Source organism: Paramisgurnus dabryanus, chromosome 9, assembly GCF_030506205.2.
Source record: "Paramisgurnus dabryanus chromosome 9, PD_genome_1.1, whole genome shotgun sequence".
NCBI lineage: Eukaryota > Metazoa > Chordata > Actinopteri > Cypriniformes > Cobitidae > Paramisgurnus > Paramisgurnus dabryanus.
Window position 1 is genome coordinate 1,682,675 of NC_133345.1, and position 286,512 is coordinate 1,969,186.

The 286,512-nt window shown below is 37.1% G+C and overlaps 63 non-coding genes and 6 pseudogenes across 63 annotated transcripts; all 69 read right to left on the reverse strand.

Moving 5' to 3' along the window:
• Positions 1-6,851: 6,851 nt before the first annotated feature.
• On the reverse strand, positions 6,852-7,016 carry LOC135764584 (U1 spliceosomal RNA). Its single transcript, XR_010540111.1, has one exon. It is a non-coding gene; the product is annotated as a U1 spliceosomal RNA (small nuclear RNA).
• A 785-nt stretch (positions 7,017-7,801) lies between these two features.
• LOC135764402 (U2 spliceosomal RNA) lies at positions 7,802-7,992 on the reverse strand. Its single transcript, XR_010539951.1, has one exon. It is a non-coding gene; the product is annotated as a U2 spliceosomal RNA (small nuclear RNA).
• Positions 7,993-13,663: 5,671 nt separating this feature from the next.
• Positions 13,664-13,828, reverse strand: LOC135764304 (U1 spliceosomal RNA). Its single transcript, XR_010539859.1, has one exon. It is a non-coding gene; the product is annotated as a U1 spliceosomal RNA (small nuclear RNA).
• A 785-nt stretch (positions 13,829-14,613) lies between these two features.
• LOC135764534 (U2 spliceosomal RNA) lies at positions 14,614-14,809 on the reverse strand. Its single transcript, XR_010540081.1, has one exon. It is a non-coding gene; the product is annotated as a U2 spliceosomal RNA (small nuclear RNA).
• Positions 14,810-20,488: 5,679 nt separating this feature from the next.
• Positions 20,489-20,653, reverse strand: LOC135764316 (U1 spliceosomal RNA). Its single transcript, XR_010539871.1, has one exon. It is a non-coding gene; the product is annotated as a U1 spliceosomal RNA (small nuclear RNA).
• A 785-nt stretch (positions 20,654-21,438) lies between these two features.
• LOC135764549 (U2 spliceosomal RNA) lies at positions 21,439-21,640 on the reverse strand (annotated as a pseudogene).
• An 11,851-nt stretch (positions 21,641-33,491) lies between these two features.
• LOC135764328 (U1 spliceosomal RNA) lies at positions 33,492-33,656 on the reverse strand. The gene has a single exon (XR_010539882.1). It is a non-coding gene; the product is annotated as a U1 spliceosomal RNA (small nuclear RNA).
• A 785-nt stretch (positions 33,657-34,441) lies between these two features.
• On the reverse strand, positions 34,442-34,632 carry LOC135764403 (U2 spliceosomal RNA). The gene has a single exon (XR_010539952.1). It is a non-coding gene; the product is annotated as a U2 spliceosomal RNA (small nuclear RNA).
• A 5,678-nt stretch (positions 34,633-40,310) lies between these two features.
• LOC135764340 (U1 spliceosomal RNA) lies at positions 40,311-40,475 on the reverse strand. The gene has a single exon (XR_010539893.1). It is a non-coding gene; the product is annotated as a U1 spliceosomal RNA (small nuclear RNA).
• Positions 40,476-41,260: 785 nt separating this feature from the next.
• LOC135764404 (U2 spliceosomal RNA) lies at positions 41,261-41,451 on the reverse strand. The gene has a single exon (XR_010539953.1). It is a non-coding gene; the product is annotated as a U2 spliceosomal RNA (small nuclear RNA).
• A 5,673-nt stretch (positions 41,452-47,124) lies between these two features.
• On the reverse strand, positions 47,125-47,289 carry LOC135764352 (U1 spliceosomal RNA). The gene has a single exon (XR_010539904.1). It is a non-coding gene; the product is annotated as a U1 spliceosomal RNA (small nuclear RNA).
• Positions 47,290-48,074: 785 nt separating this feature from the next.
• On the reverse strand, positions 48,075-48,265 carry LOC135764405 (U2 spliceosomal RNA). The gene has a single exon (XR_010539954.1). It is a non-coding gene; the product is annotated as a U2 spliceosomal RNA (small nuclear RNA).
• Positions 48,266-53,938: 5,673 nt separating this feature from the next.
• LOC135764363 (U1 spliceosomal RNA) lies at positions 53,939-54,103 on the reverse strand. Its single transcript, XR_010539915.1, has one exon. It is a non-coding gene; the product is annotated as a U1 spliceosomal RNA (small nuclear RNA).
• Positions 54,104-54,888: 785 nt separating this feature from the next.
• Positions 54,889-55,079, reverse strand: LOC135764406 (U2 spliceosomal RNA). The gene has a single exon (XR_010539955.1). It is a non-coding gene; the product is annotated as a U2 spliceosomal RNA (small nuclear RNA).
• A 5,675-nt stretch (positions 55,080-60,754) lies between these two features.
• LOC135764375 (U1 spliceosomal RNA) lies at positions 60,755-60,919 on the reverse strand. The gene has a single exon (XR_010539926.1). It is a non-coding gene; the product is annotated as a U1 spliceosomal RNA (small nuclear RNA).
• Positions 60,920-61,704: 785 nt separating this feature from the next.
• Positions 61,705-61,895, reverse strand: LOC135764407 (U2 spliceosomal RNA). The gene has a single exon (XR_010539956.1). It is a non-coding gene; the product is annotated as a U2 spliceosomal RNA (small nuclear RNA).
• Positions 61,896-67,571: 5,676 nt separating this feature from the next.
• Positions 67,572-67,736, reverse strand: LOC135764388 (U1 spliceosomal RNA). The gene has a single exon (XR_010539937.1). It is a non-coding gene; the product is annotated as a U1 spliceosomal RNA (small nuclear RNA).
• Positions 67,737-68,521: 785 nt separating this feature from the next.
• LOC135764408 (U2 spliceosomal RNA) lies at positions 68,522-68,712 on the reverse strand. Its single transcript, XR_010539957.1, has one exon. It is a non-coding gene; the product is annotated as a U2 spliceosomal RNA (small nuclear RNA).
• A 5,676-nt stretch (positions 68,713-74,388) lies between these two features.
• LOC135764298 (U1 spliceosomal RNA) lies at positions 74,389-74,553 on the reverse strand. The gene has a single exon (XR_010539853.1). It is a non-coding gene; the product is annotated as a U1 spliceosomal RNA (small nuclear RNA).
• A 786-nt stretch (positions 74,554-75,339) lies between these two features.
• Positions 75,340-75,530, reverse strand: LOC135764409 (U2 spliceosomal RNA). Its single transcript, XR_010539958.1, has one exon. It is a non-coding gene; the product is annotated as a U2 spliceosomal RNA (small nuclear RNA).
• Positions 75,531-81,205: 5,675 nt separating this feature from the next.
• On the reverse strand, positions 81,206-81,370 carry LOC135764400 (U1 spliceosomal RNA). Its single transcript, XR_010539949.1, has one exon. It is a non-coding gene; the product is annotated as a U1 spliceosomal RNA (small nuclear RNA).
• A 785-nt stretch (positions 81,371-82,155) lies between these two features.
• On the reverse strand, positions 82,156-82,346 carry LOC135764411 (U2 spliceosomal RNA). Its single transcript, XR_010539959.1, has one exon. It is a non-coding gene; the product is annotated as a U2 spliceosomal RNA (small nuclear RNA).
• Positions 82,347-89,712: 7,366 nt separating this feature from the next.
• On the reverse strand, positions 89,713-89,878 carry LOC135764399 (U1 spliceosomal RNA). Its single transcript, XR_010539948.1, has one exon. It is a non-coding gene; the product is annotated as a U1 spliceosomal RNA (small nuclear RNA).
• A 785-nt stretch (positions 89,879-90,663) lies between these two features.
• LOC135764521 (U2 spliceosomal RNA) lies at positions 90,664-90,854 on the reverse strand. Its single transcript, XR_010540067.1, has one exon. It is a non-coding gene; the product is annotated as a U2 spliceosomal RNA (small nuclear RNA).
• Positions 90,855-96,534: 5,680 nt separating this feature from the next.
• LOC135764412 (U1 spliceosomal RNA) lies at positions 96,535-96,699 on the reverse strand. The gene has a single exon (XR_010539960.1). It is a non-coding gene; the product is annotated as a U1 spliceosomal RNA (small nuclear RNA).
• A 785-nt stretch (positions 96,700-97,484) lies between these two features.
• On the reverse strand, positions 97,485-97,675 carry LOC135764413 (U2 spliceosomal RNA). The gene has a single exon (XR_010539961.1). It is a non-coding gene; the product is annotated as a U2 spliceosomal RNA (small nuclear RNA).
• A 5,750-nt stretch (positions 97,676-103,425) lies between these two features.
• Positions 103,426-103,590, reverse strand: LOC135764424 (U1 spliceosomal RNA). The gene has a single exon (XR_010539972.1). It is a non-coding gene; the product is annotated as a U1 spliceosomal RNA (small nuclear RNA).
• Positions 103,591-104,375: 785 nt separating this feature from the next.
• On the reverse strand, positions 104,376-104,566 carry LOC135764414 (U2 spliceosomal RNA). Its single transcript, XR_010539962.1, has one exon. It is a non-coding gene; the product is annotated as a U2 spliceosomal RNA (small nuclear RNA).
• Positions 104,567-111,655: 7,089 nt separating this feature from the next.
• LOC135764435 (U1 spliceosomal RNA) lies at positions 111,656-111,820 on the reverse strand. Its single transcript, XR_010539983.1, has one exon. It is a non-coding gene; the product is annotated as a U1 spliceosomal RNA (small nuclear RNA).
• A 785-nt stretch (positions 111,821-112,605) lies between these two features.
• On the reverse strand, positions 112,606-112,795 carry LOC135764545 (U2 spliceosomal RNA). Its single transcript, XR_010540087.1, has one exon. It is a non-coding gene; the product is annotated as a U2 spliceosomal RNA (small nuclear RNA).
• Positions 112,796-122,977: 10,182 nt separating this feature from the next.
• On the reverse strand, positions 122,978-123,142 carry LOC135764447 (U1 spliceosomal RNA). Its single transcript, XR_010539995.1, has one exon. It is a non-coding gene; the product is annotated as a U1 spliceosomal RNA (small nuclear RNA).
• Positions 123,143-123,927: 785 nt separating this feature from the next.
• Positions 123,928-124,101, reverse strand: LOC135764553 (U2 spliceosomal RNA; annotated as a pseudogene).
• An 11,194-nt stretch (positions 124,102-135,295) lies between these two features.
• LOC135764459 (U1 spliceosomal RNA) lies at positions 135,296-135,460 on the reverse strand. The gene has a single exon (XR_010540006.1). It is a non-coding gene; the product is annotated as a U1 spliceosomal RNA (small nuclear RNA).
• A 785-nt stretch (positions 135,461-136,245) lies between these two features.
• LOC135764415 (U2 spliceosomal RNA) lies at positions 136,246-136,436 on the reverse strand. The gene has a single exon (XR_010539963.1). It is a non-coding gene; the product is annotated as a U2 spliceosomal RNA (small nuclear RNA).
• A 5,809-nt stretch (positions 136,437-142,245) lies between these two features.
• Positions 142,246-142,410, reverse strand: LOC135764471 (U1 spliceosomal RNA). Its single transcript, XR_010540017.1, has one exon. It is a non-coding gene; the product is annotated as a U1 spliceosomal RNA (small nuclear RNA).
• Positions 142,411-143,195: 785 nt separating this feature from the next.
• On the reverse strand, positions 143,196-143,386 carry LOC135764416 (U2 spliceosomal RNA). The gene has a single exon (XR_010539964.1). It is a non-coding gene; the product is annotated as a U2 spliceosomal RNA (small nuclear RNA).
• A 5,672-nt stretch (positions 143,387-149,058) lies between these two features.
• Positions 149,059-149,223, reverse strand: LOC135764482 (U1 spliceosomal RNA). Its single transcript, XR_010540028.1, has one exon. It is a non-coding gene; the product is annotated as a U1 spliceosomal RNA (small nuclear RNA).
• Positions 149,224-150,008: 785 nt separating this feature from the next.
• On the reverse strand, positions 150,009-150,198 carry LOC135764546 (U2 spliceosomal RNA). Its single transcript, XR_010540088.1, has one exon. It is a non-coding gene; the product is annotated as a U2 spliceosomal RNA (small nuclear RNA).
• Positions 150,199-160,382: 10,184 nt separating this feature from the next.
• Positions 160,383-160,547, reverse strand: LOC135764494 (U1 spliceosomal RNA). The gene has a single exon (XR_010540041.1). It is a non-coding gene; the product is annotated as a U1 spliceosomal RNA (small nuclear RNA).
• A 785-nt stretch (positions 160,548-161,332) lies between these two features.
• Positions 161,333-161,523, reverse strand: LOC135764417 (U2 spliceosomal RNA). Its single transcript, XR_010539965.1, has one exon. It is a non-coding gene; the product is annotated as a U2 spliceosomal RNA (small nuclear RNA).
• A 7,452-nt stretch (positions 161,524-168,975) lies between these two features.
• LOC135773034 (U1 spliceosomal RNA) lies at positions 168,976-169,140 on the reverse strand. The gene has a single exon (XR_010543368.1). It is a non-coding gene; the product is annotated as a U1 spliceosomal RNA (small nuclear RNA).
• A 785-nt stretch (positions 169,141-169,925) lies between these two features.
• LOC135764419 (U2 spliceosomal RNA) lies at positions 169,926-170,116 on the reverse strand. Its single transcript, XR_010539967.1, has one exon. It is a non-coding gene; the product is annotated as a U2 spliceosomal RNA (small nuclear RNA).
• A 5,672-nt stretch (positions 170,117-175,788) lies between these two features.
• LOC135764518 (U1 spliceosomal RNA) lies at positions 175,789-175,953 on the reverse strand. The gene has a single exon (XR_010540064.1). It is a non-coding gene; the product is annotated as a U1 spliceosomal RNA (small nuclear RNA).
• Positions 175,954-176,738: 785 nt separating this feature from the next.
• Positions 176,739-176,951, reverse strand: LOC135764558 (U2 spliceosomal RNA; annotated as a pseudogene).
• A 10,828-nt stretch (positions 176,952-187,779) lies between these two features.
• LOC135764529 (U1 spliceosomal RNA) lies at positions 187,780-187,944 on the reverse strand. Its single transcript, XR_010540076.1, has one exon. It is a non-coding gene; the product is annotated as a U1 spliceosomal RNA (small nuclear RNA).
• A 785-nt stretch (positions 187,945-188,729) lies between these two features.
• LOC135764550 (U2 spliceosomal RNA) lies at positions 188,730-188,931 on the reverse strand (annotated as a pseudogene).
• Positions 188,932-200,782: 11,851 nt separating this feature from the next.
• On the reverse strand, positions 200,783-200,947 carry LOC135764541 (U1 spliceosomal RNA). Its single transcript, XR_010540085.1, has one exon. It is a non-coding gene; the product is annotated as a U1 spliceosomal RNA (small nuclear RNA).
• Positions 200,948-205,987: 5,040 nt separating this feature from the next.
• Positions 205,988-206,152, reverse strand: LOC135764554 (U1 spliceosomal RNA). Its single transcript, XR_010540089.1, has one exon. It is a non-coding gene; the product is annotated as a U1 spliceosomal RNA (small nuclear RNA).
• Positions 206,153-206,937: 785 nt separating this feature from the next.
• Positions 206,938-207,128, reverse strand: LOC135764420 (U2 spliceosomal RNA). Its single transcript, XR_010539968.1, has one exon. It is a non-coding gene; the product is annotated as a U2 spliceosomal RNA (small nuclear RNA).
• Positions 207,129-212,806: 5,678 nt separating this feature from the next.
• LOC135764564 (U1 spliceosomal RNA) lies at positions 212,807-212,971 on the reverse strand. Its single transcript, XR_010540092.1, has one exon. It is a non-coding gene; the product is annotated as a U1 spliceosomal RNA (small nuclear RNA).
• A 785-nt stretch (positions 212,972-213,756) lies between these two features.
• LOC135764421 (U2 spliceosomal RNA) lies at positions 213,757-213,947 on the reverse strand. Its single transcript, XR_010539969.1, has one exon. It is a non-coding gene; the product is annotated as a U2 spliceosomal RNA (small nuclear RNA).
• Positions 213,948-219,620: 5,673 nt separating this feature from the next.
• On the reverse strand, positions 219,621-219,785 carry LOC135764565 (U1 spliceosomal RNA). The gene has a single exon (XR_010540093.1). It is a non-coding gene; the product is annotated as a U1 spliceosomal RNA (small nuclear RNA).
• Positions 219,786-220,570: 785 nt separating this feature from the next.
• Positions 220,571-220,761, reverse strand: LOC135764422 (U2 spliceosomal RNA). The gene has a single exon (XR_010539970.1). It is a non-coding gene; the product is annotated as a U2 spliceosomal RNA (small nuclear RNA).
• A 5,673-nt stretch (positions 220,762-226,434) lies between these two features.
• Positions 226,435-226,599, reverse strand: LOC135764566 (U1 spliceosomal RNA). The gene has a single exon (XR_010540094.1). It is a non-coding gene; the product is annotated as a U1 spliceosomal RNA (small nuclear RNA).
• Positions 226,600-227,384: 785 nt separating this feature from the next.
• Positions 227,385-227,575, reverse strand: LOC135764423 (U2 spliceosomal RNA). Its single transcript, XR_010539971.1, has one exon. It is a non-coding gene; the product is annotated as a U2 spliceosomal RNA (small nuclear RNA).
• A 5,673-nt stretch (positions 227,576-233,248) lies between these two features.
• Positions 233,249-233,413, reverse strand: LOC135764567 (U1 spliceosomal RNA). Its single transcript, XR_010540095.1, has one exon. It is a non-coding gene; the product is annotated as a U1 spliceosomal RNA (small nuclear RNA).
• Positions 233,414-234,198: 785 nt separating this feature from the next.
• On the reverse strand, positions 234,199-234,389 carry LOC135764425 (U2 spliceosomal RNA). The gene has a single exon (XR_010539973.1). It is a non-coding gene; the product is annotated as a U2 spliceosomal RNA (small nuclear RNA).
• A 5,673-nt stretch (positions 234,390-240,062) lies between these two features.
• LOC135764568 (U1 spliceosomal RNA) lies at positions 240,063-240,227 on the reverse strand. Its single transcript, XR_010540096.1, has one exon. It is a non-coding gene; the product is annotated as a U1 spliceosomal RNA (small nuclear RNA).
• A 785-nt stretch (positions 240,228-241,012) lies between these two features.
• Positions 241,013-241,203, reverse strand: LOC135764426 (U2 spliceosomal RNA). The gene has a single exon (XR_010539974.1). It is a non-coding gene; the product is annotated as a U2 spliceosomal RNA (small nuclear RNA).
• Positions 241,204-246,879: 5,676 nt separating this feature from the next.
• Positions 246,880-247,044, reverse strand: LOC135764418 (U1 spliceosomal RNA). Its single transcript, XR_010539966.1, has one exon. It is a non-coding gene; the product is annotated as a U1 spliceosomal RNA (small nuclear RNA).
• A 786-nt stretch (positions 247,045-247,830) lies between these two features.
• On the reverse strand, positions 247,831-248,021 carry LOC135764427 (U2 spliceosomal RNA). The gene has a single exon (XR_010539975.1). It is a non-coding gene; the product is annotated as a U2 spliceosomal RNA (small nuclear RNA).
• A 6,737-nt stretch (positions 248,022-254,758) lies between these two features.
• On the reverse strand, positions 254,759-254,923 carry LOC135764569 (U1 spliceosomal RNA). Its single transcript, XR_010540097.1, has one exon. It is a non-coding gene; the product is annotated as a U1 spliceosomal RNA (small nuclear RNA).
• Positions 254,924-255,706: 783 nt separating this feature from the next.
• LOC135764539 (U2 spliceosomal RNA) lies at positions 255,707-255,882 on the reverse strand (annotated as a pseudogene).
• Positions 255,883-268,138: 12,256 nt separating this feature from the next.
• On the reverse strand, positions 268,139-268,303 carry LOC135764570 (U1 spliceosomal RNA). The gene has a single exon (XR_010540098.1). It is a non-coding gene; the product is annotated as a U1 spliceosomal RNA (small nuclear RNA).
• Positions 268,304-269,088: 785 nt separating this feature from the next.
• On the reverse strand, positions 269,089-269,279 carry LOC135764428 (U2 spliceosomal RNA). Its single transcript, XR_010539976.1, has one exon. It is a non-coding gene; the product is annotated as a U2 spliceosomal RNA (small nuclear RNA).
• Positions 269,280-274,950: 5,671 nt separating this feature from the next.
• On the reverse strand, positions 274,951-275,115 carry LOC135764571 (U1 spliceosomal RNA). Its single transcript, XR_010540099.1, has one exon. It is a non-coding gene; the product is annotated as a U1 spliceosomal RNA (small nuclear RNA).
• Positions 275,116-275,900: 785 nt separating this feature from the next.
• LOC135764429 (U2 spliceosomal RNA) lies at positions 275,901-276,091 on the reverse strand. Its single transcript, XR_010539977.1, has one exon. It is a non-coding gene; the product is annotated as a U2 spliceosomal RNA (small nuclear RNA).
• A 5,675-nt stretch (positions 276,092-281,766) lies between these two features.
• Positions 281,767-281,931, reverse strand: LOC135764573 (U1 spliceosomal RNA). The gene has a single exon (XR_010540101.1). It is a non-coding gene; the product is annotated as a U1 spliceosomal RNA (small nuclear RNA).
• A 785-nt stretch (positions 281,932-282,716) lies between these two features.
• LOC135764547 (U2 spliceosomal RNA) lies at positions 282,717-282,890 on the reverse strand (annotated as a pseudogene).
• Positions 282,891-286,512: the final 3,622 nt, after the last annotated feature.

Here is a 286,512-nt window from a genome sequence, read left to right on the forward strand (position 1 = left end):
TGCCATCACCACTGACCCAGGTGTAGCCCAGCTCTCTTGGATGCAAAGTCTTAAAACAGTCAGTCAATTTAAAATCCTTAACTAAACTTTGCAATAAAACTGACGTCTTGTCAAACTTAAAATCTTCCCCCGCCCTTTTCCTATCAGTCTTTGCTAAAACACAATTAAAATCTCCCCCCATCACTAATGGTATCCTCCCCAACATGTGGGACTGCAGTTCCTCTAAAAGCTCATACCTATCATTTTTACCTGTAAAACCATACAAATTAAAGACATTAAAATCTCTATCTAAAAAAGTCAGGTTTGCTAAAATAGCCCGTCCATTTCTTACCACCGTGCTCCCCTTCACCAGGATGTGAGGGTTATTTATTAAAATCGCGACTCCATCATTTTTGTTGAAGTTGGACCCGCTCCATATTGAGGGTCCCGGCGTCCAAATCTCCTCCCATCTCCTGTAACTAGATAAAAAAGGTAAAGCACACTCTTGTAGTAAAAAAATATCTGACTTTTGAGATTTTAAAAAGGATAAAATAGTGTTTGCTCGGACCGTGGAGCTCACACTCCTTACATTAATTGTTGAAATTGTGAGAGCCATGATTAATAAATTAGGTAAAAAAGGCATAAGCTTAAAAAGGAATTAAAACATCATGTAAAAAATGTGAGCCTTTAAAATTCATTACAAAAGTATTTTCTAAAACATGAGAACAATTTAAAACCAAGCTGTTAGCCTAAAAACTCAATTTCCTGTGAAACAGGTTCTTCCTTTATCCCTATGAGAGAGGGATCAGGAGGGTTAACCTGTTTCACCCCCGAGCTAATAGCTCTAGGGGTAGATGTTTTCAGCTCTATTGACAGAAAAGAAACTTCATTGGGAGAATCGGTTGGGAAAATCCTGTTCAGGTCCCCGGAAGAGGAGGAATCTGACACAAGTCCCATCCGATCACGTTTCCTCAATTCTTTTGAAAGGGGTGACTCAGCTACCCTTTTTTTATTTGTCAATTGAGCACATGGCAAACTTAACAATAACTCACTTTCTCCATTCTCTTCGACACTTTTTTCATTTTCCTGGTTTTTACTTTCTAAACCGTCTTCCACTTCATTACCTTCCTCTCTCTGTACTGGCTGTGGCTCCTCCTCCCCCTCCACCTCTCCTTCAATCTCAGTTCTTGGCGGGAAGTTTGAATTTTGTGGCTCCGCCTCCTCGTTATCTCGACCGTTACCCTGAGCCGCCATTTTGTTAGCTTTTACTTTGTTGGCAAACGATTTAGGGCAATCTCTGTAAAGATGATTAAACTCTCCACAGAGGTTGCACTTCCTGCCATTGGGACAACTTTCAAAAGTATGCCCAATTTCTCTACATTTCCCACAGAAAGGCTTTTGGCAGGCTTCAATTAAATGTCCCATCTCACCACATCGTCGACATAATTTAGGCATTCCTTGGTAATAAATGTAGCCTCTGTTTTCTCCAAGCACAATCACCGATGGCAGATGTCTCAGGCCCTGGAACCCCTGGGGGTCTTCCCATTGTTTTATAGGGACCCTCCAGGAACAGTTCCATATGCCATCCTCATCAAACATCTTCATGGCTTGTCCTCTCACAGAGCAATATCTCCCCAACCATGTGCATATGTCTTCTCCATTAACGGTTTCATTAAACATCCTGACAATTACCACTTTATTGGTGTTGTCAGTCAGTTTTTCCACTTTAAAAATGGAGAAGAGGGTCGTAACACTCTGAAACCTTGACCAAAAGTCATTTAACAACGCAGCCGTCTTAAAACTCACGTCAAACCCCTTATTAAAAGGTAGAGAAATTATACAATTTAAATCGTTCGGCGTGAACTTTAAGCTTTGTTGTATAAGTTTGCGGGAAAAATCTAATCTGGACATTTGGGGTAATGTGCCGTCTTTCTCAATAAAAGAAAAACGCACACTGTGGTGCCTCCGCACGCCGGCGCGAGCCGCCATGATGGAGGCACCAACAGCCTTTTAAAAATAGGAGAAAAACCACCAATAAATATTTAAAAGAACGATGCAATAAATAACTAAAAAAATAAAAGGACGATAAATGATAAAACAGCCGAATAAATAAGTAAAAGGCACTCTACCTGTGAACGCTGGTGTATTTTCTCCTTCCCGGCGAGCTGTAAAAGATACCTGAATAAAGGATAAAAACCACCACGTAAATCCAAAAGAAAACTGGAAAAACTGACGTTCACAAGTAAAGTCCGGATATAATCCCTGTCCGAAGAGACTAAAACCACTGACAGGTAATAGTCTGTATTCTAAACAGAGAAGTCGATCGCAGTCACGTCCTGTTGAACTTAGCCAAAAGGCCGAGAAGCGGCCTTGCTTACCAAGTAAATGTATCTCCATTTAAGCATTGTCAGATATTCACTAGAAAACAAGACAAAAACAGTAAGTAAGATATTAATTTACTTTTTTCTTTCAAACATAAATTTACAGACGGCTGGAAATTTTTAATAAAATAACTAGCCATACCTATTCGGGTCTGCTCCCGTTTGCTGTGATGACGGGGGACTTAGTCCAAAGCACATTTTGAGGAATACTTACACATTTTACTTCTTATTTCTTTGAAATTAATTATGCATACACTATGGATTAAAAATGTCCCGACTGCGAACCTGATAAAACCCAGGTAAAAAGCAAATACAAATAAACCATTTTGATTTAGCAAAAGTTTACAAATAAATGCACTCCTTGCACACAACAAGCACGTCTAGTTACCATTCATATTTTGCGTGATTTAAGTTTCGTCGCATACATTTTGGAAGGCACACGATAAAAACAAAATAAGGCTTTTAATGTATGCCGACCTCATTCTCCGTTGAGGGCTTATCAATCATAATAAACGCTGTTAACTCTTCTCATTGAATGGTCTAAATCCAATGCTGGTAAAGAAATCAAATGTGCATTTAAACGCAACAAGCAAGCCGTAAAGCAATGGATGCAGGCAAACAAACGAGGAATAGCACATACACCACGATTAGATCATCGGGTCGCATACTTTGGAATTAATAAGAAATAATTATTCAGTCTAAAGAAATAAGAAGTAAAATGTCTAAGTATTTCTCCAAATGTGCACACTCATTACAATAAACGGGAGCAGACACGAATAGTTATGTATGTCTCGTTATTTTATTTAAAATTGATAAGCTGTCTAACATATGATATATTTTGATAATACGAAATGCTAAAAAAATAATATAACACCAATCGACAATATCTGTTATTGTTATTTTTACAAGTAAATTCATGTGTAGGAGAAAACAAAGCAGCTGTCAGTCCATACTATATTGAGTGGCCATCGTAGTGGTGCAACCTGAACGATGTTTTCCCTACTTCCGGTCAAAGCCGCCATTTTGTGAAATAGGCATATAGGTGACGCTGGAGCACGCGGCCATTGTCTCTGTTCAACAAAACAAGTATATATATACACATACGCATATTTTTCCTCAATCAATCACCGAATACAAGGTGCAATTCGATGCCAACTGACCCTTCTCTCTGGTTTCATGTTTGTAAGGAAAATTAAGGGGGAAATTACGATAGCATTTCAGCCAAACATTCATTCGTGCCACGCTGCTTTTCTTTGAACGAAAAAAAACCCTCTGCTCCCCCTACACAATTTCTTCTCCTGTTATTTTATGCTTAAAACAAGCAAATAAATCTGACTACAGGGTAAGAAAAAATTCGTGAACTTTTCCCATAAACACTTAATTCAAGAAAAATTGTCCCACCCCACTGGCCATTTTTTATCCACAATACACATTCGATGTCTGCAGGCACCATTGTCTTTGTTCAACGCAAACAATTCTGTTGCGTTTTTCTTTGAACGAAGTGCTCCGCCTAGATAATTTGACCCATATTCACATGGGTTTGTTTCTCGTTTTTTTTTCTTTGAGAACAATCTATATAGCGCCTTCCACAATCGTTTTGGTGTTAGCTTTACGTAAAATAGAAACACAGAAAAGTACTGAGCGATGGAGAGACCACGAACGCGGAACGTATTATGGACCACGGACTGGCAAACAAACTGGCAACCACGCACTAAAGAAGCAAACTCTGATTTTAAACTCACCTTATTTGTCCCCGGAAAGCGCCAGAGTCGATGCACGGAGTGGACGGAACAAGCCTCGCTTCCATAGCCGAAGGTCAAAAATCCATTTAAACGTGTAGTCCCCGGTGTCCACTCGATCTTACCCAAAAAGCCGAGAAGCGATACCGCAATGGCATCCGGAGAAGGCGCTGGCTGTCGGGATGGAGGTTAGCGGGTCAGAGGTCCGGCACTGAAGGTCTGCGTTCATTATTCACCGTGTGCATTTCACTCTATATCCACTTTCTAATGTATAGCACTTGATAAGGATTAACAGTTTAAAAACAGAAATGCAAGACATCAGAAAATACATTTATTTTTTACTTTCATAACATGAGAGGTGTCATACAATAACAAATATGAGCTTTTAAATCACATTCCTAAGTTAAAAATATACATAAAAATAGATATATGGATCATTACACAAATCACTACTCAAAGGACCTATGTTAAATAACTGCTTCAATATTAATTAACAATAACATTTGGCCAAGGCAGTCCTTGTAAATAGACATATAAATAGACAAATAAAATCATGACATATATGCCGTAGAGCCTGAGATAGAGAAAAATAATAAGGAATTCTGCTTTTACTACCATCTCAGAAATATTGCCAGAATTAGAGGTTTTGTCTCAAGACAGGACTTAGAGAAACTTGTTCATGCTTTCATCACCAGCAGGGCCGATTATTGCAATGGTCAATGGATTTAAAAAGTACTGTTTCTTGTTTAAAAACCACTTCATGGCTACAATACATGACAGATATGCTAATCGAATATGAAACCGATTACTCGGATCAATAGGATTAGGTCATTTAGAAAAAACAAGGGTTCACTCAAAACAAGGTGCCTCAGCATTCAGTTATTATCAGCTTTCAGAAGAGATCAGATGTGCTTCAACAGTAGACACTTTTAAATCTAGATTAAAAACACATCAGTTTAACTTTGCATTTACTGAATGATTTAAAACAGTACGAATAAAACAGTACAAAAGAATAAAACAGTATGAACCTTACCTGTTATAAAGGGAATGAAGCTTACGGTATGGTGCTTACCTGCAGAAATAAATAAAGTACAATAAGAACACACAGAACTTCAATTTTCAAAATTATTTTAACATTAAATGATGATTATTTTACTGGTTTACCTGTTTGTGATTACCACAGGATCCCGTCACCTGGCTGCGGTCTTCATTTGGTGAACGGTTCTTCACTCATAATTGACCTATACAAGAAATAGAGAAGAATAATAAGCAATTCTGCTTTTACATGTAGATGTGTGCCCCAAGAACACAGACACACCGGCTCCAAAAAGTTTAAACAGTACACATTTCTGTTATTTTAATGTGGCAAATGTGTCAGCTTTAAAAGAAGCATACATTACCTTTTAAAGAGGAAATACCTTTTGCATGAAATACCTTTACTCCCAGCATAAGCAAGCAATTTTCAAAATGCTTTTAAAAGTAAATAGTGATTATTTTACTTGTTTACCTGTTTGTGATTACCATGGAATCCTGTCACCATCATTTTTAAGCTTGTAAAGCAAATAATGAAATATTGACTTAGTAGGAAAAAATATTTTGGAAGTATCGTGATAAATGATGAAGAAAATATTTTGCAAAGTGATGGTTAGCACACGGTTGATGGTACCTATTAAATTCCATCATATTTTTTTATTCCTACTATGGAAGTCAATGGTGACTATCTGCTGTGGGTTTACCATCATTCCTCAAAATACCTTCTTTTGTGTTACTCAGAAAAAAACTAATCCTCGTGTTGTTGTAAGCCTGTATGCATGAGTAAATGATGACAGAATTATCATCATAAATTGAAATATCCCTTTAAACTGTATTTCCCCCCTTAAACCTAAACTTATTTTCCTACAGCAAGTCATTTAGGTAATCAAGAAAATACTTTACCCGTTGTCTTTGTGAGTTAAACAAATACAGCTACGCTTCCAGGTCTGTCGACGTTGCTGTGGTTTTTCGACAGCTGTAGTATGAAGGGTAGCGAATGAATGAATACATTGCAAAAAATCATTTCTTACTTGTTATTTCGAACTGTTTTAACTATACAAATATCTAGAAAGTCTTAAAATAAGATGCATTTTTTGATGAGCAAAATGCCCTAAGAAAATAAACCTAGCCTTTAGGGAGAAAAAACTCAGAATTTGGGCTTAAAACAAGCAAATAAATCTGCCAAAGGGGTAAGAAACAAATCTAGATATAAACACTTAATTCAAGAAAAATTGTCGTAGCCCATTGGCAGATTTGTTGGCTTGTTTAATGTACATGCATGTACAATATTTCAATTTGTCTTGTATTTATTAGCATTTTGTATTGCCCAACGCTGTCTAGGTTGTTTAACTGTTGTCATTTTCTTATAAAAGCCTTTATAATTTATTAGTTTGGATGATTGCCATTCCCGAGAACCTCTTATATTGGAAGTAAAAGAATCATCTAAGCATTATTTTGTGCTCTTAGACATGTAGCCGTTTGATTGTGGTTCTATTTAATGGCTAGTCTATTCGTTTGGAATGGTCAAACGGCTATTAGATTTTCACTGACAGCCCAAATTAAGCCTTGTTTTAGCCTAGACACTTATTCGCTGTCTATTAAAAGTTATGTAGTCGTTGAATAGCCGCTTTTTTGATGACTAATGTATTCTTGGGCCGTGGTTAGACGTCTCTTGGATTTTACGTAAAACGACAAGCGAATCTATTTTTAACACAAAGGTCAGGGGAGAGCGCGAACGCAGTCCCCCACTATCAGAAATTTTGCAGTCGAGATTCCCACATTTGGGGAATTCGCAAAGGGTCAGCCCAACCGGAGTGCAATGGCTGAGCCTCGCCCTGGGTGAACCACCTTCATGATCATGGTGTCTCCCCTGCCAGGTAAGTATGAGCGACACCCTTTGAGGCCAGACGGCCGCATCTTCCTGTGACCGATCACATCGACGGCGCCCCCGGAGGCCGTCCGACTAACATTTCATTTACTGTGTGTGACCAGGTGGAAAGCGCACGAAGCCACGTCTGAGACCAAACATTCTTCGAGATCTACCCTGTTTTTATTCCGTTTCCAGCCCGGTTGAACCGTGTAGAGTGAAATATGTGAAACAATTTAAATCAAATGGATTTAAATTGCGCATTCAAATATATGGTTTCGTTATTACAAAGTAACTTTACGTGGAATAGAAACAAAAAAAAATGTACAGAGCAATCAAGAAACAACGAAAGCATAGCAATTTTAGAACATGGATAAATAAAAACACAGGGCTCAATGACTTACCCGTTGTCGTTGTGAGTTAAACAAGTACAGCTATGCTTCCAGGTCTGTCGACGTTGCTGTGGTTTTTCGACAGCTGTAGTATGAAGGGTAGTGAAAAAAGTTTTCAGGTGTTTTTAACATTCCAATCGGTCTCGTTCGCTTATGTTGCGCCTTCAGCTGTGTCGAGGATGTTTAATTCGTCCTCGTATCACCTCCGCAAACTTGTAAAGAAATTAATTAAATACATTACAAAAACATTTCTTTATCAGCGTGTTCATTTCCACGCAAGCTTTTCGTTAAACCAATAAAGCCAACGAAATCCCAGCAATTTTAAAACACACGGATTAGAAAAAACACCGTCATTCACGCACAAAAGAAGCAAATTCTTTTTTTTATACTTGACTTATTTATCCCCGAGATGGGGAGCGCACCATTCATGGAAACACTGCAATACCATGTTGATGCATGGAGTGGAAGGAGCAAGCTCCGCTTCCATTTCCGAAGGTCAAAAATCCATTTAACATATAGTCCCCGGATAGGAGACGTATCAGACATTAAACTGATAAGAACAGATACTACACTTGATCTTAGCCAAAAGGCCGAGAAGCGATACCGGAATAGACGCAGCCAAAGGGGGAGCCGGCGAAGGCGCTGGCTTTTGGGGTGGAGGCTAGCGGGCATTTAACTCTATACGTTCTCATTGTATAACCCAGAGGTAGAACGTTGAGCTAGCAAATCAGAAGTTCATGTTTTAATGCAGGATCTGATCCACGCTCATGAGAGAGAGAGAGAGAGAGAGAGATAGAGAGAATTTAGAATTTTCAAAAAACCTTTATTACAAATTAAAACATTTTCATAACCTCAAATCAGAAAAAACAAAGAAAAAAATATATATAGTAACGGAAATAACAAAAAAATAAGCCAACATAGGAGCAAAGAACAAATCATCTTCAATAACCAGACACAGAGCTCCTCCATAATACCAAATCAATTCAAAAGAAAGAAGATCATTCATTGCTTTAAAGTATCTAAAACCAATAAGGATTCTAGATTTAACTTATTTTAAAAACTGCTAATGTATCATGGCTTCCGGGTCTGTCAACGTTGCTGTGGTTTTTCGACAGCTGTAATATGAAGGGTAGAGTGAAAAAAAATATTTAAGTGTTTTGAACATCCCAATTTGTTCGTTTACTTAGTATTTTCTTAATGTTTTCGAGTTAAAAAATAATTCTTAAATCGAGATACATTTACTTAATAAGCAAAGTGGCTTAGAATTTAAGTCTTGTTTACTGAAATAAATTCTAAAATGTAATAGGTTAAGGCTTAAAACAAGTAAAAATATCTGCCAGTGGGGTAAGAAAAATAAACCTAAATTGAGTTTATTATTGAATTAAGTTGAAACTAGAATTAAGTTTATTTTTCTTACCCCGCTGGCAGATATTTTTTATTTGTTTTAAATATAAACCTGTTGATTTTTATAATTTATTTCAATTATTTTACAAAGTATGCGATCTGATTTTTTTTATCGCGGTGTTTCTTTTATTCCTCGTTTCTTTTCCGTGCATTTGCTTTATTTATTTATTTTTGCTTGTTGCATTTAAATGCACATTTGATTTGTTGCCACATTATTATGTGTTAATGTATTTTTTAACATGTTTATCAACAAAAAGTGCGTTATTATAATTAATTATATAGCTGTGAAATATATACAAGAATTCCCAGCAAAAACAAAACGTTTTTATAACAATTTTCTATTACAATACATAATATCTTAAGCCACTTTGCTTACCAAGTAAATGTATCTCCATTTAAGCATTGTCAGATATTCACTAGAAAACAAGACAAAAACAGTAAGTAAGATATTAATTTACTTTTTTCTTTCAAACATAAATTTACAGACGGCTGGAAATTTTTAATAAAATAACTAGCCATACCTATTCGGGTCTGCTCCCGTTTGCTGTGATGACGGGGGACTTAGTCCAAAGCACATTTTGAGGAATACTTACACATTTTACTTCTTATTTCTTTGAAATTAATTATGCATACACTATGGATTAAAAATGTCCCGACTGCGAACCTGATAAAACCCAGGTAAAAAGCAAATACAAATAAACCATTTTGATTTAGCAAAAGTTTACAAATAAATGCACTCCTTGCACACAACAAGCACGTCTAGTTACCATTCATATTTTGCGTGATTTAAGTTTCGTCGCATACATTTTGGAAGGCACACGATAAAAACAAAATAAGGCTTTTAATGTATGCCGACCTCATTCTCCGTTGAGGGCTTATCAATCATAATAAACGCTGTTAACTCTTCTCATTGAATGGTCTAAATCCAATGCTGGTAAAGAAATCAAATGTGCATTTAAACGCAACAAGCAAGCCGTAAAGCAATGGATGCAGGCAAACAAACGAGGAATAGCACATACACCACGATTAGATCATCGGGTCGCATACTTTGGAATTAATAAGAAATAATTATTCAGTCTAAAGAAATAAGAAGTAAAATGTCTAAGTATTTCTCCAAATGTGCACACTCATTACAATAAACGGGAGCAGACACGAATAGTTATGTATGTCTCGTTATTTTATTTAAAATTGATAAGCTGTCTAACATATGATATATTTTGATAATACGAATTGCTAAAAAAATAATATAACACCAATCGACAATATCTGTTATTGTTATTTTTACAAGTAAATTCATGTGTAGGAGAAAACAAAGCAGCTGTCAGTCCATACTATATTGAGTGGCCATCGTAGTGGTGCAACCTGAACGATGTTTTCCCTACTTCCGGTCAAAGCCGCCATTTTGTGAAATAGGCATATAGGTGACGCTGGAGCACGCGGCCATTGTCTCTGTTCAACAAAACAAGTATATATATACACATACGCATATTTTTCCTCAATCAATCACCGAATACAAGGTGCAATTCGATGCCAACTGACCCTTCTCTCTGGTTTCATGTTTGTAAGGAAAATTAAGGGGGAAATTACGATAGCATTTCAGCCAAACATTCATTCGTGCCACGCTGCTTTTCTTTGAACGAAAAAAAACCCTCTGCTCCCCCTACACAATTTCTTCTCCTGTTATTTTATGCTTAAAACAAGCAAATAAATCTGACTACAGGGTAAGAAAAAATTCGTGAACTTTTCCCATAAACACTTAATTCAAGAAAAATTGTCCCACCCCACTGGCCATTTTTTATCCACAATACACATTCGATGTCTGCAGGCACCATTGTCTTTGTTCAACGCAAACAATTCTGTTGCGTTTTTCTTTGAACGAAGTGCTCCGCCTAGATAATTTGACCCATATTCACATGGGTTTGTTTCTCGTTTTTTTTTCTTTGAGAACAATCTATATAGCGCCTTCCACAATCGTTTTGGTGTTAGCTTTACGTAAAATAGAAACACAGAAAAGTACTGAGCGATGGAGAGACCACGAACGCGGAACGTATTATGAACCACGGACTGGCAAACAAACTGGCAACCACGCACTAAAGAAGCAAACTCTGATTTTAAACTCACCTTATTTGTCCCCGGAAAGCGCCAGAGTCGATGCACGGAGTGGACGGAACAAGCCTCGCTTCCATAGCCGAAGGTCAAAAATCCATTTAAACGTGTAGTCCCCGGTGTCCACTCGATCTTACCCAAAAAGCCGAGAAGCGATACCGCAATGGCATCCGGAGAAGGCGCTGGCTGTCGGGATGGAGGTTAGCGGGTCAGAGGTCCGGCACTGAAGGTCTGCGTTCATTATTCACCGTGTGCATTTCACTCTATATCCACTTTCTAATGTATAGCACTTGATAAGGATTAACAGTTTAAAAACAGAAATGCAAGACATCAGAAAATACATTTATTTTTTACTTTCATAACATGAGAGGTGTCATACAATAACAAATATGAGCTTTAAAATCACATTCCTAAGTTAAAAATATACATAAAAATAGATATATGGATCATTACACAAATCACTACTCAAAGGACCTATGTTAAATAACTGCTTCAATATTAATTAACAATAACATTTGGCCAAGGCAGTCCTTGTAAATAGACATATAAATAGACAAATAAAATCATGACATATATGCCGTAGAGCCTGAGATAGAGAAAAATAATAAGGAATTCTGCTTTTACTACCATCTCAGAAATATTGCCAGAATTAGAGGTTTTGTCTCAAGACAGGACTTAGAGAAACTTGTTCATGCTTTCATCACCAGCAGGGCCGATTATTGCAATGGTCAATGGATTTAAAAAGTACTGTTTCTTGTTTAAAAACCACTTCATGGCTACAATACATGACAGATATGCTAATCGAATATGAAACCGATTACTCGGATCAATAGGATCAGGTCATTTAGAAAAAACAAGGGTTCACTCAAAACAAGGTGCCTCAGCATTCAGTTATTATCAGCTTTCAGAAGAGATCAGATGTGCTTCAACAGTAGACACTTTTAAATCTAGATTAAAAACACATCAGTTTAACTTTGCATTTACTGAATGATTTAAAACAGTACGAATAAAACAGTACAAAAGAATAAAACAGTATGAACCTTACCTGTTATAAAGGGAATGAAGCTTACGGTATGGTGCTTACCTGCAGAAATAAATAAAGTACAATAAGAACACACAGAACTTCAATTTTCAAAATTATTTTAACATTAAATGATGATTATTTTACTGGTTTACCTGTTTGTGATTACCACAGGATCCCGTCACCTGGCTGCGGTCTTCATTTGGTGAACGGTTCTTCACTCATAATTGACCTATACAAGAAATAGAGAAGAATAATAAGCAATTCTGCTTTTACATGTAGATGTGTGCCCCAAGAACACAGACACACCGGCTCCAAAAAGTTTAAACAGTACACATTTCTGTTATTTTAATGTGGCAAATGTGTCAGCTTTAAAAGAAGCATACATTACCTTTTAAAGAGGAAATACCTTTTGCATGAAATACCTTTACTCCCAGCATAAGCAAGCAATTTTCAAAATGCTTTTAAAAGTAAATAGTGATTATTTTACTTGTTTACCTGTTTGTGATTACCATGGAATCCTGTCACCATCATTTTTAAGCTTGTAAAGCAAATAATGAAATATTGACTTAGTAGGAAAAAATATTTTGGAAGTATCGTGATAAATGATGAAGAAAATATTTTGCAAAGTGATGGTTAGCACACGGTTGATGGTACCTATTAAATTCCATCATATTTTTTTATTCCTACTATGGAAGTCAATGGTGACTATCTGCTGTGGGTTTACCATCATTCCTCAAAATACCTTCTTTTGTGTTACTCAGAAAAAACTAATCCTCGTGTTGTTGTAAGCCTGTATGCATGAGTAAATGATGACAGAATTATCATCATAAATTGAAATATCCCTTTAAACTGTATTTCCCCCCTTAAACCTAAACTTATTTTCCTACAGCAAGTCATTTAGGTAATCAAGAAAATACTTTACCCGTTGTCTTTGTGAGTTAAACAAATACAGCTACGCTTCCAGGTCTGTCGACGTTGCTGTGGTTTTTCGACAGCTGTAGTATGAAGGGTAGCGAATGAATGAATACATTGCAAAAAATCATTTCTTACTTGTTATTTCGAACTGTTTTAACTATACAAATATCTAGAAAGTCTTAAAATAAGATGCATTTTTTGATGAGCAAAATGCCCTAAGAAAATAAACCTAGCCTTTAGGGAGAAAAAACTCAGAATTTGGGCTTAAAACAAGCAAATAAATCTGCCAAAGGGGTAAGAAACAAATCTAGATATAAACACTTAATTCAAGAAAAATTGTCGTAGCCCATTGGCAGATTTGTTGGCTTGTTTAATGTACATGCATGTACAATATTTCAATTTGTCTTGTATTTATTAGCATTTTGTATTGCCCAACGCTGTCTAGGTTGTTTAACTGTTGTCATTTTCTTATAAAAGCCTTTATAATTTATTAGTTTGGATGATTGCCATTCCCGAGAACCTCTTATATTGGAAGTAAAAGAATCATCTAAGCATTATTTTGTGCTCTTAGACATGTAGCCGTTTGATTGTGGTTCTATTTAATGGCTAGTCTATTCGTTTGGAATGGTCAAACGGCTATTAGATTTTCACTGACAGCCCAAATTAAGCCTTGTTTTAGCCTAGACACTTATTCGCTGTCTATTAAAAGTTATGTAGTCGTTGAATAGCCGCTTTTTTGATGACTAATGTATTCTTGGGCCGTGGTTAGACGTCTCTTGGATTTTACGTAAAACGACAAGCGAATCTATTTTTAACACAAAGGTCAGGGGAGAGCGCGAACGCAGTCCCCCACTATCAGAAATTTTGCAGTCGAGATTCCCACATTTGGGGAATTCGCAAAGGGTCAGCCCAACCGGAGTGCAATGGCTGAGCCTCGCCCTGGGTGAACCACCTTCATGATCATGGTGTCTCCCCTGCCAGGTAAGTATGAGCGACACCCTTTGAGGCCAGACGGCCGCGTCTTCCTGTGACCGATCACATCGACGGCGCCCCCGGAGGCCGTCCGACTAACATTTCATTTACTGTGTGTGACCAGGTGGAAAGCGCACGAAGCCACGTCTGAGACCAAACATTCTTCGAGATCTACCCTGTTTTTATTCCGTTTCCAGCCCGGTTGAACCGTGTAGAGTGAAATATGTGAAACAATTTAAATCAAATGGATTTAAATTGCGCATTCAAATATATGGTTTCGTTATTACAAAGTAACTTTACGTGGAATAGAAACAAAAAAAAATGTACAGAGCAATCAAGAAACAACGAAAGCATAGCAATTTTAGAACGTGGATAAATAAAAACACAGGGCTCAATGACTTACCCGTTGTCGTTGTGAGTTAAACAAGTACAGCTATGCTTCCAGGTCTGTCGACGTTGCTGTGGTTTTTCGACAGCTGTAGTATGAAGGGTAGTGAAAAAAGTTTTCAGGTGTTTTTAACATTCCAATCGGTCTCGTTCGCTTTTGTTGCGCCTTCAGCTGTGTCGAGGATGTTTAATTCGTCCTCGTATCACCTCCGCAAACTTGTAAAGAAATTAATTAAATACATTACAAAAACATTTCTTTATCAGCGTGTTCATTTCCACGCAAGCTTTTCGTTAAACCAATAAAGCCAACGAAATCACAGCAATTTTAAAACACACGGATTAGAAAAAACACCGTCATTCACGCACAAAAGAAGCAAATTCTTTTTTTTATACTTGACTTATTTATCCCCGAGATGGGGAGCGCACCATTCATGGAAACACTGCAATACCATGTTGATGCATGGAGTGGAAGGAGCAAGCTCCGCTTCCATTTCCGAAGGTCAAAAATCCATTTAACATATAGTCCCCGGATAGGAGACGTATCAGACATTACATTAAACTGATAAGAACAGATACTACACTTGATCTTAGCCAAAAGGCCGAGAAGCGATACCGGAATAGACGCAGCCAAAGGGGGAGCCGGCGAAGGCGCTGGCTTTTGGGGTGGAGGCTAGCGGGCATTTAACTCTATACGTTCTCATTGTATAACCCAGAGGTAGAACGTTGAGCTAGCAAATCAGAAGTTCATGTTTTAATGCAGGATCTGATCCACGCTCATGAGAGAGAGAGAGAGAGAGAGAGAGAGAGATAGAGAGAATTTAGAATTTTCAAAAAACCTTTATTACAAATTAAAACATTTTCATAACCTCAAATCAGAAAAAACAAAGAAAAAAATATATATAGTAACGGAAATAACAAAAAAATAAGCCAACATAGGAGCAAAGAACAAATCATCTTCAATAACCAGACACAGAGCTCCTCCATAATACCAAATCAATTCAAAAGAAAGAAGATCATTCATTGCTTTAAAGTATCTAAAACCAATAAGGATTCTAGATTTAACTTATTTTAAAAACTGCTAATGTATCATGGCTTCCGGGTCTGTCAACGTTGCTGTGGTTTTTCGACAGCTGTAATATGAAGGGTAGAGTGAAAAAAAATATTTAAGTGTTTTGAACATCCCAATTTGTTCGTTTACTTAGTATTTTCTTAATGTTTTCGAGTTAAAAAATAATTCTTAAATCGAGATACATTTACTTAATAAGCAAAGTGGCTTAGAATTTAAGTCTTGTTTACTGAAATAAATTCTAAAATGTAATAGGTTAAGGCTTAAAACAAGTAAAAATATCTGCCAGTGGGGTAAGAAAAATAAACCTAAATTGAGTTTATTATTGAATTAAGTTGAAACTAGAATTAAGTTTATTTTTCTTACCCCGCTGGCAGATATTTTTTATTTGTTTTAAATATAAACCTGTTGATTTTTATAATTTATTTCAATTATTTTACAAAGTATGCGATCTGATTTTTTTAATCGCGGTGTTTCTTTTATTCCTCGTTTCTTTTCCGTGCATTTGCTTTATTTATTTATTTTTGCTTGTTGCATTTAAATGCACATTTGATTTGTTGCCACATTATTATGTGTTAATGTATTTTTTAACATGTTTATCAACAAAAAGTGCGTTATTATAATTAATTATATAGCTGTGAAATATATACAAGAATTCCCAGCAAAAACAAAACGTTTTTATAACAATTTTCTATTACAATACATAATATCTTAAGCCACTTTGCTTACCAAGTAAATGTATCTCCATTTAAGCATTGTCAGATATTCACTAGAAAACAAGACAAAAACAGTAAGTAAGATATTAATTTACTTTTTTCTTTCAAACATAAATTTACAGACGGCTGGAAATTTTTAATAAAATAACTAGCCATACCTATTCGGGTCTGCTCCCGTTTGCTGTGATGACGGGGGACTTAGTCCAAAGCACATTTTGAGGAATACTTACACATTTTACTTCTTATTTCTTTGAAATTAATTATGCATACACTATGGATTAAAAATGTCCCGACTGCGAACCTGATAAAACCCAGGTAAAAAGCAAATACAAATAAACCATTTTGATTTAGCAAAAGTTTACAAATAAATGCACTCCTTGCACACAACAAGCACGTCTAGTTACCATTCATATTTTGCGTGATTTAAGTTTCGTCGCATACATTTTGGAAGGCACACGATAAAAACAAAATAAGGCTTTTAATGTATGCCGACCTCATTCTCCGTTGAGGGCTTATCAATCATAATAAACGCTGTTAACTCTTCTCATTGAATGGTCTAAATCCAATGCTGGTAAAGAAATCAAATGTGCATTTAAACGCAACAAGCAAGCCGTAAAGCAATGGATGCAGGCAAACAAACGAGGAATAGCACATACACCACGATTAGATCATCGGGTCGCATACTTTGGAATTAATAAGAAATAATTATTCAGTCTAAAGAAATAAGAAGTAAAATGTCTAAGTATTTCTCCAAATGTGCACACTCATTACAATAAACGGGAGCAGACACGAATAGTTATGTATGTCTCGTTATTTTATTTAAAATTGATAAGCTGTCTAACATATGATATATTTTGATAATACGAAATGCTAAAAAAATAATATAACACCAATCGACAATATCTGTTATTGTTATTTTTACAAGTAAATTCATGTGTAGGAGAAAACAAAGCAGCTGTCAGTCCATACTATATTGAGTGGCCATCGTAGTGGTGCAACCTGAACGATGTTTTCCCTACTTCCGGTCAAAGCCGCCATTTTGTGAAATAGGCATATAGGTGACGCTGGAGCACGCGGCCATTGTCTCTGTTCAACAAAACAAGTATATATATACACATACGCATATTTTTCCTCAATCAATCACCGAATACAAGGTGCAATTCGATGCCAACTGACCCTTCTCTCTGGTTTCATGTTTGTAAGGAAAATTAAGGGGGAAATTACGATAGCATTTCAGCCAAACATTCATTCGTGCCACGCTGCTTTTCTTTGAACGAAAAAAAAACCCTCTGCTCCCCCTACACAATTTATTCTCCTGTTATTTTATGCTTAAAACAAGCAAATAAATCTGACTACAGGGTAAGAAAAAATTCGTGAACTTTTCCCATAAACACTTAATTCAAGAAAAATTGTCCCACCCCACTGGCCATTTTTTATCCACAATACACATTCGATGTCTGCAGGCACCATTGTCTTTGTTCAACGCAAACAATTCTGTTGCGTTTTTCTTTGAACGAAGTGCTCCGCCTAGATAATTTGACCCATATTCACATGGGTTTGTTTCTCGTTTTTTTTTCTTTGAGAACAATCTATATAGCGCCTTCCACAATCGTCTTGGTGTTAGCTTTACGTAAAATAGAAACACAGAAAAGTACTGAGCGATGGAGAGACCACGAACGCGGAACGTATTATGGACCACGGACTGGCAAACAAACTGGCAACCACGCACTAAAGAAGCAAACTCTGATTTTAAACTCACCTTATTTGTCCCCGGAAAGCGCCAGAGTCGATGCACGGAGTGGACGGAACAAGCCTCGCTTCCATAGCCGAAGGTCAAAAATCCATTTAAACGTGTAGTCCCCGGTGTCCACTCGATCTTACCCAAAAAGCCGAGAAGCGATACCGCAATGGCATCCGGAGAAGGCGCTGGCTGTCGGGATGGAGGTTAGCGGGTCAGAGGTCCGGCACTGAAGGTCTGCGTTCATTATTCACCGTGTGCATTTCACTCTATATCCACTTTCTAATGTATAGCACTTGATAAGGATTAACAGTTTAAAAACAGAAATGCAAGACATCAGAAAATACATTTATTTTTTACTTTCATAACATGAGAGGTGTCATACAATAACAAATATGAGCTTTAAAATCACATTCCTAAGTTAAAAATATACATAAAAATAGATATATGGATCATTACACAAATCACTACTCAAATGACCTATGTTAAATAACTGCTTCAATATTAATTAACAATAACATTTGGCCAAGGCAGTCCTTGTAAATAGACATATAAATAGACAAATAAAATCATGACATATATGCCGTAGAGCCTGAGATAGAGAAAAATAATAAGGAATTCTGCTTTTACTACCATCTCAGAAATATTGCCAGAATTAGAGGTTTTGTCTCAAGACAGGACTTAGAGAAACTTGTTCATGCTTTCATCACCAGCAGGGCCGATTATTGCAATGGTCAATGGATTTAAAAAGTACTGTTTCTTGTTTAAAAACCACTTCATGGCTACAATACATGACAGATATGCTAATCGAATATGAAACCGATTACTCGGATCAATAGGATCAGGTCATTTAGAAAAAACAAGGGTTCACTCAAAACAAGGTGCCTCAGCATTCAGTTATTATCAGCTTTCAGAAGAGATCAGATGTGCTTCAACAGTAGACACTTTTAAATCTAGATTAAAAACACATCAGTTTAACTTTGCATTTACTGAATGATTTAAAACAGTACGAATAAAACAGTACAAAAGAATAAAACAGTATGAACCTTACCTGTTATAAAGGGAATGAAGCTTACGGTATGGTGCTTACCTGCAGAAATAAATAAAGTACAATAAGAACACACAGAACTTCAATTTTCAAAATTATTTTAACATTAAATGATGATTATTTTACTGGTTTACCTGTTTGTGATTACCACAGGATCCCGTCACCTGGCTGCGGTCTTCATTTGGTGAACGGTTCTTCACTCATAATTGACCTATACAAGAAATAGAGAAGAATAATAAGCAATTCTGCTTTTACATGTAGATGTGTGCCCCAAGAACACAGACACACCGGCTCCAAAAAGTTTAAACAGTACACATTTCTGTTATTTTAATGTGGCAAATGTGTCAGCTTTAAAAGAAGCATACATTACCTTTTAAAGAGGAAATACCTTTTGCATGAAATACCTTTACTCCCAGCATAAGCAAGCAATTTTCAAAATGCTTTTAAAAGTAAATAGTGATTATTTTACTTGTTTACCTGTTTGTGATTACCATGGAATCCTGTCACCATCATTTTTAAGCTTGTAAAGCAAATAATGAAATATTGACTTAGTAGGAAAAAATATTTTGGAAGTATCGTGATAAATGATGAAGAAAATATTTTGCAAAGTGATGGTTAGCACACGGTTGATGGTACCTATTAAATTCCATCATATTTTTTTATTCCTACTATGGAAGTCAATGGTGACTATCTGCTGTGGGTTTACCATCATTCCTCAAAATACCTTCTTTTGTGTTACTCAGAAAAAAACTAATCCTCGTGTTGTTGTAAGCCTGTATGCATGAGTAAATGATGACAGAATTATCATCATAAATTGAAATATCCCTTTAAACTGTATTTCCCCCCTTAAACCTAAACTTATTTTCCTACAGCAAGTCATTTAGGTAATCAAGAAAATACTTTACCCGTTGTCTTTGTGAGTTAAACAAATACAGCTACGCTTCCAGGTCTGTCGACGTTGCTGTGGTTTTTCGACAGCTGTAGTATGAAGGGTAGCGAATGAATGAATACATTGCAAAAAATCATTTCTTACTTGTTATTTCGAACTGTTTTAACTATACAAATATCTAGAAAGTCTTAAAATAAGATGCATTTTTTGATGAGCAAAATGCCCTAAGAAAATAAACCTAGCCTTTAGGGAGAAAAAACTCAGAATTTGGGCTTAAAACAAGCAAATAAATCTGCCAAAGGGGTAAGAAACAAATCTAGATATAAACACTTAATTCAAGAAAAATTGTCGTAGCCCATTGGCAGATTTGTTGGCTTGTTTAATGTACATGCATGTACAATATTTCAATTTGTCTTGTATTTATTAGCATTTTGTATTGCCCAACGCTGTCTAGGTTGTTTAACTGTTGTCATTTTCTTATAAAAGCCTTTATAATTTATTAGTTTGGATGATTGCCATTCCCGAGAACCTCTTATATTGGAAGTAAAAGAATCATCTAAGCATTATTTTGTGCTCTTAGACATGTAGCCGTTTGATTGTGGTTCTATTTAATGGCTAGTCTATTCGTTTGGAATGGTCAAACGGCTATTAGATTTTCACTGACAGCCCAAATTAAGCCTTGTTTTAGCCTAGACACTTATTCGCTGTCTATTAAAAGTTATGTAGTCGTTGAATAGCCGCTTTTTTGATGACTAATGTATTCTTGGGCCGTGGTTAGATGTCTCTTGGATTTTACGTAAAACGACAAGCGAATCTATTTTTAACACAAAGGTCAGGGGAGAGCGCGAACGCAGTCCCCCACTATCAGAAATTTTGCAGTCGAGATTCCCACATTTGGGGAATTCGCAAAGGGTCAGCCCAACCGGAGTGCAATGGCTGAGCCTCGCCCTGGGTGAACCACCTTCATGATCATGGTGTCTCCCCTGCCAGGTAAGTATGAGCGACACCCTTTGAGGCCAGACGGCCGCATCTTCCTGTGACCGATCACATCGACGGCGCCCCCGGAGGCCGTCCGACTAACATTTCATTTACTGTGTGTGACCAGGTGGAAAGCGCACGAAGCCACGTCTGAGACCAAACATTCTTCGAGATCTACCCTGTTTTTATTCCGTTTCCAGCCCGGTTGAACCGTGTAGAGTGAAATATGTGAAACAATTTAAATCAAATGGATTTAAATTGCGCATTCAAATATATGGTTTCGTTATTACAAAGTAACTTTACGTGGAATAGAAACAAAAAACAATGTACAGAGCAATCAAGAAACAACGAAAGCATAGCAATTTTAGAACGTGGATAAATAAAAACACAGGGCTCAATGACTTACCCGTTGTCGTTGTGAGTTAAACAAGTACAGCTATGCTTCCAGGTCTGTCGACGTTGCTGTGGTTTTTCGACAGCTGTAGTATGAAGGGTAGTGAAAAAAGTTTTCAGGTGTTTTTAACATTCCAATCGGTCTCGTTCGCTTTTGTTGCGCCTTCAGCTGTGTCGAGGATGTTTAATTCGTCCTCGTATCACCTCCGCAAACTTGTAAAGAAATTAATTAAATACATTACAAAAACATTTCTTTATCAGCGTGTTCATTTCCACGCAAGCTTTTCGTTAAACCAATAAAGCCAACGAAATCACAGCAATTTTAAAACACACGGATTAGAAAAAACACCGTCATTCACGCACAAAAGAAGCAAATTCTTTTTTTTATACTTGACTTATTTATCCCCGAGATGGGGAGCGCACCATTCATGGAAACACTGCAATACCATGTTGATGCATGGAGTGGAAGGAGCAAGCTCCGCTTCCATTTCCGAAGGTCAAAAATCCATTTAACATATAGTCCCCGGATAGGAGACGTATCAGACATTAAACTGATAAGAACAGATTTTTTTTTTTTTTTTTTTTTTTTCTATTTTTGTTTATTGAAACAAGATCATCATATAAATAACAGCACATGCTGTAAACAAGTCAGGTTACATAAAACATTTTATACCCCTGCACATGCAGGTCTAAAAACAAAAAATAGATCTGAAATAAAACATAATTTTAATGAGGATTAAAAACGCAATTTAAATCCTGAAACTCTAAAACACAAAATATAAGATATCCACATGCTATTTAAAAGCACCTCTATACAATTTATGTTATCTTTAAAACCATTAAAAATAACTACAGTTCAATATACTTAATTTTTTAGAATAACATTAGCTATTTGCAAGTGCTTCCAGTGTGTTTTAAGAACCAGGATAAAAAACAGTGTTAAAATAGCATTTAAAACAGTAATTTGTAAGCCTCTAATCAGTAAAAGCAAGATAAAATGGGGTGAAAACAGTGTTCTATTATACTGGACCGGGGAGGTGAGCCTTCCCTTCCGGCCCACCCCTGGCCCTCAGTTTCAAGCCATCAGACCCTGCTTCAGGGACCCAGAGGAGATCCCCACCCGCTGGCCCGCTGTTCCCGTAGCCAATGGTGGTGAGGGTGCATCTACGGGCGACCAGGGTCGGTGGCGGCCAGGACCCTCTCTGTGGCAACCCCGGCCCCCCCATCCGAATGATTAGGTGCGGTGCCCCTGCAGCATGTACTCGACCGTCCTTACAGTGGCGTGGAGGGGCACCGTCACCCGTTTCCCCACCAGCAGGTTTCTGGCAGTCCAGATTGCATGCTTTATAGCGTTCAGGGTGAGCCAGAGCTGTGTAAACTGTTTTTTTGTTAAGTCCTTCATGCTCCAGCCCACCCCTAGGACGGCGAGTTTGTAGTCCATCTGGACTCCACCCGCTGGCAGGCACGGGAAAACTAGGGGGCCGGTCGCGGTCCACTGGTCCTGTGCAGCGCCGCACTCCCAGAGGACATGCCGCACGGTCTCCTGTTGATCACACCCAGGCCGTGGGCATTTTGCGTTGGTGGACATGCCCCTGGAGTGCATAACCGCCCTGGTCGGGAGGATCTCATGGGCCGCCATCCACGAAAGGTCCTTATGCCGGTTCTGGAGGGCAGGGTGGGCTGCGTTCCTCCACGCAGTCTTTGCCTCGCTCTCCATTAGGCCTGACACTGGGCTCACCTTCTCCCGATCCTGCACAACAGAGATTATTTTTTTATGATTAGTTAAAACGTTCAAATTTTGGTTTTCACAATCATATTTCTTTAAAAATTTCTTAATAAAACCATATTCTTTTGGCAAGTTAAAAGACACTGGGGCTCTGAGATCTACTTTTAAAACTTTTAAAGTGCGTAAATACGACCCCATCCAAAACTTAACCATTGCTGTGGTCGCACTACTTGATGGGGCCGTAGCGTACTTGATGTGTAATGCTGTGAAATTACTCCCTAAAAACAAGCTGAGGTCCGGAAGACCTTTCCCTCCGTTTTCCTTTCTCTTTTTGATGATTTCTCTTCGTGTCCTCTCCCACTTAGAACCCCAAAGGAAATAAAAAACTGCTCTTTCTACAGCTAAAATGAAGAACCTGGGGGGGCTAAAAACAGAACACAATAATAAAAACAGGGGTAAAATCACAGCTTTAAAAACTAAAATCTTTCCCTCCATAGTCAAAGTCCTCAGTCCCCACAGTCCTAGTCGCTGTCTCACTTTGCCTAAAATTCCACTCCAGTTACCACTTCCCCCACCCTCACTGTCAAATTTTACACCTAAAATTTTTATGTCCGTTTTTCTGAGTGTCACGTCCAGTCCTCCCAAGTCTTTATCACCCAACTGTCCAAAGAGCTGGGCCTCAGACTTGTTCCTGTTTAATATTGAGCCTGAGGCCTGTCCATAAAAGTCTGTTAACTCCAAAGCTCTCCGGACAGATAAAAAGTCAGTAGTTAAAATTGTCACGTCATCCATATATAACACACATTTTGTTGTCACTCCTCCCATTCCTGGTACTTTAAAACCTTCAATCCGTTGGTCCCTTCTCAAGAGCTGTGCCAGTGGCTCTATGCAAGCCACATACAGGAGCGGAGATAACGGGCAGCCCTGACGGACGCCGCTGTGTATATTGACAGCATTTGTTAGATGCCCGTTAACAAGGATTTTGCTGGTTATATCGTTATACAGCAATCCCACCCATGCTAAGAACCTCCCTGGGAACCCCATTTTACACAGTACCTGCAAAAGGTACTGGTGCGAGACACGGTCAAAAGCTTTTTCAAAGTCTAAATTTAACACTATTAGGCCAATGTTTCTGTCTCTCGCAAAACAGATGACGTCTCTAATCAATATCAGGCTGTCTGTGATCCTCTTCCCGGGCACAGCGCATGCTTGATCCGGGTGGATCACATCTTTTAAAAACATAGACATTCGTGATGCTAAAAGCTTACTAAAAAGTTTACAGTCAAGGTTTAAAAGGCTGATTGGTCTCCACGTTTTCAAATCGGTCTTATCCCCTTTTTTGTGTAGAAGTGAAACAATACCTATTCTAAAACTGTCAGGGAGTCGGTCCAGTCTGTCAAAGTCATTAAAAGCCTTTAAAAGTTCTGGTGCTAAAATGTCCCAAAATTTTGCATAAAACTCCACCGGAAGGCCATCACTTCCCGGTGACTTACCTGTTTTGAAATCCTTCATGCCTTTAGTGAGCTCTAAAATAGTAAAATCTTGGGTTAAAACCTCACACTCATTATCAATTTTCTTATTTAAGTTTTCCAGAACTTTACTTATTGCTTCATCAGTTACTTCTTTCTTTTTGTATAAATCCTTATAAAATGTTTCCACTTCCTCTAAAATTCCTTCAGTGTTACTGACTTCCTTGTCGCCATTTTTAAGTTTAGCTATTAGCCCCTTGTTTGTTATAATTTTCTTAAAAAAGTATCGTGTACATTTTTCACCTTCTTCTATATCTTTTTCTTGACTCCTTAAAATCACCCCTTTATTTCTTTCTTTTTCGATCTCAGCCATTTTCTTCTTAACCTCTTTTAATTCTTCATTAAAATCAAAGCCCTCATTTACTAACTTAAAATACTTTTGTAGTCTTTTTTGCAGTCCCAACATGCATCGCTTTTCTTTGTTCTTTTTTTCCGTCCCTTTCTGTCTAAAAAACAGTTTTGTCCGATGCTTCACCATTTCCCACCACTGTGCATGTGAATCAAAAAAGTCCTGGAGGGTCTGCCATTGACTGAATTGCTCCCTGTATTCTCTAACTATCTCCTCGTTCTGCAACAGGGAGCAATTCAGTTTCCAGATCCCTCTCCCTATCGTCAGGTTGCTGGTGAGGGAAAGTGTGCAAGACAACATAGCGTGATCAGTAAAAAACAAGGGTGTTAATCTAGCATCAGTTGGCGGACAGTCACGCACGAAGATGTAGTCGATGCGCGAGGCATTGGTGCCATCACCACTGACCCAGGTGTAGCCCGGCTCTCTTGGATGCAAAGTCTTAAAACAGTCAACTAATTTAAAATCCTTAACCAAACTTTGCATTAAAACTGACGTCTTGTCAACCTTAAAATCTTCCCCTGCCCTCTTCCTGTCTGTCTTAGCTAAGACACAATTAAAATCCCCCCCAACCACTAAAGGTGCCCTCCCAAGCATGTGGGACTGCAGTTCCTCTAAAAGCTCATACCTATCATTTTTACCTGTAAAACCATACACATTTAACACTTTAAAATCTCTATCTAAAAAAGTCAAGTTTGCTAAAATGGCCCGTCCATCTCTCACCACCGTGCTCCCCTTCACCAAGATATGAGGGTTATTTAGTAAAATCGCCACTCCGTCGTTTTTGTTAAAATTTGACCCGCTCCATATGGAGGGTCCCGGCGTCCATTTCTCCTCCCACATCCTGTAACTAGATAAAAAAGGTAAGCCACATTCTTGTAATAAAAAGATATCAGACTTTTGAGATTTTAAAAATGATAAAACCATTTGTGCTTTTATCATAGACTTTACACTTCTTACATTAATAGTGGAAATTGTGAGTGCCATGATAAAATTAAGTAAAAAAGGCATGAGCTTAAAGGAAATTAAAACATATTATTTAAAAGACTACGCATTTTGTTGAGGTCATGAAATCTCTTGTGACACTTGCTCCTCTTTAATACTAATAGTTTTAGGTTCAGGAGGAGGAGTGCCTATCACCTTGGGATCCGCAGAGAAATTCTCTTGCGGCTCCTTTGGCGATGATGTTCTCAGCTGTATTTGCAGAAAAGATACCTCATTCGGGGATACTGAGGGCCACACCCTGTCCTCCTCATTGTCACCCGAACTGGTGGACCTCAATTTTTTCTCCTCTGTTTGACACAAAGGGGACCCCGCAGGTCTTTTTTGCAATTGTGCATTTGGTAACCAATCAGAAGTTATATCACCGGTGCTTTCAATATAATTTTCTTCCATTTCTACTTCTGGTACTGTTATCAAAGAGGAGGCGTCTGATTCATCTGACTCCTCCTCTTCCCTTTCCTTGTCTGCCACCACACATAACTTTACCTTGTCTTGTTGGGGGGGAGGAGCTTCATCTTCCCGGCCGTTACTCGCTTCTGGCTCCGCCCCTTGGACCGCCCCCTCCGCTCCGTTTTGGCCAATCCCTGGGCTTGAATGAGTATTTGAAATTCCCTCCAAAACCTCAGGGACCGCCTCTTCCTCTCTGATCGGGTTGTTTGGGGCGGCCATTTTAGCTTTCAGTATGTTGGCAAACGATTTAGGGCAATCTCTATAAAGATGGTTAAATTCCCCACAGAGATTGCACTTCCTGCCATTGGTACATTCATCAAAAACGTGACCAATTTCTCTGCACTTTCCACACACTATTTCCTGGCATGCCTCGGCGAGATGCCCATTTTGGCCACACTTGCGGCACAATTTGGGCATCCCTTGATAATGAATGTAACCTCTATTTTCGCCCAGCACAATCATGGAAGGTATTTGACTCAAGCCGTGAAACCCGCTTGGATTCTCCCATTGTTTAATGGGCACTCTCCAAGCGCAGTTCCAGATGCCGTCTTCATCTAACACCTTAACTGGCTGTCCACGAATAGAGCAATATCTAGCCAACCACACATAAATGTCCTCTCCACTCACAGTTTCATTAAACATCCTGACAATTACTACCTTAAGCGAACTATCAGTCAGTTTCTCCACTGTGAACATGGAAAAATTGGCTTTTAACGTTTCAAACCGAGACCAGAAAACGTTGAGCAGTGAAGCGCTATTAAAACTTAAATCAAATCCACGGTTTTGGGGCAAAGTCAATAAGCAGTTCACGTCAGTCACCGAGAAACCCAACACTTTTTGTACTAACTTACGTGAGAAATCAAGCCTAGACATTACCATTAACGTCCCATCGTTATTTTTATTAAACAAAAAGCGCACGCTATGGTGCCTCCGCATACCGGCCCTAGCAGCCGCCATGCTGGAGGCACCGCCAGCCAATAAATAACTAAAACCAACAATAAATATCTAAAAGATTAAACTACCAAATAAATAACTAAAAAACTACACAAAGCAATAAATAGTAAAAGCGAAAGGAATAAGAGGCACTTACCCGTAGACACGAGTTTTTCTCCTTTTACGGCGAGATGTTATTTACCCTGAAAAAAACTGTAATTCCGTACAAACAGAAAATGATCCACAAGTATGTCCAAAATTTCCCTCCGTTGGTAAAGATTAATGCCACTGTTTAGCAATAATCTACTTCCCAAACAGAGAAGTCGATCGCAGTCTTAGCCAAAAGGCCGAGAAGCGATACCGGAATAGACGCAGCCAAAGGGGGAGCCGGCGAAGGCGCTGGCTTTTGGGGTGGAGGCTAGCGGGCATTTAACTCTATACGTTCTCATTGTATAACCCAGAGGTAGAACGTTGAGCTAGCAAATCAGAAGTTCATGTTTTAATGCAGGATCTGATCCACGCTCATGAGAGAGAGAGAGAGAGAGAGAGAGAGAGATAGAGAGAATTTAGAATTTTCAAAAAACCTTTATTACAAATTAAAACATTTTCATAACCTCAAATCAGAAAAAACAAAGAAAAAAATATATATAGTAACGGAAATAACAAAAAAATAAGCCAACATAGGAGCAAAGAACAAATCATCTTCAATAACCAGACACAGAGCTCCTCCATAATACCAAATCAATTCAAAAGAAAGAAGATCATTCATTGCTTTAAAGTATCTAAAACCAATAAGGATTCTAGATTTAACTTATTTTAAAAACTGCTAATGTATCATGGCTTCCGGGTCTGTCAACGTTGCTGTGGTTTTTCGACAGCTGTAATATGAAGGGTAGAGTGAAAAAAAATATTTAAGTGTTTTGAACATCCCAATTTGTTCGTTTACTTAGTATTTTCTTAATGTTTTCGAGTTAAAAAATAATTCTTAAATCGAGATACATTTACTTAATAAGCAAAGTGGCTTAGAATTTAAGTCTTGTTTACTGAAATAAATTCTAAAATGTAATAGGTTAAGGCTTAAAACAAGTAAGAATATCTGCCAGTGGGGTAAGAAAAATAAACCTAAATTGAGTTTATTATTGAATTAAGTTGAAACTAGAATTAAGTTTATTTTTCTTACCCCGCTGGCAGATATTTTTTATTTGTTTTAAATATAAACCTGTTGATTTTTATAATTTATTTCAATTATTTTACAAAGTATGCGATCTGATTTTTTTAATCGCGGTGTTTCTTTTATTCCTCGTTTCTTTTCCGTGCATTTGCTTTATTTATTTATTTTTGCTTGTTGCATTTAAATGCACATTTGATTTGTTGCCACATTATTATGTGTTAATGTATTTTTTAACATGTTTATCAACAAAAAGTGCGTTATTATAATTAATTATATAGCTGTGAAATATATACAAGAATTCCCAGCAAAAACAAAACGTTTTTATAACAATTTTCTATTACAATACATAATATCTTAAGCCACTTTGCTTACCAAGTAAATGTATCTCCATTTAAGCATTGTCAGATATTCACTAGAAAACAAGACAAAAACAGTAAGTAAGATATTAATTTACTTTTTTCTTTCAAACATAAATTTACAGACGGCTGGAAATTTTTAAAGGGGACATATTATGAAAATCTGACTTTTTCCATGTTTAACTGCTATAATTGTGTCCCCAGTGCTTCTATCAACCTAGAAAATGTGAAAAAGATCAACCCAATAACTTAGTTTTGGTAAACCATTTTCTGCAAGCATGTTAAAAAATAGGTCATTGTAATTTGGCCCTTATTGTGATGTCACAATAAGGTAATACCGCCCACTTTATCTGCACTATCCAACCACAGCACAACCATTTAGTATGGAGAGAAAGAGAGAGATAAAATATTTCACAGCACAATTGAGCTTCAATTGCAACAAACCACCATCATTGTGATCAGTGGTTGCACTTCATCTGCTCATTTGCATTTTAAATGACACACCCAAAACGGCACACTTTTACTCAGACCTATTTTAGACTTAGTTTACATCTTAAAAAAAATCTCATAATATGTCCCCTTTAATAAAATAACTAGCCATACCTATTCGGGTCTGCTCCCGTTTGCTGTGATGACGGGGGACTTAGTCCAAAGCACATTTTGAGGAATACTTACACATTTTACTTCTTATTTCTTTGAAATTAATTATGCATACACTATGGATTAAAAATGTCCCGACTGCGAACCTGATAAAACCCAGGTAAAAAGCAAATACAAATAAACCATTTTGATTTAGCAAAAGTTTACAAATAAATGCACTCCTTGCACACAACAAGCACGTCTAGTTACCATTCATATTTTGCGTGATTTAAGTTTCGTCGCATACATTTTGGAAGGCACACGATAAAAACAAAATAAGGCTTTTAATGTATGCCGACCTCATTCTCCGTTGAGGGCTTATCAATCATAATAAACGCTGTTAACTCTTCTCATTGAATGGTCTAAATCCAATGCTGGTAAAGAAATCAAATGTGCATTTAAACGCAACAAGCAAGCCGTAAAGCAATGGATGCAGGCAAACAAACGAGGAATAGCACATACACCACGATTAGATCATCGGGTCGCATACTTTGGAATTAATAAGAAATAATTATTCAGTCTAAAGAAATAAGAAGTAAAATGTCTAAGTATTTCTCCAAATGTGCACACTCATTACAATAAACGGGAGCAGACACGAATAGTTATGTATGTCTCGTTATTTTATTTAAAATTGATAAGCTGTCTAACATATGATATATTTTGATAATACGAAATGCTAAAAAAATATTATAACACCAATCGACAATATCTGTTATTGTTATTTTTACAAGTAAATTCATGTGTAGGAGAAAACAAAGCAGCTGTCAGTCCATACTATATTGAGTGGCCATCGTAGTGGTGCAACCTGAACGATGTTTTCCCTACTTCCGGTCAAAGCCGCCATTTTGTGAAATAGGCATATAGGTGACGCTGGAGCACGCGGCCATTGTCTCTGTTCAACAAAACAAGTATATATATACACATACGCATATTTTTCCTCAATCAATCACCGAATACAAGGTGCAATTCGATGCCAACTGACCCTTCTCTCTGGTTTCATGTTTGTAAGGAAAATTAAGGGGGAAATTACGATAGCATTTCAGCCAAACATTCATTCGTGCCACGCTGCTTTTCTTTGAACGAAAAAAAACCCTCTGCTCCCCCTACACAATTTCTTCTCCTGTTATTTTATGCTTAAAACAAGCAAATAAATCTGACTACAGGGTAAGAAAAAATTCGTGAACTTTTCCCATAAACACTTAATTCAAGAAAAATTGTCCCACCCCACTGGCCATTTTTTATCCACAATACACATTCGATGTCTGCAGGCACCATTGTCTTTGTTCAACGCAAACAATTCTGTTGCGTTTTTCTTTGAACGAAGTGCTCCGCCTAGATAATTTGACCCATATTCACATGGGTTTGTTTCTCGTTTTTTTTTCTTTGAGAACAATCTATATAGCGCCTTCCACAATCGTTTTGGTGTTAGCTTTACGTAAAATAGAAACACAGAAAAGTACTGAGCGATGGAGAGACCACGAACGCGGAACGTATTATGGACCACGGACTGGCAAACAAACTGGCAACCACGCACTAAAGAAGCAAACTCTGATTTTAAACTCACCTTATTTGTCCCCGGAAAGCGCCAGAGTCGATGCACGGAGTGGACGGAACAAGCCTCGCTTCCATAGCCGAAGGTCAAAAATCCATTTAAACGTGTAGTCCCCGGTGTCCACTCGATCTTACCCAAAAAGCCGAGAAGCGATACCGCAATGGCATCCGGAGAAGGCGCTGGCTGTCGGGATGGAGGTTAGCGGGTCAGAGGTCCGGCACTGAAGGTCTGCGTTCATTATTCACCGTGTGCATTTCACTCTATATCCACTTTCTAATGTATAGCACTTGATAAGGATTAACAGTTTAAAAACAGAAATGCAAGACATCAGAAAATACATTTATTTTTTACTTTCATAACATGAGAGGTGTCATACAATAACAAATATGAGCTTTAAAATCACATTCCTAAGTTAAAAATATACATAAAAATAGATATATGGATCATTACACAAATCACTACTCAAAGGACCTATGTTAAATAACTGCTTCAATATTAATTAACAATAACATTTGGCCAAGGCAGTCCTTGTAAATAGACATATAAATAGACAAATAAAATCATGACATATATGCCGTAGAGCCTGAGATAGAGAAAAATAATAAGGAATTCTGCTTTTACTACCATCTCAGAAATATTGCCAGAATTAGAGGTTTTGTCTCAAGACAGGACTTAGAGAAACTTGTTCATGCTTTCATCACCAGCAGGGCCGATTATTGCAATGGTCAATGGATTTAAAAAGTACTGTTTCTTGTTTAAAAACCACTTCATGGCTACAATACATGACAGATATGCTAATCGAATATGAAACCGATTACTCGGATCAATAGGATCAGGTCATTTAGAAAAAACAAGGGTTCACTCAAAACAAGGTGCCTCAGCATTCAGTTATTATCAGCTTTCAGAAGAGATCAGATGTGCTTCAACAGTAGACACTTTTAAATCTAGATTAAAAACACATCAGTTTAACTTTGCATTTACTGAATGATTTAAAACAGTACGAATAAAACAGTACAAAAGAATAAAACAGTATGAACCTTACCTGTTATAAAGGGAATGAAGCTTACGGTATGGTGCTTACCTGCAGAAATAAATAAAGTACAATAAGAACACACAGAACTTCAATTTTCAAAATTATTTTAACATTAAATGATGATTATTTTACTGGTTTACCTGTTTGTGATTACCACAGGATCCCGTCACCTGGCTGCGGTCTTCATTTGGTGAACGGTTCTTCACTCATAATTGACCTATACAAGAAATAGAGAAGAATAATAAGCAATTCTGCTTTTACATGTAGATGTGTGCCCCAAGAACACAGACACACCGGCTCCAAAAAGTTTAAACAGTACACATTTCTGTTATTTTAATGTGGCAAATGTGTCAGCTTTAAAAGAAGCATACATTACCTTTTAAAGAGGAAATACCTTTTGCATGAAATACCTTTACTCCCAGCATAAGCAAGCAATTTTCAAAATGCCTTTAAAAGTAAATAGTGATTATTTTACTTGTTTACCTGTTTGTGATTACCATGGAATCCTGTCACCATCATTTTTAAGCTTGTAAAGCAAATAATGAAATATTGACTTAGTAGGAAAAAATATTTTGGAAGTATCGTGATAAATGATGAAGAAAATATTTTGCAAAGTGATGGTTAGCACACGGTTGATGGTACCTATTAAATTCCATCATATTTTTTTATTCCTACTATGGAAGTCAATGGTGACTATCTGCTGTGGGTTTACCATCATTCCTCAAAATACCTTCTTTTGTGTTACTCAGAAAAAAACTAATCCTCGTGTTGTTGTAAGCCTGTATGCATGAGTAAATGATGACAGAATTATCATCATAAATTGAAATATCCCTTTAAACTGTATTTCCCCCCTTAAACCTAAACTTATTTTCCTACAGCAAGTCATTTAGGTAATCAAGAAAATACTTTACCCGTTGTCTTTGTGAGTTAAACAAATACAGCTACGCTTCCAGGTCTGTCGACGTTGCTGTGGTTTTTCGACAGCTGTAGTCTGAAGGGTAGCGAATGAATGAATACATTGCAAAAAATCATTTCTTACTTGTTATTTCGAACTGTTTTAACTATACAAATATCTAGAAAGTCTTAAAATAAGATGCATTTTTTGATGAGCAAAATGCCCTAAGAAAATAAACCTAGCCTTTAGGGAGAAAAAACTCAGAATTTGGGCTTAAAACAAGCAAATAAATCTGCCAAAGGGGTAAGAAACAAATCTAGATATAAACACTTAATTCAAGAAAAATTGTCGTAGCCCATTGGCAGATTTGTTGGCTTGTTTAATGTACATGCATGTACAATATTTCAATTTGTCTTGTATTTATTAGCATTTTGTATTGCCCAACGCTGTCTAGGTTGTTTAACTGTTGTCATTTTCTTATAAAAGCCTTTATAATTTATTAGTTTGGATGATTGCCATTCCCGAGAACCTCTTATATTGGAAGTAAAAGAATCATCTAAGCATTATTTTGTGCTCTTAGACATGTAGCCGTTTGATTGTGGTTCTATTTAATGGCTAGTCTATTCGTTTGGAATGGTCAAACGGCTATTAGATTTTCACTGACAGCCCAAATTAAGCCTTGTTTTAGCCTAGACACTTATTCGCTGTCTATTAAAAGTTATGTAGTCGTTGAATAGCCGCTTTTTTGATGACTAATGTATTCTTGGGCCGTGGTTAGATGTCTCTTGGATTTTACGTAAAACGACAAGCGAATCTATTTTTAACACAAAGGTCAGGGGAGAGCGCGAACGCAGTCCCCCACTATCAGAAATTTTGCAGTCGAGATTCCCACATTTGGGGAATTCGCAAAGGGTCAGCCCAACCGGAGTGCAATGGCTGAGCCTCGCCCTGGGTGAACCACCTTCATGATCATGGTGTCTCCCCTGCCAGGTAAGTATGAGCGACACCCTTTGAGGCCAGACGGCCGCATCTTCCTGTGACCGATCACATCGACGGCGCCCCCGGAGGCCGTCCGACTAACATTTCATTTACTGTGTGTGACCAGGTGGAAAGCGCACGAAGCCACGTCTGAGACCAAACATTCTTCGAGATCTACCCTGTTTTTATTCCGTTTCCAGCCCGGTTGAACCGTGTAGAGTGAAATATGTGAAACAATTTAAATCAAATGGATTTAAATTGCGCATTCAAATATATGGTTTCGTTATTACAAAGTAACTTTACGTGGAATAGAAACAAAAAAAAATGTACAGAGCAATCAAGAAACAACGAAAGCATAGCAATTTTAGAACGTGGATAAATAAAAACACAGGGCTCAATGACTTACCCGTTGTCGTTGTGAGTTAAACAAGTACAGCTATGCTTCCAGGTCTGTCGACGTTGCTGTGGTTTTTCGACAGCTGTAGTATGAAGGGTAGTGAAAAAAGTTTTCAGGTGTTTTTAACATTCCAATCGGTCTCGTTCGCTTTTGTTGCGCCTTCAGCTGTGTCGAGGATGTTTAATTCGTCCTCGTATCACCTCCGCAAACTTGTAAAGAAATTAATTAAATACATTACAAAAACATTTCTTTATCAGCGTGTTCATTTCCACGCAAGCTTTTCGTTAAACCAATAAAGCCAACGAAATCACAGCAATTTTAAAACACACGGATTAGAAAAAACACCGTCATTCACGCACAAAAGAAGCAAATTCTTTTTTTTATACTTGACTTATTTATCCCCGAGATGGGGAGCGCACCATTCATGGAAACACTGCAATACCATGTTGATGCATGGAGTGGAAGGAGCAAGCTCCGCTTCCATTTCCGAAGGTCAAAAATCCATTTAACATATAGTCCCCGGATAGGAGACGTATCAGACATTAAACTGATAAGAACAGATACTACACTTGATCTTAGCCAAAAGGCCGAGAAGCGATACCGGAATAGACGCAGCCAAAGGGGGAGCCGGCGAAGGCGCTGGCTTTTGGGGTGGAGGCTAGCGGGCATTTAACTCTATACGTTCTCATTGTATAACCCAGAGGTAGAACGTTGAGCTAGCAAATCAGAAGTTCATGTTTTAATGCAGGATCTGATCCACGCTCATGAGAGAGAGAGAGAGAGAGAGAGAGAGAGATAGAGAGAATTTAGAATTTTCAAAAAACCTTTATTACAAATTAAAACATTTTCATAACCTCAAATCAGAAAAAACAAAGAAAAAAATATATATAGTAACGGAAATAACAAAAAAATAAGCCAACATAGGAGCAAAGAACAAATCATCTTCAATAACCAGACACAGAGCTCCTCCATAATACCAAATCAATTCAAAAGAAAGAAGATCATTCATTGCTTTAAAGTATCTAAAACCAATAAGGATTCTAGATTTAACTTATTTTAAAAACTGCTAATGTATCATGGCTTCCGGGTCTGTCAACGTTGCTGTGGTTTTTCGACAGCTGTAATATGAAGGGTAGAGTGAAAAAAAATATTTAAGTGTTTTGAACATCCCAATTTGTTCGTTTACTTAGTATTTTCTTAATGTTTTCGAGTTAAAAAATAATTCTTAAATCGAGATACATTTACTTAATAAGCAAAGTGGCTTAGAATTTAAGTCTTGTTTACTGAAATAAATTCTAAAATGTAATAGGTTAAGGCTTAAAACAAGTAAAAATATCTGCCAGTGGGGTAAGAAAAATAAACCTAAATTGAGTTTATTATTGAATTAAGTTGAAACTAGAATTAAGTTTATTTTTCTTACCCCGCTGGCAGATATTTTTTATTTGTTTTAAATATAAACCTGTTGATTTTTATAATTTATTTCAATTATTTTACAAAGTATGCGATCTGATTTTTTTAATCGCGGTGTTTCTTTTATTCCTCGTTTCTTTTCCGTGCATTTGCTTTATTTATTTATTTTTGCTTGTTGCATTTAAATGCACATTTGATTTGTTGCCACATTATTATGTGTTAATGTATTTTTTAACATGTTTATCAACAAAAAGTGCGTTATTATAATTAATTATATAGCTGTGAAATATATACAAGAATTCCCAGCAAAAACAAAACGTTTTTATAACAATTTTCTATTACAATACATAATATCTTAAGCCACTTTGCTTACCAAGTAAATGTATCTCCATTTAAGCATTGTCAGATATTCACTAGAAAACAAGACAAAAACAGTAAGTAAGATATTAATTTACTTTTTTCTTTCAAACATAAATTTACAGACGGCTGGAAATTTTTAATAAAATAACTAGCCATACCTATTCGGGTCTGCTCCCGTTTGCTGTGATGACGGGGGACTTAGTCCAAAGCACATTTTGAGGAATACTTACACATTTTACTTCTTATTTCTTTGAAATTAATTATGCATACACTATGGATTAAAAATGTCCCGACTGCGAACCTGATAAAACCCAGGTAAAAAGCAAATACAAATAAACCATTTTGATTTAGCAAAAGTTTACAAATAAATGCACTCCTTGCACACAACAAGCACGTCTAGTTACCATTCATATTTTGCGTGATTTAAGTTTCGTCGCATACATTTTGGAAGGCACACGATAAAAACAAAATAAGGCTTTTAATGTATGCCGACCTCATTCTCCGTTGAGGGCTTATCAATCATAATAAACGCTGTTAACTCTTCTCATTGAATGGTCTAAATCCAATGCTGGTAAAGAAATCAAATGTGCATTTAAACGCAACAAGCAAGCCGTAAAGCAATGGATGCAGGCAAACAAACGAGGAATAGCACATACACCACGATTAGATCATCGGGTCGCATACTTTGGAATTAATAAGAAATAATTATTCAGTCTAAAGAAATAAGAAGTAAAATGTCTAAGTATTTCTCCAAATGTGCACACTCATTACAATAAACGGGAGCAGACACGAATAGTTATGTATGTCTCGTTATTTTATTTAAAATTGATAAGCTGTCTAACATATGATATATTTTGATAATACGAAATGCTAAAAAAATAATATAACACCAATCGACAATATCTGTTATTGTTATTTTTACAAGTAAATTCATGTGTAGGAGAAAACAAAGCAGCTGTCAGTCCATACTATATTGAGTGGCCATCGTAGTGGTGCAACCTGAACGATGTTTTCCCTACTTCCGGTCAAAGCCGCCATTTTGTGAAATAGGCATATAGGTGACGCTGGAGCACGCGGCCATTGTCTCTGTTCAACAAAACAAGTATATATATACACATACGCATATTTTTCCTCAATCAATCACCGAATACAAGGTGCAATTCGATGCCAACTGACCCTTCTCTCTGGTTTCATGTTTGTAAGGAAAATTAAGGGGGAAATTACGATAGCATTTCAGCCAAACATTCATTCGTGCCACGCTGCTTTTCTTTGAACGAAAAAAAACCCTCTGCTCCCCCTACACAATTTCTTCTCCTGTTATTTTATGCTTAAAACAAGCAAATAAATCTGACTACAGGGTAAGAAAAAATTCGTGAACTTTTCCCATAAACACTTAATTCAAGAAAAATTGTCCCACCCCACTGGCCATTTTTTATCCACAATACACATTCGATGTCTGCAGGCACCATTGTCTTTGTTCAACGCAAACAATTCTGTTGCGTTTTTCTTTGAACGAAGTGCTCCGCCTAGATAATTTGACCCATATTCACATGGGTTTGTTTCTCGTTTTTTTTTCTTTGAGAACAATCTATATAGCGCCTTCCACAATCGTTTTGGTGTTAGCTTTACGTAAAATAGAAACACAGAAAAGTACTGAGCGATGGAGAGACCACGAACGCGGAACGTATTATGGACCACGGACTGGCAAACAAACTGGCAACCACGCACTAAAGAAGCAAACTCTGATTTTAAACTCACCTTATTTGTCCCCGGAAAGCGCCAGAGTCGATGCACGGAGTGGACGGAACAAGCCTCGCTTCCATAGCCGAAGGTCAAAAATCCATTTAAACGTGTAGTCCCCGGTGTCCACTCGATCTTACCCAAAAAGCCGAGAAGCGATACCGCAATGGCATCCGGAGAAGGCGCTGGCTGTCGGGATGGAGGTTAGCGGGTCAGAGGTCCGGCACTGAAGGTCTGCGTTCATTATTCACCGTGTGCATTTCACTCTATATCCACTTTCTAATGTATAGCACTTGATAAGGATTAACAGTTTAAAAACAGAAATGCAAGACATCAGAAAATACATTTATTTTTTACTTTCATAACATGAGAGGTGTCATACAATAACAAATATGAGCTTTAAAATCACATTCCTAAGTTAAAAATATACATAAAAATAGATATATGGATCATTACACAAATCACTACTCAAAGGACCTATGTTAAATAACTGCTTCAATATTAATTAACAATAACATTTGGCCAAGGCAGTCCTTGTAAATAGACATATAAATAGACAAATAAAATCATGACATATATGCCGTAGAGCCTGAGATAGAGAAAAATAATAAGGAATTCTGCTTTTACTACCATCTCAGAAATATTGCCAGAATTAGAGGTTTTGTCTCAAGACAGGACTTAGAGAAACTTGTTCATGCTTTCATCACCAGCAGGGCCGATTATTGCAATGGTCAATGGATTTAAAAAGTACTGTTTCTTGTTTAAAAACCACTTCATGGCTACAATACATGACAGATATGCTAATCGAATATGAAACCGATTACTCGGATCAATAGGATCAGGTCATTTAGAAAAAACAAGGGTTCACTCAAAACAAGGTGCCTCAGCATTCAGTTATTATCAGCTTTCAGAAGAGATCAGATGTGCTTCAACAGTAGACACTTTTAAATCTAGATTAAAAACACATCAGTTTAACTTTGCATTTACTGAATGATTTAAAACAGTACGAATAAAACAGTACAAAAGAATAAAACAGTATGAACCTTACCTGTTATAAAGGGAATGAAGCTTACGGTATGGTGCTTACCTGCAGAAATAAATAAAGTACAATAAGAACACACAGAACTTCAATTTTCAAAATTATTTTAACATTAAATGATGATTATTTTACTGGTTTACCTGTTTGTGATTACCACAGGATCCCGTCACCTGGCTGCGGTCTTCATTTGGTGAACGGTTCTTCACTCATAATTGACCTATACAAGAAATAGAGAAGAATAATAAGCAATTCTGCTTTTACATGTAGATGTGTGCCCCAAGAACACAGACACACCGGCTCCAAAAAGTTTAAACAGTACACATTTCTGTTATTTTAATGTGGCAAATGTGTCAGCTTTAAAAGAAGCATACATTACCTTTTAAAGAGGAAATACCTTTTGCATGAAATACCTTTACTCCCAGCATAAGCAAGCAATTTTCAAAATGCTTTTAAAAGTAAATAGTGATTATTTTACTTGTTTACCTGTTTGTGATTACCATGGAATCCTGTCACCATCATTTTTAAGCTTGTAAAGCAAATAATGAAATATTGACTTAGTAGGAAAAAATATTTTGGAAGTATCGTGATAAATGATGAAGAAAATATTTTGCAAAGTGATGGTTAGCACACGGTTGATGGTACCTATTAAATTCCATCATATTTTTTTATTCCTACTATGGAAGTCAATGGTGACTATCTGCTGTGGGTTTACCATCATTCCTCAAAATACCTTCTTTTGTGTTACTCAGAAAAAAACTAATCCTCGTGTTGTTGTAAGCCTGTATGCATGAGTAAATGATGACAGAATTATCATCATAAATTGAAATATCCCTTTAAACTGTATTTCCCCCCTTAAACCTAAACTTATTTTCCTACAGCAAGTCATTTAGGTAATCAAGAAAATACTTTACCCGTTGTCTTTGTGAGTTAAACAAATACAGCTACGCTTCCAGGTCTGTCGACGTTGCTGTGGTTTTTCGACAGCTGTAGTATGAAGGGTAGCGAATGAATGAATACATTGCAAAAAATCATTTCTTACTTGTTATTTCGAACTGTTTTAACTATACAAATATCTAGAAAGTCTTAAAATAAGATGCATTTTTTGATGAGCAAAATGCCCTAAGAAAATAAACCTAGCCTTTAGGGAGAAAAAACTCAGAATTTGGGCTTAAAACAAGCAAATAAATCTGCCAAAGGGGTAAGAAACAAATCTAGATATAAACACTTAATTCAAGAAAAATTGTCGTAGCCCATTGGCAGATTTGTTGGCTTGTTTAATGTACATGCATGTACAATATTTCAATTTGTCTTGTATTTATTAGCATTTTGTATTGCCCAACGCTGTCTAGGTTGTTTAACTGTTGTCATTTTCTTATAAAAGCCTTTATAATTTATTAGTTTGGATGATTGCCATTCCCGAGAACCTCTTATATTGGAAGTAAAAGAATCATCTAAGCATTATTTTGTGCTCTTAGACATGTAGCCGTTTGATTGTGGTTCTATTTAATGGCTAGTCTATTCGTTTGGAATGGTCAAACGGCTATTAGATTTTCACTGACAGCCCAAATTAAGCCTTGTTTTAGCCTAGACACTTATTCGCTGTCTATTAAAAGTTATGTAGTCGTTGAATAGCCGCTTTTTTGATGACTAATGTATTCTTGGGCCGTGGTTAGATGTCTCTTGGATTTTACGTAAAACGACAAGCGAATCTATTTTTAACACAAAGGTCAGGGGAGAGCGCGAACGCAGTCCCCCACTATCAGAAATTTTGCAGTCGAGATTCCCACATTTGGGGAATTCGCAAAGGGTCAGCCCAACCGGAGTGCAATGGCTGAGCCTCGCCCTGGGTGAACCACCTTCATGATCATGGTGTCTCCCCTGCCAGGTAAGTATGAGCGACACCCTTTGAGGCCAGACGGCCGCATCTTCCTGTGACCGATCACATCGACGGCGCCCCCGGAGGCCGTCCGACTAACATTTCATTTACTGTGTGTGACCAGGTGGAAAGCGCACGAAGCCACGTCTGAGACCAAACATTCTTCGAGATCTACCCTGTTTTTATTCCGTTTCCAGCCCGGTTGAACCGTGTAGAGTGAAATATGTGAAACAATTTAAATCAAATGGATTTAAATTGCGCATTCAAATATATGGTTTCGTTATTACAAAGTAACTTTACGTGGAATAGAAACAAAAAACAATGTACAGAGCAATCAAGAAACAACGAAAGCATAGCAATTTTAGAACGTGGATAAATAAAAACACAGGGCTCAATGACTTACCCGTTGTCGTTGTGAGTTAAACAAGTACAGCTATGCTTCCAGGTCTGTCGACGTTGCTGTGGTTTTTCGACAGCTGTAGTATGAAGGGTAGTGAAAAAAGTTTTCAGGTGTTTTTAACATTCCAATCGGTCTCGTTCGCTTTTGTTGCGCCTTCAGCTGTGTCGAGGATGTTTAATTCGTCCTCGTATCACCTCCGCAAACTTGTAAAGAAATTAATTAAATACATTACAAAAACATTTCTTTATCAGCGTGTTCATTTCCACGCAAGCTTTTCGTTAAACCAATAAAGCCAACGAAATCACAGCAATTTTAAAACACACGGATTAGAAAAAACACCGTCATTCACGCACAAAAGAAGCAAATTCTTTTTTTTATACTTGACTTATTTATCCCCGAGATGGGGAGCGCACCATTCATGGAAACACTGCAATACCATGTTGATGCATGGAGTGGAAGGAGCAAGCTCCGCTTCCATTTCCGAAGGTCAAAAATCCATTTAACATATAGTCCCCGGATAGGAGACGTATCAGACATTAAACTGATAAGAACAGATACTACACTTGATCTTAGCCAAAAGGCCGAGAAGCGATACCGGAATAGACGCAGCCAAAGGGGGAGCCGGCGAAGGCGCTGGCTTTTGGGGTGGAGGCTAGCGGGCATTTAACTCTATACGTTCTCATTGTATAACCCAGAGGTAGAACGTTGAGCTAGCAAATCAGAAGTTCATGTTTTAATGCAGGATCTGATCCACGCTCATGAGAGAGAGAGAGAGAGAGAGAGAGATAGAGAGAATTTAGAATTTTCAAAAAACCTTTATTACAAATTAAAACATTTTCATAACCTCAAATCAGAAAAAACAAAGAAAAAAATATATATAGTAACGGAAATAACAAAAAAATAAGCCAACATAGGAGCAAAGAACAAATCATCTTCAATAACCAGACACAGAGCTCCTCCATAATACCAAATCAATTCAAAAGAAAGAAGATCATTCATTGCTTTAAAGTATCTAAAACCAATAAGGATTCTAGATTTAACTTATTTTAAAAACTGCTAATGTATCATGGCTTCCGGGTCTGTCAACGTTGCTGTGGTTTTTCGACAGCTGTAATATGAAGGGTAGAGTGAAAAAAAATATTTAAGTGTTTTGAACATCCCAATTTGTTCGTTTACTTAGTATTTTCTTAATGTTTTCGAGTTAAAAAATAATTCTTAAATCGAGATACATTTACTTAATAAGCAAAGTGGCTTAGAATTTAAGTCTTGTTTACTGAAATAAATTCTAAAATGTAATAGGTTAAGGCTTAAAACAAGTAAAAATATCTGCCAGTGGGGTAAGAAAAATAAACCTAAATTGAGTTTATTATTGAATTAAGTTGAAACTAGAATTAAGTTTATTTTTCTTACCCCGCTGGCAGATATTTTTTATTTGTTTTAAATATAAACCTGTTGATTTTTATAATTTATTTCAATTATTTTACAAAGTATGCGATCTGATTTTTTTAATCGCGGTGTTTCTTTTATTCCTCGTTTCTTTTCCGTGCATTTGCTTTATTTATTTATTTTTGCTTGTTGCATTTAAATGCACATTTGATTTGTTGCCACATTATTATGTGTTAATGTATTTTTTAACATGTTTATCAACAAAAAGTGCGTTATTATAATTAATTATATAGCTGTGAAATATATACAAGAATTCCCAGCAAAAACAAAACGTTTTTATAACAATTTTCTATTACAATACATAATATCTTAAGCCACTTTGCTTACCAAGTAAATGTATCTCCATTTAAGCATTGTCAGATATTCACTAGAAAACAAGACAAAAACAGTAAGTAAGATATTAATTTACTTTTTTCTTTCAAACATAAATTTACAGACGGCTGGAAATTTTTAATAAAATAACTAGCCATACCTATTCGGGTCTGCTCCCGTTTGCTGTGATGACGGGGGACTTAGTCCAAAGCACATTTTGAGGAATACTTACACATTTTACTTCTTATTTCTTTGAAATTAATTATGCATACACTATGGATTAAAAATGTCCCGACTGCGAACCTGATAAAACCCAGGTAAAAAGCAAATACAAATAAACCATTTTGATTTAGCAAAAGTTTACAAATAAATGCACTCCTTGCACACAACAAGCACGTCTAGTTACCATTCATATTTTGCGTGATTTAAGTTTCGTCGCATACATTTTGGAAGGCACACGATAAAAACAAAATAAGGCTTTTAATGTATGCCGACCTCATTCTCCGTTGAGGGCTTATCAATCATAATAAACGCTGTTAACTCTTCTCATTGAATGGTCTAAATCCAATGCTGGTAAAGAAATCAAATGTGCATTTAAACGCAACAAGCAAGCCGTAAAGCAATGGATGCAGGCAAACAAACGAGGAATAGCACATACACCACGATTAGATCATCGGGTCGCATACTTTGGAATTAATAAGAAATAATTATTCAGTCTAAAGAAATAAGAAGTAAAATGTCTAAGTATTTCTCCAAATGTGCACACTCATTACAATAAACGGGAGCAGACACGAATAGTTATGTATGTCTCGTTATTTTATTTAAAATTGATAAGCTGTCTAACATATGATATATTTTGATAATACGAAATGCTAAAAAAATAATATAACACCAATCGACAATATCTGTTATTGTTATTTTTACAAGTAAATTCATGTGTAGGAGAAAACAAAGCAGCTGTCAGTCCATACTATATTGAGTGGCCATCGTAGTGGTGCAACCTGAACGATGTTTTCCCTACTTCCGGTCAAAGCCGCCATTTTGTGAAATAGGCATATAGGTGACGCTGGAGCACGCGGCCATTGTCTCTGTTCAACAAAACAAGTATATATATACACATACGCATATTTTTCCTCAATCAATCACCGAATACAAGGTGCAATTCGATGCCAACTGACCCTTCTCTCTGGTTTCATGTTTGTAAGGAAAATTAAGGGGGAAATTACGATAGCATTTCAGCCAAACATTCATTCGTGCCACGCTGCTTTTCTTTGAACGAAAAAAAAACCCTCTGCTCCCCCTACACAATTTATTCTCCTGTTATTTTATGCTTAAAACAAGCAAATAAATCTGACTACAGGGTAAGAAAAAATTCGTGAACTTTTCCCATAAACACTTAATTCAAGAAAAATTGTCCCACCCCACTGGCCATTTTTTATCCACAATACACATTCGATGTCTGCAGGCACCATTGTCTTTGTTCAACGCAAACAATTCTGTTGCGTTTTTCTTTGAACGAAGTGCTCCGCCTAGATAATTTGACCCATATTCACATGGGTTTGTTTCTCGTTTTTTTTTCTTTGAGAACAATCTATATAGCGCCTTCCACAATCGTCTTGGTGTTAGCTTTACGTAAAATAGAAACACAGAAAAGTACTGAGCGATGGAGAGACCACGAACGCGGAACGTATTATGGACCACGGACTGGCAAACAAACTGGCAACCACGCACTAAAGAAGCAAACTCTGATTTTAAACTCACCTTATTTGTCCCCGGAAAGCGCCAGAGTCGATGCACGGAGTGGACGGAACAAGCCTCGCTTCCATAGCCGAAGGTCAAAAATCCATTTAAACGTGTAGTCCCCGGTGTCCACTCGATCTTACCCAAAAAGCCGAGAAGCGATACCGCAATGGCATCCGGAGAAGGCGCTGGCTGTCGGGATGGAGGTTAGCGGGTCAGAGGTCCGGCACTGAAGGTCTGCGTTCATTATTCACCGTGTGCATTTCACTCTATATCCACTTTCTAATGTATAGCACTTGATAAGGATTAACAGTTTAAAAACAGAAATGCAAGACATCAGAAAATACATTTATTTTTTACTTTCATAACATGAGAGGTGTCATACAATAACAAATATGAGCTTTAAAATCACATTCCTAAGTTAAAAATATACATAAAAATAGATATATGGATCATTACACAAATCACTACTCAAAGGACCTATGTTAAATAACTGCTTCAATATTAATTAACAATAACATTTGGCCAAGGCAGTCCTTGTAAATAGACATATAAATAGACAAATAAAATCATGACATATATGCCGTAGAGCCTGAGATAGAGAAATAATAAGGAATTCTGCTTTTACTACCATCTCAGAAATATTGCCAGAATTAGAGGTTTTGTCTCAAGACAGGACTTAGAGAAACTTGTTCATGCTTTCATCACCAGCAGGGCCGATTATTGCAATGGTCAATGGATTTAAAAAGTACTGTTTCTTGTTTAAAAACCACTTCATGGCTACAATACATGACAGATATGCTAATCGAATATGAAACCGATTACTCGGATCAATAGGATCAGGTCATTTAGAAAAAACAAGGGTTCACTCAAAACAAGGTGCCTCAGCATTCAGTTATTATCAGCTTTCAGAAGAGATCAGATGTGCTTCAACAGTAGACACTTTTAAATCTAGATTAAAAACACATCAGTTTAACTTTGCATTTACTGAATGATTTAAAACAGTACGAATAAAACAGTACAAAAGAATAAAACAGTATGAACCTTACCTGTTATAAAGGGAATGAAGCTTACGGTATGGTGCTTACCTGCAGAAATAAATAAAGTACAATAAGAACACACAGAACTTCAATTTTCAAAATTATTTTAACATTAAATGATGATTATTTTACTGGTTTACCTGTTTGTGATTACCACAGGATCCCGTCACCTGGCTGCGGTCTTCATTTGGTGAACGGTTCTTCACTCATAATTGACCTATACAAGAAATAGAGAAGAATAATAAGCAATTCTGCTTTTACATGTAGATGTGTGCCCCAAGAACACAGACACACCGGCTCCAAAAAGTTTAAACAGTACACATTTCTGTTATTTTAATGTGGCAAATGTGTCAGCTTTAAAAGAAGCATACATTACCTTTTAAAGAGGAAATACCTTTTGCATGAAATACCTTTACTCCCAGCATAAGCAAGCAATTTTCAAAATGCTTTTAAAAGTAAATAGTGATTATTTTACTTGTTTACCTGTTTGTGATTACCATGGAATCCTGTCACCATCATTTTTAAGCTTGTAAAGCAAATAATGAAATATTGACTTAGTAGGAAAAAATATTTTGGAAGTATCGTGATAAATGATGAAGAAAATATTTTGCAAAGTGATGGTTAGCACACGGTTGATGGTACCTATTAAATTCCATCATATTTTTTTATTCCTACTATGGAAGTCAATGGTGACTATCTGCTGTGGGTTTACCATCATTCCTCAAAATACCTTCTTTTGTGTTACTCAGAAAAAAACTAATCCTCGTGTTGTTGTAAGCCTGTATGCATGAGTAAATGATGACAGAATTATCATCATAAATTGAAATATCCCTTTAAACTGTATTTCCCCCCTTAAACCTAAACTTATTTTCCTACAGCAAGTCATTTAGGTAATCAAGAAAATACTTTACCCGTTGTCTTTGTGAGTTAAACAAATACAGCTACGCTTCCAGGTCTGTCGACGTTGCTGTGGTTTTTCGACAGCTGTAGTATGAAGGGTAGCGAATGAATGAATACATTGCAAAAAATCATTTCTTACTTGTTATTTCGAACTGTTTTAACTATACAAATATCTAGAAAGTCTTAAAATAAGATGCATTTTTTGATGAGCAAAATGCCCTAAGAAAATAAACCTAGCCTTTAGGGAGAAAAAACTCAGAATTTGGGCTTAAAACAAGCAAATAAATCTGCCAAAGGGGTAAGAAACAAATCTAGATATAAACACTTAATTCAAGAAAAATTGTCGTAGCCCATTGGCAGATTTGTTGGCTTGTTTAATGTACATGCATGTACAATATTTCAATTTGTCTTGTATTTATTAGCATTTTGTATTGCCCAACGCTGTCTAGGTTGTTTAACTGTTGTCATTTTCTTATAAAAGCCTTTATAATTTATTAGTTTGGATGATTGCCATTCCCGAGAACCTCTTATATTGGAAGTAAAAGAATCATCTAAGCATTATTTTGTGCTCTTAGACATGTAGCCGTTTGATTGTGGTTCTATTTAATGGCTAGTCTATTCGTTTGGAATGGTCAAACGGCTATTAGATTTTCACTGACAGCCCAAATTAAGCCTTGTTTTAGCCTAGACACTTATTCGCTGTCTATTAAAAGTTATGTAGTCGTTGAATAGCCGCTTTTTTGATGACTAATGTATTCTTGGGCCGTGGTTAGACGTCTCTTGGATTTTACGTAAAACGACAAGCGAATCTATTTTTAACACAAAGGTCAGGGGAGAGCGCGAACGCAGTCCCCCACTATCAGAAATTTTGCAGTCGAGATTCCCACATTTGGGGAATTCGCAAAGGGTCAGCCCAACCGGAGTGCAATGGCTGAGCCTCGCCCTGGGTGAACCACCTTCATGATCATGGTGTCTCCCCTGCCAGGTAAGTATGAGCGACACCCTTTGAGGCCAGACGGCCGCATCTTCCTGTGACCGATCACATCGACGGCGCCCCCGGAGGCCGTCCGACTAACATTTCATTTACTGTGTGTGACCAGGTGGAAAGCGCACGAAGCCACGTCTGAGACCAAACATTCTTCGAGATCTACCCTGTTTTTATTCCGTTTCCAGCCCGGTTGAACCGTGTAGAGTGAAATATGTGAAACAATTTAAATCAAATGGATTTAAATTGCGCATTCAAATATATGGTTTCGTTATTACAAAGTAACTTTACGTGGAATAGAAACAAAAAAAAATGTACAGAGCAATCAAGAAACAACGAAAGCATAGCAATTTTAGAACGTGGATAAATAAAAACACAGGGCTCAATGACTTACCCGTTGTCGTTGTGAGTTAAACAAGTACAGCTATGCTTCCAGGTCTGTCGACGTTGCTGTGGTTTTTCGACAGCTGTAGTATGAAGGGTAGTGAAAAAAGTTTTCAGGTGTTTTTAACATTCCAATCGGTCTCGTTCGCTTTTGTTGCGCCTTCAGCTGTGTCGAGGATGTTTAATTCGTCCTCGTATCACCTCCGCAAACTTGTAAAGAAATTAATTAAATACATTACAAAAACATTTCTTTATCAGCGTGTTCATTTCCACGCAAGCTTTTCGTTAAACCAATAAAGCCAACGAAATCACAGCAATTTTAAAACACACGGATTAGAAAAAACACCGTCATTCACGCACAAAAGAAGCAAATTCTTTTTTTTATACTTGACTTATTTATCCCCGAGATGGGGAGCGCACCATTCATGGAAACACTGCAATACCATGTTGATGCATGGAGTGGAAGGAGCAAGCTCCGCTTCCATTTCCGAAGGTCAAAAATCCATTTAACATATAGTCCCCGGATAGGAGACGTATCAGACATTAAACTGATAAGAACAGATACTACACTTGATCTTAGCCAAAAGGCCGAGAAGCGATACCGGAATAGACGCAGCCAAAGGGGGAGCCGGCGAAGGCGCTGGCTTTTGGGGTGGAGGCTAGCGGGCATTTAACTCTATACGTTCTCATTGTATAACCCAGAGGTAGAACGTTGAGCTAGCAAATCAGAAGTTCATGTTTTAATGCAGGATCTGATCCACGCTCATGAGAGAGAGAGAGAGAGAGAGAGAGATAGAGAGAATTTAGAATTTTCAAAAAACCTTTATTACAAATTAAAACATTTTCATAACCTCAAATCAGAAAAAACAAAGAAAAAAATATATATAGTAACGGAAATAACAAAAAAATAAGCCAACATAGGAGCAAAGAACAAATCATCTTCAATAACCAGACACAGAGCTCCTCCATAATACCAAATCAATTCAAAAGAAAGAAGATCATTCATTGCTTTAAAGTATCTAAAACCAATAAGGATTCTAGATTTAACTTATTTTAAAAACTGCTAATGTATCATGGCTTCCGGGTCTGTCAACGTTGCTGTGGTTTTTCGACAGCTGTAATATGAAGGGTAGAGTGAAAAAAAATATTTAAGTGTTTTGAACATCCCAATTTGTTCGTTTACTTAGTATTTTCTTAATGTTTTCGAGTTAAAAAATAATTCTTAAATCGAGATACATTTACTTAATAAGCAAAGTGGCTTAGAATTTAAGTCTTGTTTACTGAAATAAATTCTAAAATGTAATAGGTTAAGGCTTAAAACAAGTAAAAATATCTGCCAGTGGGGTAAGAAAAATAAACCTAAATTGAGTTTATTATTGAATTAAGTTGAAACTAGAATTAAGTTTATTTTTCTTACCCCGCTGGCAGATATTTTTTATTTGTTTTAAATATAAACCTGTTGATTTTTATAATTTATTTCAATTATTTTACAAAGTATGCGATCTGATTTTTTTAATCGCGGTGTTTCTTTTATTCCTCGTTTCTTTTCCGTGCATTTGCTTTATTTATTTATTTTTGCTTGTTGCATTTAAATGCACATTTGATTTGTTGCCACATTATTATGTGTTAATGTATTTTTTAACATGTTTATCAACAAAAAGTGCGTTATTATAATTAATTATATAGCTGTGAAATATATACAAGAATTCCCAGCAAAAACAAAACGTTTTTATAACAATTTTCTATTACAATACATAATATCTTAAGCCACTTTGCTTACCAAGTAAATGTATCTCCATTTAAGCATTGTCAGATATTCACTAGAAAACAAGACAAAAACAGTAAGTAAGATATTAATGTACTTTTTTCTTTCAAACATAAATTTACAGACGGCTGGAAATTTTTAATAAAATAACTAGCCATACCTATTCGGGTCTGCTCCCGTTTGCTGTGATGACGGGGGACTTAGTCCAAAGCACATTTTGAGGAATACTTACACATTTTACTTCTTATTTCTTTGAAATTAATTATGCATACACTATGGATTAAAAATGTCCCGACTGCGAACCTGATAAAACCCAGGTAAAAAGCAAATACAAATAAACCATTTTGATTTAGCAAAAGTTTACAAATAAATGCACTCCTTGCACACAACAAGCACGTCTAGTTACCATTCATATTTTGCGTGATTTAAGTTTCGTCGCATACATTTTGGAAGGCACACGATAAAAACAAAATAAGGCTTTTAATGTATGCCGACCTCATTCTCCGTTGAGGGCTTATCAATCATAATAAACGCTGTTAACTCTTCTCATTGAATGGTCTAAATCCAATGCTGGTAAAGAAATCAAATGTGCATTTAAACGCAACAAGCAAGCCGTAAAGCAATGGATGCAGGCAAACAAACGAGGAATAGCACATACACCACGATTAGATCATCGGGTCGCATACTTTGGAATTAATAAGAAATAATTATTCAGTCTAAAGAAATAAGAAGTAAAATGTCTAAGTATTTCTCCAAATGTGCACACTCATTACAATAAACGGGAGCAGACACGAATAGTTATGTATGTCTCGTTATTTTATTTAAAATTGATAAGCTGTCTAACATATGATATATTTTGATAATACGAAATGCTAAAAAAATAATATAACACCAATCGACAATATCTGTTATTGTTATTTTTACAAGTAAATTCATGTGTAGGAGAAAACAAAGCAGCTGTCAGTCCATACTATATTGAGTGGCCATCGTAGTGGTGCAACCTGAACGATGTTTTCCCTACTTCCGGTCAAAGCCGCCATTTTGTGAAATAGGCATATAGGTGACGCTGGAGCACGCGGCCATTGTCTCTGTTCAACAAAACAAGTATATATATACACATACGCATATTTTTCCTCAATCAATCACCGAATACAAGGTGCAATTCGATGCCAACTGACCCTTCTCTCTGGTTTCATGTTTGTAAGGAAAATTAAGGGGGAAATTACGATAGCATTTCAGCCAAACATTCATTCGTGCCACGCTGCTTTTCTTTGAACGAAAAAAAACCCTCTGCTCCCCCTACACAATTTCTTCTCCTGTTATTTTATGCTTAAAACAAGCAAATAAATCTGACTACAGGGTAAGAAAAAATTCGTGAACTTTTCCCATAAACACTTAATTCAAGAAAAATTGTCCCACCCCACTGGCCATTTTTTATCCACAATACACATTCGATGTCTGCAGGCACCATTGTCTTTGTTCAACGCAAACAATTCTGTTGCGTTTTTCTTTGAACGAAGTGCTCCGCCTAGATAATTTGACCCATATTCACATGGGTTTGTTTCTCGTTTTTTTTTCTTTGAGAACAATCTATATAGCGCCTTCCACAATCGTTTTGGTGTTAGCTTTACGTAAAATAGAAACACAGAAAAGTACTGAGCGATGGAGAGACCACGAACGCGGAACGTATTATGGACCACGGACTGGCAAACAAACTGGCAACCACGCACTAAAGAAGCAAACTCTGATTTTAAACTCACCTTATTTGTCCCCGGAAAGCGCCAGAGTCGATGCACGGAGTGGACGGAACAAGCCTCGCTTCCATAGCCGAAGGTCAAAAATCCATTTAAACGTGTAGTCCCCGGTGTCCACTCGATCTTACCCAAAAAGCCGAGAAGCGATACCGCAATGGCATCCGGAGAAGGCGCTGGCTGTCGGGATGGAGGTTAGCGGGTCAGAGGTCCGGCACTGAAGGTCTGCGTTCATTATTCACCGTGTGCATTTCACTCTATATCCACTTTCTAATGTATAGCACTTGATAAGGATTAACAGTTTAAAAACAGAAATGCAAGACATCAGAAAATACATTTATTTTTTACTTTCATAACATGAGAGGTGTCATACAATAACAAATATGAGCTTTAAAATCACATTCCTAAGTTAAAAATATACATAAAAATAGATATATGGATCATTACACAAATCACTACTCAAAGGACCTATGTTAAATAACTGCTTCAATATTAATTAACAATAACATTTGGCCAAGGCAGTCCTTGTAAATAGACATATAAATAGACAAATAAAATCATGACATATATGCCGTAGAGCCTGAGATAGAGAAAAATAATAAGGAATTCTGCTTTTACTACCATCTCAGAAATATTGCCAGAATTAGAGGTTTTGTCTCAAGACAGGACTTAGAGAAACTTGTTCATGCTTTCATCACCAGCAGGGCCGATTATTGCAATGGTCAATGGATTTAAAAAGTACTGTTTCTTGTTTAAAAACCACTTCATGGCTACAATACATGACAGATATGCTAATCGAATATGAAACCGATTACTCGGATCAATAGGATCAGGTCATTTAGAAAAAACAAGGGTTCACTCAAAACAAGGTGCCTCAGCATTCAGTTATTATCAGCTTTCAGAAGAGATCAGATGTGCTTCAACAGTAGACACTTTTAAATCTAGATTAAAAACACATCAGTTTAACTTTGCATTTACTGAATGATTTAAAACAGTACGAATAAAACAGTACAAAAGAATAAAACAGTATGAACCTTACCTGTTATAAAGGGAATGAAGCTTACGGTATGGTGCTTACCTGCAGAAATAAATAAAGTACAATAAGAACACACAGAACTTCAATTTTCAAAATTATTTTAACATTAAATGATGATTATTTTACTGGTTTACCTGTTTGTGATTACCACAGGATCCCGTCACCTGGCTGCGGTCTTCATTTGGTGAACGGTTCTTCACTCATAATTGACCTATACAAGAAATAGAGAAGAATAATAAGCAATTCTGCTTTTACATGTAGATGTGTGCCCCAAGAACACAGACACACCGGCTCCAAAAAGTTTAAACAGTACACATTTCTGTTATTTTAATGTGGCAAATGTGTCAGCTTTAAAAGAAGCATACATTACCTTTTAAAGAGGAAATACCTTTTGCATGAAATACCTTTACTCCCAGCATAAGCAAGCAATTTTCAAAATGCTTTTAAAAGTAAATAGTGATTATTTTACTTGTTTACCTGTTTGTGATTACCATGGAATCCTGTCACCATCATTTTTAAGCTTGTAAAGCAAATAATGAAATATTGACTTAGTAGGAAAAAATATTTTGGAAGTATCGTGATAAATGATGAAGAAAATATTTTGCAAAGTGATGGTTAGCACACGGTTGATGGTACCTATTAAATTCCATCATATTTTTTTATTCCTACTATGGAAGTCAATGGTGACTATCTGCTGTGGGTTTACCATCATTCCTCAAAATACCTTCTTTTGTGTTACTCAGAAAAAACTAATCCTCGTGTTGTTGTAAGCCTGTATGCATGAGTAAATGATGACAGAATTATCATCATAAATTGAAATATCCCTTTAAACTGTATTTCCCCCCTTAAACCTAAACTTATTTTCCTACAGCAAGTCATTTAGGTAATCAAGAAAATACTTTACCCGTTGTCTTTGTGAGTTAAACAAATACAGCTACGCTTCCAGGTCTGTCGACGTTGCTGTGGTTTTTCGACAGCTGTAGTATGAAGGGTAGCGAATGAATGAATACATTGCAAAAAATCATTTCTTACTTGTTATTTCGAACTGTTTTAACTATACAAATATCTAGAAAGTCTTAAAATAAGATGCATTTTTTGATGAGCAAAATGCCCTAAGAAAATAAACCTAGCCTTTAGGGAGAAAAAACTCAGAATTTGGGCTTAAAACAAGCAAATAAATCTGCCAAAGGGGTAAGAAACAAATCTAGATATAAACACTTAATTCAAGAAAAATTGCCGTAGCCCATTGGCAGATTTGTTGGCTTGTTTAATGTACATGCATGTACAATATTTCAATTTGTCTTGTATTTATTAGCATTTTGTATTGCCCAACGCTGTCTAGGTTGTTTAACTGTTGTCATTTTCTTATAAAAGCCTTTATAATTTATTAGTTTGGATGATTGCCATTCCCGAGAACCTCTTATATTGGAAGTAAAAGAATCATCTAAGCATTATTTTGTGCTCTTAGACATGTAGCCGTTTGATTGTGGTTCTATTTAATGGCTAGTCTATTCGTTTGGAATGGTCAAACGGCTATTAGATTTTCACTGACAGCCCAAATTAAGCCTTGTTTTAGCCTAGACACTTATTCGCTGTCTATTAAAAGTTATGTAGTCGTTGAATAGCCGCTTTTTTGATGACTAATGTATTCTTGGGCCGTGGTTAGACGTCTCTTGGATTTTACGTAAAACGACAAGCGAATCTATTTTTAACACAAAGGTCAGGGGAGAGCGCGAACGCAGTCCCCCACTATCAGAAATTTTGCAGTCGAGATTCCCACATTTGGGGAATTCGCAAAGGGTCAGCCCAACCGGAGTGCAATGGCTGAGCCTCGCCCTGGGTGAACCACCTTCATGATCATGGTGTCTCCCCTGCCAGGTAAGTATGAGCGACACCCTTTGAGGCCAGACGGCCGCATCTTCCTGTGACCGATCACATCGACGGCGCCCCCGGAGGCCGTCCGACTAACATTTCATTTACTGTGTGTGACCAGGTGGAAAGCGCACGAAGCCACGTCTGAGACCAAACATTCTTCGAGATCTACCCTGTTTTTATTCCGTTTCCAGCCCGGTTGAACCGTGTAGAGTGAAATATGTGAAACAATTTAAATCAAATGGATTTAAATTGCGCATTCAAATATATGGTTTCGTTATTACAAAGTAACTTTACGTGGAATAGAAACAAAAAAAAATGTACAGAGCAATCAAGAAACAACGAAAGCATAGCAATTTTAGAACGTGGATAAATAAAAACACAGGGCTCAATGACTTACCCGTTGTCGTTGTGAGTTAAACAAGTACAGCTATGCTTCCAGGTCTGTCGACGTTGCTGTGGTTTTTCGACAGCTGTAGTATGAAGGGTAGTGAAAAAAGTTTTCAGGTGTTTTTAACATTCCAATCGGTCTCGTTCGCTTTTGTTGCGCCTTCAGCTGTGTCGAGGATGTTTAATTCGTCCTCGTATCACCTCCGCAAACTTGTAAAGAAATTAATTAAATACATTACAAAAACATTTCTTTATCAGCGTGTTCATTTCCACGCAAGCTTTTCGTTAAACCAATAAAGCCAACGAAATCACAGCAATTTTAAAACACACGGATTAGAAAAAACACCGTCATTCACGCACAAAAGAAGCAAATTCTTTTTTTTATACTTGACTTATTTATCCCCGAGATGGGGAGCGCACCATTCATGGAAACACTGCAATACCATGTTGATGCATGGAGTGGAAGGAGCAAGCTCCGCTTCCATTTCCGAAGGTCAAAAATCCATTTAACATATAGTCCCCGGATAGGAGACGTATCAGACATTAAACTGATAAGAACAGATACTACACTTGATCTTAGCCAAAAGGCCGAGAAGCGATACCGGAATAGACGCAGCCAAAGGGGGAGCCGGCGAAGGCGCTGGCTTTTGGGGTGGAGGCTAGCGGGCATTTAACTCTATACGTTCTCATTGTATAACCCAGAGGTAGAACGTTGAGCTAGCAAATCAGAAGTTCATGTTTTAATGCAGGATCTGATCCACGCTCATGAGAGAGAGAGAGAGAGAGAGAGAGAGATAGAGAGAATTTAGAATTTTCAAAAAACCTTTATTACAAATTAAAACATTTTCATAACCTCAAATCAGAAAAAACAAAGAAAAAAATATATATAGTAACGGAAATAACAAAAAAATAAGCCAACATAGGAGCAAAGAACAAATCATCTTCAATAACCAGACACAGAGCTCCTCCATAATACCAAATCAATTCAAAAGAAAGAAGATCATTCATTGCTTTAAAGTATCTAAAACCAATAAGGATTCTAGATTTAACTTATTTTAAAAACTGCTAATGTATCATGGCTTCCGGGTCTGTCAACGTTGCTGTGGTTTTTCGACAGCTGTAATATGAAGGGTAGAGTGAAAAAAAATATTTAAGTGTTTTGAACATCCCAATTTGTTCGTTTACTTAGTATTTTCTTAATGTTTTCGAGTTAAAAAATAATTCTTACATCGAGATACATTTACTTAATAAGCAAAGTGGCTTAGAATTTAAGTCTTGTTTACTGAAATAAATTCTAAAATGTAATAGGTTAAGGCTTAAAACAAGTAAAAATATCTGCCAGTGGGGTAAGAAAAATAAACCTAAATTGAGTTTATTATTGAATTAAGTTGAAACTAGAATTAAGTTTATTTTTCTTACCCCGCTGGCAGATATTTTTTATTTGTTTTAAATATAAACCTGTTGATTTTTATAATTTATTTCAATTATTTTACAAAGTATGCGATCTGATTTTTTTAATCGCGGTGTTTCTTTTATTCCTCGTTTCTTTTCCGTGCATTTGCTTTATTTATTTATTTTTGCTTGTTGCATTTAAATGCACATTTGATTTGTTGCCACATTATTATGTGTTAATGTATTTTTTAACATGTTTATCAACAAAAAGTGCGTTATTATAATTAATTATATAGCTGTGAAATATATACAAGAATTCCCAGCAAAAACAAAACGTTTTTATAACAATTTTCTATTACAATACATAATATCTTAAGCCACTTTGCTTACCAAGTAAATGTATCTCCATTTAAGCATTGTCAGATATTCACTAGAAAACAAGACAAAAACAGTAAGTAAGATATTAATGTACTTTTTTCTTTCAAACATAAATTTACAGACGGCTGGAAATTTTTAATAAAATAACTAGCCATACCTATTCGGGTCTGCTCCCGTTTGCTGTGATGACGGGGGACTTAGTCCAAAGCACATTTTGAGGAATACTTACACATTTTACTTCTTATTTCTTTGAAATTAATTATGCATACACTATGGATTAAAAATGTCCCGACTGCGAACCTGATAAAACCCAGGTAAAAAGCAAATACAAATAAACCATTTTGATTTAGCAAAAGTTTACAAATAAATGCACTCCTTGCACACAACAAGCACGTCTAGTTACCATTCATATTTTGCGTGATTTAAGTTTCGTCGCATACATTTTGGAAGGCACACGATAAAAACAAAATAAGGCTTTTAATGTATGCCGACCTCATTCTCCGTTGAGGGCTTATCAATCATAATAAACGCTGTTAACTCTTCTCATTGAATGGTCTAAATCCAATGCTGGTAAAGAAATCAAATGTGCATTTAAACGCAACAAGCAAGCCGTAAAGCAATGGATGCAGGCAAACAAACGAGGAATAGCACATACACCACGATTAGATCATCGGGTCGCATACTTTGGAATTAATAAGAAATAATTATTCAGTCTAAAGAAATAAGAAGTAAAATGTCTAAGTATTTCTCCAAATGTGCACACTCATTACAATAAACGGGAGCAGACACGAATAGTTATGTATGTCTCGTTATTTTATTTAAAATTGATAAGCTGTCTAACATATGATATATTTTGATAATACGAAATGCTAAAAAAATAATATAACACCAATCGACAATATCTGTTATTGTTATTTTTACAAGTAAATTCATGTGTAGGAGAAAACAAAGCAGCTGTCAGTCCATACTATATTGAGTGGCCATCGTAGTGGTGCAACCTGAACGATGTTTTCCCTACTTCCGGTCAAAGCCGCCATTTTGTGAAATAGGCATATAGGTGACGCTGGAGCACGCGGCCATTGTCTCTGTTCAACAAAACAAGTATATATATACACATACGCATATTTTTCCTCAATCAATCACCGAATACAAGGTGCAATTCGATGCCAACTGACCCTTCTCTCTGGTTTCATGTTTGTAAGGAAAATTAAGGGGGAAATTACGATAGCATTTCAGCCAAACATTCATTCGTGCCACGCTGCTTTTCTTTGAACGAAAAAAACCCTCTGCTCCCCCTACACAATTTCTTCTCCTGTTATTTTATGCTTAAAACAAGCAAATAAATCTGACTACAGGGTAAGAAAAAATTCGTGAACTTTTCCCATAAACACTTAATTCAAGAAAAATTGTCCCACCCCACTGGCCATTTTTTATCCACAATACACATTCGATGTCTGCAGGCACCATTGTCTTTGTTCAACGCAAACAATTCTGTTGCGTTTTTCTTTGAACGAAGTGCTCCGCCTAGATAATTTGACCCATATTCACATGGGTTTGTTTCTCGTTTTTTTTTCTTTGAGAACAATCTATATAGCGCCTTCCACAATCGTTTTGGTGTTAGCTTTACGTAAAATAGAAACACAGAAAAGTACTGAGCGATGGAGAGACCACGAACGCGGAACGTATTATGGACCACGGACTGGCAAACAAACTGGCAACCACGCACTAAAGAAGCAAACTCTGATTTTAAACTCACCTTATTTGTCCCCGGAAAGCGCCAGAGTCGATGCACGGAGTGGACGGAACAAGCCTCGCTTCCATAGCCGAAGGTCAAAAATCCATTTAAACGTGTAGTCCCCGGTGTCCACTCGATCTTACCCAAAAAGCCGAGAAGCGATACCGCAATGGCATCCGGAGAAGGCGCTGGCTGTCGGGATGGAGGTTAGCGGGTCAGAGGTCCGGCACTGAAGGTCTGCGTTCATTATTCACCGTGTGCATTTCACTCTATATCCACTTTCTAATGTATAGCACTTGATAAGGATTAACAGTTTAAAAACAGAAATGCAAGACATCAGAAAATACATTTATTTTTTACTTTCATAACATGAGAGGTGTCATACAATAACAAATATGAGCTTTAAAATCACATTCCTAAGTTAAAAATATACATAAAAATAGATATATGGATCATTACACAAATCACTACTCAAAGGACCTATGTTAAATAACTGCTTCAATATTAATTAACAATAACATTTGGCCAAGGCAGTCCTTGTAAATAGACATATAAATAGACAAATAAAATCATGACATATATGCCGTAGAGCCTGAGATAGAGAAAAATAATAAGGAATTCTGCTTTTACTACCATCTCAGAAATATTGCCAGAATTAGAGGTTTTGTCTCAAGACAGGACTTAGAGAAACTTGTTCATGCTTTCATCACCAGCAGGGCCGATTATTGCAATGGTCAATGGATTTAAAAAGTACTGTTTCTTGTTTAAAAACCACTTCATGGCTACAATACATGACAGATATGCTAATCGAATATGAAACCGATTACTCGGATCAATAGGATCAGGTCATTTAGAAAAAACAAGGGTTCACTCAAAACAAGGTGCCTCAGCATTCAGTTATTATCAGCTTTCAGAAGAGATCAGATGTGCTTCAACAGTAGACACTTTTAAATCTAGATTAAAAACACATCAGTTTAACTTTGCATTTACTGAATGATTTAAAACAGTACGAATAAAACAGTACAAAAGAATAAAACAGTATGAACCTTACCTGTTATAAAGGGAATGAAGCTTACGGTATGGTGCTTACCTGCAGAAATAAATAAAGTACAATAAGAACACACAGAACTTCAATTTTCAAAATTATTTTAACATTTAATGATGATTATTTTACTGGTTTACCTGTTTGTGATTACCACAGGATCCCGTCACCTGGCTGCGGTCTTCATTTGGTGAACGGTTCTTCACTCATAATTGACCTATACAAGAAATAGAGAAGAATAATAAGCAATTCTGCTTTTACATGTAGATGTGTGCCCCAAGAACACAGACACACCGGCTCCAAAAAGTTTAAACAGTACACATTTCTGTTATTTTAATGTGGCAAATGTGTCAGCTTTAAAAGAAGCATACATTACCTTTTAAAGAGGAAATACCTTTTGCATGAAATCCCTTTACTCCCAGCATAAGCAAGCAATTTTCAAAATGCTTTTAAAAGTAAATAGTGATTATTTTACTTGTTTACCTGTTTGTGATTACCATGGAATCCTGTCACCATCATTTTTAAGCTTGTAAAGCAAATAATGAAATATTGACTTAGTAGGAAAAAATATTTTGGAAGTATCGTGATAAATGATGAAGAAAATATTTTGCAAAGTGATGGTTAGCACACGGTTGATGGTACCTATTAAATTCCATCATATTTTTTTATTCCTACTATGGAAGTCAATGGTGACTATCTGCTGTGGGTTTACCATCATTCCTCAAAATACCTTCTTTTGTGTTACTCAGAAAAAAACTAATCCTCGTGTTGTTGTAAGCCTGTATGCATGAGTAAATGATGACAGAATTATCATCATAAATTGAAATATCCCTTTAAACTGTATTTCCCCCCTTAAACCTAAACTTATTTTCCTACAGCAAGTCATTTAGGTAATCAAGAAAATACTTTACCCGTTGTCTTTGTGAGTTAAACAAATACAGCTACGCTTCCAGGTCTGTCGACGTTGCTGTGGTTTTTCGACAGCTGTAGTATGAAGGGTAGCGAATGAATGAATACATTGCAAAAAATCATTTCTTACTTGTTATTTCGAACTGTTTTAACTATACAAATATCTAGAAAGTCTTAAAATAAGATGCATTTTTTGATGAGCAAAATGCCCTAAGAAAATAAACCTAGCCTTTAGGGAGAAAAAACTCAGAATTTGGGCTTAAAACAAGCAAATAAATCTGCCAAAGGGGTAAGAAACAAATCTAGATATAAACACTTAATTCAAGAAAAATTGTCGTAGCCCATTGGCAGATTTGTTGGCTTGTTTAATGTACATGCATGTACAATATTTCAATTTGTCTTGTATTTATTAGCATTTTGTATTGCCCAACGCTGTCTAGGTTGTTTAACTGTTGTCATTTTCTTATAAAAGCCTTTATAATTTATTAGTTTGGATGATTGCCATTCCCGAGAACCTCTTATATTGGAAGTAAAAGAATCATCTAAGCATTATTTTGTGCTCTTAGACATGTAGCCGTTTGATTGTGGTTCTATTTAATGGCTAGTCTATTCGTTTGGAATGGTCAAACGGCTATTAGATTTTCACTGACAGCCCAAATTAAGCCTTGTTTTAGCCTAGACACTTATTCGCTGTCTATTAAAAGTTATGTAGTCGTTGAATAGCCGCTTTTTTGATGACTAATGTATTCTTGGGCCGTGGTTAGACGTCTCTTGGATTTTACGTAAAACGACAAGCGAATCTATTTTTAACACAAAGGTCAGGGGAGAGCGCGAACGCAGTCCCCCACTATCAGAAATTTTGCAGTCGAGATTCCCACATTTGGGGAATTCGCAAAGGGTCAGCCCAACCGGAGTGCAATGGCTGAGCCTCGCCCTGGGTGAACCACCTTCATGATCATGGTGTCTCCCCTGCCAGGTAAGTATGAGCGACACCCTTTGAGGCCAGACGGCCGCATCTTCCTGTGACCGATCACATCGACGGCGCCCCCGGAGGCCGTCCGACTAACATTTCATTTACTGTGTGTGACCAGGTGGAAAGCGCACGAAGCCACGTCTGAGACCAAACATTCTTCGAGATCTACCCTGTTTTTATTCCGTTTCCAGCCCGGTTGAACCGTGTAGAGTGAAATATGTGAAACAATTTAAATCAAATGGATTTAAATTGCGCATTCAAATATATGGTTTCGTTATTACAAAGTAACTTTACGTGGAATAGAAACAAAAAAAAATGTACAGAGCAATCAAGAAACAACGAAAGCATAGCAATTTTAGAACGTGGATAAATAAAAACACAGGGCTCAATGACTTACCCGTTGTCGTTGTGAGTTAAACAAGTACAGCTATGCTTCCAGGTCTGTCGACGTTGCTGTGGTTTTTCGACAGCTGTAGTATGAAGGGTAGTGAAAAAAGTTTTCAGGTGTTTTTAACATTCCAATCGGTCTCGTTCGCTTTTGTTGCGCCTTCAGCTGTGTCGAGGATGTTTAATTCGTCCTCGTATCACCTCCGCAAACTTGTAAAGAAATTAATTAAATACATTACAAAAACATTTCTTTATCAGCGTGTTCATTTCCACGCAAGCTTTTCGTTAAACCAATAAAGCCAACGAAATCACAGCAATTTTAAAACACACGGATTAGAAAAAACACCGTCATTCACGCACAAAAGAAGCAAATTCTTTTTTTTATACTTGACTTATTTATCCCCGAGATGGGGAGCGCACCATTCATGGAAACACTGCAATACCATGTTGATGCATGGAGTGGAAGGAGCAAGCTCCGCTTCCATTTCCGAAGGTCAAAAATCCATTTAACATATAGTCCCCGGATAGGAGACGTATCAGACATTAAACTGATAAGAACAGATACTACACTTGATCTTAGCCAAAAGGCCGAGAAGCGATACCGGAATAGACGCAGCCAAAGGGGGAGCCGGCGAAGGCGCTGGCTTTTGGGGTGGAGGCTAGCGGGCATTTAACTCTATACGTTCTCATTGTATAACCCAGAGGTAGAACGTTGAGCTAGCAAATCAGAAGTTCATGTTTTAATGCAGGATCTGATCCACGCTCATGAGAGAGAGAGAGAGAGAGAGAGAGATAGAGAGAATTTAGAATTTTCAAAAAACCTTTATTACAAATTAAAACATTTTCATAACCTCAAATCAGAAAAAACAAAGAAAAAAATATATATAGTAACGGAAATAACAAAAAAATAAGCCAACATAGGAGCAAAGAACAAATCATCTTCAATAACCAGACACAGAGCTCCTCCATAATACCAAATCAATTCAAAAGAAAGAAGATCATTCATTGCTTTAAAGTATCTAAAACCAATAAGGATTCTAGATTTAACTTATTTTAAAAACTGCTAATGTATCATGGCTTCCGGGTCTGTCAACGTTGCTGTGGTTTTTCGACAGCTGTAATATGAAGGGTAGAGTGAAAAAAAATATTTAAGTGTTTTGAACATCCCAATTTGTTCGTTTACTTAGTATTTTCTTAATGTTTTCGAGTTAAAAAATAATTCTTAAATCGAGATACATTTACTTAATAAGCAAAGTGGCTTAGAATTTAAGTCTTGTTTACTGAAATAAATTCTAAAATGTAATAGGTTAAGGCTTAAAACAAGTAAAAATATCTGCCAGTGGGGTAAGAAAAATAAACCTAAATTGAGTTTATTATTGAATTAAGTTGAAACTAGAATTAAGTTTATTTTTCTTACCCCGCTGGCAGATATTTTTTATTTGTTTTAAATATAAACCTGTTGATTTTTATAATTTATTTCAATTATTTTACAAAGTATGCGATCTGATTTTTTTAATCGCGGTGTTTCTTTTATTCCTCGTTTCTTTTCCGTGCATTTGCTTTATTTATTTATTTTTGCTTGTTGCATTTAAATGCACATTTGATTTGTTGCCACATTATTATGTGTTAATGTTTTTTTTTTTAACATGTTTATCAACAAAAAGTGCGTTATTATAATTAATTATATAGCTGTGAAATATATACAAGAATTCCCAGCAAAAACAAAACGTTTTTATAACAATTTTCTATTACAATACATAATATCTTAAGCCACTTTGCTTACCAAGTAAATGTATCTCCATTTAAGCATTGTCAGATATTCACTAGAAAACAAGACAAAAACAGTAAGTAAGATATTAATTTACTTTTTTCTTTCAAACATAAATTTACAGACGGCTGGAAATTTTTAATAAAATAACTAGCCATACCTATTCGGGTCTGCTCCCGTTTGCTGTGATGACGGGGGACTTAGTCCAAAGCACATTTTGAGGAATACTTACACATTTTACTTCTTATTTCTTTGAAATTAATTATGCATACACTATGGATTAAAAATGTCCCGACTGCGAACCTGATAAAACCCAGGTAAAAAGCAAATACAAATAAACCATTTTGATTTAGCAAAAGTTTACAAATAAATGCACTCCTTGCACACAACAAGCACGTCTAGTTACCATTCATATTTTGCGTGATTTAAGTTTCGTCGCATACATTTTGGAAGGCACACGATAAAAACAAAATAAGGCTTTTAATGTATGCCGACCTCATTCTCCGTTGAGGGCTTATCAATCATAATAAACGCTGTTAACTCTTCTCATTGAATGGTCTAAATCCAATGCTGGTAAAGAAATCAAATGTGCATTTAAACGCAACAAGCAAGCCGTAAAGCAATGGATGCAGGCAAACAAACGAGGAATAGCACATACACCACGATTAGATCATCGGGTCGCATACTTTGGAATTAATAAGAAATAATTATTCAGTCTAAAGAAATAAGAAGTAAAATGTCTAAGTATTTCTCCAAATGTGCACACTCATTACAATAAACGGGAGCAGACACGAATAGTTATGTATGTCTCGTTATTTTATTTAAAATTGATAAGCTGTCTAACATATGATATATTTTGATAATACGAAATGCTAAAAAAATAATATAACACCAATCGACAATATCTGTTATTGTTATTTTTACAAGTAAATTCATGTGTAGGAGAAAACAAAGCAGCTGTCAGTCCATACTATATTGAGTGGCCATCGTAGTGGTGCAACCTGAACGATGTTTTCCCTACTTCCGGTCAAAGCCGCCATTTTGTGAAATAGGCATATAGGTGACGCTGGAGCACGCGGCCATTGTCTCTGTTCAACAAAACAAGTATATATATACACATACGCATATTTTTCCTCAATCAATCACCGAATACAAGGTGCAATTCGATGCCAACTGACCCTTCTCTCTGGTTTCATGTTTGTAAGGAAAATTAAGGGAGAAATTACGATAGCATTTCAGCCAAACATTCATTCGTGCCACGCTGCTTTTCTTTGAACGAAAAAAAACCCTCTGCTCCCCCTACACAATTTCTTCTCCTGTTATTTTATGCTTAAAACAAGCAAATAAATCTGACTACAGGGTAAGAAAAAATTCGTGAACTTTTCCCATAAACACTTAATTCAAGAAAAATTGTCCCACCCCACTGGCCATTTTTTATCCACAATACACATTCGATGTCTGCAGGCACCATTGTCTTTGTTCAACGCAAACAATTCTGTTGCGTTTTTCTTTGAACGAAGTGCTCCGCCTAGATAATTTGACCCATATTCACATGGGTTTGTTTCTCGTTTTTTTTTCTTTGAGAACAATCTATATAGCGCCTTCCACAATCGTTTTGGTGTTAGCTTTACGTAAAATAGAAACACAGAAAAGTACTGAGCGATGGAGAGACCACGAACGCGGAACGTATTATGGACCACGGACTGGCAAACAAACTGGCAACCACGCACTAAAGAAGCAAACTCTGATTTTAAACTCACCTTATTTGTCCCCGGAAAGCGCCAGAGTCGATGCACGGAGTGGACGGAACAAGCCTCGCTTCCATAGCCGAAGGTCAAAAATCCATTTAAACGTGTAGTCCCCGGTGTCCACTCGATCTTACCCAAAAAGCCGAGAAGCGATACCGCAATGGCATCCGGAGAAGGCGCTGGCTGTCGGGATGGAGGTTAGCGGGTCAGAGGTCCGGCACTGAAGGTCTGCGTTCATTATTCACCGTGTGCATTTCACTCTATATCCACTTTCTAATGTATAGCACTTGATAAGGATTAACAGTTTAAAAACAGAAATGCAAGACATCAGAAAATACATTTATTTTTTACTTTCATAACATGAGAGGTGTCATACAATAACAAATATGAGCTTTAAAATCACATTCCTAAGTTAAAAATATACATAAAAATAGATATATGGATCATTACACAAATCACTACTCAAAGGACCTATGTTAAATAACTGCTTCAATATTAATTAACAATAACATTTGGCCAAGGCAGTCCTTGTAAATAGACATATAAATAGACAAATAAAATCATGACATATATGCCGTAGAGCCTGAGATAGAGAAAAATAATAAGGAATTCTGCTTTTACTACCATCTCAGAAATATTGCCAGAATTAGAGGTTTTGTCTCAAGACAGGACTTAGAGAAACTTGTTCATGCTTTCATCACCAGCAGGGCCGATTATTGCAATGGTCAATGGATTTAAAAAGTACTGTTTCTTGTTTAAAAACCACTTCATGGCTACAATACATGACAGATATGCTAATCGAATATGAAACCGATTACTCGGATCAATAGGATCAGGTCATTTAGAAAAAACAAGGGTTCACTCAAAACAAGGTGCCTCAGCATTCAGTTATTATCAGCTTTCAGAAGAGATCAGATGTGCTTCAACAGTAGACACTTTTAAATCTAGATTAAAAACACATCAGTTTAACTTTGCATTTACTGAATGATTTAAAACAGTACGAATAAAACAGTACAAAAGAATAAAACAGTATGAACCTTACCTGTTATAAAGGGAATGAAGCTTACGGTATGGTGCTTACCTGCAGAAATAAATAAAGTACAATAAGAACACACAGAACTTCAATTTTCAAAATTATTTTAACATTAAATGATGATTATTTTACTGGTTTACCTGTTTGTGATTACCACAGGATCCCGTCACCTGGCTGCGGTCTTCATTTGGTGAACGGTTCTTCACTCATAATTGACCTATACAAGAAATAGAGAAGAATAATAAGCAATTCTGCTTTTACATGTAGATGTGTGCCCCAAGAACACAGACACACCGGCTCCAAAAAGTTTAAACAGTACACATTTCTGTTATTTTAATGTGGCAAATGTGTCAGCTTTAAAAGAAGCATACATTACCTTTTAAAGAGGAAATACCTTTTGCATGAAATACCTTTACTCCCAGCATAAGCAAGCAATTTTCAAAATGCTTTTAAAAGTAAATAGTGATTATTTTACTTGTTTACCTGTTTGTGATTACCATGGAATCCTGTCACCATCATTTTTAAGCTTGTAAAGCAAATAATGAAATATTGACTTAGTAGGAAAAAATATTTTGGAAGTATCGTGATAAATGATGAAGAAAATATTTTGCAAAGTGATGGTTAGCACACGGTTGATGGAACCTATTAAATTCCATCATATTTTTTTATTCCTACTATGGAAGTCAATGGTGACTATCTGCTGTGGGTTTACCATCATTCCTCAAAATACCTTCTTTTGTGTTACTCAGAAAAAACTAATCCTCGTGTTGTTGTAAGCCTGTATGCATGAGTAAATGATGACAGAATTATCATCATAAATTGAAATATCCCTTTAAACTGTATTTCCCCCCTTAAACCTAAACTTATTTTCCTACAGCAAGTCATTTAGGTAATCAAGAAAATACTTTACCCGTTGTCTTTGTGAGTTAAACAAATACAGCTACGCTTCCAGGTCTGTCGACGTTGCTGTGGTTTTTCGACAGCTGTAGTATGAAGGGTAGCGAATGAATGAATACATTGCAAAAAATCATTTCTTACTTGTTATTTCGAACTGTTTTAACTATACAAATATCTAGAAAGTCTTAAAATAAGATGCATTTTTTGATGAGCAAAATGCCCTAAGAAAATAAACCTAGCCTTTAGGGAGAAAAAACTCAGAATTTGGGCTTAAAACAAGCAAATAAATCTGCCAAAGGGGTAAGAAACAAATCTAGATATAAACACTTAATTCAAGAAAAATTGTCGTAGCCCATTGGCAGATTTGTTGGCTTGTTTAATGTACATGCATGTACAATATTTCAATTTGTCTTGTATTTATTAGCATTTTGTATTGCCCAACGCTGTCTAGGTTGTTTAACTGTTGTCATTTTCTTATAAAAGCCTTTATAATTTATTAGTTTGGATGATTGCCATTCCCGAGAACCTCTTATATTGGAAGTAAAAGAATCATCTAAGCATTATTTTGTGCTCTTAGACATGTAGCCGTTTGATTGTGGTTCTATTTAATGGCTAGTCTATTCGTTTGGAATGGTCAAACGGCTATTAGATTTTCACTGACAGCCCAAATTAAGCCTTGTTTTAGCCTAGACACTTATTCGCTGTCTATTAAAAGTTATGTAGTCGTTGAATAGCCGCTTTTTTGATGACTAATGTATTCTTGGGCCGTGGTTAGACGTCTCTTGGATTTTACGTAAAACGACAAGCGAATCTATTTTTAACACAAAGGTCAGGGGAGAGCGCGAACGCAGTCCCCCACTATCAGAAATTTTGCAGTCGAGATTCCCACATTTGGGGAATTCGCAAAGGGTCAGCCCAACCGGAGTGCAATGGCTGAGCCTCGCCCTGGGTGAACCACCTTCATGATCATGGTGTCTCCCCTGCCAGGTAAGTATGAGCGACACCCTTTGAGGCCAGACGGCCGCATCTTCCTGTGACCGATCACATCGACGGCGCCCCCGGAGGCCGTCCGACTAACATTTCATTTACTGTGTGTGACCAGGTGGAAAGCGCACGAAGCCACGTCTGAGACCAAACATTCTTCGAGATCTACCCTGTTTTTATTCCGTTTCCAGCCCGGTTGAACCGTGTAGAGTGAAATATGTGAAACAATTTAAATCAAATGGATTTAAATTGCGCATTCAAATATATGGTTTCGTTATTACAAAGTAACTTTACGTGGAATAGAAACAAAAAAAAATGTACAGAGCAATCAAGAAACAACGAAAGCATAGCAATTTTAGAACGTGGATAAATAAAAACACAGGGCTCAATGACTTACCCGTTGTCGTTGTGAGTTAAACAAGTACAGCTATGCTTCCAGGTCTGTCGACGTTGCTGTGGTTTTTCGACAGCTGTAGTATGAAGGGTAGTGAAAAAAGTTTTCAGGTGTTTTTAACATTCCAATCGGTCTCGTTCGCTTTTGTTGCGCCTTCAGCTGTGTCGAGGATGTTTAATTCGTCCTCGTATCACCTCCGCAAACTTGTAAAGAAATTAATTAAATACATTACAAAAACATTTCTTTATCAGCGTGTTCATTTCCACGCAAGCTTTTCGTTAAACCAATAAAGCCAACGAAATCACAGCAATTTTAAAACACACGGATTAGAAAAAACACCGTCATTCACGCACAAAAGAAGCAAATTCTTTTTTTTATACTTGACTTATTTATCCCCGAGATGGGGAGCGCACCATTCATGGAAACACTGCAATACCATGTTGATGCATGGAGTGGAAGGAGCAAGCTCCGCTTCCATTTCCGAAGGTCAAAAATCCATTTAACATATAGTCCCCGGATAGGAGACGTATCAGACATTAAACTGATAAGAACAGATACTACACTTGATCTTAGCCAAAAGGCCGAGAAGCGATACCGGAATAGACGCAGCCAAAGGGGGAGCCGGCGAAGGCGCTGGCTTTTGGGGTGGAGGCTAGCGGGCATTTAACTCTATACGTTCTCATTGTATAACCCAGAGGTAGAACGTTGAGCTAGCAAATCAGAAGTTCATGTTTTAATGCAGGATCTGATCCACGCTCATGAGAGAGAGAGAGAGAGAGAGAGAGATAGAGAGAATTTAGAATTTTCAAAAAACCTTTATTACAAATTAAAACATTTTCATAACCTCAAATCAGAAAAAACAAAGAAAAAAATATATATAGTAACGGAAATAACAAAAAAATAAGCCAACATAGGAGCAAAGAACAAATCATCTTCAATAACCAGACACAGAGCTCCTCCATAATACCAAATCAATTCAAAAGAAAGAAGATCATTCATTGCTTTAAAGTATCTAAAACCAATAAGGATTCTAGATTTAACTTATTTTAAAAACTGCTAATGTATCATGGCTTCCGGGTCTGTCAACGTTGCTGTGGTTTTTCGACAGCTGTAATATGAAGGGTAGAGTGAAAAAAAATATTTAAGTGTTTTGAACATCCCAATTTGTTCGTTTACTTAGTATTTTCTTAATGTTTTCGAGTTAAAAAATAATTCTTAAATCGAGATACATTTACTTAATAAGCAAAGTGGCTTAGAATTTAAGTCTTGTTTACTGAAATAAATTCTAAAATGTAATAGGTTAAGGCTTAAAACAAGTAAAAATATCTGCCAGTGGGGTAAGAAAAATAAACCTAAATTGAGTTTATTATTGAATTAAGTTGAAACTAGAATTAAGTTTATTTTTCTTACCCCGCTGGCAGATATTTTTTATTTGTTTTAAATATAAACCTGTTGATTTTTATAATTTATTTCAATTATTTTACAAAGTATGCGATCTGATTTTTTTAATCGCGGTGTTTCTTTTATTCCTCGTTTCTTTTCCGTGCATTTGCTTTATTTATTTATTTTTGCTTGTTGCATTTAAATGCACATTTGATTTGTTGCCACATTATTATGTGTTAATGTTTTTTTTTTTAACATGTTTATCAACAAAAAGTGCGTTATTATAATTAATTATATAGCTGTGAAATATATACAAGAATTCCCAGCAAAAACAAAACGTTTTTATAACAATTTTCTATTACAATACATAATATCTTAAGCCACTTTGCTTACCAAGTAAATGTATCTCCATTTAAGCATTGTCAGATATTCACTAGAAAACAAGACAAAAACAGTAAGTAAGATATTAATTTACTTTTTTCTTTCAAACATAAATTTACAGACGGCTGGAAATTTTTAATAAAATAACTAGCCATACCTATTCGGGTCTGCTCCCGTTTGCTGTGATGACGGGGGACTTAGTCCAAAGCACATTTTGAGGAATACTTACACATTTTACTTCTTATTTCTTTGAAATTAATTATGCATACACTATGGATTAAAAATGTCCCGACTGCGAACCTGATAAAACCCAGGTAAAAAGCAAATACAAATAAACCATTTTGATTTAGCAAAAGTTTACAAATAAATGCACTCCTTGCACACAACAAGCACGTCTAGTTACCATTCATATTTTGCGTGATTTAAGTTTCGTCGCATACATTTTGGAAGGCACACGATAAAAACAAAATAAGGCTTTTAATGTATGCCGACCTCATTCTCCGTTGAGGGCTTATCAATCATAATAAACGCTGTTAACTCTTCTCATTGAATGGTCTAAATCCAATGCTGGTAAAGAAATCAAATGTGCATTTAAACGCAACAAGCAAGCCGTAAAGCAATGGATGCAGGCAAACAAACGAGGAATAGCACATACACCACGATTAGATCATCGGGTCGCATACTTTGGAATTAATAAGAAATAATTATTCAGTCTAAAGAAATAAGAAGTAAAATGTCTAAGTATTTCTCCAAATGTGCACACTCATTACAATAAACGGGAGCAGACACGAATAGTTATGTATGTCTCGTTATTTTATTTAAAATTGATAAGCTGTCTAACATATGATATATTTTGATAATACGAAATGCTAAAAAAATAATATAACACCAATCGACAATATCTGTTATTGTTATTTTTACAAGTAAATTCATGTGTAGGAGAAAACAAAGCAGCTGTCAGTCCATACTATATTGAGTGGCCATCGTAGTGGTGCAACCTGAACGATGTTTTCCCTACTTCCGGTCAAAGCCGCCATTTTGTGAAATAGGCATATAGGTGACGCTGGAGCACGCGGCCATTGTCTCTGTTCAACAAAACAAGTATATATATACACATACGCATATTTTTCCTCAATCAATCACCGAATACAAGGTGCAATTCGATGCCAACTGACCCTTCTCTCTGGTTTCATGTTTGTAAGGAAAATTAAGGGGGAAATTACGATAGCATTTCAGCCAAACATTCATTCGTGCCACGCTGCTTTTCTTTGAACGAAAAAAAACCCTCTGCTCCCCCTACACAATTTCTTCTCCTGTTATTTTATGCTTAAAACAAGCAAATAAATCTGACTACAGGGTAAGAAAAAATTCGTGAACTTTTCCCATAAACACTTAATTCAAGAAAAATTGTCCCACCCCACTGGCCATTTTTTATCCACAATACACATTCGATGTCTGCAGGCACCATTGTCTTTGTTCAACGCAAACAATTCTGTTGCGTTTTTCTTTGAACGAAGTGCTCCGCCTAGATAATTTGACCCATATTCACATGGGTTTGTTTCTCGTTTTTTTTTCTTTGAGAACAATCTATATAGCGCCTTCCACAATCGTTTTGGTGTTAGCTTTACGTAAAATAGAAACACAGAAAAGTACTGAGCGATGGAGAGACCACGAACGCGGAACGTATTATGGACCACGGACTGGCAAACAAACTGGCAACCACGCACTAAAGAAGCAAACTCTGATTTTAAACTCACCTTATTTGTCCCCGGAAAGCGCCAGAGTCGATGCACGGAGTGGACGGAACAAGCCTCGCTTCCATAGCCGAAGGTCAAAAATCCATTTAAACGTGTAGTCCCCGGTGTCCACTCGATCTTACCCAAAAAGCCGAGAAGCGATACCGCAATGGCATCCGGAGAAGGCGCTGGCTGTCGGGATGGAGGTTAGCGGGTCAGAGGTCCGGCACTGAAGGTCTGCGTTCATTATTCACCGTGTGCATTTCACTCTATATCCACTTTCTAATGTATAGCACTTGATAAGGATTAACAGTTTAAAAACAGAAATGCAAGACATCAGAAAATACATTTATTTTTTACTTTCATAACATGAGAGGTGTCATACAATAACAAATATGAGCTTTAAAATCACATTCCTAAGTTAAAAATATACATAAAAATAGATATATGGATCATTACACAAATCACTACTCAAAGGACCTATGTTAAATAACTGCTTCAATATTAATTAACAATAACATTTGGCCAAGGCAGTCCTTGTAAATAGACATATAAATAGACAAATAAAATCATGACATATATGCCGTAGAGCCTGAGATAGAGAAAAATAATAAGGAATTCTGCTTTTACTACCATCTCAGAAATATTGCCAGAATTAGAGGTTTTGTCTCAAGACAGGACTTAGAGAAACTTGTTCATGCTTTCATCACCAGCAGGGCCGATTATTGCAATGGTCAATGGATTTAAAAAGTACTGTTTCTTGTTTAAAAACCACTTCATGGCTACAATACATGACAGATATGCTAATCGAATATGAAACCGATTACTCGGATCAATAGGATCAGGTCATTTAGAAAAAACAAGGGTTCACTCAAAACAAGGTGCCTCAGCATTCAGTTATTATCAGCTTTCAGAAGAGATCAGATGTGCTTCAACAGTAGACACTTTTAAATCTAGATTAAAAACACATCAGTTTAACTTTGCATTTACTGAATGATTTAAAACAGTACGAATAAAACAGTACAAAAGAATAAAACAGTATGAACCTTACCTGTTATAAAGGGAATGAAGCTTACGGTATGGTGCTTACCTGCAGAAATAAATAAAGTACAATAAGAACACACAGAACTTCAATTTTCAAAATTATTTTAACATTAAATGATGATTATTTTACTGGTTTACCTGTTTGTGATTACCACAGGATCCCGTCACCTGGCTGCGGTCTTCATTTGGTGAACGGTTCTTCACTCATAATTGACCTATACAAGAAATAGAGAAGAATAATAAGCAATTCTGCTTTTACATGTAGATGTGTGCCCCAAGAACACAGACACACCGGCTCCAAAAAGTTTAAACAGTACACATTTCTGTTATTTTAATGTGGCAAATGTGTCAGCTTTAAAAGAAGCATACATTACCTTTTAAAGAGGAAATACCTTTTGCATGAAATACCTTTACTCCCAGCATAAGCAAGCAATTTTCAAAATGCTTTTAAAAGTAAATAGTGATTATTTTACTTGTTTACCTGTTTGTGATTACCATGGAATCCTGTCACCATCATTTTTAAGCTTGTAAAGCAAATAATGAAATATTGACTTAGTAGGAAAAAATATTTTGGAAGTATCGTGATAAATGATGAAGAAAATATTTTGCAAAGTGATGGTTAGCACACGGTTGATGGTACCTATTAAATTCCATCATATTTTTTTATTCCTACTATGGAAGTCAATGGTGACTATCTGCTGTGGGTTTACCATCATTCCTCAAAATACCTTCTTTTGTGTTACTCAGAAAAAACTAATCCTCGTGTTGTTGTAAGCCTGTATGCATGAGTAAATGATGACAGAATTATCATCATAAATTGAAATATCCCTTTAAACTGTATTTCCCCCCTTAAACCTAAACTTATTTTCCTACAGCAAGTCATTTAGGTAATCAAGAAAATACTTTACCCGTTGTCTTTGTGAGTTAAACAAATACAGCTACGCTTCCAGGTCTGTCGACGTTGCTGTGGTTTTTCGACAGCTGTAGTATGAAGGGTAGCGAATGAATGAATACATTGCAAAAAATCATTTCTTACTTGTTATTTCGAACTGTTTTAACTATACAAATATCTAGAAAGTCTTAAAATAAGATGCATTTTTTGATGAGCAAAATGCCCTAAGAAAATAAACCTAGCCTTTAGGGAGAAAAAACTCAGAATTTGGGCTTAAAACAAGCAAATAAATCTGCCAAAGGGGTAAGAAACAAATCTAGATATAAACACTTAATTCAAGAAAAATTGTCGTAGCCCATTGGCAGATTTGTTGGCTTGTTTAATGTACATGCATGTACAATATTTCAATTTGTCTTGTATTTATTAGCATTTTGTATTGCCCAACGCTGTCTAGGTTGTTTAACTGTTGTCATTTTCTTATAAAAGCCTTTATAATTTATTAGTTTGGATGATTGCCATTCCCGAGAACCTCTTATATTGGAAGTAAAAGAATCATCTAAGCATTATTTTGTGCTCTTAGACATGTAGCCGTTTGATTGTGGTTCTATTTAATGGCTATTCTATTCGTTTGGAATGGTCAAACGGCTATTAGATTTTCACTGACAGCCCAAATTAAGCCTTGTTTTAGCCTAGACACTTATTCGCTGTCTATTAAAAGTTATGTAGTCGTTGAATAGCCGCTTTTTTGATGACTAATGTATTCTTGGGCCGTGGTTAGACGTCTCTTGGATTTTACGTAAAACGACAAGCGAATCTATTTTTAACACAAAGGTCAGGGGAGAGCGCGAACGCAGTCCCCCACTATCAAAAATTTTGCAGTCGAGATTCCCACATTTGGGGAATTCGCAAAGGGTCAGCCCAACCGGAGTGCAATGGCTGAGCCTCGCCCTGGGTGAACCACCTTCATGATCATGGTGTCTCCCCTGCCAGGTAAGTATGAGCGACACCCTTTGAGGCCAGACGGCCGCATCTTCCTGTGACCGATCACATCGACGGCGCCCCCGGAGGCCGTCCGACTAACATTTCATTTACTGTGTGTGACCAGGTGGAAAGCGCACGAAGCCACGTCTGAGACCAAACATTCTTCGAGATCTACCCTGTTTTTATTCCGTTTCCAGCCCGGTTGAACCGTGTAGAGTGAAATATGTGAAACAATTTAAATCAAATGGATTTAAATTGCGCATTCAAATATATGGTTTCGTTATTACAAAGTAACTTTACGTGGAATAGAAACAAAAAAAAAATGTACAGAGCAATCAAGAAACAACGAAAGCATAGCAATTTTAGAACGTGGATAAATAAAAACACAGGGCTCAATGACTTACCCGTTGTCGTTGTGAGTTAAACAAGTACAGCTATGCTTCCAGGTCTGTCGACGTTGCTGTGGTTTTTCGACAGCTGTAGTATGAAGGGTAGTGAAAAAAGTTTTCAGGTGTTTTTAACATTCCAATCGGTCTCGTTCGCTTTTGTTGCGCCTTCAGCTGTGTCGAGGATGTTTAATTCGTCCTCGTATCACCTCCGCAAACTTGTAAAGAAATTAATTAAATACATTACAAAAACATTTCTTTATCAGCGTGTTCATTTCCACGCAAGCTTTTCGTTAAACCAATAAAGCCAACGAAATCACAGCAATTTTAAAACACACGGATTAGAAAAAACACCGTCATTCACGCACAAAAGAAGCAAATTCTTTTTTTTATACTTGACTTATTTATCCCCGAGATGGGGAGCGCACCATTCATGGAAACACTGCAATACCATGTTGATGCATGGAGTGGAAGGAGCAAGCTCCGCTTCCATTTCCGAAGGTCAAAAATCCATTTAACATATAGTCCCCGGATAGGAGACGTATCAGACATTAAACTGATAAGAACAGATACTACACTTGATCTTAGCCAAAAGGCCGAGAAGCGATACCGGAATAGACGCAGCCAAAGGGGGAGCCGGCGAAGGCGCTGGCTTTTGGGGTGGAGGCTAGCGGGCATTTAACTCTATACGTTCTCATTGTATAACCCAGAGGTAGAACGTTGAGCTAGCAAATCAGAAGTTCATGTTTTAATGCAGGATCTGATCCACGCTCATGAGAGAGAGAGAGAGAGAGAGAGAGAGATAGAGAGAATTTAGAATTTTCAAAAAACCTTTATTACAAATTAAAACATTTTCATAACCTCAAATCAGAAAAAACAAAGAAAAAAATATATATAGTAACGGAAATAACAAAAAAATAAGCCAACATAGGAGCAAAGAACAAATCATCTTCAATAACCAGACACAGAGCTCCTCCATAATACCAAATCAATTCAAAAGAAAGAAGATCATTCATTGCTTTAAAGTATCTAAAACCAATAAGGATTCTAGATTTAACTTATTTTAAAAACTGCTAATGTATCATGGCTTCCGGGTCTGTCAACGTTGCTGTGGTTTTTCGACAGCTGTAATATGAAGGGTAGAGTGAAAAAAAATATTTAAGTGTTTTGAACATCCCAATTTGTTCGTTTACTTAGTATTTTCTTAATGTTTTCGAGTTAAAAAATAATTCTTAAATCGAGATACATTTACTTAATAAGCAAAGTGGCTTAGAATTTAAGTCTTGTTTACTGAAATAAATTCTAAAATGTAATAGGTTAAGGCTTAAAACAAGTAAAAATATCTGCCAGTGGGGTAAGAAAAATAAACCTAAATTGAGTTTATTATTGAATTAAGTTGAAACTAGAATTAAGTTTATTTTTCTTACCCCGCTGGCAGATATTTTTTATTTGTTTTAAATATAAACCTGTTGATTTTTATAATTTATTTCAATTATTTTACAAAGTATGCGATCTGATTTTTTTAATCGCGGTGTTTCTTTTATTCCTCGTTTCTTTTCCGTGCATTTGCTTTATTTATTTATTTTTGCTTGTTGCATTTAAATGCACATTTGATTTGTTGCCACATTATTATGTGTTAATGTATTTTTTAACATGTTTATCAACAAAAAGTGCGTTATTATAATTAATTATATAGCTGTGAAATATATACAAGAATTCCCAGCAAAAACAAAACGTTTTTATAACAATTTTCTATTACAATACATAATATCTTAAGCCACTTTGCTTACCAAGTAAATGTATCTCCATTTAAGCATTGTCAGATATTCACTAGAAAACAAGACAAAAACAGTAAGTAAGATATTAATTTACTTTTTTCTTTCAAACATAAATTTACAGACGGCTGGAAATTTTTAATAAAATAACTAGCCATACCTATTCGGGTCTGCTCCCGTTTGCTGTGATGACGGGGGACTTAGTCCAAAGCACATTTTGAGGAATACTTACACATTTTACTTCTTATTTCTTTGAAATTAATTATGCATACACTATGGATTAAAAATGTCCCGACTGCGAACCTGATAAAACCCAGGTAAAAAGCAAATACAAATAAACCATTTTGATTTAGCAAAAGTTTACAAATAAATGCACTCCTTGCACACAACAAGCACGTCTAGTTACCATTCATATTTTGCGTGATTTAAGTTTCGTCGCATACATTTTGGAAGGCACACGATAAAAACAAAATAAGGCTTTTAATGTATGCCGACCTCATTCTCCGTTGAGGGCTTATCAATCATAATAAACGCTGTTAACTCTTCTCATTGAATGGTCTAAATCCAATGCTGGTAAAGAAATCAAATGTGCATTTAAACGCAACAAGCAAGCCGTAAAGCAATGGATGCAGGCAAACAAACGAGGAATAGCACATACACCACGATTAGATCATCGGGTCGCATACTTTGGAATTAATAAGAAATAATTATTCAGTCTAAAGAAATAAGAAGTAAAATGTCTAAGTATTTCTCCAAATGTGCACACTCATTACAATAAACGGGAGCAGACACGAATAGTTATGTATGTCTCGTTATTTTATTTAAAATTGATAAGCTGTCTAACATATGATATATTTTGATAATACGAAATGCTAAAAAAATAATATAACACCAATCGACAATATCTGTTATTGTTATTTTTACAAGTAAATTCATGTGTAGGAGAAAACAAAGCAGCTGTCAGTCCATACTATATTGAGTGGCCATCGTAGTGGTGCAACCTGAACGATGTTTTCCCTACTTCCGGTCAAAGCCGCCATTTTGTGAAATAGGCATATAGGTGACGCTGGAGCACGCGGCCATTGTCTCTGTTCAACAAAACAAGTATATATATACACATACGCATATTTTTCCTCAATCAATCACCGAATACAAGGTGCAATTCGATGCCAACTGACCCTTCTCTCTGGTTTCATGTTTGTAAGGAAAATTAAGGGGGAAATTACGATAGCATTTCAGCCAAACATTCATTCGTGCCACGCTGCTTTTCTTTGAACGAAAAAAAACCCTCTGCTCCCCCTACACAATTTCTTCTCCTGTTATTTTATGCTTAAAACAAGCAAATAAATCTGACTACAGGGTAAGAAAAAATTCGTGAACTTTTCCCATAAACACTTAATTCAAGAAAAATTGTCCCACCCCACTGGCCATTTTTTATCCACAATACACATTCGATGTCTGCAGGCACCATTGTCTTTGTTCAACGCAAACAATTCTGTTGCGTTTTTCTTTGAACGAAGTGCTCCGCCTAGATAATTTGACCCATATTCACATGGGTTTGTTTCTCGTTTTTTTTTCTTTGAGAACAATCTATATAGCGCCTTCCACAATCGTTTTGGTGTTAGCTTTACGTAAAATAGAAACACAGAAAAGTACTGAGCGATGGAGAGACCACGAACGCGGAACGTATTATGGACCACGGACTGGCAAACAAACTGGCAACCACGCACTAAAGAAGCAAACTCTGATTTTAAACTCACCTTATTTGTCCCCGAAAAGCGCCAGAGTCGATGCACGGAGTGGACGGAACAAGCCTCGCTTCCATAGCCGAAGGTCAAAAATCCATTTAAACGTGTAGTCCCCGGTGTCCACTCGATCTTACCCAAAAAGCCGAGAAGCGATACCGCAATGGCATCCGGAGAAGGCGCTGGCTGTCGGGATGGAGGTTAGCGGGTCAGAGGTCCGGCACTGAAGGTCTGCGTTCATTATTCACCGTGTGCATTTCACTCTATATCCACTTTCTAATGTATAGCACTTGATAAGGATTAACAGTTTAAAAACAGAAATGCAAGACATCAGAAAATACATTTATTTTTTACTTTCATAACATGAGAGGTGTCATACAATAACAAATATGAGCTTTAAAATCACATTCCTAAGTTAAAAATATACATAAAAATAGATATATGGATCATTACACAAATCACTACTCAAAGGACCTATGTTAAATAACTGCTTCAATATTAATTAACAATAACATTTGGCCAAGGCAGTCCTTGTAAATAGACATATAAATAGACAAATAAAATCATGACATATATGCCGTAGAGCCTGAGATAGAGAAAAATAATAAGGAATTCTGCTTTTACTACCATCTCAGAAATATTGCCAGAATTAGAGGTTTTGTCTCAAGACAGGACTTAGAGAAACTTGTTCATGCTTTCATCACCAGCAGGGCCGATTATTGCAATGGTCAATGGATTTAAAAAGTACTGTTTCTTGTTTAAAAACCACTTCATGGCTACAATACATGACAGATATGCTAATCGAATATGAAACCGATTACTCGGATCAATAGGATCAGGTCATTTAGAAAAAACAAGGGTTCACTCAAAACAAGGTGCCTCAGCATTCAGTTATTATCAGCTTTCAGAAGAGATCAGATGTGCTTCAACAGTAGACACTTTTAAATCTAGATTAAAAACACATCAGTTTAACTTTGCATTTACTGAATGATTTAAAACAGTACGAATAAAACAGTACAAAAGAATAAAACAGTATGAACCTTACCTGTTATAAAGGGAATGAAGCTTACGGTATGGTGCTTACCTGCAGAAATAAATAAAGTACAATAAGAACACACAGAACTTCAATTTTCAAAATTATTTTAACATTAAATGATGATTATTTTACTGGTTTACCTGTTTGTGATTACCACAGGATCCCGTCACCTGGCTGCGGTCTTCATTTGGTGAACGGTTCTTCACTCATAATTGACCTATACAAGAAATAGAGAAGAATAATAAGCAATTCTGCTTTTACATGTAGATGTGTGCCCCAAGAACACAGACATACCGGCTCCAAAAAGTTTAAACAGTACACATTTCTGTTATTTTAATGTGGCAAATGTGTCAGCTTTAAAAGAAGCATACATTACCTTTTAAAGAGGAAATACCTTTTGCATGAAATACCTTTACTCCCAGCATAAGCAAGCAATTTTCAAAATGCTTTTAAAAGTAAATAGTGATTATTTTACTTGTTTACCTGTTTGTGATTACCATGGAATCCTGTCACCATCATTTTTAAGCTTGTAAAGCAAATAATGAAATATTGACTTAGTAGGAAAAAATATTTTGGAAGTATCGTGATAAATGATGAAGAAAATATTTTGCAAAGTGATGGTTAGCACACGGTTGATGGTACCTATTAAATTCCATCATATTTTTTTATTCCTACTATGGAAGTCAATGGTGACTATCTGCTGTGGGTTTACCATCATTCCTCAAAATACCTTCTTTTGTGTTACTCAGAAAAAAACAAATCCTCGTGTTGTTGTAAGCCTGTATGCATGAGTAAATGATGACAGAATTATCATCATAAATTGAAATATCCCTTTAAACTGTATTTCCCCCCTTAAACCTAAACTTATTTTCCTACAGCAAGTCATTTAGGTAATCAAGAAAATACTTTACCCGTTGTCTTTGTGAGTTAAACAAATACAGCTACGCTTCCAGGTCTGTCGACGTTGCTGTGGTTTTTCGACAGCTGTAGTATGAAGGGTAGCGAATGAATGAATACATTGCAAAAAATCATTTCTTACTTGTTATTTCGAACTGTTTTAACTATACAAATATCTAGAAAGTCTTAAAATAAGATGCATTTTTTGATGAGCAAAATGCCCTAAGAAAATAAACCTAGCCTTTAGGGAGAAAAAACTCAGAATTTGGGCTTAAAACAAGCAAATAAATCTGCCAAAGGGGTAAGAAACAAATCTAGATATAAACACTTAATTCAAGAAAAATTGTCGTAGCCCATTGGCAGATTTGTTGGCTTGTTTAATGTACATGCATGTACAATATTTCAATTTGTCTTGTATTTATTAGCATTTTGTATTGCCCAACGCTGTCTAGGTTGTTTAACTGTTGTCATTTTCTTATAAAAGCCTTTATAATTTATTAGTTTGGATGATTGCCATTCCCGAGAACCTCTTATATTGGAAGTAAAAGAATCATCTAAGCATTATTTTGTGCTCTTAGACATGTAGCCGTTTGATTGTGGTTCTATTTAATGGCTAGTCTATTCGTTTGGAATGGTCAAACGGCTATTAGATTTTCACTGACAGCCCAAATTAAGCCTTGTTTTAGCCTAGACACTTATTCGCTGTCTATTAAAAGTTATGTAGTCGTTGAATAGCCGCTTTTTTGATGACTAATGTATTCTTGGGCCGTGGTTAGACGTCTCTTGGATTTTACGTAAAACGACAAGCGAATCTATTTTTAACACAAAGTCAGGGGAGAGCGCGAACGCAGTCCCCCACTATCAGAAATTTTGCAGTCGAGATTCCCACATTTGGGGAATTCGCAAAGGGTCAGCCCAACCGGAGTGCAATGGCTGAGCCTCGCCCTGGGTGAACCACCTTCATGATCATGGTGTCTCCCCTGCCAGGTAAGTATGAGCGACACCCTTTGAGGCCAGACGGCCGCATCTTCCTGTGACCGATCACATCGACGGCGCCCCCGGAGGCCGTCCGACTAACATTTCATTTACTGTGTGTGACCAGGTGGAAAGCGCACGAAGCCACGTCTGAGACCAAACATTCTTCGAGATCTACCCTGTTTTTATTCCGTTTCCAGCCCGGTTGAACCGTGTAGAGTGAAATATGTGAAACAATTTAAATCAAATGGATTTAAATTGCGCATTCAAATATATGGTTTCGTTATTACAAAGTAACTTTACGTGGAATAGAAACAAAAAAAAATGTACAGAGCAATCAAGAAACAACGAAAGCATAGCAATTTTAGAACGTGGATAAATAAAAACACAGGGCTCAATGACTTACCCGTTGTCGTTGTGAGTTAAACAAGTACAGCTATGCTTCCAGGTCTGTCGACGTTGCTGTGGTTTTTCGACAGCTGTAGTATGAAGGGTAGTGAAAAAAGTTTTCAGGTGTTTTTAACATTCCAATCGGTCTCGTTCGCTTTTGTTGCGCCTTCAGCTGTGTCGAGGATGTTTAATTCGTCCTCGTATCACCTCCGCAAACTTGTAAAGAAATTAATTAAATACATTACAAAAACATTTCTTTATCAGCGTGTTCATTTCCACGCAAGCTTTTCGTTAAACCAATAAAGTCAACGAAATCACAGCAATTTTAAAACACACGGATTAGAAAAAACACCGTCATTCACGCACAAAAGAAGCAAATTCTTTTTTTTATACTTGACTTATTTATCCCCGAGATGGGGAGCGCACCATTCATGGAAACACTGCAATACCATGTTGATGCATGGAGTGGAAGGAGCAAGCTCCGCTTCCATTTCCGAAGGTCAAAAATCCATTTAACATATAGTCCCCGGATAGGAGACGTATCAGACATTAAACTGATAAGAACAGATACTACACTTGATCTTAGCCAAAAGGCCGAGAAGCGATACCGGAATAGACGCAGCCAAAGGGGGAGCCGGCGAAGGCGCTGGCTTTTGGGGTGGAGGCTAGCGGGCATTTAACTCTATACGTTCTCATTGTATAACCCAGAGGTAGAACGTTGAGCTAGCAAATCAGAAGTTCATGTTTTAATGTAGGATCTGATCCACGCTCATGAGAGAGAGAGAGAGAGAGAGAGATAGAGAGAATTTAGAATTTTCAAAAAACCTTTATTACAAATTAAAACATTTTCATAACCTCAAATCAGAAAAAACAAAGAAAAAAATATATATAGTAACGGAAATAACAAAAAAATAAGCCAACATAGGAGCAAAGAACAAATCATCTTCAATAACCAGACACAGAGCTCCTCCATAATACCAAATCAATTCAAAAGAAAGAAGATCATTCATTGCTTTAAAGTATCTAAAACCAATAAGGATTCTAGATTTAACTTATTTTAAAAACTGCTAATGTATCATGGCTTCCGGGTCTGTCAACGTTGCTGTGGTTTTTCGACAGCTGTAATATGAAGGGTAGAGTGAAAAAAAATATTTAAGTGTTTTGAACATCCCAATTTGTTCGTTTACTTAGTATTTTCTTAATGTTTTCGAGTTAAAAAATAATTCTTAAATCGAGATACATTTACTTAAAGGGGACATATTATGAGATTTTTTTTAAGATGTAAACTAAGTCTAAAATAGGTCTGAGTAAAAGTGTGCCGTTTTGGGTGTGTCATTTAAAATGCAAATGAGCGGATGAAGTGCAACCACTGATCACAATGATGGTGGTTTGTTGCAATTGAAGCTCAATTGTGCTGTGAAATATTTTATCTCTCTCTTTCTCTCCATACTAAATGGTTGTGCTGTGGTTGGATAGTGCAGATAAAGTGGGCGGTATTACCTTATTCTGACATCACAATAAGGGCCAAATTACAATGACCTATTTTTTCACATGCTTGCAGAAAATGGTTTACCAAAACTAAGTTATTGGGTTGATCTTTTTCACATTTTCTAGGTTGATAGAAGCACTGGGGACACAATTATAGCACTTAAACATGGAAAAAGTCAGATTTTCATAATATGTCCCCTTTAATAAGCAAAGTGGCTTAGAATTTAAGTCTTGTTTACTGAAATAAATTCTAAAATGTAATAGGTTAAGGCTTAAAACAAGTAAAAATATCTGCCAGTGGGGTAAGAAAAATAAACCTAAATTGAGTTTATTATTGAATTAAGTTGAAACTAGAATTAAGTTTATTTTTCTTACCCCGCTGGCAGATATTTTTTATTTGTTTTAAATATAAACCTGTTGATTTTTATAATTTATTTCAATTATTTTACAAAGTATGCGATCTGATTTTTTTAATCGCGGTGTTTCTTTTATTCCTCGTTTCTTTTCCGTGCATTTGCTTTATTTATTTATTTTTGCTTGTTGCATTTAAATGCACATTTGATTTGTTGCCACATTATTATGTGTTAATGTATTTTTTAACATGTTTATCAACAAAAAGTGCGTTATTATAATTAATTATATAGCTGTGAAATATATACAAGAATTCCCAGCAAAAACAAAACGTTTTTATAACAATTTTCTATTACAATACATAATATCTTAAGCCACTTTGCTTACCAAGTAAATGTATCTCCATTTAAGCATTGTCAGATATTCACTAGAAAACAAGACAAAAACAGTAAGTAAGATATTAATTTACTTTTTTCTTTCAAACATAAATTTACAGACGGCTGGAAATTTTTAATAAAATAACTAGCCATACCTATTCGGGTCTGCTCCCGTTTGCTGTGATGACGGGGGACTTAGTCCAAAGCACATTTTGAGGAATACTTACACATTTTACTTCTTATTTCTTTGAAATTAATTATGCATACACTATGGATTAAAAATGTCCCGACTGCGAACCTGATAAAACCCAGGTAAAAAGCAAATACAAATAAACCATTTTGATTTAGCAAAAGTTTACAAATAAATGCACTCCTTGCACACAACAAGCACGTCTAGTTACCATTCATATTTTGCGTGATTTAAGTTTCGTCGCATACATTTTGGAAGGCACACGATAAAAACAAAATAAGGCTTTTAATGTATGCCGACCTCATTCTCCGTTGAGGGCTTATCAATCATAATAAACGCTGTTAACTCTTCTCATTGAATGGTCTAAATCCAATGCTGGTAAAGAAATCAAATGTGCATTTAAACGCAACAAGCAAGCCGTAAAGCAATGGATGCAGGCAAACAAACGAGGAATAGCACATACACCACGATTAGATCATCGGGTCGCATACTTTGGAATTAATAAGAAATAATTATTCAGTCTAAAGAAATAAGAAGTAAAATGTCTAAGTATTTCTCCAAATGTGCACACTCATTACAATAAACGGGAGCAGACACGAATAGTTATGTATGTCTCGTTATTTTATTTAAAATTGATAAGCTGTCTAACATATGATATATTTTGATAATACGAAATGCTAAAAAAATATTATAACACCAATCGACAATATCTGTTATTGTTATTTTTACAAGTAAATTCATGTGTAGGAGAAAACAAAGCAGCTGTCAGTCCATACTATATTGAGTGGCCATCGTAGTGGTGCAACCTGAACGATGTTTTCCCTACTTCCGGTCAAAGCCGCCATTTTGTGAAATAGGCATATAGGTGACGCTGGAGCACGCGGCCATTGTCTCTGTTCAACAAAACAAGTATATATATACACATACGCATATTTTTCCTCAATCAATCACCGAATACAAGGTGCAATTCGATGCCAACTGACCCTTCTCTCTGGTTTCATGTTTGTAAGGAAAATTAAGGGGGAAATTACGATAGCATTTCAGCCAAACATTCATTCGTGCCACGCTGCTTTTCTTTGAACGAAAAAAAACCCTCTGCTCCCCCTACACAATTTCTTCTCCTGTTATTTTATGCTTAAAACAAGCAAATAAATCTGACTACAGGGTAAGAAAAAATTCGTGAACTTTTCCCATAAACACTTAATTCAAGAAAAATTGTCCCACCCCACTGGCCATTTTTTATCCACAATACACATTCGATGTCTGCAGGCACCATTGTCTTTGTTCAACGCAAACAATTCTGTTGCGTTTTTCTTTGAACGAAGTGCTCCGCCTAGATAATTTGACCCATATTCACATGGGTTTGTTTCTCGTTTTTTTTTCTTTGAGAACAATCTATATAGCGCCTTCCACAATCGTTTTGGTGTTAGCTTTACGTAAAATAGAAACACAGAAAAGTACTGAGCGATGGAGAGACCACGAACGCGGAACGTATTATGGACCACGGACTGGCAAACAAACTGGCAACCACGCACTAAAGAAGCAAACTCTGATTTTAAACTCACCTTATTTGTCCCCGGAAAGCGCCAGAGTCGATGCACGGAGTGGACGGAACAAGCCTCGCTTCCATAGCCGAAGGTCAAAAATCCATTTAAACGTGTAGTCCCCGGTGTCCACTCGATCTTACCCAAAAAGCCGAGAAGCGATACCGCAATGGCATCCGGAGAAGGCGCTGGCTGTCGGGATGGAGGTTAGCGGGTCAGAGGTCCGGCACTGAAGGTCTGCGTTCATTATTCACCGTGTGCATTTCACTCTATATCCACTTTCTAATGTATAGCACTTGATAAGGATTAACAGTTTAAAAACAGAAATGCAAGACATCAGAAAATACATTTATTTTTTACTTTCATAACATGAGAGGTGTCATACAATAACAAATATGAGCTTTAAAATCACATTCCTAAGTTAAAAATATACATAAAAATAGATATATGGATCATTACACAAATCACTACTCAAAGGACCTATGTTAAATAACTGCTTCAATATTAATTAACAATAACATTTGGCCAAGGCAGTCCTTGTAAATAGACATATAAATAGACAAATAAAATCATGACATATATGCCGTAGAGCCTGAGATAGAGAAAAATAATAAGGAATTCTGCTTTTACTACCATCTCAGAAATATTGCCAGAATTAGAGGTTTTGTCTCAAGACAGGACTTAGAGAAACTTGTTCATGCTTTCATCACCAGCAGGGCCGATTATTGCAATGGATTTAAAAAGTACTGTTTCTTGTTTAAAAACCACTTCATGGCTACAATACATGACAGATATGCTAATCGAATATGAAACCGATTACTCGGATCAATAGGATCAGGTCATTTAGAAAAAACAAGGGTTCACTCAAAACAAGGTGCCTCAGCATTCAGTTATTATCAGCTTTCAGAAGAGATCAGATGTGCTTCAACAGTAGACACTTTTAAATCTAGATTAAAAACACATCAGTTTAACTTTGCATTTACTGAATGATTTAAAACAGTACGAATAAAACAGTACAAAAGAATAAAACAGTATGAACCTTACCTGTTATAAAGGGAATGAAGCTTACGGTATGGTGCTTACCTGCAGAAATAAATAAAGTACAATAAGAACACACAGAACTTCAATTTTCAAAATTATTTTAACATTAAATGATGATTATTTTACTGGTTTACCTGTTTGTGATTACCACAGGATCCCGTCACCTGGCTGCGGTCTTCATTTGGTGAACGGTTCTTCACTCATAATTGACCTATACAAGAAATAGAGAAGAATAATAAGCAATTCTGCTTTTACATGTAGATGTGTGCCCCAAGAACACAGACACACCGGCTCCAAAAAGTTTAAACAGTACACATTTCTGTTATTTTAATGTGGCAAATGTGTCAGCTTTAAAAGAAGCATACATTACCTTTTAAAGAGGAAATACCTTTTGCATGAAATACCTTTACTCCCAGCATAAGCAAGCAATTTTCAAAATGCTTTTAAAAGTAAATAGTGATTATTTTACTTGTTTACCTGTTTGTGATTACCATGGAATCCTGTCACCATCATTTTTAAGCTTGTAAAGCAAATAATGAAATATTGACTTAGTAGGAAAAAATATTTTGGAAGTATCGTGATAAATGATGAAGAAAATATTTTGCAAAGTGATGGTTAGCACACGGTTGATGGTACCTATTAAATTCCATCATATTTTTTTATTCCTACTATGGAAGTCAATGGTGACTATCTGCTGTGGGTTTACCATCATTCCTCAAAATACCTTCTTTTGTGTTACTCAGAAAAAAACTAATCCTCGTGTTGTTGTAAGCCTGTATGCATGAGTAAATGATGACAGAATTATCATCATAAATTGAAATATCCCTTTAAACTGTATTTCCCCCCTTAAACCTAAACTTATTTTCCTACAGCAAGTCATTTAGGTAATCAAGAAAATACTTTACCCGTTGTCTTTGTGAGTTAAACAAATACAGCTACGCTTCCAGGTCTGTCGACGTTGCTGTGGTTTTTCGACAGCTGTAGTCTGAAGGGTAGCGAATGAATGAATACATTGCAAAAAATCATTTCTTACTTGTTATTTCGAACTGTTTTAACTATACAAATATCTAGAAAGTCTTAAAATAAGATGCATTTTTTGATGAGCAAAATGCCCTAAGAAAATAAACCTAGCCTTTAGGGAGAAAAAACTCAGAATTTGGGCTTAAAACAAGCAAATAAATCTGCCAAAGGGGTAAGAAACAAATCTAGATATAAACACTTAATTCAAGAAAAATTGTCGTAGCCCATTGGCAGATTTGTTGGCTTGTTTAATGTACATGCATGTACAATATTTCAATTTGTCTTGTATTTATTAGCATTTTGTATTGCCCAACGCTGTCTAGGTTGTTTAACTGTTGTCATTTTCTTATAAAAGCCTTTATAATTTATTAGTTTGGATGATTGCCATTCCCGAGAACCTCTTATATTGGAAGTAAAAGAATCATCTAAGCATTATTTTGTGCTCTTAGACATGTAGCCGTTTGATTGTGGTTCTATTTAATGGCTAGTCTATTCGTTTGGAATGGTCAAACGGCTATTAGATTTTCACTGACAGCCCAAATTAAGCCTTGTTTTAGCCTAGACACTTATTCGCTGTCTATTAAAAGTTATGTAGTCGTTGAATAGCCGCTTTTTTGATGACTAATGTATTCTTGGGCCGTGGTTAGATGTCTCTTGGATTTTACGTAAAACGACAAGCGAATCTATTTTTAACACAAAGGTCAGGGGAGAGCGCGAACGCAGTCCCCAATAGTATATTCCTGCACAACCGGAGGCTGCAGTTTTATGACCGCAGTTTTATGACCGCAGTTCTATGACCCTACGTTTTTGTGACAGCGCCACCTACCGAACTTCCGCAGTTCTGGGCCCCTGGTGGTTTAGTTTGTAATAACGTTTGTACATAATTATATCAATATAGTAATCTCACTACTATTTCTAATATGATATGTGAGAGGTTGTTTTGTAGGTATATAGCTCATTAACGTGTCAGCTCCGTACATTTTGTCTATTCTGAATGTGCTGAATGTGCTGCTGCTCAGCTTACTCAAACACATTTATTTTTGTACATTGATTTATTTTATTAAAAGACCATTTATTTATATCCCGCCATAAATGTATGTCATCGTGGGATGGCAGCTCCGGTGTTTTGTCGAAGTCTGTTCCCCATATTTTTCCCTTCAGTGTAGTGTTTTTATGGCGTTCTTATCACGTTATAGGTTTTATTATTTATATATTTAAAGTTTTAATGGCTACTGAGATGTATATGTGTGCATTTCTGTAATGCATCTGTATTGTTCTTAATGGTAAATCAATTATTTTTACAGTATGAATCATATTATATGTATAATATTTATTTAATTATGTATGCAAACATTACAACCAGTAAAGGGAAAAAAAAAGAAAAAGACAGGCTATATTGTAAAAGAAATACCCTAGAAAACTGTCAAATGTATGAAATATTTAATAAATTGTATTATAAAATACATGATATGCCTTTTTAGTATAACCAATTCAAATCTTTAATCTTTCTAAATGTAACGTGATGAAAACGCTATAGGGGGAACTGAGTTCGACACAACACCGGCTTCCCGCATACAGGATTTTGCCGTCTGGCCGCGAAGAGATGAGCATAATCTCCTGCCCTGACTGCAGATGGGAGAGACTCTGCGCTGCACGAGGCCGCCTGTGAGTGCTTTGGTATGGGGGTGGAGCCCACGGAAGGAGCGGTAGCTGCTCGTTGAGAAGACTGAATGATAAGTGCTTTCAAGTCAAAGTCTCCAAAAAGTCTCCAACAATGCCAGAAAAAGTAGCTAGATTTGTCGCTAATAAGTCGCTAAAGGGGTCTGAAAAGTCGCTAAATCTAGCGACAAAGTCGCCAAGTTCGCAACACTGCCAGTTCGATAGTTGGCGCTGTCACAAAAACGTAGGGTCATAGAACTGCGGTCATAAAACTGCGGTCATAAAACTGCAGCTTCCAGTTGTGCAGGAATACCCTTCTCGCAGTCCCCCACTATCAGAAATTTTGCAGTCGAGATTCCCACATTTGGGGAATTCGCAAAGGGTCAGCCCAACCGGAGTGCAATGGCTGAGCCTCGCCCTGGGTGAACCACCTTCATGATCATGGTGTCTCCCCTGCCAGGTAAGTATGAGCGACACCCTTTGAGGCCAGACGGCCGCATCTTCCTGTGACCGATCACATCGACGGCGCCCCCGGAGGCCGTCCGACTAACATTTCATTTACTGTGTGTGACCAGGTGGAAAGCGCACGAAGCCACGTCTGAGACCAAACATTCTTCGAGATCTACCCTGTTTTTATTCCGTTTCCAGCCCGGTTGAACCGTGTAGAGTGAAATATGTGAAACAATTTAAATCAAATGGATTTAAATTGCGCATTCAAATATATGGTTTCGTTATTACAAAGTAACTTTACGTGGAATAGAAACAAAAAAAAATGTACAGAGCAATCAAGAAACAACGAAAGCATAGCAATTTTAGAACGTGGATAAATAAAAACACAGGGCTCAATGACTTACCCGTTGTCGTTGTGAGTTAAACAAGTACAGCTATGCTTCCAGGTCTGTCGACGTTGCTGTGGTTTTTCGACAGCTGTAGTATGAAGGGTAGTGAAAAAAGTTTTCAGGTGTTTTTAACATTCCAATCGGTCTCGTTCGCTTTTGTTGCGCCTTCAGCTGTGTCGAGGATGTTTAATTCGTCCTCGTATCACCTCCGCAAACTTGTAAAGAAATTAATTAAATACATTACAAAAACATTTCTTTATCAGCGTGTTCATTTCCACGCAAGCTTTTCGTTAAACCAATAAAGCCAACGAAATCACAGCAATTTTAAAACACACGGATTAGAAAAAACACCGTCATTCACGCACAAAAGAAGCAAATTCTTTTTTTTATACTTGACTTATTTATCCCCGAGATGGGAAGCGCACCATTCATGGAAACACTGCAATACCATGTTGATGCATGGAGTGGAAGGAGCAAGCTCCGCTTCCATTTCCGAAGGTCAAAAATCCATTTAACATATAGTCCCCGGATAGGAGACGTATCAGACATTAAACTGATAAGAACAGATACTACACTTGATCTTAGCCAAAAGGCCGAGAAGCGATACCGGAATAGACGCAGCCAAAGGGGGAGCCGGCGAAGGCGCTGGCTTTTGGGGTGGAGGCAAGCGGGCATTTAACTCTATACGTTCTCATTGTATAACCCAGAGGTAGAACGTTGAGCTAGCAAATCAGAAGTTCATGTTTTAATGCAGGATCTGATCCACGCTCATGAGAGAGAGAGAGAGAGAGAGAGAGAGAGAGATAGAGAGAATTTAGAATTTTCAAAAAACCTTTATTACAAATTAAAACATTTTCATAACCTCAAATCAGAAAAAACAAAGAAAAAAATATATATAGTAACGGAAATAACAAAAAAATAAGCCAACATAGGAGCAAAGAACAAATCATCTTCAATAACCAGACACAGAGCTCCTCCATAATACCAAATCAATTCAAAAGAAAGAAGATCATTCATTGCTTTAAAGTATCTAAAACCAATAAGGATTCTAGATTTAACTTATTTTAAAAACTGCTAATGTATCATGGCTTCCGGGTCTGTCAACGTTGCTGTGGTTTTTCGACAGCTGTAATATGAAGGGTAGAGTGAAAAAAAATATTTAAGTGTTTTGAACATCCCAATTTGTTCGTTTACTTAGTATTTTCTTAATGTTTTCGAGTTAAAAAATAATTCTTAAATCGAGATACATTTACTTAATAAGCAAAGTGGCTTAGAATTTAAGTCTTGTTTACTGAAATAAATTCTAAAATGTAATAGGTTAAGGCTTAAAACAAGTAAAAATATCTGCCAGTGGGGTAAGAAAAATAAACCTAAATTGAGTTTATTATTGAATTAAGTTGAAACTAGAATTAAGTTTATTTTTCTTACCCCGCTGGCAGATATTTTTTATTTGTTTTAAATATAAACCTGTTGATTTTTATAATTTATTTCAATTATTTTACAAAGTATGCGATCTGATTTTTTTAATCGCGGTGTTTCTTTTATTCCTCGTTTCTTTTCCGTGCATTTGCTTTATTTATTTATTTTTGCTTGTTGCATTTAAATGCACATTTGATTTGTTGCCACATTATTATGTGTTAATGTATTTTTTAACATGTTTATCAACAAAAAGTGCGTTATTATAATTAATTATATAGCTGTGAAATATATACAAGAATTCCCAGCAAAAACAAAACGTTTTTATAACAATTTTCTATTACAATACATAATATCTTAAGCCACTTTGCTTACCAAGTAAATGTATCTCCATTTAAGCATTGTCAGATATTCACTAGAAAACAAGACAAAAACAGTAAGTAAGATATTAATTTACTTTTTTCTTTCAAACATAAATTTACAGACGGCTGGAAATTTTTAATAAAATAACTAGCCATACCTATTCGGGTCTGCTCCCGTTTGCTGTGATGACGGGGGACTTAGTCCAAAGCACATTTTGAGGAATACTTACACATTTTACTTCTTATTTCTTTGAAATTAATTATGCATACACTATGGATTAAAAATGTCCCGACTGCGAACCTGATAAAACCCAGGTAAAAAGCAAATACAAATAAACCATTTTGATTTAGCAAAAGTTTACAAATAAATGCACTCCTTGCACACAACAAGCACGTCTAGTTACCATTCATATTTTGCGTGATTTAAGTTTCGTCGCATACATTTTGGAAGGCACACGATAAAAACAAAATAAGGCTTTTAATGTATGCCGACCTCATTCTCCGTTGAGGGCTTATCAATCATAATAAACGCTGTTAACTCTTCTCATTGAATGGTCTAAATCCAATGCTGGTAAAGAAATCAAATGTGCATTTAAACGCAACAAGCAAGCCGTAAAGCAATGGATGCAGGCAAACAAACGAGGAATAGCACATACACCACGATTAGATCATCGGGTCGCATACTTTGGAATTAATAAGAAATAATTATTCAGTCTAAAGAAATAAGAAGTAAAATGTCTAAGTATTTCTCCAAATGTGCACACTCATTACAATAAACGGGAGCAGACACGAATAGTTATGTATGTCTCGTTATTTTATTTAAAATTGATAAGCTGTCTAACATATGATATATTTTGATAATACGAAATGCTAAAAAAATAATATAACACCAATCGACAATATCTGTTATTGTTATTTTTACAAGTAAATTCATGTGTAGGAGAAAACAAAGCAGCTGTCAGTCCATACTATATTGAGTGGCCATCGTAGTGGTGCAACCTGAACGATGTTTTCCCTACTTCCGGTCAAAGCCGCCATTTTGTGAAATAGGCATATAGGTGACGCTGGAGCACGCGGCCATTGTCTCTGTTCAACAAAACAAGTATATATATACACATACGCATATTTTTCCTCAATCAATCACCGAATACAAGGTGCAATTCGATGCCAACTGACCCTTCTCTCTGGTTTCATGTTTGTAAGGAAAATTAAGGGGGAAATTACGATAGCATTTCAGCCAAACATTCATTCGTGCCACGCTGCTTTTCTTTGAACGAAAAAAAACCCTCTGCTCCCCCTACACAATTTCTTCTCCTGTTATTTTATGCTTAAAACAAGCAAATAAATCTGACTACAGGGTAAGAAAAAATTCGTGAACTTTTCCCATAAACACTTAATTCAAGAAAAATTGTCCCACCCCACTGGCCATTTTTTATCCACAATACACATTCGATGTCTGCAGGCACCATTGTCTTTGTTCAACGCAAACAATTCTGTTGCGTTTTTCTTTGAACGAAGTGCTCCGCCTAGATAATTTGACCCATATTCACATGGGTTTGTTTCTCGTTTTTTTTTCTTTGAGAACAATCTATATAGCGCCTTCCACAATCGTTTTGGTGTTAGCTTTACGTAAAATAGAAACACAGAAAAGTACTGAGCGATGGAGAGACCACGAACGCGGAACGTATTATGGACCACGGACTGGCAAACAAACTGGCAACCACGCACTAAAGAAGCAAACTCTGATTTTAAACTCACCTTATTTGTCCCCGGAAAGCGCCAGAGTCGATGCACGGAGTGGACGGAACAAGCCTCGCTTCCATAGCCGAAGGTCAAAAATCCATTTAAACGTGTAGTCCCCGGTGTCCACTCGATCTTACCCAAAAAGCCGAGAAGCGATACCGCAATGGCATCCGGAGAAGGCGCTGGCTGTCGGGATGGAGGTTAGCGGGTCAGAGGTCCGGCACTGAAGGTCTGCGTTCATTATTCACCGTGTGCATTTCACTCTATATCCACTTTCTAATGTATAGCACTTGATAAGGATTAACAGTTTAAAAACAGAAATGCAAGACATCAGAAAATACATTTATTTTTTACTTTCATAACATGAGAGGTGTCATACAATAACAAATATGAGCTTTAAAATCACATTCCTAAGTTAAAAATATACATAAAAATAGATATATGGATCATTACACAAATCACTACTCAAAGGACCTATGTTAAATAACTGCTTCAATATTAATTAACAATAACATTTGGCCAAGGCAGTCCTTGTAAATAGACATATAAATAGACAAATAAAATCATGACATATATGCCGTAGAGCCTGAGATAGAGAAAAATAATAAGGAATTCTGCTTTTACTACCATCTCAGAAATATTGCCAGAATTAGAGGTTTTGTCTCAAGACAGGACTTAGAGAAACTTGTTCATGCTTTCATCACCAGCAGGGCCGATTATTGCAATGGTCAATGGATTTAAAAAGTACTGTTTCTTGTTTAAAAACCACTTCATGGCTACAATACATGACAGATATGCTAATCGAATATGAAACCGATTACTCGGATCAATAGGATCAGGTCATTTAGAAAAAACAAGGGTTCACTCAAAACAAGGTGCCTCAGCATTCAGTTATTATCAGCTTTCAGAAGAGATCAGATGTGCTTCAACAGTAGACACTTTTAAATCTAGATTAAAAACACATCAGTTTAACTTTGCATTTACTGAATGATTTAAAACAGTACGAATAAAACAGTACAAAAGAATAAAACAGTATGAACCTTACCTGTTATAAAGGGAATGAAGCTTACGGTATGGTGCTTACCTGCAGAAATAAATAAAGTACAATAAGAACACACAGAACTTCAATTTTCAAAATTATTTTAACATTAAATGATGATTATTTTACTGGTTTACCTGTTTGTGATTACCACAGGATCCCGTCACCTGGCTGCGGTCTTCATTTGGTGAACGGTTCTTCACTCATAATTGACCTATACAAGAAATAGAGAAGAATAATAAGCAATTCTGCTTTTACATGTAGATGTGTGCCCCAAGAACACAGACACACCGGCTCCAAAAAGTTTAAACAGTACACATTTCTGTTATTTTAATGTGGCAAATGTGTCAGCTTTAAAAGAAGCATACATTACCTTTTAAAGAGGAAATACCTTTTGCATGAAATACCTTTACTCCCAGCATAAGCAAGCAATTTTCAAAATGCTTTTAAAAGTAAATAGTGATTATTTTACTTGTTTACCTGTTTGTGATTACCATGGAATCCTGTCACCATCATTTTTAAGCTTGTAAAGCAAATAATGAAATATTGACTTAGTAGGAAAAAATATTTTGGAAGTATCGTGATAAATGATGAAGAAAATATTTTGCAAAGTGATGGTTAGCACACGGTTGATGGTACCTATTAAATTCCATCATATTTTTTTATTCCTACTATGGAAGTCAATGGTGACTATCTGCTGTGGGTTTACCATCATTCCTCAAAATACCTTATTTTGTGTTACTCAGAAAAAAACTAATCCTCGTGTTGTTGTAAGCCTGTATGCATGAGTAAATGATGACAGAATTATCATCATAAATTGAAATATCCCTTTAAACTGTATTTCCCCCCTTAAACCTAAACTTATTTTCCTACAGCAAGTCATTTAGGTAATCAAGAAAATACTTTACCCGTTGTCTTTGTGAGTTAAACAAATACAGCTACGCTTCCAGGTCTGTCGACGTTGCTGTGGTTTTTCGACAGCTGTAGTATGAAGGGTAGCGAATGAATGAATACATTGCAAAAAATCATTTCTTACTTGTTATTTCGAACTGTTTTAACTATACAAATATCTAGAAAGTCTTAAAATAAGATGCATTTTTTGATGAGCAAAATGCCCTAAGAAAATAAACCTAGCCTTTAGGGAGAAAAAACTCAGAATTTGGGCTTAAAACAAGCAAATAAATCTGCCAAAGGGGTAAGAAACAAATCTAGATATAAACACTTAATTCAAGAAAAATTGTCGTAGCCCATTGGCAGATTTGTTGGCTTGTTTAATGTACATGCATGTACAATATTTCAATTTGTCTTGTATTTATTAGCATTTTGTATTGCCCAACGCTGTCTAGGTTGTTTAACTGTTGTCATTTTCTTATAAAAGCCTTTATAATTTATTAGTTTGGATGATTGCCATTCCCGAGAACCTCTTATATTGGAAGTAAAAGAATCATCTAAGCATTATTTTGTGCTCTTAGACATGTAGCCGTTTGATTGTGGTTCTATTTAATGGCTAGTCTATTCGTTTGGAATGGTCAAACGGCTATTAGATTTTCACTGACAGCCCAAATTAAGCCTTGTTTTAGCCTAGACACTTATTCGCTGTCTATTAAAAGTTATGTAGTCGTTGAATAGCCGCTTTTTTGATGACTAATGTATTCTTGGGCCGTGGTTAGACGTCTCTTGGATTTTACGTAAAACGACAAGCGAATCTATTTTTAACACAAAGGTCAGGGGAGAGCGCGAACGCAGTCCCCCACTATCAGAAATTTTGCAGTCGAGATTCCCACATTTGGGGAATTCGCAAAGGGTCAGCCCAACCGGAGTGCAATGGCTGAGCCTCGCCCTGGGTGAACCACCTTCATGATCATGGTGTCTCCCCTGCCAGGTAAGTATGAGCGACACCCTTTGAGGCCAGACGGCCGCATCTTCCTGTGACCGATCACATCGACGGCGCCCCCGGAGGCCGTCCGACTAACATTTCATTTACTGTGTGTGACCAGGTGGAAAGCGCACGAAGCCACGTCTGAGACCAAACATTCTTCGAGATCTACCCTGTTTTTATTCCGTTTCCAGCCCGGTTGAACCGTGTAGAGTGAAATATGTGAAACAATTTAAATCAAATGGATTTAAATTGCGCATTCAAATATATGGTTTCGTTATTACAAAGTAACTTTACGTGGAATAGAAACAAAAAAAAATGTACAGAGCAATCAAGAAACAACGAAAGCATAGCAATTTTAGAACGTGGATAAATAAAAACACAGGGCTCAATGACTTACCCGTTGTCGTTGTGAGTTAAACAAGTACAGCTATGCTTCCAGGTCTGTCGACGTTGCTGTGGTTTTTCGACAGCTGTAGTATGAAGGGTAGTGAAAAAAGTTTTCAGGTGTTTTTAACATTCCAATCGGTCTCGTTCGCTTTTGTTGCGCCTTCAGCTGTGTCGAGGATGTTTAATTCGTCCTCGTATCACCTCCGCAAACTTGTAAAGAAATTAATTAAATACATTACAAAAACATTTCTTTATCAGCGTGTTCATTTCCACGCAAGCTTTTCGTTAAACCAATAAAGCCAACGAAATCACAGCAATTTTAAAACACACGGATTAGAAAAAACACCGTCATTCACGCACAAAAGAAGCAAATTCTTTTTTTTATACTTGACTTATTTATCCCCGAGATGGGGAGCGCACCATTCATGGAAACACTGCAATACCATGTTGATGCATGGAGTGGAAGGAGCAAGCTCCGCTTCCATTTCCGAAGGTCAAAAATCCATTTAACATATAGTCCCCGGATAGGAGACGTATCAGACATTAAACTGATAAGAACAGATACTACACTTGATCTTAGCCAAAAGGCCGAGAAGCGATACCGGAATAGACGCAGCCAAAGGGGGAGCCGGCGAAGGCGCTGGCTTTTGGGGTGGAGGCTAGCGGGCATTTAACTCTATACGTTCTCATTGTATAACCCAGAGGTAGAACGTTGAGCTAGCAAATCAGAAGTTCATGTTTTAATGCAGGATCTGATCCACGCTCATGAGAGAGAGAGAGAGAGAGAGAGAGAGAGAGAGAGAGAGAGAGAGAGAGAGAGAGAGAGAGAGAGAGAGAGAGAGAGAGAGAGAGAGAGAGAGAGAGAGAGAGAGAGAGAATTTAGAATTTTCAAAAAACCTTTATTACAAATTAAAACATTTTCATAACCTCAAATCAGAAAAAACAAAGAAAAAAATATATATAGTAACGGAAATAACAAAAAAATAAGCCAACATAGGAGCAAAGAACAAATCATCTTCAATAACCAGACACAGAGCTCCTCCATAATACCAAATCAATTCAAAAGAAAGAAGATCATTCATTGCTTTAAAGTATCTAAAACCAATAAGGATTCTAGATTTAACTTATTTTAAAAACTGCTAATGTATCATGGCTTCCGGGTCTGTCAACGTTGCTGTGGTTTTTCGACAGCTGTAATATGAAGGGTAGAGTGAAAAAAAATATTTAAGTGTTTTGAACATCCCAATTTGTTCGTTTACTTAGTATTTTCTTAATGTTTTCGAGTTAAAAAATAATTCTTAAATCGAGATACATTTACTTAATAAGCAAAGTGGCTTAGAATTTAAGTCTTGTTTACTGAAATAAATTCTAAAATGTAATAGGTTAAGGCTTAAAACAAGTAAAAATATCTGCCAGTGGGGTAAGAAAAATAAACCTAAATTGAGTTTATTATTGAATTAAGTTGAAACTAGAATTAAGTTTATTTTTCTTACCCCGCTGGCAGATATTTTTTATTTGTTTTAAATATAAACCTGTTGATTTTTATAATTTATTTCAATTATTTTACAAAGTATGCGATCTGATTTTTTTAATCGCGGTGTTTCTTTTATTCCTCGTTTCTTTTCCGTGCATTTGCTTTATTTATTTATTTTTGCTTGTTGCATTTAAATGCACATTTGATTTGTTGCCACATTATTATGTGTTAATGTATTTTTTAACATGTTTATCAACAAAAAGTGCGTTATTATAATTAATTATATAGCTGTGAAATATATACAAGAATTCCCAGCAAAAACAAAACGTTTTTATAACAATTTTCTATTACAATACATAATATCTTAAGCCACTTTGCTTACCAAGTAAATGTATCTCCATTTAAGCATTGTCAGATATTCACTAGAAAACAAGACAAAAACAGTAAGTAAGATATTAATTTACTTTTTTCTTTCAAACATAAATTTACAGACGGCTGGAAATTTTTAATAAAATAACTAGCCATACCTATTCGGGTCTGCTCCCGTTTGCTGTGATGACGGGGGACTTAGTCCAAAGCACATTTTGAGGAATACTTACACATTTTACTTCTTATTTCTTTGAAATTAATTATGCATACACTATGGATTAAAAATGTCCCGACTGCGAACCTGATAAAACCCAGGTAAAAAGCAAATACAAATAAACCATTTTGATTTAGCAAAAGTTTACAAATAAATGCACTCCTTGCACACAACAAGCACGTCTAGTTACCATTCATATTTTGCGTGATTTAAGTTTCGTCGCATACATTTTGGAAGGCACACGATAAAAACAAAATAAGGCTTTTAATGTATGCCGACCTCATTCTCCGTTGAGGGCTTATCAATCATAATAAACGCTGTTAACTCTTCTCATTGAATGGTCTAAATCCAATGCTGGTAAAGAAATCAAATGTGCATTTAAACGCAACAAGCAAGCCGTAAAGCAATGGATGCAGGCAAACAAACGAGGAATAGCACATACACCACGATTAGATCATCGGGTCGCATACTTTGGAATTAATAAGAAATAATTATTCAGTCTAAAGAAATAAGAAGTAAAATGTCTAAGTATTTCTCCAAATGTGCACACTCATTACAATAAACGGGAGCAGACACGAATAGTTATGTATGTCTCGTTATTTTATTTAAAATTGATAAGCTGTCTAACATATGATATATTTTGATAATACGAAATGCTAAAAAAATAATATAACACCAATCGACAATATCTGTTATTGTTATTTTTACAAGTAAATTCATGTGTAGGAGAAAACAAAGCAGCTGTCAGTCCATACTATATTGAGTGGCCATCGTAGTGGTGCAACCTGAACGATGTTTTCCCTACTTCCGGTCAAAGCCGCCATTTTGTGAAATAGGCATATAGGTGACGCTGGAGCACGCGGCCATTGTCTCTGTTCAACAAAACAAGTATATATATACACATACGCATATTTTTCCTCAATCAATCACCGAATACAAGGTGCAATTCGATGCCAACTGACCCTTCTCTCTGGTTTCATGTTTGTAAGGAAAATTAAGGGGGAAATTACGATAGCATTTCAGCCAAACATTCATTCGTGCCACGCTGCTTTTCTTTGAACGAAAAAAAACCCTCTGCTCCCCCTACACAATTTCTTCTCCTGTTATTTTATGCTTAAAACAAGCAAATAAATCTGACTACAGGGTAAGAAAAAATTCGTGAACTTTTCCCATAAACACTTAATTCAAGAAAAATTGTCCCACCCCACTGGCCATTTTTTATCCACAATACACATTCGATGTCTGCAGGCACCATTGTCTTTGTTCAACGCAAACAATTCTGTTGCGTTTTTCTTTGAACGAAGTGCTCCGCCTAGATAATTTGACCCATATTCACATGGGTTTGTTTCTCGTTTTTTTTTCTTTGAGAACAATCTATATAGCGCCTTCCACAATCGTCTTGGTGTTAGCTTTACGTAAAATAGAAACACAGAAAAGTACTGAGCGATGGAGAGACCACGAACGCGGAACGTATTATGGACCACGGACTGGCAAACAAACTGGCAACCACGCACTAAAGAAGCAAACTCTGATTTTAAACTCACCTTATTTGTCCCCGGAAAGCGCCAGAGTCGATGCACGGAGTGGACGGAACAAGCCTCGCTTCCATAGCCGAAGGTCAAAAATCCATTTAAACGTGTAGTCCCCGGTGTCCACTCGATCTTACCCAAAAAGCCGAGAAGCGATACCGCAATGGCATCCGGAGAAGGCGCTGGCTGTCGGGATGGAGGTTAGCGGGTCAGAGGTCCGGCACTGAAGGTCTGCGTTCATTATTCACCGTGTGCATTTCACTCTATATCCACTTTCTAATGTATAGCACTTGATAAGGATTAACAGTTTAAAAACAGAAATGCAAGACATCAGAAAATACATTTATTTTTTACTTTCATAACATGAGAGGTGTCATACAATAACAAATATGAGCTTTAAAATCACATTCCTAAGTTAAAAATATACATAAAAATAGATATATGGATCATTACACAAATCACTACTCAAAGGACCTATGTTAAATAACTGCTTCAATATTAATTAACAATAACATTTGGCCAAGGCAGTCCTTGTAAATAGACATATAAATAGACAAATAAAATCATGACATATATGCCGTAGAGCCTGAGATAGAGAAAAATAATAAGGAATTCTGCTTTTACTACCATCTCAGAAATATTGCCAGAATTAGAGGTTTTGTCTCAAGACAGGACTTAGAGAAACTTGTTCATGCTTTCATCACCAGCAGGGCCGATTATTGCAATGGTCAATGGATTTAAAAAGTACTGTTTCTTGTTTAAAAACCACTTCATGGCTACAATACATGACAGATATGCTAATCGAATATGAAACCGATTACTCGGATCAATAGGATCAGGTCATTTAGAAAAAACAAGGGTTCACTCAAAACAAGGTGCCTCAGCATTCAGTTATTATCAGCTTTCAGAAGAGATCAGATGTGCTTCAACAGTAGACACTTTTAAATCTAGATTAAAAACACATCAGTTTAACTTTGCATTTACTGAATGATTTAAAACAGTACGAATAAAACAGTACAAAAGAATAAAACAGTATGAACCTTACCTGTTATAAAGGGAATGAAGCTTACGGTATGGTGCTTACCTGCAGAAATAAATAAAGTACAATAAGAACACACAGAACTTCAATTTTCAAAATTATTTTAACATTAAATGATGATTATTTTACTGGTTTACCTGTTTGTGATTACCACAGGATCCCGTCACCTGGCTGCGGTCTTCATTTGGTGAACGGTTCTTCACTCATAATTGACCTATACAAGAAATAGAGAAGAATAATAAGCAATTCTGCTTTTACATGTAGATGTGTGCCCCAAGAACACAGACACACCGGCTCCAAAAAGTTTAAACAGTACACATTTCTGTTATTTTAATGTGGCAAATGTGTCAGCTTTAAAAGAAGCATACATTACCTTTTAAAGAGGAAATACCTTTTGCATGAAATACCTTTACTCCCAGCATAAGCAAGCAATTTTCAAAATGCTTTTAAAAGTAAATAGTGATTATTTTACTTGTTTACCTGTTTGTGATTACCATGGAATCCTGTCACCATCATTTTTAAGCTTGTAAAGCAAATAATGAAATATTGACTTAGTAGGAAAAAATATTTTGGAAGTATCGTGATAAATGATGAAGAAAATATTTTGCAAAGTGATGGTTAGCACACGGTTGATGGTACCTATTAAATTCCATCATATTTTTTTATTCCTACTATGGAAGTCAATGGTGACTATCTGCTGTGGGTTTACCATCATTCCTCAAAATACCTTCTTTTGTGTTACTCAGAAAAAAACTAATCCTCGTGTTGTTGTAAGCCTGTATGCATGAGTAAATGATGACAGAATTATCATCATAAATTGAAATATCCCTTTAAACTGTATTTCCCCCCTTAAACCTAAACTTATTTTCCTACAGCAAGTCATTTAGGTAATCAAGAAAATACTTTACCCGTTGTCTTTGTGAGTTAAACAAATACAGCTACGCTTCCAGGTCTGTCGACGTTGCTGTGGTTTTTCGACAGCTGTAGTATGAAGGGTAGCGAATGAATGAATACATTGCAAAAAATCATTTCTTACTTGTTATTTCGAACTGTTTTAACTATACAAATATCTAGAAAGTCTTAAAATAAGATGCATTTTTTGATGAGCAAAATGCCCTAAGAAAATAAACCTAGCCTTTAGGGAGAAAAAACTCAGAATTTGGGCTTAAAACAAGCAAATAAATCTGCCAAAGGGGTAAGAAACAAATCTAGATATAAACACTTAATTCAAGAAAAATTGTCGTAGCCCATTGGCAGATTTGTTGGCTTGTTTAATGTACATGCATGTACAATATTTCAATTTGTCTTGTATTTATTAGCATTTTGTATTGCCCAACGCTGTCTAGGTTGTTTAACTGTTGTCATTTTCTTATAAAAGCCTTTATAATTTATTAGTTTGGATGATTGCCATTCCCGAGAACCTCTTATATTGGAAGTAAAAGAATCATCTAAGCATTATTTTGTGCTCTTAGACATGTAGCCGTTTGATTGTGGTTCTATTTAATGGCTAGTCTATTCGTTTGGAATGGTCAAACGGCTATTAGATTTTCACTGACAGCCCAAATTAAGCCTTGTTTTAGCCTAGACACTTATTCGCTGTCTATTAAAAGTTATGTAGTCGTTGAATAGCCGCTTTTTTGATGACTAATGTATTCTTGGGCCGTGGTTAGACGTCTCTTGGATTTTACGTAAAACGACAAGCGAATCTATTTTTAACACAAAGGTCAGGGGAGAGCGCGAACGCAGTCCCCCACTATCAGAAATTTTGCAGTCGAGATTCCCACATTTGGGGAATTCGCAAAGGGTCAGCCCAACCGGAGTGCAATGGCTGAGCCTCGCCCTGGGTGAACCACCTTCATGATCATGGTGTCTCCCCTGCCAGGTAAGTATGAGCGACACCCTTTGAGGCCAGACGGCCGCATCTTCCTGTGACCGATCACATCGACGGCGCCCCCGGAGGCCGTCCGACTAACATTTCATTTACTGTGTGTGACCAGGTGGAAAGCGCACGAAGCCACGTCTGAGACCAAACATTCTTCGAGATCTACCCTGTTTTTATTCCGTTTCCAGCCCGGTTGAACCGTGTAGAGTGAAATATGTGAAACAATTTAAATCAAATGGATTTAAATTGCGCATTCAAATATATGGTTTCGTTATTACAAAGTAACTTTACGTGGAATAGAAACAAAAAAAAATTTACAGAGCAATCAAGAAACAACGAAAGCATAGCAATTTTAGAACGTGGATAAATAAAAACACAGGGCTCAATGACTTACCCGTTGTCGTTGTGAGTTAAACAAGTACAGCTATGCTTCCAGGTCTGTCGACGTTGCTGTGGTTTTTCGACAGCTGTAGTATGAAGGGTAGTGAAAAAAGTTTTCAGGTGTTTTTAACATTCCAATCGGTCTCGTTCGCTTTTGTTGCGCCTTCAGCTGTGTCGAGGATGTTTAATTCGTCCTCGTATCACCTCCGCAAACTTGTAAAGAAATTAATTAAATACATTACAAAAACATTTCTTTATCAGCGTGTTCATTTCCACGCAAGCTTTTCGTTAAACCAATAAAGCCAACGAAATCACAGCAATTTTAAAACACACGGATTAGAAAAAACACCGTCATTCACGCACAAAAGAAGCAAATTCTTTTTTTTATACTTGACTTATTTATCCCCGAGATGGGGAGCGCACCATTCATGGAAACACTGCAATACCATGTTGATGCATGGAGTGGAAGGAGCAAGCTCCGCTTCCATTTCCGAAGGTCAAAAATCCATTTAACATATAGTCCCCGGATAGGAGACGTATCAGACATTAAACTGATAAGAACAGATACTACACTTGATCTTAGCCAAAAGGCCGAGAAGCGATACCGGAATAGACGCAGCCAAAGGGGGAGCCGGCGAAGGCGCTGGCTTTTGGGGTGGAGGCTAGCGGGCATTTAACTCTATACGTTCTCATTGTATAACCCAGAGGTAGAACGTTGAGCTAGCAAATCAGAAGTTCATGTTTTAATGCAGGATCTGATCCACGCTCATGAGAGAGAGAGAGAGAGAGATAGAGAGAATTTAGAATTTTCAAAAAACCTTTATTACAAATTAAAACATTTTCATAACCTCAAATCAGAAAAAACAAAGAAAAAAATATATATAGTAACGGAAATAACAAAAAAATAAGCCAACATAGGAGCAAAGAACAAATCATCTTCAATAACCAGACACAGAGCTCCTCCATAATACCAAATCAATTCAAAAGAAAGAAGATCATTCATTGCTTTAAAGTATCTAAAACCAATAAGGATTCTAGATTTAACTTATTTTAAAAACTGCTAATGTATCATGGCTTCCGGGTCTGTCAACGTTGCTGTGGTTTTTCGACAGCTGTAATATGAAGGGTAGAGTGAAAAAAAATATTTAAGTGTTTTGAACATCCCAATTTGTTCGTTTACTTAGTATTTTCTTAATGTTTTCGAGTTAAAAAATAATTCTTAAATCGAGATACATTTACTTAATAAGCAAAGTGGCTTAGAATTTAAGTCTTGTTTACTGAAATAAATTCTAAAATGTAATAGGTTAAGGCTTAAAACAAGTAAAAATATCTGCCAGTGGGGTAAGAAAAATAAACCTAAATTGAGTTTATTATTGAATTAAGTTGAAACTAGAATTAAGTTTATTTTTCTTACCCCGCTGGCAGATATTTTTTATTTGTTTTAAATATAAACCTGTTGATTTTTATAATTTATTTCAATTATTTTACAAAGTATGCGATCTGATTTTTTTAATCGCGGTGTTTCTTTTATTCCTCGTTTCTTTTCCGTGCATTTGCTTTATTTATTTATTTTTGCTTGTTGCATTTAAATGCACATTTGATTTGTTGCCACATTATTATGTGTTAATGTATTTTTTAACATGTTTATCAACAAAAAGTGCGTTATTATAATTAATTATATAGCTGTGAAATATATACAAGAATTCCCAGCAAAAACAAAACGTTTTTATAACAATTTTCTATTACAATACATAATATCTTAAGCCACTTTGCTTACCAAGTAAATGTATCTCCATTTAAGCATTGTCAGATATTCACTAGAAAACAAGACAAAAACAGTAAGTAAGATATTAATTTACTTTTTTCTTTCAAACATAAATTTACAGACGGCTGGAAATTTTTAATAAAATAACTAGCCATACCTATTCGGGTCTGCTCCCGTTTGCTGTGATGACGGGGGACTTAGTCCAAAGCACATTTTGAGGAATACTTACACATTTTACTTCTTATTTCTTTGAAATTAATTATGCATACACTATGGATTAAAAATGTCCCGACTGCGAACCTGATAAAACCCAGGTAAAAAGCAAATACAAATAAACCATTTTGATTTAGCAAAAGTTTACAAATAAATGCACTCCTTGCACACAACAAGCACGTCTAGTTACCATTCATATTTTGCGTGATTTAAGTTTCGTCGCATACATTTTGGAAGGCACACGATAAAAACAAAATAAGGCTTTTAATGTATGCCGACCTCATTCTCCGTTGAGGGCTTATCAATCATAATAAACGCTGTTAACTCTTCTCATTGAATGGTCTAAATCCAATGCTGGTAAAGAAATCAAATGTGCATTTAAACGCAACAAGCAAGCCGTAAAGCAATGGATGCAGGCAAACAAACGAGGAATAGCACATACACCACGATTAGATCATCGGGTCGCATACTTTGGAATTAATAAGAAATAATTATTCAGTCTAAAGAAATAAGAAGTAAAATGTCTAAGTATTTCTCCAAATGTGCACACTCATTACAATAAACGGGAGCAGACACGAATAGTTATGTATGCAGCCCCGCCGCTCCCATAACGCGCATCACGCGCTGTGCGTAGGGCACCAGGTCCTGAGAGGGCACCAAAATAATAGCCTAATGAAAAAAAATTATAATGCTGATAGAATTTCATTAGCCTGTAGAAATATTATTTGGCACTTTTTATCCATGTATATGTTACAAAAAAGGGGGAACGAGATAATTTAATTGCTCTAGTATAGAAAGTATGCCCCCCAGCATTTGATGGTCCGTGCAGGTTGATCGCGCGGGCGCCTGACGAAGTTTGACAGAGACTGTTTCTCAATCTGAAGGCTGCAGCCTCCAGAGGTCGCATTTCCAGGCTGCATACGTCATCAAAACGTTTTTATTTCGTAATATTAACAATTATAAAATTGACTATTATTCTTAGTTCATCGTAAATTGTTGTAATATGCTTATGACTTGCTAATGTAATGTTCAGTTAACTGAAATAAACCAGGCTTGATGACGTATGCAGCCTGCATATGCGACCTCGCGCACGCTGCAGCCTTCGGATTGAGAAACGGCCAGACAGTAAACTATTGGAAATGGCCCCGAAAAGACAGCAGGAGTCATGATCGGAAAAAAGAAGAAACTGCGGGATGATGCCCGTGCATCACTTGCAGGTAAATCCATCATGTTTTATCATTCACTCCTAAATAAGGGAAATGCGCATGTGGTGCAGCTGCTGCTAATCGTAATGCGCCTCGAGCTTGCTGTGCTGACATTAATGTTAGGAAACTATGTTGTTATAATTTATAACTTCAGTGCAAGCTAAATTGAGATTTTACTGTAAAACATTACCTATGCATATGCATTTTACAAATAACTGACGGCAGCTGTTACTTTCTTTACTACGTTTCTTTAGATATTGAGCAGTAGTTTATTTTGTGGTTTATTTTGACGTGATGGTTAATACTTTCTCAGTATAAGTTAATGTTAGCAGTCAGTGCCCATGGTAGGCTAACAATTCCTGACAGTTTAAATATATAAAAATATAAAATGTCACCATGTATGATATGAAGCAAACATTACTTTGACACTTAGTTCTCTTAATCTTTGTTTTATTTAAGAATATTGAGCATTCTTGTTTACTTATTGGTGTTTATTTAATGTAATTTATTTAAAGTGACATTGTACTTGGGAAAAACATGTCTGGATTATTTTTATTTTTTATTTTGCTTTTCTATTTAAGTTTGGTAATTTTTTTCTATTTTGCTATTCTATAAAAGTTTGCACTTTCAAATGTGTAGTGTTTGTTGACTAAAGCTGTGAAGATTTTACTTTCTGCTATTAATTTATATGTTTGGTAATAAAAAGTTAAACTTGCAAAAAAAAAAAAAAATTCTCAATGTCGGGGGGCATTTTAAAGGAATTATGCTTAGGGCACCAAAATGGCTAGCAGCGGCACTGTATGTATGTCTCGTTATTTTATTTAAAATTGATAAGCTGTCTAACATATGATATATTTTGATAATACGAAATGCTAAAAAAATAATATAACACCAATCGACAATATCTGTTATTGTTATTTTTACAAGTAAATTCATGTGTAGGAGAAAACAAAGCAGCTGTCAGTCCATACTATATTGAGTGGCCATCGTAGTGGTGCAACCTGAACGATGTTTTCCCTACTTCCGGTCAAAGCCGCCATTTTGTGAAATAGGCATATAGGTGACGCTGGAGCACGCGGCCATTGTCTCTGTTCAACAAAACAAGTATATATATACACATACGCATATTTTTCCTCAATCAATCACCGAATACAAGGTGCAATTCGATGCCAACTGACCCTTCTCTCTGGTTTCATGTTTGTAAGGAAAATTAAGGGGGAAATTACGATAGCATTTCAGCCAAACATTCATTCGTGCCACGCTGCTTTTCTTTGAACGAAAAAAAACCCTCTGCTCCCCCTACACAATTTCTTCTCCTGTTATTTTATGCTTAAAACAAGCAAATAAATCTGACTACAGGGTAAGAAAAAATTCGTGAACTTTTCCCATAAACACTTAATTCAAGAAAAATTGTCCCACCCCACTGGCCATTTTTTATCCACAATACACATTCGATGTCTGCAGGCACCATTGTCTTTGTTCAACGCAAACAATTCTGTTGCGTTTTTCTTTGAACGAAGTGCTCCGCCTAGATAATTTGACCCATATTCACATGGGTTTGTTTCTCGTTTTTTTTTCTTTGAGAACAATCTATATAGCGCCTTCCACAATCGTTTTGGTGTTAGCTTTACGTAAAATAGAAACACAGAAAAGTACTGAGCGATGGAGAGACCACGAACGCGGAACGTATTATGGACCACGGACTGGCAAACAAACTGGCAACCACGCATTAAAGAAGCAAACTCTGATTTTAAACTCACCTTATTTGTCCCCGGAAAGCGCCAGAGTCGATGCACGGAGTGGACGGAACAAGCCTCGCTTCCATAGCCGAAGGTCAAAAATCCATTTAAACGTGTAGTCCCCGGTGTCCACTCGATCTTACCCAAAAAGCCGAGAAGCGATACCGCAATGGCATCCGGAGAAGGCGCTGGCTGTCGGGATGGAGGTTAGCGGGTCAGAGGTCCGGCACTGAAGGTCTGCGTTCATTATTCACCGTGTGCATTTCACTCTATATCCACTTTCTAATGTATAGCACTTGATAAGGATTAACAGTTTAAAAACAGAAATGCAAGACATCAGAAAATACATTTATTTTTTACTTTCATAACATGAGAGGTGTCATACAATAACAAATATGAGCTTTAAAATCACATTCCTAAGTTAAAAATATACATAAAAATAGATATATGGATCATTACACAAATCACTACTCAAAGGACCTATGTTAAATAACTGCTTCAATATTAATTAACAATAACATTTGGCCAAGGCAGTCCTTGTAAATAGACATATAAATAGACAAATAAAATCATGACATATATGCCGTAGAGCCTGAGATAGAGAAAAATAATAAGGAATTCTGCTTTTACTACCATCTCAGAAATATTGCCAGAATTAGAGGTTTTGTCTCAAGACAGGACTTAGAGAAACTTGTTCATGCTTTCATCACCAGCAGGGCCGATTATTGCAATGGTCAATGGATTTAAAAAGTACTGTTTCTTGTTTAAAAACCACTTCATGGCTACAATACATGACAGATATGCTAATCGAATATGAAACCGATTACTCGGATCAATAGGATCAGGTCATTTAGAAAAAACAAGGGTTCACTCAAAACAAGGTGCCTCAGCATTCAGTTATTATCAGCTTTCAGAAGAGATCAGATGTGCTTCAACAGTAGACACTTTTAAATCTAGATTAAAAACACATCAGTTTAACTTTGCATTTACTGAATGATTTAAAACAGTACGAATAAAACAGTACAAAAGAATAAAACAGTATGAACCTTACCTGTTATAAAGGGAATGAAGCTTACGGTATGGTGCTTACCTGCAGAAATAAATAAAGTACAATAAGAACACACAGAACTTCAATTTTCAAAATTATTTTAACATTAAATGATGATTATTTTACTGGTTTACCTGTTTGTGATTACCACAGGATCCCGTCACCTGGCTGCGGTCTTCATTTGGTGAACGGTTCTTCACTCATAATTGACCTATACAAGAAATAGAGAAGAATAATAAGCAATTCTGCTTTTACATGTAGATGTGTGCCCCAAGAACACAGACACACCGGCTCCAAAAAGTTTAAACAGTACACATTTCTGTTATTTTAATGTGGCAAATGTGTCAGCTTTAAAAGAAGCATACATTACCTTTTAAAGAGGAAATACCTTTTGCATGAAATACCTTTACTCCCAGCATAAGCAAGCAATTTTCAAAATGCTTTTAAAAGTAAATAGTGATTATTTTACTTGTTTACCTGTTTGTGATTACCATGGAATCCTGTCACCATCATTTTTAAGCTTGTAAAGCAAATAATGAAATATTGACTTAGTAGGAAAAAATATTTTGGAAGTATCGTGATAAATGATGAAGAAAATATTTTGCAAAGTGATGGTTAGCACACGGTTGATGGTACCTATTAAATTCCATCATATTTTTTTATTCCTACTATGGAAGTCAATGGTGACTATCTGCTGTGGGTTTACCATCATTCCTCAAAATACCTTCTTTTGTGTTACTCAGAAAAAAACTAATCCTCGTGTTGTTGTAAGCCTGTATGCATGAGTAAATGATGACAGAATTATCATCATAAATTGAAATATCCCTTTAAACTGTATTTCCCCCCTTAAACCTAAACTTATTTTCCTACAGCAAGTCATTTAGGTAATCAAGAAAATACTTTACCCGTTGTCTTTGTGAGTTAAACAAATACAGCTACGCTTCCAGGTCTGTCGACGTTGCTGTGGTTTTTCGACAGCTGTAGTATGAAGGGTAGCGAATGAATGAATACATTGCAAAAAATCATTTCTTACTTGTTATTTCGAACTGTTTTAACTATACAAATATCTAGAAAGTCTTAAAATAAGATGCATTTTTTGATGAGCAAAATGCCCTAAGAAAATAAACCTAGCCTTTAGGGAGAAAAAACTCAGAATTTGGGCTTAAAACAAGCAAATAAATCTGCCAAAGGGGTAAGAAACAAATCTAGATATAAACACTTAATTCAAGAAAAATTGTCGTAGCCCATTGGCAGATTTGTTGGCTTGTTTAATGTACATGCATGTACAATATTTCAATTTGTCTTGTATTTATTAGCATTTTGTATTGCCCAACGCTGTCTAGGTTGTTTAACTGTTGTCATTTTCTTATAAAAGCCTTTATAATTTATTAGTTTGGATGATTGCCATTCCCGAGAACCTCTTATATTGGAAGTAAAAGAATCATCTAAGCATTATTTTGTGCTCTTAGACATGTAGCCGTTTGATTGTGGTTCTATTTAATGGCTAGTCTATTCGTTTGGAATGGTCAAACGGCTATTAGATTTTCACTGACAGCCCAAATTAAGCCTTGTTTTAGCCTAGACACTTATTCGCTGTCTATTAAAAGTTATGTAGTCGTTGAATAGCCGCTTTTTTGATGACTAATGTATTCTTGGGCCGTGGTTAGACGTCTCTTGGATTTTACGTAAAACGACAAGCGAATCTATTTTTAACACAAAGGTCAGGGGAGAGCGCGAACGCAGTCCCCCACTATCAGAAATTTTGCAGTCGAGATTCCCACATTTGGGGAATTCGCAAAGGGTCAGCCCAACCGGAGTGCAATGGCTGAGCCTCGCCCTGGGTGAACCACCTTCATGATCATGGTGTCTCCCCTGCCAGGTAAGTATGAGCGACACCCTTTGAGGCCAGACGGCCGCATCTTCCTGTGACCGATCACATCGACGGCGCCCCCGGAGGCCGTCCGACTAACATTTCATTTACTGTGTGTGACCAGGTGGAAAGCGCACGAAGCCACGTCTGAGACCAAACATTCTTCGAGATCTACCCTGTTTTTATTCCGTTTCCAGCCCGGTTGAACCGTGTAGAGTGAAATATGTGAAACAATTTAAATCAAATGGATTTAAATTGCGCATTCAAATATATGGTTTCGTTATTACAAAGTAACTTTACGTGGAATAGAAACAAAAAAAAATGTACAGAGCAATCAAGAAACAACGAAAGCATAGCAATTTTAGAACGTGGATAAATAAAAACACAGGGCTCAATGACTTACCCGTTGTCGTTGTGAGTTAAACAAGTACAGCTATGCTTCCAGGTCTGTCGACGTTGCTGTGGTTTTTCGACAGCTGTAGTATGAAGGGTAGTGAAAAAAGTTTTCAGGTGTTTTTAACATTCCAATCGGTCTCGTTCGCTTTTGTTGCGCCTTCAGCTGTGTCGAGGATGTTTAATTCGTCCTCGTATCACCTCCGCAAACTTGTAAAGAAATTAATTAAATACATTACAAAAACATTTCTTTATCAGCGTGTTCATTTCCACGCAAGCTTTTCGTTAAACCAATAAAGCCAACGAAATCACAGCAATTTTAAAACACACGGATTAGAAAAAACACCGTCATTCACGCACAAAAGAAGCAAATTCTTTTTTTTATACTTGACTTATTTATCCCCGAGATGGGGAGCGCACCATTCATGGAAACACTGCAATACCATGTTGATGCATGGAGTGGAAGGAGCAAGCTCCGCTTCCATTTCCGAAGGTCAAAAATCCATTTAACATATAGTCCCCGGATAGGAGACGTATCAGACATTAAACTGATAAGAACAGATGGTTTTTATTGATACATAATCACATATTTAAACAAGTGTACATGAAACAATAAATTAAGTAAAAACACTAATGTACAAATGCAGGTGAAAAGTCAAAAACTAGTCAAGAAAATCCAAACAACGAGGGTTAAAACACCACTAAAATCCTGAATCCCTAAAACACACCACATGTTAAAATACAAATGAAGCACCTAAAATGACCCATGTAAAAGCATGCAATCCTTAAAACCTTGTAGAACGAGAAAAAAAGTTAAATATAGTTTATTGTTTCTTTTACATATATTAAAAGTGCTTCCAGTGTGTTTTAAAAGCCAGAATAAAACAATACAACAAAGCTGGTGAGTAATCCTCAATGACTAAAACATTTTAAATAATAAAAGTCTTAAAAAACAATACTCTGTTGTGCTTGACTGGAGAGGTGAGCCTTCCCTATGGGCCCACTCTCACCCTTCAGTCCCAGGCAATCAAACCCGGTTTCAGGGGCCCAGAGGAGATCCGTACCCTCTGGCCCGCTGCTCCCGTAGCCGAAAGTGGTGAGGGTACATCTACGGGCGACCAAGGTCGGTGGCGGCCAGGACCCTCTCTGTGGCAACCCCGCCCCCCCCATCCGAATGATTAGGCGCGGTGCCCCTGCAGCAAGTTCTCAACCGTCCTTATAGTGGCGTGGAGGGGCACCGTCACCCGTTTCCCCACCAGCAGGTTTCTGGAAGTCCAGATTGCAAGCTTTATAGCGTTCAGGGTGAGCCAGAGCGTCGTGAACTGTTCCGATGTTAATTCCTTTGTCCTCCGGCCCACCCCTAGGACGGCGAGATTATAGTCCATCTGGACCCCACCCACTGGCAGGCACGGGAAAACCAGGGGGCCGGTCGCGGTCCACTGGTCCTGTGCAGCGCCGCACTCCCAGAGGACGTGCCGCACGGTCTCTTCGTGGTTGCACCCGAGCCGTGGGCACTTTGCGTTGGCGGCCATGCCGCGGGAGTGCATAACCGCCCTGGTCGGTAGGATCTCATGGGCCACCATCCACATCAGGTCCTTTTGATGGTTCTGAAGGGCAGGGTGGGCTGCGTTCCTCCATACTGTTTTTGCCTCAATCTCCGTTAGGCCTGGTACTGGGCTCACCTTCTCCCGGTCCTGCACAACAGAGATAATCATTTTATGGTCCTTTAAAACATTCAAATTTTCACTTTCTAAGTCATGTTTCCTTAGAAATTTCTTAATAAAAGCATATTCTTTTGGCAAGTTAAAAGACACTGGGGTTCTAAGATCTACTGTTAAAATTTTTAAATAGCGTAAATACGACCCCATCCAGAATTTGACTATTGCTGTGGTCTTTTCACTGGATGGGGATGTGGCATACTTCAAATGTAAAGCAGTAAAATTACTCCCTAGGAAAAGACCAAGGTCTGGGAGTCCTTTGCCTCCATTTTCCTTTCGTTTTTTGACGGTTTCTCTCTTTATCCTCTCCCACCTGGACCCCCAGAGAAAATAAAAGACAGCACGTTCCACTGCTAAAATGAAAGACCTGGGGGGGCTAAAAACAGAACACAACAATAAAAACAGAGGTAAAATCACTGCTTTAAAAACCAAAATTTTTCCTTCCATTGTCAAAGTCCTTAGTCCCCACAAACCTAATCGCTGTCTTACTTTCCCCAAAGTATCTGTCCAATTTCCACGTCCACCACCCTCCCTGTCAAATTTTACGCCTAGAATTTTTATGTCAGTATTCCTCAAAGTCACGTCCAGTCCTCCCACATTTATGTCATCCCACTGTCCGAAGAGCTGGGCCTCAGACTTGTTTCTATTTAATTTAGAGCCTGAGGCCTGTCCATAAAAATCTGTTAGTTCCAAAGCTCTTCGGACAGATAAAAAGTCAGTCGTTAAAATAGTCACATCATCCATATATAAAACACATTTTGTTATCAAACCTCCCGGTAGTCTAAGTCCTTCGATCCGTTGGTCCCTTCTCAAGAGCTGTGCCAGTGGCTCAATGCATGCCACGTACAAGAGCGGGGATAACGGGCACCCTTGACGGACGCCGCTGTGTATATTAACAGCCTTTGTTAAATGCCCATTTACTAGAATTTTGCTGGTTATGTCATTATACAGCAATGCCACCCATTCTAAGAACCTCCCTGGGAAACCCATTTTCTCCAGTACCTGCAATAGGTACTGGTGCGAGACACGATCGAAAGCTTTTTCGAAATCTAAATTAAACACTATAAGGCCAATGTTTCTGTCTCTCGCAAAACAGATGGCATCTCGGATCAATATTAGGCTGTCTGTGATCCTCTTCCCGGGCACAGCACACGCTTGATCCGGGTGGATCACGTCTTTTAAAAACATGGACATGCGTGTCGCTAACAGCTTGCTAAAAAGTTTACAATCCAAATTTAAAAGGCTGATTGGTCTCCATGTTTTTAAGTCTGTTCTATCTCCTTTTTTGTGTAAAAGCGAAACAATACCTAGTCTAAAACTGTCAGGTAGTCGGTCTAGTCTGTCAAAATCATTAAAAATCATTAAAAGTTCAGGTGCTAAAATGTCCCAAAATTTTGAATAAAATTCCACGGGAAGGCCGTCACTTCCCGGCGACTTACCTGTTTTAAAATCCTTCATACATTTTGTAAGCTCTAAAAAAGTAAAATCTTGGGTTAAAATAGCACACTCATTTTCAATTTTATTTTCTAAAATTCCCAGAATATTTCCTATGGCTTCCTCGGTTACCTCTTTTTTATTGTATAAATCTGCATAAAATGATTCTACTTCTTTTAATATCTCTTCTGTGTTACTGGCTTCCTTCTCCCCATTTTTTAATTTGGTTATTACCGCTTTATTTGTTAAAATCCTCTTAAAAAAATATCTTGTGCACTTTTCGCCTTCTTCCAGATCTTTTTCCTTACTTCTTAAAATCAACCCTTTGTTTCTTTGTTTTTCTAACTCAGCCATTTCTTTTTTAACCTCCTTTAGCTCTTCATTAAAATCAAACCCTTCGTTTACCAACTTGAAATACCTTTGTAATCTTTTTTGCAGTCCCGACATGCGTCTCTTTTCTTTGTTCTTTTTTTCAATGCCTTTCTTTCTAAAAAACAGTCTCGTCCGGTGTTTTACCATTTCCCACCACTGTGCACGTGAGTCAAAGAAGTCCTGGAGGGTCTGCCATTCGTTGAATTGCTCCCTGTAATCACTAACTATCTCCTCCTCCTGCAACAGGGAGCAATTCATTTTCCAGATCCCTCCCCCTACTGTCAGTTTTGTATTGAAAGAAATGGTGCAAGACAGCATAGCGTGATCGGAAAAAAACATAGGTGTTAATATAGCATCAGTTGGCGGGCAATCACGTACAAAAATGTAGTCAATACGAGAGGCGTTGGTGCCATCACCACTGACCCAGGTGTAGCCCAGCTCTCTTGGATGCAAAGTCTTAAAACAGTCAGTCAATTTAAAATCCTTAACTAAACTTTGCAATAAAACTGACGTCTTGTCAAACTTAAAATCTTCCCCCGCCCTTTTCCTATCAGTCTTTGCTAAAACACAATTAAAATCTCCCCCCATCACTAATGGTATCCTCCCCAACATGTGGGACTGCAGTTCCTCTAAAAGCTCATACCTATCATTTTTACCTGTAAAACCATACAAATTAAAGACATTAAAATCTCTATCTAAAAAAGTCAGGTTTGCTAAAATAGCCCGTCCATTTCTTACCACCGTGCTCCCCTTCACCAGGATGTGAGGGTTATTTATTAAAATCGCGACTCCATCATTTTTGTTGAAGTTGGACCCGCTCCATATTGAGGGTCCCGGCGTCCAAATCTCCTCCCATCTCCTGTAACTAGATAAAAAAGGTAAAGCACACTCTTGTAGTAAAAAAATATCTGACTTTTGAGATTTTAAAAAGGATAAAATAGTGTTTGCTCGGACCGTGGAGCTCACACTCCTTACATTAATTGTTGAAATTGTGAGAGCCATGATTAATAAATTAGGTAAAAAAGGCATAAGCTTAAAAAGGAATTAAAACATCATGTAAAAAATGTGAGCCTTTAAAATTCATTACAAAAGTATTTTCTAAAACATGAGAACAATTTAAAACCAAGCTGTTAGCCTAAAAACTCAATTTCCTGTGAAACAGGTTCTTCCTTTATCCCTATGAGAGAGGGATCAGGAGGGTTAACCTGTTTCACCCCCGAGCTAATAGCTCTAGGGGTAGATGTTTTCAGCTCTATTGACAGAAAAGAAACTTCATTGGGAGAATCGGTTGGGAAAATCCTGTTCAGGTCCCCGGAAGAGGAGGAATCTGACACAAGTCCCATCCGATCACGTTTCCTCAATTCTTTTGAAAGGGGTGACTCAGCTACCCTTTTTTTATTTGTCAATTGAGCACATGGCAAACTTAACAATAACTCACTTTCTCCATTCTCTTCGACACTTTTTTCATTTTCCTGGTTTTTACTTTCTAAACCGTCTTCCACTTCATTACCTTCCTCTCTCTGTACTGGCTGTGGCTCCTCCTCCCCCTCCACCTCTCCTTCAATCTCAGTTCTTGGCGGGAAGTTTGAATTTTGTGGCTCCGCCTCCTCGTTATCTCGACCGTTACCCTGAGCCGCCATTTTGTTAGCTTTTACTTTGTTGGCAAACGATTTAGGGCAATCTCTGTAAAGATGATTAAACTCTCCACAGAGGTTGCACTTCCTGCCATTGGGACAACTTTCAAAAGTATGCCCAATTTCTCTACATTTCCCACAGAAAGGCTTTTGGCAGGCTTCAATTAAATGTCCCATCTCACCACATCGTCGACATAATTTAGGCATTCCTTGGTAATAAATGTAGCCTCTGTTTTCTCCAAGCACAATCACCGATGGCAGATGTCTCAGGCCCTGGAACCCCTGGGGGTCTTCCCATTGTTTTATAGGGACCCTCCAGGAACAGTTCCATATGCCATCCTCATCAAACATCTTCATGGCTTGTCCTCTCACAGAGCAATATCTCCCCAACCATGTGCATATGTCTTCTCCATTAACGGTTTCATTAAACATCCTGACAATTACCACTTTATTGGTGTTGTCAGTCAGTTTTTCCACTTTAAAAATGGAGAAGAGGGTCGTAACACTCTGAAACCTTGACCAAAAGTCATTTAACAACGCAGCCGTCTTAAAACTCACGTCAAACCCCTTATTAAAAGGTAGAGAAATTATACAATTTAAATCGTTCGGCGTGAACTTTAAGCTTTGTTGTATAAGTTTGCGGGAAAAATCTAATCTGGACATTTGGGGTAATGTGCCGTCTTTCTCAATAAAAGAAAAACGCACACTGTGGTGCCTCCGCACGCCGGCGCGAGCCGCCATGATGGAGGCACCAACAGCCTTTTAAAAATAGGAGAAAAACCACCAATAAATATTTAAAAGAACGATGCAATAAATAACTAAAAAAATAAAAGGACGATAAATGATAAAACAGCCGAATAAATAAGTAAAAGGCACTCTACCTGTGAACGCTGGTGTATTTTCTCCTTCCCGGCGAGCTGTAAAAGATACCTGAATAAAGGATAAAAACCACCACGTAAATCCAAAAGAAAACTGGAAAAACTGACGTTCACAAGTAAAGTCCGGATATAATCCCTGTCCGAAGAGACTAAAACCACTGACAGGTAATAGTCTGTATTCTAAACAGAGAAGTCGATCGCAGTCACGTCCTGTTGAACTTAGCCAAAAGGCCGAGAAGCGGCCTTGCTTACCAAGTAAATGTATCTCCATTTAAGCATTGTCAGATATTCACTAGAAAACAAGACAAAAACAGTAAGTAAGATATTAATTTACTTTTTTCTTTCAAACATAAATTTACAGACGGCTGGAAATTTTTAATAAAATAACTAGCCATACCTATTCGGGTCTGCTCCCGTTTGCTGTGATGACGGGGGACTTAGTCCAAAGCACATTTTGAGGAATACTTACACATTTTACTTCTTATTTCTTTGAAATTAATTATGCATACACTATGGATTAAAAATGTCCCGACTGCGAACCTGATAAAACCCAGGTAAAAAGCAAATACAAATAAACCATTTTGATTTAGCAAAAGTTTACAAATAAATGCACTCCTTGCACACAACAAGCACGTCTAGTTACCATTCATATTTTGCGTGATTTAAGTTTCGTCGCATACATTTTGGAAGGCACACGATAAAAACAAAATAAGGCTTTTAATGTATGCCGACCTCATTCTCCGTTGAGGGCTTATCAATCATAATAAACGCTGTTAACTCTTCTCATTGAATGGTCTAAATCCAATGCTGGTAAAGAAATCAAATGTGCATTTAAACGCAACAAGCAAGCCGTAAAGCATCGATGCAGGCAAACAAACGAGGAATAGCACATACACCACGATTAGATCATCGGGTCGCATACTTTGGAATTAATAAGAAATAATTATTCAGTCTAAAGAAATAAGAAGTAAAATGTCTAAGTATTTCTCCAAATGTGCACACTCATTACAATAAACGGGAGCAGACACGAATAGTTATGTATGTCTCGTTATTTTATTTAAAATTGATAAGCTGTCTAACATATGATATATTTTGATAATACGAAATGCTAAAAAAATAATATAACACCAATCGACAATATCTGTTATTGTTATTTTTACAAGTAAATTCATGTGTAGGAGAAAACAAAGCAGCTGTCAGTCCATACTATATTGAGTGGCCATCGTAGTGGTGCAACCTGAACGATGTTTTCCCTACTTCCGGTCAAAGCCGCCATTTTGTGAAATAGGCATATAGGTGACGCTGGAGCACGCGGCCATTGTCTCTGTTCAACAAAACAAGTATATATATACACATACGCATATTTTTCCTCAATCAATCACCGAATACAAGGTGCAATTCGATGCCAACTGACCCTTCTCTCTGGTTTCATGTTTGTAAGGAAAATTAAGGGGGAAATTACGATAGCATTTCAGCCAAACATTCATTCGTGCCACGCTGCTTTTCTTTGAACGAAAAAAAACCCTCTGCTCCCCCTACACAATTTCTTCTCCTGTTATTTTATGCTTAAAACAAGCAAATAAATCTGACTACAGGGTAAGAAAAAATTCGTGAACTTTTCCCATAAACACTTAATTCAAGAAAAATTGTCCCACCCCACTGGCCATTTTTTATCCACAATACACATTCGATGTCTGCAGGCACCATTGTCTTTGTTCAACGCAAACAATTCTGTTGCGTTTTTCTTTGAACGAAGTGCTCCGCCTAGATAATTTGACCCATATTCACATGGGTTTGTTTCTCGTTTTTTTTTCTTTGAGAACAATCTATATAGCGCCTTCCACAATCGTTTTGGTGTTAGCTTTACGTAAAATAGAAACACAGAAAAGTACTGAGCGATGGAGAGACCACGAACGCGGAACGTATTATGGACCACGGACTGGCAAACAAACTGGCAACCACGCACTAAAGAAGCAAACTCTGATTTTAAACTCACCTTATTTGTCCCCGGAAAGCGCCAGAGTCGATGCACGGAGTGGACGGAACAAGCCTCGCTTCCATAGCCGAAGGTCAAAAATCCATTTAAACGTGTAGTCCCCGGTGTCCACTCGATCTTACCCAAAAAGCCGAGAAGCGATACCGCAATGGCATCCGGAGAAGGCGCTGGCTGTCGGGATGGAGGTTAGCGGGTCAGAGGTCCGGCACTGAAGGTCTGCGTTCATTATTCACCGTGTGCATTTCACTCTATATCCACTTTCTAATGTATAGCACTTGATAAGGATTAACAGTTTAAAAACAGAAATGCAAGACATCAGAAAATACATTTATTTTTTACTTTCATAACATGAGAGGTGTCATACAATAACAAATATGAGCTTTAAAATCACATTCCTAAGTTAAAAATATACATAAAAATAGATATATGGATCATTACACAAATCACTACTCAAAGGACCTATGTTAAATAACTGCTTCAATATTAATTAACAATAACATTTGGCCAAGGCAGTCCTTGTAAATAGACATATAAATAGACAAATAAAATCATGACATGTATGCCGTAGAGCCTGAGATAGAGAAAAATAATAAGGAATTCTGCTTTTACTACCATCTCAGAAATATTGCCAGAATTAGAGGTTTTGTCTCAAGACAGGACTTAGAGAAACTTGTTCATGCTTTCATCACCAGCAGGGCCGATTATTGCAATGGTCAATGGATTTAAAAAGTACTGTTTCTTGTTTAAAAACCACTTCATGGCTACAATACATGACAGATATGCTAATCGAATATGAAACCGATTACTCGGATCAATAGGATCAGGTCATTTAGAAAAAACAAGGGTTCACTCAAAACAAGGTGCCTCAGCATTCAGTTATTATCAGCTTTCAGAAGAGATCAGATGTGCTTCAACAGTAGACACTTTTAAATCTAGATTAAAAACACATCAGTTTAACTTTGCATTTACTGAATGATTTAAAACAGTACGAATAAAACAGTACAAAAGAATAAAACAGTATGAACCTTACCTGTTATAAAGGGAATGAAGCTTACGGTATGGTGCTTACCTGCAGAAATAAATAAAGTACAATAAGAACACACAGAACTTCAATTTTCAAAATTATTTTAACATTAAATGATGATTATTTTACTGGTTTACCTGTTTGTGATTACCACAGGATCCCGTCACCTGGCTGCGGTCTTCATTTGGTGAACGGTTCTTCACTCATAATTGACCTATACAAGAAATAGAGAAGAATAATAAGCAATTCTGCTTTTACATGTAGATGTGTGCCCCAAGAACACAGACACACCGGCTCCAAAAAGTTTAAACAGTACACATTTCTGTTATTTTAATGTGGCAAATGTGTCAGCTTTAAAAGAAGCATACATTACCTTTTAAAGAGGAAATACCTTTTGCATGAAATACCTTTACTCCCAGCATAAGCAAGCAATTTTCAAAATGCTTTTAAAAGTAAATAGTGATTATTTTACTTGTTTACCTGTTTGTGATTACCATGGAATCCTGTCACCATCATTTTTAAGCTTGTAAAGCAAATAATGAAATATTGACTTAGTAGGAAAAAATATTTTGGAAGTATCGTGATAAATGATGAAGAAAATATTTTGCAAAGTGATGGTTAGCACACGGTTGATGGTACCTATTAAATTCCATCATATTTTTTTATTCCTACTATGGAAGTCAATGGTGACTATCTGCTGTGGGTTTACCATCATTCCTCAAAATACCTTCTTTTGTGTTACTCAGAAAAAAACTAATCCTCGTGTTGTTGTAAGCCTGTATGCATGAGTAAATGATGACAGAATTATCATCATAAATTGAAATATCCCTTTAAACTGTATTTCCCCCCTTAAACCTAAACTTATTTTCCTACAGCAAGTCATTTAGGTAATCAAGAAAATACTTTACCCGTTGTCTTTGTGAGTTAAACAAATACAGCTACGCTTCCAGGTCTGTCGACGTTGCTGTGGTTTTTCGACAGCTGTAGTATGAAGGGTAGCGAATGAATGAATACATTGCAAAAAATCATTTCTTACTTGTTATTTCGAACTGTTTTAACTATACAAATATCTAGAAAGTCTTAAAATAAGATGCATTTTTTGATGAGCAAAATGCCCTAAGAAAATAAACCTAGCCTTTAGGGAGAAAAAACTCAGAATTTGGGCTTAAAACAAGCAAATAAATCTGCCAAAGGGGTAAGAAACAAATCTAGATATAAACACTTAATTCAAGAAAAATTGTCGTAGCCCATTGGCAGATTTGTTGGCTTGTTTAATGTACATGCATGTACAATATTTCAATTTGTCTTGTATTTATTAGCATTTTGTATTGCCCAACGCTGTCTAGGTTGTTTAACTGTTGTCATTTTCTTATAAAAGCCTTTATAATTTATTAGTTTGGATGATTGCCATTCCCGAGAACCTCTTATATTGGAAGTAAAAGAATCATCTAAGCATTATTTTGTGCTCTTAGACATGTAGCCGTTTGATTGTGGTTCTATTTAATGGCTAGTCTATTCGTTTGGAATGGTCAAACGGCTATTAGATTTTCACTGACAGCCCAAATTAAGCCTTGTTTTAGCCTAGACACTTATTCGCTGTCTATTAAAAGTTATGTAGTCGTTGAATAGCCGCTTTTTTGATGACTAATGTATTCTTGGGCCGTGGTTAGACGTCTCTTGGATTTTACGTAAAACGACAAGCGAATCTATTTTTAACACAAAGGTCAGGGGAGAGCGCGAACGCAGTCCCCCACTATCAGAAATTTTGCAGTCGAGATTCCCACATTTGGGGAATTCGCAAAGGGTCAGCCCAACCGGAGTGCAATGGCTGAGCCTCGCCCTGGGTGAACCACCTTCATGATCATGGTGTCTCCCCTGCCAGGTAAGTATGAGCGACACCCTTTGAGGCCAGACGGCCGCATCTTCCTGTGACCGATCACATCGACGGCGCCCCCGGAGGCCGTCCGACTAACATTTCATTTACTGTGTGTGACCAGGTGGAAAGCGCACGAAGCCACGTCTGAGACCAAACATTCTTCGAGATCTACCCTGTTTTTATTCCGTTTCCAGCCCGGTTGAACCGTGTAGAGTGAAATATGTGAAACAATTTAAATCAAATGGATTTAAATTGCGCATTCAAATATATGGTTTCGTTATTACAAAGTAACTTTACGTGGAATAGAAACAAAAAAAAATGTACAGAGCAATCAAGAAACAACGAAAGCATAGCAATTTTAGAACGTGGATAAATAAAAACACAGGGCTCAATGACTTACTCGTTGTCGTTGTGAGTTAAACAAGTACAGCTATGCTTCCAGGTCTGTCGACGTTGCTGTGGTTTTTCGACAGCTGTAGTATGAAGGGTAGTGAAAAAAGTTTTCAGGTGTTTTTAACATTCCAATCGGTCTCGTTCGCTTTTGTTGCGCCTTCAGCTGTGTCGAGGATGTTTAATTCGTCCTCGTATCACCTCCGCAAACTTGTAAAGAAATTAATTAAATACATTACAAAAACATTTCTTTATCAGCGTGTTCATTTCCACGCAAGCTTTTCGTTAAACCAATAAAGCCAACGAAATCACAGCAATTTTAAAACACACGGATTAGAAAAAACACCGTCATTCACGCACAAAAGAAGCAAATTCTTTTTTTTATACTTGACTTATTTATCCCCGAGATGGGGAGCGCACCATTCATGGAAACACTGCAATACCATGTTGATGCATGGAGTGGAAGGAGCAAGCTCCGCTTCCATTTCCGAAGGTCAAAAATCCATTTAACATATAGTCCCCGGATAGGAGACGTATCAGACATTAAACTGATAAGAACAGATTTTTTCTTTCGAAAATTTTTTATTGTCATCACATCTTTTTTCAAAAACAAACATGGCTTTAAAGAAACACTCACATTCACAGTCACAGTCATTTATATCAATAAAATATCTTTAAAACGTCAGACAATAAATAACATTTAAGACTTTTTTAAAGAGATGGGACTATTAAAATCTTTTCTGGGTGTTAAAAGGGTAAAAAGCCAATGAGTTTAAGAATAAAACAATGCATGAAATAAAGTTTTTAACAATTGTAAAACAACAACCTAAAATTTTTTTTTAAAAAGTCCTTTATTGTCCAGGGCCGGGGTGAGCCCTTACCAACGTGGCCCTCACCCCACTCTACAGAACAAACTTTTTTTTATTTTTTTATTGGTGCCCAGCGGAGATCCCCACCCTCCGGCCCGCTGGCCCGCTGTTCCCGTAGCCGGTGGTGGTCTGGGTGCATCTACGGGCAGCCAGGCACGGTGGCAAGCTGGGACCTCCCTGTGTGGCCCCGGCCCCTTCGTCCGAATGATTATGTCCGGTGCCCCTGCAACACCGTTCTGACCATCCGCTCGCGTGCGTGGAGGGGCACCGTAACACGTTTCCCCACCAGCAGGTTCCTGGTGGTCCAGATGGTGTCCTTAATGGCATTTAGGGTGAGCCAGAGCGAGGTGAACTCTTGTGCTGACAACACCCTCAGGCCCCGACCCACCCCCAGGACTGCGAGCTTGTAGTCCATCTGGACCCCACCTGCTGGCAGGCACGGGAAAAACAGGGGACCGGTTCTGGCCCACAGGTCCCTCGCATTACCGCACTCCCAGAGCAGATGTCGAACAGTCTCCGGTAGATTACACCCAGTCTGTGGACAGACTGGGTTCTTGGCCATACCCCGGGAGTGCATTACCGCCCTGACTGGGAGGATCTCATGGGCCACCAACCACGCCAAATCTTTGTGTCTGTTCTGAAGAGCGGGGTGGGCAGTGTTCCTCCATACTTGTTTGGCCTCCTCTAAAGTGAGGCCTGGAACTGGGCTCACTGACTCCCGGTCCTGTACAAGAGAGACAAGAGATTTGTGATTTGTTAAAATATTTACATCTTGAGTCTCTAAAATGTATTTCTTTAAAAATGTCTTGATAAAACTGTACTGTTGGGGCAAATTAAAAGATACTGGAGTTTTTAAATCAACTGGTAAAACTTTTAAGAATCTCAGGTAGGACCCCATCCAATATCTGACCATAGCTGTCGTCTTGTTCTCGTTGGATGGGGTCACTGCATAACTAATGTGCAGGGCAGTAAATCGGCTTGTTAAAAACAGTCGTGGGTCTGGGAGGCCTATCCCACCATTTTCTGGTCTTTTCTTTACGACCTCTCTCTTTAGACGTTCCCATTTGGACCCCCACAGGAAATAAAACACGGCCCTCTCCAGGTCTGTAAAAAATTGTTTAGTAGGACTAAAAACAGAACATACAAGTAAAAGCAATGGTAAAATTACAGCTTTAAAAATCAGCACTTTTCCATGTAATGTCAACTGTCTTTGTCCCCAAAACCCCAGTCTTTTCCTAACTTTCCCTAACAAGTCAGTCCAGTTTCCCCGTCCACCACCCTCCTTGTCAAATTTAACTCCTAAAATTTTAAGGTCTGTTTCTTTAAAATCCACATCCAGTCCTCCTGTGTCAATGTTCCCCCACGGCCCGAAGAGCAGGGCCTCAGACTTACTTCTGTTAAGTTTAGCGCCTGAGGCCCGACCGTACCAGTCAGTCAAGTCCATTGCTCTTCGTAAAGATAAAACATCAGTTGTTAAAAGGGTTACGTCATCCATATATAAAACACAGGTCGCTGTCAGTCCACCAGTCCCAGGCACGTCTAGTCCTTTAATCCATTTATCCCTTCTCAAGATCTGTGCCAGTGGTTCCATACATGCCACATACAGGAGGGGAGATAAAGGACACCCCTGACGGACGCCGCTGCATATATTTACAGCTTGGGAAAGATGCCCGTTAACTAGAATTCTGCTGACTAAGCCGTTGTACAGCAATCCCACCCAAGCTATGAATCTCCCTGGGAAACCCATTTTTTCCAGTACCTGAAACAGGTACTTGTGCGAGACCCGGTCGAATGCTTTTTCAAAATCTAAATTTAGGACTGCTAGCCGAATGTTTCTGTCTCTCGCAAAACAGATGGCATCTCTAATCAGCACTAGACTGTCCGTGATCTTTCTCCCAGGCACAGCACATGCTTGATCCGGGTGGATTATGTCCTCTAAAACAGTAGACATTCGTGTTGCTAAAATTTTACTAAAAAGTTTAATGTCAAAATTTAAAAGTGTGATTGGTCGCCACGTCTTAAGGTCAGTCTTGTCTCCTTTCTTATGTAAAAGTGAAACTATCCCTATTCTGAAGCTGTCAGGAAGTTTGTCTAGAGTCTCAAATTCCTTAAAAACAGTCAATAAATCATGTGCTAAAATATCCCAAAACGTCACATAAAACTCCAGGGGGAGTCCATCCATTCCTGGGGACTTCCCTCGTTTAAAACCTTTAAGAGCAGTATGTAATTCTAAAATGGTTAAATCTTGAGATAAAAACACATTTTCACAACTTACCTTTTTTTCCACAAACTCTAAAACTTCCTTTATTGTCTCGTTTTCTACTTCTTTATTGCAATATAAACTTTCATAGAATTCTGTCACTCCATTTAAAATTTCTTTTGTTGTATGCACTTCCCTCCCATCTGTTTTAAGTGATGTTATTGCTTTAGCCTTTGTAACAATCTTCTTAAAAAAATATCTGGTGCATTTTTCCCCTTCCTCAATATCTCTTTCTCTACTTCTTAAAATTACTCCTTTGCTTTGAGTTTCACTTAAGGCTGACATTTCCTCTTTAACATCTTTAATTTCTTGACTAAAATCCAATCCTTCATTTAAAAGATTAAAATACCTCTGCAGTCTTTTTTGCAGCCCCATCATGCGTCTTTTCTCCCTGTCTTTTTTCATCTTTCCTATTTTTCTAAAAAATTGCCTTGTCCTGTGTTTTACCATCTCCCACCATTGTGCACGTGAATCATAAAAGTCTTGGAGGGTCTGCCATTGGCTAAACTGCTCCCTGTATTGTCTAGCTACCTCGTCATCCTCGAGAAGGGAACAGTTCAGCTTCCACAGCCCTCCCCCTACCGTCACACCAGTGGGCAGTGAAAGGGTGCAAGACAGCATCATGTGATCAGAAAAGAAAAGGGGGGTCAATGTAGCATCGGTTGGCGGGCAGTCTCTTGTAAAAACATAGTCGATTCGAGAGGCTTTAGTGCCATCACCACTGAACCAGGTGAAGCCCTCCTCTCTCTGATGCATTAGTTTAAAACAGTCGACTAACTTAAAATCTCTCACTAAACCCTGCAATAAAACCGATGTTTTATCTACCTTAAAATCTTCCCCTACCCTCTTCCTATCCTTTTGGCTTAAAACACAATTAAAATCCCCTGCCACCACCAGGGGAGCCCTACCTAGCATGTGAGGCTGCAAAACCTCTAAAAGTTCATGCCTTTCATTTTTATCTGTAAAACCATACACGTTGAGAATCTTAAAATCCCTGTCTAAAAAAGTCAGATTTGTTAAAATGGCCCGTCCGTCCCTCACCACCGTGCTGCCCTTCACCAAGATATTAGGATTATTTATTAAAATTGCAACACCATCTGATTTATTAAAATTTGATCCGCTCCACAGTGAGGGTCCTGGGGTCCATAGTTCCTCCCACCTTCTATAATTAGTTAAAAAGGGCAGAGAACACTCTTGCAATAAAAACACATCTGACTTAAAAGACTTTAAAAGGGATAAAACACTCTGTGCTCGGATGTTAGTCCTCACACTTCTCACATTGATTGTAGAGACAGTGAGGGCCATGAGCAGTAAGGTTTTAAAAAGCATGAACTTTAAAAGAGAAACATTATCCAAATAAAACTACAGGTAATTTAAAATCATAAAATTTCTTGGGAAACTTGCTCTTCCTTTATCCCCACGGTATTGGAGACAGGAGAGCAGACAATTTGTTCCAGAGGAACCACAGAGACACTCTCTTGTGGCTCCTTGGGCGATGATGTTCTTAGCCTAATTTGAAGAAAAGAGACCTCATTGGGGGATTCTTGGGGCCACACACGATCCAGATCTTCCAAAGAGGAACTATTTGGTTGCTGTGTGGCCCGAAGCTTTTTCTCCTCTGTCTTGGACAAAGGAGATCCCGCAGGCCTTTTCTGCACTTGAGCACTTGGGAGTGAACAATCGGTTTTACTCCCACTAGAATCAGTACTCACCTCAGGCACAGTGATCATGCTGGAAACTGTTTCATCACTTTCATTGTCTTTCTCTTCCTCCCCAAGTTCCTTTAAAACATTTGACTCCGCCCCTGGGGCCACCCCACATCCTCCATCTTGCCCAATCCCTGAAGCTGGCTGGGATTTTGAATTTCCCGCCAAAACCTCAGGGACCGCCTCCTCCTCCCTTTGTTCTTGTGTTTGTTGGCCATGTGGGGCGGCCATCTTGGGTGCCTTAAGCTTGTTGGCAAAGCTTTTTGGGCAATCTCTGTAGAGATGGTTTGAATCTCCACAAAGATTGCACCTCCTGCCATTGGTACATTCTTCAAAAGTATGACCAGTTTCTCTGCACTTCCCACATATTAATTCCTGGCATGCTTCAGCGAGATGCCCCATACTTCCACACTTCCTACACAGTTTGGGCATCCCCTGATAGTGAATGTAGCCCCTGTTTTCTCCCAGCACAATCATTGAAGGCAGATGTCTCAGGCCTAGGTAGCCCCCAGCGTCCTCCCATTGTTTGATGGGAATTCGCCAGGAGCAGTTCCAAATGCCATCCTCATCAAGCACTTTGATAGGCGGGCCACGAACAGTGCAAAATCTACCCAGCCAAACACAAATGTCTTCTCCAGTCACTGTTTCATTAAACATCCTGACAATCACAGTTTTAAGTGTGTTATCAGAAAGCCTTTCCACAGTAAACATAGAAAACTGGGCCTTTACAACCTCAAATCTTTGCCAGAAATCAATAAGCAATGAAGCACTATTAAAACTCAAATCAAAGCCTTTGTTAAAAGGCAACGTCATCAAACAATTAATATCTGTAGCTTTGAAGTTGAGGGCTTTTTGGACAAACTTCCTGGAGAAGTCAAGACGTGACATCCCCAGGAGCTTACCCTCAACTTCTTTAAATATAAACCGCACGCTGTGGTGCCTCCGCACGCCGGCACGAGCAGCCGACATGTTGGAGGCACCAACAGCTTAAAATATACTAAAACACACTAAAACCAATAAACAATTTAAAAATTCAAACTTACCTTAAAACGATCGTTGCACAAATACAGAGTCTTCTTTAAAACCTGAAAAATAAATAAGTAAAAGCAAAAGCAAGCGAAAAAAGCAAGCAAAAGCAAAAGCAATATATACCTCTTCACAGATATGTGGTTTAAGCTATAGGTAAGCAAAAACCCAGAAACCTGCAATGAGGCGATCACTCCCCCTTGTGGCCAGACACTTGATCTTAGCCAAAAGGCCGAGAAGCGATACCGGAATAGACGCAGCCAAAGGGGGAGCCGGCGAAGGCGCTGGCTTTTGGGGTGGAGGCTAGCGGGCATTTAACTCTATACGTTCTCATTGTATAACCCAGAGGTAGAACGTTGAGCTAGCAAATCAGAAGTTCATGTTTTAATGCAGGATCTGATCCACGCTCATGAGAGAGAGAGAGAGAGAGAGAGATAGAGAGAATTTAGAATTTTCAAAAAACCTTTATTACAAATTAAAACATTTTCATAACCTCAAATCAGAAAAAACAAAGAAAAAAATATATATAGTAACGGAAATAACAAAAAAATAAGCCAACATAGGAGCAAAGAACAAATCATCTTCAATAACCAGACACAGAGCTCCTCCATAATACCAAATCAATTCAAAAGAAAGAAGATCATTCATTGCTTTAAAGTATCTAAAACCAATAAGGATTCTAGATTTAACTTATTTTAAAAACTGCTAATGTATCATGGCTTCCGGGTCTGTCAACGTTGCTGTGGTTTTTCGACAGCTGTAATATGAAGGGTAGAGTGAAAAAAAATATTTAAGTGTTTTGAACATCCCAATTTGTTCGTTTACTTAGTATTTTCTTAATGTTTTCGAGTTAAAAAATAATTCTTAAATCGAGATACATTTACTTAATAAGCAAAGTGGCTTAGAATTTAAGTCTTGTTTACTGAAATAAATTCTAAAATGTAATAGGTTAAGGCTTAAAACAAGTAAAAATATCTGCCAGTGGGGTAAGAAAAATAAACCTAAATTGAGTTTATTATTGAATTAAGTTGAAACTAGAATTAAGTTTATTTTTCTTACCCCGCTGGCAGATATTTTTTATTTGTTTTAAATATAAACCTGTTGATTTTTATAATTTATTTCAATTATTTTACAAAGTATGCGATCTGATTTTTTTTATCGCGGTGTTTCTTTTATTCCTCGTTTCTTTTCCGTGCATTTGCTTTATTTATTTATTTTTGCTTGTTGCATTTAAATGCACATTTGATTTGTTGCCACATTATTATGTGTTAATGTATTTTTTAACATGTTTATCAACAAAAAGTGCGTTATTATAATTAATTATATAGCTGTGAAATATATACAAGAATTCCCAGCAAAAACAAAACGTTTTTATAACAATTTTCTATTACAATACATAATATCTTAAGCCACTTTGCTTACCAAGTAAATGTATCTCCATTTAAGCATTGTCAGATATTCACTAGAAAACAAGACAAAAACAGTAAGTAAGATATTAATTTACTTTTTTCTTTCAAACATAAATTTACAGACGGCTGGAAATTTTTAATAAAATAACTAGCCATACCTATTCGGGTCTGCTCCCGTTTGCTGTGATGACGGGGGACTTAGTCCAAAGCACATTTTGAGGAATACTTACACATTTTACTTCTTATTTCTTTGAAATTAATTATGCATACACTATGGATTAAAAATGTCCCGACTGCGAACCTGATAAAACCCAGGTAAAAAGCAAATACAAATAAACCATTTTGATTTAGCAAAAGTTTACAAATAAATGCACTCCTTGCACACAACAAGCACGTCTAGTTACCATTCATATTTTGCGTGATTTAAGTTTCGTCGCATACATTTTGGAAGGCACACGATAAAAACAAAATAAGGCTTTTAATGTATGCCGACCTCATTCTCCGTTGAGGGCTTATCAATCATAATAAACGCTGTTAACTCTTCTCATTGAATGGTCTAAATCCAATGCTGGTAAAGAAATCAAATGTGCATTTAAACGCAACAAGCAAGCCGTAAAGCAATGGATGCAGGCAAACAAACGAGGAATAGCACATACACCACGATTAGATCATCGGGTCGCATACTTTGGAATTAATAAGAAATAATTATTCAGTCTAAAGAAATAAGAAGTAAAATGTCTAAGTATTTCTCCAAATGTGCACACTCATTACAATAAACGGGAGCAGACACGAATAGTTATGTATGTCTCGTTATTTTATTTAAAATTGATAAGCTGTCTAACATATGATATATTTTGATAATACGAAATGCTAAAAAAATAATATAACACCAATCGACAATATCTGTTATTGTTATTTTTACAAGTAAATTCATGTGTAGGAGAAAACAAAGCAGCTGTCAGTCCATACTATATTGAGTGGCCATCGTAGTGGTGCAACCTGAACGATGTTTTCCCTACTTCCGGTCAAAGCCGCCATTTTGTGAAATAGGCATATAGGTGACGCTGGAGCACGCGGCCATTGTCTCTGTTCAACAAAACAAGTATATATATACACATACGCATATTTTTCCTCAATCAATCACCGAATACAAGGTGCAATTCGATGCCAACTGACCCTTCTCTCTGGTTTCATGTTTGTAAGGAAAATTAAGGGGGAAATTACGATAGCATTTCAGCCAAACATTCATTCGTGCCACGCTGCTTTTCTTTGAACGAAAAAAAACCCTCTGCTCCCCCTACACAATTTCTTCTCCTGTTATTTTATGCTTAAAACAAGCAAATAAATCTGACTACAGGGTAAGAAAAAATTCGTGAACTTTTCCCATAAACACTTAATTCAAGAAAAATTGTCCCACCCCACTGGCCATTTTTTATCCACAATACACATTCGATGTCTGCAGGCACCATTGTCTTTGTTCAACGCAAACAATTCTGTTGCGTTTTTCTTTGAACGAAGTGCTCCGCCTAGATAATTTGACCCATATTCACATGGGTTTGTTTCTCGTTTTTTTTTCTTTGAGAACAATCTATATAGCGCCTTCCACAATCGTTTTGGTGTTAGCTTTACGTAAAATAGAAACACAGAAAAGTACTGAGCGATGGAGAGACCACGAACGCGGAACGTATTATGAACCACGGACTGGCAAACAAACTGGCAACCACGCACTAAAGAAGCAAACTCTGATTTTAAACTCACCTTATTTGTCCCCGGAAAGCGCCAGAGTCGATGCACGGAGTGGACGGAACAAGCCTCGCTTCCATAGCCGAAGGTCAAAAATCCATTTAAACGTGTAGTCCCCGGTGTCCACTCGATCTTACCCAAAAAGCCGAGAAGCGATACCGCAATGGCATCCGGAGAAGGCGCTGGCTGTCGGGATGGAGGTTAGCGGGTCAGAGGTCCGGCACTGAAGGTCTGCGTTCATTATTCACCGTGTGCATTTCACTCTATATCCACTTTCTAATGTATAGCACTTGATAAGGATTAACAGTTTAAAAACAGAAATGCAAGACATCAGAAAATACATTTATTTTTTACTTTCATAACATGAGAGGTGTCATACAATAACAAATATGAGCTTTAAAATCACATTCCTAAGTTAAAAATATACATAAAAATAGATATATGGATCATTACACAAATCACTACTCAAAGGACCTATGTTAAATAACTGCTTCAATATTAATTAACAATAACATTTGGCCAAGGCAGTCCTTGTAAATAGACATATAAATAGACAAATAAAATCATGACATATATGCCGTAGAGCCTGAGATAGAGAAAAATAATAAGGAATTCTGCTTTTACTACCATCTCAGAAATATTGCCAGAATTAGAGGTTTTGTCTCAAGACAGGACTTAGAGAAACTTGTTCATGCTTTCATCACCAGCAGGGCCGATTATTGCAATGGTCAATGGATTTAAAAAGTACTGTTTCTTGTTTAAAAACCACTTCATGGCTACAATACATGACAGATATGCTAATCGAATATGAAACCGATTACTCGGATCAATAGGATCAGGTCATTTAGAAAAAACAAGGGTTCACTCAAAACAAGGTGCCTCAGCATTCAGTTATTATCAGCTTTCAGAAGAGATCAGATGTGCTTCAACAGTAGACACTTTTAAATCTAGATTAAAAACACATCAGTTTAACTTTGCATTTACTGAATGATTTAAAACAGTACGAATAAAACAGTACAAAAGAATAAAACAGTATGAACCTTACCTGTTATAAAGGGAATGAAGCTTACGGTATGGTGCTTACCTGCAGAAATAAATAAAGTACAATAAGAACACACAGAACTTCAATTTTCAAAATTATTTTAACATTAAATGATGATTATTTTACTGGTTTACCTGTTTGTGATTACCACAGGATCCCGTCACCTGGCTGCGGTCTTCATTTGGTGAACGGTTCTTCACTCATAATTGACCTATACAAGAAATAGAGAAGAATAATAAGCAATTCTGCTTTTACATGTAGATGTGTGCCCCAAGAACACAGACACACCGGCTCCAAAAAGTTTAAACAGTACACATTTCTGTTATTTTAATGTGGCAAATGTGTCAGCTTTAAAAGAAGCATACATTACCTTTTAAAGAGGAAATACCTTTTGCATGAAATACCTTTACTCCCAGCATAAGCAAGCAATTTTCAAAATGCTTTTAAAAGTAAATAGTGATTATTTTACTTGTTTACCTGTTTGTGATTACCATGGAATCCTGTCACCATCATTTTTAAGCTTGTAAAGCAAATAATGAAATATTGACTTAGTAGGAAAAAATATTTTGGAAGTATCGTGATAAATGATGAAGAAAATATTTTGCAAAGTGATGGTTAGCACACGGTTGATGGTACCTATTAAATTCCATCATATTTTTTTATTCCTACTATGGAAGTCAATGGTGACTATCTGCTGTGGGTTTACCATCATTCCTCAAAATACCTTCTTTTGTGTTACTCAGAAAAAAACTAATCCTCGTGTTGTTGTAAGCCTGTATGCATGAGTAAATGATGACAGAATTATCATCATAAATTGAAATATCCCTTTAAACTGTATTTCCCCCCTTAAACCTAAACTTATTTTCCTACAGCAAGTCATTTAGGTAATCAAGAAAATACTTTACCCGTTGTCTTTGTGAGTTAAACAAATACAGCTACGCTTCCAGGTCTGTCGACGTTGCTGTGGTTTTTCGACAGCTGTAGTATGAAGGGTAGCGAATGAATGAATACATTGCAAAAAATCATTTCTTACTTGTTATTTCGAACTGTTTTAACTATACAAATATCTAGAAAGTCTTAAAATAAGATGCATTTTTTGATGAGCAAAATGCCCTAAGAAAATAAACCTAGCCTTTAGGGAGAAAAAACTCAGAATTTGGGCTTAAAACAAGCAAATAAATCTGCCAAAGGGGTAAGAAACAAATCTAGATATAAACACTTAATTCAAGAAAAATTGTCGTAGCCCATTGGCAGATTTGTTGGCTTGTTTAATGTACATGCATGTACAATATTTCAATTTGTCTTGTATTTATTAGCATTTTGTATTGCCCAACGCTGTCTAGGTTGTTTAACTGTTGTCATTTTCTTATAAAAGCCTTTATAATTTATTAGTTTGGATGATTGCCATTCCCGAGAACCTCTTATATTGGAAGTAAAAGAATCATCTAAGCATTATTTTGTGCTCTTAGACATGTAGCCGTTTGATTGTGGTTCTATTTAATGGCTAGTCTATTCGTTTGGAATGGTCAAACGGCTATTAGATTTTCACTGACAGCCCAAATTAAGCCTTGTTTTAGCCTAGACACTTATTCGCTGTCTATTAAAAGTTATGTAGTCGTTGAATAGCCGCTTTTTTGATGACTAATGTATTCTTGGGCCGTGGTTAGACGTCTCTTGGATTTTACGTAAAACGACAAGCGAATCTATTTTTAACACAAAGGTCAGGGGAGAGCGCGAACGCAGTCCCCCACTATCAGAAATTTTGCAGTCGAGATTCCCACATTTGGGGAATTCGCAAAGGGTCAGCCCAACCGGAGTGCAATGGCTGAGCCTCGCCCTGGGTGAACCACCTTCATGATCATGGTGTCTCCCCTGCCAGGTAAGTATGAGCGACACCCTTTGAGGCCAGACGGCCGCATCTTCCTGTGACCGATCACATCGACGGCGCCCCCGGAGGCCGTCCGACTAACATTTCATTTACTGTGTGTGACCAGGTGGAAAGCGCACGAAGCCACGTCTGAGACCAAACATTCTTCGAGATCTACCCTGTTTTTATTCCGTTTCCAGCCCGGTTGAACCGTGTAGAGTGAAATATGTGAAACAATTTAAATCAAATGGATTTAAATTGCGCATTCAAATATATGGTTTCGTTATTACAAAGTAACTTTACGTGGAATAGAAACAAAAAAAAATGTACAGAGCAATCAAGAAACAACGAAAGCATAGCAATTTTAGAACGTGGATAAATAAAAACACAGGGCTCAATGACTTACTCGTTGTCGTTGTGAGTTAAACAAGTACAGCTATGCTTCCAGGTCTGTCGACGTTGCTGTGGTTTTTCGACAGCTGTAGTATGAAGGGTAGTGAAAAAAGTTTTCAGGTGTTTTTAACATTCCAATCGGTCTCGTTCGCTTTTGTTGCGCCTTCAGCTGTGTCGAGGATGTTTAATTCGTCCTCGTATCACCTCCGCAAACTTGTAAAGAAATTAATTAAATACATTACAAAAACATTTCTTTATCAGCGTGTTCATTTCCACGCAAGCTTTTCGTTAAACCAATAAAGCCAACGAAATCACAGCAATTTTAAAACACACGGATTAGAAAAAACACCGTCATTCACGCACAAAAGAAGCAAATTCTTTTTTTTATACTTGACTTATTTATCCCCGAGATGGGGAGCGCACCATTCATGGAAACACTGCAATACCATGTTGATGCATGGAGTGGAAGGAGCAAGCTCCGCTTCCATTTCCGAAGGTCAAAAATCCATTTAACATATAGTCCCCGGATAGGAGACGTATCAGACATTAAACTGATAAGAACAGATACTACACTTGATCTTAGCCAAAAGGCCGAGAAGCGATACCAGTGACGCAGCCAAAGGGGGAGCCGGCGAAGGCGCTGGCTTTTGGGGTGGAGGCTAGCGGGCATTTAACTCTATACGTTCTCATTGTATAACCCAGAGGTAGAACGTTGAGCTAGCAAATCAGAAGTTCATGTTTTAATGCAGGATCTGATCCACGCTCATGAGAGAGAGAGAGAGAGAGAGAGAGAGAGAGAGAGAATTTAGAATTTTCAAAAAACCTTTATTACAAATTAAAACATTTTCATAACCTCAAATCAGAAAAAACAAAGAAAAAAATATATATAGTAACGGAAATAACAAAAAAATAAGCCAACATAGGAGCAAAGAACAAATCATCTTCAATAACCAGACACAGAGCTCCTCCATAATACCAAATCAATTCAAAAGAAAGAAGATCATTCATTGCTTTAAAGTATCTAAAACCAATAAGGATTCTAGATTTAACTTATTTTAAAAACTGCTAATGTATCATGGCTTCCGGGTCTGTCAACGTTGCTGTGGTTTTTCGACAGCTGTAATATGAAGGGTAGAGTGAAAAAAAATATTTAAGTGTTTTGAACATCCCAATTTGTTCGTTTACTTAGTATTTTCTTAATGTTTTCGAGTTAAAAAATAATTCTTAAATCGAGATACATTTACTTAATAAGCAAAGTGGCTTAGAATTTAAGTCTTGTTTACTGAAATAAATTCTAAAATGTAATAGGTTAAGGCTTAAAACAAGTAAAAATATCTGCCAGTGGGGTAAGAAAAATAAACCTAAATTGAGTTTATTATTGAATTAAGTTGAAACTAGAATTAAGTTTATTTTTCTTACCCCGCTGGCAGATATTTTTTATTTGTTTTAAATATAAACCTGTTGATTTTTATAATTTATTTCAATTATTTTACAAAGTATGCGATCTGATTTTTTTAATCGCGGTGTTTCTTTTATTCCTCGTTTCTTTTCCGTGCATTTGCTTTATTTATTTATTTTTGCTTGTTGCATTTAAATGCACATTTGATTTGTTGCCACATTATTATGTGTTAATGTATTTTTTAACATGTTTATCAACAAAAAGTGCGTTATTATAATTAATTATATAGCTGTGAAATATATACAAGAATTCCCAGCAAAAACAAAACGTTTTTATAACAATTTTCTATTACAATACATAATATCTTAAGCCACTTTGCTTACCAAGTAAATGTATCTCCATTTAAGCATTGTCAGATATTCACTAGAAAACAAGACAAAAACAGTAAGTAAGATATTAATTTACTTTTTTCTTTCAAACATAAATTTACAGACGGCTGGAAATTTTTAATAAAATAACTAGCCATACCTATTCGGGTCTGCTCCCGTTTGCTGTGATGACGGGGGACTTAGTCCAAAGCACATTTTGAGGAATACTTACACATTTTACTTCTTATTTCTTTGAAATTAATTATGCATACACTATGGATTAAAAATGTCCCGACTGCGAACCTGATAAAACCCAGGTAAAAAGCAAATACAAATAAACCATTTTGATTTAGCAAAAGTTTACAAATAAATGCACTCCTTGCACACAACAAGCACGTCTAGTTACCATTCATATTTTGCGTGATTTAAGTTTCGTCGCATACATTTTGGAAGGCACACGATATAAACAAAATAAGGCTTTTAATTTGTGCCGACCTCATTCTCCGTTGAGGGCTTATCAATCATAATAAACGCTGTTAACTCTTCTCATTGAATGGTCTAAATCCAATGCTGGTAAAGAAATCAAATGTGCATTTAAACGCAACAAGCAAGCCGTAAAGCAATGGATGCAGGCAAACAAACGAGGAATAGCACATACACCACGATTAGATCATCGGGTCGCATACTTTGGAATTAATAAGAAATAATTATTCAGTCTAAAGAAATAAGAAGTAAAATGTCTAAGTATTTCTCCAAATGTGCACACTCATTACAATAAACGGGAGCAGACACGAATAGTTATGTATGTCTCGTTATTTTATTTAAAATTGATAAGCTGTCTAACATATGATATATTTTGATAATACGAAATGCTAAAAAAATAATATAACACCAATCGACAATATCTGTTATTGTTATTTTTACAAGTAAATTCATGTGTAGGAGAAAACAAAGCAGCTGTCAGTCCATACTATATTGAGTGGCCATCGTAGTGGTGCAACCTGAACGATGTTTTCCCTACTTCCGGTCAAAGCCGCCATTTTGTGAAATAGGCATATAGGTGACGCTGTCATGTGTAGGAGAAAACAAAGCAGCTGTCAGTCCATACTATATTGAGTGGCCATCGTAGTGGTGCAACCTGAACGATGTTTTCCCTACTTCCGGTCAAAGCCGCCATTTTGTGAAATAGGCATATAGGTGACGCTGGAGCACGCGGCCATTGTCTCTGTTCAACAAAACAAGTATATATATACACATACGCATATTTTTCCTCAATCAATCACCGAATACAAGGTGCAATTCGATGCCAACTGACCCTTCTCTCTGGTTTCATGTTTGTAAGGAAAATTAAGGGGGAAATTACGATAGCATTTCAGCCAAACATTCATTCGTGCCACGCTGCTTTTCTTTGAACGAAAAAAAACCCTCTGCTCCCCCTACACAATTTCTTCTCCTGTTATTTTATGCTTAAAACAAGCAAATAAATCTGACTACAGGGTAAGAAAAAATTCGTGAACTTTTCCCATAAACACTTAATTCAAGAAAAATTGTCCCACCCCACTGGCCATTTTTTATCCACAATACACATTCGATGTCTGCAGGCACCATTGTCTTTGTTCAACGCAAACAATTCTGTTGCGTTTTTCTTTGAACGAAGTGCTCCGCCTAGATAATTTGACCCATATTCACATGGGTTTGTTTCTCGTTTTTTTTTCTTTGAGAACAATCTATATAGCGCCTTCCACAATCGTTTTGGTGTTAGCTTTACGTAAAATAGAAACACAGAAAAGTACTGAGCGATGGAGAGACCACGAACGCGGAACGTATTATGGACCACGGACTGGCAAACAAACTGGCAACCACGCACTAAAGAAGCAAACTCTGATTTTAAACTCACCTTATTTGTCCCCGGAAAGCGCCAGAGTCGATGCACGGAGTGGACGGAACAAGCCTCGCTTCCATAGCCGAAGGTCAAAAATCCATTTAAACGTGTAGTCCCCGGTGTCCACTCGATCTTACCCAAAAAGCCGAGAAGCGATACCGCAATGGCATCCGGAGAAGGCGCTGGCTGTCGGGATGGAGGTTAGCGGGTCAGAGGTCCGGCACTGAAGGTCTGCGTTCATTATTCACCGTGTGCATTTCACTCTATATCCACTTTCTAATGTATAGCACTTGATAAGGATTAACAGTTTAAAAACAGAAATGCAAGACATCAGAAAATACATTTATTTTTTACTTTCATAACATGAGAGGTGTCATACAATAACAAATATGAGCTTTAAAATCACATTCCTAAGTTAAAAATATACATAAAAATAGATATATGGATCATTACACAAATCACTACTCAAAGGACCTATGTTAAATAACTGCTTCAATATTAATTAACAATAACATTTGGCCAAGGCAGTCCTTGTAAATAGACATATAAATAGACAAATAAAATCATGACATATATGCCGTAGAGCCTGAGATAGAGAAAAATAATAAGGAATTCTGCTTTTACTACCATCTCAGAAATATTGCCAGAATTAGAGGTTTTGTCTCAAGACAGGACTTAGAGAAACTTGTTCATGCTTTCATCACCAGCAGGGCCGATTATTGCAATGGTCAATGGATTTAAAAAGTACTGTTTCTTGTTTAAAAACCACTTCATGGCTACAATACATGACAGATATGCTAATCGAATATGAAACCGATTACTCGGATCAATAGGATCAGGTCATTTAGAAAAAACAAGGGTTCACTCAAAACAAGGTGCCTCAGCATTCAGTTATTATCAGCTTTCAGAAGAGATCAGATGTGCTTCAACAGTAGACACTTTTAAATCTAGATTAAAAACACATCAGTTTAACTTTGCATTTACTGAATGATTTAAAACAGTACGAATAAAACAGTACAAAAGAATAAAACAGTATGAACCTTACCTGTTATAAAGGGAATGAAGCTTACGGTATGGTGCTTACCTGCAGAAATAAATAAAGTACAATAAGAACACACAGAACTTCAATTTTCAAAATTATTTTAACATTAAATGATGATTATTTTACTGGTTTACCTGTTTGTGATTACCACAGGATCCCGTCACCTGGCTGCGGTCTTCATTTGGTGAACGGTTCTTCACTCATAATTGACCTATACAAGAAATAGAGAAGAATAATAAGCAATTCTGCTTTTACATGTAGATGTGTGCCCCAAGAACACAGACACACCGGCTCCAAAAAGTTTAAACAGTACACATTTCTGTTATTTTAATGTGGCAAATGTGTCAGCTTTAAAAGAAGCATACATTACCTTTTAAAGAGGAAATACCTTTTGCATGAAATACCTTTACTCCCAGCATAAGCAAGCAATTTTCAAAATGCTTTTAAAAGTAAATAGTGATTATTTTACTTGTTTACCTGTTTGTGATTACCATGGAATCCTGTCACCATCATTTTTAAGCTTGTAAAGCAAATAATGAAATATTGACTTAGTAGGAAAAAATATTTTGGAAGTATCGTGATAAATGATGAAGAAAATATTTTGCAAAGTGATGGTTAGCACACGGTTGATGGTACCTATTAAATTCCATCATATTTTTTTATTCCTACTATGGAAGTCAATGGTGACTATCTGCTGTGGGTTTACCATCATTCCTCAAAATACCTTCTTTTGTGTTACTCAGAAAAAACTAATCCTCGTGTTGTTGTAAGCCTGTATGCATGAGTAAATGATGACAGAATTATCATCATAAATTGAAATATCCCTTTAAACTGTATTTCCCCCCTTAAACCTAAACTTATTTTCCTACAGCAAGTCATTTAGGTAATCAAGAAAATACTTTACCCGTTGTCTTTGTGAGTTAAACAAATACAGCTACGCTTCCAGGTCTGTCGACGTTGCTGTGGTTTTTCGACAGCTGTAGTATGAAGGGTAGCGAATGAATGAATACATTGCAAAAAATCATTTCTTACTTGTTATTTCGAACTGTTTTAACTATACAAATATCTAGAAAGTCTTAAAATAAGATGCATTTTTTGATGAGCAAAATGCCCTAAGAAAATAAACCTAGCCTTTAGGGAGAAAAAACTCAGAATTTGGGCTTAAAACAAGCAAATAAATCTGCCAAAGGGGTAAGAAACAAATCTAGATATAAACACTTAATTCAAGAAAAATTGTCGTAGCCCATTGGCAGATTTGTTGGCTTGTTTAATGTACATGCATGTACAATATTTCAATTTGTCTTGTATTTATTAGCATTTTGTATTGCCCAACGCTGTCTAGGTTGTTTAACTGTTGTCATTTTCTTATAAAAGCCTTTATAATTTATTAGTTTGGATGATTGCCATTCCCGAGAACCTCTTATATTGGAAGTAAAAGAATCATCTAAGCATTATTTTGTGCTCTTAGACATGTAGCCGTTTGATTGTGGTTCTATTTAATGGCTAGTCTATTCGTTTGGAATGGTCAAACGGCTATTAGATTTTCACTGACAGCCCAAATTAAGCCTTGTTTTAGCCTAGACACTTATTCGCTGTCTATTAAAAGTTATGTAGTCGTTGAATAGCCGCTTTTTTGATGACTAATGTATTCTTGGGCCGTGGTTAGACGTCTCTTGGATTTTACGTAAAACGACAAGCGAATCTATTTTTAACACAAAGGTCAGGGGAGAGCGCGAACGCAGTCCCCCACTATCAGAAATTTTGCAGTCGAGATTCCCACATTTGGGGAATTCGCAAAGGGTCAGCCCAACCGGAGTGCAATGGCTGAGCCTCGCCCTGGGTGAACCACCTTCATGATCATGGTGTCTCCCCTGCCAGGTAAGTATGAGCGACACCCTTTGAGGCCAGACGGCCGCATCTTCCTGTGACCGATCACATCGACGGCGCCCCCGGAGGCCGTCCGACTAACATTTCATTTACTGTGTGTGACCAGGTGGAAAGCGCACGAAGCCACGTCTGAGACCAAACATTCTTCGAGATCTACCCTGTTTTTATTCCGTTTCCAGCCCGGTTGAACCGTGTAGAGTGAAATATGTGAAACAATTTAAATCAAATGGATTTAAATTGCGCATTCAAATATATGGTTTCGTTATTACAAAGTAACTTTACGTGGAATAGAAACAAAAAAAAATGTACAGAGCAATCAAGAAACAACGAAAGCATAGCAATTTTAGAACGTGGATAAATAAAAACACAGGGCTCAATGACTTACCCGTTGTCGTTGTGAGTTAAACAAGTACAGCTATGCTTCCAGGTCTGTCGACGTTGCTGTGGTTTTTCGACAGCTGTAGTATGAAGGGTAGTGAAAAAAGTTTTCAGGTGTTTTTAACATTCCAATCGGTCTCGTTCGCTTTTGTTGCGCCTTCAGCTGTGTCGAGGATGTTTAATTCGTCCTCGTATCACCTCCGCAAACTTGTAAAGAAATTAATTAAATACATTACAAAAACATTTCTTTATCAGCGTGTTCATTTCCACGCAAGCTTTTCGTTAAACCAATAAAGCCAACGAAATCACAGCAATTTTAAAACACACGGATTAGAAAAAACACCGTCATTCACGCACAAAAGAAGCAAATTCTTTTTTTTATACTTGACTTATTTATCCCCGAGATGGGGAGCGCACCATTCATGGAAACACTGCAATACCATGTTGATGCATGGAGTGGAAGGAGCAAGCTCCGCTTCCATTTCCGAAGGTCAAAAATCCATTTAACATATAGTCCCCGGATAGGAGACGTATCAGACATTAAACTGATAAGAACAGATACTACACTTGATCTTAGCCAAAAGGCCGAGAAGCGATACCGGAATAGACGCAGCCAAAGGGGGAGCCGGCGAAGGCGCTGGCTTTTGGGGTGGAGGCTAGCGGGCATTTAACTCTATACGTTCTCATTGTATAACCCAGAGGTAGAACGTTGAGCTAGCAAATCAGAAGTTCATGTTTTAATGCAGGATCTGATCCACGCTCATGAGAGAGAGAGAGAGAGAGAGAGATAGAGAGAATTTAGAATTTTCAAAAAACCTTTATTACAAATTAAAACATTTTCATAACCTCAAATCAGAAAAAACAAAGAAAAAAATATATATAGTAACGGAAATAACAAAAAAATAAGCCAACATAGGAGCAAAGAACAAATCATCTTCAATAACCAGACACAGAGCTCCTCCATAATACCAAATCAATTCAAAAGAAAGAAGATCATTCATTGCTTTAAAGTATCTAAAACCAATAAGGATTCTAGATTTAACTTATTTTAAAAACTGCTAATGTATCATGGCTTCCGGGTCTGTCAACGTTGCTGTGGTTTTTCGACAGCTGTAATATGAAGGGTAGAGTGAAAAAAAATATTTAAGTGTTTTGAACATCCCAATTTGTTCGTTTACTTAGTATTTTCTTAATGTTTTCGAGTTAAAAAATAATTCTTAAATCGAGATACATTTACTTAATAAGCAAAGTGGCTTAGAATTTAAGTCTTGTTTACTGAAATAAATTCTAAAATGTAATAGGTTAAGGCTTAAAACAAGTAAAAATATCTGCCAGTGGGGTAAGAAAAATAAACCTAAATTGAGTTTATTATTGAATTAAGTTGAAACTAGAATTAAGTTTATTTTTCTTACCCCGCTGGCAGATATTTTTTATTTGTTTTAAATATAAACCTGTTGATTTTTATAATTTATTTCAATTATTTTACAAAGTATGCGATCTGATTTTTTTAATCGCGGTGTTTCTTTTATTCCTCGTTTCTTTTCCGTGCATTTGCTTTATTTATTTATTTTTGCTTGTTGCATTTAAATGCACATTTGATTTGTTGCCACATTATTATGTGTTAATGTATTTTTTAACATGTTTATCAACAAAAAGTGCGTTATTATAATTAATTATATAGCTGTGAAATATATACAAGAATTCCCAGCAAAAATAAAACGTTTTTATAACAATTTTCTATTACAATACATAATATCTTAAGCCACTTTGCTTACCAAGTAAATGTATCTCCATTTAAGCATTGTCAGATATTCACTAGAAAACAAGACAAAAACAGTAAGTAAGATATTAATTTACTTTTTTCTTTCAAACATAAATTTACAGACGGCTGGAAATTTTTAATAAAATAACTAGCCATACCTATTCGGGTCTGCTCCCGTTTGCTGTGATGACGGGGGACTTAGTCCAAAGCACATTTTGAGGAATACTTACACATTTTACTTCTTATTTCTTTGAAATTAATTATGCATACACTATGGATTAAAAATGTCCCGACTGCGAACCTGATAAAACCCAGGTAAAAAGCAAATACAAATAAACCATTTTGATTTAGCAAAAGTTTACAAATAAATGCACTCCTTGCACACAACAAGCACGTCTAGTTACCATTCATATTTTGCGTGATTTAAGTTTCGTCGCATACATTTTGGAAGGCACACGATAAAAACAAAATAAGGCTTTTAATGTATGCCGACCTCATTCTCCGTTGAGGGCTTATCAATCATAATAAACGCTGTTAACTCTTCTCATTGAATGGTCTAAATCCAATGCTGGTAAAGAAATCAAATGTGCATTTAAACGCAACAAGCAAGCCGTAAAGCAATGGATGCAGGCAAACAAACGAGGAATAGCACATACACCACGATTAGATCATCGGGTCGCATACTTTGGAATTAATAAGAAATAATTATTCAGTCTAAAGAAATAAGAAGTAAAATGTCTAAGTATTTCTCCAAATGTGCACACTCATTACAATAAACGGGAGCAGACACGAATAGTTATGTATGTCTCGTTATTTTATTTAAAATTGATAAGCTGTCTAACATATGATATATTTTGATAATACGAAATGCTAAAAAAATAATATAACACCAATCGACAATATCTGTTATTGTTATTTTTACAAGTAAATTCATGTGTAGGAGAAAACAAAGCAGCTGTCAGTCCATACTATATTGAGTGGCCATCGTAGTGGTGCAACCTGAACGATGTTTTCCCTACTTCCGGTCAAAGCCGCCATTTTGTGAAATAGGCATATAGGTGACGCTGGAGCACGCGGCCATTGTCTCTGTTCAACAAAACAAGTATATATATACACATACGCATATTTTTCCTCAATCAATCACCGAATACAAGGTGCAATTCGATGCCAACTGACCCTTCTCTCTGGTTTCATGTTTGTAAGGAAAATTAAGGGGGAAATTACGATAGCATTTCAGCCAAACATTCATTCGTGCCACGCTGCTTTTCTTTGAACGAAAAAAAACCCTCTGCTCCCCCTACACAATTTCTTCTCCTGTTATTTTATGCTTAAAACAAGCAAATAAATCTGACTACAGGGTAAGAAAAAATTCGTGAACTTTTCCCATAAACACTTAATTCAAGAAAAATTGTCCCACCCCACTGGCCATTTTTTATCCACAATACACATTCGATGTCTGCAGGCACCATTGTCTTTGTTCAACGCAAACAATTCTGTTGCGTTTTTCTTTGAACGAAGTGCTCCGCCTAGATAATTTGACCCATATTCACATGGGTTTGTTTCTCGTTTTTTTTTCTTTGAGAACAATCTATATAGCGCCTTCCACAATCGTTTTGGTGTTAGCTTTACGTAAAATAGAAACACAGAAAAGTACTGAGCGATGGAGAGACCACGAACGCGGAACGTATTATGGACCACGGACTGGCAAACAAACTGGCAACCACGCACTAAAGAAGCAAACTCTGATTTTAAACTCACCTTATTTGTCCCCGGAAAGCGCCAGAGTCGATGCACGGAGTGGACGGAACAAGCCTCGCTTCCATAGCCGAAGGTCAAAAATCCATTTAAACGTGTAGTCCCCGGTGTCCACTCGATCTTACCCAAAAAGCCGAGAAGCGATACCGCAATGGCATCCGGAGAAGGCGCTGGCTGTCGGGATGGAGGTTAGCGGGTCAGAGGTCCGGCACTGAAGGTCTGCGTTCATTATTCACCGTGTGCATTTCACTCTATATCCACTTTCTAATGTATAGCACTTGATAAGGATTAACAGTTTAAAAACAGAAATGCAAGACATCAGAAAATACATTTATTTTTTACTTTCATAACATGAGAGGTGTCATACAATAACAAATATGAGCTTTAAAATCACATTCCTAAGTTAAAAATATACATAAAAATAGATATATGGATCATTACACAAATCACTACTCAAAGGACCTATGTTAAATAACTGCTTCAATATTAATTAACAATAACATTTGGCCAAGGCAGTCCTTGTAAATAGACATATAAATAGACAAATAAAATCATGACATATATGCCGTAGAGCCTGAGATAGAGAAAAATAATAAGGAATTCTGCTTTTACTACCATCTCAGAAATATTGCCAGAATTAGAGGTTTTGTCTCAAGACAGGACTTAGAGAAACTTGTTCATGCTTTCATCACCAGCAGGGCCGATTATTGCAATGGTCAATGGATTTAAAAAGTACTGTTTCTTGTTTAAAAACCACTTCATGGCTACAATACATGACAGATATGCTAATCGAATATGAAACCGATTACTCGGATCAATAGGATCAGGTCATTTAGAAAAAACAAGGGTTCACTCAAAACAAGGTGCCTCAGCATTCAGTTATTATCAGCTTTCAGAAGAGATCAGATGTGCTTCAACAGTAGACACTTTTAAATCTAGATTAAAAACACATCAGTTTAACTTTGCATTTACTGAATGATTTAAAACAGTACGAATAAAACAGTACAAAAGAATAAAACAGTATGAACCTTACCTGTTATAAAGGGAATGAAGCTTACGGTATGGTGCTTACCTGCAGAAATAAATAAAGTACAATAAGAACACACAGAACTTCAATTTTCAAAATTATTTTAACATTAAATGATGATTATTTTACTGGTTTACCTGTTTGTGATTACCACAGGATCCCGTCACCTGGCTGCGGTCTTCATTTGGTGAACGGTTCTTCACTCATAATTGACCTATACAAGAAATAGAGAAGAATAATAAGCAATTCTGCTTTTACATGTAGATGTGTGCCCCAAGAACACAGACACACCGGCTCCAAAAAGTTTAAACAGTACACATTTCTGTTATTTTAATGTGGCAAATGTGTCAGCTTTAAAAGAAGCATACATTACCTTTTAAAGAGGAAATACCTTTTGCATGAAATACCTTTACTCCCAGCATAAGCAAGCAATTTTCAAAATGCTTTTAAAAGTAAATAGTGATTATTTTACTTGTTTACCTGTTTGTGATTACCATGGAATCCTGTCACCATCATTTTTAAGCTTGTAAAGCAAATAATGAAATATTGACTTAGTAGGAAAAAATATTTTGGAAGTATCGTGATAAATGATGAAGAAAATATTTTGCAAAGTGATGGTTAGCACACGGTTGATGGTACCTATTAAATTCCATCATATTTTTTTATTCCTACTATGGAAGTCAATGGTGACTATCTGCTGTGGGTTTACCATCATTCCTCAAAATACCTTCTTTTGTGTTACTCAGAAAAAAACTAATCCTCGTGTTGTTGTAAGCCTGTATGCATGAGTAAATGATGACAGAATTATCATCATAAATTGAAATATCCCTTTAAACTGTATTTCCCCCCTTAAACCTAAACTTATTTTCCTACAGCAAGTCATTTAGGTAATCAAGAAAATACTTTACCCGTTGTCTTTGTGAGTTAAACAAATACAGCTACGCTTCCAGGTCTGTCGACGTTGCTGTGGTTTTTCGACAGCTGTAGTATGAAGGGTAGCGAATGAATGAATACATTGCAAAAAATCATTTCTTACTTGTTATTTCGAACTGTTTTAACTATACAAATATCTAGAAAGTCTTAAAATAAGATGCATTTTTTGATGAGCAAAATGCCCTAAGAAAATAAACCTAGCCTTTAGGGAGAAAAAACTCAGAATTTGGGCTTAAAACAAGCAAATAAATCTGCCAAAGGGGTAAGAAACAAATCTAGATATAAACACTTAATTCAAGAAAAATTGTCGTAGCCCATTGGCAGATTTGTTGGCTTGTTTAATGTACATGCATGTACAATATTTCAATTTGTCTTGTATTTATTAGCATTTTGTATTGCCCAACGCTGTCTAGGTTGTTTAACTGTTGTCATTTTCTTATAAAAGCCTTTATAATTTATTAGTTTGGATGATTGCCATTCCCGAGAACCTCTTATATTGGAAGTAAAAGAATCATCTAAGCATTATTTTGTGCTCTTAGACATGTAGCCGTTTGATTGTGGTTCTATTTAATGGCTAGTCTATTCGTTTGGAATGGTCAAACGGCTATTAGATTTTCACTGACAGCCCAAATTAAGCCTTGTTTTAGCCTAGACACTTATTCGCTGTCTATTAAAAGTTATGTAGTCGTTGAATAGCCGCTTTTTTGATGACTAATGTATTCTTGGGCCGTGGTTAGACGTCTCTTGGATTTTACGTAAAACGACAAGCGAATCTATTTTTAACACAAAGGTCAGGGGAGAGCGCGAACGCAGTCCCCCACTATCAGAAATTTTGCAGTCGAGATTCCCACATTTGGGGAATTCGCAAAGGGTCAGCCCAACCGGAGTGCAATGGCTGAGCCTCGCCCTGGGTGAACCACCTTCATGATCATGGTGTCTCCCCTGCCAGGTAAGTATGAGCGACACCCTTTGAGGCCAGACGGCCGCATCTTCCTGTGACCGATCACATCGACGGCGCCCCCGGAGGCCGTCCGACTAACATTTCATTTACTGTGTGTGACCAGGTGGAAAGCGCACGAAGCCACGTCTGAGACCAAACATTCTTCGAGATCTACCCTGTTTTTATTCCGTTTCCAGCCCGGTTGAACCGTGTAGAGTGAAATATGTGAAACAATTTAAATCAAATGGATTTAAATTGCGCATTCAAATATATGGTTTCGTTATTACAAAGTAACTTTACGTGGAATAGAAACAAAAAAAAATGTACAGAGCAATCAAGAAACAACGAAAGCATAGCAATTTTAGAACGTGGATAAATAAAAACACAGGGCTCAATGACTTACCCGTTGTCGTTGTGAGTTAAACAAGTACAGCTATGCTTCCAGGTCTGTCGACGTTGCTGTGGTTTTTCGACAGCTGTAGTATGAAGGGTAGTGAAAAAAGTTTTCAGGTGTTTTTAACATTCCAATCGGTCTCGTTCGCTTTTGTTGCGCCTTCAGCTGTGTCGAGGATGTTTAATTCGTCCTCGTATCACCTCCGCAAACTTGTAAAGAAATTAATTAAATACATTACAAAAACATTTCTTTATCAGCGTGTTCATTTCCACGCAAGCTTTTCGTTAAACCAATAAAGCCAACGAAATCACAGCAATTTTAAAACACACGGATTAGAAAAAACACCGTCATTCACGCACAAAAGAAGCAAATTCTTTTTTTTATACTTGACTTATTTATCCCCGAGATGGGGAGCGCACCATTCATGGAAACACTGCAATACCATGTTGATGCATGGAGTGGAAGGAGCAAGCTCCGCTTCCATTTCCGAAGGTCAAAAATCCATTTAACATATAGTCCCCGGATAGGAGACGTATCAGACATTAAACTGATAAGAACAGATGGTTTTTATTGATACATAATCACATATTTAAACAAGTGTACATGAAACAATAAATTAAGTAAAAACACTAATGTACAAATGCAGGTGAAAAGTCAAAAACTAGTCAAGAAAATCCAAACAACGAGGGTTAAAACACCACTAAAATCCTGAATCCCTAAAACACACCACATGTTAAAATACAAATGAAGCACCTAAAATGACCCATGTAAAAGCATGCAATCCTTAAAACCTTGTAGAACGAGAAAAAAAGTTAAATATAGTTTATTGTTTCTTTTACATATATTAAAAGTGCTTCCAGTGTGTTTTAAAAGCCAGAATAAAACAATACAACAAAGCTGGTGAGTAATCCTCAATGACTAAAACATTTTAAATAATAAAAGTCTTAAAAAACAATACTCTGTTGTGCTTGACTGGAGAGGTGAGCCTTCCCTATGGGCCCACTCTCACCCTTCAGTCCCAGGCAATCAAACCCGGTTTCAGGGGCCCAGAGGAGATCCGTACCCTCTGGCCCGCTGCTCCCGTAGCCGAAAGTGGTGAGGGTACATCTACGGGCGACCAAGGTCGGTGGCGGCCAGGACCCTCTCTGTGGCAACCCCGGCCCCCCCATCCGAATGATTAGGCGCGGTGCCCCTGCAGCAAGTTCTCAACCGTCCTTATAGTGGCGTGGAGGGGCACCGTCACCCGTTTCCCCACCAGCAGGTTTCTGGAAGTCCAGATTGCAAGCTTTATAGCGTTCAGGGTGAGCCAGAGCGTCGTGAACTGTTCCGATGTTAATTCCTTTGTCCTCCGGCCCACCCCTAGGACGGCGAGATTATAGTCCATCTGGACCCCACCCACTGGCAGGCACGGGAAAACCAGGGGGCCGGTCGCGGTCCACTGGTCCTGTGCAGCGCCGCACTCCCAGAGGACGTGCCGCACGGTCTCTTCGTGGTTGCACCCGAGCCGTGGGCACTTTGCGTTGGCGGCCATGCCGCGGGAGTGCATAACCGCCCTGGTCGGTAGGATCTCATGGGCCACCATCCACATCAGGTCCTTTTGATGGTTCTGAAGGGCAGGGTGGGCTGCGTTCCTCCATACTGTTTTTGCCTCAATCTCCGTTAGGCCTGGTACTGGGCTCACCTTCTCCCGGTCCTGCACAACAGAGATAATCATTTTATGGTCCTTTAAAACATTCAAATTTTCACTTTCTAAGTCATGTTTCCTTAGAAATTTCTTAATAAAAGCATATTCTTTTGGCAAGTTAAAAGACACTGGGGTTCTAAGATCTACTGTTAAAATTTTTAAATAGCGTAAATACGACCCCATCCAGAATTTGACTATTGCTGTGGTCTTTTCACTGGATGGGGATGTGGCATACTTCAAATGTAAAGCAGTAAAATTACTCCCTAGGAAAAGACCAAGGTCTGGGAGTCCTTTGCCTCCATTTTCCTTTCGTTTTTTGACGGTTTCTCTCTTTATCCTCTCCCACCTGGACCCCCAGAGAAAATAAAAGACAGCACGTTCCACTGCTAAAATGAAAGACCTGGGGGGGCTAAAAACAGAACACAACAATAAAAACAGAGGTAAAATCACTGCTTTAAAAACCAAAATTTTTCCTTCCATTGTCAAAGTCCTTAGTCCCCACAAACCTAATCGCTGTCTTACTTTCCCCAAAGTATCTGTCCAATTTCCACGTCCACCACCCTCCCTGTCAAATTTTACGCCTAGAATTTTTATGTCAGTATTCCTCAAAGTCACGTCCAGTCCTCCCACATTTATGTCATCCCACTGTCCGAAGAGCTGGGCCTCAGACTTGTTTCTATTTAATTTAGAGCCTGAGGCCTGTCCATAAAAATCTGTTAGTTCCAAAGCTCTTCGGACAGATAAAAAGTCAGTCGTTAAAATAGTCACATCATCCATATATAAAACACATTTTGTTATCAAACCTCCCGGTAGTCTAAGTCCTTCGATCCGTTGGTCCCTTCTCAAGAGCTGTGCCAGTGGCTCAATGCATGCCACGTACAAGAGCGGGGATAACGGGCACCCTTGACGGACGCCGCTGTGTATATTAACAGCCTTTGTTAAATGCCCATTTACTAGAATTTTGCTGGTTATGTCATTATACAGCAATGCCACCCATTCTAAGAACCTCCCTGGGAAACCCATTTTCTCCAGTACCTGCAATAGGTACTGGTGCGAGACACGATCGAAAGCTTTTTCGAAATCTAAATTTAACACTATAAGGCCAATGTTTCTGTCTCTCGCAAAACAGATGGCATCTCGGATCAATATTAGGCTGTCTGTGATCCTCTTCCCGGGCACAGCACACGCTTGATCCGGGTGGATCACGTCTTTTAAAAACATGGACATGCGTGCCGCTAACAGCTTGCTAAAAAGTTTACAATCCAAATTTAAAAGGCTGATTGGTCTCCATGTTTTTAAGTCTGTTCTATCTCCTTTTTTGTGTAAAAGCGAAACAATACCTAGTCTAAAACTGTCAGGTAGTCGGTCTAGTCTGTCAAAATCATTAAAAATCATTAAAAGTTCAGGTGCTAAAATGTCCCAAAATTTTGAATAAAATTCCACGGGAAGGCCGTCACTTCCCGGCGACTTACCTGTTTTAAAATCCTTCATACATTTTGTAAGCTCTAAAAAAGTAAAATCTTGGGTTAAAATAGCACACTCATTTTCAATTTTATTTTCTAAAATTCCCAGAATATTTCCTATGGCTTCCTCGGTTACCTCTTTTTTATTGTATAAATCTGCATAAAATGATTCTACTTCTTTTAATATCTCTTCTGTGTTACTGGCTTCCTTCTCCCCATTTTTTAATTTGGTTATTACCGCTTTATTTGTTAAAATCCTCTTAAAAAAATATCTTGTGCACTTTTCGCCTTCTTCCAGATCTTTTTCCTTACTTCTTAAAATCAACCCTTTGTTTCTTTGTTTTTCTAACTCAGCCATTTCTTTTTTAACCTCCTTTAGCTCTTCATTAAAATCAAACCCTTCGTTTACCAACTTGAAATACCTTTGTAATCTTTTTTGCAGTCCCGACATGCGTCTCTTTTCTTTGTTCTTTTTTTCAATGCCTTTCTTTCTAAAAAACAGTCTCGTCCGGTGTTTTACCATTTCCCACCACTGTGCACGTGAGTCAAAGAAGTCCTGGAGGGTCTGCCATTCGTTGAATTGCTCCCTGTAATCACTAACTATCTCCTCCTCCTGCAACAGGGAGCAATTCATTTTCCAGATCCCTCCCCCTACTGTCAGTTTTGTATTGAAAGAAATGGTGCAAGACAGCATAGCGTGATCGGAAAAAAACATAGGTGTTAATATAGCATCAGTTGGCGGGCAATCACGTACAAAAATGTAGTCAATACGAGAGGCGTTGGTGCCATCACCACTGACCCAGGTGTAGCCCAGCTCTCTTGGATGCAAAGTCTTAAAACAGTCAGTCAATTTAAAATCCTTAACTAAACTTTGCAATAAAACTGACGTCTTGTCAAACTTAAAATCTTCCCCCGCCCTTTTCCTATCAGTCTTTGCTAAAACACAATTAAAATCTCCCCCCATCACTAATGGTATCCTCCCCAACATGTGGGACTGCAGTTCCTCTAAAAGCTCATACCTATCATTTTTACCTGTAAAACCATACAAATTAAAGACATTAAAATCTCTATCTAAAAAAGTCAGGTTTGCTAAAATAGCCCGTCCATTTCTTACCACCGTGCTCCCCTTCACCAGGATGTGAGGGTTATTTATTAAAATCGCGACTCCATCATTTTTGTTGAAGTTGGACCCGCTCCATATTGAGGGTCCCGGCGTCCAAATCTCCTCCCATCTCCTGTAACTAGATAAAAAAGGTAAAGCACACTCTTGTAGTAAAAAAATATCTGACTTTTGAGATTTTAAAAAGGATAAAATAGTGTTTGCTCGGACCGTGGAGCTCACACTCCTTACATTAATTGTTGAAATTGTGAGAGCCATGATTAATAAATTAGGTAAAAAAGGCATAAGCTTAAAAAGGAATTAAAACATCATGTAAAAAATGTGAGCCTTTAAAATTCATTACAAAAGTATTTTCTAAAACATGAGAACAATTTAAAACCAAGCTGTTAGCCTAAAAACTCAATTTCCTGTGAAACAGGTTCTTCCTTTATCCCTATGAGAGAGGGATCAGGAGGGTTAACCTGTTTCACCCCCGAGCTAATAGCTCTAGGGGTAGATGTTTTCAGCTCTATTGACAGAAAAGAAACTTCATTGGGAGAATCGGTTGGGAAAATCCTGTTCAGGTCCCCGGAAGAGGAGGAATCTGACACAAGTCCCATCCGATCACGTTTCCTCAATTCTTTTGAAAGGGGTGACTCAGCTACCCTTTTTTTATTTGTCAATTGAGCACATGGCAAACTTAACAATAACTCACTTTCTCCATTCTCTTCGACACTTTTTTCATTTTCCTGGTTTTTACTTTCTAAACCGTCTTCCACTTCATTACCTTCCTCTCTCTGTACTGGCTGTGGCTCCTCCTCCCCCTCCACCTCTCCTTCAATCTCAGTTCTTGGCGGGAAGTTTGAATTTTGTGGCTCCGCCTCCTCGTTATCTCGACCGTTACCCTGAGCCGCCATTTTGTTAGCTTTTACTTTGTTGGCAAACGATTTAGGGCAATCTCTGTAAAGATGATTAAACTCTCCACAGAGGTTGCACTTCCTGCCATTGGGACAACTTTCAAAAGTATGCCCAATTTCTCTACATTTCCCACAGAAAGGCTTTTGGCAGGCTTCAATTAAATGTCCCATCTCACCACATCGTCGACATAATTTAGGCATTCCTTGGTAATAAATGTAGCCTCTGTTTTCTCCAAGCACAATCACCGATGGCAGATGTCTCAGGCCCTGGAACCCCTGGGGGTCTTCCCATTGTTTTATAGGGACCCTCCAGGAACAGTTCCATATGCCATCCTCATCAAACATCTTCATGGCTTGTCCTCTCACAGAGCAATATCTCCCCAACCATGTGCATATGTCTTCTCCATTAACGGTTTCATTAAACATCCTGACAATTACCACTTTATTGGTGTTGTCAGTCAGTTTTTCCACTTTAAAAATGGAGAAGAGGGTCGTAACACTCTGAAACCTTGACCAAAAGTCATTTAACAACGCAGCCGTCTTAAAACTCACGTCAAACCCCTTATTAAAAGGTAGAGAAATTATACAATTTAAATCGTTCGGCGTGAACTTTAAGCTTTGTTGTATAAGTTTGCGGGAAAAATCTAATCTGGACATTTGGGGTAATGTGCCGTCTTTCTCAATAAAAGAAAAACGCACACTGTGGTGCCTCCGCACGCCGGCGCGAGCCGCCATGATGGAGGCACCAACAGCCTTTTAAAAATAGGAGAAAAACCACCAATAAATATTTAAAAGAACGATGCAATAAATAACTAAAAAAATAAAAGGACGATAAATGATAAAACAGCCGAATAAATAAGTAAAAGGCACTCTACCTGTGAACGCTGGTGTATTTTCTCCTTCCCGGCGAGCTGTAAAAGATACCTGAATAAAGGATAAAAACCACCACGTAAATCCAAAAGAAAACTGGAAAAACTGACGTTCACAAGTAAAGTCCGGATATAATCCCTGTCCGAAGAGACTAAAACCACTGACAGGTAATAGTCTGTATTCTAAACAGAGAAGTCGATCGCAGTCACGTCCTGTTGAACTTAGCCAAAAGGCCGAGAAGCGGCCTTGCTTACCAAGTAAATGTATCTCCATTTAAGCATTGTCAGATATTCACTAGAAAACAAGACAAAAACAGTAAGTAAGATATTAATTTACTTTTTTCTTTCAAACATAAATTTACAGACGGCTGGAAATTTTTAATAAAATAACTAGCCATACCTATTCGGGTCTGCTCCCGTTTGCTGTGATGACGGGGGACTTAGTCCAAAGCACATTTTGAGGAATACTTACACATTTTACTTCTTATTTCTTTGAAATTAATTATGCATACACTATGGATTAAAAATGTCCCGACTGCGAACCTGATAAAACCCAGGTAAAAAGCAAATACAAATAAACCATTTTGATTTAGCAAAAGTTTACAAATAAATGCACTCCTTGCACACAACAAGCACGTCTAGTTACCATTCATATTTTGCGTGATTTAAGTTTCGTCGCATACATTTTGGAAGGCACACGATAAAAACAAAATAAGGCTTTTAATGTATGCCGACCTCATTCTCCGTTGAGGGCTTATCAATCATAATAAACGCTGTTAACTCTTCTCATTGAATGGTCTAAATCCAATGCTGGTAAAGAAATCAAATGTGCATTTAAACGCAACAAGCAAGCCGTAAAGCAATGGATGCAGGCAAACAAACGAGGAATAGCACATACACCACGATTAGATCATCGGGTCGCATACTTTGGAATTAATAAGAAATAATTATTCAGTCTAAAGAAATAAGAAGTAAAATGTCTAAGTATTTCTCCAAATGTGCACACTCATTACAATAAACAGGAGCAGACACGAATAGTTATGTATGTCTCGTTATTTTATTTAAAATTGATAAGCTGTCTAACATATGATATATTTTGATAATACGAAATGCTAAAAAAATAATATAACACCAATCGACAATATCTGTTATTGTTATTTTTACAAGTAAATTCATGTGTAGGAGAAAACAAAGCAGCTGTCAGTCCATACTATATTGAGTGGCCATCGTAGTGGTGCAACCTGAACGATGTTTTCCCTACTTCCGGTCAAAGCCGCCATTTTGTGAAATAGGCATATAGGTGACGCTGGAGCACGCGGCCATTGTCTCTGTTCAACAAAACAAGTATATATATACACATACGCATATTTTTCCTCAATCAATCACCGAATACAAGGTGCAATTCGATGCCAACTGACCCTTCTCTCTGGTTTCATGTTTGTAAGGAAAATTAAGGGGGAAATTACGATAGCATTTCAGCCAAACATTCATTCGTGCCACGCTGCTTTTCTTTGAACGAAAAAAAACCCTCTGCTCCCCCTACACAATTTCTTCTCCTGTTATTTTATGCTTAAAACAAGCAAATAAATCTGACTACAGGGTAAGAAAAAATTCGTGAACTTTTCCCATAAACACTTAATTCAAGAAAAATTGTCCCACCCCACTGGCCATTTTTTATCCACAATACACATTCGATGTCTGCAGGCACCATTGTCTTTGTTCAACGCAAACAATTCTGTTGCGTTTTTCTTTGAACGAAGTGCTCCGCCTAGATAATTTGACCCATATTCTCATGGGTTTGTTTCTCGTTTTTTTTTCTTTGAGAACAATCTATATAGCGCCTTCCACAATCGTTTTGGTGTTAGCTTTACGTAAAATAGAAACACAGAAAAGTACTGAGCGATGGAGAGACCACGAACGCGGAACGTATTATGGACCACGGACTGGCAAACAAACTGGCAACCACGCACTAAAGAAGCAAACTCTGATTTTAAACTCACCTTATTTGTCCCCGGAAAGCGCCAGAGTCGATGCACGGAGTGGACGGAACAAGCCTCGCTTCCATAGCCGAAGGTCAAAAATCCATTTAAACGTGTAGTCCCCGGTGTCCACTCGATCTTACCCAAAAAGCCGAGAAGCGATACCGCAATGGCATCCGGAGAAGGCGCTGGCTGTCGGGATGGAGGTTAGCGGGTCAGAGGTCCGGCACTGAAGGTCTGCGTTCATTATTCACCGTGTGCATTTCACTCTATATCCACTTTCTAATGTATAGCACTTGATAAGGATTAACAGTTTAAAAACAGAAATGCAAGACATCAGAAAATACATTTATTTTTTACTTTCATAACATGAGATGTGTCATACAATAACAAATATGAGCTTTAAAATCACATTCCTAAGTTAAAAATATACATAAAAATAGATATATGGATCATTACACAAATCACTACTCAAAGGACCTATGTTAAATAACTGCTTCAATATTAATTAACAATAACATTTGGCCAAGGCAGTCCTTGTAAATAGACATATAAATAGACAAATAAAATCATGACATATATGCCGTAGAGCCTGAGATAGAGAAAAATAATAAGGAATTCTGCTTTTACTACCATCTCAGAAATATTGCCAGAATTAGAGGTTTTGTCTCAAGACAGGACTTAGAGAAACTTGTTCATGCTTTCATCACCAGCAGGGCCGATTATTGCAATGGTCAATGGATTTAAAAAGTACTGTTTCTTGTTTAAAAACCACTTCATGGCTACAATACATGACAGATATGCTAATCGAATATGAAACCGATTACTCGGATCAATAGGATCAGGTCATTTAGAAAAAACAAGGGTTCACTCAAAACAAGGTGCCTCAGCATTCAGTTATTATCAGCTTTCAGAAGAGATCAGATGTGCTTCAACAGTAGACACTTTTAAATCTAGATTAAAAACACATCAGTTTAACTTTGCATTTACTGAATGATTTAAAACAGTACGAATAAAACAGTACAAAAGAATAAAACAGTATGAACCTTACCTGTTATAAAGGGAATGAAGCTTACGGTATGGTGCTTACCTGCAGAAATAAATAAAGTACAATAAGAACACACAGAACTTCAATTTTCAAAATTATTTTAACATTAAATGATGATTATTTTACTGGTTTACCTGTTTGTGATTACCACAGGATCCCGTCACCTGGCTGCGGTCTTCATTTGGTGAACGGTTCTTCACTCATAATTGACCTATACAAGAAATAGAGAAGAATAATAAGCAATTCTGCTTTTACATGTAGATGTGTGCCCCAAGAACACAGACACACCGGCTCCAAAAAGTTTAAACAGTACACATTTCTGTTATTTTAATGTGGCAAATGTGTCAGCTTTAAAAGAAGCATACATTACCTTTTAAAGAGGAAATACCTTTTGCATGAAATACCTTTACTCCCAGCATAAGCAAGCAATTTTCAAAATGCTTTTAAAAGTAAATAGTGATTATTTTACTTGTTTACCTGTTTGTGATTACCATGGAATCCTGTCACCATCATTTTTAAGCTTGTAAAGCAAATAATGAAATATTGACTTAGTAGGAAAAAATATTTTGGAAGTATCGTGATAAATGATGAAGAAAATATTTTGCAAAGTGATGGTTAGCACACGGTTGATGGTACCTATTAAATTCCATCATATTTTTTTATTCCTACTATGGAAGTCAATGGTGACTATCTGCTGTGGGTTTACCATCATTCCTCAAAATACCTTCTTTTGTGTTACTCAGAAAAAAACTAATCCTCGTGTTGTTGTAAGCCTGTATGCATGAGTAAATGATGACAGAATTATCATCATAAATTGAAATATCCCTTTAAACTGTATTTCCCCCCTTAAACCTAAACTTATTTTCCTACAGCAAGTCATTTAGGTAATCAAGAAAATACTTTACCCGTTGTCTTTGTGAGTTAAACAAATACAGCTACGCTTCCAGGTCTGTCGACGTTGCTGTGGTTTTTCGACAGCTGTAGTATGAAGGGTAGCGAATGAATGAATACATTGCAAAAAATCATTTCTTACTTGTTATTTCGAACTGTTTTAACTATACAAATATCTAGAAAGTCTTAAAATAAGATGCATTTTTTTGATGAGCAAAATGCCCTAAGAAAATAAACCTAGCCTTTAGGGAGAAAAAACTCAGAATTTGGGCTTAAAACAAGCAAATAAATCTGCCAAAGGGGTAAGAAACAAATCTAGATATAAACACTTAATTCAAGAAAAATTGTCGTAGCCCATTGGCAGATTTGTTGGCTTGTTTAATGTACATGCATGTACAATATTTCAATTTGTCTTGTATTTATTAGCATTTTGTATTGCCCAACGCTGTCTAGGTTGTTTAACTGTTGTCATTTTCTTATAAAAGCCTTTATAATTTATTAGTTTGGATGATTGCCATTCCCGAGAACCTCTTATATTGGAAGTAAAAGAATCATCTAAGCATTATTTTGTGCTCTTAGACATGTAGCCGTTTGATTGTGGTTCTATTTAATGGCTAGTCTATTCGTTTGGAATGGTCAAACGGCTATTAGATTTTCACTGACAGCCCAAATTAAGCCTTGTTTTAGCCTAGACACTTATTCGCTGTCTATTAAAAGTTATGTAGTCGTTGAATAGCCGCTTTTTTGATGACTAATGTATTCTTGGGCCGTGGTTAGACGTCTCTTGGATTTTACGTAAAACGACAAGCGAATCTATTTTTAACACAAAGGTCAGGGGAGAGCGCGAACGCAGTCCCCCACTATCAGAAATTTTGCAGTCGAGATTCCCACATTTGGGGAATTCGCAAAGGGTCAGCCCAACCGGAGTGCAATGGCTGAGCCTCGCCCTGGGTGAACCACCTTCATGATCATGGTGTCTCCCCTGCCAGGTAAGTATGAGCGACACCCTTTGAGGCCAGACGGCCGCATCTTCCTGTGACCGATCACATCGACGGCGCCCCCGGAGGCCGTCCGACTAACATTTCATTTACTGTGTGTGACCAGGTGGAAAGCGCACGAAGCCACGTCTGAGACCAAACATTCTTCGAGATCTACCCTGTTTTTATTCCGTTTCCAGCCCGGTTGAACCGTGTAGAGTGAAATATGTGAAACAATTTAAATCAAATGGATTTAAATTGCGCATTCAAATATATGGTTTCGTTATTACAAAGTAACTTTACGTGGAATAGAAACAAAAAAAAATGTACAGAGCAATCAAGAAACAACGAAAGCATAGCAATTTTAGAACGTGGATAAATAAAAACACAGGGCTCAATGACTTACCCGTTGTCGTTGTGAGTTAAACAAGTACAGCTATGCTTCCAGGTCTGTCGACGTTGCTGTGGTTTTTCGACAGCTGTAGTATGAAGGGTAGTGAAAAAAGTTTTCAGGTGTTTTTAACATTCCAATCGGTCTCGTTCGCTTTTGTTGCGCCTTCAGCTGTGTCGAGGATGTTTAATTCGTCCTCGTATCACCTCCGCAAACTTGTAAAGAAATTAATTAAATACATTACAAAAACATTTCTTTATCAGCGTGTTCATTTCCACGCAAGCTTTTCGTTAAACCAATAAAGCCAACGAAATCCCAGCAATTTTAAAACACACGGATTAGAAAAAACACCGTCATTCACGCACAAAAGAAGCAAATTCTTTTTTTTATACTTGACTTATTTATCCCCGAGATGGGGAGCGCACCATTCATGGAAACACTGCAATACCATGTTGATGCATGGAGTGGAAGGAGCAAGCTCCGCTTCCATTTCCGAAGGTCAAAAATCCATTTAACATATAGTCCCCGGATAGGAGACGTATCAGACATTAAACTGATAAGAACAGATACTACACTTGATCTTAGCCAAAAGGCCGAGAAGCGATACCGTGTTAGAATAGACGCAGCCAAAGGGGGAGCCGGCGAAGGCGCTGGCTTTTGGGGTGGAGGCTAGCGGGCATTTAACTCTATACGTTCTCATTGTATAACCCAGAGGTAGAACGTTGAGCTAGCAAATCAGAAGTTCATGTTTTAATGCAGGATCTGATCCACGCTCATGAGAGAGAGAGAGAGAGAGAGAGAGAGATAGAGAGAATTTAGAATTTTCAAAAAACCTTTATTACAAATTAAAACATTTTCATAACCTCAAATCAGAAAAAACAAAGAAAAAAATATATATAGTAACGGAAATAACAAAAAAATAAGCCAACATAGGAGCAAAGAACAAATCATCTTCAATAACCAGACACAGAGCTCCTCCATAATACCAAATCAATTCAAAAGAAAGAAGATCATTCATTGCTTTAAAGTATCTAAAACCAATAAGGATTCTAGATTTAACTTATTTTAAAAACTGCTAATGTATCATGGCTTCCGGGTCTGTCAACGTTGCTGTGGTTTTTCGACAGCTGTAATATGAAGGGTAGAGTGAAAAAAAATATTTAAGTGTTTTGAACATCCCAATTTGTTCGTTTACTTAGTATTTTCTTAATGTTTTCGAGTTAAAAAATAATTCTTAAATCGAGATACATTTACTTAATAAGCAAAGTGGCTTAGAATTTAAGTCTTGTTTACTGAAATAAATTCTAAAATGTAATAGGTTAAGGCTTAAAACAAGTAAAAATATCTGCCAGTGGGGTAAGAAAAATAAACCTAAATTGAGTTTATTATTGAATTAAGTTGAAACTAGAATTAAGTTTATTTTTCTTACCCCGCTGGCAGATATTTTTTATTTGTTTTAAATATAAACCTGTTGATTTTTATAATTTATTTCAATTATTTTACAAAGTATGCGATCTGATTTTTTTTATCGCGGTGTTTCTTTTATTCCTCGTTTCTTTTCCGTGCATTTGCTTTATTTATTTATTTTTGCTTGTTGCATTTAAATGCACATTTGATTTGTTGCCACATTATTATGTGTTAATGTATTTTTTAACATGTTTATCAACAAAAAGTGCGTTATTATAATTAATTATATAGCTGTGAAATATATACAAGAATTCCCAGCAAAAACAAAACGTTTTTATAACAATTTTCTATTACAATACATAATATCTTAAGCCACTTTGCTTACCAAGTAAATGTATCTCCATTTAAGCATTGTCAGATATTCACTAGAAAACAAGACAAAAACAGTAAGTAAGATATTAATTTACTTTTTTCTTTCAAACATAAATTTACAGACGGCTGGAAATTTTTAATAAAATAACTAGCCATACCTATTCGGGTCTGCTCCCGTTTGCTGTGATGACGGGGGACTTAGTCCAAAGCACATTTTGAGGAATACTTACACATTTTACTTCTTATTTCTTTGAAATTAATTATGCATACACTATGGATTAAAAATGTCCCGACTGCGAACCTGATAAAACCCAGGTAAAAAGCAAATACAAATAAACCATTTTGATTTAGCAAAAGTTTACAAATAAATGCACTCCTTGCACACAACAAGCACGTCTAGTTACCATTCATATTTTGCGTGATTTAAGTTTCGTCGCATACATTTTGGAAGGCACACGATAAAAACAAAATAAGGCTTTTAATGTATGCCGACCTCATTCTCCGTTGAGGGCTTATCAATCATAATAAACGCTGTTAACTCTTCTCATTGAATGGTCTAAATCCAATGCTGGTAAAGAAATCAAATGTGCATTTAAACGCAACAAGCAAGCCGTAAAGCAATGGATGCAGGCAAACAAACGAGGAATAGCACATACACCACGATTAGATCATCGGGTCGCATACTTTGGAATTAATAAGAAATAATTATTCAGTCTAAAGAAATAAGAAGTAAAATGTCTAAGTATTTCTCCAAATGTGCACACTCATTACAATAAACGGGAGCAGACACGAATAGTTATGTATGTCTCGTTATTTTATTTAAAATTGATAAGCTGTCTAACATATGATATATTTTGATAATACGAAATGCTAAAAAAATAATATAACACCAATCGACAATATCTGTTATTGTTATTTTTACAAGTAAATTCATGTGTAGGAGAAAACAAAGCAGCTGTCAGTCCATACTATATTGAGTGGCCATCGTAGTGGTGCAACCTGAACGATGTTTTCCCTACTTCCGGTCAAAGCCGCCATTTTGTGAAATAGGCATATAGGTGACGCTGGAGCACGCGGCCATTGTCTCTGTTCAACAAAACAAGTATATATATACACATACGCATATTTTTCCTCAATCAATCACCGAATACAAGGTGCAATTCGATGCCAACTGACCCTTCTCTCTGGTTTCATGTTTGTAAGGAAAATTAAGGGGGAAATTACGATAGCATTTCAGCCAAACATTCATTCGTGCCACGCTGCTTTTCTTTGAACGAAAAAAAACCCTCTGCTCCCCCTACACAATTTCTTCTCCTGTTATTTTATGCTTAAAACAAGCAAATAAATCTGACTACAGGGTAAGAAAAAATTCGTGAACTTTTCCCATAAACACTTAATTCAAGAAAAATTGTCCCACCCCACTGGCCATTTTTTATCCACAATACACATTCGATGTCTGCAGGCACCATTGTCTTTGTTCAACGCAAACAATTCTGTTGCGTTTTTCTTTGAACGAAGTGCTCCGCCTAGATAATTTGACCCATATTCACATGGGTTTGTTTCTCGTTTTTTTTTCTTTGAGAACAATCTATATAGCGCCTTCCACAATCGTTTTGGTGTTAGCTTTACGTAAAATAGAAACACAGAAAAGTACTGAGCGATGGAGAGACCACGAACGCGGAACGTATTATGGACCACGGACTGGCAAACAAACTGGCAACCACGCACTAAAGAAGCAAACTCTGATTTTAAACTCACCTTATTTGTCCCCGGAAAGCGCCAGAGTCGATGCACGGAGTGGACGGAACAAGCCTCGCTTCCATAGCCGAAGGTCAAAAATCCATTTAAACGTGTAGTCCCCGGTGTCCACTCGATCTTACCCAAAAAGCCGAGAAGCGATACCGCAATGGCATCCGGAGAAGGCGCTGGCTGTCGGGATGGAGGTTAGCGGGTCAGAGGTCCGGCACTGAAGGTCTGCGTTCATTATTCACCGTGTGCATTTCACTCTATATCCACTTTCTAATGTATAGCACTTGATAAGGATTAACAGTTTAAAAACAGAAATGCAAGACATCAGAAAATACATTTATTTTTTACTTTCATAACATGAGAGGTGTCATACAATAACAAATATGAGCTTTAAAATCACATTCCTAAGTTAAAAATATACATAAAAATAGATATATGGATCATTACACAAATCACTACTCAAAGGACCTATGTTAAATAACTGCTTCAATATTAATTAACAATAACATTTGGCCAAGGCAGTCCTTGTAAATAGACATATAAATAGACAAATAAAATCATGACATATATGCCGTAGAGCCTGAGATAGAGAAAAATAATAAGGAATTCTGCTTTTACTACCATCTCAGAAATATTGCCAGAATTAGAGGTTTTGTCTCAAGACAGGACTTAGAGAAACTTGTTCATGCTTTCATCACCAGCAGGGCCGATTATTGCAATGGTCAATCAGGGGCGAAAATCTCATCTAAATGTTGGGGGGGACAATAAACATAAAATTTTTCAAGAACAATTTTTGAAGGGGACACCAATAATACAGGCAAAATTGTACTTGCAAGGAAATGGGTACAGATAGAAAACGTTTCTCTTTCTCTATGAACGGACGCAAATTTAATTTTAATACATATGAATGCAGAGGTGAAAAGAGTAATACAATTTTCTACTTAAGTAATAGTAAAGTTACTTTAATAATATGTTACTTAAGTAAAAGTAAAGTTACTTTAATAATATTTTACTTAAGTAAAAGTAAAGTTACTGGTCTAAAAATCTACTCAAGTAAAAAGTCATTTTAATTTTAAGAGTTACTTTTTTACAGCGGGGAGAGGTTTCTAGTATAGTTCACAAAGGAAGGATATATACATCTCAAACTATGTTTTTAATTGTAAACATCTCTACAATTAAAGTGCAATAACAAATGTTAATAAAATAAAAAGCTTTTTATAACTAAGAAACATTTATGGAATTATTTAATGATTTTTACAGGTGAGTTATGCACTTTTGAAGCAAAAATAATATGAGGTCAGCAGCTAGTAAATACAATCATTATATGAAGGTTGTAATTGATGTATTGCTGGTAACATACATTGTTATTAAACTATATACATAAATGAACATATAATGAGATGAGTGCCATGGCTATACACTATACATCCTTTACACGTTTATTAGCTCCCAGACCTGTGTACCTGATGTCTTTCAATCTATCTCTCTCGCGCTCTCTCTCTCTCTGCAATGTCTAATGATCTGCGCATTCTCGAGGACGTTCTCAAGTTGTTTGACTTGACGCGAAGCTGCTAGACCTCGGAAGATAATGCGCATGTATTAAAAATGCATCGTGCAAATTAGCGGTTAAACACGGTCGGCAATTCTCAAACTCCGTACTCAAGAGCATGAACCCTACCTGAATGAAACAATCGCTTTGCGTCAATGGCCAGGGGTTTCTTTCGTAAGAATTGAATTGAGGGTCTGCATTAGCCTGCGCCTGTCTCGTCCCTCTCCATGGTTCTTTTTGCGCGTTCCCCCGCCCATCAATCAATCATCCGACCGTGGCGCGTCTTTATCACCTTACTTTTTTATTTATTTTTACTCAGTAACGGATATGATTTAACATGTAGCGAAGTAACCAACAATACTTTAAACATACTTAAGTAAAAGTAAAGTACAGATTTTAAAAACTACTCAAAGTAAAAGTACACAAAAAACTCAGTTACAGCAAGGTGAGTAAATGTAATTTGTTACTTTCAGCTCTGCCTCACCTCTGCATGAATGCATAAAAATGTTTTCTTGATCGTTTATCTGCTTCTGTTCTCAGAAAACGAAATATGTTCATGTTTATATGTCAAAATAGTCCAGTTTTAAAACATATGAGGATAAACTGATAAGTGATGGGAAACGTTGTATTGTATATAGCTTATTAACGCGTCGGCTCCGTACACTTCTCTACCACCGGAATGTGTGGTGGTGAGGTAAAAGGGGCGTGGGCAGTGGACCAAACCACTGTGAGGCAAGGGAGGGGGAATCCAAATATTTAAAACGTTTTTTTGTTGTTGCTCCGTTTGCATTTGTATTGTTTCACTTCTTACACAACTAGTTTAAGTATTATAAATCATTAAATTATTTTCAATACACATATTCTAATGATAATTTAGGGGGGACAACCCTCAGATAGGGGGGGTCCTGTCCCCCCCGACCCCCCCGGGATTTCCGCCCATGTGGTCAATGGATTTAAAAAGTACTGTTTCTTGTTTAAAAACCACTTCATGGCTACAATACATGACAGATATGCTAATCGAATATGAAACCGATTACTCGGATCAATAGGATCAGGTCATTTAGAAAAAACAAGGGTTCACTCAAAACAAGGTGCCTCAGCATTCAGTTATTATCAGCTTTCAGAAGAGATCAGATGTGCTTCAACAGTAGACACTTTTAAATCTAGATTAAAAACACATCAGTTTAACTTTGCATTTACTGAATGATTTAAAACAGTACGAATAAAACAGTACAAAAGAATAAAACAGTATGAACCTTACCTGTTATAAAGGGAATGAAGCTTACGGTATGGTGCTTACCTGCAGAAATAAATAAAGTACAATAAGAACACACAGAACTTCAATTTTCAAAATTATTTTAACATTAAATGATGATTATTTTACTGGTTTACCTGTTTGTGATTACCACAGGATCCCGTCACCTGGCTGCGGTCTTCATTTGGTGAACGGTTCTTCACTCATAATTGACCTATACAAGAAATAGAGAAGAATAATAAGCAATTCTGCTTTTACATGTAGATGTGTGCCCCAAGAACACAGACACACCGGCTCCAAAAAGTTTAAACAGTACACATTTCTGTTATTTTAATGTGGCAAATGTGTCAGCTTTAAAAGAAGCATACATTACCTTTTAAAGAGGAAATACCTTTTGCATGAAATACCTTTACTCCCAGCATAAGCAAGCAATTTTCAAAATGCCTTTAAAAGTAAATAGTGATTATTTTACTTGTTTACCTGTTTGTGATTACCATGGAATCCTGTCACCATCATTTTTAAGCTTGTAAAGCAAATAATGAAATATTGACTTAGTAGGAAAAAATATTTTGGAAGTATCGTGATAAATGATGAAGAAAATATTTTGCAAAGTGATGGTTAGCACACGGTTGATGGTACCTATTAAATTCCATCATATTTTTTTATTCCTACTATGGAAGTCAATGGTGACTATCTGCTGTGGGTTTACCATCATTCCTCAAAATACCTTCTTTTGTGTTACTCAGAAAAAAACTAATCCTCGTGTTGTTGTAAGCCTGTATGCATGAGTAAATGATGACAGAATTATCATCATAAATTGAAATATCCCTTTAAACTGTATTTCCCCCCTTAAACCTAAACTTATTTTCCTACAGCAAGTCATTTAGGTAATCAAGAAAATACTTTACCCGTTGTCTTTGTGAGTTAAACAAATACAGCTACGCTTCCAGGTCTGTCGACGTTGCTGTGGTTTTTCGACAGCTGTAGTATGAAGGGTAGCGAATGAATGAATACATTGCAAAAAATCATTTCTTACTTGTTATTTCGAACTGTTTTAACTATACAAATATCTAGAAAGTCTTAAAATAAGATGCATTTTTTGATGAGCAAAATGCCCTAAGAAAATAAACCTAGCCTTTAGGGAGAAAAAACTCAGAATTTGGGCTTAAAACAAGCAAATAAATCTGCCAAAGGGGTAAGAAACAAATCTAGATATAAACACTTAATTCAAGAAAAATTGTCGTAGCCCATTGGCAGATTTGTTGGCTTGTTTAATGTACATGCATGTACAATATTTCAATTTGTCTTGTATTTATTAGCATTTTGTATTGCCCAACGCTGTCTAGGTTGTTTAACTGTTGTCATTTTCTTATAAAAGCCTTTATAATTTATTAGTTTGGATGATTGCCATTCCCGAGAACCTCTTATATTGGAAGTAAAAGAATCATCTAAGCATTATTTTGTGCTCTTAGACATGTAGCCGTTTGATTGTGGTTCTATTTAATGGCTAGTCTATTCGTTTGGAATGGTCAAACGGCTATTAGATTTTCACTGACAGCCCAAATTAAGCCTTGTTTTAGCCTAGACACTTATTCGCTGTCTATTAAAAGTTATGTAGTCGTTGAATAGCCGCTTTTTTGATGACTAATGTATTCTTGGGCCGTGGTTAGACGTCTCTTGGATTTTACGTAAAACGACAAGCGAATCTATTTTTAACACAAAGGTCAGGGGAGAGCGCGAACGCAGTCCCCCACTATCAGAAATTTTGCAGTCGAGATTCCCACATTTGGGGAATTCGCAAAGGGTCAGCCCAACCGGAGTGCAATGGCTGAGCCTCGCCCTGGGTGAACCACCTTCATGATCATGGTGTCTCCCCTGCCAGGTAAGTATGAGCGACACCCTTTGAGGCCAGACGGCCGCATCTTCCTGTGACCGATCACATCGACGGCGCCCCCGGAGGCCGTCCGACTAACATTTCATTTACTGTGTGTGACCAGGTGGAAAGCGCACGAAGCCACGTCTGAGACCAAACATTCTTCGAGATCTACCCTGTTTTTATTCCGTTTCCAGCCCGGTTGAACCGTGTAGAGTGAAATATGTGAAACAATTTAAATCAAATGGATTTAAATTGCGCATTCAAATATATGGTTTCGTTATTACAAAGTAACTTTACGTGGAATAGAAACAAAAAAAAATGTACAGAGCAATCAAGAAACAACGAAAGCATAGCAATTTTAGAACGTGGATAAATAAAAACACAGGGCTCAATGACTTACCCGTTGTCGTTGTGAGTTAAACAAGTACAGCTATGCTTCCAGGTCTGTCGACGTTGCTGTGGTTTTTCGACAGCTGTAGTATGAAGGGTAGTGAAAAAAGTTTTCAGGTGTTTTTAACATTCCAATCGGTCTCGTTCGCTTTTGTTGCGCCTTCAGCTGTGTCGAGGATGTTTAATTCGTCCTCGTATCACCTCCGCAAACTTGTAAAGAAATTAATTAAATACATTACAAAAACATTTCTTTATCAGCGTGTTCATTTCCACGCAAGCTTTTCGTTAAACCAATAAAGCCAACGAAATCACAGCAATTTTAAAACACACGGATTAGAAAAAACACCGTCATTCACGCACAAAAGAAGCAAATTCTTTTTTTTATACTTGACTTATTTATCCCCGAGATGGGGAGCGCACCATTCATGGAAACACTGCAATACCATGTTGATGCATGGAGTGGAAGGAGCAAGCTCCGCTTCCATTTCCGAAGGTCAAAAATCCATTTAACATATAGTCCCCGGATAGGAGACGTATCAGACATTAAACTGATAAGAACAGATACTACACTTGATCTTAGCCAAAAGGCCGAGAAGCGATACCGGAATAGACGCAGCCAAAGGGGGAGCCGGCGAAGGCGCTGGCTTTTGGGGTGGAGGCTAGCGGGCATTTAACTCTATACGTTCTCATTGTATAACCCAGAGGTAGAACGTTGAGCTAGCAAATCAGAAGTTCATGTTTTAATGCAGGATCTGATCCACGCTCATGAGAGAGAGAGAGAGAGAGAGAGATAGAGAGAATTTAGAATTTTCAAAAAACCTTTATTACAAATTAAAACATTTTCATAACCTCAAATCAGAAAAAACAAAGAAAAAAATATATATAGTAACGGAAATAACAAAAAAATAAGCCAACATAGGAGCAAAGAACAAATCATCTTCAATAACCAGACACAGAGCTCCTCCATAATACCAAATCAATTCAAAAGAAAGAAGATCATTCATTGCTTTAAAGTATCTAAAACCAATAAGGATTCTAGATTTAACTTATTTTAAAAACTGCTAATGTATCATGGCTTCCGGGTCTGTCAACGTTGCTGTGGTTTTTCGACAGCTGTAATATGAAGGGTAGAGTGAAAAAAAATATTTAAGTGTTTTGAACATCCCAATTTGTTCGTTTACTTAGTATTTTCTTAATGTTTTCGAGTTAAAAAATAATTCTTAAATCGAGATACATTTACTTAATAAGCAAAGTGGCTTAGAATTTAAGTCTTGTTTACTGAAATAAATTCTAAAATGTAATAGGTTAAGGCTTAAAACAAGTAAAAATATCTGCCAGTGGGGTAAGAAAAATAAACCTAAATTGAGTTTATTATTGAATTAAGTTGAAACTAGAATTAAGTTTATTTTTCTTACCCCGCTGGCAGATATTTTTTATTTGTTTTAAATATAAACCTGTTGATTTTTATAATTTATTTCAATTATTTTACAAAGTATGCGATCTGATTTTTTTAATCGCGGTGTTTCTTTTATTCCTCGTTTCTTTTCCGTGCATTTGCTTTATTTATTTATTTTTGCTTGTTGCATTTAAATGCACATTTGATTTGTTGCCACATTATTATGTGTTAATGTATTTTTTAACATGTTTATCAACAAAAAGTGCGTTATTATAATTAATTATATAGCTGTGAAATATATACAAGAATTCCCAGCAAAAACAAAACGTTTTTATAACAATTTTCTATTACAATACATAATATCTTAAGCCACTTTGCTTACCAAGTAAATGTATCTCCATTTAAGCATTGTCAGATATTCACTAGAAAACAAGACAAAAACAGTAAGTAAGATATTAATTTACTTTTTTCTTTCAAACATAAATTTACAGACGGCTGGAAATTTTTAATAAAATAACTAGCCATACCTATTCGGGTCTGCTCCCGTTTGCTGTGATGACGGGGGACTTAGTCCAAAGCACATTTTGAGGAATACTTACACATTTTACTTCTTATTTCTTTGAAATTAATTATGCATACACTATGGATTAAAAATGTCCCGACTGCGAACCTGATAAAACCCAGGTAAAAAGCAAATACAAATAAACCATTTTGATTTAGCAAAAGTTTACAAATAAATGCACTCCTTGCACACAACAAGCACGTCTAGTTACCATTCATATTTTGCGTGATTTAAGTTTCGTCGCATACATTTTGGAAGGCACACGATAAAAACAAAATAAGGCTTTTAATGTATGCCGACCTCATTCTCCGTTGAGGGCTTATCAATCATAATAAACGCTGTTAACTCTTCTCATTGAATGGTCTAAATCCAATGCTGGTAAAGAAATCAAATGTGCATTTAAACGCAACAAGCAAGCCGTAAAGCAATGGATGCAGGCAAACAAACGAGGAATAGCACATACACCACGATTAGATCATCGGGTCGCATACTTTGGAATTAATAAGAAATAATTATTCAGTCTAAAGAAATAAGAAGTAAAATGTCTAAGTATTTCTCCAAATGTGCACACTCATTACAATAAACGGGAGCAGACACGAATAGTTATGTATGTCTCGTTATTTTATTTAAAATTGATAAGCTGTCTAACATATGATATATTTTGATAATACGAAATGCTAAAAAAATAATATAACACCAATCGACAATATCTGTTATTGTTATTTTTACAAGTAAATTCATGTGTAGGAGAAAACAAAGCAGCTGTCAGTCCATACTATATTGAGTGGCCATCGTAGTGGTGCAACCTGAACGATGTTTTCCCTACTTCCGGTCAAAGCCGCCATTTTGTGAAATAGGCATATAGGTGACGCTGGAGCACGCGGCCATTGTCTCTGTTCAACAAAACAAGTATATATATACACATACGCATATTTTTCCTCAATCAATCACCGAATACAAGGTGCAATTCGATGCCAACTGACCCTTCTCTCTGGTTTCATGTTTGTAAGGAAAATTAAGGGGGAAATTACGATAGCATTTCAGCCAAACATTCATTCGTGCCACGCTGCTTTTCTTTGAACGAAAAAAAACCCTCTGCTCCCCCTACACAATTTCTTCTCCTGTTATTTTATGCTTAAAACAAGCAAATAAATCTGACTACAGGGTAAGAAAAAATTCGTGAACTTTTCCCATAAACACTTAATTCAAGAAAAATTGTCCCACCCCACTGGCCATTTTTTATCCACAATACACATTCGATGTCTGCAGGCACCATTGTCTTTGTTCAACGCAAACAATTCTGTTGCGTTTTTCTTTGAACGAAGTGCTCGGCCTAGATAATTTGACCCATATTCACATGGGTTTGTTTCTCGTTTTTTTTTCTTTGAGAACAATCTATATAGCGCCTTCCACAATCGTTTTGGTGTTAGCTTTACGTAAAATAGAAACACAGAAAAGTACTGAGCGATGGAGAGACCACGAACGCGGAACGTATTATGGACCACGGACTGGCAAACAAACTGGCAACCACGCACTAAAGAAGCAAACTCTGATTTTAAACTCACCTTATTTGTCCCCGGAAAGCGCCAGAGTCGATGCACGGAGTGGACGGAACAAGCCTCGCTTCCATAGCCGAAGGTCAAAAATCCATTTAAACGTGTAGTCCCCGGTGTCCACTCGATCTTACCCAAAAAGCCGAGAAGCGATACCGCAATGGCATCCGGAGAAGGCGCTGGCTGTCGGGATGGAGGTTAGCGGGTCAGAGGTCCGGCACTGAAGGTCTGCGTTCATTATTCACCGTGTGCATTTCACTCTATATCCACTTTCTAATGTATAGCACTTGATAAGGATTAACAGTTTAAAAACAGAAATGCAAGACATCAGAAAATACATTTATTTTTTACTTTCATAACATGAGAGGTGTCATACAATAACAAATATGAGCTTTAAAATCACATTCCTAAGTTAAAAATATACATAAAAATAGATATATGGATCATTACACAAATCACTACTCAAAGGACCTATGTTAAATAACTGCTTCAATATTAATTAACAATAACATTTGGCCAAGGCAGTCCTTGTAAATAGACATATAAATAGACAAATAAAATCATGACATATATGCCGTAGAGCCTGAGATAGAGAAAAATAATAAGGAATTCTGCTTTTACTACCATCTCAGAAATATTGCCAGAATTAGAGGTTTTGTCTCAAGACAGGACTTAGAGAAACTTGTTCATGCTTTCATCACCAGCAGGGCCGATTATTGCAATGGTCAATGGATTTAAAAAGTACTGTTTCTTGTTTAAAAACCACTTCATGGCTACAATACATGACAGATATGCTAATCGAATATGAAACCGATTACTCGGATCAATAGGATCAGGTCATTTAGAAAAAACAAGGGTTCACTCAAAACAAGGTGCCTCAGCATTCAGTTATTATCAGCTTTCAGAAGAGATCAGATGTGCTTCAACAGTAGACACTTTTAAATCTAGATTAAAAACACATCAGTTTAACTTTGCATTTACTGAATGATTTAAAACAGTACGAATAAAACAGTACAAAAGAATAAAACAGTATGAACCTTACCTGTTATAAAGGGAATGAAGCTTACGGTATGGTGCTTACCTGCAGAAATAAATAAAGTACAATAAGAACACACAGAACTTCAATTTTCAAAATTATTTTAACATTAAATGATGATTATTTTACTGGTTTACCTGTTTGTGATTACCACAGGATCCCGTCACCTGGCTGCGGTCTTCATTTGGTGAACGGTTCTTCACTCATAATTGACCTATACAAGAAATAGAGAAGAATAATAAGCAATTCTGCTTTTACATGTAGATGTGTGCCCCAAGAACACAGACACACCGGCTCCAAAAAGTTTAAACAGTACACATTTCTGTTATTTTAATGTGGCAAATGTGTCAGCTTTAAAAGAAGCATACATTACCTTTTAAAGAGGAAATACCTTTTGCATGAAATACCTTTACTCCCAGCATAAGCAAGCAATTTTCAAAATGCTTTTAAAAGTAAATAGTGATTATTTTACTTGTTTACCTGTTTGTGATTACCATGTAATCCTGTCACCATCATTTTTAAGCTTGTAAAGCAAATAATGAAATATTGACTTAGTAGGAAAAAATATTTTGGAAGTATCGTGATAAATGATGAAGAAAATATTTTGCAAAGTGATGGTTAGCACACGGTTGATGGTACCTATTAAATTCCATCATATTTTTTTATTCCTACTATGGAAGTCAATGGTGACTATCTGCTGTGGGTTTACCATCATTCCTCAAAATACCTTCTTTTGTGTTACTCAGAAAAAAACTAATCCTCGTGTTGTTGTAAGCCTGTATGCATGAGTAAATGATGACAGAATTATCATCATAAATTGAAATATCCCTTTAAACTGTATTTCCCCCCTTAAACCTAAACTTATTTTCCTACAGCAAGTCATTTAGGTAATCAAGAAAATACTTTACCCGTTGTCTTTGTGAGTTAAACAAATACAGCTACGCTTCCAGGTCTGTCGACGTTGCTGTGGTTTTTCGACAGCTGTAGTATGAAGGGTAGCGAATGAATGAATACATTGCAAAAAATCATTTCTTACTTGTTATTTCGAACTGTTTTAACTATACAAATATCTAGAAAGTCTTAAAATAAGATGCATTTTTTGATGAGCAAAATGCCCTAAGAAAATAAACCTAGCCTTTAGGGAGAAAAAACTCAGAATTTGGGCTTAAAACAAGCAAATAAATCTGCCAAAGGGGTAAGAAACAAATCTAGATATAAACACTTAATTCAAGAAAAATTGTCGTAGCCCATTGGCAGATTTGTTGGCTTGTTTAATGTACATGCATGTACAATATTTCAATTTGTCTTGTATTTATTAGCATTTTGTATTGCCCAACGCTGTCTAGGTTGTTTAACTGTTGTCATTTTCTTATAAAAGCCTTTATAATTTATTAGTTTGGATGATTGCCATTCCCGAGAACCTCTTATATTGGAAGTAAAAGAATCATCTAAGCATTATTTTGTGCTCTTAGACATGTAGCCGTTTGATTGTGGTTCTATTTAATGGCTAGTCTATTCGTTTGGAATGGTCAAACGGCTATTAGATTTTCACTGACAGCCCAAATTAAGCCTTGTTTTAGCCTAGAAACTTATTCGCTGTCTATTAAAAGTTATGTAGTCGTTGAATAGCCGCTTTTTTGATGACTAATGTATTCTTGGGCCGTGGTTAGACGTCTCTTGGATTTTACATAAAACGACAAGCGAATCTATTTTTAACACAAAGGTCAGGGGAGAGCGCGAACGCAGTCCCCCACTATCAGAAATTTTGCAGTCGAGATTCCCACATTTGGGGAATTCGCAAAGGGTCAGCCCAACCGGAGTGCAATGGCTGAGCCTCGCCCTGGGTGAACCACCTTCATGATCATGGTGTCTCCCCTGCCAGGTAAGTATGAGCGACACCCTTTGAGGCCAGACGGCCGCATCTTCCTGTGACCGATCACATCGACGGCGCCCCCGGAGGCCGTCCGACTAACATTTCATTTACTGTGTGTGACCAGGTGGAAAGCGCACGAAGCCACGTCTGAGACCAAACATTCTTCGAGATCTACCCTGTTTTTATTCCGTTTCCAGCCCGGTTGAACCGTGTAGAGTGAAATATGTGAAACAATTTAAATCAAATGGATTTAAATTGCGCATTCAAATATATGGTTTCGTTATTACAAAGTAACTTTACGTGGAATAGAAACAAAAAAAAATGTACAGAGCAATCAAGAAACAACGAAAGCATAGCAATTTTAGAACGTGGATAAATAAAAACACAGGGCTCAATGACTTACCCGTTGTCGTTGTGAGTTAAACAAGTACAGCTATGCTTCCAGGTCTGTCGACGTTGCTGTGGTTTTTCGACAGCTGTAGTATGAAGGGTAGTGAAAAAAGTTTTCAGGTGTTTTTAACATTCCAATCGGTCTCGTTCGCTTTTGTTGCGCCTTCAGCTGTGTCGAGGATGTTTAATTCGTCCTCGTATCACCTCCGCAAACTTGTAAAGAAATTAATTAAATACATTACAAAAACATTTCTTTATCAGCGTGTTCATTTCCACGCAAGCTTTTCGTTAAACCAATAAAGCCAACGAAATCCCAGCAATTTTAAAACACACGGATTAGAAAAAACACCGTCATTCACGCACAAAAGAAGCAAATTCTTTTTTTTATACTTGACTTATTTATCCCCGAGATGGGGAGCGCACCATTCATGGAAACACTGCAATACCATGTTGATGCATGGAGTGGAAGGAGCAAGCTCCGCTTCCATTTCCGAAGGTCAAAAATCCATTTAACATATAGTCCCCGGATAGGAGACGTATCAGACATTAAACTGATAAGAACAGATTTTTTTTTTTTTTTTTTTTTTTTTTTTTTTTTTTTTTTTTTATTATACTCAAAATCATTGCAAAGTAAACAGAACAATCATCAATTTCAAACACAGAACAATCCAAACCTACAGAAACAAACAAAACTAGCAGTCCATAAAAAACATTCATCCCTACAAAAACTGTCAATCATGGCATAATACAAAAAATAAACAAAAAAATAACAACCCTTTAAACAAAAAAAATTACCCTACCCCCACCCTCCCAAACTTCTTTTCCATTAACCTCCTAAGGGACTGCTTTTCCCCCTCTTCCTTTAATTGATCCAGGCAGGGCCACAAGCTCCTACGCACCTTTGCCAGAAAACAAAAGAACTTGGCATCAGCCTCTTGCTGCACCTGCTGCTTTCTCACGCAAGCTGTTCTGCAGTTCCACACAACCTTTTTACCTTCAGACAAAATAAGCCACACCACTCTTCTCCGGTCAGGATTAAGGAGACCCAGCCCCTCCCCGTACAGAATTAAACTACAGGAGAGTGGAGGGCCCCCCCACTCCCTCCACCAAAGTGCAACCTTCTTCCAAAAAGAAGCAACCTCCGGGCAAGTCCAAAAGGCATGCGCCAGTGTCTCCTCCCTACCACATCCTACCGGGCACAAAGGTGACTGCCCTTGGCCATGCCTGTACAGCCTCTCCCGAACCGGTAAGCGGTCCAAAGCCCCCAGCCAGTGGAGATCTTTACTGGCCCCATCCAAATAAGGGGGCTGCAGAGCGGCCCAGGCCACAGTGTACGGGATGAGCGCCATCTGAACCCCACTCACTAACTCATCCCTCAAACCTGAGTAGAGCTGACGGTGGTCTAAAATGGCGTTCTGAGCCAGGCACTCAGGGTGCAACTTTAAGAATCTAGCAGCCCACTCATATTGTCTAGGCCTATCAAAAGACCACGGCGCCAGTGTGTTCAAAGGGACCACCGAGCGCAGCGAAAACCCTAGCCAGAACCGTGCAAGAAAGTATGCTTTGTGGCCCGGACCGCACACCATTAAGCGGGCAAGGAAGCTCAGAAACAGAGCAGCCACGTGTAGTGGCAAGCATGGCACACCCCTTCCCCCCCTCCTAAACTCCCTATACATTTGCCGTCTCGCCACAAGTTCGCATCCATTTTTCCACAGAAAGGAGAAAATTAACCTCTCCAAGCGGATCCCGTAGTTATTGGGAAGCGGAAAGACATATGCCACGTAATTGATGGTAGGTAGCAGGTCAGCCTTAACCGCCACAGTCCGCCCAAACAAAGACAGGTCTCGGGTGCACCACAGCCTCATCTTTGCACGTAACTTCCCAATTAGAATGTCCCAGTTCTTTTTGGCACAATCTTTCCTGTAAAAGTGCACTCCTAAAATCTTTAGCCCGTCTTTGCAAACACTGTAGTTACCAGGTGCCTTTTCTCGCCCGGCCCACTTGCCAACAAACATGACTGATGACTTTGTCATGTTGACTCGTGCCCCTGTGGCTAAACAAAAGTGCGCTAAAATCTCCTCAGAGGCAACAAAGCCTCTCTCTGATGACAGAAATAACGTCATGTCATCAGCATACACAGACATTTTAAGCACCTGACCCCCGGCACCCGGGAGATGCAGGCCCCCAATCTCACCACATGCCCTGAGACTAGCCGCTAGAGGCTCTAGAAAAAAGACGTAAAGGAGAGGAGACAGGGGACAACCCTGTCTCACTCCCCTCTGCTGCTCCACTGGCTCCGACAAGTACCCATTGATTTTAATTTGGCTAAAGGCACCCGCATAAAGTAACTTCACCCAAGCTCTAATTCCCTCCCCGAAACCTACTCTCTCCAAGATATTAAACAAGAAAGGAAGGCTCACCCTATCGAACGCCTTCTCCTGGTCAAGACTCAGAATCGCCAATGGGAGTTGTCTCTGTTCGGCCCACGTTATGGCATCCCTGACCAGTGTAAGATTGAAAATACTGGATCTCCCAGGGACTCCAGCAGTCTGGTCGGGATGAACTACCTTATCCACAACAGATTTCATGCGAGACACAATCACCTTAGCTAACACCTTATATTCTGTTGCTAACAAAGTAATCGGCCTCCAGTTGGCTAAATCTGTCTTGTCTCCCTTTTTATATAATAGGGAGACATGCCCTGTTCTCAATGACTGAGGTAAAAAACCCTTAGCATAGCTTTCCTTGAAAACCGCCAAAAGGTCTTCCCCAATGAGCGACCAGAATGATTGATAAAAATCAACCGGCAACCCATCGCAGCCTGGGGCCTTCCCTTTCTTAAGGGTCCACAATGCTGCTTCTAGCTCCTGTGCTGTAATCTCACCTTCAAGTGCTAGCGCTTCCTGTTTGGTAAGAGAAGCCTCCAAACAGCCCAAAAATTTCTCAGCTGCAGCACCTAAAACACCCTGCGGGGAAAATAACTGCTTATAAAAGCAGGCAGCTGTCTTTAGTAAATCTGCTGACTGAGAAACAACCCCAACACTCCCCTTTAACTCCCCTATAAAATGCGTACTTTGTCTTTTCCTCACAGAGGCAAAGAAATACTTAGAGGGTCTCTCGTCCAGCACCTGCTTTTTGTATCCTGCTTCCAACAGGAACGTCTCAGCCTCTTTGTTAAAAAACCCACTAATCTCTTCTTTAAGGGCTTGGTATTCAACTTCCCACCCAACCGTGCCATGTATCCCCTGAGCCCAACATTTTTGCAACTCACACGTCCAGTTTTGGATGAGCCTGCGCTTCCCCTTAGCTTTAGCCTCCCCCCACCATCGACACAGGTTGGCTAATCTTGATTTCACACCCTCCCACCAAGCAGACTGAGAATCAAAAAGTCCCCGTATGTTCCTCCAAGCAATGTATAAGTGCTCAAAAATTTGACAGAAAGAAGGATCCTGAAGGAAAGATGTATTAAACCTCCAGGGCCCTCTCCCTCTTTGTGTACACATAATTTCTACTTTAATTCCCACTAAACAGTGATCTGATATCCAACATGGCCAACTAAAAAATTCTTTGAGTTTTACACTTTGCTGGACAAATAAGTAGTCAATACGAGAAGCATCTCCTCTACTATTCATCCATGTAAAACCCTCAGACCCATCCCCCATTACCCGAAAAGAATCCCGAAAACCAAAAGTTTTCACAAGCTGGCCCACTTCCCCTGTTGCTTCAGTATCCAATGAGGTGTTTAAATCCCCTCCCCAAAAAATTACCCGATTTGTAAAGAAAAAAGGCCTTAGATTATTAAAAAACCCCACCCTTTCAAAACGTTTACTGGGAGCATACACATTAATAAGTCTCAGCTTTGCCCCTCTCCAAATTACATCCAAACGTAAAATTCTACCTGGGATTACCTTAACACAATTTTCAATTATAAAATCCCAAGAATTAAACAAAATCCCCACCCCATCAGCCTTCACATTTCCTACACACCAAAAAGAAGGCCCCTTGTCCCACTCCTTCGAAAACAAAACCTCGTCTTCTTCAGACTGTAAATGACACTCTTGTAAAAACAAAACATCAAAAGACATGAAATTAAGTGAGCTGAAAAAGGCCCCCCTCCTCTGCTTCATCTTTAGACCCCTCACATTAAGGGAAGCAACTAAAAGTTCACTCATCTCAATTTAAAGTCCCCCTGCCCACCCCACGCCCAACAGAACCCCCCCTACCCTTTTTATTTGACACTTCAGTCCATCCTGGAGATTGTCCTTCATCTGGATTGTCTGCAACATTTGAAGAAGGAGCACTTTGTGCTGAAGAAACATAATTTTCACTCCTACTAAATTTGCGCTCTGACCCTTCGTTTTTCCCATCTGTATTGACCGCAGCACGTCGACGAGGCCGACACTCAGAATGATCAGAATCCTGGTCCTGTTCTGCCATCATTATGTCCAACGCATCCAGTTGTGACCAGGTGTACTTTGACAGGTCCAAAGCTAGCGAGGCATCCTGGGGGGCCTGTGACTGTGGTTCAGACGTGACTTGAGAGACCACTTCGTCGATATCTATCTCAGACCAAGGCCGCTCCTCCACCACAGACTCCGATCCCACTTGTACCATATCTGACAACACTGCCACCTGGAGGCAGGGGACCGCAGCTGCCTCTGCTGGAATTCCGCTGCTGATTGTACTAATTGGCTCTTCATTAGTAACACTCACTCTGACCACCTGCGCCTCATCAGCTGCCCCCACCGTGTCCATAGAATGTGCTGTAATGTTTGATGGCCCTGGTGCATCTGAAGGCCTCACATGTAAGGCCGGCTGTAATTCAATCCCCTCCTGAAACAGACTTGCATAGCTTTTCTTCCTAGCTGGACACGTGCGAAACAGGTGCTCCTCACTACCACATAAACTGCAGTGCTTTGGCGCTGAGCACGTATTCGCTCGATGGTCTAATCCCCCACAAAATCTGCATCTCTCTCCTTTACAATCCGCCTTCACGTGGCCTCTACTGCCACACTTTCTGCAGTACATAGGTTGTCCAGGATAGTGTAGAAAGCCCTTATTAGAGCCGATCGAAAAGCTGCCCGGGGGGTGATTTAAGCCACCTGGGGTGAATGGATCAGGTTTCAATTTCACCAAAAATCTTCGCTTTCCCGTCCAGATCCCAAAACGGTCTTTTAAGCGCTCTCCACCTCTCACAACTTCACAATGACGTGCCAAAAAAGCTAAAACATCTCCATCTTCAACAAACGGGTTATACAGGTGAATGGTTAGAGGTATATAGTCCTGAACAAAAGCTGGGCGAATTAACAGTCCATTCAGTAACACGTTATCCGTCGTCTTGTTCCAACTTTCAAAAAATGCCACACAGTCTTTTAACGAGCAGAAAGTTAAATCCAAAAAACCAGCAGACGTAAACTCTTGCAGACAAAAAATAGCTGAAACAGGTACCTTAAAAAGTCCTCGCAAAATCTGCATTACAAAGAAGTCCCGTCCAAAGCGTTGTTTCACCATCAAATCAGCATCTGTCTTCATTTCCACACGAACTGTATTCTTCAACCGCACCATAAAGGCCGGCAAGGGCGCATCGTTTCCGGACGTAGCCATTAGAACCACACGTGATCTTAGCCAAAAGGCCGAGAAGCGATACCGGAATAGACGCAGCCAAAGGGGGAGCCGGCGAAGGCGCTGGCTTTTGGGGTGGAGGCTAGCGGGCATTTAACTCTATACGTTCTCATTGTATAACCCAGAGGTAGAACGTTGAGCTAGCAAATCAGAAGTTCATGTTTTAATGCAGGATCTGATCCACGCTCATGAGAGAGAGAGAGAGAGAGAGAGAGAGATAGAGAGAATTTAGAATTTTCAAAAAACCTTTATTACAAATTAAAACATTTTCATAACCTCAAATCAGAAAAAACAAAGAAAAAAATATATATAGTAACGGAAATAACAAAAAAATAAGCCAACATAGGAGCAAAGAACAAATCATCTTCAATAACCAGACACAGAGCTCCTCCATAATACCAAATCAATTCAAAAGAAAGAAGATCATTCATTGCTTTAAAGTATCTAAAACCAATAAGGATTCTAGATTTAACTTATTTTAAAAACTGCTAATGTATCATGGCTTCCGGGTCTGTCAACGTTGCTGTGGTTTTTCGACAGCTGTAATATGAAGGGTAGAGTGAAAAAAAATATTTAAGTGTTTTGAACATCCCAATTTGTTCGTTTACTTAGTATTTTCTTAATGTTTTCGAGTTAAAAAATAATTCTTAAATCGAGATACATTTACTTAATAAGCAAAGTGGCTTAGAATTTAAGTCTTGTTTACTGAAATAAATTCTAAAATGTAATAGGTTAAGGCTTAAAACAAGTAAAAATATCTGCCAGTGGGGTAAGAAAAATAAACCTAAATTGAGTTTATTATTGAATTAAGTTGAAACTAGAATTAAGTTTATTTTTCTTACCCCGCTGGCAGATATTTTTTATTTGTTTTAAATATAAACCTGTTGATTTTTATAATTTATTTCAATTATTTTACAAAGTATGCGATCTGATTTTTTTAATCGCGGTGTTTCTTTTATTCCTCGTTTCTTTTCCGTGCATTTGCTTTATTTATTTATTTTTGCTTGTTGCATTTAAATGCACATTTGATTTGTTGCCACATTATTATGTGTTAATGTATTTTTTAACATGTTTATCAACAAAAAGTGCGTTATTATAATTAATTATATAGCTGTGAAATATATACAAGAATTCCCAGCAAAAACAAAACGTTTTTATAACAATTTTCTATTACAATACATAATATCTTAAGCCACTTTGCTTACCAAGTAAATGTATCTCCATTTAAGCATTGTCAGATATTCACTAGAAAACAAGACAAAAACAGTAAGTAAGATATTAATTTACTTTTTTCTTTCAAACATAAATTTACAGACGGCTGGAAATTTTTAATAAAATAACTAGCCATACCTATTCGGGTCTGCTCCCGTTTGCTGTGATGACGGGGGACTTAGTCCAAAGCACATTTTGAGGAATACTTACACATTTTACTTCTTATTTCTTTGAAATTAATTATGCATACACTATGGATTAAAAATGTCCCGACTGCGAACCTGATAAAACCCAGGTAAAAAGCAAATACAAATAAACCATTTTGATTTAGCAAAAGTTTACAAATAAATGCACTCCTTGCACACAACAAGCACGTCTAGTTACCATTCATATTTTGCGTGATTTAAGTTTCGTCGCATACATTTTGGAAGGCACACGATAAAAACAAAATAAGGCTTTTAATGTATGCCGACCTCATTCTCCGTTGAGGGCTTATCAATCATAATAAACGCTGTTAACTCTTCTCATTGAATGGTCTAAATCCAATGCTGGTAAAGAAATCAAATGTGCATTTAAACGCAACAAGCAAGCCGTAAAGCAATGGATGCAGGCAAACAAACGAGGAATAGCACATACACCACGATTAGATCATCGGGTCGCATACTTTGGAATTAATAAGAAATAATTATTCAGTCTAAAGAAATAAGAAGTAAAATGTCTAAGTATTTCTCCAAATGTGCACACTCATTACAATAAACGGGAGCAGACACGAATAGTTATGTATGTCTCGTTATTTTATTTAAAATTGATAAGCTGTCTAACATATGATATATTTTGATAATACGAAATGCTAAAAAAATAATATAACACCAATCGACAATATCTGTTATTGTTATTTTTACAAGTAAATTCATGTGTAGGAGAAAACAAAGCAGCTGTCAGTCCATACTATATTGAGTGGCCATCGTAGTGGTGCAACCTGAACGATGTTTTCCCTACTTCCGGTCAAAGCCGCCATTTTGTGAAATAGGCATATAGGTGACGCTGGAGCACGCGGCCATTGTCTCTGTTCAACAAAACAAGTATATATATACACATACGCATATTTTTCCTCAATCAATCACCGAATACAAGGTGCAATTCGATGCCAACTGACCCTTCTCTCTGGTTTCATGTTTGTAAGGAAAATTAAGGGGGAAATTACGATAGCATTTCAGCCAAACATTCATTCGTGCCACGCTGCTTTTCTTTGAACGAAAAAAAAACCCTCTGCTCCCCCTACACAATTTATTCTCCTGTTATTTTATGCTTAAAACAAGCAAATAAATCTGACTACAGGGTAAGAAAAAATTCGTGAACTTTTCCCATAAACACTTAATTCAAGAAAAATTGTCCCACCCCACTGGCCATTTTTTATCCACAATACACATTCGATGTCTGCAGGCACCATTGTCTTTGTTCAACGCAAACAATTCTGTTGCGTTTTTCTTTGAACGAAGTGCTCCGCCTAGATAATTTGACCCATATTCACATGGGTTTGTTTCTCGTTTTTTTTTCTTTGAGAACAATCTATATAGCGCCTTCCACAATCGTCTTGGTGTTAGCTTTACGTAAAATAGAAACACAGAAAAGTACTGAGCGATGGAGAGACCACGAACGCGGAACGTATTATGGACCACGGACTGGCAAACAAACTGGCAACCACGCACTAAAGAAGCAAACTCTGATTTTAAACTCACCTTATTTGTCCCCGGAAAGCGCCAGAGTCGATGCACGGAGTGGACGGAACAAGCCTCGCTTCCATAGCCGAAGGTCAAAAATCCATTTAAACGTGTAGTCCCCGGTGTCCACTCGATCTTACCCAAAAAGCCGAGAAGCGATACCGCAATGGCATCCGGAGAAGGCGCTGGCTGTCGGGATGGAGGTTAGCGGGTCAGAGGTCCGGCACTGAAGGTCTGCGTTCATTATTCACCGTGTGCATTTCACTCTATATCCACTTTCTAATGTATAGCACTTGATAAGGATTAACAGTTTAAAAACAGAAATGCAAGACATCAGAAAATACATTTATTTTTTACTTTCATAACATGAGAGGTGTCATACAATAACAAATATGAGCTTTAAAATCACATTCCTAAGTTAAAAATATACATAAAAATAGATATATGGATCATTACACAAATCACTACTCAAATGACCTATGTTAAATAACTGCTTCAATATTAATTAACAATAACATTTGGCCAAGGCAGTCCTTGTAAATAGACATATAAATAGACAAATAAAATCATGACATATATGCCGTAGAGCCTGAGATAGAGAAAAATAATAAGGAATTCTGCTTTTACTACCATCTCAGAAATATTGCCAGAATTAGAGGTTTTGTCTCAAGACAGGACTTAGAGAAACTTGTTCATGCTTTCATCACCAGCAGGGCCGATTATTGCAATGGTCAATGGATTTAAAAAGTACTGTTTCTTGTTTAAAAACCACTTCATGGCTACAATACATGACAGATATGCTAATCGAATATGAAACCGATTACTCGGATCAATAGGATCAGGTCATTTAGAAAAAACAAGGGTTCACTCAAAACAAGGTGCCTCAGCATTCAGTTATTATCAGCTTTCAGAAGAGATCAGATGTGCTTCAACAGTAGACACTTTTAAATCTAGATTAAAAACACATCAGTTTAACTTTGCATTTACTGAATGATTTAAAACAGTACGAATAAAACAGTACAAAAGAATAAAACAGTATGAACCTTACCTGTTATAAAGGGAATGAAGCTTACGGTATGGTGCTTACCTGCAGAAATAAATAAAGTACAATAAGAACACACAGAACTTCAATTTTCAAAATTATTTTAACATTAAATGATGATTATTTTACTGGTTTACCTGTTTGTGATTACCACAGGATCCCGTCACCTGGCTGCGGTCTTCATTTGGTGAACGGTTCTTCACTCATAATTGACCTATACAAGAAATAGAGAAGAATAATAAGCAATTCTGCTTTTACATGTAGATGTGTGCCCCAAGAACACAGACACACCGGCTCCAAAAAGTTTAAACAGTACACATTTCTGTTATTTTAATGTGGCAAATGTGTCAGCTTTAAAAGAAGCATACATTACCTTTTAAAGAGGAAATACCTTTTGCATGAAATACCTTTACTCCCAGCATAAGCAAGCAATTTTCAAAATGCTTTTAAAAGTAAATAGTGATTATTTTACTTGTTTACCTGTTTGTGATTACCATGGAATCCTGTCACCATCATTTTTAAGCTTGTAAAGCAAATAATGAAATATTGACTTAGTAGGAAAAAATATACTAGTCAACATTTGAAGTGGATCAAAAACATTTATCAAAGTCGTCCTAAGACAAGAACGGGTATTGGGTATTGGTTTTAAGACAACTTTTAGTAAAGGTTTTGATCCACTTCAAATGTTGACTACTGTATTTTGGAAGTATCGTGATAAATGATGAAGAAAATATTTTGCAAAGTGATGGTTAGCACACGGTTGATGGTACCTATTAAATTCCATCATATTTTTTTATTCCTACTATGGAAGTCAATGGTGACTATCTGCTGTGGGTTTACCATCATTCCTCAAAATACCTTCTTTTGTGTTACTCAGAAAAAAACTAATCCTCGTGTTGTTGTAAGCCTGTATGCATGAGTAAATGATGACAGAATTATCATCATAAATTGAAATATCCCTTTAAACTGTATTTCCCCCCTTAAACCTAAACTTATTTTCCTACAGCAAGTCATTTAGGTAATCAAGAAAATACTTTACCCGTTGTCTTTGTGAGTTAAACAAATACAGCTACGCTTCCAGGTCTGTCGACGTTGCTGTGGTTTTTCGACAGCTGTAGTATGAAGGGTAGCGAATGAATGAATACATTGCAAAAAATCATTTCTTACTTGTTATTTCGAACTGTTTTAACTATACAAATATCTAGAAAGTCTTAAAATAAGATGCATTTTTTGATGAGCAAAATGCCCTAAGAAAATAAACCTAGCCTTTAGGGAGAAAAAACTCAGAATTTGGGCTTAAAACAAGCAAATAAATCTGCCAAAGGGGTAAGAAACAAATCTAGATATAAACACTTAATTCAAGAAAAATTGTCGTAGCCCATTGGCAGATTTGTTGGCTTGTTTAATGTACATGCATGTACAATATTTCAATTTGTCTTGTATTTATTAGCATTTTGTATTGCCCAACGCTGTCTAGGTTGTTTAACTGTTGTCATTTTCTTATAAAAGCCTTTATAATTTATTAGTTTGGATGATTGCCATTCCCGAGAACCTCTTATATTGGAAGTAAAAGAATCATCTAAGCATTATTTTGTGCTCTTAGACATGTAGCCGTTTGATTGTGGTTCTATTTAATGGCTAGTCTATTCGTTTGGAATGGTCAAACGGCTATTAGATTTTCACTGACAGCCCAAATTAAGCCTTGTTTTAGCCTAGACACTTATTCGCTGTCTATTAAAAGTTATGTAGTCGTTGAATAGCCGCTTTTTTGATGACTAATGTATTCTTGGGCCGTGGTTAGATGTCTCTTGGATTTTACGTAAAACGACAAGCGAATCTATTTTTAACACAAAGGTCAGGGGAGAGCGCGAACGCAGTCCCCCACTATCAGAAATTTTGCAGTCGAGATTCCCACATTTGGGGAATTCGCAAAGGGTCAGCCCAACCGGAGTGCAATGGCTGAGCCTCGCCCTGGGTGAACCACCTTCATGATCATGGTGTCTCCCCTGCCAGGTAAGTATGAGCGACACCCTTTGAGGCCAGACGGCCGCATCTTCCTGTGACCGATCACATCGACGGCGCCCCCGGAGGCCGTCCGACTAACATTTCATTTACTGTGTGTGACCAGGTGGAAAGCGCACGAAGCCACGTCTGAGACCAAACATTCTTCGAGATCTACCCTGTTTTTATTCCGTTTCCAGCCCGGTTGAACCGTGTAGAGTGAAATATGTGAAACAATTTAAATCAAATGGATTTAAATTGCGCATTCAAATATATGGTTTCGTTATTACAAAGTAACTTTACGTGGAATAGAAACAAAAAACAATGTACAGAGCAATCAAGAAACAACGAAAGCATAGCAATTTTAGAACGTGGATAAATAAAAACACAGGGCTCAATGACTTACCCGTTGTCGTTGTGAGTTAAACAAGTACAGCTATGCTTCCAGGTCTGTCGACGTTGCTGTGGTTTTTCGACAGCTGTAGTATGAAGGGTAGTGAAAAAAGTTTTCAGGTGTTTTTAACATTCCAATCGGTCTCGTTCGCTTTTGTTGCGCCTTCAGCTGTGTCGAGGATGTTTAATTCGTCCTCGTATCACCTCCGCAAACTTGTAAAGAAATTAATTAAATACATTACAAAAACATTTCTTTATCAGCGTGTTCATTTCCACGCAAGCTTTTCGTTAAACCAATAAAGCCAACGAAATCACAGCAATTTTAAAACACACGGATTAGAAAAAACACCGTCATTCACGCACAAAAGAAGCAAATTCTTTTTTTTATACTTGACTTATTTATCCCCGAGATGGGGAGCGCACCATTCATGGAAACACTGCAATACCATGTTGATGCATGGAGTGGAAGGAGCAAGCTCCGCTTCCATTTCCGAAGGTCAAAAATCCATTTAACATATAGTCCCCGGATAGGAGACGTATCAGACATTAAACTGATAAGAACAGATTTTTTTTTTTTTTTTTTTTTTTTCTATTTTTGTTTATTGAAACAAGATCATCATATAAATAACAGCACATGCTGTAAACAAGTCAGGTTACATAAAACATTTTATACCCCTGCACATGCAGGTCTAAAAACAAAAAATAGATCTGAAATAAAACATAATTTTAATGAGGATTAAAAACGCAATTTAAATCCTGAAACTCTAAAACACAAAATATAAGATATCCACATGCTATTTAAAAGCACCTCTATACAATTTATGTTATCTTTAAAACCATTAAAAATAACTACAGTTCAATATACTTAATTTTTTAGAATAACATTAGCTATTTGCAAGTGCTTCCAGTGTGTTTTAAGAACCAGGATAAAAAACAGTGTTAAAATAGCATTTAAAACAGTAATTTGTAAGCCTCTAATCAGTAAAAGCAAGATAAAATGGGGTGAAAACAGTGTTCTATTATACTGGACCGGGGAGGTGAGCCTTCCCTTCCGGCCCACCCCTGGCCCTCAGTTTCAAGCCATCAGACCCTGCTTCAGGGACCCAGAGGAGATCCCCACCCGCTGGCCCGCTGTTCCCGTAGCCAATGGTGGTGAGGGTGCATCTACGGGCGACCAGGGTCGGTGGCGGCCAGGACCCTCTCTGTGGCAACCCCGGCCCCCCCATCCGAATGATTAGGTGCGGTGCCCCTGCAGCATGTACTCGACCGTCCTTACAGTGGCGTGGAGGGGCACCGTCACCCGTTTCCCCACCAGCAGGTTTCTGGCAGTCCAGATTGCATGCTTTATAGCGTTCAGGGTGAGCCAGAGCTGTGTAAACTGTTTTTTTGTTAAGTCCTTCATGCTCCAGCCCACCCCTAGGACGGCGAGTTTGTAGTCCATCTGGACTCCACCCGCTGGCAGGCACGGGAAAACTAGGGGGCCGGTCGCGGTCCACTGGTCCTGTGCAGCGCCGCACTCCCAGAGGACATGCCGCACGGTCTCCTGTTGATCACACCCAGGCCGTGGGCATTTTGCGTTGGTGGACATGCCCCTGGAGTGCATAACCGCCCTGGTCGGGAGGATCTCATGGGCCGCCATCCACGAAAGGTCCTTATGCCGGTTCTGGAGGGCAGGGTGGGCTGCGTTCCTCCACGCAGTCTTTGCCTCGCTCTCCATTAGGCCTGACACTGGGCTCACCTTCTCCCGATCCTGCACAACAGAGATTATTTTTTTATGATTAGTTAAAACGTTCAAATTTTGGTTTTCACAATCATATTTCTTTAAAAATTTCTTAATAAAACCATATTCTTTTGGCAAGTTAAAAGACACTGGGGCTCTGAGATCTACTTTTAAAACTTTTAAAGTGCGTAAATACGACCCCATCCAAAACTTAACCATTGCTGTGGTCGCACTACTTGATGGGGCCGTAGCGTACTTGATGTGTAATGCTGTGAAATTACTCCCTAAAAACAAGCTGAGGTCCGGAAGACCTTTCCCTCCGTTTTCCTTTCTCTTTTTGATGATTTCTCTTCGTGTCCTCTCCCACTTAGAACCCCAAAGGAAATAAAAAACTGCTCTTTCTACAGCTAAAATGAAGAACCTGGGGGGGCTAAAAACAGAACACAATAATAAAAACAGGGGTAAAATCACAGCTTTAAAAACTAAAATCTTTCCCTCCATAGTCAAAGTCCTCAGTCCCCACAGTCCTAGTCGCTGTCTCACTTTGCCTAAAATTCCACTCCAGTTACCACTTCCCCCACCCTCACTGTCAAATTTTACACCTAAAATTTTTATGTCCGTTTTTCTGAGTGTCACGTCCAGTCCTCCCAAGTCTTTATCACCCAACTGTCCAAAGAGCTGGGCCTCAGACTTGTTCCTGTTTAATATTGAGCCTGAGGCCTGTCCATAAAAGTCTGTTAACTCCAAAGCTCTCCGGACAGATAAAAAGTCAGTAGTTAAAATTGTCACGTCATCCATATATAACACACATTTTGTTGTCACTCCTCCCATTCCTGGTACTTTAAAACCTTCAATCCGTTGGTCCCTTCTCAAGAGCTGTGCCAGTGGCTCTATGCAAGCCACATACAGGAGCGGAGATAACGGGCAGCCCTGACGGACGCCGCTGTGTATATTGACAGCATTTGTTAGATGCCCGTTAACAAGGATTTTGCTGGTTATATCGTTATACAGCAATCCCACCCATGCTAAGAACCTCCCTGGGAACCCCATTTTACACAGTACCTGCAAAAGGTACTGGTGCGAGACACGGTCAAAAGCTTTTTCAAAGTCTAAATTTAACACTATTAGGCCAATGTTTCTGTCTCTCGCAAAACAGATGACGTCTCTAATCAATATCAGGCTGTCTGTGATCCTCTTCCCGGGCACAGCGCATGCTTGATCCGGGTGGATCACATCTTTTAAAAACATAGACATTCGTGATGCTAAAAGCTTACTAAAAAGTTTACAGTCAAGGTTTAAAAGGCTGATTGGTCTCCACGTTTTCAAATCGGTCTTATCCCCTTTTTTGTGTAGAAGTGAAACAATACCTATTCTAAAACTGTCAGGGAGTCGGTCCAGTCTGTCAAAGTCATTAAAAGCCTTTAAAAGTTCTGGTGCTAAAATGTCCCAAAATTTTGCATAAAACTCCACCGGAAGGCCATCACTTCCCGGTGACTTACCTGTTTTGAAATCCTTCATGCCTTTAGTGAGCTCTAAAATAGTAAAATCTTGGGTTAAAACCTCACACTCATTATCAATTTTCTTATTTAAGTTTTCCAGAACTTTACTTATTGCTTCATCAGTTACTTCTTTCTTTTTGTATAAATCCTTATAAAATGTTTCCACTTCCTCTAAAATTCCTTCAGTGTTACTGACTTCCTTGTCGCCATTTTTAAGTTTAGCTATTAGCCCCTTGTTTGTTATAATTTTCTTAAAAAAGTATCGTGTACATTTTTCACCTTCTTCTATATCTTTTTCTTGACTCCTTAAAATCACCCCTTTATTTCTTTCTTTTTCGATCTCAGCCATTTTCTTCTTAACCTCTTTTAATTCTTCATTAAAATCAAAGCCCTCATTTACTAACTTAAAATACTTTTGTAGTCTTTTTTGCAGTCCCAACATGCATCGCTTTTCTTTGTTCTTTTTTTCCGTCCCTTTCTGTCTAAAAAACAGTTTTGTCCGATGCTTCACCATTTCCCACCACTGTGCATGTGAATCAAAAAAGTCCTGGAGGGTCTGCCATTGACTGAATTGCTCCCTGTATTCTCTAACTATCTCCTCGTTCTGCAACAGGGAGCAATTCAGTTTCCAGATCCCTCTCCCTATCGTCAGGTTGCTGGTGAGGGAAAGTGTGCAAGACAACATAGCGTGATCAGTAAAAAACAAGGGTGTTAATCTAGCATCAGTTGGCGGACAGTCACGCACGAAGATGTAGTCGATGCGCGAGGCATTGGTGCCATCACCACTGACCCAGGTGTAGCCCGGCTCTCTTGGATGCAAAGTCTTAAAACAGTCAACTAATTTAAAATCCTTAACCAAACTTTGCATTAAAACTGACGTCTTGTCAACCTTAAAATCTTCCCCTGCCCTCTTCCTGTCTGTCTTAGCTAAGACACAATTAAAATCCCCCCCAACCACTAAAGGTGCCCTCCCAAGCATGTGGGACTGCAGTTCCTCTAAAAGCTCATACCTATCATTTTTACCTGTAAAACCATACACATTTAACACTTTAAAATCTCTATCTAAAAAAGTCAAGTTTGCTAAAATGGCCCGTCCATCTCTCACCACCGTGCTCCCCTTCACCAAGATATGAGGGTTATTTAGTAAAATCGCCACTCCGTCGTTTTTGTTAAAATTTGACCCGCTCCATATGGAGGGTCCCGGCGTCCATTTCTCCTCCCACATCCTGTAACTAGATAAAAAAGGTAAGCCACATTCTTGTAATAAAAAGATATCAGACTTTTGAGATTTTAAAAATGATAAAACCATTTGTGCTTTTATCATAGACTTTACACTTCTTACATTAATAGTGGAAATTGTGAGTGCCATGATAAAATTAAGTAAAAAAGGCATGAGCTTAAAGGAAATTAAAACATATTATTTAAAAGACTACGCATTTTGTTGAGGTCATGAAATCTCTTGTGACACTTGCTCCTCTTTAATACTAATAGTTTTAGGTTCAGGAGGAGGAGTGCCTATCACCTTGGGATCCGCAGAGAAATTCTCTTGCGGCTCCTTTGGCGATGATGTTCTCAGCTGTATTTGCAGAAAAGATACCTCATTCGGGGATACTGAGGGCCACACCCTGTCCTCCTCATTGTCACCCGAACTGGTGGACCTCAATTTTTTCTCCTCTGTTTGACACAAAGGGGACCCCGCAGGTCTTTTTTGCAATTGTGCATTTGGTAACCAATCAGAAGTTATATCACCGGTGCTTTCAATATAATTTTCTTCCATTTCTACTTCTGGTACTGTTATCAAAGAGGAGGCGTCTGATTCATCTGACTCCTCCTCTTCCCTTTCCTTGTCTGCCACCACACATAACTTTACCTTGTCTTGTTGGGGGGGAGGAGCTTCATCTTCCCGGCCGTTACTCGCTTCTGGCTCCGCCCCTTGGACCGCCCCCTCCGCTCCGTTTTGGCCAATCCCTGGGCTTGAATGAGTATTTGAAATTCCCTCCAAAACCTCAGGGACCGCCTCTTCCTCTCTGATCGGGTTGTTTGGGGCGGCCATTTTAGCTTTCAGTATGTTGGCAAACGATTTAGGGCAATCTCTATAAAGATGGTTAAATTCCCCACAGAGATTGCACTTCCTGCCATTGGTACATTCATCAAAAACGTGACCAATTTCTCTGCACTTTCCACACACTATTTCCTGGCATGCCTCGGCGAGATGCCCATTTTGGCCACACTTGCGGCACAATTTGGGCATCCCTTGATAATGAATGTAACCTCTATTTTCGCCCAGCACAATCATGGAAGGTATTTGACTCAAGCCGTGAAACCCGCTTGGATTCTCCCATTGTTTAATGGGCACTCTCCAAGCGCAGTTCCAGATGCCGTCTTCATCTAACACCTTAACTGGCTGTCCACGAATAGAGCAATATCTAGCCAACCACACATAAATGTCCTCTCCACTCACAGTTTCATTAAACATCCTGACAATTACTACCTTAAGCGAATTATCAGTCAGTTTCTCCACTGTGAACATGGAAAAATTGGCTTTTAACGTTTCAAACCGAGACCAGAAAACGTTGAGCAGTGAAGCGCTATTAAAACTTAAATCAAATCCACGGTTTTGGGGCAAAGTCAATAAGCAGTTCACGTCAGTCACCGAGAAACCCAACACTTTTTGTACTAACTTACGTGAGAAATCAAGCCTAGACATTACCATTAACGTCCCATCGTTATTTTTATTAAACAAAAAGCGCACGCTATGGTGCCTCCGCATACCGGCCCTAGCAGCCGCCATGCTGGAGGCACCGCCAGCCAATAAATAACTAAAACCAACAATAAATATCTAAAAGATTAAACTACCAAATAAATAACTAAAAAACTACACAAAGCAATAAATAGTAAAAGCGAAAGGAATAAGAGGCACTTACCCGTAGACACGAGTTTTTCTCCTTTTACGGCGAGATGTTATTTACCCTGAAAAAAACTGTAATTCCGTACAAACAGAAAATGATCCACAAGTATGTCCAAAATTTCCCTCCGTTGGTAAAGATTAATGCCACTGTTTAGCAATAATCTACTTCCCAAACAGAGAAGTCGATCGCAGTCTTAGCCAAAAGGCCGAGAAGCGATACCGGAATAGACGCAGCCAAAGGGGGAGCCGGCGAAGGCGCTGGCTTTTGGGGTGGAGGCTAGCGGGCATTTAACTCTATACGTTCTCATTGTATAACCCAGAGGTAGAACGTTGAGCTAGCAAATCAGAAGTTCATGTTTTAATGCAGGATCTGATCCACGCTCATGAGAGAGAGAGAGAGAGAGAGAGAGAGAGATAGAGAGAATTTAGAATTTTCAAAAAACCTTTATTACAAATTAAAACATTTTCATAACCTCAAATCAGAAAAAACAAAGAAAAAAATATATATAGTAACGGAAATAACAAAAAAATAAGCCAACATAGGAGCAAAGAACAAATCATCTTCAATAACCAGACACAGAGCTCCTCCATAATACCAAATCAATTCAAAAGAAAGAAGATCATTCATTGCTTTAAAGTATCTAAAACCAATAAGGATTCTAGATTTAACTTATTTTAAAAACTGCTAATGTATCATGGCTTCCGGGTCTGTCAACGTTGCTGTGGTTTTTCGACAGCTGTAATATGAAGGGTAGAGTGAAAAAAAATATTTAAGTGTTTTGAACATCCCAATTTGTTCGTTTACTTAGTATTTTCTTAATGTTTTCGAGTTAAAAAATAATTCTTAAATCGAGATACATTTACTTAATAAGCAAAGTGGCTTAGAATTTAAGTCTTGTTTACTGAAATAAATTCTAAAATGTAATAGGTTAAGGCTTAAAACAAGTAAGAATATCTGCCAGTGGGGTAAGAAAAATAAACCTAAATTGAGTTTATTATTGAATTAAGTTGAAACTAGAATTAAGTTTATTTTTCTTACCCCGCTGGCAGATATTTTTTATTTGTTTTAAATATAAACCTGTTGATTTTTATAATTTATTTCAATTATTTTACAAAGTATGCGATCTGATTTTTTTAATCGCGGTGTTTCTTTTATTCCTCGTTTCTTTTCCGTGCATTTGCTTTATTTATTTATTTTTGCTTGTTGCATTTAAATGCACATTTGATTTGTTGCCACATTATTATGTGTTAATGTATTTTTTAACATGTTTATCAACAAAAAGTGCGTTATTATAATTAATTATATAGCTGTGAAATATATACAAGAATTCCCAGCAAAAACAAAACGTTTTTATAACAATTTTCTATTACAATACATAATATCTTAAGCCACTTTGCTTACCAAGTAAATGTATCTCCATTTAAGCATTGTCAGATATTCACTAGAAAACAAGACAAAAACAGTAAGTAAGATATTAATTTACTTTTTTCTTTCAAACATAAATTTACAGACGGCTGGAAATTTTTAAAGGGGACATATTATGAAAATCTGACTTTTTCCATGTTTAACTGCTATAATTGTGTCCCCAGTGCTTCTATCAACCTAGAAAATGTGAAAAAGATCAACCCAATAACTTAGTTTTGGTAAACCATTTTCTGCAAGCATGTTAAAAAATAGGTCATTGTAATTTGGCCCTTATTGTGATGTCACAATAAGGTAATACCGCCCACTTTATCTGCACTATCCAACCACAGCACAACCATTTAGTATGGAGAGAAAGAGAGAGATAAAATATTTCACAGCACAATTGAGCTTCAATTGCAACAAACCACCATCATTGTGATCAGTGGTTGCACTTCATCCGCTCATTTGCATTTTAAATGACACACCCAAAACGGCACACTTTTACTCAGACCTATTTTAGACTTAGTTTACATCTTAAAAAAAATCTCATAATATGTCCCCTTTAATAAAATAACTAGCCATACCTATTCGGGTCTGCTCCCGTTTGCTGTGATGACGGGGGACTTAGTCCAAAGCACATTTTGAGGAATACTTACACATTTTACTTCTTATTTCTTTGAAATTAATTATGCATACACTATGGATTAAAAATGTCCCGACTGCGAACCTGATAAAACCCAGGTAAAAAGCAAATACAAATAAACCATTTTGATTTAGCAAAAGTTTACAAATAAATGCACTCCTTGCACACAACAAGCACGTCTAGTTACCATTCATATTTTGCGTGATTTAAGTTTCGTCGCATACATTTTGGAAGGCACACGATAAAAACAAAATAAGGCTTTTAATGTATGCCGACCTCATTCTCCGTTGAGGGCTTATCAATCATAATAAACGCTGTTAACTCTTCTCATTGAATGGTCTAAATCCAATGCTGGTAAAGAAATCAAATGTGCATTTAAACGCAACAAGCAAGCCGTAAAGCAATGGATGCAGGCAAACAAACGAGGAATAGCACATACACCACGATTAGATCATCGGGTCGCATACTTTGGAATTAATAAGAAATAATTATTCAGTCTAAAGAAATAAGAAGTAAAATGTCTAAGTATTTCTCCAAATGTGCACACTCATTACAATAAACGGGAGCAGACACGAATAGTTATGTATGTCTCGTTATTTTATTTAAAATTGATAAGCTGTCTAACATATGATATATTTTGATAATACGAAATGCTAAAAAAATATTATAACACCAATCGACAATATCTGTTATTGTTATTTTTACAAGTAAATTCATGTGTAGGAGAAAACAAAGCAGCTGTCAGTCCATACTATATTGAGTGGCCATCGTAGTGGTGCAACCTGAACGATGTTTTCCCTACTTCCGGTCAAAGCCGCCATTTTGTGAAATAGGCATATAGGTGACGCTGGAGCACGCGGCCATTGTCTCTGTTCAACAAAACAAGTATATATATACACATACGCATATTTTTCCTCAATCAATCACCGAATACAAGGTGCAATTCGATGCCAACTGACCCTTCTCTCTGGTTTCATGTTTGTAAGGAAAATTAAGGGGGAAATTACGATAGCATTTCAGCCAAACATTCATTCGTGCCACGCTGCTTTTCTTTGAACGAAAAAAAACCCTCTGCTCCCCCTACACAATTTCTTCTCCTGTTATTTTATGCTTAAAACAAGCAAATAAATCTGACTACAGGGTAAGAAAAAATTCGTGAACTTTTCCCATAAACACTTAATTCAAGAAAAATTGTCCCACCCCACTGGCCATTTTTTATCCACAATACACATTCGATGTCTGCAGGCACCATTGTCTTTGTTCAACGCAAACAATTCTGTTGCGTTTTTCTTTGAACGAAGTGCTCCGCCTAGATAATTTGACCCATATTCACATGGGTTTGTTTCTCGTTTTTTTTTCTTTGAGAACAATCTATATAGCGCCTTCCACAATCGTTTTGGTGTTAGCTTTACGTAAAATAGAAACACAGAAAAGTACTGAGCGATGGAGAGACCACGAACGCGGAACGTATTATGGACCACGGACTGGCAAACAAACTGGCAACCACGCACTAAAGAAGCAAACTCTGATTTTAAACTCACCTTATTTGTCCCCGGAAAGCGCCAGAGTCGATGCACGGAGTGGACGGAACAAGCCTCGCTTCCATAGCCGAAGGTCAAAAATCCATTTAAACGTGTAGTCCCCGGTGTCCACTCGATCTTACCCAAAAAGCCGAGAAGCGATACCGCAATGGCATCCGGAGAAGGCGCTGGCTGTCGGGATGGAGGTTAGCGGGTCAGAGGTCCGGCACTGAAGGTCTGCGTTCATTATTCACCGTGTGCATTTCACTCTATATCCACTTTCTAATGTATAGCACTTGATAAGGATTAACAGTTTAAAAACAGAAATGCAAGACATCAGAAAATACATTTATTTTTTACTTTCATAACATGAGAGGTGTCATACAATAACAAATATGAGCTTTAAAATCACATTCCTAAGTTAAAAATATACATAAAAATAGATATATGGATCATTACACAAATCACTACTCAAAGGACCTATGTTAAATAACTGCTTCAATATTAATTAACAATAACATTTGGCCAAGGCAGTCCTTGTAAATAGACATATAAATAGACAAATAAAATCATGACATATATGCCGTAGAGCCTGAGATAGAGAAAAATAATAAGGAATTCTGCTTTTACTACCATCTCAGAAATATTGCCAGAATTAGAGGTTTTGTCTCAAGACAGGACTTGGAGAAACTTGTTCATGCTTTCATCACCAGCAGGGCCGATTATTGCAATGGTCAATGGATTTAAAAAGTACTGTTTCTTGTTTAAAAACCACTTCATGGCTACAATACATGACAGATATGCTAATCGAATATGAAACCGATTACTCGGATCAATAGGATCAGGTCATTTAGAAAAAACAAGGGTTCACTCAAAACAAGGTGCCTCAGCATTCAGTTATTATCAGCTTTCAGAAGAGATCAGATGTGCTTCAACAGTAGACACTTTTAAATCTAGATTAAAAACACATCAGTTTAACTTTGCATTTACTGAATGATTTAAAACAGTACGAATAAAACAGTACAAAAGAATAAAACAGTATGAACCTTACCTGTTATAAAGGGAATGAAGCTTACGGTATGGTGCTTACCTGCAGAAATAAATAAAGTACAATAAGAACACACAGAACTTCAATTTTCAAAATTATTTTAACATTAAATGATGATTATTTTACTGGTTTACCTGTTTGTGATTACCACAGGATCCCGTCACCTGGCTGCGGTCTTCATTTGGTGAACGGTTCTTCACTCATAATTGACCTATACAAGAAATAGAGAAGAATAATAAGCAATTCTGCTTTTACATGTAGATGTGTGCCCCAAGAACACAGACACACCGGCTCCAAAAAGTTTAAACAGTACACATTTCTGTTATTTTAATGTGGCAAATGTGTCAGCTTTAAAAGAAGCATACATTACCTTTTAAAGAGGAAATACCTTTTGCATGAAATACCTTTACTCCCAGCATAAGCAAGCAATTTTCAAAATGCCTTTAAAAGTAAATAGTGATTATTTTACTTGTTTACCTGTTTGTGATTACCATGGAATCCTGTCACCATCATTTTTAAGCTTGTAAAGCAAATAATGAAATATTGACTTAGTAGGAAAAAATATTTTGGAAGTATCGTGATAAATGATGAAGAAAATATTTTGCAAAGTGATGGTTAGCACACGGTTGATGGTACCTATTAAATTCCATCATATTTTTTTATTCCTACTATGGAAGTCAATGGTGACTATCTGCTGTGGGTTTACCATCATTCCTCAAAATACCTTCTTTTGTGTTACTCAGAAAAAAACTAATCCTCGTGTTGTTGTAAGCCTGTATGCATGAGTAAATGATGACAGAATTATCATCATAAATTGAAATATCCCTTTAAACTGTATTTCCCCCCTTAAACCTAAACTTATTTTCCTACAGCAAGTCATTTAGGTAATCAAGAAAATACTTTACCCGTTGTCTTTGTGAGTTAAACAAATACAGCTACGCTTCCAGGTCTGTCGACGTTGCTGTGGTTTTTCGACAGCTGTAGTCTGAAGGGTAGCGAATGAATGAATACATTGCAAAAAATCATTTCTTACTTGTTATTTCGAACTGTTTTAACTATACAAATATCTAGAAAGTCTTAAAATAAGATGCATTTTTTGATGAGCAAAATGCCCTAAGAAAATAAACCTAGCCTTTAGGGAGAAAAAACTCAGAATTTGGGCTTAAAACAAGCAAATAAATCTGCCAAAGGGGTAAGAAACAAATCTAGATATAAACACTTAATTCAAGAAAAATTGTCGTAGCCCATTGGCAGATTTGTTGGCTTGTTTAATGTACATGCATGTACAATATTTCAATTTGTCTTGTATTTATTAGCATTTTGTATTGCCCAACGCTGTCTAGGTTGTTTAACTGTTGTCATTTTCTTATAAAAGCCTTTATAATTTATTAGTTTGGATGATTGCCATTCCCGAGAACCTCTTATATTGGAAGTAAAAGAATCATCTAAGCATTATTTTGTGCTCTTAGACATGTAGCCGTTTGATTGTGGTTCTATTTAATGGCTAGTCTATTCGTTTGGAATGGTCAAACGGCTATTAGATTTTCACTGACAGCCCAAATTAAGCCTTGTTTTAGCCTAGACACTTATTCGCTGTCTATTAAAAGTTATGTAGTCGTTGAATAGCCGCTTTTTTGATGACTAATGTATTCTTGGGCCGTGGTTAGATGTCTCTTGGATTTTACGTAAAACGACAAGCGAATCTATTTTTAACACAAAGGTCAGGGGAGAGCGCGAACGCAGTCCCCCACTATCAGAAATTTTGCAGTCGAGATTCCCACATTTGGGGAATTCGCAAAGGGTCAGCCCAACCGGAGTGCAATGGCTGAGCCTCGCCCTGGGTGAACCACCTTCATGATCATGGTGTCTCCCCTGCCAGGTAAGTATGAGCGACACCCTTTGAGGCCAGACGGCCGCATCTTCCTGTGACCGATCACATCGACGGCGCCCCCGGAGGCCGTCCGACTAACATTTCATTTACTGTGTGTGACCAGGTGGAAAGCGCACGAAGCCACGTCTGAGACCAAACATTCTTCGAGATCTACCCTGTTTTTATTCCGTTTCCAGCCCGGTTGAACCGTGTAGAGTGAAATATGTGAAACAATTTAAATCAAATGGATTTAAATTGCGCATTCAAATATATGGTTTCGTTATTACAAAGTAACTTTACGTGGAATAGAAACAAAAAAAAATGTACAGAGCAATCAAGAAACAACGAAAGCATAGCAATTTTAGAACGTGGATAAATAAAAACACAGGGCTCAATGACTTACCCGTTGTCGTTGTGAGTTAAACAAGTACAGCTATGCTTCCAGGTCTGTCGACGTTGCTGTGGTTTTTCGACAGCTGTAGTATGAAGGGTAGTGAAAAAAGTTTTCAGGTGTTTTTAACATTCCAATCGGTCTCGTTCGCTTTTGTTGCGCCTTCAGCTGTGTCGAGGATGTTTAATTCGTCCTCGTATCACCTCCGCAAACTTGTAAAGAAATTAATTAAATACATTACAAAAACATTTCTTTATCAGCGTGTTCATTTCCACGCAAGCTTTTCGTTAAACCAATAAAGCCAACGAAATCACAGCAATTTTAAAACACACGGATTAGAAAAAACACCGTCATTCACGCACAAAAGAAGCAAATTCTTTTTTTTATACTTGACTTATTTATCCCCGAGATGGGGAGCGCACCATTCATGGAAACACTGCAATACCATGTTGATGCATGGAGTGCATCACCCAGGTAAAAAGCAAATACAAATAAACCATTTTGATTTAGCAAAAGTTTACAAATAAATGCACTCCTTGCACACAACAAGCACGTCTAGTTACCATTCATATTTTGCGTGATTTAAGTTTCGTCGCATACATTTTGGAAGGCACACGATAAAAACAAAATAAGGCTTTTAATGTATGCCGACCTCATTCTCCGTTGAGGGCTTATCAATCATAATAAACGCTGTTAACTCTTCTCATTGAATGGTCTAAATCCAATGCTGGTAAAGAAATCAAATGTGCATTTAAACGCAACAAGCAAGCCGTAAAGCAATGGATGCAGGCAAACAAACGAGGAATAGCACATACACCACGATTAGATCATCGGGTCGCATACTTTGGAATTAATAAGAAATAATTATTCAGTCTAAAGAAATAAGAAGTAAAATGTCTAAGTATTTCTCCAAATGTGCACACTCATTACAATAAACGGGAGCAGACACGAATAGTTATGTATGTCTCGTTATTTTATTTAAAATTGATAAGCTGTCTAACATATGATATATTTTGATAATACGAAATGCTAAAAAAATATTATAACACCAATCGACAATATCTGTTATTGTTATTTTTACAAGTAAATTCATGTGTAGGAGAAAACAAAGCAGCTGTCAGTCCATACTATATTGAGTGGCCATCGTAGTGGTGCAACCTGAACGATGTTTTCCCTACTTCCGGTCAAAGCCGCCATTTTGTGAAATAGGCATATAGGTGACGCTGGAGCACGCGGCCATTGTCTCTGTTCAACAAAACAAGTATATATATACACATACGCATATTTTTCCTCAATCAATCACCGAATACAAGGTGCAATTCGATGCCAACTGACCCTTCTCTCTGGTTTCATGTTTGTAAGGAAAATTAAGGGGGAAATTACGATAGCATTTCAGCCAAACATTCATTCGTGCCACGCTGCTTTTCTTTGAACGAAAAAAAACCCTCTGCTCCCCCTACACAATTTCTTCTCCTGTTATTTTATGCTTAAAACAAGCAAATAAATCTGACTACAGGGTAAGAAAAAATTCGTGAACTTTTCCCATAAACACTTAATTCAAGAAAAATTGTCCCACCCCACTGGCCATTTTTTATCCACAATACACATTCGATGTCTGCAGGCACCATTGTCTTTGTTCAACGCAAACAATTCTGTTGCGTTTTTCTTTGAACGAAGTGCTCCGCCTAGATAATTTGACCCATATTCACATGGGTTTGTTTCTCGTTTTTTTTTCTTTGAGAACAATCTATATAGCGCCTTCCACAATCGTTTTGGTGTTAGCTTTACGTAAAATAGAAACACAGAAAAGTACTGAGCGATGGAGAGACCACGAACGCGGAACGTATTATGGACCACGGACTGGCAAACAAACTGGCAACCACGCACTAAAGAAGCAAACTCTGATTTTAAACTCACCTTATTTGTCCCCGGAAAGCGCCAGAGTCGATGCACGGAGTGGACGGAACAAGCCTCGCTTCCATAGCCGAAGGTCAAAAATCCATTTAAACGTGTAGTCCCCGGTGTCCACTCGATCTTACCCAAAAAGCCGAGAAGCGATACCGCAATGGCATCCGGAGAAGGCGCTGGCTGTCGGGATGGAGGTTAGCGGGTCAGAGGTCCGGCACTGAAGGTCTGCGTTCATTATTCACCGTGTGCATTTCACTCTATATCCACTTTCTAATGTATAGCACTTGATAAGGATTAACAGTTTAAAAACAGAAATGCAAGACATCAGAAAATACATTTATTTTTTACTTTCATAACATGAGAGGTGTCATACAATAACAAATATGAGCTTTAAAATCACATTCCTAAGTTAAAAATATACATAAAAATAGATATATGGATCATTACACAAATCACTACTCAAAGGACCTATGTTAAATAACTGCTTCAATATTAATTAACAATAACATTTGGCCAAGGCAGTCCTTGTAAATAGACATATAAATAGACAAATAAAATCATGACATATATGCCGTAGAGCCTGAGATAGAGAAAAATAATAAGGAATTCTGCTTTTACTACCATCTCAGAAATATTGCCAGAATTAGAGGTTTTGTCTCAAGACAGGACTTAGAGAAACTTGTTCATGCTTTCATCACCAGCAGGGCCGATTATTGCAATGGTCAATGGATTTAAAAAGTACTGTTTCTTGTTTAAAAACCACTTCATGGCTACAATACATGACAGATATGCTAATCGAATATGAAACCGATTACTCGGATCAATAGGATCAGGTCATTTAGAAAAAACAAGGGTTCACTCAAAACAAGGTGCCTCAGCATTCAGTTATTATCAGCTTTCAGAAGAGATCAGATGTGCTTCAACAGTAGACACTTTTAAATCTAGATTAAAAACACATCAGTTTAACTTTGCATTTACTGAATGATTTAAAACAGTACGAATAAAACAGTACAAAAGAATAAAACAGTATGAACCTTACCTGTTATAAAGGGAATGAAGCTTACGGTATGGTGCTTACCTGCAGAAATAAATAAAGTACAATAAGAACACACAGAACTTCAATTTTCAAAATTATTTTAACATTAAATGATGATTATTTTACTGGTTTACCTGTTTGTGATTACCACAGGATCCCGTCACCTGGCTGCGGTCTTCATTTGGTGAACGGTTCTTCACTCATAATTGACCTATACAAGAAATAGAGAAGAATAATAAGCAATTCTGCTTTTACATGTAGATGTGTGCCCCAAGAACACAGACACACCGGCTCCAAAAAGTTTAAACAGTACACATTTCTGTTATTTTAATGTGGCAAATGTGTCAGCTTTAAAAGAAGCATACATTACCTTTTAAAGAGGAAATACCTTTTGCATGAAATACCTTTACTCCCAGCATAAGCAAGCAATTTTCAAAATGCCTTTAAAAGTAAATAGTGATTATTTTACTTGTTTACCTGTTTGTGATTACCATGGAATCCTGTCACCATCATTTTTAAGCTTGTAAAGCAAATAATGAAATATTGACTTAGTAGGAAAAAATATTTTGGAAGTATCGTGATAAATGATGAAGAAAATATTTTGCAAAGTGATGGTTAGCACACGGTTGATGGTACCTATTAAATTCCATCATATTTTTTTATTCCTACTATGGAAGTCAATGGTGACTATCTGCTGTGGGTTTACCATCATTCCTCAAAATACCTTCTTTTGTGTTACTCAGAAAAAAACTAATCCTCGTGTTGTTGTAAGCCTGTATGCATGAGTAAATGATGACAGAATTATCATCATAAATTGAAATATCCCTTTAAACTGTATTTCCCCCCTTAAACCTAAACTTATTTTCCTACAGCAAGTCATTTAGGTAATCAAGAAAATACTTTACCCGTTGTCTTTGTGAGTTAAACAAATACAGCTACGCTTCCAGGTCTGTCGACGTTGCTGTGGTTTTTCGACAGCTGTAGTCTGAAGGGTAGCGAATGAATGAATACATTGCAAAAAATCATTTCTTACTTGTTATTTCGAACTGTTTTAACTATACAAATATCTAGAAAGTCTTAAAATAAGATGCATTTTTTGATGAGCAAAATGCCCTAAGAAAATAAACCTAGCCTTTAGGGAGAAAAAACTCAGAATTTGGGCTTAAAACAAGCAAATAAATCTGCCAAAGGGGTAAGAAACAAATCTAGATATAAACACTTAATTCAAGAAAAATTGTCGTAGCCCATTGGCAGATTTGTTGGCTTGTTTAATGTACATGCATGTACAATATTTCAATTTGTCTTGTATTTATTAGCATTTTGTATTGCCCAACGCTGTCTAGGTTGTTTAACTGTTGTCATTTTCTTATAAAAGCCTTTATAATTTATTAGTTTGGATGATTGCCATTCCCGAGAACCTCTTATATTGGAAGTAAAAGAATCATCTAAGCATTATTTTGTGCTCTTAGACATGTAGCCGTTTGATTGTGGTTCTATTTAATGGCTAGTCTATTCGTTTGGAATGGTCAAACGGCTATTAGATTTTCACTGACAGCCCAAATTAAGCCTTGTTTTAGCCTAGACACTTATTCGCTGTCTATTAAAAGTTATGTAGTCGTTGAATAGCCGCTTTTTTGATGACTAATGTATTCTTGGGCCGTGGTTAGATGTCTCTTGGATTTTACGTAAAACGACAAGCGAATCTATTTTTAACACAAAGGTCAGGGGAGAGCGCGAACGCAGTCCCCCACTATCAGAAATTTTGCAGTCGAGATTCCCACATTTGGGGAATTCGCAAAGGGTCAGCCCAACCGGAGTGCAATGGCTGAGCCTCGCCCTGGGTGAACCACCTTCATGATCATGGTGTCTCCCCTGCCAGGTAAGTATGAGCGACACCCTTTGAGGCCAGACGGCCGCATCTTCCTGTGACCGATCACATCGACGGCGCCCCCGGAGGCCGTCCGACTAACATTTCATTTACTGTGTGTGACCAGGTGGAAAGCGCACGAAGCCACGTCTGAGACCAAACATTCTTCGAGATCTACCCTGTTTTTATTCCGTTTCCAGCCCGGTTGAACCGTGTAGAGTGAAATATGTGAAACAATTTAAATCAAATGGATTTAAATTGCGCATTCAAATATATGGTTTCGTTATTACAAAGTAACTTTACGTGGAATAGAAACAAAAAAAAATGTACAGAGCAATCAAGAAACAACGAAAGCATAGCAATTTTAGAACGTGGATAAATAAAAACACAGGGCTCAATGACTTACCCGTTGTCGTTGTGAGTTAAACAAGTACAGCTATGCTTCCAGGTCTGTCGACGTTGCTGTGGTTTTTCGACAGCTGTAGTATGAAGGGTAGTGAAAAAAGTTTTCAGGTGTTTTTAACATTCCAATCGGTCTCGTTCGCTTTTGTTGCGCCTTCAGCTGTGTCGAGGATGTTTAATTCGTCCTCGTATCACCTCCGCAAACTTGTAAAGAAATTAATTAAATACATTACAAAAACATTTCTTTATCAGCGTGTTCATTTCCACGCAAGCTTTTCGTTAAACCAATAAAGCCAACGAAATCACAGCAATTTTAAAACACACGGATTAGAAAAAACACCGTCATTCACGCACAAAAGAAGCAAATTCTTTTTTTTATACTTGACTTATTTATCCCCGAGATGGGGAGCGCACCATTCATGGAAACACTGCAATACCATGTTGATGCATGGAGTGGAAGGAGCAAGCTCCGCTTCCATTTCCGAAGGTCAAAAATCCATTTAACATATAGTCCCCGGATAGGAGACGTATCAGACATTAAACTGATAAGAACAGATACTACACTTGATCTTAGCCAAAAGGCCGAGAAGCGATACCGGAATAGACGCAGCCAAAGGGGGAGCCGGCGAAGGCGCTGGCTTTTGGGGTGGAGGCTAGCGGGCATTTAACTCTATACGTTCTCATTGTATAACCCAGAGGTAGAACGTTGAGCTAGCAAATCAGAAGTTCATGTTTTAATGCAGGATCTGATCCACGCTCATGAGAGAGAGAGAGAGAGAGAGAGAGAGAGATAGAGAGAATTTAGAATTTTCAAAAAACCTTTATTACAAATTAAAACATTTTCATAACCTCAAATCAGAAAAAACAAAGAAAAAAATATATATAGTAACGGAAATAACAAAAAAATAAGCCAACATAGGAGCAAAGAACAAATCATCTTCAATAACCAGACACAGAGCTCCTCCATAATACCAAATCAATTCAAAAGAAAGAAGATCATTCATTGCTTTAAAGTATCTAAAACCAATAAGGATTCTAGATTTAACTTATTTTAAAAACTGCTAATGTATCATGGCTTCCGGGTCTGTCAACGTTGCTGTGGTTTTTCGACAGCTGTAATATGAAGGGTAGAGTGAAAAAAAATATTTAAGTGTTTTGAACATCCCAATTTGTTCGTTTACTTAGTATTTTCTTAATGTTTTCGAGTTAAAAAATAATTCTTAAATCGAGATACATTTACTTAATAAGCAAAGTGGCTTAGAATTTAAGTCTTGTTTACTGAAATAAATTCTAAAATGTAATAGGTTAAGGCTTAAAACAAGTAAAAATATCTGCCAGTGGGGTAAGAAAAATAAACCTAAATTGAGTTTATTATTGAATTAAGTTGAAACTAGAATTAAGTTTATTTTTCTTACCCCGCTGGCAGATATTTTTTATTTGTTTTAAATATAAACCTGTTGATTTTTATAATTTATTTCAATTATTTTACAAAGTATGCGATCTGATTTTTTTAATCGCGGTGTTTCTTTTATTCCTCGTTTCTTTTCCGTGCATTTGCTTTATTTATTTATTTTTGCTTGTTGCATTTAAATGCACATTTGATTTGTTGCCACATTATTATGTGTTAATGTATTTTTTAACATGTTTATCAACAAAAAGTGCGTTATTATAATTAATTATATAGCTGTGAAATATATACAAGAATTCCCAGCAAAAACAAAACGTTTTTATAACAATTTTCTATTACAATACATAATATCTTAAGCCACTTTGCTTACCAAGTAAATGTATCTCCATTTAAGCATTGTCAGATATTCACTAGAAAACAAGACAAAAACAGTAAGTAAGATATTAATTTACTTTTTTCTTTCAAACATAAATTTACAGACGGCTGGAAATTTTTAATAAAATAACTAGCCATACCTATTCGGGTCTGCTCCCGTTTGCTGTGATGACGGGGGACTTAGTCCAAAGCACATTTTGAGGAATACTTACACATTTTACTTCTTATTTCTTTGAAATTAATTATGCATACACTATGGATTAAAAATGTCCCGACTGCGAACCTGATAAAACCCAGGTAAAAAGCAAATACAAATAAACCATTTTGATTTAGCAAAAGTTTACAAATAAATGCACTCCTTGCACACAACAAGCACGTCTAGTTACCATTCATATTTTGCGTGATTTAAGTTTCGTCGCATACATTTTGGAAGGCACACGATAAAAACAAAATAAGGCTTTTAATGTATGCCGACCTCATTCTCCGTTGAGGGCTTATCAATCATAATAAACGCTGTTAACTCTTCTCATTGAATGGTCTAAATCCAATGCTGGTAAAGAAATCAAATGTGCATTTAAACGCAACAAGCAAGCCGTAAAGCAATGGATGCAGGCAAACAAACGAGGAATAGCACATACACCACGATTAGATCATCGGGTCGCATACTTTGGAATTAATAAGAAATAATTATTCAGTCTAAAGAAATAAGAAGTAAAATGTCTAAGTATTTCTCCAAATGTGCACACTCATTACAATAAACGGGAGCAGACACGAATAGTTATGTATGTCTCGTTATTTTATTTAAAATTGATAAGCTGTCTAACATATGATATATTTTGATAATACGAAATGCTAAAAAAATAATATAACACCAATCGACAATATCTGTTATTGTTATTTTTACAAGTAAATTCATGTGTAGGAGAAAACAAAGCAGCTGTCAGTCCATACTATATTGAGTGGCCATCGTAGTGGTGCAACCTGAACGATGTTTTCCCTACTTCCGGTCAAAGCCGCCATTTTGTGAAATAGGCATATAGGTGACGCTGGAGCACGCGGCCATTGTCTCTGTTCAACAAAACAAGTATATATATACACATACGCATATTTTTCCTCAATCAATCACCGAATACAAGGTGCAATTCGATGCCAACTGACCCTTCTCTCTGGTTTCATGTTTGTAAGGAAAATTAAGGGGGAAATTACGATAGCATTTCAGCCAAACATTCATTCGTGCCACGCTGCTTTTCTTTGAACGAAAAAAAACCCTCTGCTCCCCCTACACAATTTCTTCTCCTGTTATTTTATGCTTAAAACAAGCAAATAAATCTGACTACAGGGTAAGAAAAAATTCGTGAACTTTTCCCATAAACACTTAATTCAAGAAAAATTGTCCCACCCCACTGGCCATTTTTTATCCACAATACACATTCGATGTCTGCAGGCACCATTGTCTTTGTTCAACGCAAACAATTCTGTTGCGTTTTTCTTTGAACGAAGTGCTCCGCCTAGATAATTTGACCCATATTCACATGGGTTTGTTTCTCGTTTTTTTTTCTTTGAGAACAATCTATATAGCGCCTTCCACAATCGTTTTGGTGTTAGCTTTACGTAAAATAGAAACACAGAAAAGTACTGAGCGATGGAGAGACCACGAACGCGGAACGTATTATGGACCACGGACTGGCAAACAAACTGGCAACCACGCACTAAAGAAGCAAACTCTGATTTTAAACTCACCTTATTTGTCCCCGGAAAGCGCCAGAGTCGATGCACGGAGTGGACGGAACAAGCCTCGCTTCCATAGCCGAAGGTCAAAAATCCATTTAAACGTGTAGTCCCCGGTGTCCACTCGATCTTACCCAAAAAGCCGAGAAGCGATACCGCAATGGCATCCGGAGAAGGCGCTGGCTGTCGGGATGGAGGTTAGCGGGTCAGAGGTCCGGCACTGAAGGTCTGCGTTCATTATTCACCGTGTGCATTTCACTCTATATCCACTTTCTAATGTATAGCACTTGATAAGGATTAACAGTTTAAAAACAGAAATGCAAGACATCAGAAAATACATTTATTTTTTACTTTCATAACATGAGAGGTGTCATACAATAACAAATATGAGCTTTAAAATCACATTCCTAAGTTAAAAATATACATAAAAATAGATATATGGATCATTACACAAATCACTACTCAAAGGACCTATGTTAAATAACTGCTTCAATATTAATTAACAATAACATTTGGCCAAGGCAGTCCTTGTAAATAGACATATAAATAGACAAATAAAATCATGACATATATGCCGTAGAGCCTGAGATAGAGAAAAATAATAAGGAATTCTGCTTTTACTACCATCTCAGAAATATTGCCAGAATTAGAGGTTTTGTCTCAAGACAGGACTTAGAGAAACTTGTTCATGCTTTCATCACCAGCAGGGCCGATTATTGCAATGGTCAATGGATTTAAAAAGTACTGTTTCTTGTTTAAAAACCACTTCATGGCTACAATACATGACAGATATGCTAATCGAATATGAAACCGATTACTCGGATCAATAGGATCAGGTCATTTAGAAAAAACAAGGGTTCACTCAAAACAAGGTGCCTCAGCATTCAGTTATTATCAGCTTTCAGAAGAGATCAGATGTGCTTCAACAGTAGACACTTTTAAATCTAGATTAAAAACACATCAGTTTAACTTTGCATTTACTGAATGATTTAAAACAGTACGAATAAAACAGTACAAAAGAATAAAACAGTATGAACCTTACCTGTTATAAAGGGAATGAAGCTTACGGTATGGTGCTTACCTGCAGAAATAAATAAAGTACAATAAGAACACACAGAACTTCAATTTTCAAAATTATTTTAACATTAAATGATGATTATTTTACTGGTTTACCTGTTTGTGATTACCACAGGATCCCGTCACCTGGCTGCGGTCTTCATTTGGTGAACGGTTCTTCACTCATAATTGACCTATACAAGAAATAGAGAAGAATAATAAGCAATTCTGCTTTTACATGTAGATGTGTGCCCCAAGAACACAGACACACCGGCTCCAAAAAGTTTAAACAGTACACATTTCTGTTATTTTAATGTGGCAAATGTGTCAGCTTTAAAAGAAGCATACATTACCTTTTAAAGAGGAAATACCTTTTGCATGAAATACCTTTACTCCCAGCATAAGCAAGCAATTTTCAAAATGCTTTTAAAAGTAAATAGTGATTATTTTACTTGTTTACCTGTTTGTGATTACCATGGAATCCTGTCACCATCATTTTTAAGCTTGTAAAGCAAATAATGAAATATTGACTTAGTAGGAAAAAATATTTTGGAAGTATCGTGATAAATGATGAAGAAAATATTTTGCAAAGTGATGGTTAGCACACGGTTGATGGTACCTATTAAATTCCATCATATTTTTTTATTCCTACTATGGAAGTCAATGGTGACTATCTGCTGTGGGTTTACCATCATTCCTCAAAATACCTTCTTTTGTGTTACTCAGAAAAAAACTAATCCTCGTGTTGTTGTAAGCCTGTATGCATGAGTAAATGATGACAGAATTATCATCATAAATTGAAATATCCCTTTAAACTGTATTTCCCCCCTTAAACCTAAACTTATTTTCCTACAGCAAGTCATTTAGGTAATCAAGAAAATACTTTACCCGTTGTCTTTGTGAGTTAAACAAATACAGCTACGCTTCCAGGTCTGTCGACGTTGCTGTGGTTTTTCGACAGCTGTAGTATGAAGGGTAGCGAATGAATGAATACATTGCAAAAAATCATTTCTTACTTGTTATTTCGAACTGTTTTAACTATACAAATATCTAGAAAGTCTTAAAATAAGATGCATTTTTTGATGAGCAAAATGCCCTAAGAAAATAAACCTAGCCTTTAGGGAGAAAAAACTCAGAATTTGGGCTTAAAACAAGCAAATAAATCTGCCAAAGGGGTAAGAAACAAATCTAGATATAAACACTTAATTCAAGAAAAATTGTCGTAGCCCATTGGCAGATTTGTTGGCTTGTTTAATGTACATGCATGTACAATATTTCAATTTGTCTTGTATTTATTAGCATTTTGTATTGCCCAACGCTGTCTAGGTTGTTTAACTGTTGTCATTTTCTTATAAAAGCCTTTATAATTTATTAGTTTGGATGATTGCCATTCCCGAGAACCTCTTATATTGGAAGTAAAAGAATCATCTAAGCATTATTTTGTGCTCTTAGACATGTAGCCGTTTGATTGTGGTTCTATTTAATGGCTAGTCTATTCGTTTGGAATGGTCAAACGGCTATTAGATTTTCACTGACAGCCCAAATTAAGCCTTGTTTTAGCCTAGACACTTATTCGCTGTCTATTAAAAGTTATGTAGTCGTTGAATAGCCGCTTTTTTGATGACTAATGTATTCTTGGGCCGTGGTTAGATGTCTCTTGGATTTTACGTAAAACGACAAGCGAATCTATTTTTAACACAAAGGTCAGGGGAGAGCGCGAACGCAGTCCCCCACTATCAGAAATTTTGCAGTCGAGATTCCCACATTTGGGGAATTCGCAAAGGGTCAGCCCAACCGGAGTGCAATGGCTGAGCCTCGCCCTGGGTGAACCACCTTCATGATCATGGTGTCTCCCCTGCCAGGTAAGTATGAGCGACACCCTTTGAGGCCAGACGGCCGCATCTTCCTGTGACCGATCACATCGACGGCGCCCCCGGAGGCCGTCCGACTAACATTTCATTTACTGTGTGTGACCAGGTGGAAAGCGCACGAAGCCACGTCTGAGACCAAACATTCTTCGAGATCTACCCTGTTTTTATTCCGTTTCCAGCCCGGTTGAACCGTGTAGAGTGAAATATGTGAAACAATTTAAATCAAATGGATTTAAATTGCGCATTCAAATATATGGTTTCGTTATTACAAAGTAACTTTACGTGGAATAGAAACAAAAAACAATGTACAGAGCAATCAAGAAACAACGAAAGCATAGCAATTTTAGAACGTGGATAAATAAAAACACAGGGCTCAATGACTTACCCGTTGTCGTTGTGAGTTAAACAAGTACAGCTATGCTTCCAGGTCTGTCGACGTTGCTGTGGTTTTTCGACAGCTGTAGTATGAAGGGTAGTGAAAAAAGTTTTCAGGTGTTTTTAACATTCCAATCGGTCTCGTTCGCTTTTGTTGCGCCTTCAGCTGTGTCGAGGATGTTTAATTCGTCCTCGTATCACCTCCGCAAACTTGTAAAGAAATTAATTAAATACATTACAAAAACATTTCTTTATCAGCGTGTTCATTTCCACGCAAGCTTTTCGTTAAACCAATAAAGCCAACGAAATCACAGCAATTTTAAAACACACGGATTAGAAAAAACACCGTCATTCACGCACAAAAGAAGCAAATTCTTTTTTTTATACTTGACTTATTTATCCCCGAGATGGGGAGCGCACCATTCATGGAAACACTGCAATACCATGTTGATGCATGGAGTGGAAGGAGCAAGCTCCGCTTCCATTTCCGAAGGTCAAAAATCCATTTAACATATAGTCCCCGGATAGGAGACGTATCAGACATTAAACTGATAAGAACAGATACTACACTTGATCTTAGCCAAAAGGCCGAGAAGCGATACCGGAATAGACGCAGCCAAAGGGGGAGCCGGCGAAGGCGCTGGCTTTTGGGGTGGAGGCTAGCGGGCATTTAACTCTATACGTTCTCATTGTATAACCCAGAGGTAGAACGTTGAGCTAGCAAATCAGAAGTTCATGTTTTAATGCAGGATCTGATCCACGCTCATGAGAGAGAGAGAGAGAGAGAGAGAGATAGAGAGAATTTAGAATTTTCAAAAAACCTTTATTACAAATTAAAACATTTTCATAACCTCAAATCAGAAAAAACAAAGAAAAAAATATATATAGTAACGGAAATAACAAAAAAATAAGCCAACATAGGAGCAAAGAACAAATCATCTTCAATAACCAGACACAGAGCTCCTCCATAATACCAAATCAATTCAAAAGAAAGAAGATCATTCATTGCTTTAAAGTATCTAAAACCAATAAGGATTCTAGATTTAACTTATTTTAAAAACTGCTAATGTATCATGGCTTCCGGGTCTGTCAACGTTGCTGTGGTTTTTCGACAGCTGTAATATGAAGGGTAGAGTGAAAAAAAATATTTAAGTGTTTTGAACATCCCAATTTGTTCGTTTACTTAGTATTTTCTTAATGTTTTCGAGTTAAAAAATAATTCTTAAATCGAGATACATTTACTTAATAAGCAAAGTGGCTTAGAATTTAAGTCTTGTTTACTGAAATAAATTCTAAAATGTAATAGGTTAAGGCTTAAAACAAGTAAAAATATCTGCCAGTGGGGTAAGAAAAATAAACCTAAATTGAGTTTATTATTGAATTAAGTTGAAACTAGAATTAAGTTTATTTTTCTTACCCCGCTGGCAGATATTTTTTATTTGTTTTAAATATAAACCTGTTGATTTTTATAATTTATTTCAATTATTTTACAAAGTATGCGATCTGATTTTTTTAATCGCGGTGTTTCTTTTATTCCTCGTTTCTTTTCCGTGCATTTGCTTTATTTATTTATTTTTGCTTGTTGCATTTAAATGCACATTTGATTTGTTGCCACATTATTATGTGTTAATGTATTTTTTAACATGTTTATCAACAAAAAGTGCGTTATTATAATTAATTATATAGCTGTGAAATATATACAAGAATTCCCAGCAAAAACAAAACGTTTTTATAACAATTTTCTATTACAATACATAATATCTTAAGCCACTTTGCTTACCAAGTAAATGTATCTCCATTTAAGCATTGTCAGATATTCACTAGAAAACAAGACAAAAACAGTAAGTAAGATATTAATTTACTTTTTTCTTTCAAACATAAATTTACAGACGGCTGGAAATTTTTAATAAAATAACTAGCCATACCTATTCGGGTCTGCTCCCGTTTGCTGTGATGACGGGGGACTTAGTCCAAAGCACATTTTGAGGAATACTTACACATTTTACTTCTTATTTCTTTGAAATTAATTATGCATACACTATGGATTAAAAATGTCCCGACTGCGAACCTGATAAAACCCAGGTAAAAAGCAAATACAAATAAACCATTTTGATTTAGCAAAAGTTTACAAATAAATGCACTCCTTGCACACAACAAGCACGTCTAGTTACCATTCATATTTTGCGTGATTTAAGTTTCGTCGCATACATTTTGGAAGGCACACGATAAAAACAAAATAAGGCTTTTAATGTATGCCGACCTCATTCTCCGTTGAGGGCTTATCAATCATAATAAACGCTGTTAACTCTTCTCATTGAATGGTCTAAATCCAATGCTGGTAAAGAAATCAAATGTGCATTTAAACGCAACAAGCAAGCCGTAAAGCAATGGATGCAGGCAAACAAACGAGGAATAGCACATACACCACGATTAGATCATCGGGTCGCATACTTTGGAATTAATAAGAAATAATTATTCAGTCTAAAGAAATAAGAAGTAAAATGTCTAAGTATTTCTCCAAATGTGCACACTCATTACAATAAACGGGAGCAGACACGAATAGTTATGTATGTCTCGTTATTTTATTTAAAATTGATAAGCTGTCTAACATATGATATATTTTGATAATACGAAATGCTAAAAAAATAATATAACACCAATCGACAATATCTGTTATTGTTATTTTTACAAGTAAATTCATGTGTAGGAGAAAACAAAGCAGCTGTCAGTCCATACTATATTGAGTGGCCATCGTAGTGGTGCAACCTGAACGATGTTTTCCCTACTTCCGGTCAAAGCCGCCATTTTGTGAAATAGGCATATAGGTGACGCTGGAGCACGCGGCCATTGTCTCTGTTCAACAAAACAAGTATATATATACACATACGCATATTTTTCCTCAATCAATCACCGAATACAAGGTGCAATTCGATGCCAACTGACCCTTCTCTCTGGTTTCATGTTTGTAAGGAAAATTAAGGGGGAAATTACGATAGCATTTCAGCCAAACATTCATTCGTGCCACGCTGCTTTTCTTTGAACGAAAAAAAAACCCTCTGCTCCCCCTACACAATTTATTCTCCTGTTATTTTATGCTTAAAACAAGCAAATAAATCTGACTACAGGGTAAGAAAAAATTCGTGAACTTTTCCCATAAACACTTAATTCAAGAAAAATTGTCCCACCCCACTGGCCATTTTTTATCCACAATACACATTCGATGTCTGCAGGCACCATTGTCTTTGTTCAACGCAAACAATTCTGTTGCGTTTTTCTTTGAACGAAGTGCTCCGCCTAGATAATTTGACCCATATTCACATGGGTTTGTTTCTCGTTTTTTTTTCTTTGAGAACAATCTATATAGCGCCTTCCACAATCGTCTTGGTGTTAGCTTTACGTAAAATAGAAACACAGAAAAGTACTGAGCGATGGAGAGACCACGAACGCGGAACGTATTATGGACCACGGACTGGCAAACAAACTGGCAACCACGCACTAAAGAAGCAAACTCTGATTTTAAACTCACCTTATTTGTCCCCGGAAAGCGCCAGAGTCGATGCACGGAGTGGACGGAACAAGCCTCGCTTCCATAGCCGAAGGTCAAAAATCCATTTAAACGTGTAGTCCCCGGTGTCCACTCGATCTTACCCAAAAAGCCGAGAAGCGATACCGCAATGGCATCCGGAGAAGGCGCTGGCTGTCGGGATGGAGGTTAGCGGGTCAGAGGTCCGGCACTGAAGGTCTGCGTTCATTATTCACCGTGTGCATTTCACTCTATATCCACTTTCTAATGTATAGCACTTGATAAGGATTAACAGTTTAAAAACAGAAATGCAAGACATCAGAAAATACATTTATTTTTTACTTTCATAACATGAGAGGTGTCATACAATAACAAATATGAGCTTTAAAATCACATTCCTAAGTTAAAAATATACATAAAAATAGATATATGGATCATTACACAAATCACTACTCAAAGGACCTATGTTAAATAACTGCTTCAATATTAATTAACAATAACATTTGGCCAAGGCAGTCCTTGTAAATAGACATATAAATAGACAAATAAAATCATGACATATATGCCGTAGAGCCTGAGATAGAGAAATAATAAGGAATTCTGCTTTTACTACCATCTCAGAAATATTGCCAGAATTAGAGGTTTTGTCTCAAGACAGGACTTAGAGAAACTTGTTCATGCTTTCATCACCAGCAGGGCCGATTATTGCAATGGTCAATGGATTTAAAAAGTACTGTTTCTTGTTTAAAAACCACTTCATGGCTACAATACATGACAGATATGCTAATCGAATATGAAACCGATTACTCGGATCAATAGGATCAGGTCATTTAGAAAAAACAAGGGTTCACTCAAAACAAGGTGCCTCAGCATTCAGTTATTATCAGCTTTCAGAAGAGATCAGATGTGCTTCAACAGTAGACACTTTTAAATCTAGATTAAAAACACATCAGTTTAACTTTGCATTTACTGAATGATTTAAAACAGTACGAATAAAACAGTACAAAAGAATAAAACAGTATGAACCTTACCTGTTATAAAGGGAATGAAGCTTACGGTATGGTGCTTACCTGCAGAAATAAATAAAGTACAATAAGAACACACAGAACTTCAATTTTCAAAATTATTTTAACATTAAATGATGATTATTTTACTGGTTTACCTGTTTGTGATTACCACAGGATCCCGTCACCTGGCTGCGGTCTTCATTTGGTGAACGGTTCTTCACTCATAATTGACCTATACAAGAAATAGAGAAGAATAATAAGCAATTCTGCTTTTACATGTAGATGTGTGCCCCAAGAACACAGACACACCGGCTCCAAAAAGTTTAAACAGTACACATTTCTGTTATTTTAATGTGGCAAATGTGTCAGCTTTAAAAGAAGCATACATTACCTTTTAAAGAGGAAATACCTTTTGCATGAAATACCTTTACTCCCAGCATAAGCAAGCAATTTTCAAAATGCTTTTAAAAGTAAATAGTGATTATTTTACTTGTTTACCTGTTTGTGATTACCATGGAATCCTGTCACCATCATTTTTAAGCTTGTAAAGCAAATAATGAAATATTGACTTAGTAGGAAAAAATATTTTGGAAGTATCGTGATAAATGATGAAGAAAATATTTTGCAAAGTGATGGTTAGCACACGGTTGATGGTACCTATTAAATTCCATCATATTTTTTTATTCCTACTATGGAAGTCAATGGTGACTATCTGCTGTGGGTTTACCATCATTCCTCAAAATACCTTCTTTTGTGTTACTCAGAAAAAAACTAATCCTCGTGTTGTTGTAAGCCTGTATGCATGAGTAAATGATGACAGAATTATCATCATAAATTGAAATATCCCTTTAAACTGTATTTCCCCCCTTAAACCTAAACTTATTTTCCTACAGCAAGTCATTTAGGTAATCAAGAAAATACTTTACCCGTTGTCTTTGTGAGTTAAACAAATACAGCTACGCTTCCAGGTCTGTCGACGTTGCTGTGGTTTTTCGACAGCTGTAGTATGAAGGGTAGCGAATGAATGAATACATTGCAAAAAATCATTTCTTACTTGTTATTTCGAACTGTTTTAACTATACAAATATCTAGAAAGTCTTAAAATAAGATGCATTTTTTGATGAGCAAAATGCCCTAAGAAAATAAACCTAGCCTTTAGGGAGAAAAAACTCAGAATTTGGGCTTAAAACAAGCAAATAAATCTGCCAAAGGGGTAAGAAACAAATCTAGATATAAACACTTAATTCAAGAAAAATTGTCGTAGCCCATTGGCAGATTTGTTGGCTTGTTTAATGTACATGCATGTACAATATTTCAATTTGTCTTGTATTTATTAGCATTTTGTATTGCCCAACGCTGTCTAGGTTGTTTAACTGTTGTCATTTTCTTATAAAAGCCTTTATAATTTATTAGTTTGGATGATTGCCATTCCCGAGAACCTCTTATATTGGAAGTAAAAGAATCATCTAAGCATTATTTTGTGCTCTTAGACATGTAGCCGTTTGATTGTGGTTCTATTTAATGGCTAGTCTATTCGTTTGGAATGGTCAAACGGCTATTAGATTTTCACTGACAGCCCAAATTAAGCCTTGTTTTAGCCTAGACACTTATTCGCTGTCTATTAAAAGTTATGTAGTCGTTGAATAGCCGCTTTTTTGATGACTAATGTATTCTTGGGCCGTGGTTAGACGTCTCTTGGATTTTACGTAAAACGACAAGCGAATCTATTTTTAACACAAAGGTCAGGGGAGAGCGCGAACGCAGTCCCCCACTATCAGAAATTTTGCAGTCGAGATTCCCACATTTGGGGAATTCGCAAAGGGTCAGCCCAACCGGAGTGCAATGGCTGAGCCTCGCCCTGGGTGAACCACCTTCATGATCATGGTGTCTCCCCTGCCAGGTAAGTATGAGCGACACCCTTTGAGGCCAGACGGCCGCATCTTCCTGTGACCGATCACATCGACGGCGCCCCCGGAGGCCGTCCGACTAACATTTCATTTACTGTGTGTGACCAGGTGGAAAGCGCACGAAGCCACGTCTGAGACCAAACATTCTTCGAGATCTACCCTGTTTTTATTCCGTTTCCAGCCCGGTTGAACCGTGTAGAGTGAAATATGTGAAACAATTTAAATCAAATGGATTTAAATTGCGCATTCAAATATATGGTTTCGTTATTACAAAGTAACTTTACGTGGAATAGAAACAAAAAAAAATGTACAGAGCAATCAAGAAACAACGAAAGCATAGCAATTTTAGAACGTGGATAAATAAAAACACAGGGCTCAATGACTTACCCGTTGTCGTTGTGAGTTAAACAAGTACAGCTATGCTTCCAGGTCTGTCGACGTTGCTGTGGTTTTTCGACAGCTGTAGTATGAAGGGTAGTGAAAAAAGTTTTCAGGTGTTTTTAACATTCCAATCGGTCTCGTTCGCTTTTGTTGCGCCTTCAGCTGTGTCGAGGATGTTTAATTCGTCCTCGTATCACCTCCGCAAACTTGTAAAGAAATTAATTAAATACATTACAAAAACATTTCTTTATCAGCGTGTTCATTTCCACGCAAGCTTTTCGTTAAACCAATAAAGCCAACGAAATCACAGCAATTTTAAAACACACGGATTAGAAAAAACACCGTCATTCACGCACAAAAGAAGCAAATTCTTTTTTTTATACTTGACTTATTTATCCCCGAGATGGGGAGCGCACCATTCATGGAAACACTGCAATACCATGTTGATGCATGGAGTGGAAGGAGCAAGCTCCGCTTCCATTTCCGAAGGTCAAAAATCCATTTAACATATAGTCCCCGGATAGGAGACGTATCAGACATTAAACTGATAAGAACAGATACTACACTTGATCTTAGCCAAAAGGCCGAGAAGCGATACCGGAATAGACGCAGCCAAAGGGGGAGCCGGCGAAGGCGCTGGCTTTTGGGGTGGAGGCTAGCGGGCATTTAACTCTATACGTTCTCATTGTATAACCCAGAGGTAGAACGTTGAGCTAGCAAATCAGAAGTTCATGTTTTAATGCAGGATCTGATCCACGCTCATGAGAGAGAGAGAGAGAGAGAGAGAGATAGAGAGAATTTAGAATTTTCAAAAAACCTTTATTACAAATTAAAACATTTTCATAACCTCAAATCAGAAAAAACAAAGAAAAAAATATATATAGTAACGGAAATAACAAAAAAATAAGCCAACATAGGAGCAAAGAACAAATCATCTTCAATAACCAGACACAGAGCTCCTCCATAATACCAAATCAATTCAAAAGAAAGAAGATCATTCATTGCTTTAAAGTATCTAAAACCAATAAGGATTCTAGATTTAACTTATTTTAAAAACTGCTAATGTATCATGGCTTCCGGGTCTGTCAACGTTGCTGTGGTTTTTCGACAGCTGTAATATGAAGGGTAGAGTGAAAAAAAATATTTAAGTGTTTTGAACATCCCAATTTGTTCGTTTACTTAGTATTTTCTTAATGTTTTCGAGTTAAAAAATAATTCTTAAATCGAGATACATTTACTTAATAAGCAAAGTGGCTTAGAATTTAAGTCTTGTTTACTGAAATAAATTCTAAAATGTAATAGGTTAAGGCTTAAAACAAGTAAAAATATCTGCCAGTGGGGTAAGAAAAATAAACCTAAATTGAGTTTATTATTGAATTAAGTTGAAACTAGAATTAAGTTTATTTTTCTTACCCCGCTGGCAGATATTTTTTATTTGTTTTAAATATAAACCTGTTGATTTTTATAATTTATTTCAATTATTTTACAAAGTATGCGATCTGATTTTTTTAATCGCGGTGTTTCTTTTATTCCTCGTTTCTTTTCCGTGCATTTGCTTTATTTATTTATTTTTGCTTGTTGCATTTAAATGCACATTTGATTTGTTGCCACATTATTATGTGTTAATGTATTTTTTAACATGTTTATCAACAAAAAGTGCGTTATTATAATTAATTATATAGCTGTGAAATATATACAAGAATTCCCAGCAAAAACAAAACGTTTTTATAACAATTTTCTATTACAATACATAATATCTTAAGCCACTTTGCTTACCAAGTAAATGTATCTCCATTTAAGCATTGTCAGATATTCACTAGAAAACAAGACAAAAACAGTAAGTAAGATATTAATGTACTTTTTTCTTTCAAACATAAATTTACAGACGGCTGGAAATTTTTAATAAAATAACTAGCCATACCTATTCGGGTCTGCTCCCGTTTGCTGTGATGACGGGGGACTTAGTCCAAAGCACATTTTGAGGAATACTTACACATTTTACTTCTTATTTCTTTGAAATTAATTATGCATACACTATGGATTAAAAATGTCCCGACTGCGAACCTGATAAAACCCAGGTAAAAAGCAAATACAAATAAACCATTTTGATTTAGCAAAAGTTTACAAATAAATGCACTCCTTGCACACAACAAGCACGTCTAGTTACCATTCATATTTTGCGTGATTTAAGTTTCGTCGCATACATTTTGGAAGGCACACGATAAAAACAAAATAAGGCTTTTAATGTATGCCGACCTCATTCTCCGTTGAGGGCTTATCAATCATAATAAACGCTGTTAACTCTTCTCATTGAATGGTCTAAATCCAATGCTGGTAAAGAAATCAAATGTGCATTTAAACGCAACAAGCAAGCCGTAAAGCAATGGATGCAGGCAAACAAACGAGGAATAGCACATACACCACGATTAGATCATCGGGTCGCATACTTTGGAATTAATAAGAAATAATTATTCAGTCTAAAGAAATAAGAAGTAAAATGTCTAAGTATTTCTCCAAATGTGCACACTCATTACAATAAACGGGAGCAGACACGAATAGTTATGTATGTCTCGTTATTTTATTTAAAATTGATAAGCTGTCTAACATATGATATATTTTGATAATACGAAATGCTAAAAAAATAATATAACACCAATCGACAATATCTGTTATTGTTATTTTTACAAGTAAATTCATGTGTAGGAGAAAACAAAGCAGCTGTCAGTCCATACTATATTGAGTGGCCATCGTAGTGGTGCAACCTGAACGATGTTTTCCCTACTTCCGGTCAAAGCCGCCATTTTGTGAAATAGGCATATAGGTGACGCTGGAGCACGCGGCCATTGTCTCTGTTCAACAAAACAAGTATATATATACACATACGCATATTTTTCCTCAATCAATCACCGAATACAAGGTGCAATTCGATGCCAACTGACCCTTCTCTCTGGTTTCATGTTTGTAAGGAAAATTAAGGGGGAAATTACGATAGCATTTCAGCCAAACATTCATTCGTGCCACGCTGCTTTTCTTTGAACGAAAAAAAACCCTCTGCTCCCCCTACACAATTTCTTCTCCTGTTATTTTATGCTTAAAACAAGCAAATAAATCTGACTACAGGGTAAGAAAAAATTCGTGAACTTTTCCCATAAACACTTAATTCAAGAAAAATTGTCCCACCCCACTGGCCATTTTTTATCCACAATACACATTCGATGTCTGCAGGCACCATTGTCTTTGTTCAACGCAAACAATTCTGTTGCGTTTTTCTTTGAACGAAGTGCTCCGCCTAGATAATTTGACCCATATTCACATGGGTTTGTTTCTCGTTTTTTTTTCTTTGAGAACAATCTATATAGCGCCTTCCACAATCGTTTTGGTGTTAGCTTTACGTAAAATAGAAACACAGAAAAGTACTGAGCGATGGAGAGACCACGAACGCGGAACGTATTATGGACCACGGACTGGCAAACAAACTGGCAACCACGCACTAAAGAAGCAAACTCTGATTTTAAACTCACCTTATTTGTCCCCGGAAAGCGCCAGAGTCGATGCACGGAGTGGACGGAACAAGCCTCGCTTCCATAGCCGAAGGTCAAAAATCCATTTAAACGTGTAGTCCCCGGTGTCCACTCGATCTTACCCAAAAAGCCGAGAAGCGATACCGCAATGGCATCCGGAGAAGGCGCTGGCTGTCGGGATGGAGGTTAGCGGGTCAGAGGTCCGGCACTGAAGGTCTGCGTTCATTATTCACCGTGTGCATTTCACTCTATATCCACTTTCTAATGTATAGCACTTGATAAGGATTAACAGTTTAAAAACAGAAATGCAAGACATCAGAAAATACATTTATTTTTTACTTTCATAACATGAGAGGTGTCATACAATAACAAATATGAGCTTTAAAATCACATTCCTAAGTTAAAAATATACATAAAAATAGATATATGGATCATTACACAAATCACTACTCAAAGGACCTATGTTAAATAACTGCTTCAATATTAATTAACAATAACATTTGGCCAAGGCAGTCCTTGTAAATAGACATATAAATAGACAAATAAAATCATGACATATATGCCGTAGAGCCTGAGATAGAGAAAAATAATAAGGAATTCTGCTTTTACTACCATCTCAGAAATATTGCCAGAATTAGAGGTTTTGTCTCAAGACAGGACTTAGAGAAACTTGTTCATGCTTTCATCACCAGCAGGGCCGATTATTGCAATGGTCAATGGATTTAAAAAGTACTGTTTCTTGTTTAAAAACCACTTCATGGCTACAATACATGACAGATATGCTAATCGAATATGAAACCGATTACTCGGATCAATAGGATCAGGTCATTTAGAAAAAACAAGGGTTCACTCAAAACAAGGTGCCTCAGCATTCAGTTATTATCAGCTTTCAGAAGAGATCAGATGTGCTTCAACAGTAGACACTTTTAAATCTAGATTAAAAACACATCAGTTTAACTTTGCATTTACTGAATGATTTAAAACAGTACGAATAAAACAGTACAAAAGAATAAAACAGTATGAACCTTACCTGTTATAAAGGGAATGAAGCTTACGGTATGGTGCTTACCTGCAGAAATAAATAAAGTACAATAAGAACACACAGAACTTCAATTTTCAAAATTATTTTAACATTAAATGATGATTATTTTACTGGTTTACCTGTTTGTGATTACCACAGGATCCCGTCACCTGGCTGCGGTCTTCATTTGGTGAACGGTTCTTCACTCATAATTGACCTATACAAGAAATAGAGAAGAATAATAAGCAATTCTGCTTTTACATGTAGATGTGTGCCCCAAGAACACAGACACACCGGCTCCAAAAAGTTTAAACAGTACACATTTCTGTTATTTTAATGTGGCAAATGTGTCAGCTTTAAAAGAAGCATACATTACCTTTTAAAGAGGAAATACCTTTTGCATGAAATACCTTTACTCCCAGCATAAGCAAGCAATTTTCAAAATGCTTTTAAAAGTAAATAGTGATTATTTTACTTGTTTACCTGTTTGTGATTACCATGGAATCCTGTCACCATCATTTTTAAGCTTGTAAAGCAAATAATGAAATATTGACTTAGTAGGAAAAAATATTTTGGAAGTATCGTGATAAATGATGAAGAAAATATTTTGCAAAGTGATGGTTAGCACACGGTTGATGGTACCTATTAAATTCCATCATATTTTTTTATTCCTACTATGGAAGTCAATGGTGACTATCTGCTGTGGGTTTACCATCATTCCTCAAAATACCTTCTTTTGTGTTACTCAGAAAAAAACTAATCCTCGTGTTGTTGTAAGCCTGTATGCATGAGTAAATGATGACAGAATTATCATCATAAATTGAAATATCCCTTTAAACTGTATTTCCCCCCTTAAACCTAAACTTATTTTCCTACAGCAAGTCATTTAGGTAATCAAGAAAATACTTTACCCGTTGTCTTTGTGAGTTAAACAAATACAGCTACGCTTCCAGGTCTGTCGACGTTGCTGTGGTTTTTCGACAGCTGTAGTATGAAGGGTAGCGAATGAATGAATACATTGCAAAAAATCATTTCTTACTTGTTATTTCGAACTGTTTTAACTATACAAATATCTAGAAAGTCTTAAAATAAGATGCATTTTTTGATGAGCAAAATGCCCTAAGAAAATAAACCTAGCCTTTAGGGAGAAAAAACTCAGAATTTGGGCTTAAAACAAGCAAATAAATCTGCCAAAGGGGTAAGAAACAAATCTAGATATAAACACTTAATTCAAGAAAAATTGTCGTAGCCCATTGGCAGATTTGTTGGCTTGTTTAATGTACATGCATGTACAATATTTCAATTTGTCTTGTATTTATTAGCATTTTGTATTGCCCAACGCTGTCTAGGTTGTTTAACTGTTGTCATTTTCTTATAAAAGCCTTTATAATTTATTAGTTTGGATGATTGCCATTCCCGAGAACCTCTTATATTGGAAGTAAAAGAATCATCTAAGCATTATTTTGTGCTCTTAGACATGTAGCCGTTTGATGTGGTTCTATTTAATGGCTAGTCTATTCGTTTGGAATGGTCAAACGGCTATTAGATTTTCACTGACAGCCCAAATTAAGCCTTGTTTTAGCCTAGACACTTATTCGCTGTCTATTAAAAGTTATGTAGTCGTTGAATAGCCGCTTTTTTGATGACTAATGTATTCTTGGGCCGTGGTTAGACGTCTCTTGGATTTTACGTAAAACGACAAGCGAATCTATTTTTAACACAAAGGTCAGGGGAGAGCGCGAACGCAGTCCCCCACTATCAGAAATTTTGCAGTCGAGATTCCCACATTTGGGGAATTCGCAAAGGGTCAGCCCAACCGGAGTGCAATGGCTGAGCCTCGCCCTGGGTGAACCACCTTCATGATCATGGTGTCTCCCCTGCCAGGTAAGTATGAGCGACACCCTTTGAGGCCAGACGGCCGCATCTTCCTGTGACCGATCACATCGACGGCGCCCCCGGAGGCCGTCCGACTAACATTTCATTTACTGTGTGTGACCAGGTGGAAAGCGCACGAAGCCACGTCTGAGACCAAACATTCTTCGAGATCTACCCTGTTTTTATTCCGTTTCCAGCCCGGTTGAACCGTGTAGAGTGAAATATGTGAAACAATTTAAATCAAATGGATTTAAATTGCGCATTCAAATATATGGTTTCGTTATTACAAAGTAACTTTACGTGGAATAGAAACAAAAAAAAATTTACAGAGCAATCAAGAAACAACGAAAGCATAGCAATTTTAGAACGTGGATAAATAAAAACACAGGGCTCAATGACTTACCCGTTGTCGTTGTGAGTTAAACAAGTACAGCTATGCTTCCAGGTCTGTCGACGTTGCTGTGGTTTTTCGACAGCTGTAGTATGAAGGGTAGTGAAAAAAGTTTTCAGGTGTTTTTAACATTCCAATCGGTCTCGTTCGCTTTTGTTGCGCCTTCAGCTGTGTCGAGGATGTTTAATTCGTCCTCGTATCACCTCCGCAAACTTGTAAAGAAATTAATTAAATACATTACAAAAACATTTCTTTATCAGCGTGTTCATTTCCACGCAAGCTTTTCGTTAAACCAATAAAGCCAACGAAATCACAGCAATTTTAAAACACACGGATTAGAAAAAACACCGTCATTCACGCACAAAAGAAGCAAATTCTTTTTTTTATACTTGACTTATTTATCCCCGAGATGGGGAGCGCACCATTCATGGAAACACTGCAATACCATGTTGATGCATGGAGTGGAAGGAGCAAGCTCCGCTTCCATTTCCGAAGGTCAAAAATCCATTTAACATATAGTCCCCGGATAGGAGACGTATCAGACATTAAACTGATAAGAACAGATACTACACTTGATCTTAGCCAAAAGGCCGAGAAGCGATACCGGAATAGACGCAGCCAAAGGGGGAGCCGGCGAAGGCGCTGGCTTTTGGGGTGGAGGCTAGCGGGCATTTAACTCTATACGTTCTCATTGTATAACCCAGAGGTAGAACGTTGAGCTAGCAAATCAGAAGTTCATGTTTTAATGCAGGATCTGATCCACGCTCATGAGAGAGAGAGAGAGAGAGAGAGAGATAGAGAGAATTTAGAATTTTCAAAAAACCTTTATTACAAATTAAAACATTTTCATAACCTCAAATCAGAAAAAACAAAGAAAAAAATATATATAGTAACGGAAATAACAAAAAAATAAGCCAACATAGGAGCAAAGAACAAATCATCTTCAATAACCAGACACAGAGCTCCTCCATAATACCAAATCAATTCAAAAGAAAGAAGATCATTCATTGCTTTAAAGTATCTAAAACCAATAAGGATTCTAGATTTAACTTATTTTAAAAACTGCTAATGTATCATGGCTTCCGGGTCTGTCAACGTTGCTGTGGTTTTTCGACAGCTGTAATATGAAGGGTAGAGTGAAAAAAAATATTTAAGTGTTTTGAACATCCCAATTTGTTCGTTTACTTAGTATTTTCTTAATGTTTTCGAGTTAAAAAATAATTCTTAAATCGAGATACATTTACTTAATAAGCAAAGTGGCTTAGAATTTAAGTCTTGTTTACTGAAATAAATTCTAAAATGTAATAGGTTAAGGCTTAAAACAAGTAAAAATATCTGCCAGTGGGGTAAGAAAAATAAACCTAAATTGAGTTTATTATTGAATTAAGTTGAAACTAGAATTAAGTTTATTTTTCTTACCCCGCTGGCAGATATTTTTTATTTGTTTTAAATATAAACCTGTTGATTTTTATAATTTATTTCAATTATTTTACAAAGTATGCGATCTGATTTTTTTAATCGCGGTGTTTCTTTTATTCCTCGTTTCTTTTCCGTGCATTTGCTTTATTTATTTATTTTTGCTTGTTGCATTTAAATGCACATTTGATTTGTTGCCACATTATTATGTGTTAATGTATTTTTTAACATGTTTATCAACAAAAAGTGCGTTATTATAATTAATTATATAGCTGTGAAATATATACAAGAATTCCCAGCAAAAACAAAACGTTTTTATAACAATTTTCTATTACAATACATAATATCTTAAGCCACTTTGCTTACCAAGTAAATGTATCTCCATTTAAGCATTGTCAGATATTCACTAGAAAACAAGACAAAAACAGTAAGTAAGATATTAATTTACTTTTTTCTTTCAAACATAAATTTACAGACGGCTGGAAATTTTTAATAAAATAACTAGCCATACCTATTCGGGTCTGCTCCCGTTTGCTGTGATGACGGGGGACTTAGTCCAAAGCACATTTTGAGGAATACTTACACATTTTACTTCTTATTTCTTTGAAATTAATTATGCATACACTATGGATTAAAAATGTCCCGACTGCGAACCTGATAAAACCCAGGTAAAAAGCAAATACAAATAAACCATTTTGATTTAGCAAAAGTTTACAAATAAATGCACTCCTTGCACACAACAAGCACGTCTAGTTACCATTCATATTTTGCGTGATTTAAGTTTCGTCGCATACATTTTGGAAGGCACACGATAAAAACAAAATAAGGCTTTTAATGTATGCCGACCTCATTCTCCGTTGAGGGCTTATCAATCATAATAAACGCTGTTAACTCTTCTCATTGAATGGTCTAAATCCAATGCTGGTAAAGAAATCAAATGTGCATTTAAACGCAACAAGCAAGCCGTAAAGCAATGGATGCAGGCAAACAAACGAGGAATAGCACATACACCACGATTAGATCATCGGGTCGCATACTTTGGAATTAATAAGAAATAATTATTCAGTCTAAAGAAATAAGAAGTAAAATGTCTAAGTATTTCTCCAAATGTGCACACTCATTACAATAAACGGGAGCAGACACGAATAGTTATGTATGTCTCGTTATTTTATTTAAAATTGATAAGCTGTCTAACATATGATATATTTTGATAATACGAAATGCTAAAAAAATAATATAACACCAATCGACAATATCTGTTATTGTTATTTTTACAAGTAAATTCATGTGTAGGAGAAAACAAAGCAGCTGTCAGTCCATACTATATTGAGTGGCCATCGTAGTGGTGCAACCTGAACGATGTTTTCCCTACTTCCGGTCAAAGCCGCCATTTTGTGAAATAGGCATATAGGTGACGCTGGAGCACGCGGCCATTGTCTCTGTTCAACAAAACAAGTATATATATACACATACGCATATTTTTCCTCAATCAATCACCGAATACAAGGTGCAATTCGATGCCAACTGACCCTTCTCTCTGGTTTCATGTTTGTAAGGAAAATTAAGGGGGAAATTACGATAGCATTTCAGCCAAACATTCATTCGTGCCACGCTGCTTTTCTTTGAACGAAAAAAAACCCTCTGCTCCCCCTACACAATTTCTTCTCCTGTTATTTTATGCTTAAAACAAGCAAATAAATCTGACTACAGGGTAAGAAAAAATTCGTGAACTTTTCCCATAAACACTTAATTCAAGAAAAATTGTCCCACCCCACTGGCCATTTTTTATCCACAATACACATTCGATGTCTGCAGGCACCATTGTCTTTGTTCAACGCAAACAATTCTGTTGCGTTTTTCTTTGAACGAAGTGCTCCGCCTAGATAATTTGACCCATATTCACATGGGTTTGTTTCTCGTTTTTTTTTCTTTGAGAACAATCTATATAGCGCCTTCCACAATCGTTTTGGTGTTAGCTTTACGTAAAATAGAAACACAGAAAAGTACTGAGCGATGGAGAGACCACGAACGCGGAACGTATTATGGACCACGGACTGGCAAACAAACTGGCAACCACGCACTAAAGAAGCAAACTCTGATTTTAAACTCACCTTATTTGTCCCCGGAAAGCGCCAGAGTCGATGCACGGAGTGGACGGAACAAGCCTCGCTTCCATAGCCGAAGTTCAAAAATCCATTTAAACGTGTAGTCCCCGGTGTCCACTCGATCTTACCCAAAAAGCCGAGAAGCGATACCGCAATGGCATCCGGAGAAGGCGCTGGCTGTCGGGATGGAGGTTAGCGGGTCAGAGGTCCGGCACTGAAGGTCTGCGTTCATTATTCACCGTGTGCATTTCACTCTATATCCACTTTCTAATGTATAGCACTTGATAAGGATTAACAGTTTAAAAACAGAAATGCAAGACATCAGAAAATACATTTATTTTTTACTTTCATAACATGAGAGGTGTCATACAATAACAAATATGAGCTTTAAAATCACATTCCTAAGTTAAAAATATACATAAAAATAGATATATGGATCATTACACAAATCACTACTCAAAGGACCTATGTTAAATAACTGCTTCAATATTAATTAACAATAACATTTGGCCAAGGCAGTCCTTGTAAATAGACATATAAATAGACAAATAAAATCATGACATATATGCCGTAGAGCCTGAGATAGAGAAAAATAATAAGGAATTCTGCTTTTACTACCATCTCAGAAATATTGCCAGAATTAGAGGTTTTGTCTCAAGACAGGACTTAGAGAAACTTGTTCATGCTTTCATCACCAGCAGGGCCGATTATTGCAATGGTCAATGGATTTAAAAAGTACTGTTTCTTGTTTAAAAACCACTTCATGGCTACAATACATGACAGATATGCTAATCGAATATGAAACCGATTACTCGGATCAATAGGATCAGGTCATTTAGAAAAAACAAGGGTTCACTCAAAACAAGGTGCCTCAGCATTCAGTTATTATCAGCTTTCAGAAGAGATCAGATGTGCTTCAACAGTAGACACTTTTAAATCTAGATTAAAAACACATCAGTTTAACTTTGCATTTACTGAATGATTTAAAACAGTACGAATAAAACAGTACAAAAGAATAAAACAGTATGAACCTTACCTGTTATAAAGGGAATGAAGCTTACGGTATGGTGCTTACCTGCAGAAATAAATAAAGTACAATAAGAACACACAGAACTTCAATTTTCAAAATTATTTTAACATTAAATGATGATTATTTTACTGGTTTACCTGTTTGTGATTACCACAGGATCCCGTCACCTGGCTGCGGTCTTCATTTGGTGAACGGTTCTTCACTCATAATTGACCTATACAAGAAATAGAGAAGAATAATAAGCAATTCTGCTTTTACATGTAGATGTGTGCCCCAAGAACACAGACACACCGGCTCCAAAAAGTTTAAACAGTACACATTTCTGTTATTTTAATGTGGCAAATGTGTCAGCTTTAAAAGAAGCATACATTACCTTTTAAAGAGGAAATACCTTTTGCATGAAATACCTTTACTCCCAGCATAAGCAAGCAATTTTCAAAATGCTTTTAAAAGTAAATAGTGATTATTTTACTTGTTTACCTGTTTGTGATTACCATGGAATCCTGTCACCATCATTTTTAAGCTTGTAAAGCAAATAATGAAATATTGACTTAGTAGGAAAAAATATTTTGGAAGTATCGTGATAAATGATGAAGAAAATATTTTGCAAAGTGATGGTTAGCACACGGTTGATGGTACCTATTAAATTCCATCATATTTTTTTATTCCTACTATGGAAGTCAATGGTGACTATCTGCTGTGGGTTTACCATCATTCCTCAAAATACCTTCTTTTGTGTTACTCAGAAAAAACTAATCCTCGTGTTGTTGTAAGCCTGTATGCATGAGTAAATGATGACAGAATTATCATCATAAATTGAAATATCCCTTTAAACTGTATTTCCCCCCTTAAACCTAAACTTATTTTCCTACAGCAAGTCATTTAGGTAATCAAGAAAATACTTTACCCGTTGTCTTTGTGAGTTAAACAAATACAGCTACGCTTCCAGGTCTGTCGACGTTGCTGTGGTTTTTCGACAGCTGTAGTATGAAGGGTAGCGAATGAATGAATACATTGCAAAAAATCATTTCTTACTTGTTATTTCGAACTGTTTTAACTATACAAATATCTAGAAAGTCTTAAAATAAGATGCATTTTTTGATGAGCAAAATGCCCTAAGAAAATAAACCTAGCCTTTAGGGAGAAAAAACTCAGAATTTGGGCTTAAAACAAGCAAATAAATCTGCCAAAGGGGTAAGAAACAAATCTAGATATAAACACTTAATTCAAGAAAAATTGTCGTAGCCCATTGGCAGATTTGTTGGCTTGTTTAATGTACATGCATGTACAATATTTCAATTTGTCTTGTATTTATTAGCATTTTGTATTGCCCAACGCTGTCTAGGTTGTTTAACTGTTGTCATTTTCTTATAAAAGCCTTTATAATTTATTAGTTTGGATGATTGCCATTCCCGAGAACCTCTTATATTGGAAGTAAAAGAATCATCTAAGCATTATTTTGTGCTCTTAGACATGTAGCCGTTTGATTGTGGTTCTATTTAATGGCTAGTCTATTCGTTTGGAATGGTCAAACGGCTATTAGATTTTCACTGACAGCCCAAATTAAGCCTTGTTTTAGCCTAGACACTTATTCGCTGTCTATTAAAAGTTATGTAGTCGTTGAATAGCCGCTTTTTTGATGACTAATGTATTCTTGGGCCGTGGTTAGACGTCTCTTGGATTTTACGTAAAACGACAAGCGAATCTATTTTTAACACAAAGGTCAGGGGAGAGCGCGAACGCAGTCCCCCACTATCAGAAATTTTGCAGTCGAGATTCCCACATTTGGGGAATTCGCAAAGGGTCAGCCCAACCGGAGTGCAATGGCTGAGCCTCGCCCTGGGTGAACCACCTTCATGATCATGGTGTCTCCCCTGCCAGGTAAGTATGAGCGACACCCTTTGAGGCCAGACGGCCGCATCTTCCTGTGACCGATCACATCGACGGCGCCCCCGGAGGCCGTCCGACTAACATTTCATTTACTGTGTGTGACCAGGTGGAAAGCGCACGAAGCCACGTCTGAGACCAAACATTCTTCGAGATCTACCCTGTTTTTATTCCGTTTCCAGCCCGGTTGAACCGTGTAGAGTGAAATATGTGAAACAATTTAAATCAAATGGATTTAAATTGCGCATTCAAATATATGGTTTCGTTATTACAAAGTAACTTTACGTGGAATAGAAACAAAAAAAAATGTACAGAGCAATCAAGAAACAACGAAAGCATAGCAATTTTAGAACGTGGATAAATAAAAACACAGGGCTCAATGACTTACCCGTTGTCGTTGTGAGTTAAACAAGTACAGCTATGCTTCCAGGTCTGTCGACGTTGCTGTGGTTTTTCGACAGCTGTAGTATGAAGGGTAGTGAAAAAAGTTTTCAGGTGTTTTTAACATTCCAATCGGTCTCGTTCGCTTTTGTTGCGCCTTCAGCTGTGTCGAGGATGTTTAATTCGTCCTCGTATCACCTCCGCAAACTTGTAAAGAAATTAATTAAATACATTACAAAAACATTTCTTTATCAGCGTGTTCATTTCCACGCAAGCTTTTCGTTAAACCAATAAAGCCAACGAAATCACAGCAATTTTAAAACACACGGATTAGAAAAAACACCGTCATTCACGCACAAAAGAAGCAAATTCTTTTTTTTATACTTGACTTATTTATCCCCGAGATGGGGAGCGCACCATTCATGGAAACACTGCAATACCATGTTGATGCATGGAGTGGAAGGAGCAAGCTCCGCTTCCATTTCCGAAGGTCAAAAATCCATTTAACATATAGTCCCCGGATAGGAGACGTATCAGACATTAAACTGATAAGAACAGATACTACACTTGATCTTAGCCAAAAGGCCGAGAAGCGATACCGGAATAGACGCAGCCAAAGGGGGAGCCGGCGAAGGCGCTGGCTTTTGGGGTGGAGGCTAGCGGGCATTTAACTCTATACGTTCTCATTGTATAACCCAGAGGTAGAACGTTGAGCTAGCAAATCAGAAGTTCATGTTTTAATGCAGGATCTGATCCACGCTCATGAGAGAGAGAGAGAGAGAGAGAGAGATAGAGAGAATTTAGAATTTTCAAAAAACCTTTATTACAAATTAAAACATTTTCATAACCTCAAATCAGAAAAAACAAAGAAAAAAATATATATAGTAACGGAAATAACAAAAAAATAAGCCAACATAGGAGCAAAGAACAAATCATCTTCAATAACCAGACACAGAGCTCCTCCATAATACCAAATCAATTCAAAAGAAAGAAGATCATTCATTGCTTTAAAGTATCTAAAACCAATAAGGATTCTAGATTTAACTTATTTTAAAAACTGCTAATGTATCATGGCTTCCGGGTCTGTCAACGTTGCTGTGGTTTTTCGACAGCTGTAATATGAAGGGTAGAGTGAAAAAAAATATTTAAGTGTTTTGAACATCCCAATTTGTTCGTTTACTTAGTATTTTCTTAATGTTTTCGAGTTAAAAAATAATTCTTACATCGAGATACATTTACTTAATAAGCAAAGTGGCTTAGAATTTAAGTCTTGTTTACTGAAATAAATTCTAAAATGTAATAGGTTAAGGCTTAAAACAAGTAAAAATATCTGCCAGTGGGGTAAGAAAAATAAACCTAAATTGAGTTTATTATTGAATTAAGTTGAAACTAGAATTAAGTTTATTTTTCTTACCCCGCTGGCAGATATTTTTTATTTGTTTTAAATATAAACCTGTTGATTTTTATAATTTATTTCAATTATTTTACAAAGTATGCGATCTGATTTTTTTAATCGCGGTGTTTCTTTTATTCCTCGTTTCTTTTCCGTGCATTTGCTTTATTTATTTATTTTTGCTTGTTGCATTTAAATGCACATTTGATTTGTTGCCACATTATTATGTGTTAATGTATTTTTTAACATGTTTATCAACAAAAAGTGCGTTATTATAATTAATTATATAGCTGTGAAATATATACAAGAATTCCCAGCAAAAACAAAACGTTTTTATAACAATTTTCTATTACAATACATAATATCTTAAGCCACTTTGCTTACCAAGTAAATGTATCTCCATTTAAGCATTGTCAGATATTCACTAGAAAACAAGACAAAAACAGTAAGTAAGATATTAATGTACTTTTTTCTTTCAAACATAAATTTACAGACGGCTGGAAATTTTTAATAAAATAACTAGCCATACCTATTCGGGTCTGCTCCCGTTTGCTGTGATGACGGGGGACTTAGTCCAAAGCACATTTTGAGGAATACTTACACATTTTACTTCTTATTTCTTTGAAATTAATTATGCATACACTATGGATTAAAAATGTCCCGACTGCGAACCTGATAAAACCCAGGTAAAAAGCAAATACAAATAAACCATTTTGATTTAGCAAAAGTTTACAAATAAATGCACTCCTTGCACACAACAAGCACGTCTAGTTACCATTCATATTTTGCGTGATTTAAGTTTCGTCGCATACATTTTGGAAGGCACACGATAAAAACAAAATAAGGCTTTTAATGTATGCCGACCTCATTCTCCGTTGAGGGCTTATCAATCATAATAAACGCTGTTAACTCTTCTCATTGAATGGTCTAAATCCAATGCTGGTAAAGAAATCAAATGTGCATTTAAACGCAACAAGCAAGCCGTAAAGCAATGGATGCAGGCAAACAAACGAGGAATAGCACATACACCACGATTAGATCATCGGGTCGCATACTTTGGAATTAATAAGAAATAATTATTCAGTCTAAAGAAATAAGAAGTAAAATGTCTAAGTATTTCTCCAAATGTGCACACTCATTACAATAAACGGGAGCAGACACGAATAGTTATGTATGTCTCGTTATTTTATTTAAAATTGATAAGCTGTCTAACATATGATATATTTTGATAATACGAAATGCTAAAAAAATAATATAACACCAATCGACAATATCTGTTATTGTTATTTTTACAAGTAAATTCATGTGTAGGAGAAAACAAAGCAGCTGTCAGTCCATACTATATTGAGTGGCCATCGTAGTGGTGCAACCTGAACGATGTTTTCCCTACTTCCGGTCAAAGCCGCCATTTTGTGAAATAGGCATATAGGTGACGCTGGAGCACGCGGCCATTGTCTCTGTTCAACAAAACAAGTATATATATACACATACGCATATTTTTCCTCAATCAATCACCGAATACAAGGTGCAATTCGATGCCAACTGACCCTTCTCTCTGGTTTCATGTTTGTAAGGAAAATTAAGGGGGAAATTACGATAGCATTTCAGCCAAACATTCATTCGTGCCACGCTGCTTTTCTTTGAACGAAAAAAACCCTCTGCTCCCCCTACACAATTTCTTCTCCTGTTATTTTATGCTTAAAACAAGCAAATAAATCTGACTACAGGGTAAGAAAAAATTCGTGAACTTTTCCCATAAACACTTAATTCAAGAAAAATTGTCCCACCCCACTGGCCATTTTTTATCCACAATACACATTCGATGTCTGCAGGCACCATTGTCTTTGTTCAACGCAAACAATTCTGTTGCGTTTTTCTTTGAACGAAGTGCTCCGCCTAGATAATTTGACCCATATTCACATGGGTTTGTTTCTCGTTTTTTTTTCTTTGAGAACAATCTATATAGCGCCTTCCACAATCGTTTTGGTGTTAGCTTTACGTAAAATAGAAACACAGAAAAGTACTGAGCGATGGAGAGACCACGAACGCGGAACGTATTATGGACCACGGACTGGCAAACAAACTGGCAACCACGCACTAAAGAAGCAAACTCTGATTTTAAACTCACCTTATTTGTCCCCGGAAAGCGCCAGAGTCGATGCACGGAGTGGACGGAACAAGCCTCGCTTCCATAGCCGAAGGTCAAAAATCCATTTAAACGTGTAGTCCCCGGTGTCCACTCGATCTTACCCAAAAAGCCGAGAAGCGATACCGCAATGGCATCCGGAGAAGGCGCTGGCTGTCGGGATGGAGGTTAGCGGGTCAGAGGTCCGGCACTGAAGGTCTGCGTTCATTATTCACCGTGTGCATTTCACTCTATATCCACTTTCTAATGTATAGCACTTGATAAGGATTAACAGTTTAAAAACAGAAATGCAAGACATCAGAAAATACATTTATTTTTTACTTTCATAACATGAGAGGTGTCATACAATAACAAATATGAGCTTTAAAATCACATTCCTAAGTTAAAAATATACATAAAAATAGATATATGGATCATTACACAAATCACTACTCAAAGGACCTATGTTAAATAACTGCTTCAATATTAATTAACAATAACATTTGGCCAAGGCAGTCCTTGTAAATAGACATATAAATAGACAAATAAAATCATGACATATATGCCGTAGAGCCTGAGATAGAGAAAAATAATAAGGAATTCTGCTTTTACTACCATCTCAGAAATATTGCCAGAATTAGAGGTTTTGTCTCAAGACAGGACTTAGAGAAACTTGTTCATGCTTTCATCACCAGCAGGGCCGATTATTGCAATGGTCAATGGATTTAAAAAGTACTGTTTCTTGTTTAAAAACCACTTCATGGCTACAATACATGACAGATATGCTAATCGAATATGAAACCGATTACTCGGATCAATAGGATCAGGTCATTTAGAAAAAACAAGGGTTCACTCAAAACAAGGTGCCTCAGCATTCAGTTATTATCAGCTTTCAGAAGAGATCAGATGTGCTTCAACAGTAGACACTTTTAAATCTAGATTAAAAACACATCAGTTTAACTTTGCATTTACTGAATGATTTAAAACAGTACGAATAAAACAGTACAAAAGAATAAAACAGTATGAACCTTACCTGTTATAAAGGGAATGAAGCTTACGGTATGGTGCTTACCTGCAGAAATAAATAAAGTACAATAAGAACACACAGAACTTCAATTTTCAAAATTATTTTAACATTTAATGATGATTATTTTACTGGTTTACCTGTTTGTGATTACCACAGGATCCCGTCACCTGGCTGCGGTCTTCATTTGGTGAACGGTTCTTCACTCATAATTGACCTATACAAGAAATAGAGAAGAATAATAAGCAATTCTGCTTTTACATGTAGATGTGTGCCCCAAGAACACAGACACACCGGCTCCAAAAAGTTTAAACAGTACACATTTCTGTTATTTTAATGTGGCAAATGTGTCAGCTTTAAAAGAAGCATACATTACCTTTTAAAGAGGAAATACCTTTTGCATGAAATCCCTTTACTCCCAGCATAAGCAAGCAATTTTCAAAATGCTTTTAAAAGTAAATAGTGATTATTTTACTTGTTTACCTGTTTGTGATTACCATGGAATCCTGTCACCATCATTTTTAAGCTTGTAAAGCAAATAATGAAATATTGACTTAGTAGGAAAAAATATTTTGGAAGTATCGTGATAAATGATGAAGAAAATATTTTGCAAAGTGATGGTTAGCACACGGTTGATGGTACCTATTAAATTCCATCATATTTTTTTATTCCTACTATGGAAGTCAATGGTGACTATCTGCTGTGGGTTTACCATCATTCCTCAAAATACCTTCTTTTGTGTTACTCAGAAAAAAACTAATCCTCGTGTTGTTGTAAGCCTGTATGCATGAGTAAATGATGACAGAATTATCATCATAAATTGAAATATCCCTTTAAACTGTATTTCCCCCCTTAAACCTAAACTTATTTTCCTACAGCAAGTCATTTAGGTAATCAAGAAAATACTTTACCCGTTGTCTTTGTGAGTTAAACAAATACAGCTACGCTTCCAGGTCTGTCGACGTTGCTGTGGTTTTTCGACAGCTGTAGTATGAAGGGTAGCGAATGAATGAATACATTGCAAAAAATCATTTCTTACTTGTTATTTCGAACTGTTTTAACTATACAAATATCTAGAAAGTCTTAAAATAAGATGCATTTTTTGATGAGCAAAATGCCCTAAGAAAATAAACCTAGCCTTTAGGGAGAAAAAACTCAGAATTTGGGCTTAAAACAAGCAAATAAATCTGCCAAAGGGGTAAGAAACAAATCTAGATATAAACACTTAATTCAAGAAAAATTGTCGTAGCCCATTGGCAGATTTGTTGGCTTGTTTAATGTACATGCATGTACAATATTTCAATTTGTCTTGTATTTATTAGCATTTTGTATTGCCCAACGCTGTCTAGGTTGTTTAACTGTTGTCATTTTCTTATAAAAGCCTTTATAATTTATTAGTTTGGATGATTGCCATTCCCGAGAACCTCTTATATTGGAAGTAAAAGAATCATCTAAGCATTATTTTGTGCTCTTAGACATGTAGCCGTTTGATTGTGGTTCTATTTAATGGCTAGTCTATTCGTTTGGAATGGTCAAACGGCTATTAGATTTTCACTGACAGCCCAAATTAAGCCTTGTTTTAGCCTAGACACTTATTCGCTGTCTATTAAAAGTTATGTAGTCGTTGAATAGCCGCTTTTTTGATGACTAATGTATTCTTGGGCCGTGGTTAGACGTCTCTTGGATTTTACGTAAAACGACAAGCGAATCTATTTTTAACACAAAGGTCAGGGGAGAGCGCGAACGCAGTCCCCCACTATCAGAAATTTTGCAGTCGAGATTCCCACATTTGGGGAATTCGCAAAGGGTCAGCCCAACCGGAGTGCAATGGCTGAGCCTCGCCCTGGGTGAACCACCTTCATGATCATGGTGTCTCCCCTGCCAGGTAAGTATGAGCGACACCCTTTGAGGCCAGACGGCCGCATCTTCCTGTGACCGATCACATCGACGGCGCCCCCGGAGGCCGTCCGACTAACATTTCATTTACTGTGTGTGACCAGGTGGAAAGCGCACGAAGCCACGTCTGAGACCAAACATTCTTCGAGATCTACCCTGTTTTTATTCCGTTTCCAGCCCGGTTGAACCGTGTAGAGTGAAATATGTGAAACAATTTAAATCAAATGGATTTAAATTGCGCATTCAAATATATGGTTTCGTTATTACAAAGTAACTTTACGTGGAATAGAAACAAAAAAAAATGTACAGAGCAATCAAGAAACAACGAAAGCATAGCAATTTTAGAACGTGGATAAATAAAAACACAGGGCTCAATGACTTACCCGTTGTCGTTGTGAGTTAAACAAGTACAGCTATGCTTCCAGGTCTGTCGACGTTGCTGTGGTTTTTCGACAGCTGTAGTATGAAGGGTAGTGAAAAAAGTTTTCAGGTGTTTTTAACATTCCAATCGGTCTCGTTCGCTTTTGTTGCGCCTTCAGCTGTGTCGAGGATGTTTAATTCGTCCTCGTATCACCTCCGCAAACTTGTAAAGAAATTAATTAAATACATTACAAAAACATTTCTTTATCAGCGTGTTCATTTCCACGCAAGCTTTTCGTTAAACCAATAAAGCCAACGAAATCACAGCAATTTTAAAACACACGGATTAGAAAAAACACCGTCATTCACGCACAAAAGAAGCAAATTCTTTTTTTTATACTTGACTTATTTATCCCCGAGATGGGGAGCGCACCATTCATGGAAACACTGCAATACCATGTTGATGCATGGAGTGGAAGGAGCAAGCTCCGCTTCCATTTCCGAAGGTCAAAAATCCATTTAACATATAGTCCCCGGATAGGAGACGTATCAGACATTAAACTGATAAGAACAGATACTACACTTGATCTTAGCCAAAAGGCCGAGAAGCGATACCGGAATAGACGCAGCCAAAGGGGGAGCCGGCGAAGGCGCTGGCTTTTGGGGTGGAGGCTAGCGGGCATTTAACTCTATACGTTCTCATTGTATAACCCAGAGGTAGAACGTTGAGCTAGCAAATCAGAAGTTCATGTTTTAATGCAGGATCTGATCCACGCTCATGAGAGAGAGAGAGAGAGAGAGAGAGATAGAGAGAATTTAGAATTTTCAAAAAACCTTTATTACAAATTAAAACATTTTCATAACCTCAAATCAGAAAAAACAAAGAAAAAAATATATATAGTAACGGAAATAACAAAAAAATAAGCCAACATAGGAGCAAAGAACAAATCATCTTCAATAACCAGACACAGAGCTCCTCCATAATACCAAATCAATTCAAAAGAAAGAAGATCATTCATTGCTTTAAAGTATCTAAAACCAATAAGGATTCTAGATTTAACTTATTTTAAAAACTGCTAATGTATCATGGCTTCCGGGTCTGTCAACGTTGCTGTGGTTTTTCGACAGCTGTAATATGAAGGGTAGAGTGAAAAAAAATATTTAAGTGTTTTGAACATCCCAATTTGTTCGTTTACTTAGTATTTTCTTAATGTTTTCGAGTTAAAAAATAATTCTTAAATCGAGATACATTTACTTAATAAGCAAAGTGGCTTAGAATTTAAGTCTTGTTTACTGAAATAAATTCTAAAATGTAATAGGTTAAGGCTTAAAACAAGTAAAAATATCTGCCAGTGGGGTAAGAAAAATAAACCTAAATTGAGTTTATTATTGAATTAAGTTGAAACTAGAATTAAGTTTATTTTTCTTACCCCGCTGGCAGATATTTTTTATTTGTTTTAAATATAAACCTGTTGATTTTTATAATTTATTTCAATTATTTTACAAAGTATGCGATCTGATTTTTTTAATCGCGGTGTTTCTTTTATTCCTCGTTTCTTTTCCGTGCATTTGCTTTATTTATTTATTTTTGCTTGTTGCATTTAAATGCACATTTGATTTGTTGCCACATTATTATGTGTTAATGTTTTTTTTTTTAACATGTTTATCAACAAAAAGTGCGTTATTATAATTAATTATATAGCTGTGAAATATATACAAGAATTCCCAGCAAAAACAAAACGTTTTTATAACAATTTTCTATTACAATACATAATATCTTAAGCCACTTTGCTTACCAAGTAAATGTATCTCCATTTAAGCATTGTCAGATATTCACTAGAAAACAAGACAAAAACAGTAAGTAAGATATTAATTTACTTTTTTCTTTCAAACATAAATTTACAGACGGCTGGAAATTTTTAATAAAATAACTAGCCATACCTATTCGGGTCTGCTCCCGTTTGCTGTGATGACGGGGGACTTAGTCCAAAGCACATTTTGAGGAATACTTACACATTTTACTTCTTATTTCTTTGAAATTAATTATGCATACACTATGGATTAAAAATGTCCCGACTGCGAACCTGATAAAACCCAGGTAAAAAGCAAATACAAATAAACCATTTTGATTTAGCAAAAGTTTACAAATAAATGCACTCCTTGCACACAACAAGCACGTCTAGTTACCATTCATATTTTGCGTGATTTAAGTTTCGTCGCATACATTTTGGAAGGCACACGATAAAAACAAAATAAGGCTTTTAATGTATGCCGACCTCATTCTCCGTTGAGGGCTTATCAATCATAATAAACGCTGTTAACTCTTCTCATTGAATGGTCTAAATCCAATGCTGGTAAAGAAATCAAATGTGCATTTAAACGCAACAAGCAAGCCGTAAAGCAATGGATGCAGGCAAACAAACGAGGAATAGCACATACACCACGATTAGATCATCGGGTCGCATACTTTGGAATTAATAAGAAATAATTATTCAGTCTAAAGAAATAAGAAGTAAAATGTCTAAGTATTTCTCCAAATGTGCACACTCATTACAATAAACGGGAGCAGACACGAATAGTTATGTATGTCTCGTTATTTTATTTAAAATTGATAAGCTGTCTAACATATGATATATTTTGATAATACGAAATGCTAAAAAAATAATATAACACCAATCGACAATATCTGTTATTGTTATTTTTACAAGTAAATTCATGTGTAGGAGAAAACAAAGCAGCTGTCAGTCCATACTATATTGAGTGGCCATCGTAGTGGTGCAACCTGAACGATGTTTTCCCTACTTCCGGTCAAAGCCGCCATTTTGTGAAATAGGCATATAGGTGACGCTGGAGCACGCGGCCATTGTCTCTGTTCAACAAAACAAGTATATATATACACATACGCATATTTTTCCTCAATCAATCACCGAATACAAGGTGCAATTCGATGCCAACTGACCCTTCTCTCTGGTTTCATGTTTGTAAGGAAAATTAAGGGGGAAATTACGATAGCATTTCAGCCAAACATTCATTCGTGCCACGCTGCTTTTCTTTGAACGAAAAAAAACCCTCTGCTCCCCCTACACAATTTCTTCTCCTGTTATTTTATGCTTAAAACAAGCAAATAAATCTGACTACAGGGTAAGAAAAAATTCGTGAACTTTTCCCATAAACACTTAATTCAAGAAAAATTGTCCCACCCCACTGGCCATTTTTTATCCACAATACACATTCGATGTCTGCAGGCACCATTGTCTTTGTTCAACGCAAACAATTCTGTTGCGTTTTTCTTTGAACGAAGTGCTCCGCCTAGATAATTTGACCCATATTCACATGGGTTTGTTTCTCGTTTTTTTTTCTTTGAGAACAATCTATATAGCGCCTTCCACAATCGTTTTGGTGTTAGCTTTACGTAAAATAGAAACACAGAAAAGTACTGAGCGATGGAGAGACCACGAACGCGGAACGTATTATGGACCACGGACTGGCAAACAAACTGGCAACCACGCACTAAAGAAGCAAACTCTGATTTTAAACTCACCTTATTTGTCCCCGGAAAGCGCCAGAGTCGATGCACGGAGTGGACGGAACAAGCCTCGCTTCCATAGCCGAAGGTCAAAAATCCATTTAAACGTGTAGTCCCCGGTGTCCACTCGATCTTACCCAAAAAGCCGAGAAGCGATACCGCAATGGCATCCGGAGAAGGCGCTGGCTGTCGGGATGGAGGTTAGCGGGTCAGAGGTCCGGCACTGAAGGTCTGCGTTCATTATTCACCGTGTGCATTTCACTCTATATCCACTTTCTAATGTATAGCACTTGATAAGGATTAACAGTTTAAAAACAGAAATGCAAGACATCAGAAAATACATTTATTTTTTACTTTCATAACATGAGAGGTGTCATACAATAACAAATATGAGCTTTAAAATCACATTCCTAAGTTAAAAATATACATAAAAATAGATATATGGATCATTACACAAATCACTACTCAAAGGACCTATGTTAAATAACTGCTTCAATATTAATTAACAATAACATTTGGCCAAGGCAGTCCTTGTAAATAGACATATAAATAGACAAATAAAATCATGACATATATGCCGTAGAGCCTGAGATAGAGAAAAATAATAAGGAATTCTGCTTTTACTACCATCTCAGAAATATTGCCAGAATTAGAGGTTTTGTCTCAAGACAGGACTTAGAGAAACTTGTTCATGCTTTCATCACCAGCAGGGCCGATTATTGCAATGGTCAATGGATTTAAAAAGTACTGTTTCTTGTTTAAAAACCACTTCATGGCTACAATACATGACAGATATGCTAATCGAATATGAAACCGATTACTCGGATCAATAGGATCAGGTCATTTAGAAAAAACAAGGGTTCACTCAAAACAAGGTGCCTCAGCATTCAGTTATTATCAGCTTTCAGAAGAGATCAGATGTGCTTCAACAGTAGACACTTTTAAATCTAGATTAAAAACACATCAGTTTAACTTTGCATTTACTGAATGATTTAAAACAGTACGAATAAAACAGTACAAAAGAATAAAACAGTATGAACCTTACCTGTTATAAAGGGAATGAAGCTTACGGTATGGTGCTTACCTGCAGAAATAAATAAAGTACAATAAGAACACACAGAACTTCAATTTTCAAAATTATTTTAACATTAAATGATGATTATTTTACTGGTTTACCTGTTTGTGATTACCACAGGATCCCGTCACCTGGCTGCGGTCTTCATTTGGTGAACGGTTCTTCACTCATAATTGACCTATACAAGAAATAGAGAAGAATAATAAGCAATTCTGCTTTTACATGTAGATGTGTGCCCCAAGAACACAGACACACCGGCTCCAAAAAGTTTAAACAGTACACATTTCTGTTATTTTAATGTGGCAAATGTGTCAGCTTTAAAAGAAGCATACATTACCTTTTAAAGAGGAAATACCTTTTGCATGAAATACCTTTACTCCCAGCATAAGCAAGCAATTTTCAAAATGCTTTTAAAAGTAAATAGTGATTATTTTACTTGTTTACCTGTTTGTGATTACCATGGAATCCTGTCACCATCATTTTTAAGCTTGTAAAGCAAATAATGAAATATTGACTTAGTAGGAAAAAATATTTTGGAAGTATCGTGATAAATGATGAAGAAAATATTTTGCAAAGTGATGGTTAGCACACGGTTGATGGTACCTATTAAATTCCATCATATTTTTTTATTCCTACTATGGAAGTCAATGGTGACTATCTGCTGTGGGTTTACCATCATTCCTCAAAATACCTTCTTTTGTGTTACTCAGAAAAAACTAATCCTCGTGTTGTTGTAAGCCTGTATGCATGAGTAAATGATGACAGAATTATCATCATAAATTGAAATATCCCTTTAAACTGTATTTCCCCCCTTAAACCTAAACTTATTTTCCTACAGCAAGTCATTTAGGTAATCAAGAAAATACTTTACCCGTTGTCTTTGTGAGTTAAACAAATACAGCTACGCTTCCAGGTCTGTCGACGTTGCTGTGGTTTTTCGACAGCTGTAGTATGAAGGGTAGCGAATGAATGAATACATTGCAAAAAATCATTTCTTACTTGTTATTTCGAACTGTTTTAACTATACAAATATCTAGAAAGTCTTAAAATAAGATGCATTTTTTGATGAGCAAAATGCCCTAAGAAAATAAACCTAGCCTTTAGGGAGAAAAAACTCAGAATTTGGGCTTAAAACAAGCAAATAAATCTGCCAAAGGGGTAAGAAACAAATCTAGATATAAACACTTAATTCAAGAAAAATTGTCGTAGCCCATTGGCAGATTTGTTGGCTTGTTTAATGTACATGCATGTACAATATTTCAATTTGTCTTGTATTTATTAGCATTTTGTATTGCCCAACGCTGTCTAGGTTGTTTAACTGTTGTCATTTTCTTATAAAAGCCTTTATAATTTATTAGTTTGGATGATTGCCATTCCCGAGAACCTCTTATATTGGAAGTAAAAGAATCATCTAAGCATTATTTTGTGCTCTTAGACATGTAGCCGTTTGATTGTGGTTCTATTTAATGGCTATTCTATTCGTTTGGAATGGTCAAACGGCTATTAGATTTTCACTGACAGCCCAAATTAAGCCTTGTTTTAGCCTAGACACTTATTCGCTGTCTATTAAAAGTTATGTAGTCGTTGAATAGCCGCTTTTTTGATGACTAATGTATTCTTGGGCCGTGGTTAGACGTCTCTTGGATTTTACGTAAAACGACAAGCGAATCTATTTTTAACACAAAGGTCAGGGGAGAGCGCGAACGCAGTCCCCCACTATCAAAAATTTTGCAGTCGAGATTCCCACATTTGGGGAATTCGCAAAGGGTCAGCCCAACCGGAGTGCAATGGCTGAGCCTCGCCCTGGGTGAACCACCTTCATGATCATGGTGTCTCCCCTGCCAGGTAAGTATGAGCGACACCCTTTGAGGCCAGACGGCCGCATCTTCCTGTGACCGATCACATCGACGGCGCCCCCGGAGGCCGTCCGACTAACATTTCATTTACTGTGTGTGACCAGGTGGAAAGCGCACGAAGCCACGTCTGAGACCAAACATTCTTCGAGATCTACCCTGTTTTTATTCCGTTTCCAGCCCGGTTGAACCGTGTAGAGTGAAATATGTGAAACAATTTAAATCAAATGGATTTAAATTGCGCATTCAAATATATGGTTTCGTTATTACAAAGTAACTTTACGTGGAATAGAAACAAAAAAAAAATGTACAGAGCAATCAAGAAACAACGAAAGCATAGCAATTTTAGAACGTGGATAAATAAAAACACAGGGCTCAATGACTTACCCGTTGTCGTTGTGAGTTAAACAAGTACAGCTATGCTTCCAGGTCTGTCGACGTTGCTGTGGTTTTTCGACAGCTGTAGTATGAAGGGTAGTGAAAAAAGTTTTCAGGTGTTTTTAACATTCCAATCGGTCTCGTTCGCTTTTGTTGCGCCTTCAGCTGTGTCGAGGATGTTTAATTCGTCCTCGTATCACCTCCGCAAACTTGTAAAGAAATTAATTAAATACATTACAAAAACATTTCTTTATCAGCGTGTTCATTTCCACGCAAGCTTTTCGTTAAACCAATAAAGCCAACGAAATCACAGCAATTTTAAAACACACGGATTAGAAAAAACACCGTCATTCACGCACAAAAGAAGCAAATTCTTTTTTTTATACTTGACTTATTTATCCCCGAGATGGGGAGCGCACCATTCATGGAAACACTGCAATACCATGTTGATGCATGGAGTGGAAGGAGCAAGCTCCGCTTCCATTTCCGAAGGTCAAAAATCCATTTAACATATAGTCCCCGGATAGGAGACGTATCAGACATTAAACTGATAAGAACAGATACTACACTTGATCTTAGCCAAAAGGCCGAGAAGCGATACCGGAATAGACGCAGCCAAAGGGGGAGCCGGCGAAGGCGCTGGCTTTTGGGGTGGAGGCTAGCGGGCATTTAACTCTATACGTTCTCATTGTATAACCCAGAGGTAGAACGTTGAGCTAGCAAATCAGAAGTTCATGTTTTAATGCAGGATCTGATCCACGCTCATGAGAGAGAGAGAGAGAGAGAGAGAGAGATAGAGAGAATTTAGAATTTTCAAAAAACCTTTATTACAAATTAAAACATTTTCATAACCTCAAATCAGAAAAAACAAAGAAAAAAATATATATAGTAACGGAAATAACAAAAAAATAAGCCAACATAGGAGCAAAGAACAAATCATCTTCAATAACCAGACACAGAGCTCCTCCATAATACCAAATCAATTCAAAAGAAAGAAGATCATTCATTGCTTTAAAGTATCTAAAACCAATAAGGATTCTAGATTTAACTTATTTTAAAAACTGCTAATGTATCATGGCTTCCGGGTCTGTCAACGTTGCTGTGGTTTTTCGACAGCTGTAATATGAAGGGTAGAGTGAAAAAAAATATTTAAGTGTTTTGAACATCCCAATTTGTTCGTTTACTTAGTATTTTCTTAATGTTTTCGAGTTAAAAAATAATTCTTAAATCGAGATACATTTACTTAATAAGCAAAGTGGCTTAGAATTTAAGTCTTGTTTACTGAAATAAATTCTAAAATGTAATAGGTTAAGGCTTAAAACAAGTAAAAATATCTGCCAGTGGGGTAAGAAAAATAAACCTAAATTGAGTTTATTATTGAATTAAGTTGAAACTAGAATTAAGTTTATTTTTCTTACCCCGCTGGCAGATATTTTTTATTTGTTTTAAATATAAACCTGTTGATTTTTATAATTTATTTCAATTATTTTACAAAGTATGCGATCTGATTTTTTTAATCGCGGTGTTTCTTTTATTCCTCGTTTCTTTTCCGTGCATTTGCTTTATTTATTTATTTTTGCTTGTTGCATTTAAATGCACATTTGATTTGTTGCCACATTATTATGTGTTAATGTATTTTTTAACATGTTTATCAACAAAAAGTGCGTTATTATAATTAATTATATAGCTGTGAAATATATACAAGAATTCCCAGCAAAAACAAAACGTTTTTATAACAATTTTCTATTACAATACATAATATCTTAAGCCACTTTGCTTACCAAGTAAATGTATCTCCATTTAAGCATTGTCAGATATTCACTAGAAAACAAGACAAAAACAGTAAGTAAGATATTAATTTACTTTTTTCTTTCAAACATAAATTTACAGACGGCTGGAAATTTTTAATAAAATAACTAGCCATACCTATTCGGGTCTGCTCCCGTTTGCTGTGATGACGGGGGACTTAGTCCAAAGCACATTTTGAGGAATACTTACACATTTTACTTCTTATTTCTTTGAAATTAATTATGCATACACTATGGATTAAAAATGTCCCGACTGCGAACCTGATAAAACCCAGGTAAAAAGCAAATACAAATAAACCATTTTGATTTAGCAAAAGTTTACAAATAAATGCACTCCTTGCACACAACAAGCACGTCTAGTTACCATTCATATTTTGCGTGATTTAAGTTTCGTCGCATACATTTTGGAAGGCACACGATAAAAACAAAATAAGGCTTTTAATGTATGCCGACCTCATTCTCCGTTGAGGGCTTATCAATCATAATAAACGCTGTTAACTCTTCTCATTGAATGGTCTAAATCCAATGCTGGTAAAGAAATCAAATGTGCATTTAAACGCAACAAGCAAGCCGTAAAGCAATGGATGCAGGCAAACAAACGAGGAATAGCACATACACCACGATTAGATCATCGGGTCGCATACTTTGGAATTAATAAGAAATAATTATTCAGTCTAAAGAAATAAGAAGTAAAATGTCTAAGTATTTCTCCAAATGTGCACACTCATTACAATAAACGGGAGCAGACACGAATAGTTATGTATGTCTCGTTATTTTATTTAAAATTGATAAGCTGTCTAACATATGATATATTTTGATAATACGAAATGCTAAAAAAATAATATAACACCAATCGACAATATCTGTTATTGTTATTTTTACAAGTAAATTCATGTGTAGGAGAAAACAAAGCAGCTGTCAGTCCATACTATATTGAGTGGCCATCGTAGTGGTGCAACCTGAACGATGTTTTCCCTACTTCCGGTCAAAGCCGCCATTTTGTGAAATAGGCATATAGGTGACGCTGGAGCACGCGGCCATTGTCTCTGTTCAACAAAACAAGTATATATATACACATACGCATATTTTTCCTCAATCAATCACCGAATACAAGGTGCAATTCGATGCCAACTGACCCTTCTCTCTGGTTTCATGTTTGTAAGGAAAATTAAGGGGGAAATTACGATAGCATTTCAGCCAAACATTCATTCGTGCCACGCTGCTTTTCTTTGAACGAAAAAAAACCCTCTGCTCCCCCTACACAATTTCTTCTCCTGTTATTTTATGCTTAAAACAAGCAAATAAATCTGACTACAGGGTAAGAAAAAATTCGTGAACTTTTCCCATAAACACTTAATTCAAGAAAAATTGTCCCACCCCACTGGCCATTTTTTATCCACAATACACATTCGATGTCTGCAGGCACCATTGTCTTTGTTCAACGCAAACAATTCTGTTGCGTTTTTCTTTGAACGAAGTGCTCCGCCTAGATAATTTGACCCATATTCACATGGGTTTGTTTCTCGTTTTTTTTTCTTTGAGAACAATCTATATAGCGCCTTCCACAATCGTTTTGGTGTTAGCTTTACGTAAAATAGAAACACAGAAAAGTACTGAGCGATGGAGAGACCACGAACGCGGAACGTATTATGGACCACGGACTGGCAAACAAACTGGCAACCACGCACTAAAGAAGCAAACTCTGATTTTAAACTCACCTTATTTGTCCCCGAAAAGCGCCAGAGTCGATGCACGGAGTGGACGGAACAAGCCTCGCTTCCATAGCCGAAGGTCAAAAATCCATTTAAACGTGTAGTCCCCGGTGTCCACTCGATCTTACCCAAAAAGCCGAGAAGCGATACCGCAATGGCATCCGGAGAAGGCGCTGGCTGTCGGGATGGAGGTTAGCGGGTCAGAGGTCCGGCACTGAAGGTCTGCGTTCATTATTCACCGTGTGCATTTCACTCTATATCCACTTTCTAATGTATAGCACTTGATAAGGATTAACAGTTTAAAAACAGAAATGCAAGACATCAGAAAATACATTTATTTTTTACTTTCATAACATGAGAGGTGTCATACAATAACAAATATGAGCTTTAAAATCACATTCCTAAGTTAAAAATATACATAAAAATAGATATATGGATCATTACACAAATCACTACTCAAAGGACCTATGTTAAATAACTGCTTCAATATTAATTAACAATAACATTTGGCCAAGGCAGTCCTTGTAAATAGACATATAAATAGACAAATAAAATCATGACATATATGCCGTAGAGCCTGAGATAGAGAAAAATAATAAGGAATTCTGCTTTTACTACCATCTCAGAAATATTGCCAGAATTAGAGGTTTTGTCTCAAGACAGGACTTAGAGAAACTTGTTCATGCTTTCATCACCAGCAGGGCCGATTATTGCAATGGTCAATGGATTTAAAAAGTACTGTTTCTTGTTTAAAAACCACTTCATGGCTACAATACATGACAGATATGCTAATCGAATATGAAACCGATTACTCGGATCAATAGGATCAGGTCATTTAGAAAAAACAAGGGTTCACTCAAAACAAGGTGCCTCAGCATTCAGTTATTATCAGCTTTCAGAAGAGATCAGATGTGCTTCAACAGTAGACACTTTTAAATCTAGATTAAAAACACATCAGTTTAACTTTGCATTTACTGAATGATTTAAAACAGTACGAATAAAACAGTACAAAAGAATAAAACAGTATGAACCTTACCTGTTATAAAGGGAATGAAGCTTACGGTATGGTGCTTACCTGCAGAAATAAATAAAGTACAATAAGAACACACAGAACTTCAATTTTCAAAATTATTTTAACATTAAATGATGATTATTTTACTGGTTTACCTGTTTGTGATTACCACAGGATCCCGTCACCTGGCTGCGGTCTTCATTTGGTGAACGGTTCTTCACTCATAATTGACCTATACAAGAAATAGAGAAGAATAATAAGCAATTCTGCTTTTACATGTAGATGTGTGCCCCAAGAACACAGACACACCGGCTCCAAAAAGTTTAAACAGTACACATTTCTGTTATTTTAATGTGGCAAATGTGTCAGCTTTAAAAGAAGCATACATTACCTTTTAAAGAGGAAATAAATACCTTTTGCATGAAATACCTTTACTCCCAGCATAAGCAAGCAATTTTCAAAATGCTTTTAAAAGTAAATAGTGATTATTTTACTTGTTTACCTGTTTGTGATTACCATGGAATCCTGTCACCATCATTTTTAAGCTTGTAAAGCAAATAATGAAATATTGACTTAGTAGGAAAAAATATTTTGGAAGTATCGTGATAAATGATGAAGAAAATATTTTGCAAAGTGATGGTTAGCACACGGTTGATGGTACCTATTAAATTCCATCATATTTTTTTATTCCTACTATGGAAGTCAATGGTGACTATCTGCTGTGGGTTTACCATCATTCCTCAAAATACCTTCTTTTGTGTTACTCAGAAAAAAACTAATCCTCGTGTTGTTGTAAGCCTGTATGCATGAGTAAATGATGACAGAATTATCATCATAAATTGAAATATCCCTTTAAACTGTATTTCCCCCCTTAAACCTAAACTTATTTTCCTACAGCAAGTCATTTAGGTAATCAAGAAAATACTTTACCCGTTGTCTTTGTGAGTTAAACAAATACAGCTACGCTTCCAGGTCTGTCGACGTTGCTGTGGTTTTTCGACAGCTGTAGTATGAAGGGTAGCGAATGAATGAATACATTGCAAAAAATCATTTCTTACTTGTTATTTCGAACTGTTTTAACTATACAAATATCTAGAAAGTCTTAAAATAAGATGCATTTTTTGATGAGCAAAATGCCCTAAGAAAATAAACCTAGCCTTTAGGGAGAAAAAACTCAGAATTTGGGCTTAAAACAAGCAAATAAATCTGCCAAAGGGGTAAGAAACAAATCTAGATATAAACACTTAATTCAAGAAAAATTGTCGTAGCCCATTGGCAGATTTGTTGGCTTGTTTAATGTACATGCATGCAGGGCCGGCCCTGGGCATAGGCGGAATAGGCAAATGCTAAGGGCGCTGCCGACCCCTTGGGGCGTCCGGAAACAACAATCAGACAGAGACGCGGAATTTACATAATGTTACACAGACCATGTTTAAATTAATGTTTCTAGACAGAAATAGCAACTTGTTCACTTTGTTTGGTATTAATAAGCTGCGCATTGGAGTGCTGGCCGCGGTGCTGAAGACGCGCTCAGACAGAGTACTGGTGGCGGCACAGATATTTACGTGCAACCTATTGGAAACTATTATTCGTTATTATATAATTATTATTCGTTATTTTACTTTATTACTTCCACTTAAGAAGAGTTTTGCACTTTTATTTCAATATTTCTCTTTATATAAATACTATTTTGTACTTAAATCTATAATTTCATTATTTTACTAACCAAACTCATCTGCGCTTTCCGATAGGTTGCACGTAAGGAGAAAAGTAGCTTACTTCCCCTTGAGAAGGGTTGTGTGTTTTAAACTTTTAAAAACATATATCTCTTTACAAAAAACTTTTTTCTTCTATTTAAAAGCTATAATTTCGTTATTTTACTAACCCAACTAATGACTCCTCCGCTTTCCAATAGATTGCACGTAAATATCTGTGCATATGTGCCATCACGCGCCTTCAGCACCGCCACTGTGCAGCTTATTAATACCAGACAAAGTTGGTATTTCTGTGCAGAAACATTGAAATTTAAACATGGTCCGTGTAACGTAATTTAAATCCTGCGTCTCTGTCTGATTGTTGTTTCCGTTTTCTTGTTCTTGACGTTCGCTGAATTCTGGGTTTATATTTTAAACTGCCTTTTCAGTGACAATGTCAAGACCAAATGCCTGAGTGACAGGGTATTGTGTGTATGTGTGCTTGTGCGTGCGTGCATGCGTGTGTTTCCAAAATATTTTCAAAATTAAGAAAAACTAGACAAAGCTTTGCATTTTTTTCTGTGTAAGTTTATGAACAAAATGATTCTAAAGGGCACCAGGTGAAATCTTGCCTAGGGCAGCAAATTGGCCAGGGCCGGCCCTGCATGCATGTACAATATTTCAATTTGTCTTGTATTTATTAGCATTTTGTATTGCCCAACGCTGTCTAGGTTGTTTAACTGTTGTCATTTTCTTATAAAAGCCTTTATAATTTATTAGTTTGGATGATTGCCATTCCCGAGAACCTCTTATATTGGAAGTAAAAGAATCATCTAAGCATTATTTTGTGCTCTTAGACATGTAGCCGTTTGATTGTGGTTCTATTTAATGGCTAGTCTATTCGTTTGGAATGGTCAAACGGCTATTAGATTTTCACTGACAGCCCAAATTAAGCCTTGTTTTAGCCTAGACACTTATTCGCTGTCTATTAAAAGTTATGTAGTCGTTGAATAGCCGCTTTTTTGATGACTAATGTATTCTTGGGCCGTGGTTAGACGTCTCTTGGATTTTACGTAAAACGACAAGCGAATCTATTTTTAACACAAAGGTCAGGGGAGAGCGCGAACGCAGTCCCCCACTATCAGAAATTTTGCAGTCGAGATTCCCACATTTGGGGAATTCGCAAAGGGTCAGCCCAACCGGAGTGCAATGGCTGAGCCTCGCCCTGGGTGAACCACCTTCATGATCATGGTGTCTCCCCTGCCAGGTAAGTATGAGCGACACCCTTTGAGGCCAGACGGCCGCATCTTCCTGTGACCGATCACATCGACGGCGCCCCCGGAGGCCGTCCGACTAACATTTCATTTACTGTGTGTGACCAGGTGGAAAGCGCACGAAGCCACGTCTGAGACCAAACATTCTTCGAGATCTACCCTGTTTTTATTCCGTTTCCAGCCCGGTTGAACCGTGTAGAGTGAAATATGTGAAACAATTTAAATCAAATGGATTTAAATTGCGCATTCAAATATATGGTTTCGTTATTACAAAGTAACTTTACGTGGAATAGAAACAAAGAAATGTACAGAGCAATCAAGAAACAACGAAAGCATAGCAATTTTAGAACGTGGATAAATAAAAACACAGGGCTCAATGACTTACCCGTTGTCGTTGTGAGTTAAACAAGTACAGCTATGCTTCCAGGTCTGTCGACGTTGCTGTGGTTTTTCGACAGCTGTAGTATGAAGGGTAGTGAAAAAAGTTTTCAGGTGTTTTTAACATTCCAATCGGTCTCGTTCGCTTTTGTTGCGCCTTCAGCTGTGTCGAGGATGTTTAATTCGTCCTCGTATCACCTCCGCAAACTTGTAAAGAAATTAATTAAATACATTACAAAAACATTTCTTTATCAGCGTGTTCATTTCCACGCAAGCTTTTCGTTAAACCAATAAAGCCAACGAAATCACAGCAATTTTAAAACACACGGATTAGAAAAAACACCGTCATTCACGCACAAAAGAAGCAAATTCTTTTTTTTATACTTGACTTATTTATCCCCGAGATGGGGAGCGCACCATTCATGGAAACACTGCAATACCATGTTGATGCATGGAGTGGAAGGAGCAAGCTCCGCTTCCATTTCCGAAGGTCAAAAATCCATTTAACATATAGTCCCCGGATAGGAGACGTATCAGACATTAAACTGATAAGAACAGATTTTTCTTTCGAAAATTTTTTATTGTCATCACATCTTTTTTCAAAAACAAACATGGCTTTGAAGAAACACTCACATTCACAGTCACAGTTATTTATATCAATAAAATATCTTTAAAACGTCAGACAATAAATAACATTTAAGACTTTTTTAAAGAGATGGGACTATTAAAATCTTTTCTGGGTGTTAAAAGGGTAAAAAGCCAATGAGTTTAAGAATAAAACAATGCATGAAATAAAGTTTTTAACAATTGTAAAACAACAACCTAAAATTTTTTTTTTTTTTTTTTTTTTTTAAAAGTCCTTTATTGTCCAGGGCCGGGGTGAGCCCTTACCAACGTGGCCATCACCCCACTCTACAGAACAAACTTTTTCTATTTTTTTCTTGGTGCCCAGCGGAGATCCCCACCCTCCGGCCCGCTGTTCCCGTAGCCGGTGGTGGTCTGGGTGCATCTACGGGCAGCCAGGCACGGTGGCAAGCTGGGACCTCCCTGTGTGGCCCCGGCCCCTTCGTCCGAATGATTATGTCCGGTGCCCCTGCAACACCGTTCTGACCATCCGCTCGCGTGCGTGGAGGGGCACCGTAACACGTTTCCCCACCAGCAGGTTCCTGGTGGTCCAGATGGTGTCCTTAATGGCATTTAGGGTGAGCCAGAGCGAGGTGAACTCTTGTGCTGACAACACCCTCAGGCCCCGACCCACCCCCAGGACTGCGAGCTTGTAGTCCATCTGGACCCCACCTGCTGGCAGGCACGGGAAAAACAGGGGACCGGTTCTGGCCCACAGGTCCCTCGCATTACCGCACTCCCAGAGCAGATGTCGAACAGTCTCCGGTAGATTACACCCAGTCTGTGGACAGACTGGGTTCTTGGCCATACCCCGGGAGTGCATTACCGCCCTGACTGGGAGGATCTCATGGGCCACCAACCACGCCAAATCTTTGTGTCTGTTCTGAAGAGCGGGGTGGGCAGTGTTCCTCCATACTTGTTTGGCCTCCTCTAAAGTGAGGCCTGGAACTGGGCTCACTGACTCCCGGTCCTGTACAAGAGAGACAAGAGATTTGTGATTTGTTAAAATATTTACATCTTGAGTCTCTAAAATGTATTTCTTTAAAAATGTCTTGATAAAACTGTACTGTTGGGGCAAATTAAAAGATACTGGAGTTTTTAAATCAACTGGTAAAACTTTTAAGAATCTCAGGTAGGACCCCATCCAATATCTGACCATAGCTGTCGTCTTGTTCTCGTTGGATGGGGTCACTGCATAACTAATGTGCAGGGCAGTAAATCGGCTTGTTAAAAACAGTCGTGGGTCTGGGAGGCCTATCCCACCATTTTCTGGTCTTTTCTTTACGACCTCTCTCTTTAGACGTTCCCATTTGGACCCCCACAGGAAATAAAACACGGCCCTCTCCAGGTCTGTAAAAAATTGTTTAGTAGGACTAAAAACAGAACATACAAGTAAAAGCAATGGTAAAATTACAGCTTTAAAAATCAGCACTTTTCCATGTAATGTCAACTGTCTTTGTCCCCAAAACCCCAGTCTTTTCCTAACTTTCCCTAACAAGTCAGTCCAGTTTCCCCGTCCACCACCCTCCTTGTCAAATTTAACTCCTAAAATTTTAAGGTCTGTTTCTTTAAAATCCACATCCAGTCCTCCTGTGTCAATGTTCCCCCACGGCCCGAAGAGCAGGGCCTCAGACTTACTTCTGTTAAGTTTAGCGCCTGAGGCCCGACCGTACCAGTCAGTCAAGTCCATTGCTCTTCGTAAAGATAAAACATCAGTTGTTAAAAGGGTTACGTCATCCATATATAAAACACAGGTCGCTGTCAGTCCACCAGTCCCAGGCACGTCTAGTCCTTTAATCCATTTATCCCTTCTCAAGATCTGTGCCAGTGGTTCCATACATGCCACATACAGGAGGGGAGATAAAGGACACCCCTGACGGACGCCGCTGCATATATTTACAGCTTGGGAAAGATGCCCGTTAACTAGAATTCTGCTGACTAAGCCGTTGTACAGCAATCCCACCCAAGCTATGAATCTCCCTGGGAAACCCATTTTTTCCAGTACATGAAACAGGTACTTGTGCGAGACCCGGTCGAATGCTTTTTCAAAATCTAAATTTAGGACTGCTAGCCGAATGTTTCTGTCTCTCGCAAAACAGATGGCATCTCTAATCAGCACTAGACTGTCCGTGATCTTTCTCCCAGGCACAGCACATGCTTGATCCGGGTGGATTATGTCCTCTAAAACAGTAGACATTCGTGTTGCTAAAATTTTACTAAAAAGTTTAATGTCAAAATTTAAAAGTGTGATTGGTCGCCACGTCTTAAGGTCAGTCTTGTCTCCTTTCTTATGTAAAAGTGAAACTATCCCTATTCTGAAGCTGTCAGGAAGTTTGTCTAGAGTCTCAAATTCCTTAAAAACAGTCAATAAATCATGTGCTAAAATATCCCAAAACGTCACATAAAACTCCAGGGGGAGTCCATCCATTCCTGGGGACTTCCCTCGTTTAAAACCTTTAAGAGCAGTATGTAATTCTAAAATGGTTAAATCTTGAGATAAAAACACATTTTCACAACTTACCTTTTTTTCCACAAACTCTAAAACTTCCTTTATTGTCTCGTTTTCTACTTCTTTATTGCAATATAAACTTTCATAGAATTCTGTCACTCCATTTAAAATTTCTTTTGTTGTATGCACTTCCCTCCCATCTGTTTTAAGTGATGTTATTGCTTTAGCCTTTGTAACAATCTTCTTAAAAAAATATCTGGTGCATTTTTCCCCTTCCTCAATATCTCTTTCTCTACTTCTTAAAAATACTCCTTTGCTTTGAGTTTCACTTAAGGCTGACATTTCCTCTTTAACATCTTTAATTTCTTGACTAAAATCCAATCCTTCATTTAAAAGATTAAAATACCTCTGCAGTCTTTTTTGCAGCCCCATCATGCGTCTTTTCTCCCTGTCTTTTTTCATCTTTCCTATTTTTCTAAAAAATTGCCTTGTCCTGTGTTTTACCATCTCCCACCATTGTGCACGTGAATCATAAAAGTCTTGGAGGGTCTGCCATTGGCTAAACTGCTCCCTGTATTGTCTAGCTACCTCGTCATCCTCGAGAAGGGAACAGTTCAGCTTCCACAGCCCTCCCCCTACCGTCACACCAGTGGGCAGTGAAAGGGTGCAAGACAGCATCATGTGATCAGAAAAGAAAAGGGGGGTCAATGTAGCATCGGTTGGCGGGCAGTCTCTTGTAAAAACATAGTCGATTCGAGAGGCTTTAGTGCCATCACCACTGAACCAGGTGAAGCCCTCCTCTCTCTGATGCATTAGTTTAAAACAGTCGACTAACTTAAAATCTCTCACTAAACCCTGCAATAAAACCGATGTTTTATCTACCTTAAAATCTTCCCCTACCCTCTTCCTATCCTTTTGGCTTAAAACACAATTAAAATCCCCTGCCACCACCAGGGGAGCCCTACCTAGCATGTGAGGCTGCAAAACCTCTAAAAGTTCATGCCTTTCATTTTTATCTGTAAAACCATACACGTTGAGAATCTTAAAATCCCTGTCTAAAAAAGTCAGATTTGTTAAAATGGCCCGTCCGTCCCTCACCACCGTGCTGCCCTTCACCAAGATATTAGAATTATTTATTAAAATTGCAACACCATCTGATTTATTAAAATTTGATCCGCTCCACAGTGAGGGTCCTGGGGTCCATAGTTCCTCCCACCTTCTATAATTAGTTAAAAAGGGCAGAGAACACTCTTGCAATAAAAACACATCTGACTTAAAAGACTTTAAAAGGGATAAAACACTCTGTGCTCGGATGTTAGTCCTCACACTTCTCACATTGATTGTAGAGACAGTGAGGGCCATGAGCAGTAAGGTTTTAAAAAGCATGAACTTTAAAAGAGAAACATTATCCAAATAAAACTACAGGTAATTTAAAATCATAAAATTTCTTGGGAAACTTGCTCTTCCTTTATCCCCACGGTATTGGAGACAGGAGAGCAGACAATTTGTTCCAGAGGAACCACAGAGACACTCTCTTGTGGCTCCTTGGGCGATGATGTTCTTAGCCTAATTTGAAGAAAAGAGACCTCATTGGGGGATTCTTGGGGCCACACACGATCCAGATCTTCCAAAGAGGAACTATTTGGTTGCTGTGTGGCCCGAAGCTTTTTCTCCTCTGTCTTGGACAAAGGAGATCCCGCAGGCCTTTTCTGCACTTGAGCACTTGGGAGTGAACAATCGGTTTTACTCCCACTAGAATCAGTACTCACCTCAGGCACAGTGATCATGCTGGAAACTGTTTCATCACTTTCATTGTCTTTCTCTTCCACCCCAAGTTCCTTTAAAACATTTGACTCCGCCCCTGGGGCCACCCCACATCCTCCATCTTGCCCAATCCCTGAAGCTGGCTGGGATTTTGAATTTCCCGCCAAAACCTCAGGGACCGCCTCCTCCTCCCTTTGTTCTTGTGTTTGTTGGCCATGTGGGGCGGCCATCTTGGGTGCCTTAAGCTTGTTGGCAAAGCTTTTTGGGCAATCTCTGTAGAGATGGTTTGAATCTCCACAAAGATTGCACCTCCTGCCATTGGTACATTCTTCAAAAGTATGACCAGTTTCTCTGCACTTCCCACATATTAATTCCTGGCATGCTTCAGCGAGATGCCCCATACTTCCACACTTCCTACACAGTTTGGGCATCCCCTGATAGTGAATGTAGCCCCTGTTTTCTCCCAGCACAATCATTGAAGGCAGATGTCTCAGGCCTAGGTAGCCCCCAGCGTCCTCCCATTGTTTGATGGGAATTCGCCAGGAGCAGTTCCAAATGCCATCCTCATCAAGCACTTTGATAGGCGGGCCACGAACAGTGCAAAATCTACCCAGCCAAACACAAATGTCTTCTCCAGTCACTGTTTCATTAAACATCCTGACAATCACAGTTTTAAGTGTGTTATCAGAAAGCCTTTCCACAGTAAACATAGAAAACTGGGCCTTTACAACCTCAAATCTTTGCCAGAAATCAATAAGCAATGAAGCACTATTAAAACTCAAATCAAAGCCTTTGTTAAAAGGCAACGTCATCAAACAATTAATATCTGTAGCTTTGAAGTTGAGGGCTTTTTGGACAAACTTCCTGGAGAAGTCAAGACGTGACATCCCCAGGAGCTTACCCTCAACTTCTTTAAATATAAACCGCACGCTGTGGTGCCTCCGCACGCCGGCACGAGCAGCCGACATGTTGGAGGCACCAACAGCTTAAAATATACTAAAACACACTAAAACCAATAAACAATTAAAAAATTCAAACTTACCTTAAAACGATCGTTGCACAAATACAGAGTCTTCTTTAAAACCTGAAAAATAAATAAGTAAAAGCAAAAGCAAGCGAAAAAAGCAAGCAAAAGCAATATATACCTCTTCACAGATATGTGGTTTAAGCTATAGGTAAGCAAAAACCCAGAAACCTGCAATGAGGCGATCACTCCCCCTTGTGGCCAGACACTTGATCTTAGCCAAAAGGCCGAGAAGCGATACCGGAATAGACGCAGCCAAAGGGGGAGCCGGCGAAGGCGCTGGCTTTTGGGGTGGAGGCTAGCGGGCATTTAACTCTATACGTTCTCATTGTATAACCCAGAGGTAGAACGTTGAGCTAGCAAATCAGAAGTTCATGTTTTAATGCAGGATCTGATCCACGCTCATGAGAGAGAGAGAGAGAGAGAGAGAGAGAGATAGAGAGAATTTAGAATTTTCAAAAAACCTTTATTACAAATTAAAACATTTTCATAACCTCAAATCAGAAAAAAACAAAGAAAAAAATATATATAGTAACGGAAATAACAAAAAAATAAGCCAACATAGGAGCAAAGAACAAATCATCTTCAATAACCAGACACAGAGCTCCTCCATAATACCAAATCAATTCAAAAGAAAGAAGATCATTCATTGCTTTAAAGTATCTAAAACCAATAAGGATTCTAGATTTAACTTATTTTAAAAACTGCTAATGTATCATGGCTTCCGGGTCTGTCAACGTTGCTGTGGTTTTTCGACAGCTGTAATATGAAGGGTAGAGTGAAAAAAAATATTTAAGTGTTTTGAACATCCCAATTTGTTCGTTTACTTAGTCTTTTCTTAATGTTTTCGAGTTAAAAAATAATTCTTAAATCGAGATACATTTACTTAATAAGCAAAGTGGCTTAGAATTTAAGTCTTGTTTACTGAAATAAATTCTAAAATGTAATAGGTTAAGGCTTAAAACAAGTAAAAATATCTGCCAGTGGGGTAAGAAAAATAAACCTAAATTGAGTTTATTATTGAATTAAGTTGAAACTAGAATTAAGTTTATTTTTCTTACCCCGCTGGCAGATATTTTTTATTTGTTTTAAATATAAACCTGTTGATTTTTATAATTTATTTCAATTATTTTACAAAGTATGCGATCTGATTTTTTTAATCGCGGTGTTTCTTTTATTCCTCGTTTCTTTTCCGTGCATTTGCTTTATTTATTTATTTTTGCTTGTTGCATTTAAATGCACATTTGATTTGTTGCCACATTATTATGTGTTAATGTATTTTTTAACATGTTTATCAACAAAAAGTGCGTTATTATAATTAATTATATAGCTGTGAAATATATACAAGAATTCCCAGCAAAAACAAAACGTTTTTATAACAATTTTCTATTACAATACATAATATCTTAAGCCACTTTGCTTACCAAGTAAATGTATCTCCATTTAAGCATTGTCAGATATTCACTAGAAAACAAGACAAAAACAGTAAGTAAGATATTAATTTACTTTTTTCTTTCAAACATAAATTTACAGACGGCTGGAAATTTTTAATAAAATAACTAGCCATACCTATTCGGGTCTGCTCCCGTTTGCTGTGATGACGGGGGACTTAGTCCAAAGCACATTTTGAGGAATACTTACACATTTTACTTCTTATTTCTTTGAAATTAATTATGCATACACTATGGATTAAAAATGTCCCGACTGCGAACCTGATAAAACCCAGGTAAAAAGCAAATACAAATAAACCATTTTGATTTAGCAAAAGTTTACAAATAAATGCACTCCTTGCACACAACAAGCACGTCTAGTTACCATTCATATTTTGCGTGATTTAAGTTTCGTCGCATACATTTTGGAAGGCACACGATAAAAACAAAATAAGGCTTTTAATGTATGCCGACCTCATTCTCCGTTGAGGGCTTATCAATCATAATAAACGCTGTTAACTCTTCTCATTGAATGGTCTAAATCCAATGCTGGTAAAGAAATCAAATGTGCATTTAAACGCAACAAGCAAGCCGTAAAGCAATGGATGCAGGCAAACAAACGAGGAATAGCACATACACCACGATTAGATCATCGGGTCGCATACTTTGGAATTAATAAGAAATAATTATTCAGTCTAAAGAAATAAGAAGTAAAATGTCTAAGTATTTCTCCAAATGTGCACACTCATTACAATAAACGGGAGCAGACACGAATAGTTATGTATGTCTCGTTATTTTATTTAAAATTGATAAGCTGTCTAACATATGATATATTTTGATAATACGAAATGCTAAAAAAATAATATAACACCAATCGACAATATCTGTTATTGTTATTTTTACAAGTAAATTCATGTGTAGGAGAAAACAAAGCAGCTGTCAGTCCATACTATATTGAGTGGCCATCGTAGTGGTGCAACCTGAACGATGTTTTCCCTACTTCCGGTCAAAGCCGCCATTTTGTGAAATAGGCATATAGGCAGGGCCGGCCCTGGGCATAGGCGGAATAGGCAAATGCTAAGGGCGCTGCCGACCCCTTGGGGCGTCCGGAAACAACAATCAGACAGAGACGCGGAATTTACATAATGTTACACAGACCATGTTTAAATTAATGTTTCTAGACAGAAATAGCAACTTGTTCACTTTGTTTGGTATTAATAAGCTGCGCATTGGAGTGCTGGCCGCGGTGCTGAAGACGCGCTCAGACAGAGTACTGGTGGCGGCACAGATATTTACGTGCAACCTATTGGAAACTATTATTCGTTATTATATAATTATTATTCGTTATTTTACTTTATTACTTCCACTTAAGAAGAGTTTTGCACTTTTATTTCAATATTTCTCTTTATATAAATACTATTTTGTACTTAAATCTATAATTTCATTATTTTACTAACCAAACTCATCTGCGCTTTCCGATAGGTTGCACGTAAGGAGAAAAGTAGCTTACTTCCCCTTGAGAAGGGTTGTGTGTTTTAAACTTTTAAAAACATATATCTCTTTACAAAAAACTTTTTTCTTCTATTTAAAAGCTATAATTTCGTTATTTTACTAACCCAACTAATGACTCCTCCGCTTTCCAATAGATTGCACGTAAATATCTGTGCATATGTGCCATCACGCGCCTTCAGCACCGCCACTGTGCAGCTTATTAATACCAGACAAAGTTGGTATTTCTGTGCAGAAACATTGAAATTTAAACATGGTCCGTGTAACGTAATTTAAATCCTGCGTCTCTGTCTGATTGTTGTTTCCGTTTTCTTGTTCTTGACGTTCGCTGAATTCTGGGTTTATATTTTAAACTGCCTTTTCAGTGACAATGTCAAGACCAAATGCCTGAGTGACAGGGTATTGTGTGTATGTGTGCTTGTGCGTGCGTGCATGCGTGTGTTTCCAAAATATTTTCAAAATTAAGAAAAACTAGACAAAGCTTTGCATTTTTTTCTGTGTAAGTTTATGAACAAAATGATTCTAAAGGGCACCAGGTGAAATCTTGCCTAGGGCAGCAAATTGGCCAGGGCCGGCCCTGCATATAGGTGACGCTGGAGCACGCGGCCATTGTCTCTGTTCAACAAAACAAGTATATATATACACATACGCATATTTTTCCTCAATCAATCACCGAATACAAGGTGCAATTCGATGCCAACTGACCCTTCTCTCTGGTTTCATGTTTGTAAGGAAAATTAAGGGGGAAATTACGATAGCATTTCAGCCAAACATTCATTCGTGCCACGCTGCTTTTCTTTGAACGAAAAAAAACCCTCTGCTCCCCCTACACAATTTCTTCTCCTGTTATTTTATGCTTAAAACAAGCAAATAAATCTGACTACAGGGTAAGAAAAAATTCGTGAACTTTTCCCATAAACACTTAATTCAAGAACAATTGTCCCACCCCACTGGCCATTTTTTATCCACAATACACATTCGATGTCTGCAGGCACCATTGTCTTTGTTCAACGCAAACAATTCTGTTGCGTTTTTCTTTGAACGAAGTGCTCCGCCTAGATAATTTGACCCATATTCACATGGGTTTGTTTCTCGTTTTTTTTCTTTGAGAACAATCTATATAGCGCCTTCCACAATCGTTTTGGTGTTAGCTTTACGTAAAATAGAAACACAGAAAAGTACTGAGCGATGGAGAGACCACGAACGCGGAACGTATTATGGACCACGGACTGGCAAACAAACTGGCAACCACGCACTAAAGAAGCAAACTCTGATTTTAAACTCACCTTATTTGTCCCCGGAAAGCGCCAGAGTCGATGCACGGAGTGGACGGAACAAGCCTCGCTTCCATAGCCGAAGGTCAAAAATCCATTTAAACGTGTAGTCCCCGGTGTCCACTCGATCTTACCCAAAAAGCCGAGAAGCGATACCGCAATGGCATCCGGAGAAGGCGCTGGCTGTCGGGATGGAGGTTAGCGGGTCAGAGGTCCGGCACTGAAGGTCTGCGTTCATTATTCACCGTGTGCATTTCACTCTATATCCACTTTCTAATGTATAGCACTTGATAAGGATTAACAGTTTAAAAACAGAAATGCAAGACATCAGAAAATACATTTATTTTTTACTTTCATAACATGAGAGGTGTCATACAATAACAAATATGAGCTTTAAAATCACATTCCTAAGTTAAAAATATACATAAAAATAGATATATGGATCATTACACAAATCACTACTCAAAGGACCTATGTTAAATAACTGCTTCAATATTAATTAACAATAACATTTGGCCAAGGCAGTCCTTGTAAATAGACATATAAATAGACAAATAAAATCATGACATATATGCCGTAGAGCCTGAGATAGAGAAAAATAATAAGGAATTCTGCTTTTACTACCATCTCAGAAATATTGCCAGAATTAGAGGTTTTGTCTCAAGACAGGACTTAGAGAAACTTGTTCATGCTTTCATCACCAGCAGGGCCGATTATTGCAATGGTCAATGGATTTAAAAAGTACTGTTTCTTGTTTAAAAACCACTTCATGGCTACAATACATGACAGATATGCTAATCGAATATGAAACCGATTACTCGGATCAATAGGATCAGGTCATTTAGAAAAAACAAGGGTTCACTCAAAACAAGGTGCCTCAGCATTCAGTTATTATCAGCTTTCAGAAGAGATCAGATGTGCTTCAACAGTAGACACTTTTAAATCTAGATTAAAAACACATCAGTTTAACTTTGCATTTACTGAATGATTTAAAACAGTACGAATAAAACAGTACAAAAGAATAAAACAGTATGAACCTTACCTGTTATAAAGGGAATGAAGCTTACGGTATGGTGCTTACCTGCAGAAATAAATAAAGTACAATAAGAACACACAGAACTTCAATTTTCAAAATTATTTTAACATTTAATGATGATTATTTTACTGGTTTACCTGTTTGTGATTACCACAGGATCCCGTCACCTGGCTGCGGTCTTCATTTGGTGAACGGTTCTTCACTCATAATTGACCTATACAAGAAATAGAGAAGAATAATAAGCAATTCTGCTTTTACATGTAGATGTGTGCCCCAAGAACACAGACACACCGGCTCCAAAAAGTTTAAACAGTACACATTTCTGTTATTTTAATGTGGCAAATGTGTCAGCTTTAAAAGAAGCATACATTACCTTTTAAAGAGGAAATAAATACCTTTTGCATGAAATACCTTTACTCCCAGCATAAGCAAGCAATTTTCAAAATGCTTTTAAAAGTAAATAGTGATTATTTTACTTGTTTACCTGTTTGTGATTACCATGGAATCCTGTCACCATCATTTTTAAGCTTGTAAAGCAAATAATGAAATATTGACTTAGTAGGAAAAATATTTTGGAAGTATCGTGATAAATGATGAAGAAAATATTTTGCAAAGTGATGGTTAGCACACGGTTGATGGTACCTATTAAATTCCATCATATTTTTTTATTCCTACTATGGAAGTCAATGGTGACTATCTGCTGTGGGTTTACCATCATTCCTCAAAATACCTTCTTTTGTGTTACTCAGAAAAAAACTAATCCTCGTGTTGTTGTAAGCCTGTATGCATGAGTAAATGATGACAGAATTATCATCATAAATTGAAATATCCCTTTAAACTGTATTTCCCCCCTTAAACCTAAACTTATTTTCCTACAGCAAGTCATTTAGGTAATCAAGAAAATACTTTACCCGTTGTCTTTGTGAGTTAAACAAATACAGCTACGCTTCCAGGTCTGTCGACGTTGCTGTGGTTTTTCGACAGCTGTAGTATGAAGGGTAGCGAATGAATGAATACATTGCAAAAAATCATTTCTTACTTGTTATTTCGAACTGTTTTAACTATACAAATATCTAGAAAGTCTTAAAATAAGATGCATTTTTTGATGAGCAAAATGCCCTAAGAAAATAAACCTAGCCTTTAGGGAGAAAAAACTCAGAATTTGGGCTTAAAACAAGCAAATAAATCTGCCAAAGGGGTAAGAAACAAATCTAGATATAAACACTTAATTCAAGAAAAATTGTCGTAGCCCATTGGCAGATTTGTTGGCTTGTTTAATGTACATGCATGTACAATATTTCAATTTGTCTTGTATTTATTAGCATTTTGTATTGCCCAACGCTGTCTAGGTTGTTTAACTGTTGTCATTTTCTTATAAAAGCCTTTATAATTTATTAGTTTGGATGATTGCCATTCCCGAGAACCTCTTATATTGGAAGTAAAAGAATCATCTAAGCATTATTTTGTGCTCTTAGACATGTAGCCGTTTGATTGTGGTTCTATTTAATGGCTAGTCTATTCGTTTGGAATGGTCAAACGGCTATTAGATTTTCACTGACAGCCCAAATTAAGCCTTGTTTTAGCCTAGACACTTATTCGCTGTCTATTAAAAGTTATGTAGTCGTTGAATAGCCGCTTTTTTGATGACTAATGTATTCTTGGGCCGTGGTTAGACGTCTCTTGGATTTTACGTAAAACGACAAGCGAATCTATTTTTAACACAAAGGTCAGGGGAGAGCGCGAACGCAGTCCCCCACTATCAGAAATTTTGCAGTCGAGATTCCCACATTTGGGGAATTCGCAAAGGGTCAGCCCAACCGGAGTGCAATGGCTGAGCCTCGCCCTGGGTGAACCACCTTCATGATCATGGTGTCTCCCCTGCCAGGTAAGTATGAGCGACACCCTTTGAGGCCAGACGGCCGCATCTTCCTGTGACCGATCACATCGACGGCGCCCCCGGAGGCCGTCCGACTAACATTTCATTTACTGTGTGTGACCAGGTGGAAAGCGCACGAAGCCACGTCTGAGACCAAACATTCTTCGAGATCTACCCTGTTTTTATTCCGTTTCCAGCCCGGTTGAACCGTGTAGAGTGAAATATGTGAAACAATTTAAATCAAATGGATTTAAATTGCGCATTCAAATATATGGTTTCGTTATTACAAAGTAACTTTACGTGGAATAGAAACAAAAAAAAATGTACAGAGCAATCAAGAAACAACGAAAGCATAGCAATTTTAGAACGTGGATAAATAAAAACACAGGGCTCAATGACTTACCCGTTGTCGTTGTGAGTTAAACAAGTACAGCTATGCTTCCAGGTCTGTCGACGTTGCTGTGGTTTTTCGACAGCTGTAGTATGAAGGGTAGTGAAAAAAGTTTTCAGGTGTTTTTAACATTCCAATCGGTCTCGTTCGCTTTTGTTGCGCCTTCAGCTGTGTCGAGGATGTTTAATTCGTCCTCGTATCACCTCCGCAAACTTGTAAAGAAATTAATTAAATACATTACAAAAACATTTCTTTATCAGCGTGTTCATTTCCACGCAAGCTTTTCGTTAAACCAATAAAGCCAACGAAATCACAGCAATTTTAAAACACACGGATTAGAAAAAACACCGTCATTCACGCACAAAAGAAGCAAATTCTTTTTTTTATACTTGACTTATTTATCCCCGAGATGGGGAGCGCACCATTCATGGAAACACTGCAATACCATGTTGATGCATGGAGTGGAAGGAGCAAGCTCCGCTTCCATTTCCGAAGGTCAAAAATCCATTTAACATATAGTCCCCGGATAGGAGACGTATCAGACATTAAACTGATAAGAACAGATACTACACTTGATCTTAGCCAAAAGGCCGAGAAGCGATACCGGAATAGACGCAGCCAAAGGGGGAGCCGGCGAAGGCGCTGGCTTTTGGGGTGGAGGCTAGCGGGCATTTAACTCTATACGTTCTCATTGTATAACCCAGAGGTAGAACGTTGAGCTAGCAAATCAGAAGTTCATGTTTTAATGCAGGATCTGATCCACGCTCATGAGAGAGAGAGAGAGAGAGAGAGATAGAGAGAATTTAGAATTTTCAAAAAACCTTTATTACAAATTAAAACATTTTCATAACCTCAAATCAGAAAAAACAAAGAAAAAAATATATATAGTAACGGAAATAACAAAAAAATAAGCCAACATAGGAGCAAAGAACAAATCATCTTCAATAACCAGACACAGAGCTCCTCCATAATACCAAATCAATTCAAAAGAAAGAAGATCATTCATTGCTTTAAAGTATCTAAAACCAATAAGGATTCTAGATTTAACTTATTTTAAAAACTGCTAATGTATCATGGCTTCCGGGTCTGTCAACGTTGCTGTGGTTTTTCGACAGCTGTAATATGAAGGGTAGAGTGAAAAAAAATATTTAAGTGTTTTGAACATCCCAATTTGTTCGTTTACTTAGTATTTTCTTAATGTTTTCGAGTTAAAAAATAATTCTTAAATCGAGATACATTTACTTAATAAGCAAAGTGGCTTAGAATTTAAGTCTTGTTTACTGAAATAAATTCTAAAATGTAATAGGTTAAGGCTTAAAACAAGTAAAAATATCTGCCAGTGGGGTAAGAAAAATAAACCTAAATTGAGTTTATTATTGAATTAAGTTGAAACTAGAATTAAGTTTATTTTTCTTACCCCGCTGGCAGATATTTTTTATTTGTTTTAAATATAAACCTGTTGATTTTTATAATTTATTTCAATTATTTTACAAAGTATGCGATCTGATTTTTTTAATCGCGGTGTTTCTTTTATTCCTCGTTTCTTTTCCGTGCATTTGCTTTATTTATTTATTTTTGCTTGTTGCATTTAAATGCACATTTGATTTGTTGCCACATTATTATGTGTTAATGTATTTTTTAACATGTTTATCAACAAAAAGTGCGTTATTATAATTAATTATATAGCTGTGAAATATATACAAGAATTCCCAGCAAAAACAAAACGTTTTTATAACAATTTTCTATTACAATACATAATATCTTAAGCCACTTTGCTTACCAAGTAAATGTATCTCCATTTAAGCATTGTCAGATATTCACTAGAAAACAAGACAAAAACAGTAAGTAAGATATTAATTTACTTTTTTCTTTCAAACATAAATTTACAGACGGCTGGAAATTTTTAATAAAATAACTAGACATACCTATTCGGGTCTGCTCCCGTTTGCTGTGATGACGGGGGACTTAGTCCAAAGCACATTTTGAGGAATACTTACACATTTTACTTCTCATTTCTTTGAAATTAATTATGCATACACTATGGATTAAAAATGTCCCGACTGCGAACCTGATAAAACCCAGGTAAAAAGCAAATACAAATAAACCATTTTGATTTAGCAAAAGTTTACAAATAAATGCACTCCTTGCACACAACAAGCACGTCTAGTTACCATTCATATTTTGCGTGATTTAAGTTTCGTCGCATACATTTTGGAAGGCACACGATAAAAACAAAATAAGGCTTTTAATGTATGCCGACCTCATTCTCCGTTGAGGGCTTATCAATCATAATAAACGCTGTTAACTCTTCTCATTGAATGGTCTAAATCCAATGCTGGTAAAGAAATCAAATGTGCATTTAAACGCAACAAGCAAGCCGTAAAGCAATGGATGCAGGCAAACAAACGAGGAATAGCACATACACCACGATTAGATCATCGGGTCGCATACTTTGGAATTAATAAGAAATAATTATTCAGTCTAAAGAAATAAGAAGTAAAATGTCTAAGTATTTCTCCAAATGTGCACACTCATTACAATAAACGGGAGCAGACACGAATAGTTATGTATGTCTCGTTATTTTATTTAAAATTGATAAGCTGTCTAACATATGATATATTTTGATAATACGAAATGCTAAAAAAATAATATAACACCAATCGACAATATCTGTTATTGTTATTTTTACAAGTAAATTCATGTGTAGGAGAAAACAAAGCAGCTGTCAGTCCATACTATATTGAGTGGCCATCGTAGTGGTGCAACCTGAACGATGTTTTCCCTACTTCCGGTCAAAGCCGCCATTTTGTGAAATAGGCATATAGGTGACGCTGGAGCACGCGGCCATTGTCTCTGTTCAACAAAACAAGTATATATATACACATACGCATATTTTTCCTCAATCAATCACCGAATACAAGGTGCAATTCGATGCCAACTGACCCTTCTCTCTGGTTTCATGTTTGTAAGGAAAATTAAGGGGGAAATTACGATAGCATTTCAGCCAAACATTCATTCGTGCCACGCTGCTTTTCTTTGAACGAAAAAAAACCCTCTGCTCCCCCTACACAATTTCTTCTCCTGTTATTTTATGCTTAAAACAAGCAAATAAATCTGACTACAGGGTAAGAAAAAATTCGTGAACTTTTCCCATAAACACTTAATTCAAGAAAAATTGTCCCACCCCACTGGCCATTTTTTATCCACAATACACATTCGATGTCTGCAGGCACCATTGTCTTTGTTCAACGCAAACAATTCTGTTGCGTTTTTCTTTGAACGAAGTGCTCCGCCTAGATAATTTGACCCATATTCACATGGGTTTGTTTCTCGTTTTTTTTCTTTGAGAACAATCTATATAGCGCCTTCCACAATCGTTTTGGTGTTAGCTTTACGTAAAATAGAAACACAGAAAAGTACTGAGCGATGGTGAGACCACGAACGCGGAACGTATTATGGACCACGGACTGGCAAACAAACTGGCAACCACGCACTAAAGAAGCAAACTCTGATTTTAAACTCACCTTATTTGTCCCCGGAAAGCGCCAGAGTCGATGCACGGAGTGGACGGAACAAGCCTCGCTTCCATAGCCGAAGGTCAAAAATCCATTTAAACGTGTAGTCCCCGGTGTCCACTCGATCTTACCCAAAAAGCCGAGAAGCGATACCGCAATGGCATCCGGAGAAGGCGCTGGCTGTCGGGATGGAGGTTAGCGGGTCAGAGGTCCGGCACTGAAGGTCTGCGTTCATTATTCACCGTGTGCATTTCACTCTATATCCACTTTCTAATGTATAGCACTTGATAAGGATTAACAGTTTAAAAACAGAAATGCAAGACATCAGAAAATACATTTATTTTTTACTTTCATAACATGAGAGGTGTCATACAATAACAAATATGAGCTTTAAAATCACATTCCTAAGTTAAAAATATACATAAAAATAGATATATGGATCATTACACAAATCACTACTCAAAGGACCTATGTTAAATAACTGCTTCAATATTAATTAACAATAACATTTGGCCAAGGCAGTCCTTGTAAATAGACATATAAATAGACAAATAAAATCATGACATATATGCCGTAGAGCCTGAGATAGAGAAAAATAATAAGGAATTCTGCTTTTACTACCATCTCAGAAATATTGCCAGAATTAGAGGTTTTGTCTCAAGACAGGACTTCGAGAAACTTGTTCATGCTTTCATCACCAGCAGGGCCGATTATTGCAATGGTCAATGGATTTAAAAAGTACTGTTTCTTGTTTAAAAACCACTTCATGGCTACAATACATGACAGATATGCTAATCGAATATGAAACCGATTACTCGGATCAATAGGATCAGGTCATTTAGAAAAAACAAGGGTTCACTCAAAACAAGGTGCCTCAGCATTCAGTTATTATCAGCTTTCAGAAGAGATCAGATGTGCTTCAACAGTAGACACTTTTAAATCTAGATTAAAAACACATCAGTTTAACTTTGCATTTACTGAATGATTTAAAACAGTACGAATAAAACAGTACAAAAGAATAAAACAGTATGAACCTTACCTGTTATAAAGGGAATGAAGCTTACGGTATGGTGCTTACCTGCAGAAATAAATAAAGTACAATAAGAACACACAGAACTTCAATTTTCAAAATTATTTTAACATTAAATGATGATTATTTTACTGGTTTACCTGTTTGTGATTACCACAGGATCCCGTCACCTGGCTGCGGTCTTCATTTGGTGAACGGTTCTTCACTCATAATTGACCTATACAAGAAATAGAGAAGAATAATAAGCAATTCTGCTTTTACATGTAGATGTGTGCCCCAAGAACACAGACACACCGGCTCCAAAAAGTTTAAAAAGTACACATTTCTGTTATTTTAATGTGGCAAATGTGTCAGCTTTAAAAGAAGCATACATTACCTTTTAAAGAGGAAATACCTTTTGCATGAAATACCTTTACTCCCAGCATAAGCAAGCAATTTTCAAAATGCTTTTAAAAGTAAATAGTGATTATTTTACTTGTTTACCTGTTTGTGATTACCATGGAATCCTGTCACCATCATTTTTAAGCTTGTAAAGCAAATAATGAAATATTGACTTAGTAGGAAAAAATATTTTGGAAGTATCGTGATAAATGATGAAGAAAATATTTTGCAAAGTGATGGTTAGCACACGGTTGATGGTACCTATTAAATTCCATCATATTTTTTTATTCCTACTATGGAAGTCAATGGTGACTATCTGCTGTGGGTTTACCATCATTCCTCAAAATACCTTCTTTTGTGTTACTCAGAAAAAAACTAATCCTCGTGTTGTTGTAAGCCTGTATGCATGAGTAAATGATGACAGAATTATCATCATAAATTGAAATATCCCTTTAAACTGTATTTCCCCCCTTAAACCTAAACTTATTTTCCTACAGCAAGTCATTTAGGTAATCAAGAAAATACTTTACCCGTTGTCTTTGTGAGTTAAACAAATACAGCTACGCTTCCAGGTCTGTCGACGTTGCTGTGGTTTTTCGACAGCTGTAGTATGAAGGGTAGCGAATGAATGAATACATTGCAAAAAATCATTTCTTACTTGTTATTTCGAACTGTTTTAACTATACAAATATCTAGAAAGTCTTAAAATAAGATGCATTTTTTGATGAGCAAAATGCCCTAAGAAAATAAACCTAGCCTTTAGGGAGAAAAAACTCAGAATTTGGGCTTAAAACAAGCAAATAAATCTGCCAAAGGGGTAAGAAACAAATCTAGATATAAACACTTAATTCAAGAAAAATTGTCGTAGCCCATTGGCAGATTTGTTGGCTTGTTTAATGTACATGCATGTACAATATTTCAATTTGTCTTGTATTTATTAGCATTTTGTATTGCCCAACGCTGTCTAGGTTGTTTAACTGTTGTCATTTTCTTATAAAAGCCTTTATAATTTATTAGTTTGGATGATTGCCATTCCCGAGAACCTCTTATATTGGAAGTAAAAGAATCATCTAAGCATTATTTTGTGCTCTTAGACATGTAGCCGTTTGATTGTGGTTCTATTTAATGGCTAGTCTATTCGTTTGGAATGGTCAAACGGCTATTAGATTTTCACTGACAGCCCAAATTAAGCCTTGTTTTAGCCTAGACACTTATTCGCTGTCTATTAAAAGTTATGTAGTCGTTGAATAGCCGCTTTTTTGATGACTAATGTATTCTTGGGCCGTGGTTAGACGTCTCTTGGATTTTACGTAAAACGACAAGCGAATCTATTTTTAACACAAAGGTCAGGGGAGAGCGCGAACGCAGTCCCCCACTATCAGAAATTTTGCAGTCGAGATTCCCACATTTGGGGAATTCGCAAAGGGTCAGCCCAACCGGAGTGCAATGGCTGAGCCTCGCCCTGGGTGAACCACCTTCATGATCATGGTGTCTCCCCTGCCAGGTAAGTATGAGCGACACCCTTTGAGGCCAGACGGCCGCATCTTCCTGTGACCGATCACATCGACGGCGCCCCCGGAGGCCGTCCGACTAACATTTCATTTACTGTGTGTGACCAGGTGGAAAGCGCACGAAGCCACGTCTGAGACCAAACATTCTTCGAGATCTACCCTGTTTTTATTCCGTTTCCAGCCCGGTTGAACCGTGTAGAGTGAAATATGTGAAACAATTTAAATCAAATGGATTTAAATTGCGCATTCAAATATATGGTTTCGTTATTACAAAGTAACTTTACGTGGAATAGAAACAAAAAAAAATGTACAGAGCAATCAAGAAACAACGAAAGCATAGCAATTTTAGAACGTGGATAAATAAAAACACAGGGCTCAATGACTTACCCGTTGTCGTTGTGAGTTAAACAAGTACAGCTATGCTTCCAGGTCTGTCGACGTTGCTGTGGTTTTTCGACAGCTGTAGTATGAAGGGTAGTGAAAAAAGTTTTCAGGTGTTTTTAACATTCCAATCGGTCTCGTTCGCTTTTGTTGCGCCTTCAGCTGTGTCGAGGATGTTTAATTCGTCCTCGTATCACCTCCGCAAACTTGTAAAGAAATTAATTAAATACATTACAAAAACATTTCTTTATCAGCGTGTTCATTTCCACGCAAGCTTTTCGTTAAACCAATAAAGCCAACGAAATCACAGCAATTTTAAAACACACGGATTAGAAAAAACACCGTCATTCACGCACAAAAGAAGCAAATTCTTTTTTTTATACTTGACTTATTTATCCCCGAGATGGGGAGCGCACCATTCATGGAAACACTGCAATACCATGTTGATGCATGGAGTGGAAGGAGCAAGCTCCGCTTCCATTTCCGAAGGTCAAAAATCCATTTAACATATAGTCCCCGGATAGGAGACGTATCAGACATTAAACTGATAAGAACAGATACTACACTTGATCTTAGCCAAAAGGCCGAGAAGCGATACCGGAATAGACGCAGCCAAAGGGGGAGCCGGCGAAGGCGCTGGCTTTTGGGGTGGAGGCTAGCGGGCATTTAACTCTATACGTTCTCATTGTATAACCCAGAGGTAGAACGTTGAGCTAGCAAATCAGAAGTTCATGTTTTAATGCAGGATCTGATCCACGCTCATGAGAGAGAGAGAGAGAGAGAGAGAGAGATAGAGAGAATTTAGAATTTTCAAAAAACCTTTATTACAAATTAAAACATTTTCATAACCTCAAATCAGAAAAAACAAAGAAAAAAATATATATAGTAACGGAAATAACAAAAAAATAAGCCAACATAGGAGCAAAGAACAAATCATCTTCAATAACCAGACACAGAGCTCCTCCATAATACCAAATCAATTCAAAAGAAAGAAGATCATTCATTGCTTTAAAGTATCTAAAACCAATAAGGATTCTAGATTTAACTTATTTTAAAAACTGCTAATGTATCATGGCTTCCGGGTCTGTCAACGTTGCTGTGGTTTTTCGACAGCTGTAATATGAAGGGTAGAGTGAAAAAAAATATTTAAGTGTTTTGAACATCCCAATTTGTTCGTTTACTTAGTATTTTCTTAATGTTTTCGAGTTAAAAAATAATTCTTAAATCGAGATACATTTACTTAATAAGCAAAGTGGCTTAGAATTTAAGTCTTGTTTACTGAAATAAATTCTAAAATGTAATAGGTTAAGGCTTAAAACAAGTAAAAATATCTGCCAGTGGGGTAAGAAAAATAAACCTAAATTGAGTTTATTATTGAATTAAGTTGAAACTAGAATTAAGTTTATTTTTCTTACCCCGCTGGCAGATATTTTTTATTTGTTTTAAATATAAACCTGTTGATTTTTATAATTTATTTCAATTATTTTACAAAGTATGCGATCTGATTTTTTTAATCGCGGTGTTTCTTTTATTCCTCGTTTCTTTTCCGTGCATTTGCTTTATTTATTTATTTTTGCTTGTTGCATTTAAATGCACATTTGATTTGTTGCCACATTATTATGTGTTAATGTATTTTTTAACATGTTTATCAACAAAAAGTGCGTTATTATAATTAATTATATAGCTGTGAAATATATACAAGAATTCCCAGCAAAAACAAAACGTTTTTATAACAATTTTCTATTACAATACATAATATCTTAAGCCACTTTGCTTACCAAGTAAATGTATCTCCATTTAAGCATTGTCAGATATTCACTAGAAAACAAGACAAAAACAGTAAGTAAGATATTAATTTACTTTTTTCTTTCAAACATAAATTTACAGACGGCTGGAAATTTTTAATAAAATAACTAGACATACCTATTCGGGTCTGCTCCCGTTTGCTGTGATGACGGGGGACTTAGTCCAAAGCACATTTTGAGGAATACTTACACATTTTACTTCTCATTTCTTTGAAATTAATTATGCATACACTATGGATTAAAAATGTCCCGACTGCGAACCTGATAAAACCCAGGTAAAAAGCAAATACAAATAAACCATTTTGATTTAGCAAAAGTTTACAAATAAATGCACTCCTTGCACACAACAAGCACGTCTAGTTACCATTCATATTTTGCGTGATTTAAGTTTCGTCGCATACATTTTGGAAGGCACACGATAAAAACAAAATAAGGCTTTTAATGTATGCCGACCTCATTCTCCGTTGAGGGCTTATCAATCATAATAAACGCTGTTAACTCTTCTCATTGAATGGTCTAAATCCAATGCTGGTAAAGAAATCAAATGTGCATTTAAACGCAACAAGCAAGCCGTAAAGCAATGGATGCAGGCAAACAAACGAGGAATAGCACATACACCACGATTAGATCATCGGGTCGCATACTTTGGAATTAATAAGAAATAATTATTCAGTCTAAAGAAATAAGAAGTAAAATGTCTAAGTATTTCTCCAAATGTGCACACTCATTACAATAAACGGGAGCAGACACGAATAGTTATGTATGTCTCGTTATTTTATTTAAAATTGATAAGCTGTCTAACATATGATATATTTTGATAATACGAAATGCTAAAAAAATAATATAACACCAATCGACAATATCTGTTATTGTTATTTTTACAAGTAAATTCATGTGTAGGAGAAAACAAAGCAGCTGTCAGTCCATACTATATTGAGTGGCCATCGTAGTGGTGCAACCTGAACGATGTTTTCCCTACTTCCGGTCAAAGCCGCCATTTTGTGAAATAGGCATATAGGTGACGCTGGAGCACGCGGCCATTGTCTCTGTTCAACAAAACAAGTATATATATACACATACGCATATTTTTCCTCAATCAATCACCGAATACAAGGTGCAATTCGATGCCAACTGACCCTTCTCTCTGGTTTCATGTTTGTAAGGAAAATTAAGGGGGAAATTACGATAGCATTTCAGCCAAACATTCATTCGTGCCACGCTGCTTTTCTTTGAACGAAAAAAAACCCTCTGCTCCCCCTACACAATTTCTTCTCCTGTTATTTTATGCTTAAAACAAGCAAATAAATCTGACTACAGGGTAAGAAAAAATTCGTGAACTTTTCCCATAAACACTTAATTCAAGAAAAATTGTCCCACCCCACTGGCCATTTTTTATCCACAATACACATTCGATGTCTGCAGGCACCATTGTCTTTGTTCAACGCAAACAATTCTGTTGCGTTTTTCTTTGAACGAAGTGCTCCGCCTAGATAATTTGACCCATATTCACATGGGTTTGTTTCTCGTTTTTTTTCTTTGAGAACAATCTATATAGCGCCTTCCACAATCGTTTTGGTGTTAGCTTTACGTAAAATAGAAACACAGAAAAGTACTGAGCGATGGTGAGACCACGAACGCGGAACGTATTATGGACCACGGACTGGCAAACAAACTGGCAACCACGCACTAAAGAAGCAAACTCTGATTTTAAACTCACCTTATTTGTCCCCGGAAAGCGCCAGAGTCGATGCACGGAGTGGACGGAACAAGCCTCGCTTCCATAGCCGAAGGTCAAAAATCCATTTAAACGTGTAGTCCCCGGTGTCCACTCGATCTTACCCAAAAAGCCGAGAAGCGATACCGCAATGGCATCCGGAGAAGGCGCTGGCTGTCGGGATGGAGGTTAGCGGGTCAGAGGTCCGGCACTGAAGGTCTGCGTTCATTATTCACCGTGTGCATTTCACTCTATATCCACTTTCTAATGTATAGCACTTGATAAGGATTAACAGTTTAAAAACAGAAATGCAAGACATCAGAAAATACATTTATTTTTTACTTTCATAACATGAGAGGTGTCATACAATAACAAATATGAGCTTTAAAATCACATTCCTAAGTTAAAAATATACATAAAAATAGATATATGGATCATTACACAAATCACTACTCAAAGGACCTATGTTAAATAACTGCTTCAATATTAATTAACAATAACATTTGGCCAAGGCAGTCCTTGTAAATAGACATATAAATAGACAAATAAAATCATGACATATATGCCGTAGAGCCTGAGATAGAGAAAAATAATAAGGAATTCTGCTTTTACTACCATCTCAGAAATATTGCCAGAATTAGAGGTTTTGTCTCAAGACAGGACTTAGAGAAACTTGTTCATGCTTTCATCACCAGCAGGGCCGATTATTGCAATGGTCAATGGATTTAAAAAGTACTGTTTCTTGTTTAAAAACCACTTCATGGCTACAATACATGACAGATATGCTAATCGAATATGAAACCGATTACTCGGATCAATAGGATCAGGTCATTTAGAAAAAACAAGGGTTCACTCAAAACAAGGTGCCTCAGCATTCAGTTATTATCAGCTTTCAGAAGAGATCAGATGTGCTTCAACAGTAGACACTTTTAAATCTAGATTAAAAACACATCAGTTTAACTTTGCATTTACTGAATGATTTAAAACAGTACGAATAAAACAGTACAAAAGAATAAAACAGTATGAACCTTACCTGTTATAAAGGGAATGAAGCTTACGGTATGGTGCTTACCTGCAGAAATAAATAAAGTACAATAAGAACACACAGAACTTCAATTTTCAAAATTATTTTAACATTAAATGATGATTATTTTACTGGTTTACCTGTTTGTGATTACCACAGGATCCCGTCACCTGGCTGCGGTCTTCATTTGGTGAACGGTTCTTCACTCATAATTGACCTATACAAGAAATAGAGAAGAATAATAAGCAATTCTGCTTTTACATGTAGATGTGTGCCCCAAGAACACAGACACACCGGCTCCAAAAAGTTTAAACAGTACACATTTCTGTTATTTTAATGTGGCAAATGTGTCAGCTTTAAAAGAAGCATACATTACCTTTTAAAGAGGAAATACCTTTTGCATGAAATACCTTTACTCCCAGCATAAGCAAGCAATTTTCAAAATGCTTTTAAAAGTAAATAGTGATTATTTTACTTGTTTACCTGTTTGTGATTACCATGTAATCCTGTCACCATCATTTTTAAGCTTGTAAAGCAAATAATGAAATATTGACTTAGTAGGAAAAAATATTTTGGAAGTATCGTGATAAATGATGAAGAAAATATTTTGCAAAGTGATGGTTAGCACACGGTTGATGGTACCTATTAAATTCCATCATATTTTTTTATTCCTACTATGGAAGTCAATGGTGACTATCTGCTGTGGGTTTACCATCATTCCTCAAAATACCTTCTTTTGTGTTACTCAGAAAAAAACTAATCCTCGTGTTGTTGTAAGCCTGTATGCATGAGTAAATGATGACAGAATTATCATCATAAATTGAAATATCCCTTTAAACTGTATTTCCCCCCTTAAACCTAAACTTATTTTCCTACAGCAAGTCATTTAGGTAATCAAGAAAATACTTTACCCGTTGTCTTTGTGAGTTAAACAAATACAGCTACGCTTCCAGGTCTGTCGACGTTGCTGTGGTTTTTCGACAGCTGTAGTATGAAGGGTAGCGAATGAATGAATACATTGCAAAAAATCATTTCTTACTTGTTATTTCGAACTGTTTTAACTATACAAATATCTAGAAAGTCTTAAAATAAGATGCATTTTTTGATGAGCAAAATGCCCTAAGAAAATAAACCTAGCCTTTAGGGAGAAAAAACTCAGAATTTGGGCTTAAAACAAGCAAATAAATCTGCCAAAGGGGTAAGAAACAAATCTAGATATAAACACTTAATTCAAGAAAAATTGTCGTAGCCCATTGGCAGATTTGTTGGCTTGTTTAATGTACATGCATGTACAATATTTCAATTTGTCTTGTATTTATTAGCATTTTGTATTGCCCAACGCTGTCTAGGTTGTTTAACTGTTGTCATTTTCTTATAAAAGCCTTTATAATTTATTAGTTTGGATGATTGCCATTCCCGAGAACCTCTTATATTGGAAGTAAAAGAATCATCTAAGCATTATTTTGTGCTCTTAGACATGTAGCCGTTTGATTTTGGTTCTATTTAATGGCTAGTCTATTCGTTTGGAATGGTCAAACGGCTATTAGATTTTCACTGACAGCCCAAATTAAGCCTTGTTTTAGCCTAGACACTTATTCGCTGTCTATTAAAAGTTATGTAGTCGTTGAATAGCCGCTTTTTTGATGACTAATGTATTCTTGGGCCGTGGTTAGACGTCTCTTGGATTTTACGTAAAACGACAAGCGAATCTATTTTTAACACAAAGGTCAGGGGAGAGCGCGAACGCAGTCCCCCACTATCAGAAATTTTGCAGTCGAGATTCCCACATTTGGGGAATTCGCAAAGGGTCAGCCCAACCGGAGTGCAATGGCTGAGCCTCGCCCTGGGTGAACCACCTTCATGATCATGGTGTCTCCCCTGCCAGGTAAGTATGAGCGACACCCTTTGAGGCCAGACGGCCGCATCTTCCTGTGACCGATCACATCGACGGCGCCCCCGGAGGCCGTCCGACTAACATTTCATTTACTGTGTGTGACCAGGTGGAAAGCGCACGAAGCCACGTCTGAGACCAAACATTCTTCGAGATCTACCCTGTTTTTATTCCGTTTCCAGCCCGGTTGAACCGTGTAGAGTGAAATATGTGAAACAATTTAAATCAAATGGATTTAAATTGCGCATTCAAATATATGGTTTCGTTATTACAAAGTAACTTTACGTGGAATAGAAACAAAAAAAAATGTACAGAGCAATCAAGAAACAACGAAAGCATAGCAATTTTAGAACGTGGATAAATAAAAACACAGGGCTCAATGACTTACCCGTTGTCGTTGTGAGTTAAACAAGTACAGCTATGCTTCCAGGTCTGTCGACGTTGCTGTGGTTTTTCGACAGCTGTAGTATGAAGGGTAGTGAAAAAAGTTTTCAGGTGTTTTTAACATTCCAATCGGTCTCGTTCGCTTTTGTTGCGCCTTCAGCTGTGTCGAGGATGTTTAATTCGTCCTCGTATCACCTCCGCAAACTTGTAAAGAAATTAATTAAATACATTACAAAAACATTTCTTTATCAGCGTGTTCATTTCCACGCAAGCTTTTCGTTAAACCAATAAAGCCAACGAAATCACAGCAATTTTAAAACACACGGATTAGAAAAAACACCGTCATTCACGCACAAAAGAAGCAAATTCTTTTTTTTATACTTGACTTATTTATCCCCGAGATGGGGAGCGCACCATTCATGGAAACACTGCAATACCATGTTGATGCATGGAGTGGAAGGAGCAAGCTCCGCTTCCATTTCCGAAGGTCAAAAATCCATTTAACATATAGTCCCCGGATAGGAGACGTATCAGACATTAAACTGATAAGAACAGATTTTTTCTTTCGAAAAATTTTTTATTGACACCATTTTACAACATTCATTTAAAACCACTTATTTTTGATACACACATGCATTAATAAAACTTCTAAGAGTTTAACGAGATAAAAATTTAAAAAAAAAACTCTTTTTAATATATTATGTAAGAAACAAAGTGGTTAAAAAGAAAATAAATAACAACGTTTCATCATTAAATAAATACATTAAAATCATCAAAAATAAAATGCCTTTATTTGTACAGGGCCGGGGTGAGTCCCTATCAAAAGCCTTCACCCCACTCAACAGAACATGCATTTTTTTAACTTGGTGCCCAGAGGAGATCCCCACCCTCCGGCCCGCTGGCCCGCTGTTCCCGTAGCCGGTGGTGGTCTGGGTGCATCTACGGGCAGCCAGGCACGGTGGCAAGCTGGGACCTCCCTGTGGTACCCCGACCCCTTCATCCGAATGATTATGTCCGGTGCCCCTGCAGCATAGATTTCACCCTCTGCTCGCGTGCGTGGAGGGGCACCGTAACACGTTTCCCCACCAGCAGGTTCCTGGTGGTCCAGATGGTGTCCTTAATGGCGTTTAGGGTGAGCCAGAGCGAGGCGAATTGTTGGGCAGACAAATCCCTCAAGCCCCGACCCACCCCGAGGACTGCGAGCTTGTAATCCATCTGGACCCCACCTGCTGGCAGGCACGGGCAATACAGAGGGCCGGTTCTGGCCCACAGGTCCCTCGCATTACCGCACTCCCAGAGCAGATGTCGTACGGTCTCCGGAAGGTTGCACCCAGTCTGTGGGCAGACTGGGTTCCTGGCCATACCCCGGGAGTGCATTACCGCCCTGACTGGGAGGATCTCATGGGCGACCAACCATGCCAAATCTTTAAGTCTGTTCTGAAGAGCGGGGTGGGCAGCGTTCCTCCAAACTTGTTGGGCCTCACTTAATGTGAGGCCTGGGATTGGACTCACTGGTTCCCGGTCCTGCACAAAAGAGACAATATTCTTGTGATTAGTTAAAATGGTGACTTCTTCTTTCTCTAAAACATACTTCTTTAAAAACGTCTTAATAAAACAATGTTCTTTGGACAAGTTAAAAGAAACTGGAGTTCTTAAATCAACTGGTAAAATCTTTAGAGCTCTTAAGTAAGACCCCATCCAGAAACGGGTCATGGCAGCTGTCTTGTTCTCTCTGGATGGGGTCAGTGCATATCCAATGTGAAGGGCGGTGAAGCGGCTTCCTAAAAACAGGTGGGGATCTGGAAGGCCTTTTCCTCCATTCTCAGGTCTTTTCTTGAAGACCTCCCTTTTAAGTCTTTCCCATTTGGACCCCCACACGAAATAAAACACCGCCCTTTCCAGCTCTACCAGGAAACTCCTGGGGGGACTAAAAACAGAACAGACAAGCAAAATCAATGGTAAAATCACAGATTTAAAAATTAAAATTTTACCCTCGATCGTCAATTGTCTCAGTCCCCAAAACCCCAGTCTTTTCCTAACTTTCCCTAGCAGGTCAGTCCAGTTTCCCCGGCCACCACCCTCCTTGTCAAATTTTACTCCTAAAATTTTTAAGTCAGTCGTTTTAAAATCCACATCCAATTGTCCTGTGTCTATGTTTCCCCACGGCCCAAAGAGCAGGGCCTCGGACTTACTCCTGTTAAGTTTAGCGCCCGAGGCCCGACCGTACCAGTCAGTCAAGTCCATTGCTCTTTGTAAAGATGTAATGTCAGTGGCTAAAATGGTCACGTCGTCCATATATAAAACGCAGGTCGCTGTCAGTCCACCGGTTCCAGGAACGTCCAGTCCTTTAATCCATTTATCCCTTCTCAAGATCTGTGCCAGTGGCTCAATGCATGCCACATACAGGAGGGGAGATAAAGGGCACCCCTGACGGACACCACTGCGTATATTTACCGCTTTTGATAAATGCCCATTTACCAAGATTTTGCTGACTAAGCCATTGTACAGCAGTCCCACCCAGGCTATAAACCTCCCTGGAAAACCCATTTTTTGCAGTACCCCAAACAGATACTGGTGCGAGACCCGGTCAAATGCTTTTTCAAAATCTAAATTTAGGACTACTAGCCTAATGTTTCTGTCTCTCGCATAACAGATGGCATCTCTAATCAGCACCAGGCTGTCCGTGATCTTCCTCCCAGGCACAGCACAAGCTTGATCCAGGTGGATTACGTCCTCTAAAACCTTTGACATTCGTGTTGCTAAAATTTTGCTAAAAAGCTTTACGTCGAAATTTAAAAGTGTTAAAGGGCGCCAGTTTTTAAGTTCAGTCTTGTCTCCTTTTTTATGCAGTAGTGAAACTATCCCTAATCTAAAACTGTCAGGAAGTCTGTCAGAAGTCTCCAATTCTTTAAAAACTGTCAGTAACTCATGTGCTAAAATGTCCCAGAAAGTCAAATAAAACTCTAGTGGGAGTCCGTCCATTCCTGGGGACTTCCCCCTTTTAAAACCTTTAAGAGCATTTTGAATTTCTAAAACCGTAAAATCTTGAGATAAAAGCACATTTTTGTCACTTACCTTTTTCTCTACAAATTCTAAAACTTCCTGTAAAATGTCATTTTCCACTTCCTTTTTGTCATATAGGTTTTCATAAAAATCCGTAACCCCATTTAAAATGTCTTTTGTTGTGTGCACTTCCCTCCCCCCACATTTCAGAGATGTTATTGACCCTCCCCGTGTAATTATCTTTCTAAAAAAATATCTAGTGCACTTTTCTCCTTCTTCAATATCCCTCTCTCTGCTCCTTAAAATGACACCTTTACTAAGAGTTTCACTTAACACTGACATTTCCTTTTTCACTTCTTTAATATCTTCACTAAAATCATGTCCTTTGTTTAAAAGATTAAAATATCTTTGTAGTCTTTTTTGCAGCCCCACCATGCGTCTCTTTTCCTTATTTTTTCTAGTTTTCCCTACACTCCTAAAAAAACGTCTAGTTCTTTCTTTGACCATTTCCCACCACCGTGCCCGTGAATCATAAAAATCTTGCAAGGTCTGCCATTGGCTGAACTGCTCTCTGTATTCTTTAATAACATGTTCATCTTGCAATAGAGAGCAGTTCAGCTTCCACAGACCCCCCCCTACTGTCACATCCGTGGGAAAAGAAAGAGTACAAGACAACATTACATGATCAGAATAAAAAACAGGGGTTAATGTTGCATCAGTCGGCGGGCAGTGTCTTGAAAAGACATAGTCGATTCGAGAGGCCCTGGTGCCATCACCACTGAACCAGGTGAAGCCCTCCTCTCTTTGATGCATTGTTTTAAAACAGTCGACTAAATTAAAATCTTTTACAATGCCCTGCAATAAAACTGATGTCTTATCAACTTTAAAATCATCTCCTGCCCTTCTTCTATCTTTTTGAGTTAAAACACAATTAAAATCCCCTGCTACAACAAGAGGAACCCTACCTAGCATGTGGGGCTGTAAGTCCTCTAAAAGTTCATACCGGTCATTTTTATCAGTAAAACCATACACATTAAGAACCGTAAAATCTTTATCTAAAAAGGTCAAATTAACTAAAATTGCCCGCCCATCTCTCACCACAGTGCAGTCCTTCACCACTATGTGTGGATTATTTATTAAAATTGCAACCCCATCATTTTTGTTGCCATTTGAGCCACTCCATACGGATGGTCCCT